At 40.5% G+C, this 288,358-nt stretch overlaps 1 protein-coding gene and 1 long non-coding RNA gene across 2 annotated transcripts; both read right to left on the bottom strand.

The window, feature by feature from the left end:
• Nucleotides 1–35,021: 35,021 nt before the first annotated feature.
• Nucleotides 35,022–36,040, bottom strand: LOC134215746 (uncharacterized). Its single transcript, XR_009980307.1, has 3 exons — nt 35,770–36,040; nt 35,522–35,709; nt 35,022–35,407 (listed from the first exon to the last, which is right to left on the bottom strand). It is a non-coding gene; the product is annotated as an uncharacterized LOC134215746 (long non-coding RNA).
• A 56,219-nt stretch (nt 36,041–92,259) lies between these two features.
• Nucleotides 92,260–229,503, bottom strand: LOC134227608 (homeotic protein empty spiracles-like). The gene is made up of 3 exons (XM_062709204.1): nt 228,287–229,503; nt 105,841–105,995; nt 92,260–93,393 (listed from the first exon to the last, which is right to left on the bottom strand). The coding sequence occupies exons 1-3, from the start codon at nt 229,095–229,097 to the stop codon at nt 93,091–93,093; spliced, it is 1,269 nt and encodes a 422-aa protein (XP_062565188.1). The 5' UTR covers nt 229,098–229,503; the 3' UTR covers nt 92,260–93,090.
• Between the last annotated feature and the right edge of the window lie 58,855 nt (nt 229,504–288,358).

Genomic DNA, 288,358 nt, shown 5'->3' with positions numbered 1-288,358 from the left:
CTGTACCGCGCTAATAACGCACGAAAGTTCTATGAGAAGTTGAACCGTTCACGTAAGGGCCACGTTCCACAGCCCGATATGTGTAAGGACATAAACGGGAACCTTCTTACAAACGAGCGTGAGGTGATCCAAATGTGGCGGCAGCACTACGAAGAGCACCTGAATGGCGATATGGTAGACAACGTTGGCGGTATGGTAATAAACCTAGGAGCACGCGCGCAGGACATGTGACTTCCGGCTCCGAATCTCCAGGAAATCCAGGAGGAGATCGGCCGGCTGAAAAACAACAAAGCCTTTGGAGTTGACCAACTACCAGGAGAGCTGTTTAAACACGTTGGTGAGGCACTGGCTAGAGCGCTGCACTGGGTCATTACCAAGGTTTGGGAGGATGAGGTTCTGCCGCAGGAGTGGATGGAAGGTGTCGTGTGTCCCATCTACAAAAAGGGCGATAAGCTGGATTGTACCAACTACCGCGCAATCACATTGCTGAACGCCGCCTACAAGGTACTCTCCCAATTTTTATGCCGCCGTATAACACCAATTGCAAGAGAGTTCGTGGGGTAGTACCAGGCGGGATTTAAGGGTGAACGCTCTATCACAGACGAGGTGTTCGTCATACGTCAGATATTGCAGAACTGCCGCGAATACAACGTGCCCACACATCATCTATTTATCGACTTCAAAGCCGCATATGATACAATCGATCGGGACCAGCTATGGCAGCTAATGCACGAAAACGGATTTCCGGATAAACTGATACGGTTGATCAAGGCGACGATAGATCGGGTGATGTGCGTAGTTCGAGTTTCAGGGGCATTCTCGAGTCCCTTCGAAGCCCGCAGAGGATTACGGCAAGGTGATGGTCTCTCGTGTCTGCTATTCAACATCGCTTTGGAGGGAGCAATACGAAGGGCAGGGATTGACACGAGTGGTACGATTTTCACGAAGTCCGTCCAGTTATTTGGTTTCGCCGACGACATTGATATCATGGCACGTAACTTTGAGAGGATGGAGGAAGCCTACATCAGACTGAAAAGCGAAGCTAAACGGATTGGACTAGTCATCAACACGTCGAAGACGAAGTACATGATAGGAAGAGGCTCAAGAGAGGTCAATGTAAGCCACCCACCACGAGTTTCTATCGGTGGTGACGAAATCGAGGTGGTAGAAAAATTGTACTTGGGCTCACTGGTGACTGCGGTGGGCCGGGCACGTAGCCAGAATGTCGGACAGTAACCCGGTGAAAATTATTCTCGACAACGATCCGACGGGCACAAGAAGGCGAGGTGCGCAGCGGGCAAGGTGGATCGATCCGGTGGAAGATGACTTGCGGACCCTCCATAGACTGCGTGGTTGGCGACGTGTAGCCATGGACCGAGCCGAATGGAGAAGACTCTTATATACCGCACAGGCCACTTCGGCCTTAGTCTGAATAAATAAATGAAGCTTCAGTACAAAATAGTTAATAAAAAGATAGGTGTATGTTTGTAAGGCTGCAGCTCTGCTAACATTTAATCAGATTACGCAACATGTGCCAAGCCTAAGGATGAGGGCTCTGTGGAAAAACAATTGTTTTAACATAACTGAACCGCGGTTTTGTTTTGGCATACAAGCATGAGATTGTGAGTGAGTTGTGGTGAGGAAACGAACTTAGTATTGGTAAGTCGATTCTCAAATTTAATTCGATTGCAATAACGGGAGCGATCTATAGTTACAGGATGGTGGTTATGAATAATAGAGAAGAGGAAAAAAGTGATTCTCTAGGGTAATGGATGTATCAGATGGGTTGGTAAATTGATTCTAAAGCAGATCTGTTCGAAAGTGGGTGGTACTACTGACATATAATATGTGGAGGAGATGAACTCGATTATAAGTTCCATGCTAGATTAAGGGCAGATTATTAATTTCCAACCCGAAAATGTCCTAGACCGGAACGGCAATTGAACCCAGCCACCTTTAGCATGGTCTTGTTTTGTAGTCGCGCATAATACTGCACGACGTGCACGACTAAGGAAAGCCCCATGTCAGACCAGGTGTTTTCAAGAACAAGATCCCGGAGTTCCCAATATAAATGGAATTATATTCTAGTCCTGATCATCCCCAAAAGTGCGTGATGTGAGGTCTTTCAGTTCGAGTTGAGTCCGTTTCATGCTTCTTATACATAAAATTGATCCCATACAATGATTCTACTAAATACGGGCTGTGATCAAAAATATATATTATTTGATGAATTTCATTGATGTAAATTGTTGATCACGGAAGCATAAATACATTGCATATATCTATTTGATATCTGAATGTGTCTATACGGTGCTTGCTGTGCTGAAAATTACCTCAATATGTAATGCTTCTTGTTATAGGGTCTTTGGATTAGGGACGTTCCGATACTTCCGATATATCGGAATATCGATATTTTTGTTTCGATATCCGATATTTTTGTATCGATATTTTGTTTTCAATATATCGGTCATATCGATATTTTTGCTTTCGATATCGATTTATTGAATCAGAACAAAGGAACACAAAATCAACAATTGCATTGTGTTTTGTGAAAGAAAATACCGTCAACTGGGGGGAAGATGATCATTTTTAAGACAAAACATGCAATAACAATGTGTGTTTACATTTTAAATCGAAACAAATATTTTCAAAACATGTACTGCTATACGTTGCAATAATCAACAACTTTTGTTTTCTGAAATGCGTTCACATTTATTAAAATAAATTAAATTATCACACATTTTTTGAGTAATCTGGTATGGGGTGTAGTTGATCAAGACAGCTCTACTAAAATCATTATGACCTAGTAGTCAAAATACACTTGGTTATTTGTATGAATGTTGAATTTACTACGTAAAGAAGTCTACGAAGTCAATATTTTAAACGAAAATAGCGTCATTTATGACTATCTCTCTCTTTCTTCCACAAAATACATTTTCATGATTATAATCGAAAAACTCGTATTTCTACCTAGCGGTAACATTACTTGAACGGAGAATATTGTTGACTACCGTTTCATAAAAAAATGGCACTTTTGACTGACAAATCAAATGATCATCTTCACCTCAATGATCATCTTCCCCTCCCCCCCCCCCAATGGATCTGAAATGCGTATTTTAACGGTTTAGAGGATTATGTGAGGTGTGCGCTGCCACCACAAATAGTTTTGACAACTCGACACTTTGCATTGACGCGCCGTTGTGCAACATCTGTGTTTCTATGATAAATCAACTTGAAAATTTAGAAAGATATAATTAGAATATTTCTACGGGTATTCTGATGAAAATAATGAATTTATTTCTATTGGAACTTTTTACGTAAATTTTGAAGAATGTCCGTGAAAATTTAAAAAAAATTCTGTCGATAATTTCTTGATAAAAAATTTACTTTTTTAGTTAAGAATGTTTCAATGGATTTTCTCGTGAGAATTCCTAATTTTCCTTGAAAATTAAATTTAAGCTATAATCCGAGAAGAAATACAGAAAAAATGTCAGTTGAGTTTAAGCGAATTTCTCGAAACTTCAGTTGATTTTTTCTAACGAACGGAAAATCGAGGTCTGTATCATACCGAAAGCGCCGCCACCGATGATTGTTGGACTGGCACACTCTAGAAGCAAATTAGATTAAGTCAATGGCGTGGAGTCGCGTAACCTCACTTTTAACCTGTGCACTGATAAAAAAATGAAAATTTTGATATTTGGCAACCTAAATAGAAAATAAAATTATCAGAGTCGCTTTGGCTAATCAAAATCTAGTCATTCTATGCATTTCCGCACACCAATTCCTTAAATTTAAAACAAGTGCACAGGTAGATTGAGCTTGAGGAAACGCCACTGGATTGAATAATAGAAAAAAAGTCATTTCTTTTCATTATTGTAAAGGGGCAATACGATAGTAATTGAATAACTACAACAAATATATTCTAAATATTTTCATTTTTGAAATATCATATGATTTTCCAATATATCGATATTTTCATTCCAATATATCGGTGATTCGATACTTTGATTCGATTATCGTATCGAATCAAATATCGATATTTTGAAGTATCGGAACGTCCCTACTTTGGATGCACAGTAGAGCTATCACCTTCTATCTCCAGGGCTAAAAATGTTTCCATCTATGGATGTAAAAATATCAATAAATAGATGTAAACATGTTTCTTCCATAAAAGCACTGCCGGACAGTGGGAGGTAGAATGGAAACACACACACAAGTACTACAAAATTTCGCTTGAAAATTCTAAAGAATTAATTGTAATTCTCTTAAGTTTCCGCCGAAAATCAAAAGAAATTCTAGTAGAATCAATAATTTCTATAAAGTAAAATGGAAATTTTGAAAAAAAAATCAAAAGGCTTGTATAGAATACTTCAGGGAATTTTCCCGAAATTCCTCCCCCTTAAGAGTCTACGTGGTTTGTGGGCAGGCCCAAAATCTGTCGCGGAATTTTTTGGTGAGATTTCCAGCGAGTGTCCCATAAAAACTCCTCAGAGTCTCCCACGGATATTCCAAAAAATGTTCAGTGTAAATTTCACAAAACACTCAACAAAAACGCAACAGGAACTTTTCGAGTATTTTCCAAACAATTTCCTGTACAAAATTTGGAACAATTTTTCGTGAAAATTCTGGAAACTTCTTCATGAAAATTTCGGATAATTTTTTGTTGAAATTCTTAACTATTTTCCTTGGGAATTACAAAGATCTTCGAAGTAGTTCCTGTAAAAAATTCGAAAAAAAATCCAATATTGAATTTTAGAAATGCTCAAGAATTTTCTGGGAAAGATGCTCCCGATGATGTCTTGTAAATATTCCGAAAAAATGGAAAAAGCATCTTTGAGAACGTTATAAAAAAACTTCACGCCGATTCGTGCCGCCGCCACCGCCGATAAAAATGGCTTTCGGCGTGACGCCGAAAACGCTGCCGTCGATTTTCGGACCGGCGCACACCTCCAGTGTACTTGTACTTGTACTTGTCGAATGCGAGTAAGCCGAATGCAACTTGTTGCGAAAAAATATGGTTAAGGATAAGTGCTTGAAAAGTGAGCTAAACTTTTTACGCGTTTCTGGTCTAAAAAAAATTCTATTTTGACCATAGCTTCTGATCCCATAGTCCGATCCAGCCAATTTTCAATGAGAGATAATGAAACAGGATTTACCCTAGGATGCAACCTGTTGCGAGTAAATCTGTTAAAGGAATCAGTTGGCTACTCAAAGTAAAAAAATAATAATTTTATTGATTTTGCCCATAGATCGCTTTTCAAACTTCAAACTTCGCTATTTCGAAGGATGTTCCTAATAATCTTGGTGGAAACTTGGTCATCTAGGACAAATGTCATGAATATGCTATTTATTTTTCAGATCTCATCTGTGAATCATTTTTATTTTGTTAGTTAGAGGTTGCGCTTTAGTCGTTTAGAATTTGACCAGATCATACCGACCGTCCAATAATTGAGAACCCATGCCACATATGAAACTTTGCTCCAACATCCGAGAGCCGGTTGTTCAGCGTGACGAAGTAATAATCCCAGGCCGAACATTACTTTAACATGATACACCGATCTTAATGACTCGCTTACACTCACTCACTGCGGCCAAAATCCCCACGCTGCTGCAAGCTAAGCTACGCGAGAACTCTGTAATTTGAGACCTCTTTATTATATGGCTATCGTTTGTCTCTGTTTGTTTATTCGCACAACCATCACACCATCACCACCGCCGGTTGCAACTCCTGACCGAACTGCGCGGAGATAGAGACCGTGGGCCATATTCCACGAAAATAAAGTTGTACAAATTTGTCAAGACCTGGGCATTCCGCGCACCTTAGGTCAGACCCGGGCCGGGGCAGTCCGAGATTTAAGAGCTTGTTTGCGGTGCATAATTGCTGCATTGTTGTGAGCTGTGGATACAAATCGACGATAGTCCTGCGGAGCTGCAGGTATCAGCGCAGCAAAATATGCCAAAATCGTGACTGCCACAAACTGATGATGCTAATTGAGGTGGGACGGTTGTTCCTCTGTTGATGTGTGCTGCGCGATAACGCTGTGAGCATAGGGTCAGTTTGTCTTCGGCTGTAAAATGGTACGTGTTGAAGATTTTATCTACGGTCGAGAGGGGAAAATCTAGGAAGATGTCTTAGTTGCAGCGTACTGTGTAACGGCGATCAATAATATATTTTTGATTCCAATTGCAACCTGAAAAAATCTAAAATATGTAATGAATGATGTAATGTAATGTGAATAATGAAAATGACTAAACATGAGGCTATTATCTACGCCGGCTTTTTTTCATGATCTTCTAATAGCTAAGTCGGTTAAGACTCGACATGATGTTGAATTTTATTATGAACCTTTTCCATCCAGCATCTACACTTTGGCTGACCCATGCACCAGTCCACTACATTTTCGATCGACTGCGTCCAGCAGGTTTATTAAAATAATCAGCGATAATTAGTTGTAATTTATATTATTTTGTTTGTTGTTCGCGTTTTCTTTATTTATCCTTTTCGATCCACGCCGGCCATTACTCACTCAATATGATTGTAATATGGAAGGCTCCTAGCAGCAGCGGCAGCGTTAACGCCAACAACGAGGTGCTCATATCAATCCTTTTCGATCTCTGTTCATCATCATCATCATCAACAACATCATCACGAACTATGGAGCACCCAACTGGCCAAAGATGAAAACGCTTTTGGCCTTCCTGGTTTCACACCAACGTGTGCAGAAAGGTGTTATAATTGTTGCAATAAACGATTGATTGAACAACTGACGAAGTGAATTGACAAATAGTAGAATCCAAGCATGAGATATGTCAAACGCGGTTCACGGTACTTTTCTAATAGGGCCAATACATGAGCTTGAATACGAACTTAAATACGAACATACTTCTTGATTGACCAGAACTAGAATAATTGAACAGAGAATACAAAATTGTGCCTGGGACTAGCATCAGGTTATCAATTTCCAGGTTCCGGTAATCTTTTACGATCAACGAAGACAAAAAAAATGTTTGTCTGACTAAAAGTTTATCTACACAATTTTTCAGTGAAGCTGTTTTGGTTGGTAAGGAATAATTGGAAATTAAATGCGTTAAAATTTGACTTGATAAGCAACAAAATGTATGCAAAGCAAGTCATAGTCACATTTCAGTAACAAAAGAAATATCGAAAGCAACTACTGCTGATCAAAACCAACAATTATTTTTATTAAATTTATTTTATTATGTTTAAGGAGCGGAAGGATAACTGTCAGGTGGATTAATATCAGCGTTTCTGACGAAATGAAATAATGCTCGGCAAAAGGCAGGTAAGCTGCATTCCATCAGGAATTTAATGATTCCCATAAGCATTTTCAGGACGTATCGCACCGCGGTCATCTCCGCTCTGAAATGGCCCCGAATTGCTTTTTACCGTGGCTTCGCACGGACCATGATTGCTAGGTACGGAGGTGAAAATTGCCTTAAATTACTCCTAAATAAATTGGCGATTGTGCTGCGCCGAGCGCACAAAGCAGACAAAATACGAGAGAACCGTCATTATTGGCATATTAAAACGAACGAATGGCGGCGACGAAACGAACACACGAAAATTTCCCTTGATTAAAGTAATGAGAGATCCTACCTGCATGAGTTACCAATAAAATAATTGGATTCTCCGGGCAATTTTGTCCTAATGAACGTAAAAAGGACAAATTTGTTTATTACCTGCGCACAAAAAAAAGTAAAGAACACTGACTTACTCTCAGGGTAATTCAGCTTACTGCCGGTGAACGAGAAAAACAAACCGTGGGAGGAGTCAGCAGATAATCTCCGCTTATTGTCATTTCGATTGTATCTCGATAGCCGAGAAAACCGCACAGTCAAGCCAAACTGCTCCCAGCAGCGCTGTGAGGGATCAGCGTCCGTACATTTGTTTTCTTTTCACGGATCAGCTCCTTACGAAAATATTAATGCAATTATGCTAAGCCGCTTTCATCTACAGCAACGCCCATACTGAAGCGAAAACCCCTATCGGTTTCAGAGTATCAGTCATAACTACTTTGAAATCAGAATTTGGAAAACCACAAAGGCGAAATGAGGGACATTTGCTAGAACAAACAACATGCTGGGACGGGTCATGGCACATGATCATGGACAGCTTAAGTGATGATGCTGAACGAGCAGGCAGTTGCAACCCATTTTACGGTATTGATTGCTAATTTTTGTGGAAAATTGGATTTGCGCACCAAAGTTGATTTATGACTCTCCATCGGTCAATGGCAATGCACGCTAACTTTCACTTACTCAGTGACTGAGTAGAATTGTATTGCCCTCTCTTTTCTTCTCACGAAAATTTTACTCAGTTTCCGCCAAAAGCGGGACTACTCATAGCTATGAGTAGTCCCGCTTTTGACGGAAACTGAGTAAAATTTCTGTGGGTAAAAAAGAGATGGCAATACAATTTTACTCAGTCTCTGAGTAAGTGAAAGTTAGAGTGTGGGAAATAAGGGAGTGAGGCTTCTTTAAGATGCACGTAGTGTGAGATCAACGAAGATTGCACACAATTGTTTTACAAAATTCGATGACTCTACATTCCAACTGGAACTTGGCCTGATTTTCAACTTAGTATTCTATGCTATTAGAATTACTCATTCATTAATTGAAAGCTTTTCTCTGCCCACTATTGCATGTGTGGATATGGATAAACTATGTCCAGGGAGTCGAGGATGTTTCCAACATGAAAACCGGATCAAGAATCGAACTAGCCTTCTACGGATTGGCAATCCTACGCCTTTGTCGCAAGGCCAGGGTTGTAAAATGTCATCTGCATGTCATTTGACTAATTTGCTCATAACTTTCTTTAGAAGCAAAATTTCTTCCATAATTTTGAATGTACTCATAACGCTTGAGTAGGGTTATATTTTTGTCCAAGGGTACATTGCTCTAAGTATAACATCAAAGGCTGGAGAGTGAAAACTCTCCAAAATGTCACGTGTCATTTGACATAATGTCATTTGAATGACATTTTGCCTCCCACGCCCCAGATTACATATTTACAGCAAAGTCTCATTAGACAAAGTTGTAGGCCCATTTAACCGCTAAAACACAGACAAACAGACATAACACATTGAACATTCACTCATCAAATTCATCGTCATTTCAACACTAACGGCATCTGTTGATTTCAGTTAGTTGGGCAAATCACGAACCAGATGGCGGTAGTGAGCAAACGTCAAACTAGAGCAAATCCGATGCGCGCGCCACGAGTGATCGATTGGTCAACTAACGATTATTTGAATTTACCAGTAAATCAGTGAACGATGAAAATTTGACGAGTGTTATGTCTGTTTGTCTGTGGCTAAAAGTTCGTCATACAACATGAATTGATAGCTACCTTCTGAAACAAGTTCTGGGAAAATTATACAAACGAATGCAAATGACATTTTACAACACTGCGCAAGGCTACAAGAGACATAAACTACTATGTTATTGAAATTTTTATCCTGGCAGTTTAATGTAACACTTGAAATGTTTAATGACGTCCCCACAAACATGTCATTTGAGGCTAATTCTTATGAGAAATCATTTGGCTTGCGAAGAGTAATACACCTCATTAGGAACAGCATTATATGCAGCTCAAATTATTTTTTTTAAACTCTCAAACTGATGGAGAGAGCTTTCGGGTGGGAATGACTTTCGCCGACTTCCAAAAAAAAAGTGAAGGAAGTAGCTGATTCGATGTGATTCGATGGTCCTGATTAAAGATCAGCGAAAGAGCTCGAATAACTGGACAGTAGACCTCTTCATGTTTTCAAAAAGAATCAAAACTTCAACCGGTCAGCTAATAATCGCGGTTTTTATGCTAAAATAATCAAATTTTCTGCTAATTTGGATGAAATTTCAAGGTGGCTCAAGTCGATTTAGTAGTTTGGAGCTATTTTCAAGTTTCAAAAAAATCTAATAAGAGATATAATCGCGAGAGGCGATCAACTGTATACATCAGTTGAATTATAATTACATGCATTTAAAAATACATAAACAATAGGGCAAAAGATCCGATAGTCGTGGGTGTTTCTATAGTTGCGGTAGTGTTATTTTAACAAAATCTACTTATTTAACGCAGCAACCCATATTGTCTATCAATTTGTTGACCTGTCATTACTCGAAAGAAAAAGAAACCAGATAACAAAATCCCTCCAAATCGGTAAAGTATCACTAAATCACCATATCTTTTTCACGGCTTTACACTAATAGTTGCGGTAGTGTTCCAATAGTTGCGAGTCCCATAAGAAAACAATGGGAATCGTAACTATAGGAAGACAAATTAAAAAATACCGCAACTAATGGAACACTGCACCAATAATTGGAGGTATCATTTTAGGTAACAATAACGGTTTCTGCAGCGTTTGGGATACTTTTCGTTTAAAATATAATTGATGAGCTGTTGGATAAGTACTTAAGGTTAGCGACATGAAATATAGATATGGTGTAAGTGAAGAAACAGTGATGGAACCTGCTTAGTTCTTCCACTATTGGGTCTTTTACCCTTTATGAAAAATACAAAAATTCGTTTGATTTTTTTTTTTAAATAGTCCATCAATTCAAAATAATTCATCAATACGCCGACATTCCATCAATACGACTTTAAGAAAAATTTAAATACCTGATTAATACGCCAACCCACCAAAAAATACGAACATAGGGCACTGCACGGAAAAATCTATTATTCTCTGTAGTATTCGGAGTTGATGTTGAATCTACTCCAGTCGTCGATGAAACTCACATAGTATCTGTCGTATCCCAGCCGAATTGTTTGGACAAATCCGCCATTGAATAGCGGTGCGACATTCCGTCTCTAAAATCGTCAATAAACTGACGGTACGAGTCACTTTGGACAGCAAATCAATCTCGCATGTTGCGATCTCACCAACACTTACTCTCCCGCATCAGCATTGCTGCGCTGGTATATTGAAGCACTATGTCGCTCAATAATCATGTGCGTATATATACATTACAATTATTATCCTAAAAATTCAACATCAACTCCGGATACCACATCCTTCTTCTTCTGTACTCCTTCAAACTTTGGAAAAATCAAATTTAGCATTTGAATCTATTTAGAAGCGATTACTATTTCTATTTAAATTGATTCAAATTAAAATAATATCATTTCAGAATGTAATCAGCATTTGACTTATTTAAAGATAACCCGCTTGGTGGTCACATGGCTACCGCTTTTGCTGCACGCAAGAGGTCGTGGGTTCAATCCCGGGACCATTCCAATCTCGTGCTTTCTATTTTACATTTATTTATCATGTTCTAGCATCTTCTATCCTATACAGTCACATTGGTTATTATTCATTAGAATAATTAAAACATCATTTGTTTTCGTTGTAATGCTTTGACCTCGGTTTTGACATATTAGAGACGGAATATCGCACCGCTATTCAATTCGGCTGGGATACGACATGACGTAGTCGGTAGGAATTGTGTAATAGTTCGGTTATTCAAACTAGCACATATAAATGGATGCTGGCCAGATTCCATTAATGTGCTAGTTGATTGGTCAATAGGTAGGTGTGGAAACTTTTCATGTTGTTTTCAAATTTAATACAAGAAAAAAAATAAAATCATGAAGCGAGCAGGTCTTCATGATTTAAACAAAATTGCCGGAGCGAGCAGGTCTCCGAGATTTGAATTCAATAAAAAAAGCCGGAGCGAGCAGGTCTCCGAGGTAGTAAAAAAATGCCGGAGCGAGCAGGTCCCCGAGGTTGGATTAAAAAAAGCCGGAGCGAGCATGTCTCCGAGGTTGAAAAAAAAGCCGGAGCGAGCAGGTCTCCGAGGTTGAATAAAAAAAAAATGCCGGAGCGAGCAGGCCTCCTCTACTACTACGTTCTTCATAAAATTTGACGTTCACTAGCCTTGTTGTTTTCTAATTTCTTTGCAGTTCGTGCAGTGCCCTATATTTGTCAATACCAATCGAGATACCAATAGTAGCTCGAAGTTAATCCCATCTCTTCCATGTCCATTTGTTGACAAAAAAGAACGAGCAGGACGGGAACAACTTCGAGCTGAGAAATTGTTTTTGAAGAAGTAAATTCGGCACGCAAATAACTCGCGAAGATATGTAATCTCGATTCCAATATTACCGACTCAATCATCGGTATCTGCAAAAATACTGTGGAGGAGGTTATTGGGGAGCCAACCCCTTTATATTTGATAAAGTTGTGACAGTTACTGGATTCGTTCGCTTCAAAGTGTTGAAAACAGTTTCAGATGAGTTCAAAGTAGAGCTGGAATCCTCTGCCTGTGAACAGCAAACGATGTTTGAAAAAATATCCGAAAACTTTCACATTTTTCATCGCAATTCACACGATTTCCGAATTGTCTCAGGACATTAGAACCTATTGCGTGAGCTGCCAAAAAAAAATTGCCAGAGAATAAAAATAGTTTCTTAAAGGTACGTTGATTTTTTATGTTATTAATTTATTAATATTGCTAAATAACCACTTAGTACCAGCACAAAATGACTGAAGCCTCTATAAAGGTAGCTGCTCAACGTATTCAACCGTCGAAGACGATGAGAAATGCAGCTAGAAGCAGCTTGACGAGCATCGTCGGAGACGAATCAAGCACGGTGATTCGTTAGAAAATGAAAACCTGGTTGAAAGCAAAAGGAATGGCGATACCGGACGTCAGATAGCAAACGTCAACTGCTTCGTTTGTAAGAAATCTGAAGCAATAGAGTACAAGGGATTACAAAAATCTATCTTGGGGGTGGGTCGTTTCAAATTTTGCATCCAACAAAAATAATTCGTTGGATAAATATTTCAGTCGAGCTGCAGAAGACGTAGTCAAACATCAAATCGTTCAAATGTTAAGCCTTCGATGTCGTCCTTGATCGATTCCGCTGAACGCAAGGAAATTATGGCAGAAACAAAGAATTCATTGGCGATGGAAAGTGTGGTGCAAGATTCCAGTTCTGATGTGTCAATAGAGTTTCAAGATCATGCTCCATTCTCTGACGATACAGCTTTCGAATGCATCATCTAAGAAGAAGTCCTCGAAAATCGTTATAGTTAAATCGAGTATTTGAATGATAATACCGTCCGAGAATCCTCACATGCCGTTATCGAAATCCAAGCATTTTCAACACGAGCATAAAGATACAGTCAAACCTCCATGAGTCGATATTGAAAGGACCATCCACTCATGAAAATATTGATATATAGAATAGAAAATCACTGGGAAGTCATTTGAAGGGACCATCAAAGGTTAGATTCTGAAAAGGGATTTTAAAATGTTTTGCTAAATTACAATCGTTTTGTTTCATTTACGGTTTGAAGCGTCATTTAAAACATATTTGCTAAGCTCTTTAGAATACAACAGCAGTTTATTTTTCAGTTCATATTGATTGTCGTTATAAGTCTATCGGCTTGAGCACTTATTTAGGTATATTATAATATTTTAAACAATAAGAATTGTGTCATTTCGATTAAATAATGCAGCATCTATAAATTACGTAACGCTAAGAGGAGAGAGGGTGCCCGAATTATGACAATCTATACTCAAATTTTAAATTATTCATACTAAGTGTGAAATAGGCGGGGGGTCCAAAATGGTCAATTTTTGCGTTACGTATTTAATGAATCTTTCCATACCTGATAAGGCGAGATTCGCCATCAGCTGCATATTCGAGGACAGTGATTCCAAGCTCTCTCAATTGTTACTCCATAATACCCCATCGCACAATGGTCGGATTCGTCAAATTTCACGACATAAATCGATAACTCAAAAACCATCAGTGCTAGAGTTTTGACGTCTTCAGAAGAAATGATCTACAAGAAGAGATCAATTTTTGGTGTAAGTTGTCATTAGGGTGGCCCTTCGGTGAATTTTTTTGGAAATGTATTTTTTTACCCTTTTGAGTTAGGAGTTCATATAATTCTACAAAGTTGTAGAGAATTTAATTCTAAGCATTTTTGCTTAATAAACATTTATTTTATCTCATATAGGTAATGTTTTATGACAAAATTACTAAATTTAGATAGGGTGGTCCCGAAAAAAATAGTTTTTAGCGTCCACTTTCATCAATTCAGAATATTTTCAAAATCTGTCTTAGCATCGCTTCATGGTCTTTGGATGGCGCATCTTTTGGTTACATAAGACGGCTGATAGCTTCATTTTCAAGCATATTATAAGCGTTTTTTCACGAAAAAGTGATATTTTTCTAAGCATTCTACTGCAGCTAGTAGCAAATATTAGCAAAAATTTCAATCGTTATCTGAAAGTATACATGCAGGCCCATCAAATCCATGGTATTTCATTTGTCCATGTTTGTCCACTTTTGTTTGATAATCATATTAGTTTTTGTATGAAAAATCAGCTATTCCATGGAAAACACATATACCATATCTCTGATTTTCGCAATATTTGGTAGAATCATTCTTTTTTGAAAATAAATAAACTCACTTTTTAATTTTGTCCTATTTCTATCCAGGGTGGTCGAAAAAATCAACATTTTGGAAAAAATATTTTTGAAACATAATTTTTGAACTACTGGACCTATTATCAATGTTCATGGAATCACATGTAGTCATTGGCGACCCTCACTTAGAAACTGTGAAAATAAAATTATTCTGCGAATTAGCCATGAAAAATAAACATGAATTTTATGATTTTGTGTTTCGCCATAAAAGTAGCGCTCTTAAGCATATATTTCATGAAAACCCCTTGAAAATCGTTCCAGTAGTTAAAATGTCAAAATGATTTTTTCGACTTCTTTTCCACACGAGTTGATTTAAATATTTTAGATAAAGAACGAATCTATGTGGGCTTTGTGGCCGTGCCATGGCCATGTCTAGAGGCATGGACTATGTAGCGTGGCTCGATTCCCGCCTCGGTAAGAAGGAAACTTTTCGTGATCGAAAAATCCCCCCCCCCCGCTGCGTATTATGTGTCCTGTCAGTTGTCTAGGTGTTAAGTGTTCAGTCTCTAAGACCTCTGGTCGAAGACGGTGTTCTTGTCTTTTATTCTACCAAATATTGTGAAAATCCAAAAGATGATATATGTGTTTCACCCTAATTTTTCGTACAAAAATAATACTATCGTCAAACAAAAGCGGACAAAGATGGACAAATGAAATACCATGGATTTGATGGGCCTGCATGTATACTTTCAGATAACGATTGAAATTTTTGCTAATATTTGCTACTAGCTGCAGTAGAATGCTCAGAAAAATATCACTTATTCATGAAAAAACACTTATAACATGCTTCAAAATGAAGCTATCAACCATCTTATGTAACCAAAAGATGCGCCATCCAAAGACCGTGAAGCGATGCTAAGACAGTTTTTGAAAATATTCCGAATTGATGAAAGTGAAAGCTAAAAACTATTTTTTCGGGACCACCCTATCTAAATTTAGTAATTTTGTCATAAAACATCACCTATATGAGATAAAATAAATGTTTATTAAGCAAAAATGCTTAGAATTAAATTCTCTACAACTTTGTAGAAATATATGACATCCTAACTCAAAAGTGTAAAAAAATACATTTCCAAAAAAATTTCACCGTAGGGCCACCCTAATGACAACTTACACTAAAAATAGATCTCTTCTTATAGATCATTTCTTCTGAAGACGTCAAAACTCTAACACTGATGGTTTTCGAGTTATCGATTTATGTCGTGAAATTTGACGAATCCGACCATTGTGCATCGGGGTAATTTGTTTTGTTATCTGTGCCGAGGCTCAACAAATTGAACGAAACAGGAATGGCCAAGATCAAATAGACGATTGAACTTTTTCTCCTTGAGTCTATGTAATTTTCTATCGCTTCAGGAGATGTGGCAGGATAGGATCCAACCTCCGGGATACCGTTCTCATCCACAAGTGGACCCAGACTTGTCACTTGATTCTGCGCTACTTCATATTGGATCCTGGTTGTAAGTTTTGTTTCGTCCGTCGAAGGTACCATAACTTGAACCTACATTCAAAGTTTAACCAGATGGACAAAGTAAATTGCCTACATTATGGATAATCATATTTTTTTCAAAGACATAAGTTGTTATAGTATAAGATATTTTCACCACTTATTATGTAACACATTTTTTTTTTACATTTATTATTTTTACATTTTATATTTATTATTACATTTTTGTTCAATAAATAACACATTTAGTAATATTTTTGTTGAAAATAGAAGAGATTTCGTTACAATTTTTGTTATTTTAACTATTAATGGTACATGTTTTATAACAACCGCTGTTATGAAAAGCTTAATAACAAGGTCTGATATAAATCTGTTACTATCTACTGGTCGGGTGAAGTCGAGCCTAATGCCGATTTGTCAAAAAAAGACTTGTTATTTTCAATTGTTTGGGATCTCGTGCCGTTTCAGTAGTCATTTTTATATTCTTTTTCAGGAAACGACTACCGTTGCATTGCAGTTTTGGTTTTAAGGTTTTCAGAATAAAAAATTAGAGATCGTCTTCCTCTGAATTTGCATCCGACTTCTCGTTGGTATTTTTTCATTAAAATTTATCACGTATTCCTGAAAATCTACTGGAAGGAATAATGCACGAATGTGTATTTCAATTAGCATTTGATATTGTTAAAAAAAATCCACTCACTCACTCACTCTACCAGGATGGGGATGGGTAGAATATTTTCCTATCATCCACTGACAGTTTTTCTCGAAAGTCTCCGTGCTTAAATTTCGATGAAGTTATGGCAAAATAAGCACTCGAATTTGGCTGTAAAATCATCTATATCATCGATTTTGGGCTGCCTAGATTTCATACAGAAATCGTTTCAAATGAGTTGCCGAATGATACGAACGTGAGCCATAACATTTTTGATATCATCACTCATTTCAAATGTTAATCTTGAAGTAATTGCATAGCAAAAATAATACTTAGCGCAAATATACCAGTATTGAGACCACTATCGTAAATGTTTTCACTTCACTCGCAATAAAATGTTTCGAACTTATCTTTGTTTTTGTTTTGAAAACAATTCTATGATTTTGACGCATACGTACACTTTGATAATGCGATAGTCAAAATGAAATAAAAAAAACCTACAATAATATACGATAAACACAATTCATGGTGAAAACTCAGAGGACCGACATCCAATTTTTTTTACTATGGATTTTTACAGGTTTCCCTGTTCGTTATTTTTTGGGGGATAAATTTATCCCCCAGTGTCAAATTACCCCAATTCTTATTTATTTTGCATTAGTATGTGCGCGAATTTTGAATTTAATACACTACAATACTAAAATACACAAAAATACTTAATTACACAAATAAATACGGAAATTCTAAAGAATTCTTCAATCTTCTTCTTCTTCTTATTGGCATTACATCCCCACAATGGGACAGAGTAGCCTCGCACCTTTAGTGTTCATTAAGCACTTCCACAGTTATCAACTGCGAGGTTTCTAAGCCAAGTTAACATGTTTGCATTGGTATATCATGAGGCTAACACGATGATACTTTTATGCCCAGGGAAATCGAGACAATTTCCAATCCGAAAATTGACTAGACCGGCACCGGGAATCGAACCCAGCCACCCTCAGCATGGTCTAAATTTGTAGCCGCGCGTCTTACCGCACGGCTAAGGAGGGCCCCGTTCCTCAATACGCCTTTCCAAATCAGTCAGATGAATCGTAAATACGTAAGTTGACAGCCTCTCGTATAATCGCGGGAAAAATCGCAACAACTTCTATTCATTTTCATTTATTTAGTAACAGATCTAAACAGATGACACTGAATCAACAATTTGACGCCACAATGCACGGTTCGAGGCCGCATCTCTCCATCCTCGGATACGGCCCACGCTCGCCAAGTCGTTTTGCACCTGGTCTGCCCATCTCGCTCGCTGCGCTCCACGTCGTCTCGTACCTACCGAATCGGAAGTGAACACCATCTTTGCAGGGTTGCTGTCCGGCATTCTTGCAACATGTCCTGCCCATCGTACCCTTCCGGCTTTAGCTACCTTCTGGATACTGGGTTCGCCGTCGAGTTGGGCGAGCTCATGGTTCATTCTTCGCCGCCACACACCGTCTTCTTGCACACCGCCAAAGATGGTCCTAAGCATCCGTCTCTCGAATACTCCGAATGCTTGCAAGTCCTCCTCGAACATTGTCCATGTTTCATGTCCGTAGAGGACAACCGGTCTTATAAGCGTCTTGTACATGACACATTTGGTGCGGTGGCGAATCTTTTTCGACCGCAGTTTCTTCTGGAGCCCGTAGTAGGCTCGACTTCCACAGATGATGCGCCTTCGTATTTCACGACTAGCGTTGTTGTCAGCCGTTAGCAAGGATCCGAGGTAGACGAATTCCTCGACCACCTCGAGGGTATCCCCGTCCATCGTAACACTGCTTCCCAGGCGGGCCCAGTCGCGCTCGGTTCCGCCCACAAGCATGTACTTTGTCTTTGACGCATTCACCACCAGTCCAACTTTTGTTGCTTCACGTTTCAGGCGGGTGTACAGTTCTGCCACCTTTGCAAATGTTCGGCCGACAATGTCCATGTCATCCGCGAAGCAAATAAATTGGCTGGATCTGTTGAAAATCGTACCCCGGCTATTACACCCGGCTCTCCGCATGACACCTTCTAGCACAATGTTGAACAACAGGCACGAAAGTCTATTACCTTGTCTTAGTCCCCGGCGCGATTCGAACGAACTGGAGTGTTCGCCCGAAATCTTCACACAGTTTTGCACACCATCCACCGTTGCTTTGATCAGTCTGGTAAGCTTCCCAGGGAAGCTGTTCTCGTCCATAATTTTCCATAGCTCTACGCGGTCTATACTGTCGTATGCCGCCTTGAAATCAACGAACAGATGGTGCGTTGGGACCTGGTATTCACGGCATTTTTGAAGGATTTGCCGTACAGTAAAGATCTGTTCCGTTGTCGAGCGGCCGTCAAATTCAATAAATCAGTTTTGAGAGAGAGTTTGTAGAGGACGAACGTAAAACAAAGAAGTGTTTTTCGATCACTAAGGAAGTCCAACAAGTCTGTCTGGCCTGTCCATCAAAGTCGTTAGTTCGCCAAAGTCGTTAGTCCGTCAAGGTCGTCTGTACATCAAGCTCTGATGTTCTGGTGTTCGAAATCCGGATCCGTCACAACAAGTTCTTCCAGTCCGTCTATTCCGTCCAGTCCGTCCAGTCCGTCCATTCCATCCAGTCCGTCCAGTCCGTCCAGTCCGTCCAGTCCGTCCAGTCCGTCCAGTCCGTCCAGTCCGTCCAGTTCGCTAGTTCATCAAACTCGTTCAAGCATTAATTCTGTGTGAGAATCCGGATCGTCAGTCTGAGTCGTCCAGTTAGTCCCACCAAGTCCGCCCAATTGCCACGTCATGGAAGACAGCGGTCACCACAATTCAATGATCAAGAAATGGAAGTACAACCAATATTTCATTTGGAAAATGCTGAACTGGGGTCTAATAATGGAGAGGTGATCGGATTCGTAGCAGGATTACAAGTTACATTTTTAATCGATTCGGGGGCAGAAGTTAACACGGTAGATCAAGTAACATTCTTGACTTTGAAGAAACATTATTTGAGTTCTATTTATTGTTTGCAAATGGGCTCTGATAAACATCATAAAGCTTATGCATCAAAGGGAGAAATTCCAGTAATTGCAACATTTGTAGCAGAACTGTCTATATCCGATGAACGACCGCGCTTGATGGAAAAATTTTACGTCATTGCAAACGGAAGGCCCTTATTAGGAAGAAACACTTCGATTCGTTACAGTGTTCTACAAATTGGCCTAAATGTTCCCATTGTTCCCTCACCAGACCTCGAATATCTCAGGATACTTCCAGGAGAAATACGAGCGATAAAATGTTCAGGGGAATTTCCAAAATTCAATATACCTTCTGTGCAATTATCGTATGATAAAAATAGGCCTCCATCAAGGAATATTTTTACGAACATTCCTCCGGCATTCAAAGAAGAAACAGAAAGGCGACTCAAAGAACTACTTGTCATGAAAATTATTGAGCCTGTTGATGGAACGATGGATACATCTTTTTGTTCTTCGTTACTGGTCGTACCGAAAGGAAAAAATGATATTCGACTGGTTGTTGATCTCAGGGGACCGAATAAAAGCATAATTCGTACACCGTTCAGAATGCCTACATTAGAAAACATTTTGGCAGATTTAAATGGAGCAACTTACTTTTCTACGATTGACCTTACGAGTGCGTTCTTTCATGTCGAACTACATGAAAACTCGAGGCATTTGACCAATTTTTTCGCTGGAAACGCTACGTACCGGTATAGAAGACTTCCGTTTGGTTTATGCAACGCTCCAGACATTTTCCAAGAAATTCTTCAAACTATTGTACTGAAGGGATGCAAGGGTTGCCGTAATTATCTTGATGATATTTTTGTATTTGGGAGAACTAAAGAAGAACATGACGAAAATCTGAAGGATGTTCTTCGTTGTTTGCATCAACATCAAGTTCTCATAAATGAGTCAAAATGTGCTTTCGGAAAACAGTCTGTAAAATTCCTTGGATTTTCTGTATCGAAAGATGGTCTTAGAGCCGATGATGAAAAATTGAAAGCAATTCAAGATTTCCGTACACCAGAAAACCAGTCGGAGGTTAAAAGTGTCTTGGGATTGATGAATTTTTTAGAAAGATTTATTCTGCAACGAGCAGACAAAACTCAAAATTTGAGGAATATTGCTAAATCAGATAAATTCTTCTGGGGTCAAGCTGAAAATAATGAATTCGTATATTTGAAAACTCAAGCGTTGAAATCAATTCAAAAACTGGGATATTTTCGAAGCGAAGATAGAACTGATCTTTTTGTAGACGCTCTCCTATTGGGTTAGGAGCTGTCTTAGTGCAGTATGACGCTAACAATATCCCGAGAGTGATTTCATGTGCATCAAAATCGCTTTCTGAGTCAGAAAAAAAATATCCTCATACGCAGAAGGAGTCGCTGGCAATGGTGTGGGCAGTTGAAAGATTTTCTTTCTACCTGATGAGTAAGTTTTTTACTATCAGGACGGATTCAGAGGCAAACCACCCGCATAAATCAAAACGATCTACTGTACTGTAATTATTATTCATATGAATTAAGCATTACGGTTACCATTTATGTAATAATAGACTTAACATATAATTGTAAGTTTTTCTAAAACGAATACTGCACAGCATTTTGGAACAACGGCACCATACGCAATAATTTTACAATATATTGCTTGTTTATAATTTTTTATCATCCATGTTAGATTTTCTTTAGGAAGAAAATCATAATTAACTGTAATTAGCCATCAACAGATACAGTAGTAATATAAGTAGTACAGTTATAATATAATGATGTAACCTTCGAAGCTAATATTATTCCGTTGTGATTACACACACACATTTAAAAATCATATGGTTCAATGATAAAATTACGTTAAGTGCTTTTCTTCTGCAATACGTGTGCGTATCTCTGGACAGACATACGACTGCCATGTTTTATTTAGATGTGACGAAAGCTTGTTTGTTTAAACGAGACAGTCGCTAAGTTTTTGTAGTGCAATATTTTGTTTTATTTGTTGCAACAAGAATAAGGTAATAATATAATCAAGTTCATTTTTACATTATCATTTCAATTTCTAAACATGTAAATTATTAATACTGGTATTGTTTCACAGTTTCTTACAGGAAGAAAAGGATGCAGATCCCCAGGTCCCAAAACGATACAACATTGTGTCGCAGGATCCGCAAAGGCCAGGAGAATGATGTGGCTGACCTTTTCCAAGGATGAAGGTTTGTGATTACACTATCGAATCGATGCCAATCCGCAAGCACTGGTTGTGCGTGGCCTACACGGGCCACCAGGTCTGTAAAGTTGTGCAAGTTCACTTTGAAAAGTTGACGTTCGTTGGACGAAGCGGAGAAGGTCAACAGTACGAACATTTACACGTCGAAGTGCCTGAAGACCCTGGATCGCCGTACCGCTGGACATTGCGCGATGCTGTTCAAGGAGAAAAACAAGAACACCGAGGAAACGGATGCGTCTTCTGCCATGGAAACAAGTTCCTTATCTTCCGGTCTTCTATACTGTTGCTTTTGTTTATGTGTGAAAAAAAACACGGAAATAATTTTAAATGGAAAAGTACCATAATTCATGTACAGGTAATTTTCGAATAATAAAACTTAATTATCATGTAACATAATTGTTGTGTTTTCATCAAATAAATGGAAAAATATCAATATCTGTTCCCGAGGCTGTTCCTACTAAATGAAGATAAGAGATACGGTCCGTCGATTTATTTTCATGTATCATTCTACTGTATCCACATTACATCCCATATTGTTTCAACTGGAAACATGGATTGTAACTGAACTATATCACATAATGTGTGTCGAAAAAAATGTACTGGAAAATGCCCTTTTTTGTACAGTAATTATACTTAACCGCCCATTACCCACGTGGTTGATTAGCCAAACACAATATAACATACTGTGTGAACCATTTATGATGAGGTTAGCTTATCATAATTATAAAGAGCAATCGGAATAGTAGGAGTGACGTTATTTATCGTCATGAATGATCTGAGAGATGGTCCAATTATGGTTCACAATTATGCGGGCAGTTTATATTCGGAAATGGAATAAAAATTGGAAAACGTGCAGTGTCACGAGCGGAAGCATGGGCGCTCAGGCTTCAATCTTATGATTTCGAGGTTAAACACGTACCTGGGCACTCAAATGTTGCGGATGCATTATCTCGTTTAATCAAACATACACAACGCGATGAACCTTTCGACGAAGACAACGACAAACATATTCTCTATGCTTTGGAAGCAGGGACGTTTGAGATTACATGGAAGGACATAAAACAGCATTCGGAAGACGATAAAGAAATGATTGCAATACGTGACGCTCTGGATAGCAATTATTGGCCTGGTCATATGAAGCAATTTGAAACTCATGCAAAGGAACTACGCACATTGGGCCCAAAAATTTTCAGAGGTAACAAAATCGTATTGCCAAAGCTATTACGGAAGAAGTCACTTCAAACAGCACATCGCGGCCATATTGGTACAGCAGCTATGAAGCGAATGATGCGTGAATATTTCTGGTGGCCAGGAATGAGCAAAGACGTTGAATCTTTTATCAAAAGTTGCGAAACATGCCTTACATTATCCAAAAAAAATCCTCCAATACCATTGACTAGTCGACGTCTTCCAGAAGGACCTTGGGAAATTCTCCAGGTCGATTTTTTGTCATTGCCGTTTTGTGGATCAGGAGAGTTTCTAGTACTAGTGGACACATATTCGAGATACTTGTCTGTGGTAGAAATGAAGTCAACGGATGCAGCTAGTACCAATCTTGCGCTTAGTAGAATATTTTTCGTATGGGGTCTACCTCTAGTGCTTCAAAGCGACAACGGTCCTCCATTCCAGAGCAAAGAATTCGTGGATTATTGGCAAAGGTGTTCGAGTGAGAAAATCCATTCCTTTGAGTCCACAGTCGAACGGTGCTGTTGAGCGACAAAATCAAGGACTGATCAAAGCAATAGCTGCAGCCAAGCAGGAAAAGGAGAATTGCAAAAATGCTCTACAAATTTACGTTCACACACATAATACGGCTAAACAACACTCTCGATTGGGAATCACTCCGTTCGAGCTATTAGTTGGTTGGAAACATAGGGGTATTTTTCCTGCACTTTGGGAATCAAAGTCAAATGAACCAGATATAGAAGATATAAGAGAAAAGGATGCCGTTGCGAAACTGATAAGCAAACAATATGCAGATTATCACAGAGGTGCCAAGGAATCGGAAATAAAAATTGGAGATAAGGTTGTTGTTGCAGTCCAGAAGAAAAGTAAAGAGTTATATCAAGAGAAGGAGGAAAAATTGTAATAAGAAGCGATCGCGGGGTACAGTACGTAAGGAAAATTCAAGATATGAAATTGGTACCGTACGAGCTAACAGAACATGATTCAGATAATTCAAGAATGGATGATTTACAACTTGAAATAAGGAATGATTATATAAAGGGTATAACATTCAATAACATTAGTATCTTGTAGCTTTATTTGAAATTATGTTTGTAAATATATATATGCATTTTTTTCAATAGATGAGATTGAAAACGGAGAAGTTTATGGGGACGTACACCGAGAGAAGGATGATACAGCTGAGCAACCAACAAGAACTGTGGATGAAGGATGCTCAAGCAAAATGGAGAGACCTAAACGATCAGTTCGTAAGCCGACGAAATACAATGACATGTTTATGTATACAATATATGAATAGAGAGTAGACAAAGAGGGAGATGTAGAGAATAAGATTAGCATTAAAAAAAAACGTAGCAATCACTTAATGTTCAATTACGAGTTCAATATTATCTTAGGAGTCGGGTCAGGAAAGAAATTCAATAAATCAGTTTTGAGAGAGAGTTTGTAGAGGACGAACGTAAAACAAAGAAGTGTTCTTCGATCACTAAGGAAGTCCAACAAGTCTGTCTGGCCTGTCCATCAAAGTCGTTAGTTCGCCAAAGTCGTTAGTCCGTCAAGGTCGTCTGTCCATCAAGCTCTGATGTTCTGGTGTTCGAAGTCCGGATCCGTCACAACAAGTTCTTCCAGTCCGTCTATTCCGTCCAGTCCGTCCAGTCCGTCCATTCCATCCAGTCCGTCCAGTCCGTCCAGTCCGTCCAGTTCGCTAGTTCATCAAACTCGTTCAAGCATTAATTCTGTGTGAGAATCCGGATCGTCAGTCTGAGTCGTCCAGTTAGTCCCACCAAGTCCGCCCAATTGCCACGTCATGGAAGACAGCGGTCACCACATGATAGAACTTGCGTGTATCTTGAGAACGGCACAGCTGTTCCATCTCATCACACTCCGCTTCTTCCAGGCGGCGTTTCTTCTCCTGAAAAAGGCGGGTCTGCTGTCTCCGCTTCCGTCTATAACGTGACCGCCCGCGCTGCGTCCTTCTCCTCCAGAATCTGTCTGCACTCTTCGTCGAACCAATCGTTCCGTCGACTTCGTCCTACATACCCGAAGTTGATCTCTGCTGCGTCGTTAATGGCTGCTTTAACTGTATTCCAGCAGTCCTCAAGAGGGGTCCCATCGAGCTCACCCTCTTCCGGCAACGCTGCCTCGAGATGCTGCGCGTATGCAGTGGAAACATCAGGTTGCTTCAGTCGCTCTACGACCTAGACCGCGGCGGTCGTCGGTACCGAACATTGTTGATGACGGATAGTTTTGGGCGCAGTTAACCATCATCAGATAGTGGTCAGAGTCGATGTTAGCGCCACGATATGTCCTGACGTCGATAATGTCGGAGAAGTGCCGTTCATCAATCAGTCGATTTGTGATTCTGTCAACAGAGGTGATCTCCAGGTGTACCGATACGGAAGGCTGTGTTGGAAGTTAGTGCTGCGAATGGCCATATTCTTGGAGGCAGCGAAATCAATTAGTCGCAGGCCGTTTTCGTTCGTCAGCCGGTGAGCGCTGCACTTCTCAATAGTCGGTCTTAATTTCAACTCTTGGCCAACCTGAGCGTACAAATATTCTATGATGATTTTGGCCAGCTGTCGTACTCACGTTCAAGCTGCGCGAAGAATGTGTCCTTATCATCATCAGTGCTTCCGGAGTGTGGACTATGGACGTTTATTATGCTGAAGTTGAAGAACCGGCCTTTCATCATTAACCTGCACATTCTCTTATTGATCAGCTACCACCCGATCACGCGCTTTTGCATATCGCCCATAACTATGAAAGCTGTTCCCAGCTCGTGTGTGTTGCCGCAGCTTTGGTAGATGGTATGATTACCTCTAAACGTTCGCACCATTGATCCCTTTCAACAAACCTCCTGCAACGTTATGATGCCGAATCCATGGTCCTTGAACACATCGACGAGTATGCGTGTGCTCCCGATGAAGCTGAAAGATTTGCAGTTCCACGAACCGAGTTTCCAATCACTAGTCCCTTTTCGTCACAGTGATCTTCGTCGATTGTTCCAGTCCGTACTCTCGTGGACCATGGTGCACAGTTTTACTTAGAGTCCCTCGCTGGCACTTGGACGATGACCGGCCACCCTTAACATGGAGAACAAACGCTCAGTAAGATTTGCACCTTCAAAGAAGAGCTTAAGTTCAGCATACAACCATAGTTCCCACCGGGGTTGATTACCCGATCTTCCTTAAGTTCGCTCGTATCCCGGCCAGCGCCAAGATGAGGTAGGGATAGGAGTTGCTGGGTAAGAGGCTGAGGATCGCGAGATGGGGTCTATTTTATTCCTTTAGATACGCGAAGTACCAATGGTACGCTTAACCCAGCATTTGCCGTGCCAGAGAACCTCTTCTAAATAATGTGAATATTTGAAAGACACTAACGAGGGGCATAAAATGAATACAGCACCACGTAGAGATAGAAGACTGGATGGAAAATAATATTCTCATAAATGTATTTAATCAGTTTCCCATATAAACTTTATGCTCGTTGAGCCTCCACTTATACTTGAAGGATCTTACTGAAATTAAGATAGCAAATATTTTTTTCAAATCGTTCTAAAATGAGCATGAGCAGGATAACCGTACAATTCGTAGTTGCTACTCCGTGATTGACTAGAACTTGTGAAATTGCACAGGGAACCAATTGAATGGAGCTTGGGTTTTAACTATCATTCTCAATGTGCAAATTTCGGAAATTCAATGCATTTTACTAAGTCAATTACGGCGCCGGCCACGTCCTTACGGTCATCAAGGGAAGGAAGGATTATTAGTTCAACTCTCGTTGCTACTAGAGACCGAGTATACCTCTGCATCTCCACGATAGTCTTAGGATAGGATATTGTGTTAGTATGAAGGGATATATTATCTGGATTCACTTTGGTAAGTGATGCGATCTATGGGATAGGAATATATGAATGAGAATTACAAGTACTAGAGTAATGAGAAAGTATTAAAGTGAATTCTAATGGGATTCATTTTTTACAATTAGAATTTGAATGCTATTGGATTCTAATACCACGCACACGTCTACCACACCATCGCTACCCGCACATTAACCTCACACATTCTTACTTGTATGAGGCCTGCACGAGCATAGCGACCGTATATAGCATTCGTATGCGGGTACAAATGAATACCAATCTATTTTTACATTTTATTTACTGCTACTAAGTAACAGGCAGCTTTTTTTTATAACAATTCTATATTTAGAATCATACTTGCTAGCAATGAGAATTTGATTTGCAAAGAGATTGAGTTATATGATTAACGAAATTATCTAATAGGAAATTGGAAAGGGCCAGGGATCAAACCCTTAATCTCCTGCTTATGAGGCAGAAGCAGTGACACAAGGCCACCAAGCACCCGCAAATATTTTTTTCAAATCGTTCTAAAATATACATTAAATCAATTTCATGAGACAATCATCTTTTGAATCACCAAGTTGAATGCCTTAACAAAACGGAAAATCACTGCGTCTGTCATCAGCCCAGTAGTTGTTACTTTCAAACAACTAAAATCATAGCATAGCATAGCAGAGTACCCTTGGACAAATCGTTGATGGATTTGCAGAGATAAACATCACAGATAAAAATATGTTGTGAATTTAAATGTATTTGTATGCACATATTCGCGGCATGCAAATAAACGCAACATTAAATCGATCTGTGCTTGATTGTAAAATTCAATCAAATTCAATTGAATATCGAATGTTTATTTGATTGTTGGGATCAGGTGCAATTTTACCACACGTTGAATTTTCAAAATTATTTGCTGTGATATTTAGAACGTTATTGTGATCTATCTGGGTGATATAAGACAGAAGCATAAGTATAGTTCTGATAACATTGTGCTGATTTTGAAAAAGTTTGCTCTTCATGTAATTAATTCCAATTCTTCGTGATTGCAAAATGTAGATCATTGAATATCTTCAATTATATCAAGTGTATTATTTTTCTCTGTCGAATGCTTTTTTTCAGGTTTGCTCCAACGGCAAGTAGCCGCAAAATGCAATAAAAATTAAATTAGTGTATACAAGTAAAGAACGATATACAAAATTGCCCCCTTTCATCGGCCGCACGTATTTCAATCTGCCTCCTAGTGCAGACTGCTGATCACTCTTTACTTGCTCTGTGCCTTTCGACCGCTTTCCGCAAGTAATGAACTGAAAATTGTGTTAAATTTTCACACAATTTCCGATCGCGTCTTATTTCCAGATTAGCCAGCGATCACGATTTCCAGCGGGATTATCAATTTTGTGCAATTTAGATGGAGCCTAATGACCGCGCACACCAGTCACGGGGACTGACGGATGGTCGTACTCTGCCGCTATCAAAAGTGGACCCCCGGGAGGTACGCTGGTAACGGATATCTAGTCTACAAAGAGAGCTTCCAAACCTCCGCCCTTCCCATGAGTTTTTTTGAGACGTGATTTCTCGGAGCACAAACGGACGAACCAAGAGGAATTTTCTTCTAATGGCTGGGTTGCTTTCAAGCAAACTCGTAAAACAATTACCGGTTTGCCTCCGATTTCCGAGGTAATCACGAGACGAATTGCTTTGCTCATGACATAAGAACGTTTAATTTGTAACTACCAACCAGCCAATGGAGCCCGTCTGACTAGTCATTTGGTTTGTGGGTGCAACATTGTTACGGACTGTAATCGCTCGAGAGTACTTTCAACGGGAATTCATACGGGAGAACCAAATAATGCATGTGCCAACTAATTCAAGCCGCTAGGCTCAGTCAGTCAGTGGTTTGTTGCGCGAATGGAAGGACGGATAGATTTCAAGCTGACACCTTATGGAACGAAAATGGGCTATAATTGAGCTGAAATGACTGGGAATGTGTGGTTTTGGAGCCTTGGAACTCAATCGTGGCAGATGGTTAAGCAACAGCTGGTAATAAAACAAGAGCGATTGAAGACAATGTGGGGTTGCAGGTAAATTAACTTTTAACGAGACCTTTTAAATCATCAGGTCCTGAGTACTTTGTTACCTTCTTGATCGTTATGGTATAATACGACTAAAGGTTTGCACTCCATTACACTGATTCAGAATCAACGCCAAACTGGATGAAATTCTGCTAGGACTTAAAAATTATCAAAAGGATGTAATATTGCGGTCGGCAGTTACGAACATTTTTGGTATTATGATAATAATTGTGAATAATTGAATAAATGATTTCAGGTTTGAATCACGGAGTCTCTTGTAGCTAAAACCTATTGAGTGTAAGAAATAGTCGATGATATTCTGGATAGAAATGCAAAGTAGTTTATATTATGCTTCCTGTTACCGCTATCTGTCCCATCTTTGCTAGGTTTCTTATTCATATGGGGCAAATATGCAATTACGGGCAATAATGTCAACTGAACTTAAGCACACACATATTGTGGTAATAAAAAAATCGTCTTGTAACTTCTATGTCCGAATAGTACCCACAATGGTTGAATTATTTTAGAAAATATATTGTTATGCCAATTAGTTGAACGAGTACGAAAGTAAAGTCGAGATTGATCTGTTTAATTGAGACATTACTACAAGAAACAATAGCGCAGAGCTCAGCCCGATACTATGACTACGGTGATAAATAATCATCCGCTCTTCAAATATTGAATCTGAAATCCACCGTAAATGGGCCGGTACCTCCCTTCAATCCAATTCATCGTAATCCGTTTTGCTCAGACATCGCATCTAAATCGACATAACGATAACAGCATCATTAATTACTGCGAAAGCATCATCAATCATGATTACAATTTTCAAATTAACCAGAAAATCGGCCCGAACAACTCGACTCGACTCAGGCTTTGGTTGCTTGCCCCCGTCTCCCGCTGATGGTCGCGCTTTCCTAATTCCCTGGGCCAAGCCCATCCTACCATATCCAAACCGACCTGCCAGATTGAGGTAAGAAAATTGAAAGATTTAGAGCTCATAACGAGCGCTTCGCAATTCGGAGTTAATTGAATGATTTGTCATGGCCGATACTCGAAAAGGTCGAACTCTGCCATCATTTCGCGTTTCTCGAGCCCCTGAGCATGAAATAATCATTATTTAACCACGCAACACCGATTTGGATGGCTGACTGACTGAACACTTTGTCCGATAGGATTTATAGCGTGTGATGTGGCCATTGGCGTAGCTAAAGAGGGCAGGTCAAACTGCATCACTTCCCTAATTGAATTGATTTTAAAATGATCGCAGAACATCCAGTAATTGTCATAGCTAGTAATACAAGTTATCCCTATAGTTGAAAGACTGTATATTAACTATCTTCAGTGATAGCCATGATTTATGCTTTAGATATTTTTTCTGTCGATACCCCTTTCCAGGAAACAGCCACACCGATGGATCTGGCTGCCAGTGCGATTGTTTGTAGGAACATCTTAATTCACAGATTTTGGGAATCCGGTTCCCAGCCCGAAGAAAGCTCCATCCCAGTCAGCCTGATCAGCATCAATCTTGGCGGTGGAACGAAAGCCATCCGCATCAGCCAATAAGCATACGAACGGACGGAAACATGCCACGTGTGTTATCTCAATCAGGGGAATAATAAATCAATCGAGCCACAACCAACCAACAACAAAAGGCACAAAAAGGTAAAGCGTTATAAATTTGACACATTAATCTACTACGATACCAAACAATTTGAGCACACACACAACCGCGCTGTACTCCATTCATAATTCCATCAAACTGGTCGAAAGCACGAAGGAACGGTGATAATCATGTTTCCGAGGAACTACTCTCCTGAACTCATTGAGGTTCTCATGAACACCGTTGAATAGCCGGGGATCGATGATGAACGTTCGGTCGGAGCTTGGTTTCGAGTCCCAACCCAACGAGATGTTGCTTTTGTGGGCTTGCTTGGCTTGTTGCCCTGGAACACACGGCGAAGAAAAGCAATATTAACTAATCGATTAACATCTTTAAGTTGGCTGAAAATGAACCGGCCAGCAATCAATGCCGTTCATAACATAATAAAGCAAACAGAGAATTCTAATACGACGATTGATCAGGATGTTGGTTGAAATAGCTCGGCTGAGAAATGTGGAGTTGCGGCGGACGAATAGATAGATTTTTCTCAAGCGAATCAGTCCAATCAGGGGGGCTGACAGTGGAAACGTTAAGTTAGCTTACATTGATAAGTATGAAAAATTAAAATGTTTGCTTTTTTTTCTTTAAAGACTTAACATCCCAAACAACCAAAAGTTCGGATAAGAGAGGTTGTTTTTGGGTAATTCAGCTAGCGTTTTAAGTATTTTTTTGTACGGTTTGAGCGCAAAAGTGAATTTTGAAGATCCGGTAAGGTACTTGGAACTGAATGTGAACCAACAGTGGACTAATTGATTCGGTTAGGAACAAATTTAAGTACAATCTGAACTTTTGGTTGCTTCGGACTCCAACTGGATCTTAGCCTGCTTTTCAACTTGGTGTTCTTTAATATCTCCGCAGTTATTATTAACTACCTAGACCACTATAGGTACCGTGATCTAAGCAATCGGTGGTAGCGCGTAAAACTAAAAAAAGAAAAGAAAGAAAGAAAGAAAGAAAAAAAAAGTAAAAAAGTAAGAAAGTGAAATCTGGTCAGTTTACTGCCCATCAAATTTGTTTAGGGTGTCAATAATGTTTTCCGGCCAGACCAACAATTGAATTCGCCATCTCCGGATTAGCAATACAATGCCTTTGCTCGCTACTCGTAAGCAACTTGTGCAACTTAGGCATCTCCTCGCAGCTGATTTGATAGAGTCTAACGAGCCACAAAGTAATACGTCTTCGGGCTCCAGATGCGACTCCAATAACAATTTCGATATTGCATCTACGCTTCTGACACGTTATGATTCAAACGCAAGCATTCAGAGCGTTTTAGCTGAAATTGTCTTGAATACCATGATTGTCGGTGCTACCGACATCTGCTGACTGCGGTCTATCGTACAGAAGCTCAATTACCTTGGGTTGTCTATTTGAATCATTCAGTGGACAAAGCCGCATTGATTCGCTAGCAAGCTACATAGTTTCCAAATTTATTCTCCGAAAATGCTCCGTTAGTTCAGAAATCGTATGCTATGAATGCGTGGCCACAGGTTCCAGACCTTCCTACGTTATGGATTCCGTTATGGTTATGGAATCCAACGTTATGGATTCTACCTTCGGGGCAGCATATCGATGAACGTTGGCAACATTTATCATCCCTGTGACTCGCTTCGACAATACTTACTCGATCCTCCTTCTCCTGGGTATTACAAATACGCATTGGACCCCCGGGGTGTCGTTTTATAGGAAGTTTTTGAGGCAGCTAATCTGCTGATAGGGGCCCTTCTTAGTAGGCATATGCGGTATTTCGAAAAATTTCGTTTCAGGTGGTTCGAAACGAAATTCCGCGGAATTTCGCGGAATTTGAGCATGGCGAAATCTGATTTCTTGATTTTGTTTCGTTTCGTAAAATAACAAAAATTTCGCTAGAAAAAACTAGCTTCTAACGAAATTTAACGGAATTCCGCGGAATTTCGAAACAAATTTAGACTAATTCATACTTTATATTATCAAAAAATGTTGGCTGCGCCGCTGAACAAAATCGTTAAGTTGTTTTCAAAACTTTAGGTTATACAAATTTTTCTATTAACGCTTACTAACCCCATTCTTAGTCGACAAATACGTAAGTAGTTTTCTTCTATAAAACGTCTTCAGTGTCTCCATGATTAAATTTTGTGATATTTTTTTACTATTTGCACAATATGCATGCGGAATCGATCGTGTTACTGCTGGTCATGGGACGGCAGCTAGTCCGGGAGAACGCGAAGTGATAAAAAATCTGCCTCGCGTAGCAGAAATTTGTTTAACCAGTGTGCAATCGATCGTTTTGATGCTGATCACGCCAGCTAGTGTGGGGCCCTCCTTAGCCGTGTGGTAAGACGCGTGGCTACAAAGCAAGAACATGCTGAGGGTGGCTGGGTTCGATTCCCGGTGCCGGTCTAGGCAATTTTCGGATTGGAAATTGTCTCGACTTACCTGGGCATAAAAGTATTATCGTGCTAGCCTCATGATATACGAATGCGAAAATGGTAACCTGGCTTAGAAACCTCGCAGTTAATAACTGTGGAAGTGCTTAATGAACACTAAGCTGCGAGGCGGCTCTGTCCCAGTGCTGGGATGTAATGCCAATAAGAAGAAGAAGAAGCCAGCTAGTGTGGGTTAACGCGAAGTGATAAAACTAATGTCTGCATCGAAGAGCACAAAATTATTTAGTGCGGAATCGATCGTGTTGTAGAAGATTATTAAACGAAGCACATTGATCTTGCGTTGGATTGATTTGAAACACAGTTTTCGTCTTCTTGTTTTCAAAATAACTTAGTTCACAATAAATATTTTGTCGCTTACCAAGGGGTTTCACATGAATTACCCAAGTAACACGGTTTGTTGTATGAGTGTTAAAAATACATCTTCCGAACATATAGTATGTTACATTTTGGTCTGAAAAACTGCTTTGATTACTTTCACACGACCCAAACAGCGCAAAAATTATCGATATCTAGATGAACATTTCAAATGGGCCTAACTAACTTTGACCTCGAACTGAGAAATCAAGAAATGAAAATTCGAATGAAAAAAATATTCCCTATTTTAACAGAGAAACAATATATCAGTTTTTAAATGATTCTCAGACGTAAAAACAGTCGTAGAATTCGAATATAATGTTTGTTTAGCATTTTTCATAAAGTACGGATGGTTTATAAACAGTTTTGTTACTTAGGACCTATTGTTTTTTATTTTTCAGTTGGGACTTGTTACGTAGGACATTATGCAAAGATGACTGCCACTTCGGACCTTAGTATAATTTAATTACAATTTTCAGTTTTACATGTAATAAGTTGATTGTAGGTATTGTTTGCTGTAAATTTCAGTTCAATCAACTACTGCATACGCTAGCGCATTTAATATTAACGAATTTGCCTAAAAGTACACGCGGCGCTCCCCAAAGGAAACGACGCACCGCGCTTTTTGCTGCCCGTATACTCGATTCTTATGGGGAGATAACATTGCGGCGTTTCCTAGGGTGCGGTTGTTCCTTTCGAATGGGAAACGCCGCGTGGAATCTTGTGCAAATGCGCTTTTGGAAACACCCAGCAACAGCCGCGCGGTGTATCGTATTGACAGCACCCTACAATATGCAATTGGGTTGTTTAGCAAAGAAAAATATGAGGATTTTTATTGTTTAACATAAAGAGCATGCTTTGCTGATCTCCAATATATTTTTATTTTGTTTGTAAACCTTTTATTTACATTTCTATACAGCAAACAATAAACCATTTCAATCGATAGAATGACACTAACATTCATAGAATGACATTTAGCCCATGCAGCATAAGAACAAATTTTTAGTCCCATATAAATTTAAAATGCAAATTAAAAATAGTTCCGGGGCTCCAAAAATTCTGAAAAATTGGGGTTAGGCTCAGTTTTTTATGCATATTCAGAATATGTAAAAACATATATACCCCTAAACAACCCAATTTATATGAGGTTTTCAGTTTTCACGGTTTTCAGCCAAAATATACAGTCCTAAAACAATTACAGTCCTAAAACAACTTGGGAAGTTGATTCTAACTGCCCGATTGAGCTCAGATTGGTAGGAAATGCAGTTGTCCGTGGGAGTCGATAACTTTTAGTTTCCAAAGCCAGTATAGTGGTGTTATTATATGCCTAGTATTTATCCAACAACTAATAACTTCTTTTTATTTACTCTGCATTTCTTTTGTAACTTGTTTCCTATCCGAAAACATTCCATACCGGACCAAGAATCGAACTCGCCATCCATACCTAAACTAAAACGACATCATAACACAGGAAATTTAAATACTCGTGCCCCATAATGATGCTCTTAACAACCTGCGGCAAAGTTCGAGCAATAAAATTAATTCCGTATGATTAAGACTGTTCACTGTCTGTGATGGAATTCCTTTCTAATACACACTGCTCCCATTAATGTGATGAAAGATTAAGTGATTTTCAATATTTAGAAAGTACAGGAATTATGAATTTTCAATTTTTCGCATTTTTTTTCCATTTTTATCTAATGGTTTTGTTTTTTCTGTTTTATTTTCGTCTATCGAATAACACGTGACTAATGGCCGAGATCTCTGTATAGTGATCTGAGTCTTGAAATCCAGACGAGCTCCCAAGTTATCACAGTTCAGCAATATGCCAGCACGACGGCCAATGGTAAACCCTCTTCCGTATCGTCAGTGGCAAAGCTCGCTGAAAAACCTAAAATTGCTCAGGATCTTCTGGTAGGCCACATTTTTCCTCCCCTCCAGACCATCGTTAAGGAGAGCGAGTTCCGTTTAATAAAATTTCTCACGGTACTTGTCGCGGCAAACGTTCAGTTATTTAGTTGATTGTTGATCACTGATTCCTATTCGATGCGCTTGCACAGTCGACTGGCCCAGCCTAGTATGAAGAGAATAACAAATTTCCGTGAGAAAATCATTCTTTGAACATTTGTAATGATTGATTAGATTGGAAATTAATATGCGGGTTTATCAGCTGCATTGACTTTCTCACCTAAGCAAATAATCCATGGGATGTGATCTTAATAACGAAAGGGCACAGCGTCGGCTAGCGCGGGAATTTGGGTTGCCTGGAATCTTCCGTATGGGAGGTTGGCAGCAGTACGATATGCGATTCGCAATCAAAGATTCCACTGAAGTCATTTCCTTCAGCAACCGGCAGTTCACAAACGAAGGTAACCCCTGGAGAATGTAATTAGAAAAACTTAACTAATGCATGAAATAATATTAAAATTCCCTTACCTCTTGTTTGTGTTGGGATCGATGTCGTGCTTGGGCAGGAATCCGATGATAAAGAGCTCCGCCAAGATATGATCAAAGTTCCGCCAGCTAACTTGATTGATTAGCGGACTAGCTTGCTCTTGGCGACTCTTGAGTGTTGTCTTCATTTAATTTTAGTTAAAAAACATACTTTTAATAAAGAAAACAAAAATTTGTTAATGTGCGACCAAAGGTCCCATCTGAAATTTTGATTTTGTTTTGACAGATTTCAGATGGGACCGTCAAATTGCAAAAGGTCCAAACGACAAATCTGTCAGATATTGCCGATAATGCAGGTTGGACGTTTTGCACTGGAAAAAAAATATAGTGAAATAATGAAAAAATAAATGTGGATTTAAATTGATCGCTAAGATTAGGAGCACAGTTGAGTGTCTGCGCTAATAACTCAATTTGTTTACAAATGTTACTTAGGACCTTTAGAAATGTTCCTCTAGATATTTTTAACATTTTTCAGTCGCAACCTTGTTTTTGATTGCACATTCACAAGACTAAACTTCAGTACTAAGGATGTTTTCAATAACCGACTTTCAACATTGTTCTGTCAAATTGAATACCAAAACAAAAATGCTGACCAACACGTTCAAAGAAATAATTTTTATACAAAAACGAATGAAAACAAGCATGCGTGAAATGATGAACACCATTTTAATAATATTAATAAACATATACAAACTGTATAAATAAATCAAATTTGTTTCGAAGTCTCGGTCGAAACATTATATGCGGCACATGTTTCATTGGCTAACTTTTCATTTTACTTCTCCTTAATTCATTCGCCATTGATTGAAGAAAAATTTAACTATGCCAAAACATAATTTTGAAATTGATATGTAAACAAATTCTTGAATCTGCAAAAGAAAAACAATATGGCGAGTTGTCGATAAACAACAGGGTCGATGAAGAACGTTCATAATGGAACGTACACACAGTCAAGCAGTTTGACCAACAATGACTCCACCTCTCGTTTATTCAAACATCCATCAAGTTTTACCAACAGCGGAACGAACAATCAATTTATTCGACTAACAATATCACACACGAACGACCGAAGCGACAACCAGAGCACCAACCATCAAAAAATATATGGGGGTTTGTGCAACTTCACTACAAATGCTCAAACATGTTCGGCGAACCTTGACTCCACCCCCGACAACTCAAACCAAAATCAAACCGTTTTAATTTTTTCCAACCGAGCCGCCAACTGTCAAATGGTTGTTCGAACAACTTCACATACGTGCAAACTAAGCAGCAACCGAAGCGTTTTCTTGGGGGCGGAGTCAATGTTCGTCAAACTGCTTGACTGGTGTGTACGTTGCATAACATTGATCTTTAAAGATGTTTAAATTACGTTAAACTTCTATCATTGGGGTATATATTCTGACGAGACAAATGTCAAAAAATGAACATGTTATGACATTGTTCGTAAAATCTTCCTGTAGACATGTCTCGCGCTTAGTTTCATAGGGGCGTAACTGTATTGATCGATTTTTCTTAATCGATTTTATATTTTGGTTATAACTCAATTGTTTCAAAAGCTACAACCGTGATTATCAATTCTGGTGCAAGATACATTTATCCTTTATCGCACCAAACCATTAAATCATCGACAAACTAGCATAATTCGCCGCAATAAAAAAAAGAAAACATCGACGAAAAGAAATCGATCAATACAGTTACGCCCCTATGAAACTAAGCGCGAGACATGTCTACAGGAAGATTTTACGAACAATGTCATAACATGTTCATTTTTTGACATTTGTCTCGTCAGAATATATACCCCAATGATAGAAGTGTAACGTAATTTCAACATCTTTAAAGATCAATGTCAAAGCAAGGATCCGAGGTAGACGAATTCCTCGACCACCTCGAAGGTATCCCCGTCTATCGTAACACTGCTTCCCAGGCGGGCCCTGTCGCACTCGGTTCCGCCCACAAGCATGTACTTTGTCTTTGACGCATTCACCACCAGTCCAACTTTTGTTGCTTCACGTTTCAGGCGAGTGTACAGTTCTGCCACCTTCGCAAGATCAATGTGCTTCGTTTAATAATCTTCTACAACACGATCGATTCCGCACTAAATAATTTTGTGCTCTTCGATGCAGACATTAGTTTTATCACTTCGCGTTAACCCACACTAGCTGGCGTGATCAGCATCAAAACGATCGATTGCACACTGGTTAAACAGATTTCTGCTACGCGAGGCAGATTTTTATCACTTCGCGTTCTCCCGGACTAGCTGCCGTCCCATGACCAGCAGTAACACGATCGATTCCGCATGCATATTGTGCAAATAGTAAAAAAATATCACCAAATTTCAATCATGGAGACACTGAAGACGTTTTATAGAAGAAAACTACTTACGTATTTGTCGACTAAGAATGGGGTTAGTAAGCGTTAATAGAAAAATTTGTATAACCAAAAGTTTTTAAAACAACTTAACGATTTTGTTCAGCGGCGCAGCCAAAATTTTTTGATAATATAAAGTATGAATTAGTCTAAATTTGTTTCGAAATTCCGCGGAATTCCGTTAAATTTCGTTAGAAGCTAGTTTTTTCTAGCGAAATAATACATTTATCCTTTATCGCACCAAACCATTAAATCATCGACAAACTAGCATAATTCGCCACAATAATAAAAAAAACATCGACGAAAAGAAATCGATCAATACAGTTACGCCCCTATGAAACTAAGCGCGAGATGTTTTATGTTGTGAGAATGTGAAACAAAACATCTAAAAAAACAAACCAAATGTCAAAAATCGACACGTTATCAGCAAGTTGTGAGAATGTAGTATGAAATTTCTTCTCTGATCAAATTGTTGTATGTTTTGCAAAAACCTTATCATAGCTTTCCTTAAACATAACATGTTTTGTATTTCATTTTCCCGACCTTTTTGCAACATCATTATTGTGGATTTACTTGACGAATGGATTCGAAGGTCGGTTTACTTGCCTATTTCAAACGTTCCCTTTTGCAGCAAGGTTTGCCAAACTCAATAAATGTTTGGTAGATTACCTTGTTTTTCGCTCCTTGTCTATCAAAACAGATGTCAAAACATCGGAAAAAGAAAGAGAAGTCCGAGGGAAACAGCAAAAAGCACGTGGCAGACTTGTCAGTTTTGACAGATTTTACTATGAAAACCGGTGTGAAGGTGAAAACGGCGATTCCAACGACCGTTCAAGGAGCGACTATTTCGAACGGTCGGGTCCAATAGGGAAATCCACGTACACTACTAGATCTTCGTTAATAATGATGTTTTCGGTATTACTTGGGTACCTTCTCAACTAACCAACGATTCCTTTTCCGTAGCGCTCACGGAGATGCAGAGCATGCCTCGGTCTCTTAAAACAATTAGTATTACACAAATTTTCCTCTCCTAATACTAAATTGACCATAAGCACCGTTATTGACCAGCATCGTTATTGTTCATGAATTGGAAACTCCGAAGCAAGTATACAATAAGAATAACTTTTTTGTATCCCAAGAATATTATTTAATTGGTGAGCTGTGCATATTTGCTGTTTCTCGGCCAATCATGATTAGCAACTACGATGTGTACAGTTAAGAAACGCTATTAAGCTCTTTTTCGACTATTTGCACAATATGTGAGGAACATTGTCGATTTGTGGGCATTTCTAGATCTTCGCATGGAATTTGCAAAAAAAAATCCAGTACGGGTTGAAAGATCATTAAAATTGCTGAAAATTCTTTACTTATGAATGCTTTCAGCACATACTGACCATAACAGCTGTTCTCATCTGTCAAGGACACACACACAATAGCTCAGTTTGTCGAGCTGATTGTATATAAGACTATCGGTCTGTGAAATTCAATACATATCTTTGAACATTTTAGAAAGGTGCACAGGATTCTTCTAGTGAGCAAATATATGCTATATATGTAGACGAGGAATAAGAAGGAATAAATTTTGGCAGGTACACCCTTTTCAAATGTTGATCTAGTAATCTTCTTCTTCTTATTGGCATTACATCCCCACACTGGGACAGAGCCGCCTCGCAGCTTTGTGTTCATTAAGCACAGTTATTAACTGCGAGGTTTCTAAGCCAGGTTACCATTTTTGCATTCGTATATCATGAGGCTAGCACGATGATACTTTTATGCCCAAGGAAGTCGAGACAATTTCCAATCCGAAAATTGCCTAGACCGGCACCGGGAATCGAACCCAGCCACCCTCAGCATGGTCTTGCTTTGTAGCCGCGCGTCTTACCGCACGGCTAATGAGGGCCCTCAATCTAGTAATATCAATTCTATATCTGCGTATACGCCTGGCAGATGTGGATACATAGTTAAGTATCTAACTAAATAAAAAAATAAATCTAAGCATTCTTTTTCAAATTTTGACTAAGTCAATACTGTAAAACTACGCTGACAAGACGTAATATGAAGTATGCTTCAGCATAATTACATAATTCTTAAGTGAACTAAGGTTTTAAACGAAATTTGAATCCGTATAGGGGCCGTCCACAAAGTACGTCACGCTCCTAGGGGGGAGGGGGGTTACCAGCAGCGTGACGACTCATACAAAAATTTTAGAGATTCAATACAAAAAGTGGGACGAAGGGGGAGAGGGGGGTCGAAAATCGCCAATTTTTGCGTGACGTACTTTATGGATCTTCCCATATGAAAAATCCCACAATATCTTTATTTTTATATACTTATATAAAACTGATATAAAATTGATCCGATTCAGGAGCACACGCTCCACGTTGAATTCCTTTGAAAGCGGCACAAATGCTGGGGTATTGCCAATGGTATATGCGGCGAGAATGTGGCGATTTATCACAGTTTGCCTCTTCAGTTATTTTAAGTCTTTTGGTAGCAAAACAGTTATTCGACTTCGAAAAAGTGAAATCAGAATTGCGTACATAATGTAAAACCAATTCAATAAAAATTCCGCGGAAAAAAAATCTAAATTTCGTTTCGTTTCGAAAAATTTCGAATTAAATTAACCTTGATTTCGTATCGTTTCGAAGTCTCGAAAGAAATCTATATTTCGTTTCGTTTCGATCCGAACCAACATAGACATTTTAAATTTCGTTTCGTTTCGTTTCGTTAGGAAAAAGTGTGTTATCGCATACCCTTACTTCTTAGCCGTGCGGCAAGACGCAAAGCAAGACCATGCTGAGGGTGGCTGGGTTCGATTCCCGGTGCCGGTCTAGGCAATTTTCGGATTGGAAATTGTCTCGACTTCCCTGGGCATAAAAATATCATCGTGTTAGCCTCATGATAGGAGAAACTGGACACACATGATCCCCACTTTTTGTTTCGGATGTTTCTCGATGTAAGAAATAAAATTTATACGATTCAAGATGGACTGGATGAACACTTTAATCAGTTATTCGAAAACATCATTGGTAGAAATTATTTTTTCATGAAAGTTATCAAAAAATCGATTTTTTTAAAAGATAGAAAATTTGGCATTTTCAAAAGCTGCGGGAGACTTGATCCTTGTATCAGGGGGAATTGATCCCTTTATTATAGCTGAACCAGGGTTTGAATCCAAAGGAGAATGAGAAAATCTCTCACTTATCATGTCTGTATGCACTCTCGATAGGTAGCATACCGTGAGAGACGTTTTTCGGTAGCTGTTACGATAATGAACTGATTCGGGGGGCTACAACCCATGATAAATTTCTTTTAATAAGCCCCAATTGCGGGGGCACCGGTTCTGATGATGCATTTACACTTGTTTTACACAGCTGTGCGAAAAAATATGGTCCCCAACATAAAATGAGCGAGAAAAACGTGTTTTATCAAACCCCCTCGGTGGGGGCCGCCTATCCGAATCAGTTTTTTTCCAACTTGTATACAAGTGCGATAGTTTTGTTTTCATGGCTTGTTATGATTCGGAGAGGTTTTTGCCTCTCTTTTATCGTTGTTCGTTATCTATCGAGAGCGATTTCTGCAAACCCTGAGCTGAACATATTTAGGTTCTTTCAAGTCTGATGAAAGGCCAAATTGGTTTATTTTCAAATCCTAACAATTATGTTTAGTCTAACGTAGAAATAGTCGTGCAAAAATTGAATATTGTTGGTATTAAGTAAGGCAAGTGTTTTGGTTCTCGAATGCAAAAAATGATAACTTGGCTTAGAAACCTCGCAGTTAATAACTATGGAAGTGCTTAATGAACACTAAGCAGCGAGGCGGCTCTGTCCCAGTGTGGGGATGTAATGCCAATAAGAAGAAGAAGTAGAAGAATAATCTCCCAATATTCAACAATAGATCTCCGAACTTCTTCAACGATCACTTTACCGCCACTATCGATGTTATCATTGGTAGTGGATGCTGACTGGTTAATTTAATGGATTTAGTTAATTTCACAACACTCTTAATTTAGTTCATACAGCTTTTAAAAAAACAAACACAACATGATGTGAAATTGTTATTTTGTTCTGTCGGGGATGCTATATATTAAAAGTTTGTGAATTGCCATTACCATTAAATGAAATGTGAAGATCAACTCATCTGTCACAAAAAAAAATGAAAACTAAAAACCAGCTGACAAGACGCGAAATTTAAAATTACTGTTGATGTTCACTGGTAGGTACATGAAAATTGGATATGAACCTGGTCTTTACAAGCGAACGATAAGATTTACCCAGGTAGCCAATAAGCATTAAAGTAAGCACTATAGTAGCATTATACTGGCATTGCATATGCTCCATGCTGTATATAAGCATTTCGAAAACCTGGCTGTTCTAAATAAGCATTCTCAAAGCAATCATGAGATGCATAGTCTTAAAATAGCATTTGGAATGCACAATGTTGTTTTTCGTTAAGTGCAATTTAACAGCTACATTAGTGCCACTTTAAGGCCTTTAGTGTTCATACGTCAAACGTTTTCCAATATGGAACCATATAGCGGGGACTATTTGTCCAATGAACTTACATTTGAAAATAGAAATCGGTACCGAACCGAACCCTATCACTTATTACATAGTTTAGCTACATTTTATTATTCCATTGCACTATTTTCGATGGATGCATTAAAGCAGCACTACTGTAGCTGTTTCATTGCAACTGGGTATGACGTTTGTTACGGTTGCATTCTGAGATGAGTTAGATTTAGTTTCAATGATTCTGAAGGGGATTTTGTTTATGTTGGGCAAAATTATTCTCAGTACCATCTCTCTCTTATGGGCCAGCTGGTAAGGTCGATGACAACTACAGCGTCGAATGGCAAGAGCCGCGAGTTCGAATCCCGCTCGAAGAAAGTTAAAAAATTATGTTCCATTTCAAATATGAAAATACAATAACGATATAATATGAAAAAAAAACTATGTAAAAACAAGAATTAGAAAAAAAATGCCATTAAAAAACTTTTTATCTTGTTTTAAAAATTAAGCATTAATTCAGCATTGCGGATGCTGAATAAATGCTATTCAGCAAAATTTCTACTTTATCGATAAAGTAGGATTGAGCATTTAAGCAGCCATATATTGGGCCAAAACCTGCATTGAAATAGCATTAAAGGCGACTACAGGGCTTATTGGCATTTAATGTTTTGCAGTAAAGGCGCATATAATGCCACTTAAATGCTTTATATAATGCTTACTGGTTACCTGGGTATTTTTCTAAAAACCGTTGGTGCTTCTATCCTTTGCTTATTATATATGGAAGCGTAATAGGAAATAGGAGAACTGTCACTTTTTTTTATGAAATGGATATTGTTTCTGTAGTACAAGATTCTGCTACACACTGTTCTCGAAATATTGAAAAGGAAGGTTATTTTTGGTAAAAAGGAGGACATGCGATTATTGTTGAAAAAGGAGGACTTTAGGATACCATGTGGTAAGTAGGGTTTCGCCAGATAACATAAAAAAGCGGCCACTTCCCCGGGAAAATCGGGTTCCTGGAATGCCAAGGAGCCTGACAAAATCTACCAAAGAACCTTGAAATATGCGCTATTGAACAAGTCTCGTGATTTCATGAAGTAGGATAAACCAAAAAAAATAAGAAAATTATTTTGAGCTTTTTAGTGGAATGTTTTCACCTGTCATAAGACGAGTTTAAACAATCCCATTGAATTCCACCACTTAATTGTATCCTGACAGATACGTATTTCGACTCGACTAGTCGAGTCAAGTACAAGACACTGAAGACGGCCTTACTGTTGAGGTCGAAATACGTATCTGTCAGGATACAATTAAGCGGTGGAATTCAATGGGATTGTTTAAACTCGTCTTATGACAGGCAAAAAAAATAGTTTCAAGACTTTTAGGAAGGTCATACGATTGAAAAAAAACATACCCCACTCGAACCCGAAACTATTCCGGAATCAGTTGCTTCGCAGTTTTAAAAACTAGGATTATAATTTTTTTTAAGCCATTTTAGTGCCTAAAAGTATCAAGGGAGGATGAGGGTTAATAGAAGAACATATGAAAGTTCAAAATAGCACATTAGGGAAATATATCTCATTAATTCCAACAATTCCCATTTGTTTGCAACCATTACAATACGTTTCTGCTTTATTTACGATTTTTTTTAGGACTTTGGAAGAAAGAACAGTGAATTGGAAATTATTCCGGAACGCAATGACCGACCTGGCCAATTTCTAATAGAAAATAATGGGTCCGGATTCCACGTCGATACAAGCGAATAGATCAAGGATAAATACGTAGTGAGTTTTTGCGCACATACATTACAAACACGTTAGCATGGAAAAAACTTATTTGAAATTTTATGATGGGCTGTCCTCCTATTTTCTTCATATTGGATGCCTTGATGCTCTGGACAAAATTTTAGTCAAATCGGTAAACGCTTGGGCGGTGCTAGTGTAGATGGGCGGTGTTAATAGAAAGTTTATATGGCAAGATGTATGGATTGTAACATCGAAACACAGTAATTTGAAGCTAGTTGGCACAATTTACGATGGAAACTATGATACTCATTCAGTTTTTGCAGAGTCAAATACAGAATGTTTTGCTGCAAGCCGCGAGAAGATTAGAGTTTACTCGGCATAGTTATTATCATTTCTCTGTAGTTTAGTTTAGCAAATTTGTACACTAGAAAAGAAATAAATTCACTTATGCAACACTTCAGAAAAATGCTAATAACTATGTCGAATAAACTCTAATCTTCTCGCGGCTGTGAACATAACATTCTGGGTTTAATTTGGTTAAAACTCTATGAGTATCTTAGTTCTTCATTGAAATAGTGCCAACTTGCAACAAATTATTATTTTTCGATGATTCTGCATACGTTTGGCCATATAAACTTCCAATGAGTTTAGCACAGCACAAACGGTTATCGATATGACTAAAATTTTGTCCAGAACATCAGGGCATTAAAAAAAGGAATAAAAGGCCGGCCCATCATAAAATTTAAAAAATGCTTTTTAAGCCATCTCACACGCACATATACACACACACAGACAGACATCACTTCCGGGCAGCACGGCCTTTGTCCAAGGGCTTGATGACCCCTCCCTATGATCACTGCAAGTTAGGGAGCCTGTCTAGGATGTGTTGGGGTTTGGCAGTGGGCTCTGTTGAACCTTCACAAAAACCTACATATATCCTCAAGCAGGTCATATCAAAGGGACCGTGCGCGATGGCTGTACGGGTCTTGTTTCACGTGAATTCATAAAATTCGCTACAAATGTACGATTCACCTCATCCGGATGGAAACCACACGGCTGCGATGTTTTATCCTTGCCGACACCGAGGATCCGTTGCCAAAGAGTTCTAAACGGTGTTCTGCTGTCTAAGAAACGGTTCAGGTATTGTTGTTTGGCTTGGGCAATTTTTGAATTACAACGGTTCCTCATTATCTTGTACCGCAGTCGTTTCTCATCCTTCAAGTGTGCCGATGCTTGCAACCAGTCTTTGTAAGCTAGGTCACGTTCTAGAAGAATCCTACGTTAACTGGGAATACTCGTATCGTGCACCATTTTCACGTGATCATTGAAGAAATCTAGGGCGTCATTTGCATTCGCAATATCGTAGAACAGATTCCAGGGAACAGAGATTATAGCATTTTCCAAAGCATGCGGATCAAAATTTACGTAATCACGATAAGTGCACCGACTTGACACACGAGAGATGTTGAAGTCAACTGACTCAAAAATAAGATCGTGTTGGGATAACCCTGGAAAACTGACTTGTCCAAATCGCAAAACCCCTTCTCTGTTGTTGGTTAGAAGGAGATCAAGTTGTGAAGACCCTCCACAGTGGAAGAATGTTGGTTCTTCACTCACTGACAATAACAAATGTTTAGAAAGCATCGATTCAAACCGCACACGCTTAAGGCTAGGACGAAGCATATCGGTGTTGAAATCTCCTACCACGAAGATGTTTTCGTAGCGAACCGCAAACTCGGCTAATTTTTCTGCCAGGAAGGATGAGCAATCGTTTTCCGGAAGATTGTGTATGGTCATGTCATTATTTGTTGATTCTGCCGTCAACATTACTCGGCTTGGCCCTTGCGAACGAGAACTTGTCAAAATGGTGAATGAGGACCTTGAACATGGGCAGACTGGTCACGGCGAAACAATCTCCTTGTTCGTCACAAACTGACGCCTTATGGTTGATAGATTTACTCCACCCGTTCCTGGAATCGTAATGGATGGTCAGATCATCGAATGGTCAGATAAAGCAAACAACCTCGGATTTGTTTTCCAAAGTGATTTGCAGTTAAATGGACTGATTACTCAACAATGTGGCAAGATCTATGCCAGCCTGCGCTCGCTGTTCTGTTGTACCTCCGCTGCCTCGTCGTCTATCAAGCTGAAGCTCTTCAAATATCTTATTCTGCCGCATTTCATGTTCGGCGATATATTGCATGTCCATCCGAGTGCAAACTCTTTGAGTGGCGCTAAACTGATGGTTACGCTACGTCTATAAATTAAACCGCTACGATCATGTGAGTCACCTGCAACGTATCCTTATTGGATGCTCTTTAGAGTACTTCTATGCGCATCGCTCCTGCATTTTTCTGAGAAACCTGGTGACAACTCAGTCTCCTGCGATACTTCATGGGAGGCTTGTTCAGTCCCGTGGTAGACGTTTGCAGAATCTTGTGGTCCCGGCTAACAATACGTAGTATAGCATAGTATAGCTAGTTCGCTGTTCGTTCGAGGTGTGGTAAACTGGAATTCTTTACCGCCCGTTGTAAAACGTTCTCCGACGGAAGCAAGTTTCAAGAGTAGTGCCTGCATCGATTTTTGGAACCGCCCTAACTAAATTTATTTAGTAGACTAATTAATGACAATAATTATATACAGTTTTGTATCTTTTCCAAACCGGAGGTAGTTTTTTAGAAAATTTACACTACTGGACAATAATAAACAAACAAACAAAGCACCTGGTCCGGACATAGCGTTAAAGGCATGTTCAGATCAGCCATGCAGAGGTGCCTGTACGGACGGACATTCCCGGATATATGGAATAAACAGCGTTTGGTCCTGTTACCGAAACCGGGCAAGCCAGGAGACCCCTCAGCGTACAGACCAATCTGTCTAATAGACACGGTAGGGAAGCTACTGGAGAAGTTGATCCAAAACAGCTAGGGCTGTACAAGATTCTGGGAAGCTACTTCCAGAATCTAGTATTGAGTTATAAGACAGAAGAGGGCTTGCATACCGATCCCATTACGACAGGTGCCCCGCAGGGATCAATTTTGGGTTCATTACTTTGGAACGCGAAGTACGATGGCGTGCTAAGGTTGAAGCTCACGCCAGGAGTCAAGTTAGTGGGATTCGCCTAAAACGTTGCCATGACCATGTACGGAGAGTGCATCGAGGAGGTCGATTTGACTGCAACCAATTCGATCTGTCTAATAGATGAATGGTTGCGCAGCAAGAAGCTACAGTTGGCGCATCATAAAATGGAGATGATAGTTGTCAACAATCGGAAACCGGTGCATGAGACGACAATTAGAGTCTGTGGCTGCGACATCACCTCCATCAGATCTCTGAACCAACTGAAGGTGATGCTCGACGATAAGTTGAGCTTGAAAAGTCATGTTGACTACGTCTGCAAGACCCATCACCTAGTCCCAAGTGTGTCTGCGTCGATTAGCAGACCTCATCCTGAGCAGCACAAGTCAGACAAAATTGGTTGCATCAACTTGATTGCAACTAAATCCAGTCACATATGAATTACGGTAATTTATGTGGAAAATGTGCGCTGCTAGGGATGGAGAGCTAAACATTGGCTTGACCCAGTTCTTAAAAGGCCACGAATGCTTCAGGTGGTACCTGCACAGGTTTGGACATGCGGCTTCCCCCGCCTGTCCACAATGCCCACACGTGAACGAAATGGCTGAGCCCATCCTGTTCACATATTCCCGGTTTGAATCGGAAAAGAGTGCGATGTTGTAGGCATGCGGAATAGACACTGCCACCGATAACATCGTCAGAAGAATGTGCCAGAACCCAGAACAGTGAAGAGCGGTCGCAAGAGTGACGACACCCTACAACAAAATTGGTGTATGGAGCAGCAGCAGGCCGCCATTGCGGATATCGGAGCATGAGTACTACCAACGTCGTCAACATACGGCGACCGCGTAGCCGCAGAACGTGTTGAAACGGACAGTTTCGGGGGAGCTCCTGCTTTCGGGGAATTTCTCGTCGGAGTAGGTTAGTTCCGCCGTTGGGGACTATCCGTGTCGTTCGCGATAGCGACCGAGGCGGAGCTAAATGGCTCAACGAATAAAGTGGGAGTTGAATGGCTCAAGGGCATCGAAAGTCGGTTGTCAGAGCAGGCTAGGTCCTAGGATAGGATGTGACAACTCAATTGAGACAGCCTTGTTATTTTTTAGTCGGTTGCTCTGACGAGGTGGTCGCCAGTGCAGCCAAAGTAATTTGATACAAAATCTTCCAATTATCATGTATCAAAATTTGATGTTTTTCTTCCCGTTCCATTCACTATTTATGTAAGAGAAGTGAAAGACTAATAGAGAGAAGTTTTCGCTACTGAAAAAATGACTTTTAGATCGAAAATAACGGAAAGGTGAATGATAATGCTTTAAATCAACAGTTTTAAACCTGTACAACCCTTGAGAATAATTTATATAGCGTTTCCAGTTCAATATAAATTTATTTCTTACCAAAAAACTGGAACTCAAATATTTTCGTATTTTGCTTAATATCAACTTTTAAAACCTGCAACACGGCCAAACTAACAACATGCTGCCCTACGGAAAACGCGCCGCTACCAATCGAAGTAATCGATTGTCATATTCAACCAATCAGCAACCGGTACGATTTTGACAGCAAATCGGTACGATTTTTACTGAATACTTGTCACATCCTATCCTAGGCTAGGCCCACCGCCGCACTATGGGAAATTCTCATATAAATGGGCGGTCAAAAATATTTTGTCTATGAAAACTGTTTCTATGCAACATTTATAATGTGAAGGAATTTTTAAGAACTTTTTTTAACCCTTTAACCCTTTAACCCTTTAAGGGCCATCGTTAACCCATCAAAAAATGCAAAAACAAAAAAAAATGTTTTGACATTTTGTTTGTTTGTTTCCAATACAGCATGCGTAAAATAGCAAACAACCATATTTCTAGTAATATTGTTGTTTATTTTCACCCAACCAGCGGATGGTAGATTTTAATACAGTTCTGCATAAGAACCTTACAGAAACTGTATAACAATTGGGCATATACAATTTCGGAAGATTTCAATACAATTGTTGCATTGAAATAATACAGATTTGTATTATTTTAATACAATATTTGTATAAAAAGCTTATAGTATTGTATATGCCCAGATCTTATACAATAATTGTCAGATTTGTTTTATGGGTGTAATCATTACGAGGTATAGAGAACAAAAACCACTATTTTCAAGAAAACTTTGATTGCAGCGTTCTCGTAAAAGCGCAAATATGCGCAAAAAGGTGATACTAGGGTTATATTTCAATCCCCCATTTACAGTTGAGGGGACATTTGGGGACATTAGGTTTGCGGGACCATTTTATAGCGAAGAATTATGATAATTCAAGTTTTCTTCTACAACTTTTTGATATTAATCTTCGTGTGCAAAGCAAATCAAACTATCAAAAAGCTAAGGTTTTCAGCTTTGTAGTGGTATTTAAAACTTTATATTTAAAGAAAAATTAACTTCAAAACATACAAATTAATAAAACAACGACTTTTTACTTTCATCAGCTTTTTTCATTTCGCCAGCCCGTATCTTTTGACTGAATAAACATAGCGCTTCAATATTTTCCGATTTTCTCATCTAGGGTATATGCTATGATATATACATTAGACATGGCCTCCCTTTTTCCAATAGTGCGCCGGGGACCAGCTGAGTAGACCGTGGCGTGCGAATGCACCGCCTTCTAGTCATCGGGGAACCATTCCCAAGTAACATTTTGAGTTTTATGGTTTGCTACAAGAGTATTTGAATCCTATGACAATAAAACCCTAGCCAAGGTATTTACTTCTCGGTCGCTTACACCAAAACCTCTTGAAGTGTAGTATCCGCCCAGTTGGCCCACTCTTGCAATGGTTTTTAAGTGTAAATGTAAAACGGAGCTCAAGATCAGAATCTGACGAAACATAAACAAAAAAACGGCATCAAGAACCTTTAGAAATCCATTTCAAAACTCCAGTAAATGAAAGTTGGCATTATTTAAAACCTTTTCTAAGTTATTTAATCTTGATGCCTGCATAGTTCTCTAAATCTAGCTTTATTCAAACAATCACATGAAATAATAAAATATGTTCAGTCTCAACAAAATAAATTAAAATCTATTGATATGAAACCATAAAATGCCATAATCAAATGTAAACAAAATAATCTGAATCATCGATAAAAATAATTGAAGCAGAGTTGCTGTATGGTGCATATTTTTTTTTGTTGCGGAATCAGATTTATTGTGTCATATGGCGCAAAACATTGATATAACTGATGCGCTCTCAAAAAACTCCAATTTTACAATTATTTTTCAAAAAACAAATTTTTCGATAAACAAAAAAAAAATGGTTTTTTTGCAAAAATAATTGTTATTTATGTATTTTTGATTGTTCTTAGGAAATTTGTTTATAAAATACGATGAATGTAATGCAGTATACCTACATATTTGGATGCAAAGTCTCCACTGACGCTAAGTGGAAAAATATGGCGATGGCATCCGAGATGATTTTTTGAGGTCCATTTGTTCAAATAATTGTTTTGCTTCGATGAAATCAACTTCAAAATCATAATGTTTAAATGTGACATTAAAAAAGCTTTTTCCATGCGTAATTGCTTATTTACTATTATTGATTAGCTGTTACAAATGCCGATTGGTCATTTTTCAACATATATGATGACCATAATAAGAGGGGATTTGACAGTTCAAAATTTCCAAACAAAACTAAACAAACGGCATGAAAGGAAGTTTTCGGCACGGATTAAGACGCCGAATAAATCAATCAATCAATCAATCAATCGTAAGTAAAAAATAAAATACTGTGACAGCACACTATGGGAAAAAAAATGCGAAACGTGAAAATGTGAAACGATTAAGTTGGCTGAAGCAGGTACGCGCATCATGTTATTTCTTCTAACGTTAGTGACTTTCCACCTTCATAGCCACCTCGTGATTTCGGAAACGTAAATTTCGATACCGAGATAATTGACGTAGCTGAAAATATGTCAGCATGGATATTGTGAGTAAGCACGCAGCATAGTTATATCTAAAGGCTATACTTGTTGTGAGAATGAAGTTCTCAGTTCTAACTACTCATTTCGCGATTTTTTTTCAATCAATCAGCAAAGTTTGTAGCATTTATAAATGCCAATTTGAAGCCATATTGTTTTGAAAGTATAATTTGTAGTTACAAAACAACTTTAAAAAGTATTTTATAATAACAAATAAAACAAAAATCAAAGAGCTTTATTGTTATTTTTAAAATGGTTTAATGAAGGCATGGAATGCTTCAATAAATTCATATTTAAAATTTTGTATCATCCGGAATTTATAACCTGCTTCGAAAGGTTTTGAAAACAGCCTATAGAAGGACCATAATTCATGCATGTTAAATGCTTTTTCTAAGCTGAAAAGCATGACTATTGTTGCAATAAAACCGCAATAAATAACACCGAATGCCAAAGAGCTGTTTGAATGTTACTTGGGATTGAACCGGAAGTTATCTTCACCCGGAATCATTGGATCGACCTCGGCACTCGTCCAGTCACCCGTTGAAACGAGTCGTCGGTTACGGGGGAGCTTCCGCCGCTGGGGGGACTATCTGAGTAGCTTGCGAGTATGTAGAGAGCTAAATGGCAAACAAACAAAAGAAAAAGGATGTGGTGCTGAACGGCACAAGGAAAAGATAAAGAGCTTAAGGATTCAAAGGTTTTGTGTGCTTACTGGCACAAACAAGGGAGCCAAAGGGCTCCGAAGTAGTTTTGGTAGGAGTACGCTTAGTAATGCCTATCCTCCCGAAGTAATACTGGAAGGTAGTTCCGGGGGGATCAGGAAGGCATTAGAAGAGAGAGTAACTCAAGTATCCTTCCGTTACTTGGGTGGGTTTAGTGGGTAGGCCTTCCGTCAACCCCACTCCCTGAGTGATAATTTCAGGTGTCTGTTCGCAGATTTGCCTTCATCCCTCTAAAAAAAAAAGGACATCAGCTCAATTTATCGGGCTGATTCGATTGGTAATTAACCAATGGGTCGTAATAGCGTAGCGAATATATAGCATTTACTTGTAGTTGACGTACGAGAAAGACAAAAAGGCATTAAGATCTTCAAAATATGGAAACGTACTTTAGTTTTAACAATATTGAGAAATTTTCCAATATTGATCTATTAGAACTCCTATCTAAATTGTATAGTTTTTCTACGGTAATGCTCCAGGTGTAATTATGCAAGAGTTTTTTTTTTCATTTAAATCTCAAAATTTCATACCGAAAACAAAAGTACACAAGCACCATCAACGCAGTTCAAAATTCGAGCAATTCAGCCACCTCCTGGGGCAACATCACACCCATAAACACTAAATAATAACCGCGCACAATCGCGATACGCGAGTGGAGGATCGATTCGGCTCTCAACACACTGACTGGTTCACGGACGGGGCAACTCTCACCTTCGCCAGCACTCTGGAGACGGTGCATCGAGCACGCGGAGGAAAGCGAAGGGTGACGAGCCTGAACAAATAAATTAATAAGAATTGGAAATATCAAATTTAAGCGATCTTTCTCTCATTTATCATATGACAAAGCAGGTTGTCACTATTAAAAAATAAGATCCACGAAATGAGGAACAGTGTTCGTGTGCTGCTGGCGGGAAGGAGGAGAGAGTGAGGATCGAAACATCCTACACACTGGGCACCTGTGGCATTTTGTCTTGGCAAAGAAATGTGTTAATGGTGAATATGTTTTTCAAAAAACTGAGTGGCTTAAATACTTTGGAGACCAGGTATCACATAGCTTGAAAAACATTAGATGAATGGACGTGCCCTTTCACCCAAACGAATAATACTAGTATGCTTAAACTGTAGTGAAGGAAAGGAAATAACATATTAAGAAACGAAAGGGTTTAAAATCGAACTGAACTTAATTGGATTGCTATACTAAAGGCCAGTTCTGCAGACAGTGTGACGAGACAATACTAATTCCACAATTACTGCTACGATAATTTCTGTCGTGTTAAGTTACCTGCCCAAAAACGATCGAAAAACAAACTCAGGGAGGAGTCAAGAGATAATCTGGCTGTTGCACCCGTGATTTGTATGAGAAAACTAGAATGAAACCATGTCTTGATAAATGGATTGCCACATTTAAGCCACTTTAATCCCGGTAGACAGCAAGTAATGCAATTAAAGTAAATTCGATTTTTTCCATAATCCACAGATTGAAAAGGTACATTATGTGCTGTTTTCTCTCGGAATTATTCACTTTAACCTAAACCCAAGAATATAATTTCATCTCGTCGATCATGAAATCCATTAATATAAAAGTTAATTGTAGGTTAGTCAAAACTAACGGCTTTAAGCTGTTACGCCGTTCGCATGAAATGTTTCCCAAAGCTTGTTTTACGAACGTCATCGCCAATTGTACTCCAATAAGATTAACTTCTCACGCTTACTGCTTAAATCGATCCAATCATAACATATGGTACTAATTCCACCGCACTTGACGTTGTCAAATCGAACCTACCGCTATGGCTCACTTGCCAATAAACCAGATTGACGGTCGTGGAGAGTGGTGGAATATAATATTTTCTCTGGCCATTTTAACAGGTAATTACGTTCCGTGTTGTTTCATCACTCTTCGTAACCGATCAACTTTTTTTCTAAACCTGTACGGAAGACCATGCAGGAAGTGACGTAAAACGAAAAATGAACACTGTGTTGGCCCAAATTACCAACCTAACCAGTAAGTCAGGGCCTCCAAATTAGTGGTGCAGAGCACTTTAAACATGATAATTCCTCGCCACGACGACGAATGGGAAAAAATGGTTTCCACTCGCAGCTCGCTCACGATATCCATGTAGTTTCCACTCATAAATCATAAATAATTATAGCTAAGCGGGGCATCGTGCGATTAAATGGTATTTAGCCAAAAGGATAAATATTTGGCAGAACGGCTGTTAATACGGTGGTTCTCGCTCGGGTACACGATGGTTGGTTCTTTCGGTTAGCAAGTGATGACTGATCGGTACAGGCATCAAAATAGTGTGGTGGATTTACATGGGATAGTACGAACTCGTCTTATGACAAGTGAAAACATTCTACTAAATAGAGGAGTGCGCCGCAGCACCACGCCACCGCCGATAGTTTTTGGCACGTCGCCGCCGCCGTTTTAAATTTGTCACGCCGCTCTGATCTATAACTTTCCACGCCGATTCAACTTCGAAGAAGTCCGCAGAAAAAAAAATTAAGAAGAATTTCGAGTGTAAATTCTGAAGGATTTCCCTTTGAGATTCAAACAATTTCTCGTTGAAATCGATTTTTTGAACGGAAAAGGGTCGTTTGGCAGGAAGTCATTTGTCCGAAACAAAAATGTTGTTCGGTCAAATATGTCATTTGACCGAACAAACCATTTAGCCGATGTCCATCTAGCCTTAAGTTATTTCGCCGAAAATGTAGTTTGGTCGAAAGGTACTATGTCGAAAATGTTGTTCGGCCGAGCAGTTTTATTTGGCTGAAACATCCGTTAGCCGAATAGCTCAATTGGCTGAAATGGTCGTTTGACAGATTCTGTTGCTGTCACTTTTTCTTTTTTTGTTGGTGTCATCCTATTGTCGATATAGAAGTTTCGCAGCAATTTCGTAAGAAAACCCCACCATGAATATTTTTGTTTTCTGATGTATTATATGACAGTGATATCTAGAAAACATGATTAAAACAAATATAGGGGAACGGTTCGCCACTTCATCTCATAGCTCCTATTTCCATCCCATCAAAAACAAAGCAATGGAAAGGAATTTGGTTTGTTTATTATTTTTGTGATCTTTTTCAGCAGTGAGCACGCATGTTGACAAAAAGAAGCGACGAATTTAGTCCCGTATTTCTGTGTTTAGCGATGAGATGGATATATGTACAGTAAGATGGAGATCGAGCAAGGCAAATGCTGGGTAAAGCGTACCATTAGTACTTCGCGTACCTGAAGGAATAAAATAGACCCCATCACGCGGTCCTTAGCCTCTTACCCAGCAACTCCTATCCCTATCTCTCCGCGGTGCTGGCCGGGATACGAGCAACCTTAGGGAAGATCGAGTAACCAACCCCGGTGGGAGCTATGGTCGTATGCTGACAGGGAAGGGGGGGTTTGCTCCTCTCCGGAGGTGCAAATCTTATTAAGCGCCTGTTCTCCATGTCAGGATCGGCTCACAACAGCGTCTGTTCTCCATGTTAGGGGCGGCTGATCATCGTCCAAGTGCCAGCGAGGGACTCTAAGTGAAACTGTGCACCATGGTCCACCGGAAATAAGAAGGAATGGTCCTCCGGAAATTTAGGGGGTTTGGTGTCAGGCCCTGCAAGCCAGCCAAAAAAAACTCACGCAACGAACAATCAACAAGAGAGTACGGACCGGAACCATCGGCGAAGACCACTGCGATGAAAAGGGACTAGCGATTGGAAACTCGGTTCGTGGAACTGCAAATCTCTCAACTTCATCGGAAGCACACGCATACTCGCCGATGTGCTCAAGGACCGTGGATTCGGCATCGTAGCGCTGCAGGAGGTTTGTTGGAAGGGATCAATGGTGCGAACGTTTAGAGGTAATCATACCATCTACCAGAGCTGCGGCAACACACACGAGCTGGGAACAGCTTTCATAATAATGGGCGATATGCAAAGGCGCGTGATCGGGTGGTGGCCGATCAATGAAAGAATGTGCAGGTTGAGGATCAAAGGCCGGTTCTTCAACTTCAGCATAATCAACGTCCATAGCCCGCACTCCGGAAGCACTGATGATGATAAGGACGCATTCTACGTGCAGCTGGAATGTGAGTACGACAGCTGCCCAAGCCACGACGTCAAAATCATCATAGGAGATTTGAACGCTCAGCTTGGCCAAGAGGAGGAGTTTAGACCGACCATTGGGAAGTTCAGCGCTCACCGGCTGACGAACGAAAACGGCCTACGACTAATTGATTTCGCCACCTCCAAGAATATGGCCCCCCTCTTGAGGACTGCTGGAATACAGTTAAAGCAGCCATTAACGACGCAACGGAGAACAACGTCGGGTATATGGGACGAAGTCGATGGAACGATTGGTTCGACGAAGAGTGCAGACAGATTCTGGAGAAGGACGCAGCGCTGGCGGTCGCGCTGCAGCAAGGTACCCGGCAGAACGTGGAACGTTATAGACGGAAGCGGAGACAGCAGACCCGCCTTTTTCAGGAGAAGAAACGCCGCCTGGAAGAAGCGGAGTGCGAGGAGATGGAACAGCTTTGCCGTTCTCAAGAAACACGCAAGTTCTACCAGAAGCTCAACGCATCCCGCAAAGGCTTCGTGCCGCGAGCCGAAATGTGCCGGGGTGAGGATGGGATGACGGACGAACGTGTGGTGATCGAAAGGTGGAAGCAGCACTACGAAGAACATTTGAATGGCCCTGAGAGTACGGGCAGTGAAAGTAAATGCAGCGGAGGAGATGACTACGTCAGTTCAGCGGACGATGGAAGCCAACAAGCCCCCACCTTGAGGGAAGTTAAGGATGGCATCCAACAGCTAAAGACCAATAAAGCAGCTGGTAAAGATGGTATCGGAGCTGAGCTCATCAAGATGGGCCCGGAAAAGCTAGCCACTTGCCTGCACAAATTGATAGTCAGAATCTGGGAAACTGAACAGCTACCGGAGGAGTGGAAGGAAGGGGTTATATGCCCCATCTACAAGAAAGGCGACAAGCTGGAGTGTGAGAACTTTCGAGCGATCGCCATCCTTAATGCCGCCTACAAAGTGATATCCCAGATCATCTTCCGTCGTCTGTCACCATTAGTGAATGAGTTCGTGAGAAGTTATCAAGCCGGCTTAGTTGACGGCCGCTCGACAACGGACCAGATCTTTACTGTACGGCAAATCCTTCAAAAATGCCGTGAATACCAGGTCCCAACGCATCATCTGTTCGTTGATTTCAAGGCGGCATACGACAGTATAGACCGCGTAGAGCTATGGAAAATTATGGACGAGAACAGCTTCCCTGGTAAGCTTACCAGACTGATCAAAGCAACGGTGGATGGTGTGCAAAACTGTGTGAAGATTTCGGGCGAACAATCCAGTTCGTTCGAATCGCGCCGGGGACTAAGACAAGGTGATGGACTTTCGTGCTTGTTGTTCAACATTGTGCTAGAAGGTGTCATGCGGAGAGCCGGGTGTAACAGCCGGGGTACGATTTTCAACAGATCCAGTCAATTTATTTGTTTCGCGGATGACATGTCCATTGTCGGCCGAACATTTGCAAAGGTGGCAGAACTGTACACCCGCCTGAAACGTGAAGCAACAAAAGTTGGACTGGTGGTTAATGCGTCAAAGACAAAGTACATGCTTGTGGGCGGAACAGAGCGCGACAGGGCCCGCCTGAGAAGCAGTGTTACGATAGACGGGGATACCTTCGAGGTGGTCGAGGAATTCGTCTACCTCGGATCCTTGCTAACGGCTGATAACAATGTCAGTCGTGAAATACGAAGACGCATCATCTATGGAAGTCGGGCCTACTACGGGCTCCAGAAGAAATTGCGGTCAAAAAAGATTCGCCACCGCACCAAATGTGTCATGTACAAGACGCTAATAAGACCGGTTGTCCTCTACGGACATGAAACATGCTCGAGGAAAACTTGCCAGCACTCGAAGTAGTCGAGAGATAGGTGCTTAGGACCATCTTTGGCGGTGTGCAAGAAGACGGTGTGTGGCGGCGAAGAATGAACCATGAGCTCGCCCAGCTCTACGGCGAACCCAGTATCCGGAAGGTAGCTAAAGCCGGAAGGGTACGATGGGCAGGGCATGTTGCAAAAATGCCGGACAGCAACCCTGCAAAGATGGTGTTCGCTTCCAATCCGGCAGGTACGAGACGAGGTGGAGCGCAGCGAGCGAGATGGGCAGACCAAGTGCAGAACGACTTGGCGAGCGTGGAGCGTATTCGAGGATGGAGAGATGCGGCCTCGAACCGTGTATTGTGGCGTCAAATTGTTGATTCTGTGTTATCTGTTTAGATGTAGACTAAATAAATGAAAATGAACATTTGGCCAAACAGGATATTTGCACGAATTGGATATTTTCCCGAATAAGACATTTGCCCGAATAGGACATTTGCCCATATAAGACATTTGCCCGAATAAGATATTTGTCCGAAAAGGACATTTATCCGAATGAGACAATTGCCAGAATAGGAAATTCAGTCGAATAGGACATTTGGTCGAATAGGATATTTGCCCGAATAGGACATTTTCCCAAATAGTACATTTGCCCGAATAGGACATTTGCTCAAATGGGACATTCACTCGAATAGGACATTTTCCCGAAGAGGACATTTTCCCGAATAGTACATTTGCCCGAATAGGAAATTTAGCCGAATGGGACATTTGCCTAAATTATGCCCCAATCATTTGGCGGCATAGGACATTTGCCCATATAGTACATTTTTCCGAAAAAGAGATTTGCCCAAAAAGGACATTTGCCCGAATACGACATTTACCCGAATAGGACATTTTCTCGAATAGGACACTTGCACGAATAGGACATTTGCCCAAATGGGACATTTGCCCGAATCGGATATTTGCCCGAATAGGACATTTCCCGAATAGGACATTTGCTCGAAGAGGACATTAGCCCGAAAAGGACATTTGTCGAATAGGTCATTTGGTCGAACAAGTTATTGGGCATCTAACTTATCACTTCTCAATCAACATTTCTTATTACTCACTAAAAAGTGAGAAATAACAAGTTAGAAATTATGAGTGACAAGAAAGGCATCTTCCTTTTTACTTCGCTCTTCCCTCATTTCACATGATTAGTTGAAGTGATACATGATTAGTGAGAAATGAGAAGTAAGACGTCTCACTTCTCACTAATCGTTTCTGATTTTTCACTTCTAACTGTAAAAAGTTATCAGACGTCTCACTTTTCACTCCTTATTTCTCACTTCTCACCGTGAAAGAGCGAGAAGTGCGTCGTGAGTAGTGAGACGTCCCACTTCTCATTTCTCACTCCTCATTTCGCACTAATCACTTCTCACTGCGAAAAGTGTAAAGAGCGAAAAAAGAAAAGAAGCGTCTCAGTTCGCAGTGAGAAGTGAAAAATGATGATTGAGAAGTGAGAAGTGAGACGTCAAATGCTCTATTTGGTCAAATGACGTATTTGGCCGAACGACCTATACGACTAATTGACTTGTTCGGTCAAATTATTCAGCCAAATGACATATTCGACCATATTACCTATTCGGCCAAACGACCTGTTGGAACGAAGTTTGAATGATTGTTGAAGATAAAAAAGATAATTTGTTGAAATGTTAGTCCTTAAACATACAGTTTAACCTCGATATCGACTCATAGAAGCAAATTATGCCAAACCTATTCAAAAATATTTTCTGGGTTACTGTGATGGTCTCCTAAAATGGCTCTCAAGGATTCTCCATTACACATCTCGATATTTCCATGAGTCAACGGTCCCTTCAATATCGACTCATGGAGATTTGACTGTATCGAGTTTTTGTCACGAACAACAAGTAATTTGTGTAAATTACTTGGCAGAAAATTTCAAAACCAAAATTCATTGCCTTATTGCCATTGCCTTTTATCTTTATTCATTTTTTTGCCTTCGGTTTGACGGAGCATTTTTTTTTTATTTGGATAATAACATAAATATCCGTAACAGGTAACACGGATCACTTTGACGTAGTGTGTTGCGGTGTAAGATCTACCAAACAGAGCCCTAGCTTAATCCATTTTCTAGCTAGGGCAATAGGTTAAGGTAATTAGGGATTCATCGTATTTAGTCCCCGCTATCAACAGCAGTCTCAGAAATAAACAATAATTAATGTTACCTTGCAGACAGTTGAAAGACTCGAATTCCTCTTGTTTGAAGCTAGACTGTATGCAGCGGAAACAACTTTTCCAGCAATTAGTTAAAAAAACCTCGGCACCCGATCCTAGGCTGAACTGACTGCTGGAAAAATCGAGTTAGGGGTTTAAACCCGTACTAACTCTTTTTGAACTCGTGAACAATGGTAGTGAGAGGAACACACGGAAGTTCTTATTACTGAAGCAAGACAAGGATATGGCTAGGGCTCCGATGCATGGCCAAAAACAGTATCACTGTTCTGTTTTCTCAAAAATGGATTGATTTCCTATTGATAAGGGGCGCGCCTTCTATGGGATTGCTCTCTGTGAAGGGTTTAAATAGCGGGACTTTGTCACGGTGCGCTAGTAATGAAGTAATTCGACATGCACTTAAACACTAACTCGAATAGGAAAAAAAATACGTCATATGAATCGCGGTGCCTATTAATAATATAGTAACAGAAAAGAGGGAGGGGGGGGGGTATAAATCTTAAAAAGAAGTGGACGTCATATTTGAATCACCCCTAAGATAAAATCAGAAAGCCTTTTGCCAAGCTTGGACTTTTATGCAGCTTCGCGTAACTTAAATTCGTGGCTTATTTCAACTAAATCTGCAATGAACATCGTATGCTAAAAATGGCCCGATCAACTCTATGATAAACATAAGATTATGTATTATATAATATGTAAATATTGTGAGGTAATCAACTTATCAATATCTAACACACTAGTGAGGAAAATAATTATTAGTTTTGTATAATATGTAATAATAATGAAACAGATGGGGCTTAAATAAAACAATGTATTTGTAGTCTACAATGTTTGACAAAATAAACTCAACTGTCTAAAACAAGTTTAGAACTTTCTATTTAATTCCACTACGTTTTGTTATCTTTATAGATACGTACGTATTCCAATCTCAACAATGAGGCCGTCTTCAGTGTCTCGTACTTGACTCGACTTGGTACAAGACACTGAAGACGTCCTCACAGTTGAGGTCGAAATACGTATCATAAAAAATAACAAAGAAACGATATGCGGAGGTTTTACGCAACTGTCAATGGCGCGCGACATAAGAATACGGCATTGTCCGCCGTCCGTCGTTTTTGAAGGTCCATAAAGCAGCACGGGTACAATTCTGAAGAGTATCTCGTTGGTTTGGGTCATGTGGATGTTGCAGCTACCAGCAGCGTTCGAAGTTGGATCGAATCTATCACTTGAGGTTTGCGGTCTATCGTTATGCAGCAACGGATTGTGCAGATAGTGGCAGCCTCTAACACCACACGGTTTTTGTTGACGGCAGATTCCGTTATGTCTTCGCAAGCATTTACGACACAATTTCATTTCTCGTACTACGTCCCACTTTGCATCCAGGGTAAGTTCTGAGAACTGCTTACATTTGGCCACTGTTTGACATGTACCTTTGCAAACGATACATTCTACAGTTCGACTTGAAAATGGTAGTTGCACGGTTCGATCGATGGCTTGTAACTGTCTTGTTTTTTCCATATCGACATCGGAGTGAACATTAATGGAACCATCATTTTTTGTCCATCGGGTTCTTGATGAACTAGATGAAGTTTGTATTACAGCGCTAGCATCTTCTGCAATAGAATATAACCAGCCGCTGAAGTCCATAAGGTTGGGTGCTGGAATGTTCCTTGAAAATTTCGCCCAATCCAACTTTAAAGCGGGAGGTAACCGATCGATTAGTTCAAATTTCAAAGAAGCATTGTAGATGAAATCTTGAACTCCACACGCATCTATTGTTGCGACCAGATTCTCTATGGTCAATGCAAAATTAATTAGGGTATCCAGTTTCTCCACTTGCGGTGATGGCAGCGATCGAATCTTTTTAATTGAAGCATTCACAATAGCTTCGGGTCTACCGTAAAGCATCTTTAACGTGGCCATTACTCCAGTCACGTTGGACGGATGAAGACATCGTACGGCTTCTAATGCTTTGCCTTTAAGGCATTTTCTCAGACGGAGCATATTCTCCTCGTCGGAGAAACCGCACATTCGTGAGGAAGAATTAAAGGTTGAAAAAATAAAGGCCAATCCTCGGAATTTCCACTGAACTCGGGTAAATCTCTAGGTACAACTTGCCGTGCTGCTAATTGGCTTCTACTAATGACATCTGTGCACTCTACCGCAACTCGCGAATCGAGCTCGGGAACATAAATCGAATTAGTAGCATTAGTTTCCTGCTGAGCGTGTGTCCGGTTTGGTGGATCCATTTGAGAACTATAGAGTTGGTTGCTGGTCACCGCCAACGCAGGTTGACGGAAATGAACTTTCACTGCATTCGGGGGTGCTGAACGTTGACATACTTCGACCGCCGAATGAGATGGGTTTCTTGAACTATGATCTAACTGACACTGGCTGAGCATTTTCGCAGCATCATTGGAACAGCTGTTCTTGAAGCATGCAGACCCAGTATTATGATTTAGTGTAGGTTGCTTCGTTTGGCTCTGTGGTGTGGAACGTTGATTTGGCAAAAAACCGCGAATGATTATTCCAGGCTCTTCCTGTTTATCGTTTCTTCCTGATGAAGGTTTTTGGACCGTATCTCCGGTGGCAAGTCCAGATTCGCGATATTCGCCACACTTGTCTGTATCTCGCAGCCACTTTTGAATTTTGATCATTTTGTTAGAGTCCACGGAACAGTCGCTAGGTACCGCCTCATCGTCGATATCCTCCTCCTCCAGAATACGATATTTTTCATCAAGGAACCTTTTTTCCAACTGCTTCATCTCTTCTAGTTTTTGCAATCGCCGTTCGATTCTACGCTGTTCACTACGCCTACTGTTTGCTGCGTCGCTAGACTTTCTTGATCTCGGGCCGAGGTTTAGTTGGTCCGTTGCTATCTCGAGGGCCTCGAGCTTTTTGCTGGTCACCCCAACAGTCAGTACACATTGGACATGACCAACTATAATCAGCTATTCCTGCAGTTACCTCCACGCAAGAAAAATGGTACCATAGATTGCAGTCATCACACTGCACCATCCTGCTGTTGTCACGATCATTGCACATTTCACAATGGCTAAATCTGGTAATCCGTACCCGTATATATTCTCTTCCTATGACATGTTTTGAAGCGGCAGCAGCTGCTAAGGACTGCTTCTGACTGTTTATTATACCGGAACCTCTTGACATAGGCTGTTTAGAGATGGCTCCTGTCGGCCGATCTACATTCGCCTTATCTAATACATCAGTTACCTCGTTATGACAGAACGGATTTGCAGCTGTTGCGCTACCTGCGCCTGCTACCGATTTCGTCGAACCAATCGCTCCACTTTTCGCTGTATCCACGATCGCAAGACTGTTCATTTCGGTAACCACAACTGCATCATTAACTGAATTTTCCGTTTCCTTCTTCGATGGATCACCGGAGGTACTCATGATGCTAAGTTGACGTTCAGTTTCCAATTATTTGTATCTGACGATGTTTTCTTAGACGTAATCGCCGGTGCTTACACGAATTTGTAAGATGTTGGGCGGTAATAAACGAATTGATGAGTTTGTGAATTTATTGCTGACGGAATCCGGCGAAAATTACAAATTCCTGGTGGAGAGCATATTTTAGTAGAAGGTAATCAATTGACTTCATTAATGTGCTTACGTGTAGTAATTCGCTACCGCTCAACGATTTCCGTTGATTAACCAGTCTTCACTGGTTTCTTAACTGGTCTTAGTAATTATCCTGTCGAATTAGGTACTTAGTTCAATTACATGATTGTTATAAGTTTGAAGTGCATTTGCTCACCTTATAGTTGAATTTTACACTTAAGAGTAATAATAATCTAGCATACGTATGATTCTGATGTTTGTGTTTATACCTTTTCAAATTAGAAATCATAATATAGTCTCAAGCCAATAATAATATAAGTAGAATAATCAATTTGTTCGACTCACTTTACTAATAGATATAAAAAAATTCGTTTGATTCTCGAACTATCCGTACTATGTACTCTCCCCTCATTCGTACTGCAATAGCAATCTGTGATTAGGAATCTTCAATAAATTTGAGGAATAATACATTAATAGGATACTTGCATGTAATAACTATAAATCAATTCACTTTTAGTTCTATTTGTTAAGCTGTTCCCTATTTAACGCAATCTGTTCAGATATAGAACCTAGCCACCATGAGATCAACTTGTCTATATTTCATCTCCTTTGCACTGTTATTGTTCCCAATCGCTTTTGTCGCTCATACACTTGCCAAAAAATAGTCTTCCAGGTGTGTTGCAGCAGATATAGATGTAGTAATCGGCATTTAACATATGGGGAATGTGGAGCTCGGCGGGCTGTCGATGTAGCGATATTAACAGGATCATACTTTGATAACTCCAAAAGCTTAATGTTTGCAAAACATTTTCTTTCAATTTAATCAAACGTCGCTTATCCCACTCGCCTATTCAACCATGTTTTGTGTTATCCTCCCATAGATTATTGAGTTCGATTATAATATTGATCCTCCGCACCTGGAGCCGATAGAAATTTTAGTTCTTGAACGCTAAAACGCCATTGTTCGGAATATGAGTCATGTTCGTGATTTCAGTTGAAACGGTGTCTGATTCATCTTGTAAAGAAACATGATGTGATTTGCAAACTATGCTGATGCCTGTGACCAATGGCGCCGGGAGTGGGTGGGACAAGTAGGACATGTCCTACGCATGAAAATACCTGGGTAGGACAGTCTAAGCATTGTCCTACCCATGATTATGGTAAGAAAATACCATATGGATGACTCGATATCTAGATCTAGATCTAAAAATATCATTGAACGTTTCACAGTTAATCAGTGGTAAAACAGACAGTCGTGGAAGTTTCCGGGATTGTAAAGGAGAAATCTATTCCGAAAAACTTCTTAAAGTCTATGAAGAATTCTTTCCATTTTAAAAAGTTCTTAATGATGTATTGAGATTTTCCAAGAGTCTTCAAGTTTCTAATAGTTTCTGCTATATGGAACTATTTGTTAAACGTTTTCTCGAAGTACGTAATTATTTTGCTAGTTCAGGGAGGCTCAGAGAATTTCTGAATTTTTTTAAGAATTGACAGACTGGTGAAGTAATCAAAAGATGAATATCTAAATAATAATATAGCTTAGCCTTAGCTTAACTTAGCTAAGACTGACTGTACTTTTCAATGGTTGCTTCTCCGTCACTGGTCATAACTTGTGTAAATTGTGCTACGATCCAAGTGAATAAAGGTTGGTATTCACTACATGCGGGTCCACCCAGTTGGGAAAGGAGAGAAATGTTAGTGTGGTTATTGTTTCTACTAGAGACCGAGAAAACCTCAGAATCCGAACATTAGCACGGAAAGGAAATTTAGTTATCTTGATAAGGTAGATGTCCAAAAATATGAATCGAGGATTCACTTAAAAAAATATGTAGCCTATTTCACATTATGTGATGTAGTTGTTTAGTCTTCGCCAAACCACCTGTCTATAAGGCAGAAGCGGTAGTCAATAGACTGCCGAGCTCGTCTCCAAAAGTTTAAAAAAGAAGCAAAGATATGAGAGAACAATCGCAGAAATATGCGAATATGAAGCATTTTATAATGATTGTAGCCCATGCGGATGTCTGGTCGTAGGCCTATGAGAGAGAAAAATGTTGAAAGCTTCTAAGAGTTTATTGGAATCTGCAGGAATCACAAATATACCCACGTTCCCATAAAATCTTAGAAGTTAGAAAGAAAACTGGAAAACTGTAAATAGTATTGAACTCCCTTAGAGATTTTTGGACGATCATAAGCTTCACTGATAGACCGTAGCTGTTTCCGAGTTTTTCTAAGGGTTCGAGTTCTTAGAAGTTAGTGATAATTGCATGAGACCATCAAATATTTTATAAAATTTAAAGACTGTCTCAACAGGGAATTTATAACTTATCTGAGGATGTTCGAAAAAACTCTAGAAATGTTTCCTGGGGATCTCCGGAAAGTTTCTAAAAGTATTCAATGGATATGATAATCCAGTTTGTCCTACCCACGTCTCCGAACGTGACGGCGCTTCTGCCTGTGACAATATTCAAACTGCATTTGCATCATTTTGATTCCTCATAGTTTGATTAGTATCAGCCAACTTCCTAAGCAAACTGCAAACATATCTCGCTCATATCGTATTCTGATAGCCCGAGTCAATTCGTGGAAAGCCATCCTAGTTCAAATAGCATCGTAAACATAGATAATTGAACTGCTCTGTCGTGTTTCGACAGGAATCCGAAAATCGGCCGTTAACCGAGACCACCCGACGACTAGTCCCCGAAACCATCGCCGAATCCATAATGAGCGCCTTAAGTGCTCCATTCAACCGCGATAAAGATCTATTCAAACTCAATTTTCAATTGCTCAGAATTCTGTGAACTACTAAAATATGACGTCCCAATTGAATGGCCATTCTTTCGTCAACTGTTTTTGGAATCCAAACGGGTGTCGGTCGGGGCGGTTGCTTCTTCAGCAGGCCAATCAGGTGCGCGCACCTCGTCTTATCATTGACACCATCATCGTTGTCGACCAAGAAATGTTGTTTTTGGCTAGCGTCTTCTTCGTTTGACGACTGGCACGTACCTTACCCCGTACCGTATTCCGTCATTCGCGCAAGGCGAGCCGTTTTTCCAGCGAATTCGATTCGTCCATTATTGGTTGATGGGAACCAGTCGCGGTTGGCGCCTCTCGCATGAAAATCGGCACTATAGGATAGCATGCGAAAAAAATGTATTCTTTGAGAATATTATATTCTATCTAGAAAAAAATATTGCAGAAGAAAAAAATATTACACAAAGCATAACACCAATGACTTACAAGTGCTTACAACATAAACAAAACAATAAAAAAAAAACAAATTTCCACGCACTGTTTCTATCATCACTCTCAAGTCATCATCACAAGTCAAACCTGAGAAACACATCTCCCATAGTGCATCGGTTACGCTGTTGATGTTCATCGGAATCCAATTATCGTGCTTAATTGGAGCTAAAACTTCCAAATACTTCCTGAATGGGCTCTGCGCCCTGGCACTCCGAGTTAAAAGTGCAAATCTGTTCCATATGTGAAACCACAGATTCCCGCCAGCCAACATTAATCATCAGCTTCAATCGTTTATTTTAATAAATATAATTTCCAACTTGGGTCCCTAATTGATTGTTCTGAAAATTGACGATAATTTGATTATGATGAGCATGCAGTTTTTGCTTCTTCTCCCATGGGTCGGTCCGATCCGGTTGGTCATTTTCGATACTTGGTGGGATTTTTGTTTTTGCGTTTCCCGCGAGGACGGTTCTGATCGACTGTAAAATTGTTCCAAACCCAGCAGTCGAATGATTATGTATCGGAATCATTCCAATCGCGTGACAAAGCATGCGAACATCTAAGCGTTTTCGAAGCTATTCCAGGAATGAAAGTATTGTCGATTGGTCGATTGCAGCCTGAGACAAATGCGACAGGTCAAGTGGAATGAACAAAAGTAACTGTAAGGTTAATTTGATTTTGATTGGTTGTCTCATTCCAATAGCTATTAAGTGGAATGACTTTCTTGCGTGAGGTAGTCCTTTAAGGGTTACGTATTCTGGGGAAAGCAATGTGCTGACATGTATGGGTTTGTGTTGAATAAGCAACGAAACAGTAATTCGGAATTAAACAACATGTAAAAAGGCTACAGAGTTTTGAACATGATTGTCCCAATCTTGATTATTTGTGGCAAATGTGCTCTTTACATTTACCTGAATATTCGATTCGAGAGCTTAAAGATTCTTTCAAATGCTCCATGAATTGTGCTTTTTCACTATAAAGTTCTTAAAATTGCTTTTAAGTATTGCTTTTTTCATTGGCGTTGTATTAAAAATGTGTGAACACCTTTTACATGGAAAGTACAAATAAAAATAAGTACCTCAATTTGAATTCGACATGTGATCAGTGACCTTGGACCCTTATTCAGTTGAGGAAAAAGCTAGTTAGTTGAGAAACAAACACATTTATTTGAACTCTCGAAAACTCCGAGAAAAATAGGAAAAACCAAAATGCCTTGTGTGCGAACTTTATCTTCAGATGATCCTCTAACTACAGAAACCTCCAATTCAGCAGACGCTGCAAATTAATTACTCTCACATGAGCGTCCAGTTTCGAGTATAAAATTATAGGCTTTTAGCATCAAGTGTTTTCCTTCTTCTGGCTATCGTTCTTGTTCCTCATTGTCGAACGAAAGAAATAGCATCAACTTATTTCACAGAGGGGTACAAACCCAATCACTCTGACAGTAATAAATTACTCAAAGTCGTGTATCATGCTTATTTGAATTATCCTTCTCTGTGTGTAGAAGATTATTTTGCATAACTATACAATATCCACTACACAATTTGATCCCAAGATATTCGGCCAACGCTCCATTGTGCAGTAATCACAGACAGGATCACGAATGTCGGATATCTCAGGCGAGCTACAATTTTCCACTTTACTGGACTTCTGCGGATTGTGACCATCGGGAGAACCATGTAAGAGAATTTTCGTACAAATCGCTCTTTAAGCACAAGCGCCGAGCATTTGCAAGCCCGATGTTGTTGAACACATTTCCGTTAATTTGAAGTCTTTAACAGTGTTATTACTGCCTGAAAACGAGTGCAAATTATACTATGGCCACAATATCTTTTAGCGCTTCGCGACGTGATGACGGCACCGAGTGGCGGTCAGCTTCGGTGCACAAAATCCTACATAATAGAAAACTTGTTTGGTTTGGATTGTGTTTGAAACGGCGCAGCCTAATACTGGCAGATGAAAATCGGAAAGAAGGACCATGCAAAACGCAACGGCCCAAGCTCAACAACCTTTGTGAAAAACGGATAATTTCAGCCGGTAATCCAATCGGCATAATAATTCAGAAGTCAGTTCTTAGAAACGGCCCTCTGTCTGGACTTACCTTTGCTGGATTTGGGGCCTCCGGCCAGTGAGCTTTTGTTTGAATTAGTTGAACAACCTCTTTTACCTCTTTCTGCGTGAGTATGCCATGGCTGCATGGAGGTGTCGGCTAATGCTCAATGATCTGGTCGTAATTCTATTAGCATTTTCGAGAAAGGCTCGCAATTTGCTTATCCTTATGTTCTGGCTTCATTTATCGAATGCGGAATCGGATGCTTTTCGAGTTTCGACCAGAACGTCATTTGCGTTAAATGACTGTGGCTAAACCCCGTTAATATAATGACGGCTAGCAGATGAATATCGAATTTATACTATTTTTGATTTTAAAGTTTTCCAGGTCGTATTTTGGGGTAATTTGACTTATGACATTCTTCATTTGAGCTAATTTCACTTAGGGGGAAAGACGGCTTTGGCAGGTTTTGTTCTATTATTGGCAGGGGAGTTTTTGTCGACCAAATTTTATGAAATTTGGCCACAATATTCTTTGATATGCAAAGAATGTTTAGGCCAAATCTGAGCCTAGTCAGTCAAAAAACCCCTGCCAGTATTAAAACAATAGAACAAAACCTGCCAAAGCCGTCATTCCCCCTAGTTCTTTGTTAAAATTCGATAACAATATTTCCCTATACATTATATTGGCACACAAACAGAGGTGCATCCACGTTCCAAGTCGTGGGAAGGACAAATACGAGATATGGCTATTTAAGCAACAGTTCTGATGTTGAAAAATCGATGCAAATTTTTCATTTAATTAACTCTGAATATCAAAAATCTTGACTCCCAGGCAGAATCCTCACATTTTTTATCAAATTTTCATTGGTCTTCAGGACAAACATTGTATTTCCAAATAGCAGAATTGTACATTTCACAGTTGCTAGTTGCACTTTTAGTTAAAACAATGATGATCACAGTCAATCACTCTCAATGTTTATTAAAAATGGTAGGTTGTAACGATTCGGGAGCTCTTCTTCTTCTTCTTCTTATTGGCATAACATCCCCACACTGGGATAGAGCCGCCTCGCAGCTTAGTGTTCATTAAGCACTTCCACAGTTGTTAACCGCGAGGTTTCTAAGCCAAGTTACCATTTTTGCATTTGTATATCATGTGGCTAGCACGATGATACTTTTATGCCCAGGGAAGTCGAGACAATTTCCAATCCGAAAATTGTCTAGACCGGCACCAGGAATCGAACCCAGCCACCCTCAGCATGGTTTTGCTTTGTAGCCGCACGTTTTACCGCACGGCTAAGGAGGGCCCCAATTGGGAGCCCCGATTCGGGAGCTATACTCCATAATAAATTCTTTAAAAACAGCCCTAATTGCGGGGACTCTGCTTCTGATTATGCATTTCAATTTGTTTTTATACCTGTGCGAAAAAATATGGTCCTTAACGGAAAATGAACGAGAACGAAGCGTTTTATCATAACTTCTCGGTGGGTCTGCCTATTCAATTCTGTTTTTCATGACTTATAATGATTAATAGAGTTTTCTGCCTCTCCCGTTGTTTGTTATCTATTGAGATTTATTTCTGCAAACCCTGCGTACTCCACACAGCCTAGAATTAAGCTTTTTTCGACAGAAACAACGCGTACTACAAGTGCACGATGATCCGTCAAGCACTAATTATTCTACTTCATTCGATCGTGATTCAAGACGAAAACAACCCACACATTGCTTGCCCGGTGACTGCTGCACTCTGACTCTAAATTAGCTAAAGAACTGATATAAAGATTACAAATTTCTGGAGAATAATAAACTAATTTTTGCTTTAGAAGTGTATCCAAAATTATTGTTGAAAATATTTTTTCACTTATCAAGCACATGAAATTAGGAATTTTTGAATTTTGTTCATTTTGACTATGACTAGCTAGCTATGATAAAATGCTGGAAACGTTGTAAAATTTGATATAATCACATTTTCAGATTCCTATAATTTTTGTTTACCCTCCAAAAGCTATGAAACACTTTTGGATTTGAAACGTAGTTCCTATGGTCTTTAAGAACCGATTGGTGACCCTTTTTCTAGGATCATAGAAACCTCTATGATTACGGTTTAAAATCTGGATAACTTTGGAACCGCATTTGTTAACACACAGGTCTTGCAAGACGATTCCTTCATACAAAAACTACATACCGTAAACTGTCTAATCTGCCGCAATCTGAAAAAGTGACGTATACGCCATTTTCCAAAAATGGTGGTAACGAGTACTACTCATCGAGCTCTTTAACTGGCTGTTCGGTCACATTGAGAGTTGACGTAAAGTCAATGTCAACTTCTCCCCACGAACAGCCTAGATAGCCGTGTGATGTCTGCAGCCGGTTGTCTGGCTAAGAATAACGCTACGGATTGCCTGTTCCAGTGGTAAAAGTCCACCATACAGGTGACCCCTAATTCTTGGTGTGATGCGGCTTTATGCTTACCGTGCCTATGAATGAATGGTTAGGGGGGTCTAAAAAGAACCTAACCGCTAACGGAGCCTGTGAAGCAGCAGGGCACCCTTCACAGTATTGAGCCCTTATTGCGCTAACCGGAGCTATGGCGTAGTTGACTTTTTGCTTCTCCGGAATAATCGGCTACTCTTATTCAATCTCAACTTGAAGTTAAATAAGGGTGGGATTATGAGTATGTTTTTATTTAGTTTTTCATCTAATTGTCACCTATATGGAATCGCTATATGTTAGAATAGCTCAAATCAATCTTCAGCACAAAAGAACAGCAACGATTAATCTTTGTAGACATGCAAAATGGCAAATCCCAAGTGGCTTTGGTGCAGGAACCCTATTTTCGCAAGGGTAGCTTTTACCTAGGTAACCTAGTGAACCCGGTTTTTGCTGCTTTCAGTAATGAAATGGCAAACTCTCGATCAATGCCGCGTGCATGTGTACTTGTTAACAACGCTATCGTTGCTACACTTATCTCTGAACTAACAACCAGAGATGTATGTGCTGTCACAATTGATGCAACTGGCGGATCCCCCGTCAGGAAATACGTCTATTGTTCGGTTTATTTACCACATGATGAACCATCCCCTACGGATGCTTTCAATCAAGTGGTCAGTTATTGCACGTCAAAAGGCCTTCCGCTAGTTGTCGGTAGTGATGCTAATGCTCATCACATCATCTGGGGTAGCTCGGATATCAATCTGAGAGGCTCCAGCTTGATGGAATACTTAAGTAGTACCGAACTTGGTTTACTTAACATAGGCAATCGCCCAACCTTTATGGTATCTAATAGAGCAGAAGTATTAGACATAACTCTCTGCTCCAATCGAATCAGTCACGAGTTGACGAATTGGCATGTGTCAGATGAGGAATCCATATCTGACCATCGCTACATCTATTTTGATCAGTTGAATGTTTCTTCGCAGACCTTGCGTTTTAGAAATCCCCGTTCAACCAACTGGGATCTCTATACAGATTTGCTCTCGACAAAATTTCATGGATATCTACAATCCATTGAAACTCCTACAGACTTGGATGATGCCGTTGATACTACAACGTTGCATATCGTGGAAGCTTTTGAAGAAGCTTGCCCCTTGCGTTCTGTGAAAACCTCAAGAGGAACCCCGTGGTGGAATTCCGATTTGGCTAAGCTCAGGAAGCAGTGTAGAAGGAGTTGGAACAGACGCCATTCAGCAGGGACGGATTCTTTCAAGTTGGCTCGCAAAGCTTACAAGAAGGCTCTACGATCTGCTGAACGATTCGGCTGGAAAAACCTTTGTGCAAATGTTTCCAATTTGATTTTAGTATGCAGTTTTGCTACTGGGTATATTCCCATATCCTGGCGGGATGTCACTGTAAAGTTTATCCCAAAAGGAGGACGTGCTTCGTATGAAGAAGCAAAGAGTTTTAGACCCATCAGTCTGACCTCATTTCTTCTGAAATGCTTAGAACATATTATCGATCATCACATTCGTGATGACTGTTTGGAAAACATGCCTCTTCATGTTAATCAACATGCTTACCAATCTGGAAAGTCCACCGTGACTCTTCTACACAAGGTTGTCTACGACATCGAGAAAGCATTTGCCCAAAAGCAATCATGCTTGGGTGCTTTCTTAGATATTGAGGGTGCTTTTGACAACGTGTCTTTCGATGCAATATTGGAAGCCGCACGATGTCATGGGCTACCTAATATAATTACCAAATGGATTCACCAGATGCTTAAAAACCGACATCTCTACTCGACATTATGTCAAGCAGCGATTAGGAAATTAAGTGTCTGTGGCTGCCCCCAAGGGGGAGTATTATCTCCACTTTTGTGGAACCTCGTTGCAGATACGCTATTGAGATTACTCAATAATGGCGGTTTTCCTACCTATGGATTTGCTGACGACTATCTAATATTGATAGTCGGTTTGTGTATTACTACTTTATTCGACCTGATGCAAAACGCTCTTCAGGCAGTCGAAAGTTGGTGTCGCCAATATGGCCTCTCGGTTAATCCGAATAAAACATCTATTGTTCTTTTCACGGAAAAACGTAACCGTAACGGTAGTCGCCCATTACATCTTTTTGACTCTGAAATCAATGTAACGGATCAGGTAAAGTATGTGGGACTAATTCTTGATTCCAAGCTCTCCCAAACTCCTAACATTGAGTTCAGAGTCAAAAAGGCGTGTATGGCTTTCGGCCAATGCCGACGAACTTTTGGTAAAACTTGGGGTCTTAAACCTAAATATATCAAATGGATTTACACAACAGTTGTACGACCAATTTTGGCTTATGGATGTCTTGTGTGGTGGCAAAAGGGTGAAGTGAGGACAATTCAGTCTAAATTAGGCCATCTTCAAAGGATGTGCCTAATGGCAATGACTGGTGCGTTCTCTTCGACTCCCACGGCTGTTCTCGAGGTTCTTCTCGACGTTGTCCCACTACACATACATCTCAAACAAGAAGCACTTTCTTGTACTTACCGATTATGGGTTCTCGGTTTCTTGGAAGAGAATCCTGTAAACCGCAGTTCTACACACACTTCGTTGTTACAACTCATGGTTGATTGGGACAGAACAGTCCTTGCTCCAAGTGATCTCACACTCGCTAGTAGTTTTCCTCATAGGACATTTTCAACACAATTCCCCTCGCGGGATGAGTGGACATCTGGCTATTTGGAGAGAAGTATGTCGGACAGCATTGTTTGTTATACTGACGGCCCCCTCTTCGAAGGTAGAGCGGGTGCAGTTGTCTACTCGCGTGAGCTAAGATTGGAACAGTCCCACTCACTGGGTAGACACTGCACTGTCTTTCAAGCGGAAATATTTGCCATTATGTGTGGAGTGCAATCTGCACTGCAGAAACACATAATGGGCAAAGTAATATACTTCTGTTCAGATAGTCAAGCAGCTATCAAAGCCCTCGCTTCGGCCAACTCAAGGTCGAAGTTAGTAATCGCATGTCGAACTCAAATAGAGGAACTGAATTCAGTTAATACATTGCACCTTATATGGGTACCTGGCCATTCTTCCATAGCTGGAAACGAATTGGCTGATGAGTTAGCTCGCACTGGAGCATCACAAGACTTTTTTGGTCCTGAGCCAGCTATTCCAATATCTAAGTGTTGAGTGAAGCGTTTGATAAGCTCTTGGGCTTCCACTCAGCACAAACGGTATTGGAGTAGTTTGGATTCATGTCAACAAACAAAATTGTATATCCGAGAGCCTTCTCCGGTAGTAGCTAACTATTTAGCTAATCTGTCTAAACAGAATTGCAGTGTCTTAGTCAAGGCCTTGACAGGTCACTGCCGACTCAACTATCACATGGCAAATATTCAACGTGTTGAATCCTTTGTCTGTGATGGTTGTGAATCCGATTATGGAACTTCTTATCATCTGATATGTAACTGCCCAGTTTATGCGCAACTGCGTTTCCAAATATTTGGTAAACATTTACTAAGTGAAATTGACTACAGAAACCTGAACCTTCAAAGCATTCTGTTGTTCATAACCCGTTGTGGTAAGGAGCTATGAGCTTTTGTACGTGTTGTATACGTTGTATGCCCTCTTCAAGGGTACCTTTCCTCAACTTCCCATTTTTCTCCCATCCATATTCCTTTCCTTTTTGTTCACTTCCTTTTCCGTCAGGTGCGTGATGAGAAATGCTGTGAAGGCGATGGCACAAATCTCCAGAATTGAGGTGAACGTGCCCCTGGAGCCGACGTTCTGATACCTGATGATAAAATGCTGGAAACGTTGTAAAATTTGAAATAATCACATTTTCAGATTCCTATAATTTTTGTTTAACCTCCAAAAACTATGAAACACTTTTGGATTTGAAACGTAGTTCCTATGGTCTTTAAGAACAATCGGTGACCCTTTTTCTAGGATCTTAGAAACCTCTATGATTACGGTTCAAAGTCTGGATAGCTTTGGAACCGCATTTGTTAACACACAGATCTTGCAAGACGATGCCTTCATACAAAAACTACATACCGTAAACTCTCTAATCTGCCGCAATCTGAAAAAGTGACGTATACGCCATTTTCCAAAAATGGTGGTAACGAGTACTACTCATCGAGCTCTTTAACGGAAAAATGGAAAACATGCATGTTGTAAAATGGCTGTTACGTCACTTTTCCAGATTACGGCAGTAATGTTTGATGAAATCTCTAAGACTTGGGAAATCAGACCTACCAGACAGCATTGCAACTAAATAGTTTCCTAGGTGATATGTTCTTACCATAATTATGGATAGGACAATGCCTTGACTGTCCCACCCAGGGCCCTGTAGCATAATCAGACTAATAATATTAGCTATAGGTTACAAGTTACAAGTAAAAAAATTACAAGTATTTGTTATTTGTGTTGCATAAGAGTTATTCACCAACTAATAATATTAGTACTTGTATTATTAGTAAGGTTGAAGTGACAAGTCTGTCAGGTTCATTTACTTGTCAAAATTCATCCGACAGTTCACTGCTAATGCGGAGATAAATGATTTGTTTATGTTTATCTGCAAGTTTGCGCATAGAATACTGCGATAGGTATACACGGAACACAAATTTATTATCCTTCTCTCTGTTAATTTATTGATTCCCCGGTTCAATCCAGTTTTGTGGTATTGGCATTTTTTACAAAGAAAAAGTAATGCACACTGGAGTGGTTTTTTACGTGGTTTTTATAGGCGGATTTCGGAATTGACATGGGTTTTTATTTGGGCGATTTGTACTTTACTCGAACGTATCTTCCATGAAAAATCTAATATCGCTAGACTCGTTTGACGAGTGTTTTTAAAGCGGGTTGCAATTTACGTGTATTGCACGACCTCTGCGGGTTTGGATTTTGTTTTAAGTCCAATTATGAAATTTAGGCGATTTCTTGACAGATAAGATAAATCATCTCAAAATTTAAGTTCAAAATACTTACTGATGATAATATCGCATCAAATTTTATTGAAAATTTAAGTAATTTTTCCTTTCTTTTCTATGATTGTTGTCAAAAATAGGGCAAGATGCATGGTCCCACCCAAGATTGTTCAGTACAACAACCCACATTTGAGTTGAATAAAGTCAATTTTAGGTAAACTAAAGTTACTAAACTCTGCTTTTAGGTAAACTGTGGTTTAAGGTAAACTACATAGTGTAGTCATTTTACGCAAAATTGTGCTATTGGGCCAAAGTACGGTTTTAAGCGTAAACAACCAAACTAATGCGTAGTTAGGGTCCCCATCATTTGAATACTTGATGTCAGCACTTAAAGTATTTCTGATTTATCCAGAGTTATTTGGAAATTTTTTAAAATTCTCAGTTTTGTATTGGAACGAGAAATTTATTCTTAGTGCATAGTATTTCACTGTATGATAATTTGACACACTTTGAATAATAGTTTTTTTCTCTGTTAAGTCGTTAAAAACAATAAAACGATGTAGATTTATTTTGCACAGCTGGAATAATAAAATAAAAGCTACTTGTGAATTAAATTACAGCACCATTCATACTTATTAAAGAAATTGCAAGCCAACGCTAATAATTTGTACTTGTATTTTCTTTATGCAACAGTTACTTGTAAATTCTGCTAATATTATTCGATTACTAATTATTGGAACGATTAATTGAGATGCGGTTTTCACTGGGTGGAAGCTGTTGAGTATTCCTTTTAACTATGTAGGTTTTCTTTTAATCTGCGCTTGATGGGGAAGCGTCATTAACAGTATAATGAAAAAAATATTTTTCCCCATAATAAATTTCATGCAAACTTGAAACGGCTTGTGCTAAATCAGTTTTCATTCAAATTTTCAGAGGACACTCAGAACATGGTAAAGAATCAAATGAGCGCTGTGGAGCAAAATCAATTTTTTGAACCACCCTAGTATTTACACTTTTTAATCAACTTAAAGCCTTTATTGATTAAAAAACATTGCTCGCGCTTAGAATCATAGGGGCGTAACTTTTATATTTTGATAATAAAAGAGAAAGTGGATTTCGGACATAAATTCGCACCGATTCCGAGAAACGGTCCGAAAAATCCGCTGGAAATCAGTAAGGGGCCTTTCACAAATTACGTAGCACTGTAGGGGGGATGAGGGGGTCAAGCCGAGTGTTACGATCCACACAAAAAAATTAAACCTTTCATACAAAAAGTGTTACGAGGGGAAGGGTGGTGGTCCAAAATCACCAAATTTAGCGTTACGTAATTTTAGAAAGAATCCTAAGTATAGTATGAGAGATTTGCTAGAGGTGGCGGCATGTTGGTAGTTGAGTGCCTTCAGTTAACCCGAAGCTGTTACATGCCCATCCGCGACGGACATTACCGTCGTTCTGATAGAGAAGTGTTGCGGTACGGGTGGTGTCGGAATCTTTTAGAGCAGCGGTGCTCAACCTTGGAACTTTTGCATTAATTGAGGTACCCCCTCTCGAAATTAGGCTACCAATCCTTTTGAAAGAATAATACCGAGCCCTTTGAAGGGAAGCTCCTTTAAGCTTTTGAATCCCTTTGAAGTAGACATCCGCGCATCTTCATTAGAGGCTTCTGAGCCTCTTGTAGAGAGGCTTCCGAGCCTCTTGAAGGCGGTTTCTGAGCCACCAAAAAGGAGGCTTCCTTTGCAGCTTAAAACGACACTTCCAAGCCTCTTGAAAGAAGGCTTCCGAACCACTTGAAAGTAGACTTCTGAGCCTCTTAAACGAAAGATTCTGAGCCTCTTGAATGGGGGCTTCTGAGCTTCTTGAAAAAAGGCTTCCGAGCCTCTCGAAAGGAGCCTTCCGAGCCTCTTGAAAGGAGGAGGCTTCTGAGCCTCTTGAAAGGACGCTTCCGAGCCTCTTAGAAGGAGGCTTTTGAGCCTCTTGAAAGGATCCTTTTAAGGTGATTATACAATGAAGCCCGTGGTAAATTTCAAATTCACCACACGTTTATCTACATATATTTCCAAAAGTCCAAATTTGGCGTAATAGATTTCGTACAGTGCCGAAACTTGTTCAGCAGTGTTGTTCAGAACTAAACAAACGATCTACCATTTTTTCAGCCCCATACACGTTATGGTTCTTTCATCTCGTGCTCTTGAAAAAATATTGGAAAGTCTCTTGAAATCTGGCTTCCTACCCTCTTGAAAGGAGCCTTCCGAGCCTCTTGGAAGGAGGCTTTTGAGCCTATTGAAAGGAGGCTTCTGAGCCTGGAAGGAGGTTTTTGAGCCTCTTGAAAGGATCTTGAAAGGAGACTTCCAAACCTTCCGAGCCTTTTGAAAGAAGGCTTCCGAGCCTCTTAAAAGGATGTTGAAAGGAGTCTTCCGAGCATCTTGATAGGAGCCTCTTGGATGGAGGCTTTTGAGCCTCTTGAAAGAAGGCTTCTGAGCCTCTTAAAAGGAGGCTTCTGAGCCACTTGAAAAAAGCCTCTTGAAAGGATATTGAAAGGAGGCTTCCGAGCCTCTTGAAAGGAGGATTTTGAGCCTCTAGAAAATGAGGATTTTGAGCCTCTTGAGAGGAGGATTCCAAGCCTCTTGTAAGGCTTCCGAGCCTCTTGAAAGAAGGCTTCCGAGTCTCTTGAAAGGACACTTTAGAGCCTCTTAGAGGGAGGCTTTTGAGCCTCTTGAAATGATGCTTTTGAGTCTTTTGAAAGAGATTTTTGGGCCTTTTGAAAGGAGGCTTCCGAGCCTCATGAAAGGCGTCTTCCGAGCCTCTTGAAAGGACGCTTCCGAACCTCTTGGAAGGAGGCTTCTGAGCCTGAAAGGAGGTTTTTGAGCCTCTTGAAAGAAGGCTTCTGAGCCTCTTGAAAGTAGGCTTCTGAGCCTCTTCAAAAGAGGCTTCCGAGCCTCTTGAAAATATATTGAAAGGAGGCTTCCGAGCCTCTTGAAAGGAAGCTTTTGAGCCTCTAGAAAAGGAGGCTTTTGAGCCTCTAGAAAAGAAGTCTTTTGAGCTTCTTGAAAGGGAGGCTTCCGAGCCTCTTGAAAGCAGACATCATGCACGCGTACAAAAAAAGATGAGATTGAGCAACGACTGCTACGCGCACATAAAATTTAGCGCATGCGAGTCTCATGAAGCTTGTGTACCTCACATTAACATTGGTGAGTCGCATTGAGACATCTCAATGCGATCAGCTCATGCGCTGTTTGTCATGGCAAACCTTTACAAACAACAACGGAGGTGCGTAAAATAGCTTGGGCGGTAAATTTTCATTCAATAATAACGCCAGCTATGCATTCCCAGAGCATGAGATGAGTCTCATGAGACGTACATTGAGACACGCTCACTCAGTTATTTTATGCGCGCTAGCTTCTCTCGTCGCACTGAATCGATGCTACGTGAGCTTTTGTAGCTCATGGCACACTGTCTCATCCATGTATACACGAGAATTAAGAGACTCTGCTTGAAAGGAGGCTTTTGGGCCTCTTAAAAGGGATTTTTGAGCCTCTTGAAAGGAGGCTTCCGATCCTCTTGAAAATAGGCCCCCGAGCTTCTTGGAAAGAGGCTTTTCAGCCACTTGAAAGGAGGCTTCTGAGCCTCTTGAAAAAGGCTTCCGAGCCTCTTGAAAGGAGGCTACCGCATCTCTTAAAAGGAGGCTTCCGAGCTTCTTAAAAGAAGGCTTACGAGCCTCTTGAAAGGAGGCTTCTGAAGTGCCCAGGAGGCTTCCTAGCCTCTTGTAAGAAGGCTTTCAAGCTGCTTGGAAGAAAGCTTCCGAGATGCGTAGAAGGATGCTTCTAATCCTCTTGCAACGAAGCAACCGAGCATTAGTGAAAAAAAATTCATTTTGTTCATTCGACATTTTGCTCGTTCGATCTTTTGTTCCGCAGCCCTTTATACATTCTGCTGGTTGTGGAGGGCAGAATTAAGAATGAGTTTTAATTGGAATTGTTATACGTCCGCCATTACGCATTTTTGTCCGAAGTACCCCCTAGGGCCAGCGAAGGTACCCCCAGGGGTACATGTACCCCAGGTTGAGAACCGCTGTTTTAGAGCACAGGAATTGCATAGAAAGAACGCAATATTGATCATAATCATTATAACTATCAATTCACTTTCCAATTCCTGAAGAATAAAATGAAATAAACTACTTTGAAGAACATAATGGAGAATATTTGACATTTCTCGGGTACTTATTCAAAAGGACGTATGTGATTTTGTAAACAAAGATTCAAACGTCGATTTCTCCAATCTGATAGCACTCCCACGCCGACCATCACCACAGACAGGTAGGGGAAGCCTTCGGCTACCTGTTGGTGTTGTTCGTTTGCGTGGGAGTGCCATCGAATTGGACAAATCGACGTTTGAATCTTTGTTTACAAAATCACATACGTCCTTTTGAATAAGTACCCGAGATTTGTTGGTATGTATGTAGATACGGGATGAGTGCCAAAACTTATCGATTAATAAAGGCCATAGTACAATTTAGCCATATGCAATAAAAAATGAAGCGTCAGGATTCTCTGTCGATTGCAACTTGTTGCAACTAAATCAGTTGAGGATGACTACAAAAAAAGTAGGCTAGACCTACGCGTTTTTTATTAAAAATAGTATTTTGACCATAACTTCTAAGCCAATAGTCCGATCCGGCCGATTTATAATACACTCTGTCACACATTAATAAGTACATACCACTTTTTTGGGAACACTTTTTTTTGTTGCACCGAGTTTAACCATTTTTGGTGTAGAATCAGAATTGTTGAAAAGGTATGTGACCTTAACAGATGTAACCTGTGCTGAAAAATAAATATCCCATTTATAAAAAGAAAATTGCGCTTAAAATCATGCACATAAATAGAACACATAAATGAAACATTATTAGCGTAACTCCACACGGGATATAGCCTAAATATAAACAATATTTGACGTGAATCTTCAATACTGCATACAAGTTGTAAGCAAGCTTGTTGTGAAGAGAACCATTTCAGCGTAGAATAGCGTCAATCTACGAAACTCGTTGTTTACTTTTCATTCAACTCTCTAAGACGAGTATAGTACTTCCCATGTAATTCCACCACTTTTTTTATCTTTACAGATGAGCGATTCCAAGCAACAGCATCAAAATTTAAGAAAATTTTTAATTCATGATTTTCTATTGAGTTGAAACTTTGCACAGTTTTTCAATTTCATCTAAATCGTCATTTTTCGATATCAAATCTTCATATTGAGTCACGACTAACTTTTCAAAAGGGTGTATGTGAAAATGGTTCAAAAATATTTAAAAAGCTGCACAGCAAAAACGGAATGTTCGATTGTTATGATTTTTTCAGCAAAGTTAGACAACTAAATGGTGATTCTTAAGAAAATGCGCACAGTAAAAAAAAAAATTTTTTTGCCTTTAAAAATATCATTTTTGTCACAAAAACTCAAATATCTCAAAACCCTATCTTTTTTCGAACGTAATTTTTTTAGGGAAAACGGTCCATTATATTAGCTATCTACCACAAAATTTGGTGATGGTAAACTAATAAACAAAAAAGTTATGACATTTCAAACATTTCACAATTTTCACATATAGTAAACAAAAAAAAATTTCCGTGTATTTTTTTTTCAAGAATCGCAGTTTGATGCTGATTTTATTGTTAAGGGCCTTGCATGAGTTAAACAAGTTGTTTGTATGATATTCCATATTTATGTATTCATCGATATTATGTATATTATATGTATAAATATTATATGTATAAATAAATAAAAATGAATTAATATTATCCTAAGTATTAAATTAAATGTGGCAGTTACACAATGTTGTTATAGAAACTCTAAGAGTTTTGGGTTTGAATTTTGGTATGGGTTATGATATCATGAAAACAGTTTATTAATACTTATTTTTTATTTATTTTATTCAAATTTTTTAAAATATCGAACACTTTTGAATTATTATCAGCACAGTTTGAGTATAGTTTTGCTTTAATTTTATTTTCTGACAATGGAATGAAACAGTGAAATTTTTTGTTTCCTTGGATCGTTTTCGCGTTATTAAATTGCTCGCTGAGCTCTGAAGCCTTTATTTCGTACTCTTCAGTAGTAGTAAAACAAAATGATAATTTGGTTAAATCTTTTTCTTTTCTACGATTTGCCCAATCAAAAAGTTCTTTCGCAGTTTTAATTGGATGCTCACGTTCTTTGGCTAAACTTGCTCTTGTGGCCATGCGCTTTATTGTTCCTCCAATAGCATCACAAGGACCTTTGCCATGTGATGTAGCAAAAAATGCCATTCTGCATCAATTCCGTACATTGATTTAAATTGACATAGGCTCGAAAAATTCTTACGATTTTTGTACTGCGACGCTGCTCCATCAGACATGAAATATATCTTTTTGACTTCTTTATGCTTATCAACGCGTAAAAAGTTAATCATTTTTTCAATGAACAAGTTTACGGATACTGAATCGTGTCTTAAATCTTCGGAAATTATAATAAAACTTGCGTACTTCCATTAAAATAAATAACGAATGGATGAATTGTAGCTTGTTGTACGTTCCAGTGATGGGACTGCACTTCATCTTGCAATACAAAGCTGTAATTTTCAGAAAAATCACAAATGACTAAAAATTCACCATTTTGTAATGTATTTTTCGTATTTTTTAAAAGCTGGATTGTTCTGTTTTAATGAAATCGTGAGGGATTAAACTTTCTAATTTCAAGCAAAAATATGACACAAACTCATCTACAGGTTTTACAATAGTTTCTATGTCACACCTATCCGTGGTCACCCATTGCTCAAATGATAACTGATCAATATATTTTTCTTCAAACTCAGCGAATAAAGTATTTTCCAATGATGAAGAATCTGGACAATCCGAACAAGATCGTAGATAGCAATTTGATGTTGTATTTTCACACAAAAGACTACCAGTTAACATTTTAATATCCTTTGTTAAATTGATTCTTTTCAAACTATGTAAAATAAGATTAATATTCTCATGGGTTGTGCACACACACACATTATGTGTTCCTGAATTGGAAAGAAGCTTACATTGCCTTGGCCGAAGGCTTGCAAATGAGGAAAACCTATTTTAATATTATCGTGAATTTCCTTGAAGCGTGTGTACGCTTCTTTCAAAGTCGTCATCATTAATCGTTTTTGGATTGCTTGACGCTTTCCATCTTTTTTACTGATACATAATCTTTTGACCAGGCATAGCTCGACTTACTTCATCATCTTCAAAATATTGAACTACTATTTCTTTTGTCTCATCTGTTAATGCAGTACTAGACCTAGTATTTTTGGTTGAAAGACAGTTATTCTTCAATTGTTTTGCCTCTTTTACTGTATTTCTATTGGTTTTGAACTCATCAATGGCATCCTGAATAGACCACGAACTTGGCAGCATCGACAAAATCAATAATTTTTCTTTCCTTGTCGTGGCTGCATTCGAGAACCTTTCCTTCATATTTATAATTACCTCATCGTAGTCTGTATTTTCCACATCATCAGGTCCTAATTTGAAGAGGTTTCTTCGTACAGCTTCGTTTATTTCACGGTATTTTTCTCCGGGTAATAAACGTAGTCCATCTTACTCCATTTAATCGGAGTCACTTTTATCCCAGCTATGCCCTCGTTAAAGCGTTCGATGTTGACCTTTTGGATACACTCATCTTCCGATTGATTTGTTGAAACAGATTTCGCTGATGGTACGGTGGCAAGGCTCTCAGCACTTAATACTTCTGGTAATTCCTCAGTTGTTGTCGATATATCTGGCAATTCCTCAGTTGCTGTCGTTTTCGAACTTCCTGCGCTCTGCTCAACCGATGATATACAGATTGCTCTTTTGTCAACGTTTAGACGGCAGGACGTGCAAATGCGTAAATTTGTATTCAATGTGGACATTGGAGCATAACCAGTCGCTTTCAGTTTATCTATGGTGCTTTCGGTGAGATTTCGTAACTCTTTTGAACACTTTTTTCCATCAAACGGCCTACAACAGTTGAGAAAGCGGCTACTCATGTTGTTCGTAATATTTCAATAAACAAAAACACAAATAAGTTTTTACTGACTCGTTTAGTGTCATTTGATTGAATGAAGAAAAAATTACTATAAGATCTTTAACAACCTTAGTAGTAGTAATTTTTTTGCTTTTTCGTGAGCATTGTCATGGTATGTACCTATCATGCATTTGTTGTTGTTGAAGATACCCGTTTCCTCCCGATCATAAAGTCTATTCTCTAAGAGGTATATTTTTTGCAGGTAAACTATAGACGTACACGTGTATATAAATCTTTGATTTTGCAGCTTTTGTCCTAAAAATAACATTTCTGATATGTTTCTATCAACGTTATTATCAACAGGTTTCAACACTATTAAAAGAATTTTTCGCCAGTCACGTGCAATGAAAATTATGACACTATCAATACTTTTGATCACAACACTGGATCGTGTCTAAGTTTCTTATAGATGCTATGTATAATTAAATCAAAATATCATGAAAACAACTTGTTTAAATCACGTCCCTTAACAATAAAATCTGCATCAAACTGCAATTCTCGAAATAACTTACACAGAAAAAAATTTTTTTTACTAAATGTGAAAATTGTGAAATGTTTGAAATGTCATAACTTTTTTGTTTATTAGTTTACCATCACCAAATTTTTATGGTAGATAGCTAATATAATGGACCGTTTTCCCTAAAAAATTACGTTCGAAAAAGATAGGGTTTTGAGATATTTGAGTTTTTGTGACAAAATGATATTTTTAAAGGCAAAAAAAAATTTTTTTTACTTTGCGCATTTTCTTAAGAATCACCATTTAGTTGTCTAACTTTGCTGAAAAAATCATAACAATCGAACATTCCGTTTTTGCTGTGCAGCTTTTTAAATATTTTTGAACCATTTTCACATACACCCTTTTGAAAAGTTAGTCGTGACTCAATATGAAGATTTGATATCGAAAAATGACGATTTAGATGAAATTGAAAAACTGTGCAGAGTTTCAAATATTTTCGAAATGGTCGCTCAGGATCGACTGACATGCCCCCGTGGAATGCCTCAGATACGTATTTCGACCTCAACTGTAAGCCCGACTTTTCATTATTTGTTGCTGTAGTTTTCGCATTTAACCTCATTTTCCCCAGTTACCCTGTTCGATGGAATATCGAAAAAGTATGGCGTTCCTTCAACATGGAACATTGGTGACAGACCTATCATGATATTGCTATCATAATTTTGCCCCAAAGTAAAGATTAGATGTGTAAATTATTTATAAATAAGAAATTAAGGGAACATCACCCGGGTAGACGAAAATAGCTAAACAATATCAAATGTTGATTACACAGCAAAATGAGATTTGGGTTTGCTTGATATAAGAGATAAAAGATCAGACGACAATATCAATATTTTGCCTAAAATATCATGAGGAGATCAAGTTATGACATTTGTAAGAAGTAATCAATATCATGTGCTATTAGTTTGTTCTTATCCATAGGCATGTCTTGATTGTTAAGTTGAATTTCGGTGCAAATTTTTGATATTGTTGCCTGTTCTTTTATCTCTTATATCAATCAAATCCATATCATGTTTTGGTATTCTGTTCATGGCTTCTGGTCGGGCAGTGCGTAAAGTGTCGAAAGCTGTAATATTTGAAAACTAAATGAATGAAAATGATGTACAAAACCAAACTGTGTAATGCAGTGTCGTAGCCACGGGGGTGGTTTTGGACATAACCCCCCCCTCAGACTAATTTTCTGGCTATGCCACTGGTGTAATGCTCTGTTGAATAATTAACTATTTGGTGCTAATATAAGCTCGAAGAACCTTAATAAACCAAAGATGTACGAAAAAACTGGCTTTTGCTCAAGTGTACGTATTGATGAGGGACACCCCTTTTTCTCAAATAAATGAACAAATAGAGGAAGTTGGTCGAATTTTGCAGCTGAATCGATTAGTACAAAAACATACTTTTCATGTCTAAAAACTTGATAGAAGACATAAAACATCCAAAATCAACGATTTAAAAGTTATTCAAATTTGATCGTGAAATGGACGAAATAGAACACTGTGGTTACGCGTATAGACCCTAGGAAATGACCTGGAATGCAACAATTGTTGATGGGAAATGTTGAAGAACTGAAGCAATTCCAAGAGTGGCTTTTATTATGGTTCATTTATGGATATCAATAATATTTAAAAATCCAAGTGCCGTGAAAAGAGGGTTGAGTGTAATACAATCGAAACCATGTAAAACAGTTGGTGGAAGTTTATTATCTACAACTATTGTTTTGTTTTATTAATAAAAGAATGGTGGAATTCATGAACACTAAATAGAAATCTTTCTCCTTTAAGTAGAGTTGTTTTTAAACCTATCTATTTCGCTTTTCTCATCAAGAGCTATAATACCAACTCTCAAACACACCTAACTTTGTTGGTCAAAGGTGAACCAGCCTTGGGCTAAAATTCTCTAGAATGGAGAACAAAACAATGTTTGTTTTGAAACTGATTTTATCCTTTTCTGATTGTAACAGTAACTACGAAATCAAACTGGCAATTCTGGGACTATAGGACTTGATTTTTTAGCTATCGCTTTAAGCTTCAATTCGAGTTTGTTTCCCGATTGGGAAATAAGGCGCAGGCTAAATATAGTTGATTTGTACAACACTGGTACAGTGTTGTCTACCCCGGATCTTATCACGTTTTCGACCCGATTTTGTCACCCAAAAAATCATTCTTTTTATTTTCGTAAATAATACAGCAATCAACTATGATTCTCATAAAATATACTTCATCGCCAGTGGCTTATTATGAATCATTTATGTACCTGTCAAGGATTTTATAAGCCTTTCCGATGCGAAATAACGAGAGCTGCTCAAGCATCTTGCCTTTCCAAGTCATAAATTAATTCATATTTGTAATATTAAATAAAAAATCGAAAATATTCGATTTTGTCACATTATTTATTTTATCACCCCAAAATTCATCTGGGGGATGATAAAACTGGATATTACTTTATAACTAGAAAGACCCCAGTCCAGTGATCCCCAAAGAGCCGCATGCGGCCCTCGAAGCCTTTTCCTGCGGCCCGCGAAGGGTTTCAGAATATACAGTACATGTGGCCCATTGGCAAACATCACATCCAGGAAGAGCTTTCATCGTGTCCAGTTTTTCGTTGTATACTGGCTGGGCATATGTCAAGTTCACATCATTTATAATCGCTTCAATCGGGTGCCCTGATGGTTATTTAATATTTTTTACGTTATTTTCATATAGTTTTTAATGTAAATGAATGATATATATATTGGAATTGGCTCACCAAATTTCCGTTCTGGAGCTGTTGAAAGACAGAACTAGTGTATAATAAAGGCATTATCAGCTTCAAGGACTTCAGGAAATCGTTGACAATCGCCACAACACACATGCAAGTTGATTGTGAGTTTGAATCACATCGTTTCTATCATGTGTCTGTAGTGCGCACCAAAACGAATAGAAATTTTGATCATGACGAGGTACAGGATACTGTTACTGAACATTCCAGTAAACTTGTGTGGACTTGGTGCGGGGTGCAAAGGAGTCCGATGTCTGATTCTGCAAGGTGGTATTGATTCTTCGCCAGAAACGTTTCAAAACGGATTCAACTTTTTTTTGCCGGAGTGCTTCTGATTTGTGGCTAGAGAAGGTGCAAAAACGGTTGTAGTAAGTACGACAGAAATACAATGTAAAGGAATGTAAAATAAGTTAAAAATAATCCTGCTTTGGAAATATTAGCGAAGTCTGACAACGAGGAACTTGACATCGGAGAGAGGGCATTTGGAGCTTTAGTTTTTGATGCGATACCAAAAGATTCGAACAGTATTATTAATTCGCAGCAATGAATCATTTTTCCGTCTCGCAAAATATTGGCCAAAATCCTTTTTCAGCGGTACATATGGGAAGGTAAATTTGCGCCTTTGTGCGAAAATGATTCTCAGCTATGATGTTTTTTTTCGGGATGGTCCATCGTATGCATGGAAGTTCACCTTTGCGGTATTTGATATGAATATAATTTTAAACCTTTGGATTTTTTTCTTCTTAATTTTGACGCAGGGAAAAAATGCGTCCTTCCTCTAACTGTGCTTACTACGATTAGGGTGACCATATGGTATCCTAAAGGAGGACATGTCCTCCTTTTTCATTAAAAAACCAGGTGTCCTCCTTTTGCGCTAGAATGCCCTCCTTTTTGGAAATTATGAAAAAAAAAACAGTAGCATGCATAACTATTGCTGAAAAAAATCTAGTTTAACAAACAATAATACAACAGAAGTCTATTCTGTAACAAAACATTGGACACATTTGCGTTTCTGTTTTCAATTCTAAAATATGTTCCTTTAAGTTTTGGAATAAAATAATGTAATAATGATGTAGAGGGTTCGACTGATGTTGGTGTATCGTGAGTTACAGTAATACAGGGGTAAAAATATCAGATGCATTGGAATTGTGAGAAATGGTTTAGGAAAAAAAAAATGCTTCACAAAATTTTCTACTAGTAAACACCTATCAAATTGCCTTTTGAATGCATTGCACGGTATGCTTCTTGAATATATGAGGCAAAGAGCAGCCACCTTACCCTGCCTAGAATGGAATAGAAATACCTAAAACTAATCTGAACAGTTTTGAGATTCTTTAGTCTAAATCTAAACAGTTTAGAATTTGTTCAATCGAGAACTTTGTGATCATGCAGTTAACGGCATCATTCTAATTCACATGCCTTAAATTGTGATTCGCAATGTCATTTAAGAAAAAAAAACCCGCTGGTCAACTAAGTATCTTGTACTTGGTCCTTATAGAACCTACTGTTCGGTCAGTTGTCTATTTTGGCAATAAACTATTCAGAATTACGAATGATAGTTGGTCGGGGTTCAGCCAAATCACACCAAGCGCCATCGAAAAATTACCGATTTTTCTGCTCAAATTTTCGTTTAGCAGATATAATTGATCGCAAATCGCATCGAATATACCTCAACCCCATAACTGAGGATGTCCTACTGCAAATGTATGCTTAAATTGATATGAAACTATTTCCGTTGTCCTTGTACGAACAAAATATCACATGTCATTCGAAAAGCCGATTGGTGCAGTTTGGCTGAACCCTGACTTGTTAGAATTATGTGGAATATCGCTGAAAATGCCAGCATAATAATATTCAACATTTGTTCGCAACTGATTTTAAAATTAGTTGAAGCTAAAATCTTTCTATTAAAAAGATGTTGCTGGTAGTTTATAATTAGAAAGTGCTTTATGTAGACTATAATGATAGTCGAAAACGTTCCATCTGGACTTAATAAAGTAATCTGTTATGTTAATAAAATAGAAGTGTTGTGTGTGTTGTATTTGCCTCGATTTACAAAAACTTCTTCCAACAGACTTTAGAGTGCAAAAATCTAACAAATATAATATTCTTAATCATATAAAAAATTAAAATCGATGGATATTTTTTAATGTCCTCCTTTTTCAACCAAATGTCCTCCTTTTTCGCTTAATTCTGGTGAATTGTCCTCCTTTGGAAAAATTTCATATGGTCACCCTAACTACGATTGTCTTTGATTACTTTGTGTTATACTTCAAAATTCAATTCGAAATGATAAACAAATATTGCAAATATACCAATAATATATAAATATATAATAATATATAAACAAATATTGCAAATATTAATATAATTAAAATTAGTTCGTTCGTGTTTTCTTGACCGATGCTCTATGGACTGCTACCTATACGTGATATAACCCTATTTATTTTGATTCCACATATGAATGAAATCACATCTCGGTACGAAAATCGCATCACAAGAAGCATTTTTGCAAATATATGCAAAAACCATATTTATTCTCGAATTCATGCAACTATCGTAGCCAAACAAATCTATTCCGAAATGTCCACTTCTTACGTGGAACACAGGCTTCGGACGCCGATAAACAATCACCATCCTTCCGCCTCATGGTACGAATACTGAATCAACTAAGTGGGAGCCTAGAACGTTACCCCTCAGCTATCGTCGTTTCTCACCACTCATGTTCGAACTAGAACGATTAATAACTTCTCTAAAGTTGCCATATCATTCCCAAAACGTGCAATTTCCCATAATGCGATCACCTCGTTTCATGAATGAACCAGTTATGTGCTGAATGAGTTCTTTTTTTCCTCCAAAACGTTTCCGGTCATCACAACAGATACACGGCTCCTCTTGGCTGCTGGGAACCAACAACACCTTTTCGTCAATCATACTTCGATCTGCAGCTGAAGCTGAGCCCAACGCTACATTTTGTCTCGATCTTCATTCGGATCGAAAATTTGCCGGACACTTGGAATTACTGCAATGACTAGGTGCTGTTGCTGTTTCGGTGCCGTATAATTTTCGATCTTTGATAAATCTAATTATAATAAAGGATTAGGAAATTTAATAATAACCCGTTCAATTAGCTACGAAGATTAACATTAAACATTTCAAATTAGACGTCATTAAGTGTAATTTGCTGTTTATATTGGCTGAATGACTCTCTCTACTCTACACACTGCTGCGGTGGGACTGGTGCCGACTGGCTGGGCTGCTGCCCCTAATCTCGCGTGTTCTCACCCGTTTCTTGGTCGGGGTTTTCTTCAAGCATAAAGTGAGACCGAAAATTTTCGACCGACTCGCGAGCACAGTGGTTTCTGTCGAAAAAACAGTATTTTAAAATGGCAGAAATTGTATTTTTTGTGCAACTCCAAAACGAATCTTTTGATATGGAATATGTTACTAGAATGCACTTGCCCATTAACTAATAACAATCATCTCTTACTAACATTCCTACCCTTAATAATTCCCATCGATGAACCAATGCTTAAAATTGAAATAAAATATTTCAGACCACTGCGGCGCTTGACCTTCATCGTTGAATCGCGCTAAACAACCAGTTAACGATGCCTCCAAATCTAGGCGCCGGATATTTTTCGACCTGAATGGCGCAGATTGGGCCGGCCAGAGAGCGAAACACCGAGATCGACTCTAATCGTTCCGGACTGGGAGCAACCACGTCCACCGTTGAATATCCCAAATCTTGTGGAGCCCTATAATTATTTCGTTTTTGATTTATATCGATAGTTTCGTGTCCCGGCACATCGCCCGTCGCCGTCGGATGTCTGCCGGCTGCAGACGCTGGCGACCTTGCTCTCGCGCACTCGGATTGGAATGATGAGAAAATCGTTGGACCAGTGAAGATTGAGATCGAACGCGAGAGAACCAACGGCCAAAAGTGTGGAAATGAGTTGGTGCCTGCATGTTTCGATTATAGATGTTTATCTACGATTAGAACAGAATTACCTAAATTATCTGGCGCTGCGACTGGTTACGTGGATTAGCTGCCGTTTTGCTTCGCAGTCTGTGGACCACAAATTGAGGGTACGGAGCTTAAGTTTGATTGGCTAGCTGATGGTAATAATTTAGTGATAATTATCAATCGCTATCAATTAGTGCGTATGTGATTGGATTGAACCTTGGCTGTGAGAATATTTTCAATGTTTTGCTTTTAGTGACGAAATTTGCTCCACAATTACCACACACAGCAAAGATGAAAAATTAAAAATTGTACGCTGTTACAATTCAGTTCAACTGATTGAAAGTATACTCGTTTGTGGTCGTGATATTCTATATTGCAACATAACTGATCCCCCAAATTAAAAGGCATTTCTTTCTTTAATAAAATAGGACCAAGCAGGAGTTTCATTGCTTTTCACAATATTTATGAGTTTAATTTCATTAAATTTTACGATACTAACCAAAAACTCCCCATGACTAAACCGTCTCCTAAAGACATCAGCGCCGTTTCAAAATATCTCACTGGAAACAGTTTGCTACTATAATTGACAGTCTGCCTTCGTACTGACATTCAGTAGCATAAATCAACCTCCATTTACTACGCAAAACCAATTATCGACCAATTATTCACTTGCTATTCAATTTATTTAATTGATTCCTGGTTATTGTATTCGACATGATCTTTTAAGGATAGCTTAATTATTCGCACACCGGCTACTAACTGGTATGTACAGTGAACTATTTACAGAAACTATTTTCCTTGCCTATTCAATGTCCTTGTGTTGCGTTAACGAATGCGACTCTGGTTGACAAATAAATAATAAATAATCTACGGTTTCTTTCTGGTTTAGTTTGAAGTCTAATTTCAGTGCAGTGCACTGTTTGATCAACCGCATAGTTTGGCACTCCGTTTTCCCAGTCACTTCTTCCCAATTAACAAGTGTTTTGCGAGGCCCGTATCTGCTACCCTGAAAAACTTCCAATAGTTCGGACTCAATACACAAATTTTAATGACGTCAACTCAGCCTGAGCCCAAATCCGAATTTTCACAGTTAAAACGATTGTGACCCCGAATTCATGCCTCATAAAACATTGCAACTGTCGTTCACACGGTTTGGCACCAGTAAGTTCTTCAATGCCCTTCCTTCCCAAGCCTTATGTTAGGAACTATTGATCTGTGTGACATGTACCTGAATCTCTAACCCCCGTTACTCAAGAACGATCATCCGAAGCAACCGTTCTCGAACCGAATCTCATGTCCGGTGCTGCTGCGCCAGATGAGAATGCAGTGAAAACTGATGATGTTGTTGCTGCTGATGGTGGTGATGTTGCTGTTGCTGTTGCTGCTGCATAAGCTCCTGTTCCTCGTCACTGGGACAATCGTCCATTTCCATATCGATTAGCTCCTCGTCATCCTCGTCATCGTCGTAGGCGGCACCGGGACTCGACGACCGATTACAATTGCCAGCACTGCCGTTACCGTCACCCGATTTGACATCCTCTTCCTGCTGCATCCGTTTGTGCTTCGTTCGACGGTTTTGGAACCACACCTTGACCTGGTGATGAGATGGAAGAAGTGATCGATTATAGCAGCGGTTCTCCATCTTTTTCTTGAAATTTATTGAGGTACCCCCTATTTTTTGCTGTAAATGAAAATAAATGTAACTCATAAGATCGGGGTCAGGGTTCAGCGAAACCGCGCCATGCGCCTTTTTGACCGACTTTCATTCGTACATTTGTTGTTGGATATCCTCAGTTATAGGGTGGAAGGATATCCAATAAGATTTGTATTCAATTGGATCTACTACAGGAAAGCTTATGTAAGAAAATGGATAATTTTTCATTGGCGTTTGGTGTGTTTTGGCTGAACCCCGACCATTTGAAAAATGGAACTGAAAATCAACAGTATATATGACTCTCCATAAAACTGGCTTCCGGGTCTCTTGAAAGGAGGCTTCCGGGCCTCTTGAAAGGAGGCTTCCGGGCCTCTTGAAAGGAGGCTTCCGGGCCTCTTGAAAGGAGGCTTCCGGGCCTCTTGAAAGGAGGCTTCCGGGCCTCTTGAAAGGAGGCTTCCGGGCCTCTTGAAAGGAGGCTTCCGGGCCTCTTGAAAGGAGGCTTCCGGGCCTCTTGAAAGGAGGCTTCCGGGCCTCTTGAAAGGAGGCTTCCGGGCCTCTTGAAAGGAGGCTTCCGGGCCTCTTGAAAGGAGGCTTCCGGGCCTCTTGAAAGGAGGCTTCCGGGCCTCTTGAAAGGAGGCTTCCGGGCCTCTTGAAAGGAGGCTTCGGGCCTCTTGAAAGGAGGCTTCTGGGCCTCTTGAAAGGAGGCTTCCTGGCCTCTTGAAAGGAGGCTTCTGGCCTCTTGAAAGGAGGCTTCCGGGCCTCTTGAAAGGAGGCTTCTGGCCTCTTGAAAGGAGGCTTCCGGCCTTGAAAGGAGGCTTCCGGGCCTCTTGAAAGGAGGCTTCCGGGCCTCTTGAAAGGAGGCTTCCGGCCTTGAAAGGAGGCTTCCGGGCCTCTTGAAAGGAGGCTTGGGCCTCTTGAAAGGAGGCTTCCGGGCCTCTTGAAAGGAGGCTTCCGGGCCTCTTGAAAGGAGGCTTCCGGGCCTCTTGAAAGAAGGCTTCCGGGCCTCTTGAAAGGAGGCTTGGGCCTCTTGAAAGGAGGCTTCGGGCCTCTTGAAAGGAGGCTTCTGGGCCTCTTGAAAGGAGGCTTCCGGGCCTCTTGAAAGGAGGCTTCCGAGCCTCTTGAAAGGAGGCTTCCGAGCCTCTTGAAAGGAGGCTTCCGAGCCTCTTGAAAGAAGGCTTCCGAGCCTCTTGAAAGTAGGCTTCCGAGCCTCTTGAAAGTAGGCTTCCGAGCCTCTTGAAAGGAGGCTTCCGAGCTTCCTGGAAGGAGGCTTCCGAGCCTCCTGAAAGGAGGCTTCCGAGCCTCCTGAAAGGAGGCTTCCGAGCCTCCTGAAAGGAGGTTTCCGAGCCTCCTGAAAGGCGGCTTCCGAACCTTTTAAAAGGAGGCATCCGAGCTTCTTGAAAGGAAGATTCCCAGCTTTGTGAAAGAAGGCTTCCGGGCCTCTTGAAAGGAAGTTTCCGGACTTCTTGAATGGAGGTATCCGCAATTAAGCATTTCTGTCCGAGGTACCCCCTGGGCCCGGCGAAGGTACCCCCAGGGGTACATGTACCCCAGGTTGAGAACCGCTGGTTTATACAATGAAAGTACTTTGCAGTTATAAATGGAGACATTTAAAAATAAGATCATATGAGTTAGAAATCATTTCACGATGATTCAAAATTGGTAATGAACTAATGAAAAGGATCTTTATTTCAATTTTATTTATTTTTATCTATTTTTATCTATTTAGTGAAAAATAAATATTTCTAACGGATTATTTAAAGTTGAGAGGCCAAGTCGAACGAATACGCAATTCAAGAGAAAACAGTACCATAAAGAGTTAAAGACGTAGATACCAGATTGAAAAATGAAAATATGTATTACTTTATTTCGGGTATTGATCTTATTAATAAAGCAAAATCAGTATTTTATTTAAAGTAATTTTTCAGGTAATTCAAACAACCATGCTGAACAAACCTTTTACAATCTAATATATTATAAGTGATGAAATCACCAAAATTCATACTTTAATAAAGATGGCCATGTCTCTTTGGCGCTTTTATAGCAACCATCACGTACATCCTATGCCTCAGTGCTGTGGCAGTGCGGTTTGCCCGGAAAGCACCCGGCGAAAAAGCTAATTTGCTTGCAAAGATTGGCAGATTGAGCTCCGCGAACGGGTGCTAAATCAAATAATGGAAAATTGTGTGGCGTAATATTTTTATTACTGGTTCCTGACTGCGGAACAGTCGAGTGGCGTTCTCGGCGCTCGTTTAGCCGTTTGCCTAGATCGGGCAGGGAGATTTTGCATAAACAGAAGGGAAATTTGCCGTGCATGCGCGGTACGATCCTTTACGAAGTCCTTCTACCTGTGTTGCCATATTTTTTAGCAACGAGCTTAACTGTACAAGTAAATCAAAATCCGAAAGTTGCCTACACTTCCATCGATGAATGTGTCGTCCCGATTCTCAACATACTGCAATTTTCCTAAATCGAGTTCCATCACGTAGCACAACCACTTGAGCGAAAAAAGGCAGTAAAATATGCGACAAAATATAAATCGTTACACCATGTTGTGCGGTGTTCCAACTAACGACAGCCAGCCTAGGCTGCCGGGGAGAGGGAAAATAAAGTGTTGGCACTTTGTCGAGCAAATATTCGATGATGGTGGAAAGCGTTTTGCGACGAGTAATAAGGATTATATGTTTCACTAGGGGTGCGGTGTTGGAACTGCTTTTTTTTCGTTCGCTACTAGAACTCGAGCACAAATTGAAGAGGGGTGGTTCATGAAGTGATGGCCCTAAATCTCGACCCTAGACGCTGGAAAGGGAGAACGCTGTTCTGCTTTGTTCGGCAGCGGTTATACCGGTGACAGTTAATAAAAAGCGTATCAATTTTCGTAACGAATTTATTCATGAGATTTATAACGAGGTAATTGTTGGAAACGGGAGAGAGCATACATTTATTCAAGGGGAAAGGACATCTATTATGAGAAATATATGACAGATAATTATTAGGATACCGTTTGCAGCAAAGTACAGAATAATTCTGAAATAATTAAAAAAGTTGTATACGCAGTCTTTTTTGAACAGTAGAAGCATAAGTATTATAATATCCAGAGGCGACTCGTCCATATGTTCTACCTGTTCATGGAACAGGTAACCATTTTTAGTTCAGAAGTAGGAAAGTTAATGTCCTTACAATTAATTTCTTTCTGTGTTGAACTTAGTTTATAATTAAAAAAACACACTAATAAAGTTTAAAAAAAAAAAAAAAAAAAATAATTTCTTTGCAATTATTTATTAGGGCAAATAATTACTCTGTGAATTTTTTAAACAAAGTTTCACGTAATGTTTCCAATAATGGATTAATATCTAACGAAACAAAATATTGCGTAGACAGATCAACTCAGACATGATCAGCTAAATATGTAATTCTCCGACGAATAACAGCACACTACAGCACATAGAAAGCTTTTGCCAGTCGTACGATTCATAAAGAACCAACAGCAGCGCTGGCAGAAGTAAAATTTAAAGCCTGCGTCATGACGAAAGTTTTGAAATAATTTTCTCCTTGGTATGCTCACTCGTTCTCCGCGCGCATAGAACCAGCGTGAGCGTTGCCAGCTTTCTTTGTTTCCTCACATCATCCTCTTTCGCATGCAACGCAGGCACGTTTAGATGAATGTTGTGCGTGCTGTGTGCGCAGGAGTCCAACCCGTTCGACGCGCTGCGAGAACAACCAACGACGCGACGTATCTTCGGTTAGACTCGGTCGGAGTGTCGGGCTGTGCTTTGCCGAAAGGTGCGCTGCGACCGCACACGCTTTCGTTCATACTTCGATGATTGGGAACGGTTTGTTTTTTTTTCTCCTGATGATTATGCATCATAAACAATTCAGCATCAAGAACAATATTAAATTAATGTTTGAGTTTTTTAAAAAGACATCAAAATTTATCGGGGGTGAACTAGCCTTGGGCTAAAAACCTCTTTAATAAAGATTATAATAATAATAATAATAATAATAATCAAAATTTGATTATTATAAAATATTATAAAATTGAATTATTTAATAATGTTTTTTTTTTTTTTCAAAATAATCAAAATCAATCAACATAGAAAAAAGGCATAGTTTTCACTAAATTTGAAAAACTAAATAACTCTAAAACATTTCAGTGGACTCAATCTGGGGTCGCATCAAATGATGATACTAATAATGTTTAATTACATTTCCTCCATAACAACAAAATATGTGAGAGTTTTTGAATGCTAGGGGCGATGGGTCCTGCGCACCCGAATGGTGGAAAGAGCCGATTTAAAAGATCTCTATTCTGAGCAATATCCAGTTATCGTCAACTGTTACCAAGTTAGATTTCGGACGACTTGGGAGAGTTTTAAATTTTAAGTGCATCTTAATTTGAAACATTTTTAGAACAAAAGAGATTAATTTAGTAGGGAGATTAAGAAGCTGTTTATTGTTTTATAAATCCTTTCTGTTTAAATTGTTTTTTTTTTTCTAATGTTTGGTTACGTTGTACAAGAAAAGGTTATAATATTAGATCAAATACACAACTTTCATTCGAAACCTCAGCTTGATGTATATTTTTTAGCAGGCCGGTAGAACAGGTGTACCAAAAGTTCACGAGACGCCCCTGATAATATCATAATATTTTTCAGAGAAAATTGTTCGGTATCTCGAAAGAATAATTTCAAAGATATTTATTTTTGATTACTATGGGAAAGACTTTAAATTATCCATACAAAATTTTCCGAAAATTCCAAGGGAAATAATTCAAACCTCCTTAGTCGTGTGGCAAGACGCGCGGCTACAAAGCAAGACCATGCTGAGGGTTGCTGGGTTCGATTCCCGGCGCCGGTCTAGACAATATTCGGTTTGGAAATTGTCTCGACTTCCCTGGGCATAAAAGTATCATCGTGCTAGCCTCATGATATACGAATGCAAAAAAAATGGTAACTTGGCTTAGAAACCTCGCAGTTAATATCAGTGGAAGTGCTTGATGAACACTAATCTGCGAGGCGGCACTGTCCCAGTGTGGGAATGTAATGCCAATAAGAAGAAGAAGAAGGCGAAGGATGACTACCCTTCACGGTCGAAAATAATTGGGCGGAAAGCTATTTGACCCGATAACAATTTAAGCCGAATGAACTTTGTTGAGCCGAAATACAATCGAACTGATAAAATGGCCAAAAAACTGTTTGCGCTAACATAACGTTTGGCCGGACAGTTTGCATTTTGCCGTCGTTGCAATCGGACGGACAAAAAGGTTGTCTTCACGTGATAATAGGTACTGTATGTACCGAACACAGGTTTTTTTTGCCTTTTGTGTGTGGATCAATACGGTCGTTCGTTCGTTGTGCCTTGCGGTGAGCGATAATGCAAAATAAAAACAATCTCATGACGCTAGTGAATACGGTGCAATTCCGTTTTCCGCTGTCCGCTCCCCGTCCAACATGGGTTGAGATTGCCGGTTTTGTGAAACAGTTAGCCACCGATGTTAATCGTATGGAAACTGTATACAAAACTACTGAGGACCGATCTTTATTCGTGAAGTTCACCTCTTCGGAAGCCATGCAGGATGCACTTAGGAAGAATCGCGAACCGCAAAAGTTTCGGTATTCGAGTGGAAGGGCTGTGGAAGTTCGGATGATTGTTGCGGGCAGCAACATTCGATATGTCCGGGTGTTTGACCTTCCACCAGAAATACCCGATGAAGATGTATCTTTGTTGCTTGGACAATACGGTACAGTAGAGTGTTCAGTTCGCGAAAAATTTCCAGTGGATTTGGGACTCGATCATTTGTACACGGGTGTACGTGGCGTCTTCATAGATGTGAAACATGAAATACCGTCGTCACTGGAAATCGCGAATCATAGAGGCAGGATTTTCTACGAGGACTTGAAGAACAAGTGTTTCGAGTGTCGGAAGGAAGGGCTTCGCAAAGATGCATGTCAACTGCGAAGTGAATGGAATCAAGAGAAGCCCAAGAGATCGTCATCCACTTATTCTGGAGTAGTAAGCGGAATCCAGGAAAGAGGGAGAATGTGTCGAAGAGGAAGTTATCGAGTTATTGCAGTTTTGGATGAGGAGATGCAGCAGTCTACGGAAACGGAGGAAGAACAGGATCCAACGAAAATCGTATTCAAGAATAAAAATGACCAGCTGTGGTATGAATGCAAGGGTATTCTGAATGATACAGAGAAAAAAAATAATGATGCCATAATATGTTGAGGAACAACTGAAGAGGACAGTGCAGGATCTGCTAGAACAAGAAAAGTATGCGGCTCGCAAAAAAGCGCGAAAAATGTAATACAGATTTAATAACTTTGTTATTCAATAAGTTTATCGGCTCCGTGGAGTTTTGTACAAAACAAATGAGCCTTAAATAAATCAGTCAAAAAAAAAAAAAAAAAACGTTTGGCCGAAAAAGTCTTCAGGCCGAATATTCCGTGTGGTTGAAATGGTCGTTTGATAGAAAGTGTAATTTGCCAAGTGAAATTTGCTGAACGGAAAAGGCAGTAATATCCCGTTTTTTGTCACCCCCTGGAGAAGTTTGGTGTGATAAAATAGGAAATGGGATAACATCGGAAAAACTTTTATTTTAATATTTTTTTATTTATTTGACCAATGTCGTTTACGTCTTGGAAATTCAAAATTCGTCAACGGTACCCGTTAGTTGAAAAGGCTTACAAAAACCCTGAATAGCACTCAGAAGTGATTCATAATGAACCGCAGGCGGTGAAAGTTATTGAATAACAATCCTTGTTGTTTTCGGTTTTATTTACGTTGATAAAAAGAACGACTAAACCCTCCAAATTTTGTTGGGGTGACAAAATCGGTTCATTACTGTATAGTCATAAATGTTCATCCGTTTGCTCAAACGACATTTTTGGCCAATTGGTCTTTCTGCCACCGACCTTTTCGGCCAAATGACCATTTATTAAAAAAAAACAAACCAAAGGATTGTTTCTTTAAATGTTTTTTCGGTCAAGAGACCTATTTGGCCAAACGCGTTTTTGGTCAAATGACCAGTTCGGCTAAACCACATATTTGGCCGTATGTACATTTTGCCTGAATGACATCTTCTGCAAGATGGGTTTGTACGGCCAAGTGACATATTCGGTTAAACACCTTTTGACCTTCTGGTATTTGAACAGAATGGTCGTTCGGTCGAAAGCCATTCGGTGAAAAGTTACTCGTACGGAAGACACTTTGCCGCGCGTTAGGTTAACCTGAAAGTCATTTAGTCGAATTCCATTTGTTCATTTGGTCGAAATGAAAGTTTGCCCGAAACGGTTACAAGGTCGAAAATGGCTTAACCGTATATCTCGGGTACTTATTCAAAAGGACGTATGTGATTTTGTAAACAAAGATTCAAACGTCGATTTGACGAATCTGATAGCACTCCCACGCAAATCATCACCACACACAGGTAGAGGAAGCCTTCGGCTACCTGTTTGTGGGTGTTGGTTTGCGTGGGAGTGCCATAAGATTGGACAAATCGACGTTTGAATCTTTGTTTACAAAATCACATACGTCCTTTTGAATAAGTACCCGAGATATGTAGTTTGACCGAAAGCGACATACAGCCGAATGAGACACTCGGCTGATCTGGAAATTTGGTTGAAAAAGTTGTTTGCCCTAACAGTGCATTTGGTCAAAAAATACCCGTTAGGCCGAAATAATCGTTTGACCGAAATGACCGATTGGCCGAAAATATCATTTGACCGAATAGATCAAATGCCGTTTGGTAGAAATGGTCGTTTGGCAGAAAGAGCTTTCTGGCCCGAAAATGTCTTTTCTGCCAAACAACCATTTCGGCCAAACGGCATTTTTTGCCAAATGATCTATTCGACCTAATGACTTTTTTTGCAAAATGATCATGAATTCGAAAGTAAAATTCTTTAACAAATACTAGACATCCGATCGGTACGATGCTGTGAAGATAAACGTATTGTGCCTAAATTATCTATCAGCCGGTCATCTAGCACACAGTATGAAAATGTTACAGCATATATGATGTAACAAAAAAGCTCCGTTCGATTCGACTCATTTTTCTATCACTTTTTAAAATCACAGGTTGTCGTTACTATGGAGGTTGATTTCAATATTGCGTTCAAACATAAAACGATTGGTACAGCACAAAGAAGCTCCTTTTCACACACGACACGAAGACCCCCCAAGTGAATATCAAAAATTAAATAGTTAGCACAATAGACATAGAGACGTCTCACTCCTCATTTCTCACCTTTTACTGTGAAAATTAGAAGTGAAAAGTGAGTAGTGAGACGTCCCACTTCGCACTACTCACTTTTCACACCTTATAGCTCATTTTTCAAATGTCCTATTCGCCAAATGTCCCATGTCGGCCAAATATAGGAAGTTTTTTCAAATGGGCCTAATTGATTCTGACCCTGGTTTTTGGAATGGCGATTGTGCTTTTAATTCCATTTTTAATTTAATATTTAGGCCAGACAGTCCAAGCCACGGTCTAGGCTAATGATCGCAAAAAAATACCAAATCACCAGAAAAGGCACTGGCAGTGCGCCCCGAACGGAACCTGGAGGAAAGTCCTTTTGTAAACGAAAACCTAAAAAAGACCGGTTGAATCGGCACTGTGTACTCATTTTAGCCATCGGTAAAAAGCGCCCACTCTAGTGCTTCAATCTCAGATTCAATGACGAGAACAAAACTGCTTTTGCTTCATCATGGCCTGTACTACAGTTATGAATAGAGTTCGTATTCAAACGCCTATCGTAGTGGACGTGTTTAAATCGCAGTTCTGAAATCATTGTTTCATCCAAATAAATTTCAATTTGTTACTAAATTAAAGATTTCGTGTGTGTTACTTCTACGTGAAGTTAAACGATTTACAATGATATGGAAATGCTAATATCATCTTATCCTATTCGGCTAAATGTCATATACGGCCAAATGTCCTTTTCTGCCAAATGTCCTATTCAGCCAAATGTCCTGTTCGGCCAAAGTACTATTGGGCCAAATGTCCTATTCGGCCAAATGTCCTATTCGACCAAATATCCTATTCGGCCAAATATCCTATTCGGCCAAATATCCTATTTGACCAAATGTCCTATTCGGCCAAATGTCCTACTCGGCCAAATGTCCTATTCGGCAAATAACGGCCTCCGGCCAAAAGGCATTCGGCCGAACGGTATTCGGTCAAACGGCCCTTCTCCAATCAAAACACACTCCCTTGCACAATCATCCAAATATCAAGTCTAGTGATCAACCGCCATTGTACGAGTCAGGGATCGTTTGGCAGTTCTAAACTCGTACGAACATTGCTTTACTCATGCTCAAAATATTGCTTTGTAATCGAAAGGTTTTGTTTTGAAGCTCAATCTAGAGGTGCATACTGATTTCTTGGCTTTACAAGGCATTGGAAACTCTGCAGCCATTTCCAAAAACGCTGTGCTGATGACAGTCATCCCTCGGATACTAACCATTTCCACATTCGAAGGAGACATCCAGTTCAACGTGCTACCCAAACTCACGATTTCCTTGTCGGCTGAGAGCATCGACATTGGCCGCAAGTGAAACATTCGGGAGCTGTTCGAATTGATGGATCCGCATTTACATGAAAATGGCGATATAAGCATGCCTATCAGTGCTGATTTTTTCCTGAATTTGTACATAGATGGCGAATGAAGGCGTCAGACGGTGGACCGGCACTCCAAAATACTGTTTTCGATTAGTTTGTGGCCAGTCAAGTTCCTGAATTCCTCTGCTTCTACTGCTTCTAAAAGGCCCCACTGACGTTCTGAGGACACCAACTGGGAGGCCTACAAACGTCTGATGAAAAATTTTCTGGAAATTACCACCCCAGCCTCTTCGTCTGACTTCACCCCGGGAAAAATATAAAGCATACACAGATTTTCATACAAAACGGTCATACTTGAGGCTCAAAATCTCGATTTCTAGCGATTATATAGGGGGCATTTTTGGCATCCCAGCCTAAAATTACCTAAATTTGTATTTGATGACTTTTTTGTTGAATATCTTGGCTGTGCATATTCACAGCACATGTTTTGAAATGGACAAATTGATATGAAATTTGCGAAAAATAATCCACGTGTCTTGGAAGGACGCGAACCCTCAGCCTTCTACTCTCTAGATAGGCGTGATAACCCCTACAAAACAAGACCTAATAAAGTTCCCGTTTGTGGAATCCGAGCACCAACCTCCACCGTATATGCAATTAATTTGCCACTCGACTTGTATGAAGCTGCAACGTCGACGTCGACTGTCGTTAACTACGAGGCGCGCCTGGAATCTCCTGAAACAATCGACAGGCAACTGAGTTCCATCAAAGAGGCGAGGAAAGCAAAAGGAATTAAGAAATGAAAAAATAGAAAATCAAGAAATAAAGTGATGAAGAAACAATGTTCTATAGAAATGAAGAATTGAAGAATTTAGAAAATACAGTTATGGAGAAATGAAAATACAAAGAAATTAGAGTCTTCATTCTGCCTTGCTAGACGTTGAATTGGCAATCTGAAGAGAAGGACTTTTATTTGGCATACGTTGGCAAGCCTGTGAAATACCCAAACACTGTTTTTTGGTATTTAAATCTCGATCATGCACCTGCTATATGTAGAAGCACATACATAATCCTGATTGGTGTCTTCCACTATTCTAATAAGTTACTCAGATGGTTATTTCTGCTTTGACAAAATCTGTTGAAGGCTTTCAAACGAATGTAAATAATATAAAATATCTATATCACACAAAACAGCCAGTAATCCCATTAATATGCTATCATGTGTCCCGAAGTATTCTACGATTATTAAATACAATGCGACGCCAGCCATGTAATGCTTCCCCCAACTGTAGCCAAACAATTCCTGAAGTCCCCACACATTTACATGCAGGCGTCAAGCTTGCTATCGTCAACCACAATTAATAGGCTATGGCGAGTGTAATTTAATCTAATTATGCCGTGCGACCCAGCCGAACCAGTCTGCTGGCGTCAAATAACCCCGAAAAATGGCGACACGCCGCCCAGGCATGAAGGATTTTCCACCCCATATGGATCCTGATACCCCGGAACGACTTGATAATGTCTGGAAAATTATCGCCCCGTTTTTCCACCCTTTGCCCCTCCATCCAAGCTCGACGACAACTATCCCGAGCACCCATTTCGTAAATATTATTTGAGTGTTGATTTAAAATTCCTCACCGTCATCACCCTTCCCGTGCTGTGCGCTCAGTAAAGGCACCCTACGACGTGTATTTCCCCCCGAGGGTGAACGAACAGTCGGAATTGAATCCATCAGGGGGCGTAGGTACGCGGCGGCGATGGAAGGAAAGGCGACCGTGCCGAAGACTGCACGTCTAATCCGATTATACGGTAGATTAAGTGAGTCAACAACAACCACAGACCAGTTCCAAAGATGGAACGACAATCAGGAGAAGGACTTCCAAACATAACACAACACATGTAGGCAGATATCTATTGGGCTCTTTTCCTCCGGCTCTGCTCGCCGCACAAAGGGCTACAAGTGGAAATTCGAATAAAAAAAAACCATCGAAGACACTTTTTATCCAACTTCCATGTTACATGGAAATCACATATTGTCGAAAGCTCATGTCGAAACCAATCACAAGAGGCCTATATCTCTATTCGCGTCCTATCAGATTCTATCAATTTTCATCTTGAAAAATATAAAAGCCCTTCCATAGTTTTGTAATAAAGAGAGCCCACCATGGAAGGTCCCACATTAATTTCAATTAATTTTCTATAGCAAACATATTTATTTTAACATCCACCAGGCGATCACAGATTACAAATTCATCAAAAGAAATTTCATCTCAGTTCATGCCTTTTTAAAAAAAAAGCGTTGATTATTTTTCTTCATATTACAATCTATGTCCCACTGTCTAACGCTCGGCTGGGACGTCTGTTAGGGAGTGCTAACGAGTTTGTTGGACAACACGCACTCCTATGATGGTAGGGCTGCATTCAATTGAGTAGGTACTGAAGGTACTACACCAGGCCGCCGCCACCGCCGTAGTTGTTCTTGTTGGTGTTGTTTCGCTATGGCCGATGGTTATCACTAGGACTGAGTTTGAACTCACGGAGGGGTGCCAAATTGGCTCTCTACAAGTGGGACTGTGCCAAGATATTCACACAGATAGCGCGCCCATGTTGTGAAAATGTGGAATCAATTTGTGTATGAATTTGTTCCGACGCGCTTGTTTTCGGAGCCACTAAACGGCTGCGAATTGATTAGTACATGGTGCGCATGATTTAGTAAAAATGTAACTTGTTAAGTTTATGAAAAATGATTTGATCAGAATCAGCGACGGTTATTCGGTAGATTTTAATTATCTTCGAATACAATCATCTTAAGGTAGGTCAGATAAATTTACCTGTGTTTCAGTGAGGCCAAGAGCTTGGGCCAATGTTTTGCGTTCCGCTCCTACCACGTAGTGGTTATTTTCGAAGGCATGCTCAAGCTTGAGCAGTTGCGTAGGTGAGAATGCCGTTCTCACCCGTTTTGGCTTCCGAAACGGCAGGAGGTAACCTGAAAATGAAAAAAAATAGTAGATAACGATCATTAGATGGATTTCACATGAAGATTTTATAAGAGAGAGAATAGATCGTAAAATTCTTAAATAAGTAAAGGACAAACTGTCTAGGAGGGATCAACTATGTTGGTTATTTTCTTTTAGGTCGAATGATACCGATACGTGTAGCCGAAAGCCATCTGGTCGAAATCCATTGTTCGAATTGGACGTCGTTGTAGTTCGGCCGAATATGCAATTTGGACGGAAATACCGTTTGACCGACACGGTAGTTCGGCAGAAAGGGCCACGAATGACTTGTTTTGAATGCTGTATTCAGGCTCACTTTATTCCCACAACATGTATCGTCTCTACTTTTTCACTGTTTATTCTAATGAGCAAATTATTTGGAGCTGTTTATACGAAAACATGAATTCAATTGTATTCCTTTTTGAACCGGCACATTTATTTGAATATCAATAACAGATGAGAATTTATTATTTGTAGCTATAAATCAGATAACTCTATTTAAAACTATTGATTTACTAAACCATTAAATAAACCAATCTAATCTGAATCCAATCAACATCCAATGCAAATCCGATCAAATCCGAATCCAATCCAAATTCAATCCGAATCCAATCTAAATCCAATCCAAATCCAATCCAAATCCAACCCAATTCCAAACCAATTGAAATCCAAATGCGATCCAAAGCCAATACAAATCCAATCCAAATCCAATCCAAATCCAATCCAAATCCAATCCAAATCCAATCCAAATCCAATCCAAATCCAATCCAAATTCAATCCAAATCCAATCCAAATCCAATCCAAAACCAATCCAAACCAACCAAACCAATCCAAACCAATCTAAATCCAATCTAAACCAATCCAAACCAACCCAAATCCAATCTAAATCCAATCCAAACCAACCCAAACCAATCCAAACCAATCTAAATCCAAACCCAAACCAATCCAAATCAATCCAAACCAATCCAAATTCAATCCAAACCAATCCAAACCAATCCAAACCAATCCAAACCAATCCAAACCAATCCAAACCAATCCAAACCAATCCAAACCAAACCAAACCAATCCAAACCAATCCAAACCAATCCAAACCAATCCAAACCAATCTAAACCAATCCAAATCCAACCCAAACCAATCCAAACCAATCCAACCAACCCAAACCAATCCAAACCAATCCAAACCAAACCAATCCAAACCAAACCAAACCAATCCAAACCAATCCAAACCAATCCAAACCAATCCAAACCAATCCAAACCAATCCAAACCAATCCAAACCAATCTAAACCAATCCAAACCAATCCAAACCAATCCAAACCAATCCAAACCAATCCAAACCAATCCAAACCAATCCAAACCAATCCAAACCAATCTAAACCAACCCAAACCAATCCAAACCAATCCAAATCAAACCAACCCAAACCAATCCAAACCAATCCAAACCAATCCAAACCAATCCAACCAATCCAAACCAATCCAAACCAACCAAACCAATCCAAACCAATCCAAACCAATCCAACCAATCCAAACCAACCAAACCAACCCAAACCAATCCAAACCAATCCAAACCAATCCAAACCAATCTAAACCAATCCAAACCAATCCAAACCAACGCAATCCAAACCAATCCAAACCAATCCAAATCAAGTCCAAACCAATCTAAACCAATCCAAATCCGAACCCAACCAATCCAAACCAATCTAAACCAACCCAAACCAATCCAAACCAATCTAAACCAATCCAAACCAATCCAAACCAATCCAAACCAATCCAAACCAATCCAAACCAATCCAAATCAAACCAACCCAAACCAATCCAATCCAAACCAATCCAACCAATCCAAACCAATCCAAACCAACCAAACCAATCCAAACCAATCCAAACCAATCCAAACCAATCCAAATCCAATCCAAATCCAATCTAAATCCAATCCAAATCCAACCCAAATCCAATCCAAATCCAATCCAAATCCAGTCCATATCCAATCCAAATCCAATCCAAATCCAATCCAAATTCAAACCAAATCCAATCCAAATCCAATCCAAATCCAATCCAAATCCAATCTAAATCCAATACAAAACCAATCCAAATCCAATCCAAATCCAATCCAATTCCAATCCAAATCCAAAACAAATCCAATACAAAACCAATCCACATCCAATCCAAATCCAATTCCAATCCAAATCCAAAACAAATCTAATACAAATCCAATCCAAATCCAATCCACATCCAATCCACATCCAATCCAAATCCAATCCAAATCCAATCCAAATCCAATCCAAATCCAATCCAAATCCAATCCAAACCAATCAAACCAATCCAAACCAATCCAAACCAATCCAAATCAATCAATCAACCAATCCAAACCAATCCAAACCAATCCAAACCAATCCAAACCAATCCAAACCAATCCAAACCAACCAATCCAAACCAACCAAACCAATCCAAACCAATCCAAACCAATCCAAACCAATCCAAATCCAATCTAAACCAATCCAACCAACCCAAACCAATCCAAACCAATCTAAACCAACCCAAACCAATCCAAACCAATCCAAACCAACCCAAATCCAATCCAAACCAATCCAAACCAATCCAAACCAATCTAAACCAATCCAACCAATCAAACCAATCTAAACCAATCCAAACCAATCCGAACCAATCCAAATTCAACCCAAATCCAATCTCAATACAATCCAAATCCAATCCAAATCCAATCTAAACCAATCCAAATCAACCCAAACCAATCCAAACCAATCTAAACCAATCCAAACCAATACAAACCAATCCAACCAACCCAAATCAATCCAAATTCAAACCAAATTCAAACCAAACCAATCCAAACCAATCCAAACCAATCCAAACCAATCCAAACCAAACCAATCCAAACCAATCCATATCCAATCCAAACCAATCCAAACCAATCAATCCAAACCAATCCAAACCAATCCAAACCAATCCAAACCAATCAAATCCACATCCAATCCAAACCAATCCAAACCAACCAATCCAAACCAATCCAAACCAACCAAACCAATCTAAACCAATCCAAACCAATCCAAACCAATCCAAACCAATCCAAACCAATCTAAACCAATCCAAATCCAACCCAAATCCAATCCAACCAATCTAAACCAACCCAAATCCAATCCAAACCAATCTAAACCAATCAAAATCCAACCCAAACCAATCCAAACCAATCTAAACCAATCCAAACCAATCCAAACCAATCCAAACCAATACAAACCAATCCAAACCAATCAAATTCAAACCAAACCAATCCAAATCAATCAAACCAATCCAAACCAATCCAAATCCAATCCAAACCAATCCAATCAAACCAATCCAAACCAATCTAAACCAATCTAATTCCAATCTAAACCAACCAAACCAATCAAACCAATCCAAACCAAACCAATCCAAATCCAATCCAAATCCAATCGAAATCCAATCCAAATCCAATCCAAATCCAATCAAAATCCAAATCTAATCCAAATCCAATCCAAATCCAATCCAAATCCAATCCAAATCTAATCCAAATCCAATCCAAATCTAATCCAAATCCAATCCAGTCCAAATCTAAATCCAATCCAAATCCAAATCTAATCCAACTTCAATCCAAACCCAATCCAAATCCAATCCGAACCCAATCTAAATACAATACGTACCCAATATAAATCCAATCCAAATCCAATTCAAATCCAATCCAAGTCCAATACAAATCCATTGTAAATCCAATCCAATTCAAACCCAGTTCCAATCCAAATCCTATCCAAATCCAATCCAGAACCAATTCAATCCATATCCAATTCCAATGAAGGTGTATTAAACAATCTTTTATGATTTGTTGAATCTAACGCAAATTAATTTTCATCCAGTTTCACAAGATCAATGCATTTGGTACCTGGTGGATCGCAAGTAGTATAGTATCTTTAGATCAATAGCCCTTAATTCTTCATACGCCCAGTTAGATTTCACCTTTGTGCACAAAAAATAGGGTTTGCAATGAGGCGATGTCCAAAAGAAAATTCGCATTATTTGTCATAGTCAATATTTTTGAAATTGTGTGTTCTCGAAGTCATGTACCAGAAAAATCCACACCAGACAGTTAACGTTAGACTAGACCCCTGATGAAAGCACCATTCACGTGTCGAAACGTCGGACAAATATACATCTTGTTTCAATCTTCAAAACTGCGTAGCCGTTCCTAAAATCTAAATATTTTTTGCCTTATTTCGCTTCTTTTCTTCATTCATCTTAAAAAATGTATTACCTTGTAAGGGAGCAACAACTACACCATTGCCGTAGCCAAACGATTTGTCCGTGGAAAACAGGCTTTGGACGCCGACGAACAATTAGCGTCCTTCCGCCTCAAGAAACAAGACTGAATAATCTTCATTTATTTTCTATGTCACGCTTCGAGCAATCTAGAATCATCTGTCAGCCTACTGCGATTGAATTTCAAATTTCTTCTCATTCGTTTCTTAGTATGCTGGCATTTCAAATGCTTACTTCGATCAAATTTCAGAAATCTTTTAATGCAACAATATTGCGAGAACAGAGAAAACTTCTAATTTTGCGGAGCAAAGAAGAAGAAGAAGACTGAGTGTCGGAAACTTCAAATGACATGCACTGTGCGAAAAGTGTTGATATTCCTTGATATCAAGAATATTCGAGAAGTCTAAAATGTTTCAAAAACGCATAAATACGTTCCGAAATGCCTTGAAAGTACCATAAAACTTATTTAAAACATAAAGCGGCAAATAACACTCGTTAAAAGTTACATATTTTCATTGATTTCAATAATCAACATTCACGCCGAAAAAATCAACCAACATTATTTTCAAGTGATTTGACGTTTGCGGAACAGCTTTCCGACGGTCGACCGTCGGACCCTCGTTTGAATTTTTCTATCTTCTCGCAATATTGTCATTTGAAAATATTTTAGTTTATTTTTATTATGACATAAAACATACACACTTAATTTTTTTTTACCGGGATCTCAGCGAAATGTTGAACTTTTACCGAGATTCGCACAGCCGTGCCCCAGCAAACTTGTTTTTTGCCGAGATTTCTGTCAAAATTGCTGAAAATCAGCAAATATTTTGCCGAAAATCAGCTAACAAACGTCATTTCTGCGGATTTTTGCCGAGCTGCAGAAATGAAAACTAAGTGTGTACGTTCACCGTATCTATGAATGTAAGTTACATTATGTAACCAAAAAATGCGAATGCTTTATTCTGGCTCACTTTATTCCCCACTTCGTGTTTTTGATTGGTTTTTCTTTATGACTACAATGCTACAATTTTATCTAACATGACATTGATCTAAATATGTAATCTAAAAATGTCATTCGAATGACATTATGTCACATGGCACGTGACATTTTGGAGACATTCTACTATTTGATTTCAGCCCTTGGCTGGTTCTCCTCCTCGACATTTTACTCTCCATCACCTTTATAGTTAGAACAATACATTTTTGGACAAAAATGTAAAACTGAGAAGCGGATTGGAAATCTTAATATCATAATAAATAACATTAATTTTGTCTACGAGCTGTCAAATGTCATACAGATGACATTTCCGATGGCTTGTTGATACATGCAGCTTTGTATAGAAGTTCATCTGAGTTTACTGTCAAACCTCAGGTTCAGATAGAATTTATCCAGGATCTCAGAAAAGCTTCCCACTAAGGTGATAACTTATCAAATTTACCTTAAAAAACTGCTATCTAATGTTGAAAAAGTTGTTTCTGAAAAAAAAAATGACGCTAGGTATTCAGATTTCGATTCAAAACCCTTGTCTTGGGGGTCTTCGTTGTAGTTCAACAAACACCGCTTCACAAACGCAATCACAAAAGAGAAGGGCAACCGAGCTCAAACTGCACGCAGAGCGCAATTATCGTAATTAGGGAGAGAAAAAACGATTAAGAAAAATAAATATTAATAAAAACATGCCTAATTAACTTGATGATCAATCTTTCGCAACCAGCCCGCACGGTTTCCAAGGCACGATAACCAATCGCTACATCGCTTCAAAGGATTTCTGTATGCGTCAATCGAGTGAGCAACGTTGTGCGCCGTAATGAGAACAAGTACTCAAGTTGGTATACAAAAAAAAGCTGGATTGAATTTTATGCAAATCAATTTCTGATAAATCAGCTCCGCGCGGAATCGGCAACGATGTTGACGGATCGTGCAAAATGACCATTCCCGGGTACACACAATTACGGCACTTTGATTAAGAAATACCCCCCAACATCCAACAGAGGACAATAATTAAATTAATTTAACGAAAAATAAAATCGAACTGTTTCATGCAAATCACCGGCCAAAGGTACTCACGCCGCATTACCTCACAGTAGTGAGGGGACTCGCTGTAAAACATCAAAATAAATAGTTGTTAAAGAATCCTAACAGGTCCCTAACCTAACTAAGTTTGTTGGATTGAATCATCGATCTTCGAAGGGCCCTGCGCTATGTGGGTAATCTGGGGAAGAAAATAAAACACCTACAAATCCACTTATAACCTAAGATACTGATTCAGCTCGATCAGCTGTCCGTATCGGGCATCGTTAGAGAATTGCGGGTTACCGCTGCTGGAGCTTGACTTCGTGATCGTGAGTCGGTGGAATGGTGTGGAGAAATCGACTGAAAACGACCAAGAATGAGAAGTGAGCGATCGAACCGGCAGCCGGTGGACATGCAAATTGTTTGCATATTGTTATTAAATCAATTTTTTTTTTGCGAAACCTTTTCTCGCCGTATGCATGCACTGGCGGTATCTTAGATAGTTATGTGAAACAGTGAATTTGCAATATATTATTGAACACGTAGATCGAGGTAATTATTGAATGAATGAACCAAGCCTGGTGTATAATAATTTGGGATATTGAATCTAAGCTTCAATTTCTCTTACAGATTTGTGCAGAAAATACGTTATTTATCTATTCTTTACTATGAGCCCTGAATTTAATGATTTTTTTCGCATTTCATAGCCAGACAGCACAAATTAGATCAATCTTCATACAGGAGCCAACATTAAAAACAAGCCACATTAAAATGTAGCCAGCTAACATACCAAACTGAATCCTGCTTATAATTACAAAATTGAAAATATGGTTATGAGTTCCTAGGCAGATCTTGCAGCCCATTAAATGTATGCTAATAAATAATAACCGACGAAGTGAATTATCACGCTGCAAAACAAAATGATGTGATCCCTCCTCTACAGCGTGGACATACAGCACTAAACAGCGGACAATACTAGTCACGATTTGCAACGGAAGACCAACAGCCGATAAAAGATAGCATCAAACAAATTCATTAATTTAATAATTGACTATAATATGACTCGCCCATGCTTGTGCAGCGCATAAAGCTCGGTGTTAATAAGCGTACCCATCGGGATCAGCTCAGCGCAGTGCACTACTGTGGGAGTGAAGCCTAACCATCCGCACAGCACTCGACGATCGCCTATCATTATCCGATCGACAGAAGCTAAGTGGACGCAGTTCAAGATCATCTTAATGCGAGTATAGTTGTTGGTTCTCTGAGGGGCGTTATCCAAACACATAGAAACGAACGTCTTCCACACTCGATGACCGATAATAGCTGATGATGACAATGTTATGATAGTTAGGCGTGTAGTGCTACCAGAGAGCAGCCAGCAACCCTCCGTACCGGGGGATTCGGTCAGACGTAAGACGGTTACGTATGTAAATTTAATTTCGTTCAGCGCTACTGATTATTCTGCAAAGCCTCCATCAGAGTAGTTAATTGGCAATCATAGGCGGTTTTAATGGTGATCGTTAATCGAGTATAATCATTCAAATTCAGTAAATTATCGACAGGTGTATGTGTGTGTCGGGCTAGATTTGCATTTTAAAGAACCATCAACAGTAGGAAGTTTATTAGTCAAAACAAACAGGCTGTCCTCATTAGTAGTGGATGTGATGGGGGAAAATATATTACTCTCAGGCTGTTTTCACGTGACTGCAGCCTTAGGTTTCAGCCAAATAATCATAAAAAATCAGAAGGGTTATATACAAGATACGACCGCCCGACTTAAGCTACGTAAAACAGATTATAAGATAATTCATTTGATTGCCTATGTCACTGGTTTGAGCATGAGCTTAAAGTGATTCAAATTTTGACCTTTTTGGATCCCTATGCTTGAACGATAACATTTGCTATTCTAATGGACCTCCTAATATTTTACCTGAATTGGTTGTAATTTGACTGAGCACGAGCAGTTTGATACTTGTATGGAAATTACTATAGAAATCGCCCCTTATATGATCATTTTGTGTGGCGGCCCTACCCGAAGACTTCATAGAATATTTCCTAATATGTAAGACAGTCATTTTTCCGAATTTTTCCCTTTTATCCGTCCCTACGAACTACTATCTCGATGTGTTCTGATCATGTTTTATTCAGGATTCACTCTCTCTATGTCGATATATTCAAGTTTCTAGGTTACTAGACAAGATTGGGGCAATGATAAACACATCAAACAGAAGAAATGGCATTTTGTTTTTTACCGTTTTTCATAGCAACGAGCTTTTTTCCATCTACTACCCATTTTAATTCCTCGATCTCTCCTTATCTCGATGGTCCCTTCAATATGGAGATGTGGAAAGGCGACTGTAATTAACTTTTTGCAATTCCTAATCATAATATCTGGTTTTTAGTTCACTGTTGAGTCATAAAACGGCCTACTTTTCCATACCAACGAAATGGGTGCTTTAATGAACGTTATCAACTCAAATGGGTTGCATAATATTCATTATAACACTCATTTGGCTAACATCAGACCAGTAGTTACATGACTACATTTAGCTGAATTAGCTTGGGTAAGTGTTCAAATAGTGTATTCTTTGCGTCGCGTAATAAATGAAATAGTTCGATGGACATGACATCAAACATTTCCAAAAGCAAGTACATCTTTCGCTTCACGGTTTATCGAACTATGCAATGTGGCACGGCAACATGGAATCTCTGCTGATGTTACTGATTTCGAACAAAATTGATGTAATTCAAAATATGAAAAGAATTGAATGCGACAATTTAAAATTTTCAATAAAAAAAACCCGAATTCATTCCCCAGTGGTGATGATGCCTATTCGACTTAGAGTGGTTAATGCATCTCAAAGGTAATTGCCTAATAAATGGCTATTAAATTCTTTGAAGTATTATTTTAAGGAGTGCTTCCCAAATGGTAAAATATGTAACCTTGTTTAAAGTTAATAATCAATTTTAATAAAACTTTTAAACTGGTGGCGAGTTTCCGAGTCTATTGATAAACAAATTTTAAAAACTCATTAAAAAATAAAGGCGCTATTAACTTCAAAATCTTACATGATTTCATGACGGTCCTCAATTTTGAAATATTGTACAAATTGTATCCCAGCCTTCCCCTTAGACGCAGTTTACGTCAAAATTGGCTTTATAATGTTTGGCTAGTCATGTTAGACATGTCCAGCACCTAAAGCACTTTTTCATAAACATTACTCTTTTGCTTCGACCGCGGTCATGGCTTTGGTTCTTTTGTTCCAGTTTTTGTGCGAATCACCGCACAAAAGTAGAGCGCAAGAACCAACCGCATGGCGGCCGTAACGAAACCCTGAAATTTTACTGGGTTTCTGAAAAATTGGGATTTTCAATATTTTTACGCTAATATTCAATAGTTCCAATGGGCATAAAAAATTTCTGAAGAGTTTCCGATTCGATTGATAATAAAATCTCGAAAATCCATCGAAAGATATAGGAGCTATTAGCGTTTGAAATCTATCCTAATTTCGTGACGGTCTCGAATTTGGAAATTTCCGTTTTACACCCTGTATCCGAATCTTCCCCTTAGACGTAGTTTACGTCAAAACATAAAACACAAACAGAGCAATCCACCTAGCATTTTAGTGTAGTATAAAATGTAATGAAAAAAAAACACATGAGAGATGTCAAAATAGCATGTATGTCAATATATTAATAGTCTTTTGCGTATCTTTGAAAAAAATCTGTAAAACAATGGGAAATGGTCTTAAAAAAAATAATAGTGAAAAGTTAAGCCGCGTTCCCCATCCGTCGTAAATAATTCTAAATATCAAAAAGTGTGTCTCGTATTTGTACATACACATTCAAACATTCACACATACTCTTCCCCCAAGTGAATCAGTGATAGAGAAAGAGACCATTAGGTCTCTATCATGGTTTGCAATCGAGGTTACCACCTATGTAGAAGTCGATGAGAAATTTTACAATGCCTTGTGCGTTACCATGATTTTGACGTTCTCAATAGAACTCGATGTATTGCTTGGTTGCGGGCCGGGAGATACGGACTAGCGAAAGGGTTTTGGATTTAGTGGGTCGGGTGAAAGAAATCTTTGACACCTATCCCAACACAACCGGAGTTAACCTCCTCGGGTGTCTGTTTGCTGCTTTCCGTTAACCCTTGCTCAAAACAAAAACAAATACGGAATAGGGTCTTTTTTCCAAAAGTCAGTTAGCCGAATGCCACTTGACCTAGTAACACATTTTGGACCAAAAACCATCATGCCGCATTCCATTTGGCCGAAATGGCTATTAGGACGAAAACAGTTTAGCCGAAAATGTAACTTTCCGAAAGCAGCATACTACCGGAAGGGGCATTTGGTCGAAAATGAAGTTTAGCCAAAACGGTCGGTTGGTAGTAAAGGTGTGCATTTAAAACGCCACTGATGTTTAATTTTCCATGCCGATTCAAGTCCGCCGAATTTTCCGTGGATATTCCGAATTTCCGTGACAATACCAATAAATTCTTTGAAAATTGAATACAATTTCCCGTTGAAATTTCGAGCAGGTCTGAGGTTTTTGGTCTAAGAAAAACTTCGAGTGGAATTTTGGACGGATTTCGGAAATTCTCATTAAAATAGAACTTTTGAACGGAAAAGGGCAACGAAAAAAGTCAATTGGCAGAAAGCTATTAAGCCAAAGGCCACAAGGCCAAAAGTTGTTTTGCCAAATATGTCGTTTGGCCGAACAAACCGAAGCCCATCTAGCCATTTGGTCAAACCATTCCTTTGGCTGAAACAATCGGTTAGTGGAAAAGCACAATTGTCCGAAAATTGGACATTCACCTGAAAGTGTCATTCGGCTGAAGCGATCAATTATTGAAAAAAAGTCATTTATCCTAAGCACAGCAAACCAATAGAATAGCCGTTTTGGGATTATAAAACAATTCTCACTGAACATGCTTTGGAGGCTCATCATTCACGACCAATAATTATGTCAGCCACGACATCACAGTGAATTTAGGATTAGGAGAAGGAAGGTCATAAAATTTTTATACAAGGTGCTATAAGTGACCGAGAAATCTTCAGCATTTCAATCAAGATTTTTTTATGAATAAATTCCATACAAAAATCCAAGATGGCTGAGTTGGGGATATTGACAAGTCGGATAACCTGTACATAAAAAAATCTTGATTTCAATGATCCCCGCGGGAAAGAGACAGTTTGTTAAATGAGATGGTAATGTATAGGAAGTCGGCTTGGTAAGCGACTCGATAATTATTTTGTGCGAAGCTATGTCAAAACTATTAGCTCACACGCACGCGAACGTTCTGTGTCCAATAGAAAACATGAGCAAACGCGCACACTTTACGTACCGACCGCACAAAACAGGAATAACCTGGATCCACGTCCAATAAGAAACACGTTCAATCGCGAACTTTTAGAATTTTTTTACCAATCGCACGAAACAGTCATAAACAACCGGATTCACGTTCGATATGAAACAGGTTCAATCACGCACTTCACTATAGGCCCAAATTGCTCTTTCTACCAAACGACCAGTAGATGCGCGGTTGGATTCCCGGTCCGGTCTAGGATTTTTTCGGGTTGGAAATTTTCTCAAATCCCCTGGACATAAAAGTACCATCGTGTTAGCCTCATGATGTACACATGCAAAAATGGTAACTTGGCTTTGTTACCGAACAAAACGGTAACATTGTACCAGATTTATGGTTCGGGAAAACGGATGTTTTTATACGAACTCTCTCGTCGTACGGACATGATGGTACATAGCCGGCAACCGTACCCGCGTGTAGTTTTATGGTGTCGAGAATACCTGTCATGGCGAGCGTCGGGTGAACCATCATACCAGTGGGATCGAAGACCATCTGAACACAGCTTGGGCTCTAAGCTAGCCCCCTTCTGAGGCAGCAGTAACTCCCGGGGTCAAAAAGTAGTTTCAGCTTAGAAACCTCGTGGTTGATAACTGTGGAAAAGCTGTGAGGCGGCAACGTCCCAGTGGGGGATGTAATGCCAATAAGGAAGAAGTTCTATCCGGGTAAACAACGTTTTCGACCAAACGGAAACAGGATTGGTGGTAAAATGGCTACAAGTTCTGCTTCACACGCAGGAGGTCGTGGGTTCAATCCCAGACCCGTTCTATAAAATAATTAATTCATTCCTATCACACTAGCAATCCGTTAAACAAGACGAACCGCTGCCATAGAACCCTAACCTAATTCCAATAAAATACCACATGAGTGGGCGAGTGACTGCAGAATCATGTTTAGAGCTCTCGTACTATAGGTTAGAACTGAGGTTAGAAAGCAACTTCCATGCTCCAAATGACCTGTAAGGGCCAGGGTAGAAATATTTCACAGTCAATGCAGTGAAAAACATGGATCTCAGTATCATCTGCAGTCGCCTTCATCGCCGTCGTGGTGAGTGCGACTGGGTGCAGCCGAAAAATCATTCCCAACACCGACCATTCAATTTCGCATTCAGCCACTCACAAGTCACTCTGACAGGCTGCTCAGTTCGCGCCTTACCGTATGACTGTGAGTGGCCCATTTAAACGCGTGGTGAATTTTTTCAATTTGCTGGGTGAATGTGTACATTCTGCTGTGGTAAATTTCATCTTCGCGGCGCAGTGGGTGATGTGAGTTCTGTTGTTTACTTTTACTTTGTGAGGTTGATTTCAAAGCAGGATGAAAATAAAAACATGATATAAAAAACATCACTTTCATCCAGTGCTGCTGAATATTTACAACCCTGGTAAGGGCAAACAACTTTTTCGGCCAAATGACATTTTCGGCCATATGAAATTTTGCTAAATGACTTTCGGCAAACAAATGGCTTTCTGCCAAATGACTTTCAGCTAAACGACAAAAAGAGTAATTTGGCTGAAGGGAATTTGGCCGAATATGTCATAACAAACAATTAGGCCAAAACCCATCTGACCGAAAATGTCGTTTAGCCGAAATAGGCCAAAAATGTCGTTTGGCGGAAAGGCTATTTGGCCGAAAATGTCATTTGACCAAACGGGTAGAGATTCTTGACCTTCAGTAATGAACATTTGGAATTATGATCCGTAAAGCTGAATGACGTTTTCGGCCAAATGGCCTTTTCTGTCAAACGACCATTTCGACAAAACGCCAAATGAAATTTTCGGCCAAACCATTTTCGATGCCTGTGTTATCCGGCTAAATGTCTTCCCGCCAAATTATTTTCGACCAAACGACTCTGCCCTTTTTTTTAAATTACCTATGGAATTCCCGAATATTTTTTTCTTGGCGATGTAAAGCGTTTCCCGTAGAAATTTATCCAGTATTTTGCTATTTCTATTCAATTTCTATTCAATTTGAATTTCATGAGGTAGAAACATTGGAGCTCATCTGGTATGCTTTGATATAACATAAATTTGAAAATAAATAAATAAACGTCAACTACCTCACATATCCGTGGCAAGAGACGTTTTTTGTTCGTAAAATATCGAATGGTTACAATTATTATTATTCATTTTTTCATTTTCCTTTCATAGACGGATTCGGTAGAGCCGTACTGTAAATCATTATTGTAGTCATACATTATGAGAAACACAACAGATGCCTTCATGAATCTAATTTATGAAAATATATCTTGAGTGCCATACTTGACCGCTGGAATATAGAGATGGAAATATTTTGACATCGACTCGATGGTTCGCGAATTGTTGGAGAAAGCTTTTGGAATAACTGTACGATGATTACGTTTAAATTTTACCTGTTGAATTGCAGATATTGTGCTGATCAAACAAGCCTTGTGAATTGTTGCTTTAACTTAATATAATTCTCCCCTTTATACTTATAAAATATATGGAAAATGAAAAGATTGTGCAGGTTGGTAAGTTTTCATATGTTTATATTTTTCTTAACAAAGGCTCAATTTCAATGAAAAATGTGCGAAAGAATTAACAGTTATGACAAAATATTCAAGCACCATTTGTAGTTTTATTCATAATGCTATTCGAGAACGATACGCTTGTTGGGTTAAACACATTTTATTTACGATACACAAATAGGTGACAGATTTTTCAATTCTACTTGTCCTTGCGTTTGCAGCATACGTTACATTTCTGAAGTACTAGCAGAGCTTGAGCTTGAGCTTGAGCTTGATTGACTGCTCGTAGTTGCTACTCCATTATGACCAGATCAGCTGTTCTTGCACAGGGGACCAACAGATGTTTGTTTGGGACTAGCACACATCTTCAATGTACAAGTACTGGTGATCTCATTTGTTAGGTCATACTGGCGCCTGCCACGTCAGAATGCAAGTCAATGTAGGGAAGGGGGAGGAAATGATGATGCAATCACTCGCCCACTGCAAGCCGAATATACCTCTGCACTTGCCACGAGTTCATGCGGAATTTGTTGGAATTTTTGGGTGAGGTTGGAGAGGCAGAGGTCCGTCTTGGTTAACGAGCTGCCAATGTGATAGATAGGAGAAGGTAACTGATGGAATTTCTAATTGGATGTAGGAAACGAGCTCTATAGTTCATTTCCAATTCTAGCAGATTACTGTTAGAATACTCAAGTTGAAAGTATAGGAATAGTAATGGAAACGGTATGGAAGTCCATTTCCAGTTCTAGCGATTGCTAGAACATGAGAAATGCGTATGAGGCAGAAGCAGTAGCCATATGACTACCAAGCCCGCTTACATTTCTGAAGTACTAGCAGACCCGACAAACTTCGTTTCGCCTAAAATTGATTCATTCTCTGATTAGATCTCAAGTTATGAAGAAATTAGTGTTTCATTTGTATGGGAGCCCCCTTTACAAAACGGGGAGGGGTCTCGAACCATCTTAAGAACCTTCCCCGGTCCCAAAAGCTTCTGCATACAATTTTTCACGCCGATCGGTTCAGTAGTTTCCGAGTCTATAAGGTTCAGACAGACAGAATTTCATTTTTATGTATAAAGATAACATGGCGCAACGGTTTTTATTGAATCTATGACAAAAGGTCGAAAGACAAAAGGTCGAAAGACGAAAGGTCGAAAGGGACAAAAGGTTGAAAGGACAAAAGGTCGAAAGGCACAAAAGGGCGAAAGGGACAAAAGGTAGAAAAAGACAAATAGTCGATCAAAAACAAGTTGATAACAAGTTGGGTGTATTCCGAAAAAAAAAATGATATGCATTTAACTTCAAGTAGAAATAACACACTCATCACATCAATCAAAGTTGCAGAAGGAGCAATTTTCAAAGAAGGAATAATTACTATGTAACTATATTATGAATATCTAGATAGTTCTATTAGAGATAAAAACATGGTTGATTTAGGAAATGAATAAAACTTGTATTGCGCGATACAGAGCTGTCCTATACAGTTGTCAAAAAAAGTTGCTCTTTTATTCCAAATTATTTTTAGCAATTAAACAAAATTCATTCAATGAGTGAAAATAATAGATGAAAATCTAGGTTTTCTGAATATCGCTTCGATCTGTCAAAATAGTGCACTCCGCAGCCACGCAGGCGCACGCATTGAAAATACACCGGCGTATAATATACGCCGGTGTATTTGATGTGCGGAGTGCACTATTTTGACAGATCGAAGTGACATTATTTTAGAAAACTCAACATCCATCTATTACTTGTATTCACTGAATGAATTTTATTTATTTGTTAAAAATTGGGAAAAATAAAACAGCAGAGTTTTTTCTAACTGTGTAGGGCAACTCTGGTGCTAGATTGACTCTCTCCGTTTCAGTTCCTTGTCCATTTCGACCTTTTGATCTTATTGATCTTTAGTTTCTTTCGACCTTTTGTCCTGTTCGACGTTCTGATCGTTTCGATGTTTTGTCCTTTCGGCCTTTTGTCCCTTTCGATCTTTTGTCCTTTTCGATCATTTGTGTTCGTATCCGCATAACTCAAACACGCTGGATGGATTTCCTTTATTTCTTCAGCAGATATGTTCGTTACCGTTTCCGACGAGTTAAAATGATATTTACCTATGTGAAAATTACGAGTAAGGTTGTGCAAATCGTGGTATACTGAAATTAAGATTCGTATGGAAATTTCACATGGGCTTTTTCGCCTACTATGCAGAACAACGTCTGCCGGGACGACTAGTACTTGATAGAATTTCCTTTAAAATGCCGAGAAAAACCGTTGAAATACAATTTCTCCTAAAAAAAATTAGAAATACCTTGAAAATGTAAAACAATTTCAAAATAGAAATACGAAACATTTAGATTATTTTGAACAATCTCACGCGAAAACTCTGAAAAATTTTCCGTGGAAATTCCAGGGATCTGCTCGTGAAAATTCCAGAGAGTTTCCTGTGAAAACTCCATGGAGTCTCCCGCGGATATTCCGAAGAATTGTCTATGTAAATTTCGAAGAATTCTCAACAGGAACTGTCCTTGGATATTCCAAACATTTTTTTGCTGTTATTTGGAAGAACTTTCCGTGAAAATGTTAAGGAATTTCTCATGTAAATTCCAAATGATTTCCTTGTGAATCTAAAATTGTTGGAATTTCCAAAGAATTCTCGAAACTTCAAAGTAATGCCGTGAGAAATCCGAAAATAATTTCCAAATAAATATTTTGAATAATCTTCGAGAATTTTTGATAATTTTCTTTCCAGCGAATTTCAAAAGATTTTCTCGTTTGTCCCGAAAAAATCGGAAAAAAAAACTTTAAGAAGTGAACGTCGATTCACGCCGCCACGCCACCCGCTATAACGGTTTTTGACGTGACGCCGACAACGCCGCCGACCAAAATTCTGACAAACGCCACCGGATAATATGGCTATAAATTTCTTTTGGTCGAACAGGTCATATGGCCGAAAAAGTTGTTTGGCCGAGATGGTCGTTTGGCAAAAAAGAGCTATTTAGCCGAAATGATGCTGCCGAAGGGTGGCTGGGTTCGATTCCCGGTGCCGGTCTAGGCAATTTTAGGATTGGAAATTGTCTCGACTTCCCTGGGCATAAAAGTATCATCGTGTTAGCCTCATGATATAGGAATGCAAAAATGGTAACTTGGCTTAGAAACCTTGCAGTTAATAACCGTGGAAGTGCTTAATGAACACTAAGCTGCGAGGCGGCTATGTCCCAGTCGAAAAGGTCACATGGCCAAAAATGTCACTGGACAGATGATCATACGACCGTAACTGGTGTTTTCTGAGCAGGTCTATGGTCAAAACAGTCGTTTGATCAAACAACGGTGAATGTGAAAAGTGTGATTTATACCAGTTCAGAATTGAGAAAAGAGAAACGAGAAGTGGAAACCGAGAAGTAAGACGCCTCTCTTCTAACTTCCTGAGAAGTGTAGTTCCTCATTTCTCATGTTTTATTTTTACTTCTCATTTTTCATTTCTTCTAGTTTTTTACTTCTCACTTCTTAATAATAACACTTTTCACATTCACTATAATTTGGCTAAACGACATTTTGGCCAACCGAGTTTTTACGGCAGAGAAGAAATTTATGCAGTGCGCTTATGGTGTTTCTGCTTGTTTTGCAATAAGTACACGCAATCCGATATCTATCTGCTTCGTGCGGTCGAAAAATAGTTCATTAGTATCATTGTTCGAAAAAAGGCACGGTCACATCACTTATCAGATCACTTATCAAACCCAATGATAGTTAACAAATACGCTAACATTCGTTCCTGTGGTATTTTTGAAGACGCAGCGATCTCCGGCCCAGGAAAACCTCTGCATACATTTTTTCACGCCGATCGGTTCAGTAGTTTCCGAGTCTATAAGGCTCAGACAGCCAGAAATTTATTTTTATGTATATAGAAGAAGAAGATATATCAATTGAGTCACTGAAACTTTCACACTGAAAATGTTTGAACAACCCAAGTCAACCATTTAGGTGATCCTTTTGTGCAGTTTCTCTGATTTCGGTCAATTACGGAGTAGCAACCTATATAGACATGTGTAGTCAGTCAAAGCTTGACTAAGCTAAGCAAATGATCTCCCGATAATTACGAACTGTACATGGATATTATTCCTTGCGGTCAGCAACAGTATCTTTCACCATGAATGTTGACAGCTGCAGACATTTTTCATTGTTAACATATAATGCAGGACTTGAATAACATTTTAAGGGTAGCATGTTATATAATGAAATTTAGTGTTAATGTCGAGCAGTTATGATTGTTGAAAGTGGTGTGATCCTCCTCATGAAGAAGAACCCGTACGTTCTTCAGTACGTGTTCAGAGTGGACTTCGGATCGTGTTATCGCTTACCAACAGGAACATATTATGTTACGCGCTGAATTGGTTTGAAAAAACAATTTTCGCTTATCAAAATTTTCCTTCCTCCTGATTATGTATTCCTTCCCCTAGCGCCTTCGGAGATGCAGATGATTCCTTGGTCTCAATGTCAACGGGTCAAACTCTTCTAACTTCGAATTGAGCTTTCCCGTTTCTTTGGCTTATTTGAGGACAACTTTCCCGAAAAAAAAACACATTTTTTGAAGCCTCTAGCTATTTTTAAAATCGAAAACAAAAATCGATAAAGTGCTGCACGTATGAACCAGAGACGATGGTATTATATAGAGACACGCGGAGAGAATAAAAGCAATTCTGGTTTCACAGCCAGCAGACAAAAAAATTCTGTGCGATCGGCAAAATTTGTGAGAACTTGAAGTGACTCTCAGTGTAAGCAGTTATTTCGTTTGCTCCAACTACATATTTTCTCTTCTTTAGCATCATTTCCTTATATTCAACAATAAATATGATTGAATACAATATATAAATTTGCTATGAGAACTCTGAAAACATCTGAACTTTTCTTGAACTTGAACTGAACTTTTCGAACTTTTTTATAATTTCTATAATGTTGATTACAATACCTATATTGCATTTAGTACCGATTGGTAATGTTTGTTTACTTTGCTCGTTTGGCACCGCGTTTGATGGTTCGTTTGCTACTTTCGGCTTCACTGTTTGCGGGTCTCTATTTATTACCAACGTCTCTGGTATGAACCGGCCTGAAAACTTCATCCGATGTTCCTTCAAAATCGAGCAAATGTTAGGCTAATCTTGACAAACAGCGCTTTTTTTTATTTTTTGTTTTAATCTTTAAAAATACTTAAAGGCGTCAAAATTATGGGTTCTTGGGAAAAGTTGACGTTAAATAAAATAAATAATCGATTGAACAAATAAAAAAATTTGACTGGATGGTCAATTGTTTGTGAAGATGAGGCCCGTTTGAGTTCGTTCGTTATCTTGATCCTGAGTGGGGAAAACTGATGAAAATGCTAGTATGAGGGCGCTAAACGCCAGTGTTCGGAGTATGAATCATGTTCGGGATTTGAGTCAAAACGGTATCTTGTGTGGCAAACACAATGGATACGCTATGTCCAGGGAGTCGAGAATGTTTCTCAAAAACCGAGGATCGAACTTGCCAATCTCACGTATTTGCTTGTAGGACTGTCGTAAGACTGTCTAAGATTAAAAGTAACACACGGCGTAAGATGATTTTGGGATTCTGTGTGGAAAAGATAGCTACTGCTAAGCAGAATAAAAACGATTTGCTTTGTTACCCACTTAATTCTTGTTTAGGATAAATTAATTGTTGATGCTTTTTTGGGTGAAAATAGTCAATTCATTTATCGAATGTGTTTTGCGTGATCGTTCTACCAACAAGTTACAATAATTATTATGCTACCAAGAGTAATGACCGAAATAACCACAAGTCTGTTAGTGTTCTTTCGCATCATAGGTGGTGTATTTGAATCACCCCTATTTGCAAAAAGTTCACTCCAACATGTTTCCATCTGACGAACATAGCCAATCCATCCACTGCAATTGCACTGAGAATTTTCCAAATTTTCGCCATAAAAAATCATGTCCTTACCAACGTACCACATAGAGCGTTGTGGCAGAATTTTGGTTTCTGTGGAAAGAGTTTCGTTTATGAATAGAATTTTCATATCGGTTCGAACTCTATATCCCGCAAAAGGAACGCAACCGCATAGGGAAATGTTGTGTGATACCATCATGTGTTGCCCCCCATCCATTCCACTAAGGCGAAGTTTCAACACATGCCACCTATCGCACATTAGCTGCATTGTGGCCCACCGCTCAGGTAGTGAATAATCCAAATTAAATTGTATGCAGCTAGATTGATTATGATGATAATGATACTGTAATAGTCGCAACCAGTCGGTAGATATTGATTGATTTAACGAAACAGGTGATTGATCCATTGGAAAAACAACGTTTTTCAAATTCCAATGGATTCTACCAGCCGCAGCACAACTTGTGATAGTTATAGGACCATAATTTGGATATGTCAATATTGGTTTTCAACATCTTGATAAAGATGTGAATGGGTCACTTGATGTTCTAGTTAATAAATTCAGCAAAGTAAAGTATAATTCAAACATGACCATACGGATGACGGATGATAACTGGGTGGTAAGGTTGTTAATAATCAAAAATGTACCATTGTTTTAACCTTGAGACGGTCTTGCCAGACAACTACGAAAAAAGTTTCCCACCGAACTTCTAGTTTCACAGATGAACTTTTGCTGCTAGCATAGTAAGTACCGAAAATGTCTAGGCGATGGCGTAACGTAACGTGATAAACCATTCAAATGAAAAATAGCAACTCATTTGGAATACGATGAAAGCTAATTCAACTGTATAACGTGCCCTTAAAAAAATAAATTTCTGTTACTTCGGAATTTCTTATTTCAACCTGATTTTGCACAAGTGGCAATTCTGCTCATTACCATTTGTTTTTTTAAAAAAGATAGTCTAGATCAGAGCATTAATGATTAATCATAGATTTAATCATGATTAATGAATAATGGGTTATTTACTCATTATTCATTAATCATAATCATCCAAAAAATATGATTTAATCATTAGTCACTAATCGTCAATCATATAATTTTACATTCAATCATTAATCACTAATCATATTCGTAATTGTTTTGAGTTTATTCATTAATCATCAATTTTAATCATTGCATACATTGCTTCTATTCATTAATCTTTAATCATAATCATATAATGTTATACCTTTCAATAACCCAAATTTGAAAGAAAGGTTTCTTGACTATTGATCACTATGCAAATCATTCAATTTGATTGTTCATTATCACTATTCATTAATCATATCGATCGTTAATCATTAATCATACACATATTCTGTCAACATTTAATCACGATCGATAATCGTTAATCATTTTTCAAATGTTTCATTCATTAATCATAATCGTTAATCATCGTAAAAAAAATATTCTTTAATCATTATCTTTAATCATTGTCAAAAATGAATAAATCATCAATCATAATCGTTAATCATAGAGTTAAATGATTTAATCATTACCAATTTAATCATTCATTGGAAGCTTTATTCATTAACGCTCTGGTCTAGATCAATTAAAGAAAAACAGAGAAAAACTATGTATGCAAAGTGGTTTTATGTTACAACGTCTAGATGGACAGAACGTTTTTTTTTAGTCTGAAAGGGTGCTGCCACCATTTGTTCTAGTGGGCAAGAAATTCATCGAAATTCCCCAAAATTTGGAAACTTTGAATAGCCTTTTGCATTGCAAGAAAGTTCATAATACTGAAGATGTCAATAAAAAAAAGCCATCAGTTGCTTATTATGAATCATTTCAGCTGGTCTATTAAGGGTTTTTTTTACTGTTTACGTGATTTGCTTTACCAAGATATTAAATGCTTTATAATAGTTATCTTCTTATATATAAAAATGAAATGGTCTGTGTTCGTATCCGCATAACTCGAAAACGGCTGGATGGATTTTTTTCATTTCTTCAGCAGAAACATTCGTTATAGTTTCCGACAGGTTTATATGATATTTCCTAATGCGAAAATTACGAGTAAAGTTGAGCAAACCGTGAAAAACTAAAATTGTGATTCCTATGTGAACTTTGCATGGGTCTGCCGGGTCAACTAGTATGAAATAAAAACTCAAGAAAAAATCGATTCTGTCACATGCCTTATTAACTTTATCAACCCGAGATTCAGAGGAGGCGAGCGGCATATTAAAGCTATTTTATTACATAGGCCAGATTGCTACAGATGTTTCATTTTTGTAGAGAAACTATTCTCAGAAATGAAGTGCCTTTTGAATGAAAGTGGTTTCTGATGACCAATACGTAGCTAAAAACTTGAGAAGCAATTTTCCTTGATTGATCTGCGTCTGAAATCGTTAAAAGCAGATATCAATCGAAGAAATCGAGCATTGTAGCGCCCTAAATCTATAAAATAAGGAAATTTTGAATCTTAAAAATTTAAAATCCAAAAATCTGAAAATTTTAAAACATAAAAACAGTCTTTAAATCTAAATATTTAAGATCGAAATAAATTAAAATTTAAAATTTGAAAATCAAGAAGTACAAGAATTTAAAGTACTGAAACTCTAAATGTTCAAAACTAAAAACATAAAAAACTGAAAATTAAAAAATACAGATGTAAGGATTTGAAAATCTAAAATTTAAATAATCTATAGTTCTGAAAATCTAAAAACCAAAATATTCAAAAACCTAAACATTAAAAAATCTAAATTTCCAATGAAAAAATAAAAACCCTGTTCAATCCACTTGGGACACAATGGGACAGGATTTTCCGTCGAATGCAACTTGTTGCAAGTAAAGGGCGAACGTTCAAAAATACTCCGAGACTATTTTGCGCATACACATGCATACACAAACAGTGACAGATACATAAACACACACATACAGACATCACCTCAATTCGTGGTTGTAGGGCAAAAGGTTGAAGGGACAAAGGGTCGAAACAAAGAATCTGAGTCAAAAGGTCGAAGGGTCAAAAGGTCAAAGGGATAAAAGGTCGAAACAAAAAAATCTGATCGATTGTGCAGCATAGCCAGGCAAACGATCTAAGGTACACCGGGGCAAGTTGAAACGGTTTTTTAAAAGTTGAAATTCGAATTCGCTTTGATATCACGCTTTGTTATATTTTAAATCCGTTTGCGGTGTTTGTTAGTTCGGGCCAAATATTATACATAAAAATAAGCAACCCTCAAAAACTTTTTAGAATATATTTTGTATATTTGAATTATTTTTTTATATGCATCGTTTCAACTTGCCCCGCGTATCGTATATAGACATAAGCTAATTTTGCCGTATTAATAACAAAATGTATGTACTCAATGAAACTCAAGAAGCACGAGGTTATAAAGGTGCTTAAATACTATAATACTGCCAGGATTCACATAAGAGTCCCATGTAAGTTTTTGACGATTTTGATTTTGTTTCAGAAATGAGCTTAAGATTGTCTCCTGTTTAAGAAAAACTGATGAAATAGTAGGCTTTGTTTTAGAAATTTGAAAACAAATCCCACTTTTGTTGTCTCATTTTGATATTTACTTATTACTATTTACTATTTACTCACATTCCAGATTTTGATACTCTTTTACAAAAAATTAACTTAAGAATGTTCCATTTAACTGTCCTGCAGCAATATATACAGATAAAGACAATTTTTTCAAATTTTTGGAAAGATAGCATTTTTTTTTCCATTTTTGAGATTTTTTTTTTGTATTTCTCCATGTAAAACAAGTTTGAAAAATTCAACGGCAAACTACTTAAGTCGGAAAAAATGACAAGGGACTCTTATGCGAATAAGGGCAGTGTACAACGAAGTCACAAGCGTATTTTCAGAATTCAGAGACCAAATTCTGGATTTCCACCACTCGGATTACTGTTCAGGATGGTTCATTATTTGGTTCACTTGTATATTGTGTACTTGATTAATTCGATTGTGGCTTCTTCATTAATGCACATCAATTAACCAGTCAGCATATCTCTCATAAACACTTTGATTGGATAGGCAGCTGGGGAAGTGAAAGGTGGAGTTAACGAAATGTTCAAATACTCTATGTTTTATTTTTATGAGAGTCTCAGCAGATTAAGAATCTTATAACTGCAGTTTAAACATGACCCTTTTCAATCTAGTGGAGATTGTAGGAGGGTTGCATTCATGACCGAATGCCCAAAAATTTATTACATTTGTTTTCAGAAGTTTGCATGTTTTTATAAATTTATGTTTTCTGAATGTATGTATTTACGAATTATGTTGAATTCTGGAGAAAAATATTTTTAATTGCGAGGTTGACGTTTTGAATCATTGTTTCAACTTGCCCCGCACCACGCATTTCTATTTGCCCCGATGAGTTGAACATGCGGAGCAATATCAAACAACCAAAATATAAAAATTAAAACAGGTCTTTCATCGATTATTTATAATCATTATGCTCATTCGACATTGAATGATTACCAACCGTGAAAATTTGATGAAAAAAGTCTTTCAAACATAGTTTTGACACATGTTTCATTGACATGCCAAAAAGTTGGTTTGGAAAATAAAAACTAAACAATGGCAGGAACTGGTTTTGAAAGCTGCAATCTTCCGGGAATGGCAGTCAGAAGGTGCGTTTAGGGGAGTAGTTTGTTGAAAAAAAATTATCAGAGCATTCGGTCATTTCCTATCTTAATTACAGTTTCCATTTCAACTTACCCCGCATTTCAACTTGCCCCGGTGTACCTTACCATTGTTTCACCACTGTGCGTGTCATAACTCTCCATACTTGCACTCTAAAAAAATTACCTAAAAAAACGTAGTATCAAAAATGACAGAGTAGTGGCTCTGTAAGCTTTAAAATACAAAAAATCTAAAAAATCTAAAAATTTCAGCGATTTAAAAACAAAAAACTAATAGGAGAAATGACGGCTTCGGCAAATTTTGTTCTACTATTCTCAGGGGGTTTTCTATAACTAATTATGCTAACTAAACATTCTTTGCATATCAAAGAATATTGTGACCAAATTTCATACAATTTGGTCAACAAAAACCCCCCTGACAATAACAGAACAAAACCTGTCGAAGCCGTTATTCCCCCTAGATAATCAAAATTTTAAAAAAGATGGGCATATGAAAAAATATAATACCTCCAAAAGGAAAGGAAAATATTTTTTTTTAAACCGTGAAAATGTAATGTTTTTACAACATTAATTGTTGAATCAAATATGTTGGAAAGAATTTCTGGGCTCTTGCTTCTGTAGATTCTTTAGTTAGCTGGTTTCAAGTGATTCTCAATTTGGTAAAGTCTTATGAGTCTTCCATCGTTCTATGAAATTGAATTAAAAAGAATAATGCGTTAACAATTTAATTGGTATGGAAAAGTCGAGTCAAGAACGAGACGCTGAAGACGACCTCACAGTTGAGGTTGAAATAAGTATCTGCAAAGATAACAAAACGTAGTGGAATTAGTGGACGTTTAGACGGATGGAAAAGTAGGCCGTTTTATCTCTTAAACATGAACTGTAAAACATGTATTATGATCAGGAATTGTATAAAAACTCATAATAATACTACTTTCGGTGCTATAATGTAAATAAGTTTATACCTATAGCTGCTTTAGTGAATATTGAGCAGTTTCTATGAATTTAATACGAAATTCGTTGTAGAATTTAAATAAAAATCGCAGCTATGGAACACGGTACCATTCTAATACAAATCTTAAGCATGACTCATATTCCGAACACTTGCTTTTGAATGGTCATTTAATCTTCATTCGTGTACATTATTTGCATTCGTTGAATTCGTTTGTAATCTTGATCCTTCGTATGTAAAACAGATAAGAATTTTAATTTTAAGGTGCCTAACGTCGGTGTCCGGAATATGAGTCATGTTCCGGATTGTGCATGAGCATTATGGCCGTATTATTCGTAGTTGCTACTCCGTAATTGACCAGAGCTTTCGAAAATGTACAGAGAACTAAGTAAGTGGAGCTTGGAGTTAGCAATTCTCAATGTACACGTTTCGGAAGCTCAAATATTTTTAGCGCGATCGTTCTGCGCACTTCTCGAAACCCAAACACGCACTAATTGATTCATTTATCAGCCGCACAAAGTAGAATACATTTTTCATATGATCGCCCGATCGTTTTGGTTACTTCTTGAAAACACGCACTCTTTATTTAAGGCTCCCCCAGACCTAAGCGATTCCACTCCCACGCGATCGTGCACCTGCACTGTTCAATGAGTCATTTGATGTTCCGGATTGGAGACAAATCGGTACCAATAATTGGTGGTTCGACTTCAGTGCAAAAATATGGATATCATTGTAAAGGGCACCGTATAGCAAGAATACATTCGGATAGTATCCACTAGATACATTCACAAGGTAAGTGAAATAAAATAATGATCAATACTTATAATGTAAACAGTGCCACTATTTGTATATTTCCTCTATTCTCTGCATAAACTTGAATTTTGTGCGGCACCCTTTGTTAACCAAACAAAAAGAATGTTGAACCAGACCAGCCTATGTTTCATCATTGCAAAAAATAGCGTTTGCACTCGTTTTTTCAGCATTCAGTTATTGATAACCGAACATGTAATTGGCAGAATAAATGTATATGAAAAGGTTCAGGATATCTTGGTTCTAGAAAAGATGTTAAGCATTGACGAACAATTCTTTCGAATGTAAAAGTTTTATTTCAATAGTAGTTTATGTGGTCCACTGTTCTCAGAAATGTGGTCTTATTCATATGTAACCCATACTTCACGGTTTTACTTTTAAAAGATGTAAGCACCCACACCAACATTGCGATAAAAAAAAAAACCTTTTACCAACAGATCACAATAATGAGTACACAGATAATAACCACAAAAATCACACTCGCGGTTCTGTTAAGCTTACTCCTCTTAATCATTGGTGGCACTTGCAGTTCTTGTATTTGTACTTCACGGTCATAATGTTTGTTCCAACATACCCATAACCGGCGCACGTAATTGATCCAACCCGTACAATTGCAGTGCAAGGTTTCCAAATCATCGCCAGAACTCAACATGTCCCCACCAACATACCACATAGCGAGATGAACCATTACACTGGGTCGATAGATACTATTATTGAAGAGCATACTTTTCATGTCTGTTCGAACGACGTATCCTGCGAAAGGAGTACACTCATGCACTGGAATGGGCCGCGGTACCGTCCTATTATCGCGAGCCGCATTGCTGCTCAGGAACATTGTCAGCACACGCCATTTGTCGCACATCAGGTGCATATGGGACCATTTTTCGACCATGGAAATTCTCATAACGAATTGAATACAGTTGGACTGATTTTGGTGACGATGGTACTGCATAAGTCGCAGCCAATCTCCAGACTCTGATGGATTTGTGGCTTTTGTTATAGGATCCTCAGGAAAGTAGACTTCCTGTAAGCTCCATTTGTAGGTTGCATTTAAATCACAGCTCCCATCCGGAATTGGACCCTGATTTGGGTAGCTCAACATGGGAATAGTGCAGTTCATCGATTCTCGTTCGGTGCAAATCTCGGGGATGAAGCACAAAAGAACAAAGAATAACCGAAACATAACTGAGTGGGATATTTTTGACTATGATCTGATCAGGTAAAGTACAGTACAGTCGAACAATATGCTTGAAGTTGAGTGCTCCCATTACGCTTTTTGTATAATTGACTCTTATCCATACGAATTCTAGAAAACATAAGTTAGTTATTCATTTGGGGCACATGACAAGTGACGAAGTTTCTGCGAAATATGGTGGAACTTTCAAAACTATTGTAATAAAGAAAAACAATGCTTCAAGTAACTTTTTCCTCTAGTATAATGATGCCCATGCAGGTCGACAATATAAAGAACATCTGTTCCATTAATAATATCATGCTTTTAGTCCATGAACAGCGGGGGAAGAGGATCGGTTATGGGCACCCTTTGGTATTTTCTCTATAACTTTGGTGTTTTGCCGACATTTGTATCTCGAGGTTGAATGTTCACAAATTTACAATCATTGTATTCATTTAATACATAAAATCGCGTTTTGTTTTCCAAAAAACAAAACAATGATATTTAAATAATTTCAGAAAGCAGTGAAGTGGAATTTTCTTTCCAAATCCTGATTTTATGCGTGCGCAGATCTCAACCGAGGCTGGGGTTCTAAAAAGAGTCGTTTCGGGTGGAGCTACGTCCTCGTAGCAGCCGTAGCAGCCATCGTCACTGCCGCCTTTTTCGCTGCCTTTCCGCTCTCTGATTTCGGTGCCATGATGTTTGGTTGTTCGGTGCTTTGTTCCGGTCGTTCTGCCGATCGGTCGCGAAAACCGGACCTCGGCTTGCCAGTATCCGATTGCAATAAAGACCGAGGCCCCGCCCCTTCGGCGGCCAATATCATTAACGTCCACTGGCTAGGCCTTCCGTTCGCTCGGATGCCAGTGCTCCCGAGCAAAGCCAGAGTCAAGGCATTTACTTCAATGTGCAAATTATAAACGTTTGGCGTCGGTAGTAGCGCAAATGCTCGTCGGAGGGAGACACTGCGAACATTTATTCTCATGGATGGTGTCTATAGTGTTTCAGCGGCAAATCATCGATTGGAAAGGTGTTCTTTTCAGAAGCATAATTTTACACAAGAGAAAGTTTAGCTGAGACGATTTTACTTTAAAGTGCCAATCATTATTGCTTGGCGACGGCAGAAAGTTTCCGCCGGTACCGCTCGTCAGAGGGAGACGCTGCAAAAAATTATGCGCATGTATGGCGGCAAATCATCGAGTGACTGACATTGGCATCAGTAGCATTCAAGTTTCATTCAAGTTTGTGAGACGCTGCGAAAACGTATTCTCATGGACGGGGTCTATGCTGTTGGTGCATCGCAACCATGAATTTGATAGCGACCCACTATAAGGCCTCCCCATACAAACAGGCGGACAAAAATATTTTCTTTCTTATTTCGAACTTATAATATGTTTTTGATGTTGTCATAACAGGGAAATGTTGTTCAGCAACAATCTCAGTCATTTCGTGACTAACTTTTGAAAAGGGCCTAATATTTTGACTCTATAACAAAAAAAATATAAATTTCAATAACGAATAGGAAGGAACTTTTATTATAGTAGAATATTGAAATTTGGGTTGCTATGATGCACACTACGAGGAAAAGACAACTTTTGAGCCAGACGCGTTTTTTTCAAATAGCTTTTTCTCTAAATGGTGCAAGTTTGCGCAAGATTTTCCGTGGGATTCTGAAAGTACACATCCCAAATATGATCCCCAACTAAATATCTCCGCGGGGAAAAAAGTGGCTGAATTTAAAAGTTAAAAATGCCTCTATTTTTCAATGTTTTGTTCGTATTTTGATTTTTTTAATTTTTCCTTCATGATATCACGATTTTTGTTAGTACGATATGAAAGCTCTTTCAATTATCTTTACAATGCTATATATAAACCTTGGTATCGTGTCAGAAAAAAACCTTTTAAAAACTGGCATGAAGTGAAGCAAGATTTTGAAGAGAAAACCCTCGTTTTTTACCTTTTCTCAACTTTGATAACTAATATCTCAAAAACTGTAACTCGTAGGGACCTGAAAATTTAGGGTTTTCTTATCTTGTGTATCTACTTCCAAAAAAATAGTGAAAAAATGATTGATGAAAGTCCGCCTAAATCCCTATAGTGCGGCCACAGCAGCCTAAGATCAGGGTCACTAAACAAAAAACAGAATTTCCAAATTTAATAATTTACACTTTACGTCATCCTACGTCCAACTGACGGTCGTGTCTCGAATACAACCTTCTACTTTTTTTCGTTCAGCTGGTCAATCCTAACTTTCAGAAGCCCACTGGACATGTAAAACGTATGCTGGAAGAGAGACCATGCGACCGAGACTGGCGAGACTGGCCCAAGAACGAGCAACTTGAAATAAGACATAAGGATCGGTTTTGCTCCGGACAACATGGAGTTTACTACCATCATAGGTACAGGTAGGTAATGAATGCGGGTGCCTTGTAGGATTTCATGCTTCAGATGGCTGCTTCAATTTCCTGCTATACTGGAACTTTGGACGCGAGTAATGTTACTCATGCCGAGTTGTTGTTGGCTGGTCGGGCGTCGAAATTTGAAGAAGTTGTTTGAAGTGCTCGAACCAACGTTTCAGCTGATCAGTTGGATCAGTGAGTAACTGATGTGTCGCGTCTTTCACCGGCATCCTCGGATTCATCCTTGCTCTACTAAGGCGTCTTGAGACATCGTAGAGGAGGCGAATATAGCCAATTGTTGCAGCTACTTGAGACTTATTTCAATTTTATTATCAAAAGAATAATCTATCATTTTTTTTACCAAACACCAACTATTCCATCTTCGAACAATAATAAGTGCTATACTATAATGGTCACCGAGATACATGCAGTGGTGTTCGGAATAATAGCAGTAAAACAACAGTTTTTGTTTTGTAAATATCTGGGAAACAATTGAATGAACAGTTACTAACTTGATTGTAGATGATGAAGGATACCTAGAAGATTATATAAATAATATTAATTGTGAAATATGACATTTAAATTAGCCAAAATATGAACAATAAGCACTGCTATTATTTCGAACAATTTTACCTAGTACATATATCATTTTCGAACAAGCTGTTCAATAAATAAATTTGATAATTCGTTTATGTCAATTTTAACATACTTTTAGTTCACTGCTAAAATTTCAACTCAATCGGTCATCGAAGCACCAAGTTACAACATTGTTTGATTTAATCACCGCGGGTTGTCATCTAATTTATCCGCTATATTGGCTTTTCTCGGTGGTAATAAACACAAACAGCATTACTTTCCGTGACGCGTTTCGGCTTACTGACCTTCAGCCATCTTCAAACGTCTATAAAAAACAATATATTCAAATTGCAGTCAAAGATCCATAAGTCGATGTTCTATGACTCGATATTGACTCATGGAAGCTCCATAGTAAAACATATTTTCTGGTTTGCTGTGATGGTCCCTTCAAACAGACTGATAGAGGATTAACTGTTACATTTTTCACAACTTTTTTTTTACATACATTTTTTACAACCATTTATATAACAAATAAACTCACAACGGGCTGGATCTACCGTGATTTAGAAAAGAGATGTATGCGCCAAATCACAACATACATGTTTTCCATTTTTCTGTTAAAGAGCTCGATGAGTACTATTCGTTAACACCATTTTTGAAAAATGGCGTATACGTCACTTTTTCAGATTACGACAGGGATGTAAGTTGTCAGCTTGGCCAGTCAAATTACACGGCGCGGACGCTCTCGGCGGCGGCGGAGGCAATCGCCGCGGATCGTAATGGTTGGTCAAACTATTCTTGAAGTACACCCCTTTTAAAGGGGAAGGGTAGTTTGGCCGAAACTAATTCGGCCGAAAGCCATTTGGCCGAATGTCACTAGGTCGAACAAACCATTAGACCGATACCCATCTGGTCGAAAGTCATTTGGCTGAAAGGGTCATTTGGCCGGAAGGGTCATTTCGCCGGAAGGGTCATTTCGCCGAAAGGTCCATTTCGCTGGAAGGGTCTATTGACCGAAAGGGTCATTTGGTCGAAAGGGTCATTTGGACAAAAGGGTCGTTTGGCCGAAAAGGATATTTGGCCGAGTAGGTCATTTGGCCGAATATGACATTTGACACACTACGTCATTTGAAAAGTAAGACGTGTCACTACTCACCTCGCGCTTCTCACTTTTTACAGTGAGAAGTGAGAAATAAAGAATAAGAATTGAGACGTCTTTCTTCTCAATCCTTATTTCTCACTTTTCAATTGACCTATTCGGCCAAATGTCCTATTCGGCCAAATATCATATATGTCCTACTCGGTCAAATGACCCTTTCGGCCAAATAACTCTTTCGTCCAAATGACACTTTCGGCACTATGAGGATATTTTAATTCTATTCTACAGACTAACACAACGTACATATCGTTAATTTTCAATTTAGTTTACACAATTAGCAACAAATTAACTTATGGGAACAAATCTAACACATATTTTTAAATTGACTGTCTGATAAAATTCTTGCATGAGCTGCCTCCTAACTTCGATTGCAACAGCGCGCCTACTGAGACCTTTTTCACTGGATATACAGCTGTAGCGACCAAAGCAGCTTAGCAAAACAATATAAGACTGCGGAGTTTGAAACTAAAACAACTTATCCAAAATTTGATGTTGACTCAATATCAAGACCATACATGTTGTTCACTATTTCACTTGAATTTTCTTTATTCAATCAAAAGTAGGGAATCAATAATCAAGCAATGCCTAACAATACACCCTTTTTTTTATACACTGAGAAACGCACCTCGCAACAACCCTTCAACAGAACCTGAACACAATATGACTATCCAGTATTTCGCACACGGTAATGGCTGCCGTTTTTTGACACTTTTCTAGGCAGCCAGTGTCAAAAAACAGAAGATTCTACTATCTATAAACATGACAAAAATCATTTGCCTTGCATGCTCAGATATTTTCGAGAATACGATGCTATTTTTGTAATCAGAATTAAATTCTCGAATATTTCCATGAAAGCAGAAACTACGATAGCATAAAACCTAAATTTGTTGTAGACATAGTGCAAAATAACGTGATTAAAAGATAGCAACAAAATTCTCTTCTTTTTTGTTGCTGTACATCGGATTTTTATCATTATTATGGATTATGGATTCGACAAAAACAAAGCTTTGTCGTTGGTTTTCTCTTGCCTCTTGTTTCGCATGCGTTTCTAAGGAAAATCTTAGATATCCCAAAATCTCAAAAATTATATCTGGCATTGATGCTCGGCATACACGCCCATGTACAATTGTAGGGGAAGATGCGTGCAATATTCATGCAAAAACTGTAGCAAACGAATAACTACAGTGGCATCTGAATGGGACGCATTTTGTCAAGGCAAAACATACTTTTGCATGTAAACGATAAAGACGGATTCATAAAAAACTGAAAAACGATCCATAAATAACATCTGAATGTTCCTTAAAATGCTACCATAAATCCATAAAATAGTTAATGAGAATCCATAAAGAATAATTTTTCGATCCATAACTAAGCTAAAATTTAGCAATTAATTGGGAAATATGTTCCATTAACATGGTCAAGAAAAACAATACAATTCTTGCTATTTTCCCATGAAAATATGACAAATGATCCATAAATCTTTGGAAAATGATCCATAAAAAACTATATTTTGATCCATAAAACTTCAAATTTGCGCATTTTTTTATCGTGATGATGATCCATAATTTTAGTCATATGATCCATAATTCTGGCCATTTGATCCATAACTTTGTTCAAATGATCCATAAATTTTGATAAATGATCCATAGATTTTATAAAATGTGTGGATCAATTAATATAGTTTCATTGGCCTTCTTTCCAAGCATTATGGATCACATTATCAAAATTATGGATCATATGGCTGAAATTATGAATCATCATCAGGATATAAATTGCGCAAATTTGAAATTTCATGGATCAATATATAGTTTTTATGGATCATTTTTCAAAGTTTTATGGATCATAAAAATGTTTTTTATGGAATCTCTCGAACTATTTTATGGATTTATGGTAGCGTTTTATGGAACATTCAGATGTTTCTTCAAACATTTGGCCAATTTCCTTACAAACATCACGCTGGTTGAGCCCAAGCCCAAGTGGGGGCTTTCACAATAAATAAGGCAAACAATTTCAAACTTATATGGTAATCAGCATCATATTGGCTGTTCTTGGTGATGAAATAAAAATTCTTAAAGTTAGGGAGGAAAATTAAAGGATGCATATTTGGTGAAAAGTTGATCGGCGTGCCTAAAATTGAAGGGCGCGCGGTGCGGTTTAAAAATTGCAGCGGCGCGCCGGTCAAAAATTGTGGCGGCGGTGACGCTTATAAATCGTCAGCGGCCGCGGCGTGGCACGGTGGTGCACATTTCTATGCGGAACCCCATGTGAAGTTAACCCAACAAAAGGAATGTTGAACCCGACCAGCCTATGTTTCATCATTGCAAAAAAAATATAGCGTTTGCAACTCGTTGCAATACGTAGTCGATTTTTTCAGCATTCCGTTATTGATAACCGGACATGTAATCGGCAGAATAAATGTATACGATATCTTGGTTCAGGATATCTTGGTTCTAGAAAAGGTTTTATGCATTGACGAACAATTCTTTTGAATGTAAAAGTTTTATTCCAATAGCATTTCCCATGGGGTCCACTCTGCCGTAATCTGAAAAAGTAACGTTTGCGCCATTTTCGAGCTCTTTAACAGAAAAATGGAAAACATGCATGTTGTAAAATGGCTGATACGTCATTTTTCCAGATTACGCAGCACTGTTCTCAAAAATGTGGTCTTATGTATATGTAACCTATGCTTTACAATTTTACCTTTAAAAGATGTGTGCACCCAAAAATTACATTGCCATAAGAAAAAAATCTTTTTACCAACATGCCAGAATAATTAGTACACAGACCATAACTACGAACATCATAATCGCAGTTCTGTTATGTTCATTCCTCTCACTCGCCAATGACCCTTGCAGGTCTTGTTCTTGTACTGGTGCTTCATCGGGTTTATTCCAACATACCCATAACGGGCGCACGTAATTGATCCAACCCGTGCAATTGCAGTGCAAGTTTTGCAACTGATCACCAGAATTCGTCATGTCCTCGCCAATAAACCACATAGAGAGATGAAGCATTACACGGGGTTGCCCAAAGAGAATACTATTGAAGAACAAACTTTTCATGTCCGTTCGAACGACGTATCCTGCGAAGGGAGTGCACTCATGTACTGGGATAAGCCGCGGTGCCGTACCAATATAGTGGCCCGCATTGCTGCTTAGGAAAATTGTCAGCACACGCCATTCGTCGCACATCAGGTGCATATGGGACATTTTATCGATCATGGAAATTTGCAGAATAAATTGAGTACAGCTGGACTGATTTTGATGGCGATGGTACTGCATAAGTCGCAGCCAATCTCCAGACTCGGATGAATTTGCGGCTGCTGGAACCTCAGGAAAGTAGACTTCCCGTAAGCCCCATTCGTAGGTTTCATTAAAATCACAGATCCCATCCGGAAGTGGACCCTGATTTGGGTAGCTCAACAGGGGAATGGTGCAGTTCATCGATTCTTGGTCGCTGCAAATCTCCGGGACGAAGCACAAAAGAACAAACGATAATCGAAGCATAACTGAATGAAATATTTATGACTATGATCTGATCAGGTAAAAGATACAATAATGTAGAATCGTTCGATTAGTATGCTTGTAGTTGAGTGCCCCTTTGCGGTTTCAACTACAATCGATTGGAATGTCTAGCACTTTTCGAATAATTGACTCATATCCATACGAATTCAAGAAAACATAAGTATATTATTCATATTGGGGAGCATAAGTGACGATGTTTCTGTGGAATATGGTAAGACTTTCTTTGGTATAGTTATGACGAAAAATAAAGCTCCAAGTAACTTTTCCAACTAGTATAGTGATGCCTACGCAGATCCATAATATAAAGAATATTTATTCCATTAATAAAAGCATGCTTTCAGGCCATGGACAGTGATGTTTAGCCCTGTTTAGAACCTGAAAGAAGACGTCGGCTCCGGGATAGACCCTACACCCGCTGGCTATGGGCTGTAGGCTGGCCGCCAGGCGTGCGGCTATAGTGTGCAGGGAAACTGGCGATTGGTGGATCAATAATTTGTTGATTTGTTGTTGTTCGCTCTGTTGATTTGTTGAGCTGTGTGTTTGTCATAAAATATTTTATGTTTGCTGTTTCGTTAACTCGCACAAAATCGCTCAATCTAATGAAAACAACTTTATTGAACTGTTTAAAATGATAAAAGTACTCGTTCTGTGCATAGTCGTTTAAATACAAGTGTATGGATTGAGATGGATATGATAAAAAATATATAAACTGAATAAGAGGGCATATAGGGGAACTGTTTCAATCTCACTGTACATATATTCATCTCATCGAGAAACAAAGAAATACGGCACCAATTTCGTTCCTTCTTTTTGCTAACATGCATGCTCACTGCTGAAAAAATCAAAAAATAATAAACAAATCAAATACCTTTTCGTTGCTTTGCTTTTCGTAGGACCAATATCGGAGCTATGAGATGAAGTCCAGGAGCAGTAACCCTACATGGTCATGGTCATGAGTACCAAATGTTAGAGTAACAGATGAGCGGAGTTAGCCTTCAGTTTTGTGACGCATTTCGCGGAAAGTAGTAGTGCTTCCGAGCTGCTGAGGATCAAGCAGCATCTGGAGATGGCTGATTCGGATGCAGCCGTCTCCCTCTGACATGCCAATGGCCAAGTCGGTACATTGTGTTCAGTTGCGTACCCGAAATTACAAGCTTTGTCGCGAAAAAGTGCGGAGAAACAAAAAAAATCTGAATCGCAGGTGATTGTTTTGTTTGAAAAAAAAACACGGAAAAAGCAAAATTATGAAAGTTTGGTTTGTGACATTTGTGACACTGAAAAAAATGTTTGCAAAAATAGAATGTGACACTAAAGAATTTTTTTTCTTGGAAATGTAAATGTAAATTTTTTTTACGAGATAGACAGAAAATTAATTTTAATATAGATTTTGTTTGTACGTCGCATGGAGAATAGTTATGTGAGCGCTGATAAACTTAGTTGATTGCATTCATAGATTTTACGTATAACAAAGTGTGGATTATTAATAGTGTGAACTAGACAATTTTATGAAAGAAAATCCCTGATAGGGTAGAAAACCATTCCCCCGAGTGGGTATCCATGATAGAGTAAACAATCATTCCCCTGAGAGGATTCAGCGGTTAATTTGAATACAGAGTAAGAACATGTAAACATAGAGATGCGTAGAGAATAATTTATGATTTGATGGTAAAATGTATGTTCTAGAGCTTGGTAAGCTCTATGCATGACTGTATCCCAAGATCAGTGTTTTACTTGAGTTCAGTATTAGAAAATGTAGACAAAGTATAAGAGTAAATAAGCAAAGAGTTGCGTAGAATGTTAATGATTTTTTTAGGATTTTGATGCAAGATTGACGTTTTAGAGCCTTATAAGCTCTATCCATGACTGCGTTTCAAGATCAGTGTTTTACTTGAGTTCAGTGTTAGAAAATGTAAACAAAGAGCAAGAACAAGTAAGCAAAAAGCTGTGTAGGACGTTGTTAATGATATTTTTCTTCTAACTTTGATGAGAGCTTGATGTTTTAGAGCCTGGTGAGCGAACCCCATGTGACCGAAGAGTGCGACAAGATGGAGGTGGCTGATCCCAAGTCCAAAGCAGGTGGCGTTTTTGGAAATCCAGAAGAAGACCTCCACCAGGACCCTGACGAAGAAAAACCGTGTTCCTGCTCTCAACGAGGTGAACTTTCCAGCCATTGCGGCTCCCCGTCGTGCGATTCCAATCCTCCCACCGTTACAACCGCACAAGAGACTGGCACTCCCTCCTCCTGGGCTCCATCGCCAGTAGGAGAACGAAGCCGGAAGAATGTGCTCCGCTCTACACTTTGGAGCAACTGATGCCGATCTTCGCGAAGCTCGCCATTCAGCTGCGCGGTTGCAAAACCCATTTCGACCAGGTCTTCCCTCTTGGCATGTTCATTATTGAAAATGGCTGCTAGGGTGGGTCTGGTCAACTGGGACGCTTGCTCGCTCAAGAGCATAAGCATCGAACTGGCTGTTTTCCTATAGGAGAAGGAGATCTACGTGGCGTTCAGCACTAAAACGCACCTAAAACTGGTAGTGAGCGTCCACATACCGGATTTTCGTATCGTGCGACTCGACCGGCCGACCAGGGGAGGGGGTGTGGCCTTCGCTCTTCGCCACAATATCAACTGTCGCCTTCTGCCAAGCTTTCAGCTGAGCATCATTGAAGCCATTGGTATCGAAGTCACCATTTCCGTCGGCACAATAAAGCTAAAGCCGGCGATGGTTCACCGCCGCCTTCAGGACATCGTCAAGCTAATGCGGAGACAAGGTCAGTATATCATTGCCGGTGACCTGAATGCCAAACATCAAGCCTGGGACAACAGTCACGGCAATCGAAACGGCACCATCTGAAGCAACGACATGGAGGAAGGCCACTACACGATCTTGAGCCCGGATTCTTCCACTCAGCTGAGTCTGAGTCGGTCCGGTGTCCACGCAACCCTCGACCTATTCATAACCAACATGAACGACCACGTCTCGCAGACGGTCATCTAGCAGGAGCTCAGTTCGGATCACTATCCGGTGGTGGCGTAAGTGGGCTCCTCGGCCAATCAGCATCAGCAGTTCCGGCGAAACTACCACCGAATTGACTGGGGCTGGTTCCAAAGGGGCGTGGACGCCATTGTCGACTACGATACGCGGCCGGTAACGCCTGAAGCAATCGATCGGCAGCTGCGTTCCATCGAGGCGGCGATCTCGGTGACCCGAGAGCAACATGTACCGACGGTTCGGCTGGTAAGCAACTCCCTGAACACCGATATACTCACCAAAGATTTCATTCGATTGCGGAATGTCACTCGCAGGCAGTTTCAGCGTACTGAACTGCCTGAGCTTAAGGCACACTGCAATCGAATCACAAAAATTGTCAAGACCAGAATTATGGTCCTCAAAAATAACGATTTCTCAAATAAGATCCGCACTCTCCCAGATTTTGCTAAGCCGATCTGGAAAATGACCAAAATATTAAAATCAAAGCCTCGGCCCATTACACCTTTGATCCCACTAGACAATAATGGCTCTAAGGATCACTTGATAACTCCTGCAGAGAAGGTTTCTGAAATAGGTCGTTACTTTGACAGCTCACACAATCTTGGACAGAACATCGTCAGTCCACACGAAGCAGTCATCAACAAGCATGCTAAAAGCATCCATTTGATACCCAACGACTTCTCGGAGAAGTAGGAAATCTCAGCTGAGGAGTTGACGGCCTATATCAAATCATTGAAGAACATGAAGGCCCCAGGCTTCGACAGCATCCTGAATCTCGAACTCAAACAGATGAGTGCTGCGTTCTTCGAGCACCTTTCACTGATCTTTAATCAGTGTCTCCGGCTCAGCTATTTTCCATCGTCCTGGAAGTCAGCGAAAGTCATCCCCATCCGAAAGCCTGGGAAGGATCCTTCTTCCTCCAAAAGTTATCGTCCCATCAGCCTTCTCTCAGGATTATCCAAGCTATTCGAAAAAGCTATTCATCACCGGTTACTTGAGTCTGCCGAAAATCTCAACATCTTGCTCGAAGAACAGTTTGGTTTCCGACGTGGTCGGTCAACTGTACACCAACTGACTCGAGTTACCAACGTCCTCAGACGAAAACAAGTTTGTCTCAAAAACATCCGCCATGGCCTTACTCGATGTTAAGAAGGCATTCGACAATGTATGGCATGGTGGCCTGGTGTACAAACTATAACGCTACAATCTTTCCAGCTACTTGGTGAAAATCATCAACAATTATCTATAGGCAAGGACATTCCGAGTCTCCATCAGCGGATCGAGTTTCAATGCGCACAACATCGTCGCAGACGTCCTCCAGGGCAGTATCATCGGGCCCCTGCTTTTCAATCTGTTCACCTCCGACATGCCAGAACCTCTAGAATGCGGCATTCTGCCTCTGTTCGTCTACAATAGTAGATCAGAGCGCTACTGGTAAAACTCCAATGAGACCTGGATGCCCTGACAGAGTACCTCACCTGCTGGAAGATCTGTATCAACGCGGTGAAGACCCAGGTCATCAGTTTTTTCTCACTCTTAATCCCCTAAACGTGTTCCGCCTGGGGACCTTAAAATCATCCTCAATGACCCAACTGTGGAATGGGCCAATGAGGCCGACTAACTTGGCTTGACATTCGACAACAAGCTTATTTTCCGTCAACAGGTTGACAAGACGGTGACCAAGTGTAACGTTTTGTTAAAACTACTGTACCCTTTGATCAACCGGCGGTCATCGTTGTCCCTGAAAAATAAACTTGCTGTCTACCAGAGCCGGATTTAGGAGGGGGCGTGGCCCCGGGCTTCTACAAATATTTTGTATCAAAACCAACATTTTAGGGCCACCAGAAGCTGTCGACCCCGGGCCCTCTTCCGGCTAAATCTGGCCCTGTCTACAAACAAATCATCCTCCCTGTGTTCGAATACGGCATGCCGATCTGAGAGAGCTGCGCTAAAACACAGATTTTCAGGAAATAATTTTCACCGTCTGTGGTTTTTATGAATTATTTCAAAAGCAGGACTGCTAAATTCTTGAAACTGCCCTGAAGTTCAAACCAATGAGTCTACCAGCTCAACAACGCTTGGTACAAAACCAAAAACAACAGATCATGTCCAGGCATGACCTTAGAGGCTATGCGTATGATTTTTTATCTTAAAATATTCAAAACGGATGTTCCAAGTTCTACAAATTGTCCTGAAGTTCAGACCAATTGGTCTACCAGGTCATTTCCGCTCTGTACAAAACCGATAACAACACATCATGTCTAGACAGTAGCCTAGAGGCCATGCGCATGATTTACAATCATGGAATGTTCAAATCGGATCTTCTAAGTCCTCCGAACTGTTTTGAAGCTTAGATCAATTGGTCTACCAGAGGTGCTACGCTTGGTGCAAAACCGTTTAGAACGTCCTACAAAGTAGGTCGATGTTCAGGAACATAGTCCCACGAAATAGCAAAAGTCAAGAAGTTTCGGATCTTCACTTCGTTGCGTTAAAAACTTATTGCAAGCTCAAAGTGCGATTCGGGTCATATTGACCCGAACACTGTACGAAGGTTAAAATTGAATAACGATTGACGAATAACTTCAATTCACATAAAAATATCCGTCTGGAGAACATAAGCAATCAAACTAAAAATATATTAGTAGGTACTTGAACGATACTTTCGGATACGTCCCTCCAATGTTTCGAAACACTGCACATCCGACGCCAAATCGAAACTTTGTTCTCCAGCTCGATTCGTTGCGCAGTTCATGGCCAGGCCTATGATTAATATCACATTAGCGTAAGTGCATACGGGTAGTAATCAGCAAATGCTTCCCCATATCTTGAAACAACGAAACGTCGGCGGTGAAGCCTTCAAACATCATTTAATGCTACTTTTACGTTTCCCGGCCTCATTAGGGAGCTCGCCGATAACCGGCAATAATCGGCCTCCATGTTCTACAGAGTAATGTGTCCATAAATTAATTCCACTTCCAAATATGTTTGGCCTGCGGTAATCGTGCGGTCATTTTCGAACTGCATCTCCTGCTCTGGCTGCGGGAAGAACTTTGTTTTGGACAGAACGACGACGTCGTCAGTTTGGCCATGTAACAATTTGAGTCTGCTAATGTGATTTCGAATGCGGAACCCAAAATTACCACCATTCCCCCCACTTTTACATGATTGCGAACAGCACCGCAAGGATCGTCGATCGCGTATCATTAATGGTACCGTAATTACCCGTCCAGCTGTGGGCCGGGATACTGCAAATTTGCTCTCCTCTCCTGTCGCGGTCCCGGTGCGGCAGACTGACTGACTGACTGACAAACAGAGCATTAAATGAATGCTTTATCGAAAGCGAAAAGAAAACAAAGCGTTCGTCGATCGGGAAGCGGGCTTAGTTGGTTTGGTGCCCAGCTAATGCGAGCATGCATGCAGGTCCATCAATGCTGGCGAATCATGATCGCCATCTCCATTATCATCATCAGTTCGCGGGGGCACGAGAAGGTGCGCAGCAAGAGGCTATTTATGCGTGCCAAACGAGCAACTTATTGCTTGTTTTATGCTTCTTTTACGAGGCCTAATTTGATTGATTCGGATGCATAATGTTCGTTAATCGCACTGATGAGCCTAGCTGTTGTTGCCGAGGCTCATCGCACAAGTACACGGGAGTGTGGTGTTAACAAACCGCAGGGAGTTCAGAAAACACGTCCCTTTCCAAACTGGAAGGCATATTGGAAGAGTTGATAAGTCTTAATTTTGTTGAACTTTTCAATGAAGCAGATCAATTCACCTAGCGGTAATGGAGTCTCTTTCGTGTGTTAGAAAAGGCAAAATGTGTAAGAGAAAGACCATTGCATTAATTTATAGGAAGAATAGCGACATTGACACAGAACTTAAACATCCTGAAACATGACACAAAACTATTGGGAAAAATAAGCGGAGTAGGTATTAAATAGATCAAAAACTGCAACAGTCGAAATTTACTATATTCGGGTCCTTTTTTTACGATGACAAAGTATGGTTTATCATTTTGATAAACTTTTTAAAAGGCGGCCCTAAAAGGAAACCCATGTCAACTCATTTGTTTGATTCTATCTTAGACAGCCTAATTGCCAAGACTGCATACCATTCAACGGCTCACGCTTTCAGGTGCCATTGACTTTCTTATGTTTGATTTTACGGCACTGCATCGATAAATCATCTACTTGTCATGTCGGGCATTTACACGCTTCACTGGGCTTGAGAATTTCCCGCATCTAATGAGAGAAACCCAGTAAGAAAACTGTTACAAAGTACAACATTGGCAGCACCTCACACTTCACCTGAACCAGCGTATCAACTTCGGACGCGCCAAATCCAGTGCTATTTAATCTTACCTAACTGCCAGTTAAGTTCAACATTTACCACCGCTGCACCTCGCTCCCCGTGCAAATTGTGATCCAGTGGCAATAAATTACCTCCCGGGGCAACAGCAGTCAGCCAAGAAGAATAACAGCATGATTACCATACTACGTGAAGCATTCACCTAGGGGCTGCAACAGCGCTGCTGCCACCGTCACCACCGTCTTTCGTCGTTTAACCCAAAGTTCAGTACCAGAATTGAATTAAAATTAAATTACAAAAAAATCAATCATTTATAATTAACTTAACATGCCCAGTCTAAAGTCACCTCGATGACGACGACGATGACGGTTGATCAGTCGGTGAAAAGTTCAAGCCTGAATACCCTCGCATCGACCCGACTGGTGGCGGTGCGGTCTGTGGTGCTGGTGTGTGAGTTTTATAATCAACTAGGAAAAACACATTTGCTTGCTCTTTAGCATATACGCTATAAAAATACAATATAATTAAATAATTACACGTCATTATTGAGCACATATCCATTCGTACACATGTAGGCTGAGCACCGTACCGTACGTACCCACACCACCACCGACCGGCGCAATAATCGTCCAAGGGAAAAGCCGTTCTTCGACGGACGGACTGACTGCTGGCTGTTGGTTTGAATTCAGGTTCCCCGTTCCAACCGTCGCGGATTGCAACTGCAGTAATTTGCAATTTAGTCTCCATGAGTTGAGAACCTTAATTTGCCTCACACTGTGCACTGAAGTAGGATTCGGAGTATGTGGCCTATGCCAGCGTTTGTCAATTCACGGGTCACGATCACAGCTTCAAATAATTCAAGGCCAATTTTCAGATCTAGACTCAATTGAAGTATATACTAAGAAAGGGCATTTTTTTTAATTTAGTGTACCTATGAGAATGTTTTTCTACTTCACAAGTTTTTGCCTTTCTCGTATATATTCTAATGTGTATAATATGTACAATTATGTAAAACCTTCAGAAAAAAAAAATTGATGTGACAGGAGACGAGCCAGCCTCAGGCTGAAAGTCTCCCTAATAAAGGCAATAAAAAAATTGTTGTGACAGTCCCCCACAATTGTGGTTTAATCATGAATTGAATTGATGAAGAAATATCTCAAACTAACAAACTAGTCATACTTCAGCCCAAAATACATTTCTGAATTACATAAATACTTCTTCTCATGATACCCATCTGATACAGTAACGACTTATACTCAGAAAAGTATATATTTTCAGCAATTTTCATTTGAATTCAAGCTGAGCTGGATGACCGTACATTTCGTAGTTGCTACTCCGTGATTGGGCAGAACAATCGTAATTTCACTGGGAACATTTGGATGGAGCATGGAAGTTGCTTTCCTACCTCAATGTGCACAGTCCGAGAGCTCTTAACTTTTTCAACTACGATGCCGACCACGTCCATACGTCATCGAAGATGGGAAGAAAATTATGATGCAGTCGGTCTCCCACTGCAACCCAAGTATACCTCTGTACTTGCCACTAATTCATGCGGAATTTTATTTGAATTTAGGGGTTAGGTGCTATGGCATAGTTTTGTTTTGATCAACGATTTGATTATTAATAGGAAACGAGTTTTTCGTTTATCTCCAATCCTAAAAGAATGTTAGAATAGTTAGTTGAAGGTATATAAGACTCCATTACCAGATTTAGTTTTTACTAGAACTCGAAAATTAGTATAGAGAAAGGTACAAAGGTACAATACAGAGAATGGAACGATCCTGGGCCCACGGCCTCCTGCGTATGAAGCAAAAGCCGTAGCCATATAATCAACAAGCCAGTTCTAATTTTCAGCAATTTTTATTTGTAAACAAACACTCACTGACTCATAGTTTTGACAAGATTTGATTTGCACAGAATTATTGGTCAATAAGTTGGGGTGTATTTGCGGTTTTCATTGCTGATTTTGAAAACGGATGAATTTCGATAGCGGGAGGCAAGTAGCGTTGAGGCTGTTGGCTAGGGTGGCTCAAATTAGTATGGGAAAAACTTTTTTCAACTTTTTTGATGGGCCGCCCTCTTATTCGGTGCTATTTGATGCCCTGTTGCTCTGGACAAAATTTCAGCCAAATCGGTCAACGTTTGGGCGGTACTAAACTTGTTGGAAGTTTATATGGAAAAATGTATGCAGAAACATCCAAAAACTGTTAATTGCAGTTGGACGGCACAACTTACGAAGAAGAACTATGATGCTCATTCAAATCTTGAATAATTTGATACAGAATGTTATGCAGAAAAGCGCAAGAAGATTAGTGTTTACCCGGATAAGTTATTAGCATTTCTCTGAAGTGGGGTTTGAGCAAATTTCTTTGAAAAGAAATAAATTCACCCCTACAACACTCCATAAAAATGCTAATATCTTTGTCTAATAAACTCGAATCTTCTCGAGGTTTTTAGCATAACATTCTGTATTTAATTCTACAAAAACTGAATGAGTATCATTGTTCTTGATCGAAAATTGTGCCGTCCAACTGCAAACCATTGTTTTTGGATGTTTCTGCATACATTTTTCCATATAAACTTCCAACGAGTTTAGCACCGCCCAAACGTTGACCGATTTGGCTGAAATTTTGTCCAGAGCATCAGGGTTTTGAGCCACCCTACTGTTGGGCCGATGGCCGATTTCGGGGACCATTCAGCTGGTTCACGGGTTAAACGGTCTAATCCTACTGTGATGGATCCGCGACGTTAGGCTTAAGGACTTTAGTCATAATGGACGTTTGGCATAATTTTTCCTTCTTTATGTCATGCTATGTTGGGTTATTTTTATGCCTAACGTCCATTATGACTAACGTCCTTATTCCTAACGGGATATAACCACTGTGATTGTACGGGTTTCGACCTTGACTTCGGTTCACGCTAGGGGGAGGACGGAAGTTTGGCGATGGCGACGACGACGGAGGTTTGGCTCCTTCGACACACTAGATGAAGGCTTGACAATGGCGATGCACCAGATGAAGGCTTGGCAATGGCGGTGCACTGGACGAAGGCTTAAGGATCAAGTCGTTGGATAGTGCCGGACGATTTGAAGAGAGCTTGTTCGGTCGCTTGTCTGGCTGGTAGGATTCCGGCTCGGCTTGGTCGGTAATACAGCTGCAACCCTTGGTGATGCATGGGCTTGCCTATTGAGTTGCTGTGGTGGCCGCACTGGGGACTGGCTTACCCACCGATCGACGAAATGGCCGCGCGCACTGGCAAATCACTGGAGACAGTTTTGGACACTGGATGACGAAATGACCGTGCTCACAATGGCTGCTTCCATAGCCGACGCACCGGATGGGCGGGGATCACATTTCACACACTGCGACACCGGTACAATGCGCAAGATGGCACAATCCTTCTTTCCCAAGGTTGCTAGGACCGAAGGCCAGCAGGAAGTGAGATGTAGTGAGAATTAAGAAATTAGAAGTGTGGAGTGGAAAGTGGTGTGTGAAAAGTGAGTAGTGAGAAGTTTTAAACTAGAAGTGAGAAGTGAAGAGTCAAAAAGTTAGGAGCGAGAATTGGGAAATGAGCAGTAAGTAGAGAAGTAAGTTAGAAATGAGTATAAAATGAGAAGTGGGAAGTGAAAAGTGAGAAGTGAGAGATGATAAGTGAGAAGTGATGCATGAGAAGAGAAAAGTAGGAAAGAGTCAAGTGAGAAAAAGGGATGTTAGAAATGAGAATCAAGAAGTGAAAAATGAGAATAAGGATGAGTGAAGCAAAAAGGAAGAATGAAGGAGGGAATAAAAAAGAAGTAAGAAAGAAAAAGGAAGAGGAATAAAAAAAGGAAGAAGCAAAAAGGAACAAGGCAGAAGCAAGAAGGAAGGAGTAAAAAGGAAGAAGCAAGGTGAAAAAGGGAAGAAAGAAGATGGAAGAAGAAAGAAGGAAGATGGAAGAAGAAAAATGGAAAATGGAAGAAAGAATAAGGAAGAAGGAAGAAGAAAGAATGAAGAAGAAACAAGGAAGAAGGAACAAGAAGGAGGAAAAAGGAAGAAGGATGAAAGAAGAAGGATTAACAAAGAACGAAAAAGGAAGAAAGGATAAGCAAATAAAGAAGGGTGAAGCAAGAAAAAAAGAAAGCAGATACAAGGATTATTATTATCATTATTTATTTGGGACACTTCACACCACCCTAGATACAAGGAAGTCTGAAGAAAAAAAGAAGGAAGAATGAAGAAAAAGAAAGTCAAAGAAAGAAAGATAGAATTAAAAAAAGAGTAAAGAAGAAGGAAGGAGGAAAAAATAAAAATGAATAAAGAAAAAGAAAGAAGTAAACATTTAAAATAAAAAAGGAAGTAAGAAGAGAAATGAAGAAATGAAAGATGATGAAAAGAAGAGAGAAGAAAGATGAAAGAAAAAATAAGTTAGAAGGAAGAAGAGAGGAAGAAAAAAGAAGTAAAAAAACGGAAGAAAGAAGGAAGAACTGAATTCTCACTTCTTATTTCCCATCTTTTACTTCGCATTCGGTCTGAAGGTCATTCAGCCTAATAACCTTCGGCCTAGAGGTCTGATACCTTTCCCAAGCTACCGTTGTTGCCACGTGTCTGAACTAGCCCTGTCCTTGCCGTCCGGAGATTAATCATGGGAACTCCAACGCACCACTTGTTCCAAGCGACGGGGAAAAGAGAAAAATATCGCCTAGAAGCTTTCCTCTTAGCTTGAAATTGCACAATTCTCTGTGAAATCGAGATTGATTTATTTTTGTATTTTTTTATTTCTCTGAAATTTTGCACATACAATATTTGTGTTGAAAAAACATAATTTGCATCATTGATTTGCCATTTTGACTCTAGCCTAACTTTTGACAAGGGCCTAAGAAGAAACACCTCGAACACTTTGAAAAAAAAATTGACTTGGAAACGGGTTGTCCGATCGTTTTGATGTCATCGGCAAAGTTTTAGCTAATCAATGGGGGTATGTGAAAAAACTATACACTGCGAAAAAAAATGTTCAAATATTAAAAATGAAACCTAAAAATGGATTTTCTTAAAAAAAAATTTTCAATATTTTTTATTTTTTGATATAATGTAGCAGATAATATATGTATTTTTTTTAAAGTTTCTAACTGAAAAGGAATACAGTATTCTTTTCTAAGTGCTACCGCTTCTGAGATACAGCAGTTATAAGATAAAATAAACCGTTTTTTTAATTTTCAATCATTTTCGATTTTTTTTCGATTCTATTCAACCTAGAATCAAATTTTACTCAACCGTTGATATTTATTGACAAATGCTAGTAATGGAGTAGTGATTGACCAATGACTATATTTATGGTATGAGATGGTGGAGAAAAAATCTTTACTTAGAAAAAATCAATTACGAATCTTTCAACCTTACTAATGTTTGGTATATCATTTAGACAAAGGCTTCTATTCAATATTGAATAATCGGGATGAACAATTTAAAAATTACAAACTTACCATGAAAAGGCAGCCTAGACTATCCTTGGCCAATAGTAGAGGAAACGCTGTGTGCATGTTTTACCCCTTTGGCATTCGTTGCAGTATGTTAATTAGTATTCAAATTGTTTTGGCTTTGCATGAATTAAGATATTTAGCCAAAAGTTGAAATTGTAGAGTCCTAACAGCGAATTTTCTTGAAAACTTTATTGAACTAAGATCAATGATTCGAATATTTTCCTCTCCATTACACAATAAATCATTTCCGCTAAATTGGGTAGTTTGTCTGGCCAAATCTATAGCAACTGGTTTGACAATCAGAAAGAATTCCAAAACGTTTTTAAGCACGTTTAGTAATCCCTGTGTAACTGTGCCGTTTGATGGGTTGTCATCAGTAGTCAGAACAACCTTAAACCTTCACTGTTGAATGTTGAATCTTGAATGTTTCGCTTTATTTCCAAATAAGTTTTATTCTAAATTAAGTCTACATAAGTCTACAGAAAATAACAGAGATAGAAGAGTGGGAAACAGAGTAAGAAATAGATAGACGCCTGGACTGCGATTGACTATTGGTGATTGATATATGCTTGTACTGTAAATAATGAAATGCAACGTATGCGTTAAGGGTTGCGTTCCCACAGCAGGGTACGTTGCCGTCAAGGAGGTCTGTAATTTGACCTTCTTGCTGGCAACGACTTGCCGGACGATGCACTCAGCATGGTGTCATCGTTTTATAGAATAATGTCACTAAAATTGCATGGCAACCAGATGTTGGTTTAGTTGGTTCGTGGGAATTGAACCACTTGAAAATAGAGGTGTTACTGAGATAATTCAGATGTGAAATGATGATGCGTTTATATTACGACACTTGCAACAGGTGTCCATCTTGAAATGCATTATTACCTTCTGAACTATCTTAAGCTTGTTATCTGCTTGTCGTTGTCACAATGAATAAAATGCTACTTCTGTTCTACTTGCCAACTATAACAGGAGAGCGTTTGATTGAAATAGCATATATCAGCGGTTCTCAACCTGGGGTACATGTACCCCTGGGGGTACCTTTGCTGGCTCTAGGGGGTACCTCGAATAAAAACGCGTAATGGCGGACGTATTGAATTCCAATCGAAACTCATTGATACAGTTTTAATAATTGTGTATTTTTATTTAAAAAAATATATTGTACTTAATATGCAATGCGATCAATAAATTCCAATTGTATTCTGCCTTCCACTACCAGTACAATGTATGAAAGGCTGCGGAACAAAAGATCGAACATGCAAAACGTCGAATGAACAAAATGATTTTTTTTTCACTAATGCTCGGTTGCTTTGTTGCAAGATGATTAGAAGCATCCTTCTACGCTTCTCGAAAGCCTTCTTCCAAGCAGCTCGGAGGCCTCCTTTCAAGAGGATCGTAAGCATCCTTTTAAGAAGCTTGGAAACCTCCTTTTAAGAGACTCGGAAGCCTCCTTTCAAGAGACGTAGTAGCCTCCTTTCAAGAGGTTCGGAAGCCATTTTTCAAAAGGCTCAGAAACATCCTTTCAAGTGGCTGAAAAGTCTCTTTCAAAGAGGCTCGGAAGCCTCCTCTCAAGAGGCTTAGGAGCCTATATTCAAGATGCTCGGAAGACTCCTTTCAAGAGGCTCAAAAGCCTTCTTTTCTAAAGGCTTAAAAGCCTCCTTTTATAGAGGCTCAAAAGCCTCCTTTCAAAAGGCTCGGAGGCCTCCTTTCAAGAGGCTCGGAAGCTTCTTTCTAGAGACTCAGAAGTCTCCTTCCAAGAGGGTCAAAAACCCCCTTCCAGGCTCAGAAGCCTCCTTTCAAGAGGCTCAAAAGCCTCCTTCCAAGAGGGTCAAAAGCCTCCTTCCAAGAGGCTCGGAAGGCCCCCTTTCTAGAGGCTTGGAAGGCTCCTTTTCAAGAGGCTTGGAAGCCTCCTTTCAAGAGGCTTGAAAGCATCCTTTCAAGAGGCTCAAAAGCCTCCTTCTAAGAGGCTCGGAAGCGTCCTTTCAAGAGGCTCGGAAGCCTATTTTCAAGAGGCTCGGAAGCCTCCTTTCAAAAGGCTTGAAATCATCATTTCAAGAGGCTCAAAAGCCGCCTTCTAAGAGGCTCAAAAGCCTCCTTTTCTAGAGGCCCAAAATCCTCCTTTCAAGATACTCAGAAGCCTCCTTTCAAGAGGCTCAAAAACCTCCTTCCAGGCTCAGAAGCCCCCTTTCAAGAGGCTCAAAAGCCTCCTTCCATAAGGGTCAAAAGCCTTCTTCCAAGAGGCTCGGAAGGTTCCTTTTCAAGAGGCTTGGAAGGCTCCTTTTCAAGAGGCTTAAAAGCCTCCTTTCAAGAGGCTCAAAAGCCGCCTTCTAAGAGGCCCAAAATCCTCCTTTCAAGAGGCTCGGAAGCCTCTTTTCAAGAGGCTCGGAAGCCTCCTTTCAAGAGGCTCGGAAGCCTCCTTTCAAGAGGCTCGGAAGCCTCCTTAGAGGCTCGGAAGCCTCCTTTCAAGAAGCTCGGAAGCCTACTTTCAAGAGGCTCGGAAACCTCCTTTCAAGAGGCTCGGAAGCCTCCTTTCAAGAAGCTCGGAAGCCTCCTTTCAAGAGGCTCGGAAGCCTCCTTTCAAGAGGCTCGGAAGCCTACTTTCAAGAGGCCCGGAAGCCTCCTTTCAAGAGGCCCGGAAGCCTCCTTTCAAGAGGCTCAGAAGCCTCCTTTCAAGAGGCTCGGAAGCCTCCTTTCAAGAGGCTCGGAAGCCTCTTTTCAAGAGGCTCGGAAGCCTCCTTTCAAGAGGCTCGGAAGCCTCCTTTCAAGAGGCTCGGAAGCCTCCTTTCAAGAGGCTCGGAAGCCTCCTTTCAAGAGGCTCGGAAGCCTCCTTTCAAGAGGCTCGGAAGCCTCCTTTCAAGATGCAAAGGAAGACTCTTTTTAAGTGGCTCGAAAACCGCCTTCAAGAGGCTCGGAAGCCTCTCAACAAGAGGTTCAAAAGCCTCTAATCAAGAGGCGCGGAAGCCTACTTTAAAGGAATTCAAAAGCTGAAAAGAGCTTCCTCCTTTCAAAGGGCTCGGAATTATTTTTTTAGTCTTTATTAAGGTTTTTGTTTTTTTTTTGTAGATTAAAAAAACACCTTAATAAAGACTAAAAAAAAAAAAGCTCGGAATTATTCTCTCAAGAGGATTGAAAGCCTAATTTCTAGAGGGGGTACCTCAATTAATGCAAAAGTTCGAAGGGGTACCTCCCAAGAAAAAGGTTGAGAACCGCTGGCATATATCATTAAATGATATATAAACGTTTCGGGGATAACCCGTCTTTTTTGTATATATTTTTAGTTTCAATTTTTACTCACCTTGACCTACTGTGCAACAGTTTTTTGCTATAACATATATAAAAAATTAGAATAGTTGAAGGATTCTTTCCCAAGATGATTCAATAGAAGGTTGAATTACGAAAAATAAATTATTTGTTTTTTTTTTCTACGCTAGGTATTTTTTCCACAACCTCATACCATGAAAAAAAAACCAATTACTGCTGAATTTAGTAATCAAATAATCAAATAATTACTGCTTTACTGTAAAAACCTTCGGAAAATGCGTCGGATATTCTTTTGAAATTCCTTGGATTTTTTTAGAAACTCATTCAAAAGTACCTTGAGGTAAACTCTAGAAAACACCTGGAGGAGTTTTCCCGGACATTTTGCTTTTAAGAATTCTTTGGAAATTCTCCGAGAATACCTTCACAAACTCCTTTGAAAAATCCATTCGGAATTCCTTAGGCTATTCTTTCAAGAATTCCTTGAGCAAAAATCCTTTACAAATTGGGAATTTCTCAAATTTCTTTCGTTTTGAAATTCCTCCGGGAATTCTTTTCGGTTTTTATCTTGGAAATTCCTCCAGAAATAATTTACAAAATTGCTAATCTTTCTTATGGACACTTTTTAGTGATTTCTTTGAAAAATTCCTGATCCAGAAATTCCTTCGGAACTTCCTCCAGAAATTTTTTTGAAAAATTCTAACTAATTTAGTATTTTTTAATATATTCCTACATTTTTTTTCCTCTTTATTTAAGTGATTTTTTAATTTTAAATTCAAGTTCATCACTAATATATTTCTGAAGAATTTCCGAGAGAATACGGAAAATAATTTACAAAGCAATCCCTAATTGATTTCTCGAATAAATTCCCATATTTCCCCAAGAATACCCGACTAGAAGAGCATAACAGAAACTGAACACGATTTTAACATATTGTGATATTTATAACAAATTTTGATACAATTTTGTTCTTAGCAGCCACTATCTTTCAAATGTTGTAACAGGATTTTATCATAATATGATTTAAAAAATGCTTTACACGCTGATATAATTTGAATGTTGTTGTGTCTAATTTGTAATGTTGTTAATTTCATGTTCTTGAAAAATATTCTTGTTAGGAAAAAAAAACAAAAATTTCTGATTGTTGATCACAATCTGAAGACCTATCACGACCTGTAAAAATTTCCAACTTCACAAAAAAAATATATTTTGTATCTGATTCTGTTATAAATTTCGAACAAAATATGTTATTTCTATGATAAAATTGTAACAAAATTTGATAGTTTTTTGTTTTTGTTAGTGTAATTTTTGATAGAAATTTAGATATTTTAACAACATCCTGCACCATGTTTCTAACAAATTTTGTTATAAAAATTTAGTATAACATAATAACATATTTTAATATAATTTTGATATGACCTTCTAGTCGGGTAGCTTTGGAAATTATCCAGGAATTTTTTTGAAGATGGCAAAACGTTTTTTGCGGAACAACGATCCATTAACGTTCACTACATTTTGAATATACCAATAGATTTGATTGGTATATGTATTCAAATATTTTTAAGGATTTTTTTTTTCATCTTTTGAGTGAATTTCACTCAATATCACCGGGTATTGAAATTTCCCTGATTATGTCAGGAATTCCCTGATAATTCCAGGTATTTTCCAGGTGGGGAAAAATTCCCCGATAATTCCAGGTTTTTCCAGGTAGTAGACACCCTGTTCCAGCACTAACTAACGAGACTTGATAATTCTATATCACAAAATGGAAATAATAATAACAATGGCGGTATGATAACCACGTGTTTACTAGCCGTACCACCTCCACTTACACTTTTGAACGTAAAGCCTGTCCACGTTAAATTTCGGACACTCATCATCCAATGCGATTTTAAAAAAATTTCACAAGTCACTGAGAAGATCTATTTACATGACAGCTAAATCTCTCCGCTTTATGTGATTCTTCCAGCATGTTTTCTTTATTGTCCAAAGTGATAAAATGATGATGATGATGATGATGATACTACCATCTATTGTAGCAAGGCACCTGCCGATAGCACTGGCCATATCTGACAAACGATTTGATCATGATTATGCTATTGTTTGTATTTCATCAGACTCCTGTGTGAAGGGCCAAAAATGGGTGGGGTGGTTCCATAAGCAAAGACGCTTATGCGAATCCACGGGATGAATAGAGAATCTCCTTCCAGAAGAAAGTTCATACATGCAATATTATAATCTAGCCTTCGTTTCCCAGATTGACCCAATAGATGGGGAGAAGAGCCCGCCCTTTATCCACGAGATGTTTACAACAGGAAGTTGGCGATTCCACTCTTCCTATCCAAATCGCTTCAATCGGGTGCCCTGATGGTTCTTTTTTTTTATAATCATATGCGTTTAATATAATTTATCAATATATATAATAGAATTTTCTCACCAAATTCCTGTCCGAGAAAACTGCAGCTTCCTCGTTCGACCTGACTGGGCGAGATCCTTTCTTGAATATCAGTATGTTTTGGAAATGAAATTACTTTCAACGGTGATAAAATGGCTACAAATCAATTGGACATTGTCTCAGTGTTTAAGCAATTAGTTTAAGACAAGGCAATAAGACCACTTCAGCAAACTAAATTTTTTAATTATCGAATTTCGACGAGCACTGCACTCTGTTCGCGGTCACAACTTGGAACTGAAATTTTCAAATTAAAAATAACACGGACACCGATCTTCTAGCAGAACAATAATGCACAGGTGGGTTTATTGTCCCACGTTATTAACCAGCAATTTATTGATAATGGAACGTACACACGGTCAAGCAGTTTGACCAACATGGACTCCACCTCTCGTTTATTCAAACATCCATCAAGTTTTACCAACAGCGGCACGAACAATCAATTTATTCGACCAACAATATCACACACGAACGACCGTAGCGTCAACTTGAGCACCAACCATCAAAAAATATATGGGGGTTTGTGCAACTTCACTACAAATGCTCTAACATGTTCGGCGAACCTTGACTACACCCCCGACAACTCAAACCAAAATCAAACCGTTTTAATTTTTTCCAACCTAGCCGCCAACTGTCCAATGGTGGTTCGAACAACTTCACACACGTTCCAACAAAGCAGCAACCGAAGCGTTATCTTGAGGGTGGAGTCAATGTTCGTCAAACTGCTTGACTGGTGTGTACGTTGCATAACACACACATTTATTAACAACAGCACATAAAAATACAATCATAATATTGACTTACAACTTCGGTATTTCTGATACGGAACTGAACCATTTTGGAAGTGGTATTGCTCGTAGCATGTCAACAAAGCACTTGGACGTTGAATACATACGAAAGTGTTACAAATTATGTCAGAGGTTTGCAACACAATGCTCATGTTACACCAAATAACAATGCAAATTGAGGACATACATATAGAATATGACCTGGATCTGTTAAGTAAACTCCGTATCTCCCTACAACACCTTTGGCAACCAGTTCAGTTCAGCCAGGACCCTTGACCGAGTCAGCCCTTAACCCGCCATAGCCGGATATTGCTTCAGTTCAACGAGGACCTTTCATGAGTGGGAGTCCGCCTACATTATTATTATTATTTATTCAGACTAAGGCCTAAGTGGCCTGTGCGGTATATAAGAGTCTTCTCCATTCGGCTCGGTCCATGGCTACACGTCGCCAACCACGCAGTCTACGGAGGGTCCGCAAGTCATCTTCCACCTGATCGATCCACCTTGCCCGCTGCGCACCTCGCCTTCTTGTGCCCGTCGGATCGTTGTCGAGAACCATTTTCACCGGGTTACTGTCCGACATTCTGGCTACGTGCCCGGCCCATCGCAGTCGTCCGATTTTCGCGGTGTGAACGATGGATGGTTCTCCCAACAGCTGATGCAATTCGTGGTTCATTCGCCTCCTCCACGTACCGTCCGCCATCTGCACCCCACCATAGATGGTACGCAGCACTTTCCTTTCGAAAACTCCAAGTGCGCGTTGGTCCTCCACGAGCATCGTCCAGGTCTCGTGTCCGTAGAGGACTACCGGTCTAATTAGCGTTTTGTAGATTGTCAGTTTGGTACGGCGGCGAACTCTATTCGATCGGAGCGTCTTGCGGAGTCCAAAGTACGTACGATTTCCAGCCACTATGCGTCTCCGAATTTCTCTGCTGGTGTCATTTTTGGCAGTCACCAGTGAGCCCAAGTACACAAATTCTTCTACCACCTCGATTTCGTCACCACCGATGCAAACTCGCGGTGGGTGGCTCACATTGTCTTCTCTTGAACCTCTGCCTATCATGTACTTCGTCTTCGACGTGTTGATGACTAGTCCGATCCACTTAGCTTCCCTCTTCAGTCTGATGTAGGCTTCTTCCATCTTCTCAAAGTTACGTGCCATAATATCTATGTCGTCGGCGAAACCAAATAGCTGGACGGACTTATTGAAAATTGTACCGCTCGTGTTAATCCCTGCTCTTCGTATTACCCCTTCCAAAGCGATGTTGAATAGCAAACACGAAAGACCATCACCTTGCCGTAACCCTCTGCGGGTTTCGAAGGGACTCGAGAATGCCCCTGAAACTCGAACTACGCACATCACCCGATCCATCGTCGCTTTGATCAACCGTGTCAGTTTATCCGGAAATCCGTGTTCGTGCATTAGCTGCCATAGCTGGTCCCGATCGATTGTGTCATATGCGGCTTTGAAGTCGATGAATAGATGATGTGTGGGCACGTTGTATTCGCGGCATTTCTGTAGTACTTGGCGAATGGCGAACACCTGGTCCGTGGTGGAGCGTTCGCCCATAAAACCCGCCTGGTACTGCCCCACGAACTCCCTTGCAGTTGGTGCTAGTCGACGGCATAAAATTTGGGAGAGTACCTTGTAGGCGGCGTTCAGCAATGTGATTGCGCGGTAGTTGCTACAATCCAGCTTATCGCCCTTTTGTAGATGGCACACGACACCTTCCATCCACTCCTGCGGCAAAACTTCCTCCTCCCAAATCTTGGTAATGACCCAGTGCAGCGCTCTAGCCAGTGCCTCACCACCGTGTTTAAATAGCTCTCCTGGTAGTTGGTCAACCCCAGGGGCTTTGTTCTTCAGCCGGCCAATCTCCTCCTGGATTTCCTGGAGATCCGGAGCCGGTAGAATTATGTCCTGCGCGCGTTCTCCCAGGTCCATCACCATACCGCCATCTTCGTCTGCCACATCGCCATTCAGGTGTTCTTCGTAGTGCTGCCGCCACCTTTGGATCACCTCACGCTCGTTCGTAAGAAGGTTCCCGTTTATGTCCTTACACATATCAGGCTGTGGCACGTGGCCCTTACGTGAACGGTTTAACTTCTCATAGAACTTTCGTGTGTTATTAGCGCGGTACAGTTGCTCCGTTTCTTCACGGTCTCGATCTTCCTGCTGGCGCTTTTTCCTCCGGAAAATCGAGTTTTGTCTGTTCCGCGCCTGTTTATATCGTGCCTCGTTCGCCCTCGTGCGGTGTTGCAGCAATCTCGCCCATGCTGCATTCTTCTCTTCCACTAACTGCTCACATTCGCCGTCATACCAGTCGTTTCTCTGATCCGGGGCACCGTGCCTAGTGCAGCGGTTGCGGTGCTACCAATGGCGGATCGAATATCTCTCCAGCCATCTTCAAGAGACGCTGCGCCTAGCTGCTCTTCCGTTGGAAGTGCCACTTCCAGCTGCTGCGCGTATTCTTGGGCTAGTCTACCATCTTGTAGCCGCCCAATGTTAAGCTGCGGCGTCCGACTTCGACGCGTGTTGTACACCGTCGAGAGTTTTGAGCGCAGGCATACTGCAACGAGGTAGTGGTCGGATTCAATATTCGCACTGCGGTAAGTGCGGACGTTCGTGATGTCGGAGAAGAATTTACCGTCGATTAGAACGTGGTCGATTTGGTTTTCCGTTTCTTGGTTAGGTGATCTCCATGTGGCCTTGTGGATATTTCTGCGGGGAAAGAAGGTGCTTCGGACTACCATTCCGCGGGAGGCTGCGAAGTTTATGCATCGTTGGCCGTTGTCATTCGATACGGTGTGCAGACTATCCGGTCCGATGACCGGTCTATACATTTCCTCCCTTCCTACCTGTGCGTTCATGTCACCGATGACGATTTTAACGTCCCGCAGTGGGCATCCATCGTATGTCTGCTCCAGCTGTGCGTAGAACGCTTCTTTCTCGTCGTCGGGTCTCCCTTCGTGTGGGCAGTGCACGTTGATGATGCTATAGTTGAAGAAACGGCCTTTAATCCTCAGCTTGCACATCCTTGCGTTGATTGGCTGCCACCCAATCACGCGTTGGCGCATCTTACCCAGCACTATGAAGCCGGTTCCCAGCTCGTTGGTGGTGCCACAGCTTTGGTAGAAGGTAGCCGCTCGATGCCCGCTTTTCCACACTTTCTGTCCTGTCCAGCAAATCTCCTGCAGCGCCACGACGTCGAAGTTGCGGGGATGTAATTCATCGTAGATCATCCTGTCGCAACCTGCGAAACCTAGCGACTTGCAATTCCATGTTCCAAGCTTCCAATCGTGATCCTGTATTCGTCGCCTAGGTCTTTGCCGATTATATCGAGTCGCATTATCTCTTATATTGTTCGTAATGATTGGTTTTCTAGGCGGCTTATTGGGCCTGCGCAAACCTCCTGTCTCGTCGGAGGACCGTCGTGTCAGGGCTGTTTAGCGTCCCACCTAACACCAGGACTTGGGCTTGTGCGCTTTGAGCGGCACACGGTCGCTTTGGTGGGGCCTACTTGCGGATACATGCAGCTTTTTATAGAGGTTTAACAGGGCCCACTGTCAAACCCCACCACATCCTAGGCAAGCCCCACAACTCGCAGATGGCCTGGGGAGGGATCGTCAAGCCCTTGGACATAGTCCCTGCTGCCGCCTACATGGCGACCACAAAATCGCTGTAGTAAATGTTTACCTTCCCTGAGTGACTCTACACATCATCAAAACATAGGTGGATGAAGTCATCCCAAGTCTCCCCTTTTCTACTCGGGAGATATGAACGCAATAACCGATCGTGGCGGGTCAAGGGCTGACACCAAGGAATCGCCCTGTTGATGATGATGATGATGATGATGATGATGATGATGATGCTCCCGCCACATACCCCTACAAGGGTAAGTCCTAGAGCTCAGAACTCTGCCACCGCGGAGAATAATCTGGGCGAACAATGGATTACCGATGAGACATAGAAGAAGATAGAGGAGCGAAGAGAAACCGAATCCGCGAAGTGAACACAAACCAGAGGAGCCAGAGTCTTATGTAGCGTACATACGCTCTAACACGTTGGACCAACATTGTCTCCGCCCCCATGAAAATGCTTCGGTTGCCGCTTTGTATGACCGTGTGTCAATGTAAATAAATACTAAGGTATGGAAATCCATATATTGTGTGCGTGCCTTTCGTGTATCTTTCACTACTACATTCAAACGAGCTCCCATAAGAAGCCGTGCAAATATGTACGTCACCATTTGCTGTTTACATTTTTCATCTTCTACAAATACACTTGCATTTGGTCTTCTTCCTCACCTTCTATCTAGTCTCATTGACCGTGTGTAAAGTTGTTCGAACAACCATTTCAAGCTCTATCTGGAATAAGGGCGAATGTCGCAAGAGAGGATTCTCTTCGCCGACTTCCCCTCTTTTTAATAAAAGTGACAAGCAGTGGATTTCTTTGTAGTTTATCACCTCTGGACGATAGAAAACGATGCGAACTTGCATTCTGAGGTGATAAACTGCAAAGAAATCCTCTGCTTGTCACTTTTATTAAAAAGAGGGGAAGTCGGCGAAGAGAATCCTCTCTTGCGACATTCGCCCTTATTCCAGATAGAGCTTGATTTGACAGTTGGTGCCTCGGTTGGAAAGAAATCAAAGCGGTTTGATTTTGGTTTGACCTATCCGGGGGTCGGAGTCAAAGCTCGCCGAACATGTTTGAGCGTTTGTAGTGAAGTCGCACAAGTCCCCATATTGTCGGCGTAGCACCAAGTTAGAATTCGGAAGTCGGGACTTCCGAACCGAACTTTCTTCCGAAGTTTTATATGTCAAACTAATTGATGCGTTGTTTAGCGCATCTTTAGGCGAATCCAGCGCACTACTTCCGAAGTTGGGAAAGTTGCCTGTATCTGGAGAAAAATCCAACTTCGGTATAAAAAGCGGTATAAATTTATTCCGGATACACAATATAAATTTTGATGTTCAAGTTGGTACATCGGTCGTTCGTGTGTGATATTGTTGGTCGAATAAATTGAGTGTTCGTGTCGCGGTTTGTAGAACATGGTCGATGCTTGACTAAACGAGATGTGGAGTCAATGTTCGTCAAACTGGTTCTTATGTAGAACTGTATAAAAATTAGCCATCCGAACTGTATAAAAAATTTCCAAATGAGGATAAAACATAGAAAAAAAATATTAACAACATGTTTTTGTGATGTTTTTATAACATTGGAAAATATGGAGACTTAGTGAATGTTACGTTATGAAAGGAGGGGTCTGGTCACGTGTTACTTGTTGTTACATGATGTGGTTCAAAATTCAGATTTTTGGCCTTACGTAACTTGTGCACAAAGCCATTGTCTACCGTCTTGTAGCCGCGCAATGTTTAGCCGCGGCGAACGATTTCGACGCGTGCTGTACACCGTTCTGAGCGCAAGTATACTGCAACGAGTTAGTGATCGGATTTAATATTATATCGACGTTCCTGATGTCTGTGAAGAATTTACCGTAGAACGTGGTCGATTTGGTTTTCCGTTTCTTGATTTGCTGATTTCCATGTGGCCTTGTGGATATTCTTGCGGAAGAAGAAATTGCTTTGAACTACCAGGCTGCATCGTTCGCCGTTGTCGTTCAATACGGTATGCAGACTATCCGGTCCGATGACCAGTCCATACATTTCCTCCCTGCCTACCTTAGCGTTCATGTCGCCGATGAAGATTTTGTCGTCCCTCAGTGGGCATCCATCATATTTATGATCTGGCTTTGCTTAGAACGCTTCATTCTTGTCGTCGGGTCTGCCTTCATGTGCCCGTTGATGATTCTATAGTTGCCACCAAATCACGCGTTGGCGCATCTTTCCCAGCATTATGAAGCCGGTTCCCAGCTCGTTGGTGGTGCCACAGCTTTGGTAGAAGGTTGCCGCTCTATGCCCTTTTTTCCACACTTTCTGTACTGTCCAGCAGCGCAACGACGCGACGTCGAAGTGGCGGGGATGTAATTCATCGTAGATTATCTTGTCGCAACCTGCGAAACCTAGCGACCTACAGTTCCATGTTCCAAGTTTCCAATCGTGGTCCTTTCGTCGCCTAGGTCCAGGCCAATTGTATCGAGTCGTATTATCTCTTATGTTGTTCGTAATTATTTGTTTTATAGGCGGCTTATTGGGCCTCCCCAAAACTCCTGTCTCGTTGGCATGCCATCGTGTCAGGTCTGTTTAGTGTCCCACCTAACACCAGGACTAGGCTAGTGCGCTTTGAGAGGAACACGGTCGCTTTGATATGGCCTGCTTGCGGATACTACACCAAAACTCGCAGTTGGCCTGAGGAGGGATCGTCGGCCCCCTCGACATAGTCCCTGTTACCCGCTTATGGGTAATTATCCTACAACTAGCGTATAACAAAAACGCAGACACCGATCGTTTGAGAAACACCGCTCCCAACAAGATCAAGTTAATGAGCGGTAAGATCTCCTCCGCCCCTTTCAGCTGTTCACCGTCGTCAAACGCCGGTCGATACTTATGCAAACTGTTTTATAAACTTGTCACTTCGCTTGTCACAGTAAATGAGTTTTAATAAATATTTAGCCCGTTAATTAGGCTTAATTCAATATTAATATCGCTGTTAGATTGCGTTTGCAAACGACCATCGTTCCGTCGTCGTCACCGATGACTCCAGCCAGCAGCGCCAGTCACTATGGTGCGAAGGATAATGATGCTGCCACGCCGCCGGCCGATGCAATGCAACCAATGGTAGAATGGCATTAGGCGCGCGCTATGAGCCTAGTTGCCGATGATGTCGCTAATCAAAAGCCGTCCATGCGCCATGCGAGCTCCATTACATATGATTATTATCGATTGGCCGCGGCGATAAATGGGCTAATCGAGCGCAAATGATCACGACGGCGACAGAAAACGGCGGACACAACCGAAGTGAGTGTGTGTGTTGTAAGTAAGGCAAAATCAATATCGATAAGTGGTCGTGTCGCTGCCCGCGTCGTAAGAAGCACTATCGTTAATGCAGTGTTGATCAATCTCAGGAGCGGAAATTGCTTCTTAATTATCACGTAGTGAATGGTCGGTTTTATGGCCTTGTTGTAACTTTGTCGACGATCATCATTAGTACCGTACATCATTAAGGCTAATAGCAGATTGTAGTCAGAAATCCCTTTAATGCTTCTAAAATTTGACACAAGACGTTGTTTCGGTGAAAAGTGATTAATTAATTTTGTGTTCAATGAAAGTTGTATAGATTTCAATAAAAGATATTTTAATTATATTTTATATAAGATTATTGCTTCGGTTCCCTTTGTTCTGCTGTCCGAAACATGTTGAGTACCAAACTGTCAAATCGTATGTATTTTCCCTTCATTGACATTTAGCTCCCTAATCCTCGCCAGCAAAAGATGTTCCGGACAGCGACGACAGCAACAATCTTTATCTTGTAACTAATTTTTTTTGACGTAGAACTACGTCTGTCTTTTCTATATTGGGGTACACTTTACGATTGCAAAAAATTGAAAATCGTCACGAAAATATGATAGACTTTGAACGTTAATATCTCAGCAGTTTCTCGATGGATTTTCAATTTTCTTGGACCATTCGATCAAGGAAGAGTCAACGCTTCATACCCGATGTACACTGAACTCGTTTGTTACGCGGTTATTTTTACAGGAATCGTTTTTATGCGATTTTATATTCACGCGAGTTTCTGGATTTCCGCATTCCTTCAGACATATTTTGGGATTTACGCGGTTTTTAACGTTGTTTTAATTTACGCGGCCCATATCTTATTACAATATCTATGTATGATAATATTTACTATTAAAAACTTGCTAACAGTTTAGCACTTGGTTTCGGTGAATCAGTCAATCTCGTAAGTGCATCGCAAGCTTCTTCTTCCATAGCTAGCTTCATTCCAACTAGAACTTGGCCTGCTTTTCAACTTTCGTAATTTATCAGCATTTCTTTAGTTATTCATTGACAGTTTTTTTATGTCCGCCATTGCAGGGCTTTTAACAGTTCGTTTATGCTAACTTAAACGTGCGTTTTCCTTGGAAAGCTTGGGGGCATTTGACGATAGCTTCTTGCTTACGTCTGTTGATGCAGTAGAGGGGCTCGGAATCTTCTTCGCTGCTGCAGTGAATGCGTTCTGGTAAATTTTCTTTGGCTCGTTTTTGCTGATTCGTAGGTGTCTGCCGGACTAAACGCTAAGTCCGACGCAATTCACGTGAAGGAATAATTAATATTATCAATAACGCCGTTGACAGCCCAGCTTTCGCAATAGGTTTTTCTGTAATGAGCCACCAGGGGCTTAGACTGAGCTAGCGATGGGTGGTAAGTCTCTGTAGCAGTTTGCGTCGGTGATGGTTGCAGCTGTACACTATCAGCCAGGCTTGTGCTTTTCAAATTGTGTAATCGATTATCATTTAAAATAATATAAACCTAATTAATACCAATTTAATGTCAACAATGAAGTTGAATCGGATGTTTGGCATTGTTACCAATGCTTCGAATCGAGGTACAATTATCGAACGATTTTCACTCTCTAGCGAGTTTTTATCAATTGGTAATTTGGATATGTGAACGCTTGAGAGTGTTGTTCATCCTCGATTATTTAAAAATTTTATTTTTATCTTCATTTTCAAATGTTGGTCCAAAAATTATATACATCACATCGAAAACAGATTCAGGCTGGGCTTGAAAAACGCTTGCTTTGGTCTCATCGCACAGAATAGTCGAAAACCTGTAGATTACATACAGCTACGTAGTTCAACGTCACCTTTGCGTACAACCCGATTGGGCTGAACCTTTGAGTTTTTTCTTAGTGAATCTTTGTGCCCATAATAATCCCTGAATTTCAAAATTGCTAAAAAACCTTGTTTGAATTCTAAAGTTTGATTTTGGAAACAAAGTAAAAGTTAAAATAGTAATGAGTGTGAACAATGGAAACTACGCCATATTTTACTCTCATATACGGGTTTACAGACTTTTTATTAACCGTGTACAAGACAAGTTTTCGCTTAATGTTAGGAAGTTTAACAATTAAACTTCCTTAAAAACAAGTAATACGTATTTCATGAGCATTAGCTGAAAAAAAATCATACGAATGCTATAGCTATAGTACTGATATGTTATAGTCATGACAAGTTAAGAAGCGCAAAAGACTTAATTGAGAAGTGGTAGAAGCTTCTTCTTGAAGTAAGAAAATCTATCTTCAGATGCTAGACTTCACGATCAGGATTAAAAGTATGCCATAAAATAGTACCAATGTTTCATAAAAATTCTGGGTTTTTGTTATGAACAAAACAGTTTACGGGAATATTTTTTCACACAAGAGCTACATAAAGGGTGTATTCGATAAAATGGGACACCGAAAATCTTCTGTAACTTTTAAACCGGTTGAGTAAAAAACCTGAAAATTTGAGCAAATCTTATTCATAGTGTATTGTTTACATCTGCATCATAGTTATACATACAGTGGTGTTACGATCATGTTGTCGGAAGAAGAGATTGCCAGGGGAAAAAAATTGTCCATCTACCATCAAAATCCGGAGGTGTCCCACCGATCGATCGCTAACAAGCTTGGGATTGCAAATTCAACTGTATCTCGTGTAATGAGAACCTTTAAGGAGCGTCTGAGTGTGCACATGAGGAAAATGAATGGTCCAATGGACAGTAAAATGACTCGGAGTGGTTCAACAGCTCGACAGTAACAGCAACAGACTCGGAGTGGTTCAGGTTATATGTTTACAAGATGCAGAACACCCCAAACTGATATAAAAAGCGAGATACCACTGCAGAAACTCGCGCCCGGAAATTTTACGTGAAGTTGTTCACCAAATCGTGTTGCATCGTGATGGATGGTGAAACCTACGTCAAGGCTGACTTCCGTCAACTTCCTGGGCAAGGATATTTCGTTGCGAAGTCTAAGTTAGATATTCCGGACGATGTCCGAACAAAAAAGTTTTCAAAATTTTCAAGAAGGCAGATGATTTGCGGATGTGGTGAAGTAAACGCTCCCTTAACTATTTCCGGAACAATCAACGGTACGATTTACACCAAAGAGTGCTTCAAGAAGCGTATTTTACCATTCATAAGAAAATACAAAGTATTAACTCTGTTTTGGCCTGATCTGGCGTCCTGCCCCTACGCTAGAAACGTGCTGGAGTGGTACCGAGCTAACGGAGTTAAATTTGGCCAAAATATATGAACCCACCAAATTCACCGGAACTTCGCCCGATTGAAAAATTCTGGGCAATTGTGAAGACAAAACTTCGCAAACATCCCAAAATTAGTAAAATAGAGCTGTAGTTGAATAAAATTTGGGTAAAAACAACAAAAACACTGGGAAAATCGATTGTACAAAATTTGATGGGTGGAGTGAAAAGTAAGTTCCTCCTGGATTTCCTCCGGAAGTTCCTCCTGGAATTCCTCCAGAAGTTCCTCCTGGAAGTTTCTCCTGGATTTCATCCGGAAGTTCCTCCTGGAATTTCTCCGGAAGTTCCTCCAGGAATTCCTCCGGAAGTTCCTCCTGGAATTCCTCCGGAAGTTCCTCCTGGAATTCCTCCGGAAGTTCCTCCTGGAATTCCTCCGGAAGTTCCTAAAGGAGTTCCTCTGGAAGTTCCTCCAGGAGTTCCTCCGGAAATTCCTACAGCAGTTCCTCCAGAAGTACCTCCAGGAATTCCTCCGGAAGTTCTTCCAGGAATGCCTCCGGAAGTTCCTCCAGGAATTCCTCCCGAAGTTCCTCCAGGAATTCCTCCGGAAGTTCCTCCGGAAGTTCCTCCAGGAATTCCTTTGGAAGTTCCTCCAGGAAATCCTCCGGAAATTTTTCCAGGAATTCCTCCGAAAGTTTCTCCCGGAATTTCTCCGGAATATCCTCCAGAACTTCATCCATCTGAGTAGCACACATGTTGCACTCAAATTTCTATGACCCTCATACAACTGAATTTAGTCACATTTGAGTAGCTGCAACCAAATCAGTCCGGATTGTGCTGCTAGGGCAGAAATTCCTTCGGATGGTTCTCCAAGAATTGCTACAGAAGTTTTCCAGGAATTTCTGCGGAAATTTCTTTAGGAATTCTCCTGAAAGTTTTTACAGAAATTCCTCCAGAAGTTCTTCCAGTAAATCTTCTTGACGTTCTTCAAGGAGTTACAACAGAAGTTCCTCCAGGAATTCCTTCGGAACTTCCTTAAAAACATCCTCCGGAAGTTTTTCCGGGAATTCCTCCAGAAGTTCCCACAGAAAGGCCTTCAGGAGTTTCTTCAAGAACTTCTCCGAATGTTCTTCTTGTAATTCTCCAGGAAGTTCCTTCAGGAATTCCCCAGGAAGTTCCTTCAGGAGTATGTCCGAAATTTTCTCCAGAAATTCCTCCGGAAGTTCCTCCAAGAAATCCTCCGGAAGTAATTCCAGGCATTCCTCTGAAAGTTCCTCCAGGATTTTTTCTGGAAGTTCTTACAGAAATTCCTCTAGAAATTCCTGCAGCTGTTCTTCAAGAAGTTCCTCCAAGAATTTCTCCGAAAGTTTCTTCAGAAATTCCTTTGGAAATTTCTCCAAGAATTTTTCCGGAAGTTTCTCCAGCAATTCTTTCGGAAGTTACCCCAAGCAGTGCTCCGGAAATTCCTCCAGAAAATCCTCCGGAAGTTCCTTCAGGATTTTTTCCAGAAGTTTCTCCTGGAATTTCTCCGAAAATTACTCCAGGAATTCCTCCGGAAGTGCCTCGAGGAGTTCTTCCGGAAGTTTCTTTAGGAATTCCTCTGGAAATTTCTCCAAGAATTTTTCCGGAAGTTTCTCCAGCAATTCCTTCGGAAGTTACCCCAAGCAGTGCTCCGGAAATTCCTCCAGAAAATCCTCCGGAAGATCCTTCAGGATTTTTTCCAGAAGTTTCTCCTGGAATTTCTCCGAAAATTACTCCAGGAATTCCTCCGGAAGTACCTCCAGGAGTTCTTCCGGAAGTTTCTTTAGGAATTCCCTTTCTCGGGAAGTTTTTATATGAATTCATCAGAAAGTTTCTTCGGTAATCCTTCCGGAAGTTTGCTCAGAGAATCCCCGGGAAGTCCTGTAATTTTTAAAATAATTACCCTTCTGGGCCCTCCTTAGCCGTGCGGTAAGACGCGCGGCTACAAAGCAAGACCATGCTCAGGGTGGCTGGGTTCGATTCCCGGTGCCGGTCTAGGCGATTTTCGGATTGGAAATTGTTTCGACTTCCCTGGGCATAAAAGTATCATCGTGCTAGCCTCATGATATACGAATGCAAAAATGGTAACCTGGCTTAGAAACCTTGCAGTTAATAACTGTGGAAGTGATTAATGAACACTAAGCTGCGAGGCGGCTCTGTCCCAGTGTGGGGATGTAATGCCAATAAGAAGAAGAAGAAGAACCCTTCTGAAATTCTTTTCAGAGTTCCACCATAAATCTTTCAAGTTCACGACATAAATGGATCAATCAAGGTAACTCATTTTGCACTCACCGCATCAAAACAACGGCGGCACTGTATACGCATATTACTATTCGTGTTGTTTTGACAGAACATGTCTACGGTGGCTCGATCTGTTCGTTTCATAGCGGCAGTTTTTGCTTATTGATTGATCCATTACCTCGCAAACTCTACATAAATTACCACGAGGTAATCCTTACAGGATTTTGCCGGGAACTTCCGTTGAAAACTCGTCCGACATATCATAAGGAAATTTCTCCCGCTTTTTCTTCAAAGACTTCTATGGAAATTGTCAAGAATTTTCATAAAAATACTTACAAGGATATCCGCGAAAATTCCTTGAAGAACTCTTTCAGAAATATTGCAATATGTGCTCCTGGAACTTTCTTCAGAAAATTCCTCACGGAACTGCTCCGGAAAATTTCTCTTTCATGAAGAATTCACGACGGAATATTTTCAAAAGGATCTTAAGGAATTCTAGAAGTAAACGTTTCAAGGCGTAGAATAAAAAAAGTGAAGTTTCCAAACAAATCTTAAATTCAATTCTTAAATATTCTTAAACCGAAATATTCTAGTACAAACGGCCCAAGAAGTTCTAAAAGAAGTTTTCCTGATTATTAAATGTCAAATGGATTTTGTTTGAACAAATAATTTTCTTACATAACACACGTTGAGTCGTCGCAAATGGTAAATTATCTGTTTGGTGTTCGGTGGCTCATACACATGTATTGCGTTTTGCTCCGGTCGAAACAAGCGCGGTCTTCGATAGTTTGCAATACCCATCGAGCATGAGAGTATGGGGTGCGAGCTTCCGTTCGGTCGTCCAAAACACGATTCTCCTAAGTTTTCGTATGCCACCAGGCTTGCATGTTCTAACTTTTTACTCGTCGTGAGACAGCGTATTAGTGTTATATTCCATTCCATAGATCGCATCGCTTACCGAAGTGAATCCGGATAAATTATCCCTTGTAACTAAAACAATATCCCATCCCAAGACAATCGTGGAGATGCAGAGGTATACAATCCTTCCCTTCCTATATGACCATAAGGGGGCAGCAGGGACAGCAGGGACAGCATGGACCATGTCCAAGGGCTTGACGACCCCTCCCCAGCTGTCTGCGAGTCAGGGAGAACTGCCTAGGGCGTGGTGGGATTTAGCAGTGGGCTCTGCTAAAATCCCTCCCAAAAAACCACAAGTGCCCGTAATCAGACTCTATCAAAGCGACTGTGTGCCGCTTCAAAAGCACAAGCCCAGGGAGTGCCAATTGGCATGGGGAGTGTCCCTACTTCGGTAGGGTAGCGCGTGAGCTGCTTCGGCAGGGAGTGAGTGATTTGTTTGTGCTGAGGCAGGAGTGTCACAGCGCGTCACCGCTATTGTCACCTCGAAGCGCAGCAGAAGTCTGAGTATGGACTGCACATGCTGAGGTAGGAGTCGAGGTACCCATCGACACCTCGAGGCATTGCAGTGGAGTGTTAGAGTGAGCACCCGAAAAAGGGTCACATGGAGCGAATGGTCTTTGGAGAAGCTGCTTCGGCGGCAGGGTAGCAGTGGGTTGTACCCACACACCTACAGTTGTGCACATGTGGTGCATGGGGAGTGTCCCTGGGTAGCGTGTGGTCTGCTTCGGCAGTGGTGTGATTGATCTGCTCGTGCTGGGGCAGGAGTGTCGTAGCGTAATATCTGTAGGCCCAGGCAGTTACCGCTATTGACACCTCGAGGCATGGCAGCGGAGCGCCCGGGAGAGCATCCAAGTAAGACTCTAATGGAGTGAATGGTGTGCGAGCACCCAAGTCAGTCTCGCGTGGGACGAGTGCCTGTGTGAGCGATAATGAGCGAGTACGCTTAGTACTGCCATCCCCCCAGAAGTAGTACTGCGAGGTAGTTCCTGGGGGAAACGATGGTGGAGCCCAAGGGAGTTTAGTCGGTATTACCGGTATGGTCGAGTCCGACACTCCAGTACACTTCCGTGTGGTAGTTTGGCAACTACAATGCACGTGTACTGGGTTAGTGTGTAAATGCATTCTCCCCTGTAAAAAAAAAAAAAAAAAATATGACCATAAGGACGTGGTTAGCACCGTTATTGACTTCAAATATTTGAGCTCCTGAAACGTGTGCGTGAATGGGTAGCAAATCACAAGCCCCCTTGATTGTGTTCTCTGTACAATTTCGCAAGTGCAGTCAATCACGGAGTAGCAACTACGAATTGTGCGGTCATAATGCTCATGCTCAACAAATAATGTTCATACAAAGCATACGTTGTACAACAAGGGATCTAGTGGTTATCTAGGCTTCATCGAAAATAAGAATAAATGCCTCATAATTGTAAAGAAGATAATTGTCATATGAACTTTAATGAAAAAATGTATTTCCTAAAAAACTAAATAAAAAAACAGAAAAAATGCCGCCGGTGTGGTGAAAAAAATGTTCGGCGGCGCGGTCAATTTTCATACTTTTTACGGAGGAGGAGGCGTGAGAAAATCGTCGGTAGCGGCGGTGCAGGTCTACTTCTCACCTATCAATCTCTATCTCTTATCTTATTTTACTTTTTCTCCATGTCCTTTATCTCTTCCTACCTTTTCGTTTCTCATACTACTTCTTTTTTTCTTTTTTTTTACATTATTTCATCTTCCTATCCCTTTATTTTTATCTCTTATAACATCTTCCTATATCACGTCCTATCTTCCAAAATTTACTACCTATCTCTCTATTTTGCTTTCTATCTCCATAACTTCACCTCTTATTTATTTTTTTCACTTGCTATCCTACTATTTCACATCTCATCTCTTGTTTTTGATGATTTGTTTTTTATTTCATCGAGAGAAAAAAAGCTATTTTCAATTATAGTTATTCATTAAAAATGTTTGATATCTTCTTGGTTTTACCTATTGTTTTTATACTCATTTATCATACTTATTTATCTCTTCGTTAGATGTCTATGGGAAGATTACAAGTTAGCTAATTGGTCCACCCTGATTTCTGTGCAGAGTGTTTTATTTGAGTCTATTGATTGGGTGAGAGTTTGACATTTGCTTACGGTAACTAGAGCCTGTTCGATGTCCTCAGAATAAAATACAATAAAATATATTTTTATATCCATATAGGAAAGATCTTCTGACGTTCAGTTCTGAGTTTTACCTATTTGAACTGAAGTTGCTCCACATACTGAGCTAAATCCCCAACGATGAACGATGCCCTGCAAAACGTTCTCACTAATCATATTTTATTATAAGTACAATAAATGTTCCACCGATTGCCCACTTCTCCTCGCACAAGCTGAGCTAATCTTCCGCGGTGCTAATCTTCCACGCTGGAGAGCACCCAGCCGTGCAGGTATCCAGTTGGCGATCGACCTGGCCGAACAAAACGGAAGAACAGCCGTGCTGCAGCAATACGAGCGACCATACTGAGAGCGTCGACTGGCGTGGCGTAGATTATCTTTTATTTATATATGCGATGATATAAAAACACCTTTTCTGTGCATGTAAACTAATTAATTATCCGGAGGTCCGCTTCGCGTTAGTGCTTCGCCCTGCAGGCTCTGCTGCGCTGGTCAAGAACTACAAGCGCTTTTTTTCGCCATGTGGCAGTTATTGGCAGTCGTCGGTGGAAGTGCTCCCGGGGAAATTTATTTTCGCACTTTCCGATGAGGAATTGGCTGCTGAATTTTAACGCTGCCGGGTATGTAATATTCATTGAGAGCAGATGCTGTAAGGATGTTCTTTAGGGTGATATATGCATACGAATGATACATTAAAAACTAAGAAGATGAGCTTCTTATAGGCAGTAGCAAGAATAAGTTAACTGAAATTTTTATTAGGCTGCTAATGACTGCATAAAATTATTTCGCCTATTTTATCTGTTAGAAAAATCGGTATGAATAATTCCTCTAACATGTGTGTTGATATTTTCAATAATTGCCCTTTTGAAATTCCTGATAATTTGAATGGACAAATATTAGTTTCCTTCCATGTGATTAAGTAGAAAAGCATCTCTGTTCATACGACACCAACGACGTACCTTCCGCATTTGGTTTCACTGATCATGAAACGAAAGATTCCCATTTGCGTCGTCACCCTATCTTCCATGTTGCCCAGTTTGCACTGCATCTGATGATCCAATTAATCGTGCGAATACCGATAACATAAATCGCTTAGGCGATAATTTCGTGCAGCATGCTTGGGGCGGTGAAGTTTGCGCAAAATCTCATTAGCAAGCCTTGAATAGTCGCGTCCAAGAGTTTCCGCCACCCTGTTATAAATACTGTACCACTAATCATGGTACTTGGGTAGACAGAAATTGCGTGAAAACACCACTCAGGAGCCTCCTAAGCATTCCCGAACTAAGCGGAAACGATTGCAACTTCTGAAAACAATTACAATCCTCAGCCAATTTCATTATATTGTTAGGGAAGGATATTAATGTATCAGTGTCCGTAGGGTTACCAAACACGTTGTTACTTCTTCCATTTGAGCATGCTAAATGTTCTAGTGTTGGATCATTGCTAGAATTTTGTTCAACAGTGGTTATTAATATGACGATGCCTATAATTTGGTTATTTCTTTGACCTTCGAGAAAATGCCGGGACTATACACATTCGCAAGATATTTTACTTTTCTATATTCAAAATCTTCCTATGCATGCAAATTTAATTTCCATTCCTTTTGCTGCTGAATGTACCTTTGCTTCTTCTGCTTCTTTTTCTATGGCTCTTCATTCCAACTGGAACTTGGCTTGATCTTTTACTGTGTTACTGTGTTTTACTGTGTTCTATTAGCATTTCCACAATTATTAATTGAAAGCTTTTCTTTGCCCGCCAATGCATGATACATATTGTGTGGCAAGTACAATGGATACACTATGCCCAGGGAGTCAAGAATGCTTCCCACCCGAAAACGTCCTGGACTGGACCGCGAATCGAACTCGCCATCTCCGGAATGGCAATCCTATACTTTTGCACGCATTGCTAACAGGAACAGGAGACCCCGACCCTTTGCTGTAACCATATTATTTACAGCCAAACTTCGACATTCAGGCGACACGGCAAAATATGGCATGTTCTTACTACCGCTTGCTTCCCTAGGTGAAGAAATCCGTCATAATGGGAGTATTTCGTGTCGAATAAATACAGCTGGTCCGGCAATCTATCATCTGACGGTCCTGCTTGAATAATAAGTTGAGCGAATAAAAGGCTTAAGAATATCGCTCCCTCAGCTATCACTTAATGCTATCAGAAACCAATTGGCCTACATTGGTTAAATAGTTTTGATGTGAAAACTTCCTACAATTTTTCGTTTGAAAATTATTAAGCTCTATTAGTGTTCTGTCTTGGGGGCAGCAGGGACTATTACCAAGGCTTGACGATCCCTCCCCAGGCCATCTTCGAGTTGTGGCGCCTGCCTAGGATGTGGTGGGGTTTGACAGTGGGCCCTGTTAAACCTCTATAAAAAGCTGCATGAATCCGCAAGTAGGCTCTGCCTACCGCTCAAAGCGAACAAGCCCAATTCCTGGTGTTAGGTGAGACGCTAAACAGCCCTGACACGACGGCCCTCCGACGAGACAGGAGGTTTGCACAGGCCCAATAAGCCGCCTTTAAAAACAGCCATTACGAACGGCATTGAAGATAATACGACTCAATACAATCGGCAACGACCTAGGCGACGAATAAAGGATCACGATTGGAAGCTTGGAACATGGAACTGCAAGTCGCTAGGCTTCGCCGATTGCGACAGGATTATTACGACGAATTACATCCCCACAACTTTGACGTCGTAGTGCTGCAGAAAATCTGTTGGACAGGACTGAAAGTGTGGAAAAGCGGGCATCGAGCGGCTACCTTCTACCAAAGCTGTGACACCACCAACGAGCTGGAAACCGTCGTCATAGTTTTGGGCAAGATGCATCAACGCGCGATTGAGTGGCAGCTAATCAACGCAAGGATATGTCTTCAACTAAAGCATCATCATCGTGCACTGCCTTCATGGAGGGAGACCCGACGACAAGAAAGAAGCGTTCTATGCACAGCTGAAGCAGACATACGATGGATGCCCACAAAATCGTCATCGGTGACATGAATGCTCAGGTAGGAAGGAAGGAAATGCATAGACCGGTTATCGGAGTCTGCATACCGTATCGAACGACAACGGCCAACGTTGCATAAACTTTTTAGCTTCCCGCGGAATGGTAGTCCGAAGCACTTTCTTCCCCCGCAAGAATATCCACATGGAAATCACCTAATCAAGAAACGGAAAACCAAATCGACGACCACGTTCTGATCGACAGTAAATTCTTCTCCGACATCACGAATGTCCGCACTTACCACAGTGCGAATATTGAATCCAACCACTACCTCGTTGCAGTATGTCTGCGCTCAAAACTCTTAACGGTGTACAACACGCGTCGGAGTCGTCCGCCGTGGCTAAACATTGGGCGGCTATGAGACGGTAGACTAGCATGGGCAGCATGGGCGAGATTGCTGCAACACCACACGAGAGCGAACAAGGCACGATACAAACGGGCACGGTACAAACAAAACTCGATTTTTCGAAGGAAAAAGCACCAGCAGGAAAATCAAGACCGTGAAGAGACGGAGCAACTGTATCGCGCTAATAACACACGAAAGTTCTATGAGAAGTTAAACCGTTCACGTAAGGGCCGCATGTCACAGCCCGATATGTGTAAGGACATAAACGGAAACCTCCTTACGAACGAGCGTGAGCTGATCCAAAGGTGGCAGCAGCATTACGAAGAGCACCTGAATGGCGATATGGCAGACAACGGTGGCGGTATGGTAATGAACCTGAGAGCATGTGCGCAGGACATACGACTTCCGGCTCCGAATCTCCAAGAAATCCAGGAGAAGATCGACCGGCTGAAAAACAACAAAGCCCCTGGAGCTCATCAACTACCAGGAGATCTGTTTAAACACGGTGATGCGGCACTGGGTAATCAGACTGAAAAGCGAAGTCCTCAAGAGAGGACAACGTAAGCCACCCACCACGAGTTAGTATTGATGGTGACGAAATCGAGGTGGTTGAAGAATTCGTTTTCTTGGGCTCACTGACGCATCATGGCAGGAAATCGTACGTACTTTGGATTCCGCAAAACTGACTATCTACAAAACACTTATTAGACCGGTAGTTATCTACGGACACGAGACCTGGATTGATCAGGTGGAGTACGATTTGCGGACCCTCCGCAGACTGCGTGGTTGGCGACGTGCATCCATTTCCGTGCTGAATGGAGAAGACTTCTATGCACTGCACATGCCACTCCGGCCGTAGCCTGATAATAAATAAATAAAAGTTCATCAGACAATCGATCGCAGATCGTGGATATTCTCTGCCAACGTAGAATACATCCGTCATGAAGCTGGTCGCCGAATGCTATGGATATGCTCAGCAGCTGAAATAGTGAAGCGTATCGATAGCGGTGAACTGGTTATTCTCACTTTGGACGAGTGGACAAGTCTAAGCAACAAGCGCTACTTAAACGTGAATGCCCATTTCGCTGACGGATCATTCTACAACTTGGGTCACGGCAAAATTCGACGATCACCACCTGCTGAAAAGCTTTTGGAAATGGTCAAGGATATGTTCCGGAAATTTGATATTAAGGATGGAAACATTGTAGCATCAACGACTGACGGAGCTTGAGTGATGACGAAGATTGTAAGATTGTCGGATTACCTTCATCAGCAGTGTTACAACCATGCGATTCTCTTGGGGGTTTGCGATGACCTGTACAAGGATCAACCACCGAGTTGAAAATGAGGATTCGGTGACCGACTATTCGGATAGTGATAACTACGATGATGAAGTTGGTTCTTCAGGTAAATATATTAGAATAGTCATGTTCACATAAAAGAAAACAGCTAATTTAATTCAAGCGATTTGGAGAGTCTCCGAAACGTATTTGAAGAGCCGTGATTTTTTTTTTCAGGTGATAATATTGCACTGCTTCAAGAATAAAATTACTTCATCTGTGTGTGGACGTCAAAACTCCTTGGAACTGGACTGGAACGATGCTGGGGTACTTCATTCGCGGTTTAAATTGCATCAAAGAGACACTTTCCGAAATAGGCCGAGGTTGCAAAAAAAACCTTCAGGAAGCTCTTCAGCTAATCAGACTCGCCTCGGAAGCATTGGGAAGACCAGATGCTACATTGCTGTCTGCAGAAGGCAGCTTGAGTTCCTTGTATATGAAGCAAAAGAATAGTAGCTCCGAAGTTGGAAACGACCTTGACGATGCAATTACGAAAATAATCAACGATTGGAGATGATGGGAAATATTGACGAATAGGTACTTGTGATCTGAAAGATGAATGCATGCGTCAAAAGGAAATAATAGCTGCGCTGAAGTTCCTTCAAGGACTTCCGTTGTCAACGCAAATGCCAGCAGAACCGGGAGGCTAATCGAAAAAGCAAATGATTAAATTCATCAAGGCACTGGGAGTTCGATTGTTGCAAGACTGCCAAAGACAGATCGAGGCCGAGTTGAATGCTAGATTGTCCTGTATGCATGACGATTCTGGATCGACACCATCGAGCATGCGTGAAGAACTGGAATCGGCTATAAAGGAGTATACCAACCCGGCCCAGACTGATTCGGCAATGATTGATTTTTCAAAAATAATTGCGAAAGAGCTAAAAAGCGAACCTCTCTATCCGATGAAAACATTAATAACATTTGGTGGGGTTTCGGTCACCGTAAGGCTTTATATTTTCTGGTTTGTTGATTTTTATCGCTAATGAAAAGAACACAATTTCCGTTTTTTGATAACGTTTCGGCTTACTCCATTCAGCCATCATCAGATATTGAAAAACGTACACTTGCCACCAGTGTGGTTTAATAACTGTCTTCGACGCAGTCCAACTTTGGATGTTTCACGTTTCAGGCGGGTGTACTGTCATCCGCGAAACAAATAAATTGACTGGATCTGTTGAAAATTGTAATCCGGATGTTACACCCTGCTTTCCGCATGACTCCTTCTAGCGCAATGTTGAACAACAGGCACGAAAGTCCATCACCTTGTCTTAGTCCCCGGCGCGATTTGAACGAACTGAAGTATTTGCCCGAAATCTTCATACAATTTTGCATACCATCCACTACTGCCTTGCTCAGGCTGGTAAGCTTACGAGGGTTCTTCTGTTACGTATTTTTCGCTAAAATTTGTTTCTCAGCTGAAAATTGAAAATTTTTCATGAGTGTCAGATCTGCCATTTTTCCGGATTCAGTCACAAAGAAGAACTGTTGGTAAAGTTATTCCTAGTAAAAAAAACCTAGTAAAATTGATAAGTTTTGTTACGGTCAGTTGATTTTTCGTCGAGAGAATTGTCGTTGCGAGTTATGTGAATAAAATCTGATTTGTACAGAGGCAGAAGTATATCGGAAACCGAAAGAAGGATGGGTAGAAATGAAGCCAAGCAAGATTACTATCTCCAGCCAGAAAAATGAATGAAAAGTACAGAGAGCGTTATAAGGGATGGTGAATTTTTAGCAAAGTATTGAAGCTGAAGTCAGATTTAACGACAGCAGCAGCCTCGACACTACAAACTAACGAAACTTCCACAGTTACGAACCCCTCTAAAACCTTCGTAGCTGCTAAAATGACAACAGATGGTTTTTACGGCCACAGTTCCAATAGAATCAAAATCATGAATCATTGAACTGAATCTAGAAATTTCTCTAAGAAACAAAAAAGTAGAGGGCTGTATCAAACATACGACCGCAAATTGTACGTAGAATTACGTATAGTGAGATAGTGGATACGAAATTTGATCATCAACATCGGCCAATAGCCGAAATGTAGATAATTTACTGTTAAAGAGCAATTTAAACTTTGGTTGGCGGAATAGAAATTTTCAACAGTTGAATGCATTGAATCAATTGTTTTCAACAGTTGTATGGAATCTTATACAGCGTGAAATGTATATGCAGTTCAATTCAGCACCAAAATAAAATTTCCTTGAAGAATTCGGATTTTTCCAACAAAAGTTAGGAAATTCAGAAAAATATATTAAGCTCTTTTAGTGGAATGTATTAAACCGTCTAAGACGAATTAAGTACTGTCCATTTAATTCCACTAGTTAATTTTCGTTATCTTTGCAGATACGTATTTCGACCACAACTGTGTGGTCGTCTTCAGTGTCTTGTACTCGACTCGACTTAAGTCGAGTCGAGTACAAGACACTGAAGACGACCACACAGTTGTGGTCGAAATACGTATCTGCAAAGATAACGAAAATTAACTAGTGGAATTAAATGGACAGTACTTAATTCGTCTTAGACGGTTTAGTTAGGAAATTGCCAATAATGAAATCAAAATATGAGCAATGAATAAATTTTTACAAATAATGCAAAATTTCCATAAACAATTAAAAATTTTACACAAAACAAAAAATAGCGCTTTTGACATAGGACTTACGTTTTTCTTTACTATACTGAGTGTCATTTAGATTAGATCATTTAGATCGAGAGCGACAGAGCGTTATGCTGAAAGGGAAGATTTCGAACGTTACTAGCGCCTTTATCTTTCGATGGATTTTTAAGATTTATATATCAATCGACTCGTACACTATCCAGCAATTTGCAGCTTTTTCATTGAAACTCAAGAATATTAACGATAAGCTATCGAAAATTTCATTTTTTACTAAGCCAGCAAAAAAATCATATGTAACCAATCCCGTCCATTCCTAACACGGACATCAGAATGCGGGCCTTCGGATCCACCGCAAGATTTTCTTTGTGTATAAAAGAAGCAGTGCCTGCCGTGTGCGAGCCATTACAATTAGTGACAGCAGCGCGGACTGAAGTGCGCATTTTTCGTTTCGTTCGTTCTTTAGCTGTGTTAACTTACTCAGCATGGAGTCGCCAGCGGTAGAACTGCCGGTGGGTCTGCTAATATGGATGAAAGAAGTGGGCGCATTTTTTGTCATTCTTGACGATGGTCGGATGCAGTGGTGTCGGTTGATATGGATGTAATCGCCCATCGCATCGCTCGCAGTTCACGGCTACAGACCAATGATGGTTGAGGGCAGGGCAGCGGTGGTGGTGGGCAGCGGTGGTGGAAAATTAGAGAGATTTGGTCTGCTCATCCACGAAAAGTGATTGGTTTCATAATCCACATGATCCCGGGATGGCACAATAGGAAAAAAGGAGGTATTTTTGGCCAAAATTATGAATCCTGCAATAAATGGTGGAATTCATCATAAAAACATAGATAGAAAAGAAAAATATTTTTTCTGAGGCTTCAATGGGGTATGGTACCAATTTTCGGCATAGTATCGATTTTTGTCATATTCTACAAAACCAACGGAATTTGGTCACTTTTTGGCTAGCAATAAGCTGGATAAAATACTAATGGTCATATAAAGCTATTAACTGTATATTCGTGCCACAGACAAATGGACGCAACACAGATTTGCTAAAATGATCAAACAAGCACTATTAGCTTCTGGTGTTGAAAATTCACTGAATAGAACTTATTTAACTAACAAAGGAGGGTAGAACAGATTCAATTATCGTCAAATTGTGACACGTTATGACACTTCATGGTGAAATCTATAATTCGCTTCTAAAATCAAGTAATATCAAATTTATAAATTTTGAACCCCTTTCCTTCTCACTGCGTTACATTTTTAGATGATAGATGATTTTTTTTATTTGGGCGCAACGTTAAGACATAACCCTACCCCTTGAAATGTTATGTAATTTGTGTTCGGCGCCAAATTCAACTAAAGGAGCATTATTGAGTAACTCAAATGAAAATGAAGAAGTTTACCAAAACACCTGATTAATCCCCCTAGCGGTAAAGTTATCTTTCTCGTGCATTATAAGAAAATTTATATTGGCCATAACTTTTGAGCCCATAGTCCAATCCAGCCTTTTTTCAATAGGGAACAATGGAACAACATTCTCTGACATATGAAACTTGTTGCGAGTATATTGGTTTAAAGTAAGTGCCAAAAAAAGAGTTAAAATCGATTCTGCTCACACACACACAGACATTCACACATACATCACCTCAATTCGTCGAACTGAATCGATCGGTATACAACACTATGAGTGTTTAAGCTTTCTTTTAACCTTTGCATCCCCAACCTCTTTTGTGCATCAAAATTTTGGTGATGTTTTTGCTCTAATTCATTCAATTTTTGACCGATTTGTTTGAAATTTTCAGACATGAACCAGAAATTATCATAGATTCAGAGGATCGATCGATTGGACATGTCGGTCCACCGGTTCCGGATTTATACGGAATCCCAGTGGGGTCTGTCGGGTGGCCATTTAGGACATTTCTTACTTTTATGTTTGTTATTCGTACCAATAACGTCTTTTTATACCCGTGTCATGAAGAAAACTTGTTTGCGATGCTTCTGAACAAATTTGGATGCATGATGGCCACACTGGAACCGTTTCCGGGGCTCTAACTGGGGACATATATCAGAATACTTCGAAATGTATCATGAGGCATATCAATCATCGGTATTTTTCGGCGAAAGATATTTTGAAACTAATTTTAGATTTCTACTATCAATTTTGATCCTTCTGATCCAGTTGATCCGAACATCCCGGGACACCTGGAACCAATTCCGGGGACCCTGTGGAAGACTTGAATCCGGTTTTTGAAAAAAAAAAAATAAAACATAGCATGCGACATATCAAACTTCATGATTCACCATGAATAAAATGTAGGATAACATTTTTTAGATCTTGATTCTACTTCTGGCCACTTCCGGGAAAATCCGGAAATCGAAGGAAGCGGTTTTGAAGTTTGTGTCATAAGTTGAAGTTCGTTACCAAAGCTGTTAGTTGTACGCACATTTCGACTTTTTGAATTCAGATCAAGAAAGAAACAATCATAGGTTTGCCTCTAATATAATTTTTAACCTTATTGGTCATTTTTCAGGCACCCGGAACCGGTTCCGGGATAGACATGTGCGCCGATTGCAATTTAATTGGCGGCGGCGTGATGAATAATTTTGAGTAAGCGGTAGCGGCTTGCGACGTCCCACCATTGGTGATCGGAGGAAGCGGTGCGGAATTTACTGCAGCATTTCGTTCGGAAGTTCCTTCAATAATTCCACCCGAAGCTCTTTTAGGAAGTTCTTTAAGAAATTCCTAAGAAAGTTCTTCCAGGAATATCTTCAGAAGTTCCTTCAGAAATTCCTCTTGAAGGTCCTTCAGCAATTCCTCCGGAAGATCCTTCAGCAATTCATTCAGTAATTCCTCTGCAGGTTCCTTCAGCATTTCCTCCAGAAGATCCTTCAGCAAGTCCTGCGGAAGTTCCTCCAGGAATTCCTCCGGAAAATCATTCAGTAATTCCTCTGGAATCTTCTTCAGGAATTCCTCCGGAAGTTTCTCCAGGAATTCGTCCAGTAGTTCCTTCAGAAATTCCTTCGGAACTTCCTTCAGGAAAGCCTTCGGAACTGCCTTCAGGAATACCTCCAAAAATTCTCTAGTAATTGCTCCAAAAATACCTTAAAGAACTCCTCCGGAAGTTCCTTCAGTATTTCTTTCGAAAGTGTTTTCAGGAATACATCCGACAGTTAAATCTAAATACCACCGGAAGTTCCTCCAGGAATTCATCCAAAAATTCAACCAGCAGTTCCTTCAGCTACTTACCCGGAAGTTCCTGCAGCAATTCTTCGGAGAGTACCTTCAACTATTCCTCCGGAAGTTCATTCAAGAATATCTCCGAAAGTTCCTTCAAGAATACTTCCGGAATTTCCATCAGGAATTCCTCCGGAAGTTTATTTAGGAATTCCTCCGGATATTCTATCAGGAATTCTTCTGGAACTTCCGTCAGAAATTCCGCTAGAAGCTAATATAGGAATTCCTCCAGAAGTTCCCTCAGGAATTCTTCTGGAAGTTCCTTTAATAATTTCTCCCGGACGTTACTTCAGAAATTTCTCTGAAAGTTCCTTCAGAAAATCATCCAGAAGTTCATTCAGCAAATGCTCCGGAAGTCCCATAAGCAATTTTTACGGAAGTTCCTACAGCAGTTACACCGGTAGTTCCTCCGGAAGTTTCTTCAGGGATTCCTGAAGAAAATTCAGGAGCAATTTCTTGAAGGAATTTCCGGAGGAATTCCTGAAGGAACTGGAAGTGGAAGACTTGAATCCGGTTTTTGAAAAAAAAAAAACATAGCGTGCGACATATCAAACTTCATGATTCACCATGAATAAAATGTAGGATAACATTTTTTAGATCTTGATTCTACTTCTGGCCACTTCCGGGAAAATCCGGAAATCGAAGGAAGCGGTTTTGAAGTTTGTGTCATAAGTTGAAGTTCGTTACCAAAGCTGTTAGTTGTACGCACATTTCGACTTTTTGAATTCAGATCAAGAAAGAAACAATCATAGGTTTGCCTCTAATATAATTTTTAACCTTATTGGTCATTTTTCAGGCACCCGGAACCGGTTCCGGGATAGACATGTGCGCCGATTGCAATTTAATTGGCCCACCATTGGTGATCGGAGGAAGCGGTGCCGAATTTACTGCAGCATTTCGTTCGGAAGTTCCTTCAATAATTCCACCCGAAGTTCTTTTAGGAAGTTCTTTCAGAAATTCCTAAGAAAGTTCTTCCAGGAATATCATCAGAAGTTCCTTCAGAAATTCCTCTTGAAGGTCCTTCAGCAATTCCTCCGGAAGATCCTTCAGCAATTCATTCAGTAATTCCTCTGCAGGTTCCTTCAGCATTTCCTCCAGAAGATCCTTCAGCAAGTCCTGCGGAAGTTCCTCCAGGAATTCCTCCGGAAAATCATTCAGTAATTCCTCTGGAATCTTCTTCAGGAATTCCTCCGGAAGTTTCTCCAGGAATTCGTCCAGTAGTTCCTTCAGAAATTCCTTCGGAACTTCCTTCAGGAAAGCCTTCGGAACTGCCTTCAGGAATACCTCCAAAAATTCTCTAGTAATTGCTCCAAAATAACCTTAAAGAACTCCTCCGGAAGTTCCTTCAGTATTTCTTTCGAAAGTTTTTTCAGGAATACATCCGACAGTTAAATCTAAATACCACCGGAAGTTCCTCCAGGAATTCATCCAAAAATTCAACCAGCAGTTCCTTCAGCTACTTACCCGGAAGTTCCTGCAGCAATTTTTCGGAGAGTACCTTCAACTATTCCTCCGGAAGTTCATTCAAGAATATCTCCGAAAGTTCCTTCAAGAATACTTCCGGAATTTCCATCAGGAATTCCTCCGGAAGTTTATTTAGGAATTCCTCCGGATGTTCTATCAGGAATTCTTCTGGAACTTCCGTCAGAAATTCCGCTAGAAGCTAATATAGGAATTCCTCCAGAAGTTCCCTCAGGAATTCTTCTGGAAGTTCCTTCAATAATTTCTCCCGGACGTTACTTCAGAAATTTCTCTGAAAGTTCCTTCAGAAAATCATCCAGAAGTTCATTCAGCAAATGCTCCGGAAGTTCCATAAGCAATTTTTACGGAAGTTCCTACAGCAGTTACACCGGTAGTTCCTCCGGAAGTTTCTTCAGGGATTCCTGAAGAAAATTCAGGAGCAATTTCTTGAAGGAATTTCCGGAGGAATTCCTGAAGGAACTGCCAGAAGAAATCCTGAAGGAACTTCTGGAGAAATTCTGAAAAGAACCTCCGGAAAAATTCTTGAAGAAACTTCCGAAGAAATTGCTGAAGCAACTTCAGGAGGATTTGCTCGGGGATTTTCCAAAGGAATTCCTGAAGGAACTTCTGGAGGTATTCCTGAAAGAACTTCCGGAGGAATTCCTGAAGGAACTTCTGGGAGAATTTCAGAAGGATCTTCCGAAGGAAATCCTGAAGGAAATTCCGAAAGAATTCTTGAAGGAAGTTCCAACAGAATTCCTGAAGGAACTTTGTGAGGAATTCCTGAAAAAACTTCCTAAGGAATTCCCGAATAAACTTCCTAAGGAGTCCCTTGAGGAACTTCCAAAAGAATTTTTGAAGGAACTTCCGAAGAAATTCCTGAAGTAACTTCCAGAGAAATTTTTTAAAGAACATTCGGGAGAATTCCTGAAAGATCTTTTGGAGGAAATGCTGAAGGAACTTCCGGAAGAATTTCTGAAGGAACTTCCGGAGGAATTCCTGGAGGAACTTCCGGAGGAATTCCTGGAGGAACTTTCGGAGGAATTCCTGGAGGAACTTCCGGAGGAATTCCTGGAGGAACTTCCGGAGGAATTCCTGGAGGAACTTCCGGAGGAATTCCTGGAGGAACTTCCGGAGGAATTCCTGGAGGAACTTCCGGAGGAATTCCTGGAGGAACTTCCGGAGAAATTCCTGGAGGAACTTCCGGAGAAATTCCTGGACGAACTTCCGGAGGAATTCCTGGACGAACTTCCGGAGAAATTCCTGGAGCAACTTCCGGAGGAATTCCTGGAGGAACTTCCGGAGGAATTCCTGGAAGAACTTCCGAAGGAATTTCTGGAGGAACTTCCGGAGGAATTCCTGGAGGAACTTCCGGAGGAATTCCTGGAGGAACTTCCGGAGGAATTCCTGGATGAACTTCCGAAGGAATTCCGGAGGAATTCCTGAAGGAACTTCCGGAGGAATACCTGAAGTAACTTCCGGAGGAATTCCTGAAGCATCTTCCGGAAGTAACTCCAGGAATTCCTCCAGAAGTTATTCTAGGCATTTTTTCGGAGGTTCCTTAAGCAATTCCTCCGGAAGTTCCTTCAGGAGGTCCTTAAGGAATTCGTTAGGAAGTTTCTTCAGGAATTCCTTAGGAAGTTTCTTCAGGAAATCCTTAGGAAGTTCCTTCAGCAATTTCTTCGGAAGTCCTTCAAGAAATTGCTCCTAAAGTTTCATTAGTTATTTCAATCCTTGAAGTAACTTTCGGAGGAACTACCGGAGGAAATTTCCGTAAAAATTGCTCAAGGAGCTTCCGGAGGATTTGCTGAATGAACTTTCGGATGATTTTCTGAAGGAACTTTCAGAGAAATTTCTGAAGTAACGTCAGGAAAAAATCTGAAGGAACATCCGGAGGTATTCTTGAAAAAACATCTGGAGATAATCTTGAAGGGACTTCCGGAAGAATTCCGGAAGGATCATCCAGAGGAATTTCAAAAGGAACTTTCCAAAGAATTCCTGGAGGAACTTCCGGAGGAGTTGCTGAAGGAACTTCTGGAGGAATTGCTGAAGAGACTTGCAGTGGAATTGCTGAAGGAATTTCTGGAGGAATTACTGAAGGATCTTCCGGAGGAATTCCTGAAGGACCTTCAGGAGGAATATTTGAAGGAACTTCCGGTGAAATTCCTGAAAGAACTTTCGAAGAAATTCCTGAAAGACCTTCGGGTGAAATTCTTGAAGGAACTTCCGAACGAAATGCTGCAATAAATTCCGCACCGCTTCCTCCGATCACCAATGGTGGGACGTCGGCACGCCGCTACCGCTTACTCAAAATTATTTATCACGCCGCCGCCGGTCACAGGTCTACCCCGGAACCGGTTCCGGGTGCCTGAAACATGACCAATAAGGTTAAAAATTATATTAGAGGCAAACCTATGATTGTTTTTTTCTTGATCTGATTTCGAAAAGTCGAAATGTGCGTACAACTAACAGCTTTGGTAACGAACTTCAACTTATGAAACAAACTTCAAAACCGCTTCCTTCGACTTCCGGATTTTCCCGGAAGTGGCCAGAAGTAGAATCAAGATCTAAAAAATGTTATCCTACATTTTTTTCATGGTGAATCATGAAGTTTGATATGTCGCATGCTATGTTTTTTTCAAAAACCGGATTCAAGTCTTCCACAGGGTCCCCGGAATTGGTTCCAGGTGTCCCGGGATGTTTGGATCAACTGGATCAAAAGGATCAAAATTGATAGTAGAAATCTAAAATTAGTTTCAAAATATCTTTCGCCAAAAAATACCGATGATTGATATGCCTCATGATACATTTCGAAGTATTCTGATATATGTCCCCAGTTAGAGCCCCGGAACCGGTTCCAGTGTGGCCATCATGCATCCAAATTTGTTCAGAAGCATCGCAAATAAGTTTTCTTCATGACACGGGTATAAAAAGACGATATTGGTACGAATAACAAACATAAAAGTCAAAAATGTCCTAAATGGCCACCCGACAGACCCCACTGGGATTCCGTATAAATCCGGAACCGGTGGACCGACATGTCCAATCGATCGATCCTCTGAGTCTATGATAATTTCTGGTTCATGTCTGAAAATTTCAAACAAATCGGTCAAAAATTGAATGAATTAGAGCAAAAACATCACCAAAATTTTGATGCACAAAAGAGGTTGGGGATGCAAAGGTTAAATGCTTTTGGAGTGATCATACAGCTTCTACGTATAATTAGTACACGACAAAGGCAAAAATGGGCAATTTTTCAAATTCATGGATCTCACAAAATGGTGAATTTGGGTAGAATTTTGTTCATGGTCCTCAAAGCTTAAGAGTTCAATAGTGTAGTGCATGATGTTTAACAGCAGGGTATTGCGGGGTACCAAACTGTTTTGTTCGTTGAATATTGCGTTCGTTGAAAATATGCTTTTACAAAACTACTAAAAACTAAATTCTGGACGGTGCAATTATTACATTATCAGGACTATTACATAGATCTGTTAAAGAGCTTTGTAACGATGTATAAATATCTCACCTTTGAGACAAAAATATGGCAAAGATGACCGTTTTCCCAAAAAACGTGAAAATATCATTTCTAGGAGGGGCTAGTTTGAACGCCCCCCACCCCTCCCCAAAAAATCTAAAAAAACCGTTCTGATTATAAAAATATAGGATATAAGCTATGTATTCATCACATTCTACTTGCCCAAATCGAAAATCGGCCTTTTGGTAGTTTTGGCCACTCCTTTGTATGGGGCTGTCCTATTGTGGATGGGTACGAATCATAATAGCATATGACTGACCATATGTTAAGTTGTGCTTGGTACTAAACGACACGTATATGATCAAACTCCATAGATCCAAAAGTTACAAGTTAAATGGTTAAATGTAAATACGTTACGTTTATACAAGTTCTACGTCTACTCGAGGTTATGTTAAGAACATTACCCATTGCCCGTTTTTGTAGCAAAAATTGCAATTATATGAAAGAAGAATTTTCCATAAAGAAATCAATGTTGTGAAGTCAATTTGTTTTTAAAAATTCCGTGAATAAATCAATAGGCAATTACAATTTTTTTCACAAAAAAAAAAATCATCAAAAATTAAAAACCTTCCAAATTTTTTTTCATACTTGCAATTTTTCTGTTAAAAGTGCTAATTTATTTCTGTTTTGTAGAAAATTCTTTATTGTTTGTGAAAATTTTGTATTATTTATTGCTCATACTCTGATTTCTTTAATGTTAATTTCCCAACTTTTTATGGCTTTTCTATTTTTTTAGGAGGAATTTTTATTTAAGTCATTATCAATTCTAAAATTGAAATGATTATTTTTAACAAGCAATATCTCGAAGTAAAACAAATTACCCCAACCCAAACAGAAAAAAAAAAAGTTTTTGGCATGGTAACCCTAAGCAGCATGATATCAAACAAACACCAAAACAACTTTTGACGCGGAAGCATTTAGCAGCTGAAGGGAATTATGATAAATTAAAAGGTTAACCTCGTTCTGTCACGGAAGTACCTATACACAGTTGAAGCGGCCGAGTACGGGAAGCTAGTGGAGGAGCTATCTGTCACTTGTTGGGAAATGGAGAGCATGTTGAAAAGTTGAATGGTTTCGCGTTTCGACACTGTTCGCTAACGACGACGAACGAAAAGGACGAAGTTGGGCTGGATGGGGGTCGAATGATGAGATTTTGATCAAATGGGCGGAGGAAATTAGGAATATAACTGGAGCTATTATTCCTGATGAGAACATGCAATATGGTTGTGGGATTGCTGGTAAAATTGGACGAGCCAAGTGTTTCAACCTGTGTTGGCAACATTGTTGATTGCAGTGGCGTGTGCTAATGAAAGGAGGATAACCATGCAAATACAATTGTTTAAATCGTATTCATTCATGTGGTAGTTGGTATCATGGCATAAGTTTTTACTTTTTGGACTGACTAAGTTTGTTTTCTTCCAGTCGCTACAAGATCTTTAACAAGAAAGGGCAAAGAGAACATCCAAACTATTCCATGACAATTATTATTCTATCTCATGATAATGGGCATTCAACGATCCTACGGTTGAAAATACGTCCAAATAGTGACTTTCTATAATCTCATATATATCCTCATTAAAATTATAAGTCAGCATGAATTTGACCTGTTTTGAGACTCTCTTTTGTACCATAATTGGACATTTGATTTCCAACTACCTACGAACATGAAACTTCCCACATTTGTCTGAGTAAACATCCTTCTGAGTCTGACCACTCGCTGACCATCCAAAAATTAACAATTATCATCCCATCGACCAGCATCCCACTCTCCGGATCGTGTCACGCCAATCTTGTCCGGGTAGTTTAAAGTGACGGTGCTAGCGCATTTTAGCGCGCAAACCCGCCAACTAATAACCGTTGATTAAAAGTGATTCCCGCACGTCACATTCACACAAGCACGCACTCAAAACGTCACACCAGATCGGGGGCTGGCAATCGAATGGAGGAACTGGTTCTCCAAATGATAGTGTACGGCACGTTGTCAATCAACTGGTGCGAGTGTTGGCGGAGACATGAATTGGTCAATGCTGCTGTTGATGACTGGGGACTGTGTTATGCTGCGTTTGCCTTGCGACGAAGAGACAATCGGAGACACTAGTGCGCAGCGTTCACGAACTCGGTAAATTGATCCTTATATCGAAGTTTGACTATAAATAGTGTGACCTGAAAGCATTCCAAATATGTCAGTCTAGTTGGGGAATCTTAACAAAGGCATATTGCCTATTAACTAAGGTGAAAAATGTATCAAATTGAAAGACTGTAGCAGCATTTCTGAAGCTAGTGCACATTGTCCTAACTTCTCCATCATTCCAACATAATTTAATTTAAAAATATTTGAGATCTCATTTCACAATTCTCACTTCTTCGTGTACCAGAGTGATTACAACTTCACACGATATTTTTATGCATTTACTTTCAAACACTAAGTAAGAAAGCATTTAAACATCAAGAACGGCATTTTTCTATTTATTTTGTGAACCGCTGTAAATATCCATTGTCCTCACAATTTGATCACGCACAAAACCGTCAATTTACTTAAGCTCCATTGCTCTTAATTGTGCACAAATGAATGATAATTTCATGAATTATTCAATCGATTTGTCCTCTACCAGTACCACGCATTGCTTTCGATTGCGAAAATATCCTCCGGTCGGGCCACTCAGATAAGGTAATACCCACGCTTCGTTTCAGATTACCAGCAATGTAACTGATTACGTGAAACAATCCCGGAACTATCTCGCTGAATGTGTATACGGGCTACCAACGTACATTTGTAGCCTTCCTTCTCTATGCAAAGCGACCGTTTGTTTCGCGATAAGCAATTAACCACAAGAGCCTAATTATTTCCAACAGAAGCGTTTAAAACCTGCTACTGGCTAATGTGTCAACTCTACTTACGAGTGCTTGTGGAAACGAAGACGGTATGGAAACGAGTCAGCATCCGCACATATTGGTTTCGGTTGCGGTCGAAGCACTGATTCGTAGAACAGATATATGAGGGAAACTTTTTCTTTCCTTTTAGCCTTAAACGTTTGGCTCGTGGGGAATAGTCATTTGAACGAAAACCATTTAACAGAATGCAATTTTTCGAATAATTCCATAGTTGGACACTGACGTTTTTTCGAACTATGTTTGGCCATTAAGACATTAAGCGAGTTGTTGTATGATTTTATGTGTCGTTCAATGATCAATTAATTTAGAGCATGTTATTTTATTTAAAATAACCATTCATATTTTTGGACAAAATTATTGTGTAAGAATTCCGAGCGCTTTTTTAAGCGGATGATAGAACTACTATAAAATAAAACACTTGAAAGGACGTGGTTTGTGCAAGGGTTCTATACTATGGTATGCTATTATTGTATCAAAATCGCTTTCAGGAAAATTGATTTAATTTCTATCGAACATCAAAGCAATATTTTGTTTTGAACTTTAGAATGAATCAGATTTAAAATAATGTGTTCATACCCAAGCAGGAGTGACGACCTCGATAACAGAAATTGGTATGAACTAGCCTTGCATAAGCGATAAAATACCAAAAAATAATACCAAAAACTTGTATGCAGAATTCTTGAGGTATAACATGCCTAGCTATTTCAATACCAACGAATAATAATTTGTTACGCATTTGACATTGAAATAGAATTGTAATAACAGAGTTAGTTATGAGTAATTATCGTGCATATTAATTATTGGTATTACTCCTTTGGTATTTACCTCTTATGTAAGGCTAGTTCTAGACCAACATTTGAAATATAGAGCTTTATATGTAGACGAAGAACCAGAAGGAATAAATTTTGGCTGTTACGCCCTTCTCAGATGTTAGTCTAGAGTTCATAACAGAGTATGGTATCAATAACAAAATTAGGTATTATTGAGCCAATTTCTCCTGCTCGGGTAGTAACTTGATTGATCCTGCACCAATTGTTTTCTTCACCGTAGGACCTCGCACAAGCTCTGCTTAGAGTGTAGAGCTCAGTAGAGAAGGACTGTGCTGGCGTTCTTTTTAAGGCACATAGTTTGTGCACATAGTCACTTTTACGGTGGTCTCTTTCCGGTTTTTATGGTCTTAGCTACGTAATTAAGAAACTACGCCCAACCAGACAATGCTTGATTTTACTGCAATATTGCATTCCATATACAATTTTGTTTTAATTTGCGACAAATGCAAACATTGGCTTTAATTCGACAACAGGTCCTTGCATTAGGTCCCCAGTCAAGAGAAAATAAGACCTGGTTATGTGTTTGTGTCTACTTTGATTCTATTTTTACATTCCCGTCAAGGAATGATTCGTTGTATAACTTTTCAAGCTTAACTTCTTATAAAAAATGGTTAAGACGAGTGTTGAACTTAGGCTCTCCACCAGATTCAAAAAGCCCGAATGTCTCCGTCGTCCGAAAAGACCAAACGTCCGAAAAGAACATTCGCCCGAATGGACCATTTGCCCGAATAATATTCCTAGTCAATGGCGAGAAACTGGCGGACCTGGGTAAAGAGGATCGCAACATAAGGTGGACGAGAGTGGGCGAGATGATCCTTGTCTTAAGAAAGGGCTCACAGGCGAACGGTACCTCATATGGAGCGCTAGCCCAGGAAGTCCTAGGCGAGAGTGTAGAAGTGATGGCTCTACACGACGAAGTGATTCTCCAATGAAATCAGCTGGACGAGGTCTTCCCGTTATGTTGGGATTAAGATACTCGGAAGTTTTTTTTAAATTACTTTATTAACGTAATTTTTTATAAAGTTTATAAGTTCATCACGGGCTCGGAAGTAGTGCGTAACGATGTAAATCCGGTCATATCGCCAGGCTCAGTACAACACTGCAGCTGACAATATGGCGTCCCTAACCCCGAATCCCAAGGTGCCAGGCGACCCGTGCCGAGGGGATGAATGACCTAGGGGGTGAAACAATTAGTCAGGTCGTTAACGGAGCCTGTGGAGGTTCCACAGAGTGAGGGCTGCTTCGGCGGCAAGCGGGTGGCAGTGGTGCACATGTTGTGCAAGCGAATGGGAGCTGAGGGTATTACTCGTAAAACCCCCACAGAGTGAGGGAACGAGTGTATGGGTGAGCACACAAGTAAGCCTCGCATGGTACGCATGGTCGGTAGTGTTAGAATGACTGAAGTCTGGTGAGGCCTGGCAGGAGTGTCAGGGGTCAGATACCTCTGGGGCACCTCAGAATTAGGGGACATGAAAGTCTCGCTATGCCTGGCAGGAGTGTCGAGGGCTTGATGCTTCTGCGGCACCTCAGAAATTGGAAACATGTAAGGTAAGTGGTGCCACTCCGTTGCAGGACGGGGTGACCACCACACTGATTGAGGACTATCTAGGCTTCGAAATACCAATAGGTGGGTACTGCCTGCAAAGTACCTGTCCGACACCCTGTTGGCAGTAACCAAGCCCGGGTAGGTGAATGTTAGTCACGCGTGACGTGCCGGGTGTTCCACGCCCAAACGATCCACAGGAGGTGCACAGAGTGGATACAAATGGGAGATGGGGGTATTGCAACCCCTACTGAGTGCGAGACTGAATTTCAAGAGAGTGGTGCACAAGTGGTGCAAGCGATAGGGACTGCATGTATGAGCGAGCACACAAGTTAGACTCGCATGGTACGTGTGGTCAGAGTGACTGCTTACCCGAGCAGCACATGTCAGGCAAAAATGGTGCAGCAACTTGATTGCAACTGAATCTGGTCACATATAAGTTTCAGTAACTCATGTGGAACATGTGTGCTGCTAGGGAAGGCAGTAGTGTGATCCGGCTGCCAGGGACGGAATGAGTGAAGTCTCACTAGGCCTGGCAGGAGTGTCGGGGGCAGATACCTCTGTGGGACCTCAGAAGTAGAGGACACGAAAGTCTCGCTATGACTGGCAGGAGTGTCGGGGGGTTGATGCTTCTGCGGTACCTCAGAAATAGGAGACATGGAAGGGTCTGCCTCGTAGCTGATGTAGGAGCGGTATATGAGCCACCAACCTAGGGTCGCCTCCGACTTGGTAGATAAGTGGTGCCACCCTGTTGCAGGACGGGGTGAACACCATACTGAATGAGGACTGTCTATGTTGTGAGATGGCAGCATGGGGTACCCCCTGCAGGGTACCTTTAAGATTCTTGCAATCATTAGAGCGGCATAGGCAGGTGAGTGTTGGGGCTTATGTGGTGCCAGTGTGTCTTGTGCACATGTGGTGCATGGGGAGTGCTAGGTGCGTTGAGCCGCATACGTGCACTTGTGTTCGTCATATAAGGGGCGCAATGCCCGATAGTCATCCCCCGAAGTATTGCTTGATTGCGGGCCGGGGGAATGACTGGAGAGTAAGGAGTTGGTTTTAGTAGGTCGGAAGTGGTAATCCCATCCCACACTACCTGGGTTCGCCTCCCCTGGTGTATGATTGCAGATTTCCATTACCCTCGTAAAAAAATGAAGCTGGACGAGGTCACGACATCGGAAGAGATCGCCTCGGTCATCAAGGACCAAGGTGGAGTGGTGGTAGCAAAGGCGTCCATCCGCCTGCGAAGAGGACCGCAGGGGACGCAGATTGCCACGGTGAAGTTACCGGCCACTGACGATAATAAGGTAATCAAAGTTGGTAAGCTGAAAATTGGCTGGCCAGTATGCCCAATCAGCCTCTACCAACCACCGGTAGTCGATAAGTCCTTTGCTACCTCGAAGCGGCACACAAATCGTGGGCGTTCAAAGGGTCGGATAGGAGTAACGTATGTAGAGAATGCGGCGAAGAGGGTCATAGGGCGCACACGTGCGAGAAAGCGCCATCGTGCACGATATGCGCGAGCAGGAACCAGATACACCCCAAGTAGCACATGTAACAACTCTTGAATATAAAAAAATAAATTAATGGTTACATAATGGTTGGAATTAGGATGCTTGAAACATTCCAAGTCCGGTTGCATTTGGGTAATTTTTCAGTCATTTTGAAACAAAATATGTTATCAGTTTTTAAGCAGTTACAGGGTCATTGAATTGTAACCATAACATTGAACTATCATAAGCACTCAAGTCACAATAAAGTTTTTAATTAGTTACCGAAAGACTATCCGAATTAGTAGATGCCAAGTAACAAAAACACCACAATAATATCATGATATAGATTGATGTCTGGTGCCGAATTATAATCTTGATACAGAGATACTGCACATGCACACTTTTTTGTATACACATTAATTTGGAATTGAGGAAAACGAAACTCAAAGGTGAGCATAAGTGATGCTAAAATTATGTCATTAAAAAATCAAGAATTCTCTAACTATGAAGTGTTATTTGAACACCTGCTTTAGAAAGATGTTGATAAATCTACGGCTTTCCATAAGGGTCATGTTTTGGAATTGACAGTATGAAAAGTAAAAAATATAGAGATGCAAGTAAGCAAGAAACGATTGAACCATACACGACCTTTTACTTAAGGCAGAAGCATTATCCAAATCTAAACATCAGTACATTGAAAAATTACATAAGTTATCAAATCTTTTGAACCAACATGTATGCTGTCGTTTGATGAAGTATGCTCGGAAATATGCCTGTATAATATATTTTTGGTAAATGATTAATATAATAAATTAGAAAACGGCTGTCTCTATGAATCTACTTTTAATTTTAAATTAGAGATTTCGAGATATAATAATAGAGACATTTTTTTCTTTACTGTTATTTAAGAACATTTAAGAACAAAAATATATTCATGTTACTATAAATGATAAAACCTAAAAGTTGGTTTGGTTGGATAGGTTTCACCAAAAATTCCATTCCGCACATTAATCTCTGCGAATATAACATAAAAATATCACTTTGCATATAAACATTTACCATTTGTTATTTTAGATTCATGTTTTCAACTTTCTGATTAAGGTGATTATAGAATGAAGCCAGAAATCGGCCATTTTGTAAACCACGTGCCTTCCAATATTTTTTTCAAGAGCACGAGATGAAAGAACCATAACGCGTATGGGGCTGATATAATGGAAGATCGTTTGCTTAGTTATGCTGAACAATCATAATTTGAATTTCGGCACTGTACGAAAACTATTACGCCAGATTTGGGGTTTTGGAAATGTATGTAGATAAACGAGTGGTGAATTTGAAATTCACCACGGGCTTCATTCTATAATCACCTTAATGACATTCAATTTAAGTGACATTGTGACCAGATTTGTTTTATTTTCGTATTAAATACATAACAAAGTTTTATGATAACAAATAAAATGTTGACAAGTAGAAGTCAGTAAATAGTTACAAAGTGGCAATCAAGACCAGAATGTTTCAGTTACTGTAACATGCAAATGTTACGGATGGATTATAGTGCAACTTAATGTGAGACCGTATAGTTAGTTACATAGTAGCTCAATTTTTTGCGCTTTTTTGGTTGCACTAGTGTTACAAATACAATTACAGTTATTAAAATTTTACATATAATTTTGTCGCATATCGATCACCGTAATTCAATTGTGACAATGTGTGCTACTTGGGACAACCATGTCATGGCTGGGCCTGCTTGCCCGTTAAGTGTAAGTACGAGAAAGCCGTGCAAGTAACGCAGCTCAACCTCAACCATTGTGCGGCCGCCCAGCAGTTGCTGTGGCAGTCAGTATCAGAAGCGAGAACAGACGTAGCTATCCTGTCGGTCCCGTACCGCATCCCCGCGGATAACGGCAACTGGGTAGCAGACGGATCCAGATCAGCGGCGATTTGTACGACGGGAAGATTTCCGATCCAGGAAAAGGTAAATTCAAGAGCGGAAGGTGCAGTTATAGCTAAGATAAATGGAGTGTACTACTGCAGCTGCTATGCGCCGCCGAGGTGGCTGATAGAGCAATTCACCCAGATGGTCGATCGGCTGACAACAGACTTGGTAGGTCGCAAGCCAGTAGTCATTGCAGGGGACTTCAATGCGTGGGAGACGGAGTGGGAAAGCCGCCTTACTAACCGGAGAGGGCAAACGTTACTAGAGGCCTTAGCTAAGCTGGACGTTGTTCTAGGAAATGCCGGCTCCCGCAGATCCTTCCAGCGAAACGGAGTGGAATCGATAGAATATTCGGCAGTCCAAGTTTGGCCAGTGTCCTGCAGTGGCGACGACGGCTATACCCATAGTGACCATCTGGCTATCCGGTACAGGATAAGCAGCGAGCCAAAGAGAGGAAGTCGGGGAGCCACTCCTCCTACAACCAGAGAGTGGAAGGTCGCCCACTTCGACAGTAGAACTTTCAGTGAAGCTTTGCGCCTGGAGGAAAACACGGACAATTTGAGTGGGGAAGAACTGGCTGCGGTTCTGTCACGAGCGTGCGACGCTACCATGCCGACGAAGGCACGACCGCGGAATTGTCGACCACAGGTATACTGCGAGCATATTGCAGCCCTTCGAGCAGCCTCGCAAACGCAAAGGACACGTTCGGCGGAAGTGAGGAAGGAACGCATCGATTAATTCAAAGCAGCGAGACTGGCTCTAAACAAGGCCATCAAAGAAAGCAAGAAAGCCTGCTTCGACAGATTGTGCCAGAGCGCCAACTCGAACCCATGGGGAGACGCCAATAGGGTGGTGATGGCCAAAACAAGAGGAGCACTGGCTCCTCCCGAGTGATATCCAACGAGGCTGAAGACGATAATCGAAGCACTATTTCCACACCACGACCCAACCCATTGACCGCCAGCAGCGATGGTAGAAGCAAATGACCAAGCAGTGGCGAGGGTGACGGTAGAGGAGCTAATGATGGTGGCAAAGTCTCTCAACCCGAGTAAAGCACCTAGTCCGGACTGGATCCCGAACATGGTGTTGAAGGCAGTCATAATGACTAATCCGGACATGTTTAGGTTAGTCATGCAGAGGTGTCTGGACGAGCAGACATTCCCGGATATATGGAAGAGACAGCGTTTGGTCCTGTTACCGAAACCTGGTAAGCCACCAGGAGACCCCTCAGCGTACAGACCAATCTGTCTAATAGACACGGTAGGGAAGCTACTGGAGAAGTTGATCCTGAACAGGCTGTCGCCGTACGTGGAGGAGGTAGGAGGATTATCGAGCGAGCAATTCGGCTTTCGGAGAGGAAGGTCTACTCTGGGTGCCATTAAATCGGTGGTTGACACTGCAAAGGTCGCCATCGAATGCAAGCGGCGTGGTACTGCGCAGTAATAACACTCGATGTGCGGAATGCATTCAACAGTGCGTGCTGGATGGAGATCGCGAACTCGTTGCTTCGGCTGGGAGTACCGGTAGGGCTGTACAAGATTCTGGGAAGTTACTTTCAGAATCGAGTATTGATCTACGAGACAGACGAAGGCTTGGTTAGCGCACCCATCACGGCAGGTGTCCCACAGGGATCAGTTTTAGGTCCATTGCTATGGAACGTGAATTTCGATGGCGTGCTGAGGTTAAAGCTCCCACCAAGTTAGTGGGATTCGCCGATGACGTGTACGGAGAATCCACCGAGGAGGTCGAATTGAATGCAGCCTATTCGATCAGGCTAGTGGAGGAATGGTTGCGCAGCGAGAAGCTCCAGCTCTCACATCATAAGTCACATAGTCGTTAACAACCAGAAATCGGTTCAAGAGGCGACAATTAGAGTCGGCGGCTGCGACATCACCTCCAAGAGATCTCTGAAACAATTGGGGGTGATGCTCGACGATAAGTTGAGCTTTAAAAGTCACGTCGACTACGCCTGCAAGCGCGCGTCGACGGCGATAGCGGTACTATCGAGGATGATGGCGAACAGCTCTAGGGTGTGCTCCAGCAAGCGCAGATTGTTGCCAAGCATGGTGGTTTCTTTACTACGATACGGAGGTCCAGCATGGGGATCGGCGTTAAGTGTAAACTGCAACGTGCGAAAGCTGGAGAGTGCTCATAGGCTAATGTGCCTGAGAGTCATCAACGCACATCGCACAGTATTTCGCGAAGCGGCATGTGTACTCGCGGGCATGATGCCTATCAAACTGGTGGTGGAGGAAGACGAGGAGTGCTACGCCCTCAGGGGTACCGATAACACTCGAAGGAATATCAAGTCAGCAACGGTAGCTAAATGGCAGAGCGAGTGGGACAACTCGGCTAATGGAAGGTGGACCGTTCGCCCAAGTGTGTCGGCATGGATTAGCAGCCCTCATGGAGAGTTAAATTTTGGCTTGACCCAGTTCTTAACAGGTCACGTATGCTTCAAGTGGTACCTACACAGGTTCGGACACGCGGCTTCTCCCACCTGTCTGCAATGCCCAGGTGTGACAGAAACGGCTGAACACATGGACCCCGGTTCAAAACGAAGAGGCGTGCGATGTTGGAAGCATGTGGAACGGACACTACCACCGATAACATCGTCAGAAAATTGTGCCAGAACCCAGAACAGTGGAGAGCGGTCGCAAGAGCGACGTCCACGATAGCCGACATCCTACAACGAAGTTGGCGAATAGAGCAGCAGCATTACGGATAGCAAATGATGAGTACTCCGCCGCGGAAGTCGTGAATATATATGTCGATAATGAATGGGAACGCTAAGCAGTGATGAAACGGCTGGTTTCGGAGAAGCTCCCACCTTTTCCGGATTGTGCCGCTTTTGTAGCGAATAAAACCCAAGTATCTCAGGAACTCTAAAAATATCTTTCTCATCATTGCATTGCGAACTCATGTCTGTCCTCCGGATTGTGGCCGATGTGACCAGATGAACCCAAGTGGCTCAGGAACCCTGAAAATATCCTTACGACCATTGCTTTGTTACATCATGAAGTTTGAAGTGTCGCACGACCTATTTTGACTCAATTTAGGAAATGGCTATTCCAGAGATTTCCCGAGTGGCGCAGGAACCCTGAAAATATTATTATGATCATTCCCTTGTAAAATAATGAATTTTGAGGTATCATACGAGCTTTTTTGACTTATTTTAGGAAATGGCCATTCCAGAGATTTCCCGAATTAAGGCCGATGTGGCCGGATTGAACCTGAGTGGTCCAGAAACCCTAAAAATATCCTTCATATCATTGTTCTGTGAAATCACAAAGTTTGCGGTGTCACACGACCTGTTTTGATTTGTAAATGTCCATTTTTTCCGCGAACAACTGACTCCAAGAATTTCTGGAATAATTCTGGAAACGTACTGAGGATTGACCAAAATCTTGTATGAATCGAATATATGGACCTATCCGGATCGAATGCAATTTGTTGCAACGGAATCGGTAAAAAACCACAACAATCAGCCTAAACAAATCTCTTGAGAAAAAAGTTCTACTCGGACAAACGGGGTTTTCACATAAGTAGTTTTTAGGAATTTTCCATCACACTTCATCAATCGTTTTACATCATTAATTTCTCGCAAAACAATTTTCGACCGAACGACTTTCGACCGAGTGCCGCTTTACTGTTCTCCCAAGTGTGGCACGGTGTGGAGCATATGTGCGCGACTTGTTGAAACTATTTATTGGCAAATTAAGCGCAAAATGTGACTGAGTTTACATTTGCACGAACTCGAGAAAAACAGGTAGCAACTACACGCTTGGTTAGGTAAATTTTTCACGAGGGGCGCATTAGTTACGAGCATTGTTTGCGGTTTGTCGAAATGGTATACTGATTTGAGCTATTAGCTCATATGAAATGAGTTTAAATATGCTATTTGGAAAGAATGTTGCGATGGAAAATAAATGTTTTCCTTCGACTTCAGCAACAGTAAATGTCATTTGAAGCAATTTCTTTTTTTTTTATATATATTTCTCAGTTCTTCATCGACGATGGAAGTTGTACAACTTCATCATACATACAATAAAGTTAAAACCTGTATGCTTGGACTCTTGACTGCTGACACATTGTTGCAACGCATATCAGTCTTCCTCAGTTATTACTAAATGCATGGTTTCTAAACCAAGCAATAGTCAACAGGACGTGTTGTAGGCTTCGATGGAATTTACAAAATAAAGCATGACCAAAGTAAATCTTATTTGTCTTCCAAACAAAATATTGGTTATTCGTGAGTTATTGGTCAAGTTATCTACAGTAACCAGTTCACCTCTTTTGCTAAATACAAGGAAACTAATCGATGCATAACTCATGTTGAACACCCCGGACGTTCACATGCAGGTTAATTTATTACATACACACAAAACCGTTCTTCGTTATCTATGTGTTGGCCGCTAAATGGTCCGCCAAAGGTACGCAGATCCAGCATCTTTAGCTTGCGTATGCTCGATCCATCAAGCAGACAAATAATCATCGCACTTCTGGAAAAACAAATAGATTTGAACCACTGAAGTCTTCATCCAGCTGGTCCGTCTACCGTCTCCATCATCCCCCATTAGGCTCGATTGCCTGAAAACCAGTAGCTGCCAACTCATCTCCGAAACAGGTAATATCGATTTGCAAAACGGCGCGCGATAAAACTCACAGGCACCGACCCGCTCTCATTCACCCGATCGCCAGCACCTACCGTTTAACCTGAGGTTTTTCCATGACTTTTTGTTAGTTTTACAAATATACATATAAATCCAACTAACAACCTTAAATGCTCCAGCCCGGTCAGGAGTGATGATTTTGAAATTTATTACGCCAGACATTGAAAGCAAACTCTCGAACCGGAGCGCTAGGCAGAGCAGACGAAAGGAAATAAAAACTAGGTGATTTTATAAATTGTTGTTAGGCCGCTTGTTTATAAATATTATTGATTTATCGTTCACTGTCAGCGCCGGGACACCAACCGTTCGGTCGGTTGGCCATTTGAGTCGTCGTCACACGGTATTGAGGCAAATAAAATTCGCGATTGGCGAATATGAAAAAAGCCCAAGAGAACGAACAGTTGGTTATCGGATACCGTGTGCAGGCATTTGGATTTTGCGATAATTTGCACACCTTCGAATTGACAGGAAATTGAAAGTGGATGCGGGGCGGTAGAAGAAAAAAGCAAAGCGACAAGGTGAATTTGTTCTGATTTCAGTTTTTTTTTAATGGCAGAATGGAAACATTATTTCGCGAAAATCGATGTTGGTTTTGACCTGATAAATTATGGCTTGTAAAATGACGCAAATGAATCATTGAGCTGCTCGGTATACAATGCGAGCTGCATTTAATATCTATTCATGCGGTGGCTTGTTAATTTAGTTTTTTTTGAGTAGTATTAGTTTGTTCAGCACAAATAAGAGCGTAAAACATTGTGGCCCATAGGTTTTCCTTGTATGGTAAAAAATCGAAAATTTGTTTTTAATAATACTGAAATATCTACCGTTATGAGACGTCGCAGCTCATTTAAATTAGGGCGCATAATTAGTGCATCATGCGCTCTCATTAGTAAATAAGATAATTCGAATTGTCGCGACTTGCGTCGCATCGCGGCCTGACAATATTCTTCTTCTTCTTCTTCTTCTTCTTCTTCGTTAGCATTACATCCCCCACTGGGACATTGCCGCCTTGCAGCTTAGTGTTCATAAAGCACTTCCACAGTTATTAACCGCGAGGTTTCTAAGCCAAGTTACCATTTCTGCATTCGTATATCATGAGGCTAGCACGATCATACTTTTATGCCCAGGGAAGTCGAGACAATTTCCAAGCCGAAAATTATCTAGACCGGCACCGGGAATCGAACCCAGCCACCCTCAGCATGGTCTTGCTTTGTAGCCGCGCATCTTACCGCACGGCTAAGGAGGGTCCCTGACAGGGCCTGACAATATTATTAGGTTTATATATTTTCGAGAAATGAAACCACAGACAGGATGGCATTTGCTCTAAGCTTCACCGCTCCATCAATATCCAGGCTAGTCCAAAATAGTTCAATTCAGTTTTGGGCGGGGTAAAATGGTCAGGCGGTGGGGTAAAGTGAACAATATTGTAAATAGAACAAATAAGTCGATCAAAATATTTTAAACCAAATACATATTCTTAATAATACTTTAAATGTTACCTGACAGGTATAAACACTTCGTTTTTTTCACAGACAAGCAGACTTACCGGGCTTGGTCAAAATGATAGGGCGGGAATTTTTTTTAATGTTCAATTGACCATTGCTCAGTGAAATATTACCAGGTTCCTTCGGTTTTGGCATGGTTCGACAGGAAATTCATCTAGTTTTGAAAAACAGGTTAAAAATCATGTTCTGGCCGCAGGAGAAATTCCGGATTATTTGAAGACATGTCAAAAATGCTAGATTTTGTGCGCCTACATTATTAAAATGGATGAAATTATGGCTCTTGTTATACTCTTTTACAGAAACTAGAGCTCTTACTGTGTTTTTTTGATATATGGATATCACAGATCGAATGAAAAACATATGAGATATGGATGTTTTCATGAACGAGGTGCGTTGTATGAAAATCTTCGTTCAAGAATGTATAAATTGTGCGAAAATGTGTGTGTGGAGCGTAAATGACCAGATGCCCCTTTTCTTCACCTGCAGATTGATGATCCCACTGTCAACCGAACCGATTAAGGTTGAAAATTGAGCTAGTTTGTCTCCATTTCTCTGTCAGAACATTGCTCACTTTACCCACAGGCGACATGACCAATTTACCCCCATAGCTGCATGTTTTTCAAATAACACCTAAACTAAGAAAAAAGTTTAAAAAAAACTACCTTCCATCAACCAGTTCTGCTTCATAACAAGCAAAATGAACGATGTGAACGATATTTTGGTTTAGAACTACTAACTCAGAGTTTTCATGGCTTAAATGCAATAGTGCCAAAATTACATCAAACTAGCATTTTGCGAAAATACGCAGAATTTTGCTAAAATCTAGCTTTTAAATAGAAATTTCATTATTTCAAATAGCTAGGTGAGTATGAAATGCTTAATTTGCGATGTATCATGGAAAATAATAAAAGAAATCCATAAACAAGGGATAAACAAGCCGTTACCCACTTTACCCCGCCTGTTCACTTAACCCCCACCACCCCTATCGGTGCATTTGCGTTAATTTGAAATTTCTATTAGGGGCTGTCCATAAACCACGTAGACAACGTAGAGAGCGGGTTTTTAAAAAAGACTACGTTAGTAAGGGAAGAGAGGGGTATACCATAAATCTAAGTAGACTTTTTTTTTATTAATTTTATTTAATTTTCTGAAAAACAATCAAGGAGTACAGGATATGTACGTCGTTCTGGTGGCGTTTTCGGGTTCGCGCCGAAGCCATTGTAGCCATCTGCGGCGGCTTGAATAGGCGTAACGATTTTTTTATCACGTTCATTTCGTTCTTATGCAGAATTGTAAGAAAATCTGACATCCGCTGATTGGGCGTTGAAAAAGTAGTTCAAAATTAAACGATATTATAACCAAATGTATGCAATTTCTATTGCATTATGTCATTACATGTAAACTTCGATATAACGTACATTTTGAGTTCAAAGTTGTATGTTATATCGAAGCATGAATAATCATCCTTATTTTGAAATACTTAAATGTTGTTCTGTTCTGAATTTAATGTACGAATATTCATTTTATATAATAAGAGTCAGCTAGCAGCGTGGGACAGCTTTTCTTGTGAACCTTTAATTCTCTTCACATGCAGCAATAATTACAACTATAATTAAAAACTTTCAACAAGAAATGACTCTCGAACGACATTCGAAAGCTATGGGGGAGACTGGGGAGACTTGATCCCCTTTTCTGATTTCCAATGTATCATAGCCAAAAATAAATAAACATACGTGATTTCCACACAGACTCTCTACAAAATATAGTATTTAACTTTCCTGATCTATGACAGTCCATAAATTATTGTTGTTTGATACACACTCGATTTTTTTGAGTGCTATCAAAAACTGTGTTGGTACAATCATGCTCAAATCTCACTCACCGAAGCCTCATGCGCGAATTGACTAGCTGGCGATTCTGCATGGAGAGCATCGCGCATGAGTTTTTCACGCAGAATCGCATCGTTTCGATCATTCGCTGAAAAATGATTTCGCTCTTAAAAGTGTCAATACCCAATCGAGACGTATTTTATGTTTACGTATGGGTTTGTTATCCATTGTTTCAACTGGCAAAAGTTATTCCGATGAATTTAACAAAGAAGAACATTAAAAAATCACGCAATTATGCAAATCGCGAGTCGAATCATGGACGATTCTGTGAGCAATGTGTCGGGTGAGATTCGCCTCGCGCTTGATTTGAATCGTGGATGAGATTTGAGTTTTTACCAACACTGGTTAAAAATCGACTATTAAAATATTTGGGGGAAATTGATCCCCTTCAGAGAACTTGCTTTTATAAAATAATAAAGGTGCCCTCAGTTTTTTTTTTTTTTAATATTTTCGCTTTAAAATACGCGGAATTTTCGAATTGCTGTGCCTATACATGAACTGGTTTCTGGTTTGTTTTTTTTAGGGATATTAAACTATAAGGTCATTCATCCCCCATTCATGTATGATTTTTGTTATTGAATTCGACAGTAAATTCATTTTTTTAAATTTGGGGAGACTTGATTCCCGTTCTATGATATCCACGCAATAAATTTTTTTTCCTGCCAACCCTTCAACAATAAAAACCAAAAGCCATGGAAAAGATTTATATTTTTTTGAATTTTTTCGCCGAAATTTTGCTTGGTGACTAATGAGGAATTAAGTGTCCCCATATTGAGGCAATAACTTCTAAACCAAATATCATAAAACTTTTTGGAATTGTATTCCGGAAATTGGTGATAATGGTGATGATGATAAGGACGCATTTTACGCGCAGCTGGAACGTGAGTACGACAGCTGCCCAAGCCACGACGTCAAAATCATCATAGGAGATTTGAACGCTCAGGTTGGCCAAGAGGAGGAGTTTAGACCGACTATTGGGAAGTTCAGCGCTCACCGGCTGACGAACGAAAACGGCCTACAACTAATTGATTTCGCCGCCTCCAAGAATATGGCCATTCACAGCACCTACTTCCAACAAAGCCTTCCGTATCGATACACCTGGAGATCACCACTGCAGACAGAATCACAAATCGACCTCGTTCTGATTGATGGACGGCACTTCTCCGACATTATCGACGTCAGGAAATATCGTGGCGCTAACATCGACTCTGACCACTATCTGGTGATGGTTAAACTGCGCCCAACAATGTTCGGTACCGACGACCGCCGCGGTACGACCTAGAGCGACTGAAGCAACCTGACGTCACCACTGCATACGCGCAGTATCTCGAGGCAGCGTTGCCGGAAGAGGGTGAGCTCGATGGAGCCCCTCTTGAGGACCGCTGGAATACAGTCAAAGCAGCCATTAACGACGCAGCGAAGAACAACGTCGGGTATATGGGACGAAGTCGACGGAACGATTGGTTCGACGGAGAGTACAGACAAATTCTGGAGGAGAAGGACGCAGCGCAGGCGGCAGAACGTGGAACGTTATAGACGGAAGCGGAGACAGCAGACCCGCCTTGAGAGAAGAAAGAACGCCTGGAAGAAGCGGAGTGCGATGAGATGGAACAGCTGTGCCATTCTCAAGAAAAACGCAAGTTCTATCAGAAGCTCAACGCATCCCGCAAAGGCTTCGTGCCGCGCGCCGAAATATGCAGGGATTAGGATGGGAGCATCTTGACGGACGAACGTGGTGGTCGAAAGATGGAAGCAGCACTACGAGGAAAATTTAAAAGACGCTGAGAGTACAGGCAGTGATAGTCAAGCCAGAGGAGGAGATGACTACGTCAGTTCAGCGGACGGAAGCCTACCAGCCCCGACCTTGAGGAAAGTTAAGGATGCGATCCAACAGCTAAAGACCAATAAAGCAGCTGGTAAGGATGGTAACGGAGCTGAGCTTATCAAAATGGGCCCGGAAAAGCTGGCCACTTGCCTGCACAAACTGATAGTCAGAATCTGGGGAACTGAACAGCTACCGGAGGAGTGGAAGGAAAGGGTTATATACCCTATCTACAAGAAAGGCGTCAAACTGGAATGTGAGAACTTTCGAGCGATCACCATCCTTAATGCCGCCTGCAAAGTGATATGCCGGATCATATTCCGATGTCTGTTAACATTAAAGAATGAGTTCGTGGGAAGTTATCAAGCCGGCTTCGTTGACGGCCGCTCGACAACGGGCCAGTTCTTTACTGTTCGGCCAATTTTCCAAAAATGCCGTGAATACCAGGTCCCAACGCACCATCTGTATAGACCGCGTAGAGCTATGGAAAATTATGGACGAGAACAGCTTTCCTGGAAAGTTTACCAGACTGATCAAAACGACGGTGGATGGTGCGCAAAACTGTGTGAAGATTTCGGGCGAACACTCCAGTTCGTTCGAATCGCGCAGGGGATTGTAGTCCTCTACGGACATGAAACATGGACAATGCTCGAGGAGGACTTGCAAGCACTCGGAGTATACGAGAGACGGGTGCTTAGAACCCTCTTTGGCGGTGTGCAAGGAGACGGTGTGTGGCGGCGAAGAATGAACCACGAGCTAACCCAGCTCTACGGCGAACCCAGTATCCAGAAGGTAGCCAAAGCCGGAAGGGTACGATGGACAGGGCATGTTGCAAGAATGCCGGACAGCAACCCTGCAAAGATGGTGTTTGCTTCCGTCAGGTACGAGACGGCGTGGAGCGCAGCGAGCGAGGTGGGCAGACCAGGTGCAAAACGACTTGGCGAGCATGCGGCGCATTCGAGGATGGATGTGGATGTGGCGTCAAATTGTAGATTCAGTGTTATTAGATGTGAACTAAATAAATGAATAAAATGAATCCTAAAACTTCATCAGTACAGATCATTAGGCATATTTATGGCTTTGTTTGTGAAAAAACGAAAGCATTTGGTCATTGTTATGAAAAGTTGTTCAAATTTTGTGTGGCCTTTTTATTGGCCTCTTTAGGAAGGTCAAAACATACTAACCGCCCTGCAGAATAAATAAAGTTGTCAATCAAAAAAATAACTAACCACATAAAGGTCATTTGTCTAGAGGATCTATACTAAAAAATAAGCTAGAGCAAAATTACTTTAGTTTTAGATAAAACAGAGGGTGATCAAGTCTCCCCACCTTTCCCTAAAGGTGACGAGCGTTTTCCATTCGTTGAAAATCACCATGTCAGTGCATACATTTTCTACAGTACAGTGTTGACCCGATTTTATAACTCCTCGATTTTATTTACCCCCGATTTAATCACGTTTTTGACCCGATTTCATCACGTTCCGGTTTTAACACGTTTTCTATCCGATTTTGTCACCCCAAAAAAATTTAGCCGTTCTTTTTGTTTTCGTAAATAATACTACAAACTACAATGATTTTCATGAATAAACTTTTACCGTCTGTGGATTATTATGAATAACTTCTGACTACCTGTGAAGAATTATTTTTGACAAGAAATAACGGGTACGGTTCACGCACTTTGCTTTTCCAACTTTTCCAAATTGAGAATAATTTTTTTCCGATTTAGTCATATTTTATCGCCTTAAAATTCACCAGAGAGTGATAAAATGTGGATAGGTATCACTGTATCTATCTGCCGTCGGCTGCTGCTCGGACCGATAATGACGCCATCGAAATTTTATTGAGGGAACATCCATAAATTCCGTAACACTTAGAGGGTAAGGGGTTGTCTGAAGTGTGACGATTCATACAAAAATTTCAAATGTTTCATACAGAAAGTGTGACAAAGGAGGAGGGCTTTGAAATGGATTTTTTTGCTTTACGTGATTAATGGATCTTCGCCAATTAATTTTCGAATGAACTAAATGCCGCCTCACCTTGCGACACGCGCTTGTCATTCTTCTATCGATGCATACTCCCTGTCGTCGTCAAGCGATTATTTTTTGTACTTCTTAAAAGGGTTACAGTTTGTGCATTGAGGAATGTTGTACCATCATCCATGAATATTAAAAGGCAATTCTTATGTCACTATTTTCCAACAAAACTGGCGTAACTCAATATATAAAAATTGTTTGATATGACAATTTGAAATTTGATGAAAAAATCTTGTAATTAAATTTCATTTGGCTGTTAACGACGCTAACGTCAGCCACACGTCAGCCGCTGAAACACTATAGATGCCACCTACTCGAATAAATCTCGCTTAACTTTTCAAAGGGACCTAAGAAGCATGTTTTCAGGAATTAATTTGAATAGCGCAATCATCAAGAAAGCATGAAAGTTTTTTATTGCAGTACTCAAATTAATTCATGAAAAAAATGTTACTTAGGTCCTTTTGAAAAGTTAAGCGAGAAATGTTCTGCACCATCTCCCTCTGTTGCAGGCTTTCTATTGTGTGTATTGTTTCATTACTGCGCCTTTCAATCTCTAACAGCCACAAAACCAAAATTAGAATCTTGTGAGAAGATTTATTTGGATTGCTTTTGACGCCACCATACTCGTTTCACTAGCCCCACCATACACGCTAAGCAAATAGGGGATATACACTAATAACGTAAATATTTTCTAGTGTGTTCGTTCGCTCCCCTTTCGTTGTTTTCCCCTGGTCCCAGTGTGGAAGACTCGGTGCCGATCATCAATTAACTATCATCAACCCGATTTTGGCTGCACCTTTAAGTTTTTATTACTGGAACCACAAAAAGATCATGTAATTCAAAAGTTTTGCATCGAAGATTTTTATTAATATTTCAAATCGAAATTCTTAAGAGAATTAAAAAATTGTTTAAATTTAGCAAAAAAATATTTGAAAATAAGGGATCGAAGTAGTTTGTGAGAAGTGTGAATGGCAACAAATCAATTTCACTGCCATACATTTTCTTTAGCTAGATACCATTAACCTGCCATTAGTTGAAGTATTTTATATTGTACAAATGTGCAATTTTGAGAAAAAAAAATTAAGTTTCGAATTCTAGTTTCGATGGTAAGATGGCGTTATGGCGTAGTGGTATCTTGCAGTCTGTTGAGTATGTTTCTCAATAATTTAAATTAAATTGCTGTATTACCTAGTGTAGTGATCTCCAGTAGTTTTTTTTATGTATTTTGCATTGCCTGGCAGACAGTACATACTAGCGGTCATCAAATTGACATAACGGAGGACGGGACAAGAAGTGCACCCCTTAATTTTACCGCTTTTGTGCCTTTTTCTCTCTAAATGACCTCGAACACTATCTTCTTCTTATATCTTCTTCTTCTTATATATAAAAATGAAATGGTCTGTGTTCGTATCCGCATAACTCGAAAACGGTTAGATGGATTTTCTTCATTTCTTCAGCAAATATGTTCGTTATCGTTTCCGACGGGTTTATATGATAGTTCCTCATGCGAAAATCAAGAGAAAAGTTGAGTAAATCATGGAAAACTAAAACCAAGATTCGTATGGCAATTTTGCATGGGCAGTTAAGAACGCGTATTTTCGCCTACTATGCAGGACAACGTCTGCCGGGTCGACTAGTTAAACTATAGATATTTGAAGTTCTTGACAGTTGGGTGACAGCGTGCAGACATTTTGTGATTTCGTTCCGATGTATTCGGCTGTGAACAGAGGAAGGGGTTTTTGAAGCAACAATTTGCGCGAGGACCAAGAAGAATGAATTCCTTTGATGGGGATTCGCGTCATGAATGGACAATTCTTTGAGAGTTACACATACAGGAAGGTATGAAAGCGTCGAACGACTCTTCATATTACAGTATTTTAGTTAGTTTCCTTGATCTTTGTTAAGTAAGTTTAATTATTTTTGTTTGTAAATTTCTAAGCTTTCCGCTACGTCAAGTTTCCAAGGATTTTGTATTTGTCTGAGAAGTGATATGTTGTCTTTGGTTAATTGATGATCTTTGTTAAATATATGTTCGGCTACTTTAGATTTGAAATGATAATGTATACCTTTTTCAGTGTCTTTGTTTGCTTTAGTTACTTCTGCCAAATGTTCTTTGTGTCTAGTGTTCGTTTTGTCTGTCCTATGTAGATTTTGTCACAGTGTGGGCATGATATTTTATAAACTCCAGATTTTCCTAAAGCGTCAACGGGGTCTTTTGTGCTTCCAAGTAGTGTCTTAAGTTGGTTGTTCCTACTACTGAAAACTAATTTGATACCAATTTTTCTAAATTTAGAGCGTAATGGTCTTGTTATATTATGGTCAAAATTAACGGATACTCGTCGCAATTCATTTGTTATTGGTGATAATGTAGTTAATGATTTTCTGTACTGGGTTTTTCTATGTTTGTCTATAATGGCTTGAATAGTTCTAGTTGAGTATCCGTTTAGTCTAGCTGTTTCAAAAATGTAATTTAATTCTTTCTGTTTCCCTGTGACGCTAAGTGGAAAAGTCTCGAGTCTATGTATCATGTGTTGGAATGCGGCTGCTTTGTGTTGCTGTGAATGGTTTGAAGTGTTGGGTATAACTCTTTGTGTGTGTGGGTTTTCTGTAAATTTCAAAATTCATTTGGTTTGATTCTCTAACTATTAAAACATCCAAAAAGGGCAATTTTCCGTCTTTCTCTTGTTCACAAGTGAACTTGATATCACTATGTGCACTGTTAATGGCTTCTAGGATTGATGGAAGTGCGTCTTTCCTAATGATGCTGAAGATATCATCTACATATCTCCACCATCGCTCAGGAATGGCCCCTTTTTCCTTCAAATCCTTTTCAAGATTAGCCATGAACAGTTCACATAAGAAAGGGGACAGAGGATTACCCATTGGTGTTCCTTTTGTCTGTATGTAGTATTCTCCTCTGAAAGTAAAATAATTCTCTTCTATGCAAAGTCTTGTTAATTTTAAATATGTGCGTACTTTTGTCTTCCAAGTTGCGTCTGATTTTTGTCTAAGTAACCAATCTTCCAACAAGACAATAGCTTCTTTGACGGGTACACTTGGGAACAGTGCAGCCACATCAAATGAAACCATTATCTCGTCTTCTTCGATATTTCCTGAGTTTTGCAATTTTTTAATAAACTGTTTTGCGTTTTGTACTTGTCTAGTGTCTGTTTGTGTGTGTATAGAGTGTTTGGAATTCTTTGACTAACCATTTTGCTATTTTGTGAGTTGGAGATCCTTCCGCAGATAATATTTCTCTGATTTCATTTCCGGGTTTGTGAATTTTTGGTTGTCCTCTAATTCTAGGCAAAGTTGGGTTGGAAATGTTAAGTCGAAGCAAATTTTCAAATATGGGTTTACATTCTTTGATGGTTTTATCTACTTTTTTCACAATATCTGTCAAGGGATCTTTTCTTTGTTTTCTGTATGGACCATTATTAAGTTTTTCTATCATAAGGTTATCGTAATTAATTGAATGAAAAAGGTATACATTATCATTTCAAATCTAAAGTAGCCGAACATATATTTAACGAAGATCATCAATTAACCAAAGACAACATATCACTTCACAGACAAATACAAAATCCTTGGAAACTTGACGTAGCGGAAAGCTTAGAAATTTACAAACAAAAACAATTAAACTTACTTAACAAAGATCAAGGAAACGGATATATACCTGGCTGTTTAAATTACTACTCACGGGACGACGACGAATCGGTCCAAGCGACATGCCCTAATTTTTACCTACTTACCGTTCTACCTACACACCATATTTAAAGTTAACGAGCAATGTTTTTCTTCAGTCGATAACAAACACTGAAGAAGTTTCCAAGTAGGAAACGAAATACGTATCTGGTTGTTGATACATAAAAAGTGAATAGTGGAAGTAAATGGAAGAATAATAGTCTTTTAACCTTGTAGCATTTCCCCTAAGACGTTCTAAAATAATTAATCATTAGAATTTTAGGTTGCTTAGTACTTCAGCGTTTCAGTTTTTCGTTTTTCAGTGTTGTCAGTATTTAAGTCTTCTGCATCTTCACTTCTTTCCCTTAATCTTTCAGTTTTTCAGTTTCCATTCTTCCGGTATTTTGACTTTAAGTCTCGCAGTCATTTATACTTTCAGTCTTTCGGTATTTCAGTTTTCATTCATGCAGTCCTCAAGTGCTTCAGACTCTCAGTCTTTCAGAATTTCAGACCTTCAGTCTTTCAGATTTAAAGTTTTCCAATCATTCAGATTTTCAGTCGTTAAGTTTTTCAGTCTTTTCTTTAATTTTATTAATTTTTTTAAATCTTTCAGTAATTTAATCTTTCAGTTTTCCAATCTATCAGCCATTCAATCTTTCATACATTCAGTTTATCAGTATTTCAATTTTCCAGCCCTTTCAATCTTATAGTTAATTCCTCTTTTTTATCCTTTTTGAAAATCTTTTATTCTTTCAGTCTTCAGTGATTCAATTTTTCAGTCTTTCAGTTTTTTAGTTTTTCCTGCCTCTCACTCTTCCAGTCTCCCAGTCCTTCGGTCTTTCAGTTTTCCAGTCGTTCAGCCTTTCAGTCTTTCCTTTTTTTAGTTTTTCAGTTTACGATCAGATTTAGAAGTTTTCCAGTCTTCCAATCTATCAGTTTTTCAATCCTTCAGCTTTCAGTTTTTAAGACATTCAATATTTAAAATCTTTCAGTATTCCAATCTCTCAGTCTATCAATCTATCAGAGTTTCAGTCTTTCAGTCTTTATTTTTTCCAGTCTTAAAATACTTCAGTCTTTCAGTCATTCAGTCTTTCAGTTTTTCAATCATTCAGTGTTTTGATATTTCAGCTTTCCAGTCTATTAGTCTTTAAATTTTTCAGTCACCTAGTCTTTCAGCCTCAAAGTGTTGCAATCTTTCAGACTTTCAGTCTTTTTGTTTTTATTTTTTCAGTTTTTCAGTCGTTTAATGAACAAGGTAAATAACAACAAGATTAACAGTTTACCTGAGTCCAGCCACACATTCCGTGATTGGAAAACTTTCTGTTGCTGTAGTTATGTCTTTGCTTCAACACATATCTATCTACGTAATAATTATTGCTCACTCTGTTTAGACAAACCATTTCAATTGCAATAATGGTATCCATAAGAGTGAACAAAACTTACTCATAATCCACACACAAAAGTTATGAAAAATAAACGTAAATTAACAAAACATGTCTGGCTGTGCATTCTTATTTAACCTCAAATTGAAATAAAATAATGGATGGTGATTGACATTAGCTTTCCTATTACTGTGGTTGTGGTTTAACAGCCGTGAATATCTCCTTATTTTTAATTTTAATCACTTTCCTTACGTTAAAGAAGTAATGACGCGGGCGCCTAATCCAAAATTCAAATGAACAATCGCTCACTTTAAATGATTGATTGTTCATCCTCGCGAAGGATGAACAATTGAACATGATAAGGAAATGATAATACAGTTGCATATGTCACATCGATTTCCATGGTGATAACCCTTCCCAACTAACACACCCGTGGTAATTGTGGAGATGCAAAGGTATTCTCGGTACTTAGTAACTAACATTCCCTCCTTTTCCCAACTAACTGGCGCCGTTATTGGTCAGAATTTTTGCAAGCTGCTGAAACTAGGGCTTCCATTCCCGGAAACGATTTCCCGGGAAATCATATTTCCCGGGATTCCCGATTCCCGGGATTTATGTATCAGTTTCCCGAATTTCCCGGGAAATGAACAACATACTAAAATATTTTGTAATAATTGTCTTATTTTTTTTTAATTTGATGATAACGGATTTTGGGGTATCAATTATATTTTTTACGAGTATCATCTCACTTTTTATTTCACTTTTGAAGTTTAAGAAGTTTAAGTTACAATTGAAAATGTTACAGAATCATACGGTGCATTCCAACACGTGTTGAAGAGAGGCGAGACAAAGAACCAGTTTGTATAGGCTCAAACGGCAGATTTGTCCTATAATTGTCAAAGGTTTTTTAGACCTTCAATCCTTTTTGATTCAATTCCCGAACAGACTCATATTCCGCAGACTCGTTTGTATTTTGAGATATTTCTGAAATATTTCATTTGAATATTTTATAATATTGGTGGGCTAACAGATCTTGATGAAAAAACAGATTTTATGTCTTTAGTATGCGATCATTACAACTGTCTTACAACAAATACTCGCATAACTTTTGCAATTTGATGCGTTTTAGGTGCTGTTCGGCATTTCAAGCAAAGTTCGACTAAAAAAAATGTATAGTCAGGATCGTTAAAGTACGACAGTCAAGCACTCGCCTGACAGCTCTTTTTTATTTCGAATGGAAGAATTGTCATTTCAAATATTTCATCTGCTTTAATTACAAAACGTGTTCAAGTGGACGTACATGAATAAAAATGGTTTATCCTTCAAAGTTGACCAGAAGACCAAAGATTCTATGCACTAACAAAAAGTCGTCGAGTATAAGATAGTTCATATTAGAAATATTTTGGCGATAATAGAAGAGAATCTCTCGAAGCCGTCGTTGTCCAAAAACTGAAAAAAAATGCGGGTACAACCTGAAAAAGTTTTTTTTTAATATGGAGAAGTAGCACATAGTGGAGCTAATCAGGACACTGCAGATCTCACTCTTGATCCAGAGCAGATGTTGATACTTGTGACATGGCGAACGTTTTGTAGAAGGAGTAAACGCTTTTCGAACTGAACAAAATCTTTCTCAGGCTCAGGCTAAACAACTCTTTCATCATTTGAGGACAAAATAGCAAGCCTCTCTGATGTCGAATGTAGGGGAGAACGGTCCAAAATGCACCCCTTAAGCTTTTTCGATGTTTTCGCCCATATAAACAAAAATACCCAAGCATTTCAACGTATAGGTGCAAAATTTACAATCCCAGCTACATTTCACAATGATCTCCTATTAAAAAAAATAAGGTTTTCATGACTTTCTATCGCATTTAAAAAATATTTCAAAAATAGGCCTGGGGCAAAACGCCCGAATGGTGGTCCAAAATGACTCAATGATGGTGAAAGCATGATTGTTTGTTTTTTTTTAATGGATTGAACTACAATATTACGGATGTGGTGGAAGAATAGCAAATCGTTAAATTTGAGTAAATATGATGGAATTTTGCCAAATTTTTCCAATGAAGCTCAATGATGGATAACTAATTATGAATTGTTATGGTAATATTCGTTCATAAATGTACTACAACAGATTATATGAGTGATTTTATGAGTGAGGCCATTTTGCCCCAGGGGTGCATTTTGGACCATTCTCCCCTATATAACTATATTTTACGACAAAATTTGAACAAAGATTTTATAAAAGACAGGAAACTACGATTTTGAATTAGTTTCGAGAGTTTTATTTATTTCCCGTTTCCCGGGAAGTTGAATGGGAAAAATGGAAGCCCTAGCTGAAACGTGCACTTCGAGAATAGATGGAAGATCCCAAGCACTATTCACTTGGATCGCAGTGAAATTTGCACCCGTTCTGATCAATCATGGAGTAGCAACCTTCTGAAATTCGAAACAATTTGCTGGAAAAAAAATCCAAAGAGTTTCCCCTGGGATTTTTTAAGAAATTGCAGTGAAAAAGTAGTTATTACAAAGAATTTTTAATGGAAGCTACGAAGAATTTCAGCAAACTCGCGACAAGCATCGCCGTCTATGTCTTTCAGACCCGCACACACCTCTAATCCAAGTATTTTCAACTAGCACAAAATAATTGCCATTAGCCTGACTTTCAGCGAACGCGAACATACACATCCTATTTCATTATGGTTATTAATCTATTCCAAGGTGTCGTTTTCTATAGGATTGACATTGAGGAGGGAAAAGGGAAAATTAAAAATAAATATTATCATTCACACCCGGTGGCGTACTGCCGACGGAGGGTAACTGATCCCCGCTTGGTGGTATGAGCGAATTTTTCCAACATGTCCCTGTAGACGATCATCATCGCCCGTCAAATCCTTCGCTCGCCGTCATGTGCGATACCATGCTGCGATTGTGCAGAAGCCAATCAAAACAGTCACACCGATGTAAAAAAAAAATTAAAGTGTCATACCGTTCCTAATGCGCAGCGCACACGTTGTTAGTTTTTAGAATGTCCATCGCTCTTTTATAATCAGGGGAGGGTGGCACGAAATGCACTTCCCTTCAATGTGTTTTGCTGTTGAACACATTTTTTAAGTGTTTAAAATTAATTTCCATGCAAAAGCACACAGTACAGTTTTAAACAAAAAAATCATATGAAGCTTCATTTTCATTAATTTGGCGTGATTTACCAACTTTTCCCCTTGGGTTGTTTTTTTGTCAGTACCTATGCAGTGCAAAGCATTCTCAGCTGATTCAATTTTTATGAGGTCGTTACCAGACGAAAGCGTGTTTGAATAAAAAAGTAATAATGTATGAATGGAGTGTTAATGCCTTTGATAAATAGAGAAGCAACGATGTTTTATTATTTTGATTCCGGGAAGAGAATTTTAGAGATAGCGAGGGGGATCAGCACAGGCATGGTGTGTGACATATGCATTTTTAGGGTATGACTACGGGGTTTTTAGCAGTTAATGGTGCGTGCATCTGGATTTTTTTAATGGTGTCAATGTGACGTGAAATGACGTTTGGATATATAATACATGCCTACTAATAGGGACTATTGTTACAGACGACATCGTTGCGTATATCACGTTTCTATTCTATATCTTTGCAAGAGCATTGGATTCTATTGAAGAAAAAAATCCTGAACGAAGCTTACCCGAAAGACCAAAATTATCGATTGGAGGAACAATCACCAGGACAGAACTAATATTAAAAAGGGTATTCTAGGGTAGCCTATAATTGGTAGAAATGGTATTGAGGCGTTTGGCTTTTATACCTTTAGCGTAAATTTAGTTAAGGGGATCTCATATTTTGATTCCGTTTTCTAGGTAAAGCGTGTTTCAGGCAACCAAACACCATATTCGCATTTGGCCTTATAACCCCAAACGTTATTATGCCAAATGGCCTATCACCGACAAGTGGATCGATTAGTTGTGTGGAATCCAACAAAACTGGACAAAAGTGCTTTTTGGAAAAGATGGCGCCACAACATTTGAATCATTTGTTCAAGAAACTGCACATATCCATTTTACACAGTTACGAGAAAACAACAAAAAACTGTTTTTGAACAAATTGGCACCGTATTTTTTTGATTTCTTCGATACATAGATCAGTAGTTTTTGTCTATTCTCAACACTCTGGGGCACTTCCAGTGCGAAAACTGCAAACAGTACTTCATAATTGCTTTTCAAAGGGCGTGCACATATGTAGTTTCTCAAACTTTTTCTTCGATATTAAAGTTTTGTTTTGCACAGTGTTTCATGTATAAAATTTCATTAAAATATAAACAAAATATAAATATTTGAACATTGGCTAAAAACCATATTATGGATCACTTTTGGAAGCAGTCACAATTATGGATCAATTTGGTAATTTGTTATCAATTTTCATTTCATCAATTTTCATTCATTTTCAATATTTCATATGCTTGTCATAAGACGAGTTTGTACAGCCCCATTTAATTCCACCACTTAATTGTACCTTGACAGATACGTATTTCGACCTCAACAGTAAGTTCGTCTTCAGTGTCTCGTACTTGACTCGACTAAGTCGATATGTCTACTAGGGTGGCTCAAATTAGTATGGGAAAAACTTTTTTCAATTTTTTAGATGGGCCGCTCTCTTATTCGGTTCTATTTGATGCCTTGATGCTCTGGACAAAATTTCAGCCAAATCGGTCGACGTTTGGGCGGTGCTAAACTCGTTGTAAGTTTATATGCAAAAATGTATGCAGAAACATCCAAAAACAGTGAATTGCAGTTGGACGGCATAACTTATGATGAAGTACTATGATACTCATTCAGATCTTGAAGAATTTAACACAGAATGTTATGCAGAAAACCGCGAGAAGATTAGAGTTTGCCCGGCTAAGTTATTAGCATTTCTCTGAAGTGGGGTTTGAGCAAATTTCGTTTCTTTTACCTTTGAAAAGAAATAAATTCACCCCTACAACACTCCACTAAAATGCTAATATCTTTGCCTAATAAAAACTAATCTTCTCGCGGTTTTCAGCATAACATTCTGTATTTAATTCTACAAGATCTGAATGAGTATCCTGGTTCTTGATCGTAAATAGTGCCGTCCAACTGCAAATCACTGTTTTTGGATATTTCTGCATACATTTTTCCATATAAACTTCCAACGAGTTTAGCAACGCCCAAACGTTGACCGATTTGGCTGAAATTTTGTCCAGAGCATCAGGGCATCAAATAGAACCGAATAAGAGAGCGGCCCATCAAAAAATTTGAAAAAGTGTTTTTTGAGCCACCCTAATGTCTACGTTAATAAAAACAGCTTGTTTTATAAGCAAAAAATATACAAAGTGAAAGACGGATGATGGTGATTCATTCATAAATTGATTGAAGGTGTGTTGGGGTGTGGAAGAAAGGACTGGTGACAGATTTTTCGCGTAGTCCACGTAGAGTCACGATAATTTTGGGGGAGCGGTCAATCATCTACTGCTATCATCATTTACTGAACATGGTTTTGTTTCGTTTATTCATTAAAAAAAAAATCAGTTACATAAAAAATCCATTCTGATTTTAAGGATAAGCATCTCGGAATCCAAAACAAAATTCACTCCTGTTTCAAGGGCACACCACTCAATATCAAAGTATCGCACAACTGTCATTTTCATTATTCCACACATGCAACGCAGCAAAGCTGAAATAATGAAAACAAAAATTGCCCGCTGCCTACGTATTGAGTGATGTGCCCTTGAAAACGTGAGTGAATTTTGTTTTGGATTCCGAGATGCTTATCCTGAAATAACTTCTCTATCTCTTCTCTAACTCCTTTAACTACTCCAACGTCAGTCAGATCAACACAAAATACTTGTTCCCATTCACCTCCTAATTTTCTTTTTTCGAAATTGACTTTTATGCTCTTCATTCATTCATATTTTTAGGTATTTTCCTTGAACCATTTTAGTCATTTTTGTAAATCGTCATTGCCGTCCATATTCTGCTTTCTTCCTGTATTATCTATGCCATTCATGGTCAACTTTTTGAGCGCATCTTCCTTTTAAACCGTTTTCATTCGTCAGTCCTGACATTCAAAGATCATTCCTCACTAGCAACTTCTTTGCTACTTTTCTTAGTCTTAGTCTTCTCTTTCGATCCCCTTTCGCTCTCACTCATCAGGTGCAGGATATTCGGTAGCCTTCTTCTCCATTCCGTGGTTTTCTTTATTCTTGATAGCAGCTTTTGTACGTTTCATTTCTTCTCGCTTCTCCTTCAGGTTTTTTCGCTCTTCTATCTTGGCTTTTTTGGTCTCCTCCTTCTTCTTTTGCAACTGACACCTCTCTTCTTTTTTTTTCTCTCTCTTTTAGACGCTTGCGCTTTTTCAGCTTGGCTTTCTGCGCACCTTCTTTTCTTGCTTTTCCTGATTCTCATTGAAATTCAATTTCGGCGGATTTCCACAGATTCGTCTATATTAGATCTCGGTGGTTTTAGCGGACCTGCGAATTCCCAAGAGCAACACGGCAGTGTGGGAGAATTACCAGATTCAGGAAAATACTCCGATGGAAAGTGATTCATAATTGTGGGACTACTCGTTCCCGGTTACAAGTACACGAATAAAAATCTTCATAATGAATGTATTCGGCAAAACACATATATTTTTGCCATTGCGATTTCGTAATGAAACATATATTGTCGCGCTTTTCTTAAACGCTCAGATCTTTGCGGTGGTAACGCGCAAGCAAAGATTGCGCAGCAGCGCGCTCATAAGCTTTTCCACAGGGTGCGAGTCTGGGCTGTTAGGATTTTATAAGCCGCCGAATAGAGTTGCCATAGCTAAATAGCCGCCGTGTGTAAAGTAAATGGGCGCACTCCGGCGCGATTCAACGGAGGCTGATAGAGATGACCATGATCCGAGTGTTTATCATGGGATGCATAATATCCTATTGGAATAAATACTATGCAGCCCTGTATAAGAAAATCATAACATGAAACTTATACATTTCATGTCAAATGTGCATATGCATGATTAGGGTCGCCAAATATTCCGTAATAGTTTAATGTATTATCGTCATTAGAAAACAATGACGAAATTATTAGGTTATTAAATTAGTTTTATGTCAGGCAATTACCCCGTTGTTTTCTTTTATTTTCAGGTCACTCGGAATTTTTAAGAACTCGCATATGTATATATATCTTATGTTATTTATTTGAATGTTTTTTCAATGCCTGCTTATTTCATCCTAAATTATTCCAAACCTCGTTTAAAACTATCTGTAGATAGATGCAATCATTACGCTAGCGTAGATCTGTGTTTTTCCTTGGGCATTATGATATCGGGCGGATTAGCGGATTAGCTTGCGATGCGCAAATCACTGGAACATGAAAATACATAGGCTTATTGAATAAAATCGTTGTCCACAATAATTATGTCACATACCTTTCTCTCTCGAGCAGTAAGCATAAATGCATGCCGATAACTCTGGAGTGCACCACCATTGTTCGCTAAAAATTTTCCAAACACTCATAAATGATCGAATTACGAAAGCCAATATCTGTATGTTACCTAAACTCGAGCCTGAACTATTGCTGGAACGAGATAATATTTTCGGTCTATCCGCGATGAGTATCGAATTTAAAAACGTTACTCCGCTGAACGATTGCGATCTGCTGACGAAAAAAAAGGATCCAAATCATCCAAGTTGCTGCCGCGCCATGCTGCTTTTTTCAATTTAATGATTCTTATCAAAGGTATAAGTTTATCCCAATACATTTTTGCCATTAGGCAAAACTTATACTTTTCATAGTGAAGCGGAATACAATATATGAACACGCTAAATACATTGTATGCAAATATGACATGAAGATTATTTACAGTGAAATGAAATGTATGTTTCTGTACATAATGAAGGATATAAATCAAATGAAATAAAAAAACAATTACTTTTTTTTACGTGTATGCATCACTTTAATATCCTTTAATTTTCAACAGAATAAAGCGAAAATGAAGTAAACTCCGTGTGATTTGTGTAAAACATACCTTAACTTTAGTGTACGGGCCACTTTCACTTTGATATGGAAAATTTAAGATTCAAAAGCTTATGAATAAAAGAAACAACTTCTTGTGAAGCCACCAAAAAAATATTGATATTTTGACAGATGCCCAACAGCAAGTTTGCACTTGACCAAAACTACCATTGTTTTTGGGTTGAAAAGCATGATAAACACAATAAATGTTAGAAAATAAGCGCTTTTATCACAGAGAACAGACATGGAGGCTCGAACAAAATTTCTTGCAAAACATGTGTAAACAAACACACCGAACCGCAACGCCATCGACGTCGACATTGCAACTCACAATCTCATTTTGACAACACGATGGCGCTGGTATGCTCTTGCATGCATAACGACACTAGCGCACAGTGGCATTTTTTGATGACGCTAGCGCTGATTATGCACGGGATAACGGCGACATTCCAAAGTTATTTCAAAATGAACAGTCAAAAGTTATCACAACATGGCGAGTGCAGCTTCAACGTCTGTTCTCTGTGCTTTTATGTAACAAAAATATGTCCGGTGTTATATTATTGATATCAAGCTAGAAATTCAATGTCGAACACAAAAGTGATCCAAAATTGTTGGTGATCCATAATTTTGGGAGGAGTGTACTTGAAACACATTGCAATCACAGAGAACAGACATTGAAGCTGCACTCGCTATGTTGTGATAACTTTATACTGTTCGTTTTGAAATAACTTTGGAATGTCGCCGTTATCCCGTGCAGAATCAGCGCTACCGTCATCAAAAAATGCCACTGTGCGCTAGTGTCGTTTTGCCTGCAAGTGTATACCAGCGCCATCGTGTTGTCAAAATTAGGTTGTGAGTTGCAATGTCGACGTCGATAGCGTTGAGGTTCAGTTTGATTGTTTACACATGTTTTGCAAGATATTTTGTTCGAGCCTCCATGTCTGTTCTCTGTGCCAAAACTTTCACTATTTACCCCTGCAACATCTTTGTGAAGGTTGTCCTATTTGCCGCTGTAGTATAAACCAATGTTATTATGAATATATTAAGAATTAAAGCTTACCGAAAAATGGTTGAAAATTACATCAGGGTTTGACGGCCTCGTTTGACATTAGACATAAGAAGAAGAAAATATCACGTCGAGGGAACATCAATTAAGGGAAAATAGCTTCGCTATACTTGACAAAGATATTAAACTTGCTCTGGCTAATAAGCATTGGTTATAGCGCCATTGTTTACTCTTTGAAACGAGAATGAAAGTAAAATATATTATCCCCTCCCCTCCCCCTATTTGTTTCCATTCGACCCACCAAATTCAATTCAAAGTTATTCCACTAAACAATTTTTAAAATAAATTTAAATACAGTAGTTTTTTACCAACACAAACTGATCCATAATATTTATAACGACACAGATGAAAAATATCTGTGCATTTTACTGCTCGAACACTAAAACCCAAAAAATAATAATTTTGACAGGACATTTTAAAGGAAATTTCACACATTGTAGTGGTCCTTTTTGGTCTACCGCTTAACGATAATGGATTGAGTATCTTACACGGTAGTATGTAGAAGAGGAAGATTTATTGTTTTTCTCGATACACATGATGCACAAACAAGTAGAAATAGCATTATCATGGTGAAAGTAAATTTGAAAAAATAATCTATAATTGTGTGAATTTTACCCTAAGACGGGCAAAAATAATGAACGGGCTCTTATTAATATGTTGGATAGCACACACAGCATCTTGGAGAATTGTTTGTTTTATATTTTTCATTTTTATCTATCTAAAAGATTTTGATAACATTTTTAGCTAATTTGACAGAGCGATAAAATAATGCGTTCTTCTTTCAACATCGCACACTACGATCTCCTAAAATATTTATATCAATGATTTTGAGAATGACACTAAGCTTGCATAAAGTTGTTTATTTCTAATCTCATGAAATTCTATTTTTGACTGACCATGAAGCCGGATTAGATTTTATTTTTCTAGGGCCAAGGGCCAAAATGGCCTCACTCATATAATCTTTTGTAGGACATTTCTGAATGAATGTTACCATAACAATCCAACGTTAGTTATTAATTATCGAGCTGCAATGAAAATTATCAGCAAAATCCCTCCATTTTCACTTAAATTCAACGGTTTGTGATTCTTCCATCTCACCTGTAAGATTTTCATTCAATCCGTTAAGACAAAACAAACAACCATGCGTTCACTATTATTTTAAATGCAACCACAGAGAACAGACATTGAAGCTGCACTCGCTATGTTGTGATAACTTTTTACTGTTCATTTTGAAATAACTTTGGAATGTCGCCGCTATCCCGTGCATATTTAACGCTAGCGTCAGCAAAAAATGCCACTGTGCGCTAGTGTCGTTATGCATGCAAGAGCATAGCATAGCATAGCACCATCGTGTTGTCAAAATGAGATTGTGAGTTGCAATGTCGACGTCGTTGGCGTTGCGGTTCGGATAGTTTGTTTACACATGTTTTGCAAGAAATTTTGTTTGAGCCTCCATGTCTGTTCTCTGTGATGCAACTGAGTCATTTTACACTACCATCCGGGCGTTTTGCCCCAGGCCAATTTTCCAAACATTTTTTAAATGCGTTAGAAAGAAGGCACAACAACCTTATAGTTTAGAACAGGAGATCATTGTGAAATAAATTTTGCATCGTTTGCACGTTGAAATGGTTCAGTATTCTTGTTTTTATTGGTTCATTTTGGACTGTTCTCCCCTATAGTTGTGGAGCCTTATTCATATTGAGTAGCTGAAATTATATTCACCAGTAACAATAGAATAGCGGTTAGAAAGTCCCTCACAGCCTACACTGTACCTTCTCGTTGCGATGAACCCATACTCTCCGAGCTGTGAATCAGCATAATTTCCGTTGCCATTCAAGAGAACGTTGTTTTCTATTCTTGCAACCACAATTACCGCCATCGCGCGTTGAGTACCCGCCATAACAATAAAATAAATGCATACGCAAAGGTACAATGAAAGGAATAAAAAAGAATCATTACTTACTTCCAGGAAACCGTGGCGGGAACACATTACGGCCGTGACGGCTCAACAGCCACGGATACAGCGGGTAGCTGTCACGAGGAATGTTCGACCCGGGATGGTGCATCGGATGATGCATATGTGGATGCGCCGGTGGGAATCCTTGGGCGTGAGCCAGTGCTGCGGCCGCCTGGAACTGAGCCGCCAGGAGATGCTGATTGTGCAGGTTGGTCATCTCCTGCGCGTTAAGGAACGGTGGATGCGGTAGGGGAGTTTTGAGGTCGTTCATGTGGTTGGGGGGAGGTACAGGAAACGGACGCACCAATCCAGCAGGAATGCCCGGAACTACAATTGGTTTGGTGGCTGTGGTTAGCGGCTGTGGGGATGAAGTTGGGGATGTACGATCTTCGGGACTTAGCCGCGTTTGTGGAGGGGGCGGGCTTCGCGTTTGGGATAGATCCTGGCATTCTACCGGGGAATTTGGATGCCGATTAATGAGGTTCAGGTCGACCGGAGGTGAGGAACTGTGGTTTAACTGTTGTATTCGCGAACTATAGTCACTGGGAGAACAACTTCCTCTGGGTAACCGGAGAGCATTTTGCAGGTCCGCAGCGGTTTGCGGGAACCGAAGATGTCCCGGATGGAAATCACTAGGGTAACTATTATCACTGAACGGACTACTGGGCCTCTCAGAACTCTCACTATTTGGGGAGAAATGCGGCGGCGGAGGCGATTTGCTGATTCGATTTCCACCCACAATAGACTCAATACTAAACCCGATTCGGGGTTTCTGCGTAGGAATCGCCATGACTGAAGTAGGCGCCAGTGGCATCATTTTATACACTCTAAATATAAAACAAAAATACTGAAATCTCTCACTGCTGTCGTATCGTTTCCGGTATATCACTGATAGAAATTTTCTCTAAACCGATCGTCGCTTGGGGCCGGATTTTCCTAGAAGGCCACATATCGTTTATGAAGACAGCTTTCTTCACCGGTCGCGAAACATTCACATGGAGCGTTCGTTTAAAACCGCGAGGGGGCGCTTTCATGCCGCTGCAAACAGCTTAATTTGTTCACGTCGGGTGTTTTTGTTCATGCCTCGTTTAGCACCCCAGCCGCCCGGAACGGTAAAAACAAAACGAAGCAACAACAACAAGCAAGCAAGGCTTTAAACACTTCACGCCGAGACTGGGCCCGCAGAATACACGCACGTAGAAATGCCAAACGCCGTTCCACGTTCACCGACGCCTGATCACATAATAAAAAGCAACTACATGCGCCTAGCAGGGTGCTCCAACACACGCAAACAACCGGCCACAGTTGGCACCAACACAGCGGGTTCGATTCCACAAAGGCAAAGCTCGGCGAAGCGCTCCGAAAGCGAAACAAGAGAAAATCTCAAAAAGAGGCGGAGCCCAAGCCACAAATTTATTTACAACGAACTCATCTGGGTCGGCATTCGACTGTGATTGGTCGCTGGCCTGCAGCAGAGCTTTCCTCTGATGGAAACGAAGATAATGCTTCAACCCTTTCTTCGCTGGATCACACACAGCTTGCCATGTTTTTTTGAATGTTTTCCCGCGACGAGATTCATACCCCTTACTCCGAATGACACACTTCGCGCTTGTAGTGGGCAGATTTTCCACCTCTGCTCGCTCGGCAGTAATGGCATATATTTACTTTATTTATTATATATTATTAGAAGCTTGTTAAAAGTTCATTCTATAATTGCCTGGTATGTTATTTGGTGTTTTATTTTCGTTATTATCGCCATTTGCTTTTGCTCATTTCCAAGTCGGGGCCCGGGCACGTTTCTCCCGGTTCGGAACCCACCATCCCTCTATTTGGGACGCAGTTGATGAGTTTACTCCAATAATGGTTGGTGGTTCTCAAACTTAATTGCATTGAGCGAGCATCCTTGAAGTTTGTGCACAGTATCGAGACAGCCACTTTTTTATGCACAGTAATTGTTTTTCTTGGACTTGTTTTAAAAATATTTGAAGAAAGTGTCAGCCTCAAATGTTTTTTATCCACCGACAAAAGGTTTTATCTCGTGATTGAAATCTCGTTTTGAACCAACATACAGACATTAATAAGTAAACCCCATTTTTTAGGATATATTTTTTTGTTGCCCCGATCTTTTCCAATTTTTTTTATGTGGATTCAGTGGTTGAATAACCAATTTTCAGCAAAGATTGGACAGCCTACTTAATTTGTTCAAATGTTTAAAAATAAATATGTGAAAAAAATGGTGTCCCACATTAACAGGTACACTTCACAAAAATGTGTTTTTTTTTTATGTCTTTATTAGCGAGATTTTCAGCCCAAGGCTGGCTCGTCTCGAAATGTTTTTTACATGTTTTCGATACTTTTCACGTGAGATGAAGTAACTAAACCATCAAAAAATGAATAATTATCGTTTCTAATTATATAACATGTTTAAATATAATTTACTTTAATGCTAAGAAGTATTTTGACATCTTTTGATTATTATTACAAGCACTTGCTTTCAAACGCCGGCTTCGACTCAAATTACATCTTTCATTTCGTAACCAATTCATACAGTTCACCCTTAAGATCTTCCTTTCTGGAAACCATAGAAAATATTGAAATTAGACCAACTTATTGAGGTTTATATCATGTTAATTTGAATCAGAACAGTATTCGGGCAAAGTTATTGACATTTTGGTATTTCTTCTGATTATCTTTCATAAACATGTAGGCGTTCTTGTCAAAATGTTATGGAAATGCTTTTATTGCACAACAACACTGAAAAGTTCGATTGAATTTGCTTTTCTGTTCTGAAACAAATATCCTATTTATAAGGGTTTCCTCGTGAAAGCTTTTTTCTAACAACCTTGTTAGCTGGAATATTGAAAATGCACGTCATTTTATCAACATTGAACATCTATTATGATATAGATAACCCACTTTAGCTTCAAAGTAAAGATACGAAGCATAAAATTCTGTATATAAAATAAACTCTCCAAGAAATTTCTGTGACCGATCCTCGGACCGATCAATATTATCGGCCATCTTAGATACCATCCAACCTTGTCCTTAATCATCACAAAATGAACAGAATAGATGTTCTGGTAGTACTATAACATATCTCAAGCACTTTAGTCGATATTTTGGTACTGTAAACTTATGGTTTCAACGATATACTCGAGTTAAACCACAAAAATGTGATTAATTTCATGTTCTGTCTGGGCCTGTTCTTTCTCCAAACCTAAACTCTATTTAGAATGTTTGCGACATGGTAGTTTACGATATATATGACATCGCAAAGAAGTATGTAACTGGTGTGGAGTTCAAGAATGTGACCAACGCAGCACGAGGCACCATCAGTGTGGGGAATCTCAAAAATATTAATATTCTAAGTTAAAACGAATGAAAATGCTGTACAAAACGGAACTGTGTAATGCTCTGGTACAGCGCCCATGTATGTGGGACACCCCTTTTTTCACATATTAATTTTTAAATAAATGGACAAATGGAATAGGCTGGCCAAACTTTGCTATACATTGATAATTCAACCTGAATCCACACACAAAAAATGGTGAAGATCGGTGCAACAAAAAAAGTTGCCCTAAAAAATGGGTTGTACCTTTATATGTACACAGAGTGTAACGTTTTTTTTTTGTATCTTTATTAAGGAGACTTCTAGCCCAAGGATGGCGCGTCTCCATAGTGGAACCTTTTCAGTATAACCAAAAACTTCTCGGGTGTTTTGAAAAAAAAAGTTTTACAGAAAACGAAATACGCATTTGATGATTTAAAATAATGTTTTGCAGATGTTTCTTCAGTTCGTCGATATACGCATGTGAGTCACAAGCATTTCGGTACAACTTTGTTGGGAAGAGTAGTGATAAATGAGGAGTGAGAAGTGAGACGTCTTTCTTCTTACTCCTAATTTCTCACTTCCAATCAACCTATTCGGCCTAATGTATTTTTCGGCCAAATGTCCTCTTCAGCCAAACGACCTTTTCGGCCAAACGACCCTTTCGGACAAATAACCCTTTCGGCCAAATTACCCTTTCGACCAAACGACCCTTTCGGCCAAATGCCCCATTCGGCCAAACGACCCATTAGGCCAAACGACCCTTTCGGCCAAATGACCCTTTCGGCCTAATGACCCTTTCGCCTTAATGAACTTTTGGCCAAACGACCCTATCGGCAAACGACCCATTCGGCCAAACGACCCTTTCGGCCAAATGACCCTTCCGGCCAAATGACCCTTTCGGCCAAATGACCTTTTCGACCAAATGACCCTTTCGACCAAACGACCCTTTCCACCAAACGACCTTTTCGGCCAAATGAGCCTTTCAGCCAAACGACTCTTTCGGCCAAATGACCCTTTCGTCCAAATAACCCTTTCAGCCATACGACCCTTTCGGCCAAATGACCCTTTCGACTAAACGACCCTTTCGGCCAAATCACCCTTTCGGCCTAACGACCCTTCCGGCCTAATGATCCTTTCGGCCTAATGGTCTGTTCGGCCAAAAGGTATATTCGGCCAAACAACTTTCGGCCAAATATATTTCGGCCAAATGGGTTTCGGGGTGAAAAATGAGACGTCTCACTTGTCACTTATCACTTATCATCTCTTGCTTTGCATTTCTTACTGCACACTTCTCATTCATCAATGATAACTTCACACTTTTCGAATTCATTATTGTTCTGCCATACAACATTTTATTTAGGCCAAACAACTTTTCAGCTGAATGACCAGCTCAGCCAGCTACATGACCCATTCAACATAACAACATAACGTATGTGTTACCGGTTAACTAGCTTTCGGCTTAATAACAGAACAGAGTTTGGTTAGAGGACTTTTTGCCCAACGTGTTTTTCGACCAAGTGGCTCTCGGCAAAATGGCTTTCGGCCGAAAGCTTCTGGATTCATGCCGGTGGACTCATCACGGAGAAATAAACGTGGTAGAATCATTAGTATTCTGCTTCAAAACAACAATATTTTTGCATTGATTTATAAATAACAAAATTTTTGGTTGATACAACCACAAATAGAGTTGATTGAACTATAAGCGATAGTTGTTTCAACTATTGTATATATTAGTTTCAACCATGCTTCTCAGCACTTCCCACTTTTGACAGTGAGAAGTGAGAAATGAGGAGTGAAAGTGGGACGTTTCACTTCTCATTCCTGATTTCTCATTTTTCAAATGACCTATTCGGCCAAATGACCCTTTCGGTCTAATGACTTTTTCGGCCTAAAGACCCTTTCGGCTAAAGGGAGTTCAGTGCGTGATCTCTCTTGTTCCGGACAGCAGAACGATCGCGCGGTCGGCCGAATTATTGTGTTCTGCATTGCGCGGCCGGTAATAAAATTAATCAGTTCAGTGCGTGATCTCTCTTGTTTCGAACGGGCTTGGTAGTCATATGGCTACTGCTTCTGCCTCATACGCAGGAGGTCGTGGGTTCAATCCCAGGTCCGTTCCATTCTCCTACTTTGTATCTTTCTCTTCATTTCTCATGATCTAGCAATCGCTAGAACTGGAAATGAACTTCCATACCGTTTCCATTACTATTCCTATACCTTCAACTTGAGTATTCTATCAGTAATCTGCTAGAATTGGAAATGAGCTATAGAGCTCGTTTCTTACATCCAATTAGAAATTCCATCAGTTACCTTCTCCTATCTATCACATTGGCAGCTCGTTAACCAAGACGGACCTCTGCCTCTCTAACCTAATCCAGAAATTCCAACAAATTCCGCATGAACTCGTGGCAAGTGCAGAGGTATATTCGGCTTGCAGTGGGCGAGTGATTGCATCATCATTTCCTCCCCCTTCCCTACATTGACTTGCATTCTGACGTGGCAGGCGCCAGTATGACCTAACAAATGAGATCACCAGTACTTGTACATTGAAGATGTGTGCTAGTCCCAAGCAAACATCTGTTGGTTCCCTGTGCAAGAACAACTGATCTGGTCATAATGGAGTAGCAACTACGAGCAGTCAATCAAGCTCAAGCTCAAGCTCAAGCTCTAAGGACCCTTTCGGCTAAAGGGCCCTTTAGGACAAATGACCCTTTCGGCCAAATGACCCTTTCGGAAGAATGACCCTTTCGGCCAAATGACTCTTTCGGCCAAACGATCTTTCGGCCAAACGACCCTTTCGGCCAAATTACCCATTCGGCCAAACGACCCTTTCGGCTAAATAACCCTTTCGGCCTTATGACCTTTTTGGCCAAACGACCCTTTCGGTTAAATTACCCATTTGGCCAAACGATCTTTTCGTTTGAATGACCTTTTCGGCCAAATGACCCTTTCGGCCTATTGACCCTTTCACCCAAACGACCCTTCCGGCCAAACGATCCTTTCGGCCAAATGACCTTTTTGGCTAAATGACCGTTCCGGCCAAATGACCCATTTGGTCAAACGACCTTTTCGGCTAAGCGACCCATTCGGCCAAATGACCCTTTCGGCCTTATGGCCCTTTCGGGAAAACGACCCTTTTGGCCAAACGAGCCTTTCGGCCAAATGACCCTTTCGGCCAAACGACCTTTTCGGCCACATGATCCTTTCGGCCAAACGACCCTTTCGGCCAAATGACTTTCGGCCAGTTAGGTTTCGGCCTGATGGTTTGTTCGGCCTAGTGGCATTCGACCAAATTGGTTTCGACTAAACAACCCTTCTCCTTTTTATAATCTTTCGTTTATTTTGGAGGCTCAATTACCGTGAAGCCGTGAGCCGAGATGAGATCATGTTTAATAATACATTTATTGATTCTTATTTCATTTCATTTATTTAGTTAACATCTAAACAGATAACACTGAATCAACAATTTGACGCCACAATACACGGTTCGAGGCCGCATCTCTCCATCCTCGGATACGCCCCACGCTCGCCAAGTCGTTCTGCACCTGGTCTGCCCATCTCGCTCGCTGCGCTCCACGCCGTCTAGTACCTGCCGGATTGGAAGCAAACACCATCTTTGCAGGGTTGCTGTCCGGCATTCTTGCAACATGTCCTGCCCATCGTACCCTTCCGGCTTTAGCTACCTTCTGGATACTGGGTTCGCCGTAGAGTTGGGCGAGCTCATGGTTCATTCTTCGCCGCCACACACCGTCTTCTTGCACACCGCCAAAGATGGTCCTAAGCACCCGTCTCTCGAATACTCCAAGTGCTTGCAAGTCCTCCTCGAGCATTGTCCATGTTTCATGTCCGTAGAGGACAACCGGTCTTATAAGCGTCTTGTACATGACACATTTGGTGCGGTGGCGAATCTTTTTCGACCGCAGTTTCTTCTGGAGCCCGTAGTAGGCCCGACTTCCACAGATGATGCGCCTTCGTATTTCACGACTAACGTTGTTGTCAGCCGTTAGCAAGGACCCGAGGTAGACGAATTCCTCAACCACCTCGAAGGTATCCCCGTCTATCGTAACACTGCTTCCCAGGCGGGCCCTGTCGCGCTCGGTTCCGCCCACAAGCATGTACTTTGTCTTTGATGCATTCACCACCAGTCCAACTTTTATTGCTTCACGTTTCAGGCGGATGTACAGTTCTGCCACCTTTGCAAATGTTCGGCCGACAATGTCCATGTCATCCGCGAAGCAAATAAATTGACTGGATCTGTTGAAAATCGTACCCCGGCTGTTACGCCCGGCTCTCCGCATGACACCGTCTAGCGCAATGTTGAACAACAGGCACGAAAGTCCATCACCTTGTCTTAGTCCCCGGCGCGATTCGAACGAACTGGAGTGTTCGCCCGAAATCTTCACACAGTTTTGCACACCATCCACCGTTGCTTTGATCAGTCTGGTAAGCTTCGCAAGGAAGCTGTTCTCGTCCATAATTTTCCATAGCTCTACGCGGTCTATACTGTTGTATGCCGCCTTGAAATCAACGAACAGATGGTGTGTTGGGGCCTGGTATTCACGGCATTTTTGAAGGATTTGCCGTACAGTAAAGATCTGGTCCGTTGTCGAGCGGCCGTCAACGAAGCCGGCTTGATAACTTCCCACGAACTCGTTCACTAATGGTGACAGACGACGGAAGATGATCTGGGATATCACTTTGTAGGCGGCATTAAGGATGGTGATCGCTCGAAAGTTCTCACACTCCAGTTTGTCGCCTTTCTTGTAGATGGGGCATATAACCCCTTCCTTCCACTCCTCCGGTAGCTGTTCGGTTTCCCAGATTCTGACTATCAGTTTGTGCAGGCAAGTGGCCAGCTTTTCCGGGCCCATCTTGATGAGCTCAGCTTCGATACCATCCTTACCAGCTGCTTTATTGGCCTTTAGCTGTTGAATGGCATCCTTAACTTCCCTCAAGGTGGGGGCTGGTTGGCTTCCATCGTCCGCTGAACTGACGTTGTCATCTCCTCCACTGCCTTGACTTTCACTGCCTGTACTCTCAGCGCCATTCAGATGTTCCTCGTAGTGCTGCTTCCACCTTTCGATCACCACACGTTCGTCCGTCAAGATGCTCCCATCCTTATTCCGGCACATTTCGGCTCGCGGCACGAAGCCTTTGCGGGATGCGTTGAGCTTCTGATAGAACTTGCGTGTATCTTGAGAACGGTACAGCTGTTCCATCTCCTCGCACTCCGCTTCTTCCAGTCGGCGTTTCTTCTCCTGAAAAAGGCGGGTCTGCTGTCTCCGCTTATTGATTCTTATACATAGTGTTAATTTTGGGGAACCTGACTCGCGGTTTGGTCGAGGCTAGGGAATACAATAATATAGTAGGAAGGGTAGGAAATTTAGGGTGCTTAAGTAATTCGTGCTTAAGTAAGTTCGTATAGTTGACATTCTTGGCGACCTGTTTGTTCCACATCTGTTACGGGACAAACAAACATTTTCTTGGGAGACAATAATGAGAGAAAAACATACGAAAGGGTTTAACGACTAGCATTGAAATGGTCAACAAGAGGAAGACATTCGTTATGGGGTACGACAGACAATTGGATGGGCAGACACCTTATGTAATATGTCTCATTTCTCACACCTTATGTGTAAAGTGTGAAGTGAAAAGTGAGAAATGAAAAACGAAATTTTCGACCTTATCTCAATATCAGCCATATGACCCGTTCGGCCTTATAACTTGATCGACCACAAAGCATGTTCGGCTAAATAACTCCTTCGGCCAACTAGTTTCCTGGTGAATAACCGTCTCAACCAAACGTTCAATTTGACCAAATGGAATTCGGCTAGATGATGTTCAGCCCAACGTGTTTTTACGGCCAAGCGGCATTTGGAAAAATTACCTTCGACAGAAAATTTCGTTTCGCCGAACAGGTTATATGACCGAAAATGTTATTTAGCCGAAGGGTCATTTTTTTATTTTATTTTCTTGTGACCGTAATTTTTGTTTTGTATGACAATAGTGAACAGGGACACTGTGAAGTGATCACTAATCACTGAGATGTGAGAAGTAAGCATTTTGGTTTCTCATTTCCTATCTCCCAGTTCTTAATTATAAATATTTAATTCACGCTTTTCATATTCACCATCATTTAGCCAAACGACATTTTTTGCCATTTGGCCTGTTCGCCTAACGAGTGGCCATCGAGCAAGTAAGTGTAGTGCGTGTTTTATTCGTGTGTTGCGCTTTGCTCCGGTCGAAACAAGCGCGATCTTCAATAGTTTGTTGTAGCTATCGGGCTAATAAGTACAGAGTGTTGCGCGTCCGTTCGGTCGTCCAAAACGCGATTCTCCTCAGTTTTCATATGCCACCGAGCGTGCATGGTTCAACTTTTTTCTCGTGGCGAGACAGCGAATTAGTGTTATTTCCCATCTCATAAATCGCATCACCTACCAAAGTGAACCCAGATGAAATATCTTGTACAACTAACACAATACCACATCCCAAGACAATCGTGGAAATGCATAGGTGTTCTCGGTCTCTAGTAGCAACGAGAGACGAACTAACAATCCTTCCCTTCCTATATGAACGTAAGGACGTGGCCGGCGCCGTTACTGACTTTAAATATTTGAGCTCCCAAAACGTGTACATTGAGAATAGGTAGCTAATCCCAAGTCCCATTTATTGTGATCTCAGTACAATTTCGCAAGTTCTGGTCAATCAAGGAGTAGCAACTGCGAATTGTGCGGTCATAATGCTCATTCTCATTTGGACTGTTCGCCTAATGGACATTTTCCTACCTAATCACATTTTTGGTCAATTGGTCTTTTCTGATGAACGATCATTTTGGCTGAACGACATTTTCCGACAGTTCACCCGAAAATAATTTTTGGTCTATATCGGTCAGATTGGTTTCAGCCTAAAGGTTTGTTTGGCCAAAAAGCATATTCGGTCAAACATTGTTCGGGCTACAGGCCTTCGGCCATATAGCCCTCGACCCTTCCCCACGGAACACGACGTCTTCAAGCACACGAACGGGTTTGTCTTGAACCGACAAGACGGCCCCCGGAGTCGCTGGCCACAATTTATCCGTCTCAGACAGCCTCCCACCCAGTGTAGCATTTTATCAGCGGATTCGACCGCGATCTTCATTGCGGCTACCAACTTTTTCGAAAAGCCGACACTCGTACTCTCATATTCTGCGAGCATGCTGTAGAGCGATCACCGGAAACACCTCTGGATATGCGTGCAAATATGCGTCAGTACGTGGCAACGTTAAAGCAGATCTTCTAGTAGATATCGCCTACCAAGGTCGGCGCTTCTCAACTGCAGTTCTCCTGTCTTGGCTAACGGGAAATCCTGAAACAAAAGAATCGTCAGCCAGGATTCGGAAAACAATGGAGGGCCAACAACATGGCTTAGTTACCGCTTCCATGTACTACAACATGAAGAACAAGACTCAGCAAGCTAGCCCTTAAAATTAGATAAACCGGTCAGATAAGGGGTTTCTACCATACCCCGAACTCGTCTACCTTTTCCATTCCGCTCTTCCAGTATGAAAAGTTTTGGTCAAATACGTTAAACTGGTCTCAACCTAATTTATGTCCGATACTACCATCGCACGGTGGAGTAGCTAGAACAAATGGCTGGCCAAAAACCCTTTCTCGTTTTTCGAACTTTTGCATAGTATTATATTTTTAGAATATTCTTTAATATTATCTCCATTATGTGTCATTGAAATTTTTACGTTTGTTCCTTATTAGTATTAATGACAACCTATCAAAAATCATGTTAATTTGATGATTTTTAGCGTGCCGTGAGACAAAGATCAGTTACCACTGCTGACTAATCTAAATAACACATATAATGTTAGGTTTATAGTACACAAAACATCATTTATAGACTGCCCTAGGACCTCCATGAGTTGAAATGAATTATATTTAACATTAAGATATTATTTCATAAACATAAATAACATGGAGTTTTTGACATTTTTTAACAAACTTCATTATTAAAAAAGTAGAAGTACTCTCTCGTATTCCGCTACGAGATTGTACACACATGAAAATATAGGCTTTCATCTTTCCATTGCGGGTTAAAGATCATCCGCATTCGTCCGCAAACGAATTTGCGAGTAACTTCAAAATAGGTTGTTTTCATATTTTCCGCCATTGTTTTCAACAGTATATAGGCAGAAAAATTCCGCAGATAGCTGGTTTTTCTGGTTTTCGAGGCATTTGACACATAGACATGATTGAATACAACAGTAACATACTTTGTTTTTTGTTATTCATTCGTTCATTTGGTAGGCTCAAATGCTGTAGGGTGTTACGGAGCCGAATATTTTTTTTTTAAATACAATTTTGTAACCTAACCTTCAAATAATAATGTTAGTTTGGGGCATCTGCTACTCATTTAAATCTCTACAAAGCACAGAGAATGCTCTATTATCTTTCATCCCCTTCTCACTAACCAATCTTATGGAAAATCTAAATATCAATTGTATTGAATTTGGCGATTGCATTGACAACAGATAGGGGGAATGACATCTTTGGCAGGATTTGTTCTGTTATTGTCAGGGGGTTTTTTATGACTGATTATGCTCAAATTTGGCCTAAACATTCTTTGCATATCAAAGAATATTGTGGCCGAATTTCATAAAATTTGGTCGACAAAACCCCCCCTGCCAATAATAGAACAAAACCTGCCAAAGCCGTCTTTTCCCCTATGTAAAACTCGATATAACTTAAATACATAATAGTTGATATTATGTAGACAAGTTGAAGCAAAGAAATAATATGGGGTAGGGGATAAAACGGGCAAGTGCCACTTCAAGCTAAATAGAAACAATTCGAATAAGCAGTCTACTTGGTCTTAAGTGAAGTAACCATATGAGGCAACCTTGTACATAGGACCAAAACAGGAAAGAGAAAGAAACATTTCCTCTCCAAAAATAATCCATCCTATGTTATTGTAAGATGAAGATGTATTAAGCAAAAAGTTTATGAACGACCCATAAGGGTGCGAAAACAATAGCCAGACTTTTGTTTAATCAATTTCAAATTTTACGATGCAACTGATGTTATGCGTGAGTAATCAGTGTTGATTGTACGTTCTGGGTAGCTTTCGCTGAAAAATATATTAAACTTGTGAAATAGGAGCTGAAAATCTAATGTTTTGTTTTGAATCGATTAACGTTTCCCACGTGAATTAAGGACAAAAGTGTGTGAAAAAATGAACTGTCATGGAGCTGTCGCTTCTGTATCAGTTTATAATTTCATTTTTGAACATATCAAGAAAGGTCATTTCTCACTGGTAGGTGAATTTGCACCTGTAAAAATGTTCGAAAATCGATTGTTACTATGTTTTTTGCATCATAAATGCGAAACCTACCAGAAAACGCCGAAATATAATTTTGGCCAGGATTTTGGTCCAGTTACCCCTTAGTGCATCGCCCGTATCACTTGCATTAGATATAGAAACTATTCCAGGAAGCAATTCAATCAGTGCTCGCTTCCGTTCATGATTACGAATACACTGGGCCGCAATTTTTACAAATTTTAAAATACTATATGATTTAATCCCTGTTCAATTACACGTCCAGAAACAAGCAAAAACAAACCGCGTGAAACGCGACCCAGTATATCGGAAGATCAGAATTTTAACTCAATCGACCAAACAAAGGGCAGAACACAAAAGCAGTTGAGGACGTAGCTCAGCGAAGTATATACCAACAACAGTTCCGGAGATAAGTGAACAACTGGGCTTACATAAAAATTCACATAAATGAAGATTTAAAAAAAATCTCCGGAAAACAGAACAAGAAATGACCCCCTTGAAAACTGTTGTTTTTTTTTTAAGACATATCGCCGGCTAAGAAGACTTCACCGGACTCAGGCTACATACCCCTTACATAACTGTAACGTCTCTTCAGTTTTTCTGGCCTAATTTTGGCACTACCCACCTGACTAATTTTGGCACTACCCACCCAATTTTAAAATATTTTCAAGTGTTAGCACTAAATCCATTGACCCATTGATTAAGTCCGTTGATCTGTCTTAATCCTTCCGGCTCTGGGATTTCCCTCCCTTTTTTCAAATTTTTTTTAAGCTTGAGAATATATTGAATTCCCTTACCAACGCGATGTAATAAGCACTCGCATAGTTAGGAAAAGTTCATTACTTCACTGTATTCGCCAGTTTGAGAACGCCTGATCAACCGAACGAGTCAGAGAAAAGGATGAGTGAGCGGCACCAAATTAAATTGTGAGCACTCTGCGTCGAATCAAGCCAAGTTGTCTTACTCGCCTTCCCGGTCCCGGCACCAACCCACCGAACGCTTTTCAACGGCAGCTGGCGTTGCGGCGTGAAGCTGGGAAAAACTCCACTTTTGCCGCAACGCTATTAATTTGAACGGCAACGACGACGATGATACCTACTGGATCCGTTTTCCAGTTCGCGTTTGCTGATTGTCAGTCGGTGTCATTTTGTTGTTTGCCAATTTTGTGAAATGGGATGCGCGGTGCGATGGATGATGACATGGTTGTGCGATTATCGGAACTCGTGGATGGAAAATCAATAATCGAGTTTAATGAGATTTTCAGTTTCTTTCGTTGGTGCTTATGCGAGATGAAAGACAATGCAAGAACAAAGTTTTGTTTGCTTTACGTGGTTTGCAGAAAAAAAACTCCAGAACTAAACTTTAGAAAAAGCTGGAACGCCTATTGGCTCACATATTATCATTTATTTTGAATAAATTTCAATATACTATTGAAAACTAATAATATCGATTGTCATTAGAAAAACAATGCCAATGGCATCGAGCTAGTTGCAAAAATATGATTTTTCCAGCATGAATTGTGTAGCAAAAAAAATCATACTTATGCAAAATTGGTAATTTGGCTTTCTTAGCAGTCAATAACTGTGAATGTGCTTAATGATCCAAACGCAACGAACCTGCAATGATACAGTGGGAGATGATTATTTATCATCAAAGAGAGCGTACAGACGATGAATATTCGAGTAATTCATGTGTGCACCAATTTTACTAAAACTGAATAGGTTTGCTGGGTTTACCATTATCCTTGCCTATTTAACTAATGCTTCTCCATTTTGGGTAACTAACATGAAACAACGTACCCAAAACAACCTAAAACAAACCTAGACCCTAACATGATGAAGAACAAATGATGTTTAATGACTGGGTTTTGTGACAAGAATCCACTCAAAAGGTGATGAAGGATTACCAATAAGTGAAGCACGACTGTATTTAGGATAACTGCTCCGGATCTTCATCTCATAGCTCCTATATCCATCCTACCTAGAACAAATAAATTGAAAGACGGTTTAATTGGCATATTTTCGTGATTTTAACATTGGCCTAACTAATAAAGAATTCTATGGTAAGCTAACATTTGTTTTTCAATTTAACTATTTTTACAGTTAAAACCAAAAAAAAAGTTAGCATTTCCGGTCGGCACTCGATTATAGGAGCTTAGCATAGAAAAACAAGTTTGTGTACTTTATAAATCCATCCGAAACAGTTTCAAGTTCATTTTCATTTAAATTTTGTTTACCTCTTCTTAAAATTTCAGGGTTTTGTCGAACATTTTTTGAATCCCAAGAACCCTAAAGTGTTTATTGGAAATTCATATTTTTGGGAAAACAGCAGAAAAATTTCTAGAACACTTTACCAGACAAATCAGAAGAAAGAACTAACTCCAAAATGTCTAGATTCGATACAGGTATACGATACGTTGCATTTGGCTTTCGAAGTAGGTACGCCTCGATACTTCCGATACATCGGAATATCTATTTTTTTGTTTCGATATGCGATATTTTTGTTTCTATATTTTGCTTTCAATATATCAGTCATATCGATATAGATATTTTAGCTTTCGATATCGATATATTGAATCAGAAAAAGTAACACAAAAATAACAATTGCATTGAATTTCGTGAAAGAAAATACTTCAAAATGGATCTGAAATGCCGTATTTAAAACGGTTTAAAGGATTTTTCACGGTAGCGAGGATGGTGTGAGGTGTACGCTGCCATCGCAAATAGTTTTGGCTACTCGACACTTTACCTTGACGTGCCGTTATGCAACATGTCATGCCGCTGCTCCTTGAATCTTATGCGAATTCAATTATATATTTGACGTACTCCTATGATAAATTAGATAAATTAAATTTAGAAATAAGAATTAGTTTTGTGCAAAAGGAAATTCAGAAGAATTGGAAAATTTGGAAATTTAATGTGAAACAAAAAGATAATTTCTCGTGAAAACATGTTTCTGAAAAAAAATCTAGCTTATTACATTTCCCAGAGATTTCTCCTTCTTTATTTCATGGGCAGTTCTTTAACCAATTTACAGTGAATATTCAGCAGCCAGGGCGAGCATTGTATGATTATGATTAGTTCTCGGGATGAGAACTGAAAAATTAATACTTGTTAGATCGTGCTCTTGTAACACGTGTCGCTTCGAGTGCATGTTTGAGCGAATTACGTTGGTTCTGGTATGTTTGATTCAGTGTTGTATAATTAATTATTCCTCCGACGCGACTTCCTATACATTCCTATCCAGCTTTCCACGCTCGGTAATGGCGGATTGTCGGTGAATAAAAATCAATCGGTCACTGTACTGTTTGACACTAGCTGGAGGAAAACTCACTGGCGAAAAGGCTTTTTTCCCTTCCCCTCACCCAGGAACGCCAGTGGGCTTTCCTCCAGCTAGTGTCAAACAGTACAGTGACCGATTAATTTTTATACACCGACAAGCCGCCATTATCGAGCGTAAAAAGCTGGATACATTACAATCCGATGTCGATCTAGAGAATCAGTAGATTGTTAGTCTCTTGTATAAATATGTGTCAAATTCATTTTCCACTCATTATCATGTATTAGATGGGGATGTTTTTTTTTTTTATTCCTTTCTTTATTTGTTAGGCACTCTGTGTTACTTAACCGCTACTGTGCCGAGATCTACTGTGGTATTCTGCTGAACAGAATCCACACAGAATCTATTTTGATAAGAAAATTATTTTGAGCTTTTTAGTGGAATGTTTTCACCTTAACTTAAACTCGTCTTATGACAGAATCTATTTTTAGATTTCCATTACCATTATTGTTGTCGTTGCCAGTCCATCTCATCGTGAGTCCATTGTGTCCGTTTGTCCATGTCGTGCTTCCAACGTTCGTTGCATTGTTCAGTTGCCATTAAGCCGGGTCCGTTGGAGGAATGCCTCCGAGAAGAACAAGTTGTCAGTCGTCATCAGGCAACCGTGACGGTAAGACGCGTCCCCCAATACGCTACCGCATGGGCTGCGCATCCGGCGACTGACGAGGGTTTGGTGGAGGGGCTGGGAATCGAACCCATGACCATTCGCTTGTAAGGCGAACGTGTAGCCAACTACGCTACGGGACCCCCCTGATGATGGGGATGTTGTTGGTTTCAATTCAACGTGACGTTGTTATTGGTTTTAAATAAGAAATAAGCACTAAAGCACTAAGCACTAATGTACACAAAGACTGGCCTCAAGCCGCACATAACAGTTTACATTATGCACATTATTCGCTGATTCAACCGTACGGATCATTTTAATTAACACTCAAACATGCGTGATGTTGTATTTTGTATCTCTCTCATGGTACACAACATGAACGATCATGCATTAGTGTTCCAGGATATAATCATGATTGTGCATATGCAACCACTCGGAGTATTCGAGAGACGGGTGCTTAGGACCACCTTTGGCCAGAATTTGTGGAATTCCATCGACGTTCCCATCGGTGTCAGCATTTTGGAGTTGGCAACATCGAGGCGCATTAGCAGAACCAGGCGAACGATATCGAGGGCGATCATCGAACGTGTACCTACCGAGGCAGTGAAGTCTCAGGATACTTGTAATGTAGTTAAGTTGAGGATAATAAATCAGTTGGTTGTGAACAGTGAAGGTAGCTGGACGTTTAAGTTTTTTTTAAAGAACTCCGTGTTCTCGAATTATTAACTCGTCTATTGTGGCGTCAAATTGTTAATTCAGTGGTTTCTGTTTAGATGTAAACTAAATAAATGAATGAATGTACTTATGCATATTGCACATTGGTGGTAGAGTTTTGTGTAGAAATTAGAGGTTGTGGGATCAAGTCAAGATTGGGCCATCGAACAGTCTGTAGGTCGGCTATGTGAATCGCTCAAAAAGGTATATTATATTACATTTTCCTTGTGCTAAATTTGTTGAAAACATGCGCCAGCCTGACCCTTATTTGGCCAAGTGTCACCCTCGATGACGGTACTTACATCATAGTTTTCCTTTGTATTGTTCTCAATACTAAGGCTTTTCAATTTTACCCAATTTTGTAATTTCGACCTTTTGTCCCTTCGACCTTTTGTCTCTTCGACATTTTGTCCTTTCGACATTTTGTCCTTTCGACATTTTGTCCCGTCGACCTTTTGTCACTTCGACCTTTTGTCCATTCGACCTTTTGTCCTTCGACCTTTTGTCTTTCGACCTTTTGTCCTTCGACCTTTTGTCATAGATTCCGCAAGATATAAACAATGTTAGAAGCTTGAAAACTTGATAAAATATATTCAACTTGCTGTATGTTTCGAAGAAAGATATGATGATGAGATATGATGAGATGAACTGAATCCATTCTCTGCAGTCACGCCCATTGTGGGCTTCGTGGCCGTGCGGTTAGCGACGTCAATCGTCTAGACGCATGTGCTGTGGAGTGTGGGTTCGATTCCCGCCCCAGTAAGGAGAAAACTTTTCGTAAAGCGAAAAGTTCTCCACTGGTCCACTGGGTGTTGTGTGAATGTCCTGTCCGTTGTCTAATACTAGATGTTAAGTGTTCAGTCTGTGCGACCTCTGGTCGAAGACGGTGACCTTGTCTTTTTAATATATGATCAGAGAGCTGATATGCATAATACTCATGCAAAATAGCACAATTCTAGGGGGCTAGTTTGATCCTAGGTGGGGCTATAGTCCCCCCCCCCCCAACCCTGTGGTTAGGCCAATTAATTTGAATATCCTACGCCAATTGGCGCAGGACCAAAACAGCTAGAAAATGATTCGATTTTGAATAAAGTCACACCTCCCAAGGCGACACAAGGTCCTTTCCGTAGTAGGTGGCAGAAAAGTTCCATTCAGCTTTTCTCTAGTCTACAGGAATTTCTCTATTTCTATTCTACAGGAATTCATCTTCAAATTCCTTTTAAAATTCCAATCAATATTTCTGTTTTTTTTTTCTAAGAATCACTCAGCAGCTTGTAATAAAAATCCTACATGATTTGCTATATTTTGTTTAGGAAAATCCTCGCAACCCCTCCTGATAATGCTCCAAAAGCAGTTTCTCTTGGAGATCGACCGTAATTTAATTCGAGAAAGTCCTCATGAGAATCTTCCAGAAAATGATTCTTGAAATCCTCTAGGAGTTCCTTCCTACAATCCTACAAGAGTCCAACATGGAAAACTACAGAAAGTCTCAACTAAAAATTCACCAGGAAAATCTTCCAAAACATTTCCTCTGAGAATTCCCCAGGGGCTCCAAATAAAGTTTCTTCGGACCTGTGACGAGTTCGTTCAGAAAATCATTCAAAAATTACTTCGAATAGTCCTCAAGAATTCCAACCAGAATACAATTTCCCACCAGGAATTCGTCCGGCTTCGTTCAGAAATTCTCCTGAAATTCCTCGAAGAAATCATCTGGATAATCATCAGGAGTTTTCCTCATCATTACAAAACTTCATCCAGAAATTCCTTCAGGAATAACTCCGGATTAGGGTGTCCCAAAAAAAATCGATGTTCGAAAAGTCATGGTGCTCAACCCTGAAAAAAAACATATACCTGTCTGGATAATTTTTGTAGAACAAACCGAATTTCTAAAAAATCGTTTAGAGGTCGCACCAGATCGATTTTTGAAAAATTAGCTTTTTTTAGATGAAAAATTAAATATTGGGTCCTTTCACAATTTTTTCTCAGGGTCACCCATTCGTTTTATATTTTTTTATTTTTCTGTGGATCTTTGCCCGTATTCTCCATGAATTAGTTTTTGGTATTATGCGTTTTTACATTCTGCAGAACTTTTTAAATGTCGAAAAAAAAAACAAATTTTTTTGACTAATTTTCGAAGCTACTTCATCCTCACACAAACAATAATTTTTACTCATGCTGAAAAACTTACATACTACAAAGAGCTACTTATAAGGAGTATTTTCATAAATAAAGATCCAAGAAATGTTGTTCTGGGGCTGAGATATTGCAGTTTTAGTAAATAGTCAAAAAGTGTTCAAATTCGGTACTTTTTCTCTACATGTTATAATTTCATCACAATTTCACCAATATTTTAATTTAAATTAAAAACAATTCAAAAGCAAATAAATCGAAATATTTTCTAGGTAACATAGCTTTTCTTTCCAATGGAGTTGGTTACCTGAATCACAGGATTTGGTCGGAGTAAGTAAATGGAGCCAGTAATAAAATGATATCACACCCATCAGTTAATATGTAGCCATATACAAGTAATCAGGTTTACCATGATCTCTTTATTAGTTTTGATTCAATCATAGGATGCTTTTCACGGCATTCAAAAAACAAGGCAGGCTCAGCACGTATGTAAACATTCAGTTTGAACGTAAACATGTGTCGTCACTGCTATCTTCGCACAAGCTGAACTGAGACGATGCTTTACGGTCTCAGCATGCTTACTTTTGTACTCTAACATGTGGCGTTAAAATATACGTCACTCTTGACGTGTTACTTTTCTTACGAGCCTACCTTGTTGTCTGTATACCGTGATGCTTTTGATATGTCATATGACAGTCAAACAATTTTTTTCGTCGTATCAGTTCGACAGCTTTTCCATGAGTTCACTTGATATATTTAGAAAAACGGAATAAACGTAAAGTAAAAACGGAAAAATGACAGTTCAAGGTTGACGCATATTTTATCGCCACATTTTAGAGTACAAAAGTAAGTCTGCTGAGACCGTAAAGCATCGTCTCAGTTCAGCTTGTGCGAAGATAGCAGTGACGACACATGTTTACGTTCAAACTGAATGTTTACATACGTGCTGAGCCTGCCTTGTTTTTTGAATGCCGTGAAAAGCATCCTATGATTGAATCAAAACTAATAAAGAGATCATGGTAAACCTGATTACTTGTATATGGCTACATATTAACTGATGGGTGTGACATCATTTTATTACTGGCTCCATTTACTTACTCCGACCAAATCCTGTGATTCAGGTAACTCCATTGGAAAGAAAAGCTATGTTACCTAGAAAATATTTCGATTTATTTGCTTTTGAATTGTTTTTAATTTAAATTAAATAATTGGTGAAATTGTGATGAAATTATATCATGTAGAGAAAAAGTACCGAATTTGAACACTTTTTGACTATTTACTAAAACTGCAATATCTCAGCCAGAACAACATATCTTGGATCTTTATTTATGAAAATACTCCTTATAAGCAGCTCTTTGTAGTATGTAAGTTTTTCTGCACGAGTTAAAATTATTTTATGTGTGAGGATGAAGTAACTTCGAAAATAAGTCAAAAAAATTTGTTTTTTTCGACATTTAAAAAGTTCTGCAGACTGTAAAAACGCATAATACCAAAAACTAATTCATGGAGAATACGGGCAAAGATCCACAGAAAAATAAAAAAATATAAAACGAATGGGTGACCCTGAGAAAAAAATGTGAAAGGACCCAATATTTGATTTTTCACCTAAAAAAGCTCATTTTTCAAAAATCGATCTGGCGCGACCTCTAAACGATTTTTTAGAAATTCGGTTTGTTCTACAAAAAATTTTCCAGACAGGTATATCTTTCATTTCAGGGTTGGGCACCATGACTTTTCGAACATCGATTTTTTTGGGACACCCTACTCCGGATATTAATTAAGTGATTCCTCCAGAAGTTCCTTCAAGAATTCCTCCGAAAGTTTGTTCAGGAATATGCTCGAAATTTCCTTCAGAAATTCCTGCGCAAGTTCCATATATAAATACCTCCGAAAATTCCTCGAGAAATTCATCCCGAATTTCGTTCAGTAGCTCCTCCAGAAGTTCATTCAGAAATTCAACCCGAAGTTCGTTCAGGATATCTTTTATAAGTTGCTTCAGGAATTACTCCGGTGGTTCATTCTGGAAGTATTTCGGAAGAAGTATTCTAAGGAAGTTCGTTCAGGTATTACTCCCGCGGTTTGATCAGAAATTCCTCCAGACGCTCACTCAGGACTTCCTTTAGAAGTCTCTGCAGAGATTTTTCTAGAAGTTCCTTGAGAAAGTCTTTCAGAATTTTCGGAGGATTTCCTCAGGGAGTTCTTTTGGAAATTCATCAGAAAGTTCTTTGAAGAATTCCTCCGAAAGTCCATGGAGAAATTCCTCCAGATGTTCGTTCAGGAATTCCTTCAGAAGCTCCTTCAGGAATTCCTCCCATAGTTCCTTTAGGAATTTCTCCAGTGGTTCCTACAGAGGTTTTTCCGCGAAACTTCCGGAGGAATTTCCACTGGAACTTCCGGAGGAATTCCTGAAGAAAAGGAACTTCCGAAGGAATTCCTAAAGGAACTTCCGAAGGAATTTCTAAAGGAACTTCTGAAGGAAATCCTAAAGGAACTTCGGAAAGAATTCCTAAAGGAACTTCCGAAGGAATTCCTCAGGGAACTTCCGACGAATTCCTAAGGGAACTTCTGAAGAATTCCTAAGGGAACTTTCGAGAAATTCCTGAAGGAACTTTTGGAGTTTTTCCTGAAACAGCTTTCGGAGGGATTCCTGAAGAAACATCTGGAGGAATTCTTATAGGATTCATTCATTTATTTAGTTCATATCTAAACAGATAGCACTGAATCAACAATTAGACGCCACAAAACACGGTTCGAGGCCGCATCTCTCCATCCTCGTAGAATTCCCACTCCCACAGATGATGCGCCTTCATGTTTCACGACTAACATTGTTATCAGCCGTTGGCAAGGATGCCAGGTAGACTAATTCCTCGACCATCTCGAAGGTATCCCAGTCTATCGTAACACTGCTTTCCAGGCGAGCCCTGTCGCGTTCGGTTCCGCCCACAAGCATATACTTTGTCTTCGATGCATTCACGGCCAGTCCAACTTTTGTTGCTTCACGTTTCAGGCGGGTGTACAGTAGGGCAGTTCAAATTTCAATTTTTTTTGGAAATTCCAACTCCCATATGTCTATTAGCATCATTTTGGTAATATAGGAGTCCTGGCAAAATTTTTTTTGCAATTCGGTGGCCATTTAGGGGTGGCGCGAAGTCATTTTATATTTATATGGAAATTTGTATGGGAAAAACTTAAAATTTATTCAAGTCTCCCAACAACTGTCAAATTGTAATGAATTCAAATAAACATCCCCAACCTCCCTTTTTGGAATCTATATAAATGAGACCTCCGGATAACACATTAGTAATGAGTGGATTGAACGGTTTTATTTACAGTGTGAATATAAGATAAATGGCCAAAATGGTGTAATTAGCCTCAACGTAGCAGTGGAAATATAAACCAAAATTAATGAGTTACCCACTGGTTGGGCTCAAATAGATTCCAAAAATGGAGGTTGGGGATGTTTATTTGAATTTATCACAATTTGACAGTTGTAGAGAGACTTGAATAAATTTTAAGTTTTTCCCATACAAATTTCCATATAAATATAAAATGACTTCGCGCCAACCCTAAATGGCCACCGAATTGCTTGAAATTTTGCCAGGACTCCTATATTATCAAAATAATCCTAATAGACATATGGGAGTTGGAATTTTCGAACATTTTTAAAATGTGAACTGCCCTAGTGTACAGTTCTGCCACCTTTGCAAATGTTCGGCCGACAATGTCCATGTCATCCGCGAAACAAATAAATTGACTGGATCTGTTGAAAATCGAACCCCGCTGTTACACCCGGCTCTCTGCATGACACCATGTTGAACAACAGGCACGAAAGTCCATCACCTTGTCTTAGTCCCCGGCGCGATTCGAATGAACTGGAGTGTTCGCCCGAAATCTTCACACAGTTTTGCATATCATCCACCGCTGCTTTGATCGGACTGGTAAGCTTCCCAAGGAAGCTGTTCTCGTCCATAGTTTTCCATAGCTCTACGCAGTCTATACTATCGTATGCCTCCTTGAAATCAATGAACAGATGGTGCGTTGGGAACTGGTATTCACGGCATTTTCAAAGGATTTGCCGTACAGTAAAGATCTGGTCAGTTGTCGAGCGGCCGTCTACGAAGCTGGCTTAATAACTTCCCACGAACCCATTCACTAATGATGACAGACGTCGGAAGATGATCTGGGTATCACTTTGTAGGCACCATTAATGATGGTGATTGCTTAAAAGTTCTCACACTTCAGCTTGTCACCTTTCTTGTAGATGGGGAATATAATCCCTTCTTTCCACTCCTGCGGTAGCTGTTCAGTTTCCCAGATTCTGACTATCAGTTTGTGCAGGCATGTGGCCAGCTTTTCCGGGCCCATCTTGATGAGCTCAGCTCCGATACCATCCTTACCAGCTGCTTTATTGGTCTTTAGCTGTTGGATGGCATCCTTAACTTCCCTCAAGTTGGGGGCTGGTTGGCTTCCATCATCCGCTGAGCTGACGTAGTCATCTCCTCCGCTGCCTTGACTCTCACTGCCTGTACTCTCAGCGCCATTCAAATGTTCCTCGTAGTGTTGCTTACACCTTTCGATCACTACACGTTCATTCTTCAATATGCTCCCATCCTTATCTCTGCACATTTCGGCTCGCGGCACAAAGCCTTTGCGGGATGCGTTAAGCTTCTGATAGAACTTACGTGTTTCTTGAGAACGGCACAGCTGTTCTATCTACTCGCACTCCGCTTCTTCCAGGCGGCGTTTCTTGTCCTGAAAATGGCGTTTTACCTTTCCGCCGGGTACCTAGCTGAAGCGCGACCACCCACGCTACGTCCTTCTCCTCCAGAATCTGTCTGCACTCTTCGTCGAACCAATCGTTCCGTCGACTTCGTCCCATATACCCGACATTGTTCTCCGCTGCGCCGTTAATGACTGCTTTGACTGTATTCCAGCAGTCCTCAAGAGGGGCTCCATCTAGCTCACCCGCGTCCGACAACGCTATGGAGTGTGGGCTATGGACGTTGATTATGCTGTAGTTGAAGAACCGCTCTTTGATGCTCAACCTGCACATTCTCTCGTTGATCGGCCACCGATCACCCGATCATGTCGCCCATCACTATGAAAGCTGTTCCCAGCTCGTGTGTGTTTCCGCAGCTCTGGTAGATGGTATGATTACCTCTAATTGTTCGCACCATTGATCCCTTCAAACAAACCTCCTGCAGCGCTTAACGCCGAATCCACAGTCCTTGAGCACATCGGCGAGTATGCGTGTACTCCCGATGAAGTTGAGAGATTTGCAGTTCCACGAACCGAGTTTCCAATCGCTAGTCGCAGTGGTCTTCGCAGATGGTTTCGGTCCGTACTCTCTTGTTGATTGTTCGATGCGTATGTTTTTTTAAAGGCTGGCTTGCAGGGCCTGACTATAGATAGTAGAATCTATAGATGAGCGAAAGCATGGCTGAGTCGTTTTTTTGCCCGTGCACAGGCGCATATGACGTCACAGCCCTTAACGTTTCCATTGGAAGCGTGAGGTCATGCTCGTTTGGAGACACGTTTGACAGTTCGTTTGGAGACAAAGGATTTATCTTCGCTCATCTATATATTCCACTATCTATAGGCCTGACACCAAACCCCCTAAATTTACGGAGGACCATTCCTCCTTATTCCAGGTGGAACATGGTGCACAGTTTCACTTAGAGTCCCTCGCTGGCACTCGAACGATGATCAGCTGCCCCTAGCATGAGGAACAGACGCTGTTGTGAGCCGTTCCTGACGTGGAGAACAGACGCTCAGTTAGATTTGCACCTCCGGAGAGGGGTAAACCCCCCTTCAGCACACGGCCATAGTTCCCATTGGGGTTGGTTACCCGATCTTCCCTAAGGTTGCTCGTATCTCGGTCAGCATCACGAGGGGGTAGGGATAGGAGTTGCTGGGTAAGAGGCTAAGGACCGCGAGATGGGGTCTATTCCTTCAGGTACACGAAGTACCAATGGTACGTTTTACCCAGCATTTGCCGTGCCAGTCGTGAACGTCTACTACTTTTATCTCCAATAGTTGTTAACCAGTAGACGCCCGTTTTTCAAACAAACCATTCACGGTGTGTCTGTGACCATTACTAACGAAAAAAATGTCCATCCATTCTAAACTCGCCTTTCGAAAGATATAATATCCAGGCGTCTGCTATGAAAATTTCAAAATCTTTCATCATCATCAATCGAAAGTTATAGCAGTTACAAATTTAATGATTTTTGTGTTCGATATCTCACTAATATGCAACCATATATACCGTGAATTCCCTCCTGATTACATCCAAATAATTTATCATCAAATATGCAATTTGCAACCTCAATCAACTATAATCTAAAACCTATTCTTTGAATAATAGAAAAAAAATAGCAAAGGATGTTAGAGACAACATTGTACAAATATCGATGGCAAAATAGACAATACAACCAAAATACAGTATTCAAATTACAGAATTATTGCACTTCAATCTCCTGATCATACCAAAGTGTGAATATTGTCTATGACAGACAAATAACTACACTCTGTATTATGATTCTCCTTTTATTAAAATGATAATAGTTGGTAACATAGAATACCGCGCTGAAACAATGTTGTCTTTCATTAGTACTGGGTAGTTAGTAAGATTAGTAACCAACATTTAAACAACAATGTACATCATTTGTTGCCAGTTATACAACCATCATCCAGTTCGATTCAAGCAGTGGTACGAAAACGAGTTCCATTTGGAAAAAAAATGGGAAAGGCTAGATCACACGATGAAAACCGCCTTTTCCGAGAACGGTAGACGGAAAAAGCATATATGCACCACTTCGGAACGTCTCAACAATTACTGAAACTGACTTGCTGAACTACGATACATTTACTTCATAAATTAATGCATTTACTACATAAATTAACTGACACAGGGAATACTAGTATCCGACTAGAAGATGGAAACCATCGCATTTCCATGAAGCCAGGTAAGAAAATGAGAGATTTCAAAAAACTGAAACTATTTAAGAAATATTTCACTGTCATGAGACGATTTTAGTACAATTCCATTTAATTCCACCAAATCATATTACATATCGTATTTCGACCTCAACTGTATGGTCGTTTTCAGTGTCTCGTACTTGACTCGATTCAAGTCGAGACACTGAAGACGACCTTACAAGTCAACAGACTAAATACTCACGCTCCTCTAATGTGGACGTATAATATACACATATGGAAGCGTTGGTTTGACAAATGGATTGCGAGTGATTTGAATTTAGGAATCTCGAGCTCATTTAGTAGCTTCTAGGTTGCGAAGGCCGATGGAGGTCCTTCGTAGCTTAGTTGGTTCAAGCACTAGTCTAGCGTACTGTAGGGTCGTGGGTTCGAGTCCTACCGAAGGGAAAGTGGTTACCTCCAATACATTTTCAATTCATTATCTTCCACAAAATGTACATATTCACATATAAGTTTTCATAACATTGTAAATTAATTTATGTAGTAAATGCATTATTTTATGAAGTAAATGCATCGTTTTTCAGCAAATCAGTTAAATTGTTGAGACGTTCCAAAGTGGTGCATATATGCTTTTTCCGTCTACCGTTCTCGGAAAAGGCGGTTTTCCTCGTGTGATCTAGCCTTTCCCATTTTTTTCCAAATGGAACTCGTTTTCGTACCACTGCTTGAATCGAACTGGATGATGGTTGTATAACTGACAACAAATGATGCACATTGTTGTTTAAATGTTGGTTACTAATCTTACTAACTACCCAGTACTAATGAAAGACAACATTGTTTCAGCGCGGTATTCTATGTTACCAACTATTATCATATTTAATAAAAGCAGAATCATAATACAGAGTGTAGTTACTTGTCTGTCATAGACAATATTCACACTTTGATATGATTAGGAGATTGAAGTGCAATAATTCTGTAATTTGAATACTGTATTTTGGTTGTATTGTCTATTTTGCCATCGATATTTGTACAATGTTGTCTCTAACATCCTTTGCTATTTTTTCTATTATTCAAAGAATAGGTTTTAGGTTATAGTTGATTGAGGTTGCAAATTGCATATTTGATGATAAATTATTTGGATGTAATCAGGAGGAAATTCACGGTATATATGGTTGCATATTAGTGAGATATCGAACGCAAAAATCATTAAATTTGTAACTGCTATAACTTTCGATTCCCTAGATGAAAGATTTTGAAATTTTCATAGCAGACACCTGGATATTATATCTTTCGAAAGGCGAGTTTAGAATGGATGGACATTTTTTTTCGTTAATAATGGTCACAGACACACCGTGCATTCCTTGGACTTGGAAAGCTTGACAAGTATTGCAATTTTTATTATTCAATTTGTTGGATAATTCCGCTGGACGATGATTTTCATTTTCCCGTGGGTTTTTATATAAGTGTTCGCCGCCGCCATTTATGGCCCTACATACAGCAAAATGTTAAATTCAAAATGATATTAAAATTTGACTTTACTGTATGCCTTACATGCAGAGTAAGACTCCAGCTAGGATGGTGCCTAACTACATACGTACATACAATGATTAGCGAAATAACATTCGTTGGGACAATATTTGCAACGAATGATATCAAGATTTATTTGCGTTCGCTTGGTGCAGTTACTTCGTCAAGTAATCTACACACACGCTAATTCAGAATACGACATTCCAAACGCAGACCAGTCATTAAAATTTTAAACATCCATAATCTCAATGACGGAATTGTGTTAATCGTAAAACAACTTGTCGCTGTGGTTTTCCCTCTTCCTAATTCGATTTATCCATCACACTTAATGTCCCTCAAATGAGACCAATAATACTCGCTAAGTGGAAAACATAAACCGCTTGCTGCTGGCGATAATCAGCGAGCGCTGAACTCCTAAAACCACACCCCTCGTGAAAACCTCATCAAAAATTAATTGCCCCAATTCTTCTTTCTCCACTGGCAATGTCTCAAATCTACTACTTAATATCCACCAGACACTACACCACTTAGCCGTCGACAGTCGACCAACGATGTCGTGAAAAAATGTTCAACTATTAATTTCGGTTCCCATGATCGTTGAGCTTGAGGACCTATGCGCGCATAAGCGGTGCTGCGGTGTGTGTGTCTGTGAGCAGGCTGACGGCCGCGGTTGAGTTTTCGCCTGGAAGCTAAAACCAAGCGACAAGTTTAATAAAAACACACATTAATTCAACAAATAAACTCAATTATCATCGGAATCAATCTTATTTCCATTTTCCGCTTTGCGTTTTGGCGTGCTCCTGTGGTGCCACGAATGAGGCCCAGCTCTGAGCGATAGACGTGGAAAGCAGGGCCGTGATGGTAATTTTTAGGCGAACTGTGACTAGCGCTTAATGACGTTGAAGTTGTTGTTGTCACAGCACCCGAAGTCGTTTTGTGAAAATAATTTTACTTTAAAGTTCTTCTTCTGGGAAAATGTGGTTTGCGCTTTTCAAGCATTCTTCTTGCAATTGTATTTGTACGTGTTGGATTCCAAACTAAATTGAGCAATGCCTGGCTTTAGCTTCTCAGATACCAGTGACAATTCGTGAATGTCAAGGATGTTTAATAATCGACGCAACCTTACCCGAATGACACTGATACCAGTAACATTCGCCAGAATAGATGAGAAGTCCAAAAAGACCAGTCACATCATCAACCAAAATTGTACAATCGCTATCTTATCGTAGTGGATGTAAACTATTTAGTTAATCAGAGTAACAGAAGTCATAGCTTAGTTCGGTAGATACCGACTCAATCATAGAATAGCAAATTGAATACACGTTGAATCATTTGTAATATGATAATTGTGAATTCCATTAAAACAATAACAGTTGCAATGTTTATCATAGGTTCACTACAGGGATGTATAATTATTTTTTTGTATATCTACCAAAGCAAAAATTCATCCGACCAACAGATGCGTAGACATGATATTATCAAACAACAGCCCGTCATACGCATGTAACATAGAATAAACCTTTGATTTCACTCTCCAAATCTGGTGCTGAACGGACGTTGGAAAATATTCCCAAGTGTTAAGTTATCGCGACGTTTAATTTATTGGTGATAAAATCACACTTTTTGACTGCGGTCAAGAGTGCGGGTAGTGTTTTCGTTTGTATGCGGTGATTTGTGAAGTTTGAAGTGATTGTTGATCTGTTCCATATACTTTTTGCTTGATTGATAAAGGGCAGTTTTACATTGTTTTGGTTTCCGCGAGCGATCGAAAGATCCTCGTTGGATGAGAGATAGTGATGACGAGAACGGGGATTTGCTAGTCCCTAGAAGATAGTGAATCATTGACAGGTTATGAGTCGGCTACTGAAAGTAATTTGCGCAGAAAAATGGAAGAATTGAACACGGATGGGATCAAAGCTCCCAAAAAATTGAACACGGAACAAACAAAACTGAAAAAGGAACAAGGAAAAGAATAAGGAAAAGACAAGAATAAAGATAAATCCAAGAATGAGAATAATGGTAATGGTCTCTTCGGAGATGGTTGGCAGAAGAATCGAGTTTTCAAAACATTCATGATAGAACCCAAAGACGAAACATCAGAAGCGATACACGTAATGGAAATAGCCAGGCTCCTTCGTAATATCAAGATAGCCTACCAAGAACTAGTCAAAGCAGAAAACAGATTCAAAATTACCTTTGCTAATCCCCGACATGCAGAACAGCTAATTAATTCCCAAGTTTTGATCGACGACTTCAAATACAAAATATTTGTGCCTACTATGTTCAAGGAGACCATCGGAGTTATCAGAAATGTGCCTCCATCCATCCCCGAATCAGAAATTCTAGCTAATCTTGAATCAGAAAGAATTAAAATAACAAAAGTGGAAAGAATCAAAAAACTACAAAAGAAGGACTTGGTACCGACATATGCTATCAAGATTTACGCTGAGGGGGAGAAGCTTCCTCGTCAGGTGCGAATCTATGATCTACCATATGATGTTGATTGCTACGTTTTTCCAATGAAATGTTGTGTTAAATGTGTTAGGTATGGTCATTCTTTCAAAGCATGTAAGTCACCTAAAGTAAGATGCTACAACTGCTCTAATGAGGGTCATGAAGGTCAAGATTGCAAATCCCTAAATGTTAGTTGTTGGCATTGTAAGGAAGGACACAAAGCTTTTGACATCAGCTGTAGAGAAAGAAACCGACAAGACAATATCAGGAAAGCAATGGCGTACAATAAGCTAACCTTTGTAGAAGCTGCTAAACTTTATCCGATTCAGTCCCGAGTACAATACAGAATTCAGGATAATTCCCAACCTGAAATTCAATCTGTTAATACCCAAACTCCGGAAATGTTGAAACTTAGTTCAAATCAACACCAAAACACCCAAAACCAACCAATTAATAACTCCCAGAAAAATTCCTACACAGAAAATAGAAACAACATGATGCCTACGGATTACATAACAAAATCAGAACTAGACCAAATTGTCAACAAACTTAAGGTAGAAATAGTTAAACAACTAAATGTCACCAAACTCATAACCAAAATAAAAGAAATCCAAGAATCAATAGTTCAAAATATTACAAAGTCAAACGAAGAAAACAATCAAACTAATAATCACAATTTACTTATCACTATCAGCCAGCAACTGAATGATATCATCAATCCGGAAATTTTACGTAATTCAAAACCTCCCGAACGTTAATACACAAATGGCCCAATTCAGAAACTTAAACATTCTCCAAAACAATATAAATAGCATTCGTCCCACTGCAAACCGGACTTTACTAATAAACTTTCTTCAATTACATAAAATAGATATAGCTTTCCTATCAGAAATATGGTTGAAACCAACAGAAGATTTCAAATTTCCAGGTTACAAATTTCCTAAGAAAACTCGTGACAAAGGTTACGGGGGAGTAGGATTCTTAATCAAAAACGAAATAAGCTTTCAAATCCTGAAACTACCAGATCTGCATCCAATAGAAGCAATTGCCATAAAAACCCTTAATACTCCCATTCCATATTTACTTATCTCAATTTATATCCCGCCTTATCCAATAAACAATAATCAAATAAAATCCCCATTGAAATTATTATTTGATTTTATAGACAGACTGAATATTAGTACAATATTAGCTGGGGACTTTAATGCACAACATGCAATTTGGAATGGTGCTTGGAACAGTACAAATAGAATTTGTTTAAGAGGAGAACTTATTGCTGAGATGATAGAAAATAGAGATCTTGTTTCAATCAATGATGGATCACCAACTATGTTAAAGCCTCCTAACACAACGCCATCTGCAATTGATTTAACTTTTGTTTCATCCAATATTGCTCCAAATACCAGTTGGAAAGTCTTGAACGAAGAAATCTGTGGAGATCATAAAATAATAAATTTTCAAATTATAAATGCTACCATACAATATACATACCATAAAGAACTTACGAATAATAAGAAAGCAATAGATAACTTGAATATGATTGATCCAAATACCATTAATACACCTGATGAACTTGTTAAAATTTTTGAACAAAAAATATCAGAGGCTAGATATAAACCAAACACAAAATTTCAACCAAAGAAATGGTGGACTCAAGAAATTCGGGAACTATTAGAAGATAAAAACCAAAAACTCGCTATTTATTGTAACAATCTAACACTTGAAAATTTTTTAGATTTTAAAAAAGCAAGATGCATTTTAAAATCTAAAATTAGAAAAGAAAAAAGAAAATGTTTCCATCAAATGACCGATTTATTAACCCCAGACTTAAATATTAAACAGCTTTGGTCAACTGTTAAACTATTAAGTGGTGGTTTCTCTAAACCAAATAGTGTAATTTTACTGAATGATGTAAATTTATCATCATGTTTTATGGATACAAATTTTCCTAACATCTCGAACGACATCCAATATTCTATTCAGCCAACTGTAAATAAACTTTCAATAAACTTTTCTGATATTTTAAATTTTATTCATTCTAAAAAAAATAGCTCTGCCCCAGGACCAGATCAAATTTCTTTTTTAATTCTCAAAAATCTTACTCCAGAACTGTTGCAAAAAATAGCGAAAATTTGTAACAATGTCTTATCATCTTCAATAATTCCAACGGAATGGTTGAAAATAAAGTGTGTACCTATACTAAAGCCCGGTAAACCAGAAAATGACCCTAATTCATATAGGCCAATTTGTCTTATTTCAACTTTACTTAAAGCATTAAATTTTAAAGTAAAAAAAGAATTAACGAAATTTACTCATACTAATAGAATTATTCCAGAATTTTCATTTGGTTTTAAGGCAAAAACTTCCTCTGTAAATTGTGTAAATAATTTAATATCTTCTGTAAATAGCGCAAAAAGTAATAAAAAAATAGTTATGGTTACATTTCTAGACCTATCTAAAGCTTTCGATAATGTAGATATTTCCAAACTTCTAAATATACTTAAAGATTACAATTTTCCTCCTGAAATAATAAACTGGCTTTATATGTACTTAAAACAAAGAAAAATTACCTTAACTCTTAATGATGGAACGATATTGGAAAGACAGACTAATAAAGGACTTCCTCAGGGATGTCCTTTGTCTCCAATTTTGTTCAATATTTATACTTCTAAACTTCATGCAGTTGCCATAGAAGGTTTCCTAATACAATTTGCTGATGACTTCGGGTTAGTAATAGAAGGTGACGATTTTTGTATAGCTAGTAATAAAATGAATTTATCTTTAAACATAATAAACAATGAATTTGAATTACTAGGAATGAGAATAAATTCAAATAAATCAGGTACAATTTGCTTTGCTAACAACCCTCCGGATAACTTATTTATACACATTAATAACAACCCTATAGAAATCAAAAATGTTCATCAATATTTAGGTATTTGGATCGACCATAAACTCAATTTCAAAACACACATAACTGAAACCATAAACAAAGCCAAAAGAAAAATCAATATTCTCAAAATGTTGAGTAGAAAGAAAGGAGGGTGCCATCCTGCAACTTTACAAAAAATCAACAATTCCATAGTAAGATCAGTTCTAGATTACGGTATTTCCATTTACGCTTCAGCTTGCAAAACAGATTTTAATAGAATAGAAAAAGTACAAAACCTATCAATCAGGACCAGTTTAAGATACCTACAATCAACACCCATCCATGTCATTTATGCAGAAGCTGGTGAACTTCCACTAAAGTACAGAGCACAATACTTGGCCTTCAAAGAAATTCTTAAAACGTTGTATCATAAAAATAGTCCGATTTCAAACAAGCTTTTAGATCTAATAACCTCAGATGAGGAACCAAAATTTACATCATACATTGAAAAAATAGCTTCAATAAACAATTTTCATATTCTCCAATGTAAATACTCCTCAATTCATACAACAGACACAATGGAACATAATAAAATAAAAATAAAAACTTCAATTCCCAATTTAAACAAAACTAACACCCCAATTTCAATGCAAAAGTTTCTAGTTCAAAAGTTGATACAAGATAACTATCTTTCTCATTTTAAAATTTTCACAGATGGTTCTAAAACAAGTCAAGGTGTAGGTTTTGGTTTCTATGATGAGGAAAACAAAACTTCATATAGCTTTAAACTTCACTCAGCTTTCTCAATAATGAATGCAGAATTAGTAGCTATCATAGAAGCAATAGAATATGCAATAAGTATAGATCAAACAAAAATAGTCATTTTAACAGATTCACAGAGCAGTTGCTTTAAATTAACAAATTCAAACTCAGACAATTACTTAATAGATAAACTTTTAACTTTGACACATTACAACAACTTTAATGAAATAGTCATTCAATGGATTCCAGGTCACATTAATTTAACAGGAAATGATAGAGCAGATACAGTTGCTAAATTAGGCATCAATAGACATACTCCTGAAAACTATGCGCTCACTTTAGGCGACTGCTTGTTAAAATTCAAATCGGATCTTTTTTCCGAATGGAATCAAGAATATAACACTTTATCATTGGAGAAAGGCAAACAACATTACCAAATTATGAACTCAATAGAACTAACACCTTGGTTTAAGAATATTCACATGTCTACTACAGATACTATCATAATCAATAGAATAAGGACATTTCATACCGCGACTAAAGACAGATTAGCTAAATGGAAACTAATTAGATCAGACCTTTGTACATACTGTAATACTCAAGATAATCTTCACCATATTCTCTATGACTGCGTCAAACTCACAACTTTAAGGGCTAAATTTCCCGTTCTCGTGAACAAAATTGATTTGAAACAGCTCTTAAAGAATAAAAACTTAAATGATTATATTCAACTGGCAGGATTTATTAGTGAAGCAAAGATCAATGTTTGAACGAGATTCAATGCAATTACTTCAATATCCGATTCTACTGTTGCAGACGAGATACGCACCATTCATTAAGAAAGCAATCAAAAAGTTTTAATCGCGAAACGGTAATTTCAAATATTTCATAACTTTATCCAATTTGACACTTGGCAAATATGGACCAAACAGGTCTGTGCCATATACCAGAAGAAAAAAAAAAAAAAAAAAAAAATAAACCTCCAGAACTAAACAAACATATCATCAAAATTAGATTGCCTCACCTTAACAATACCGAATCTCGCCCTTTGATCAGCTAATACATTTAATTGTGTGCATTTCCTCCTGCAAATGACACTTTCCTTAACGAGAGAAAAAAAAAGCTACGATGTTCCCAGTTTCACGTATCCTCCCAGCTCGCACTCGAGCACGGCGGAACGGTCCAGAGTCCAGCAGCGGGAACCCAAGAAAAGGAAGACCGATCACGTAAGAAATTGGAATAATAAAAGGCACTAACAATACAATTTAAATAAACGAGATCCAGCTGTTTCGCCTACCCTTCGGTTGGCGTTTCTCCTGCGTCTTTGCGCATTTCGGACAGACGCGTCATTCGTGTTAAAACGAGCTAAAATTAAAATACATCTCAATTATAACCTTTCTTCGTCGTCGTCGTGTCTTCTTCCGATTCATTTGGGATCATATACCTGTGCACGACTCCTTCCGCGTTCGTTCAGTCCCATCCAGGGACCATCGACTTTCGCTCGGATACAAATATTTCAAACTTATTAAGCCTCATCAACGCGAGCAAGCGTCACCATGCGCCCTCCCTCAGAGTGTGCGCCAGAGCGTCATGATTTACACAGGATCGTAGGGTGATAAGTCCAAACGTTAATTTTCAACGCTTGAACATTTAGGAAATTTTGGTTCAGGCGTAATAAAATTGCTGATCCAAGAAAACTATGAAAAAGTGCTCCTAAACAAAAAATGTGAAATTATCAAAAGTGCTTATGAGACAAATATTGAGGAGGAAAAATGAACAGGAAGGAAACTAAGAATGAGAAGAAAAAATATACAAAAAATATCCAATCAAATTCAATCTAAATCTCAAATCTCAAATTCAATCCTCAGATCTAAATCCAATACTCAATCCACATCCAATCCAATCAAATATGTCGGTCAATCCGATCAGTCAATCATCCGTCCAGTATAGTCGTAGTCGGCAGTCCAGGTCGATCATAGTGACAGTCAAGATACGGTCGAGCCAGTCAAGTTAAGTCAGTCCGGTCAGTCATGTCAATCTCGGCGAGTCCTGTCAGGTCAGATCAATGTAAAGAGTCAGTCCAGATCCGATTAGATCGATCAAGTCAGTCAGAGTCCAATCCAGGCTCCAGTCAGTCCAGGTCCAGTCGGTCAGATCCAGTCAATCAGATCAATACTCTGAATGTGATCAGATTCCTAGGTCAGTCAAGATCCATTCCAGATACAGTTTGATTTGATCCAGATCCAGATCCAGATCCAGATCGAATCCAAGATCGAAATCTGTCACCAAGTCCTAAGTCCAGATCCAGGTCAGATCCAGATCAGTCCAAGTCAGTCGGTCAGTCGTCCGATCAGGAGTCAATGCAGATCGAGTCCAGTCAAGTCAGGTCTGGATCAAATCAGATCGATCCAAGTCCAGTCGGTCAGTCAGTTCCAGGTCCAGTCAAGTCAGTCGGAGTCAGTCCAAGTCGGTCCAGAGTCCAGGATCAAGGTCAGGTCCAGTTAAATGTCAGGTCCAGTCAGATCAGTCCAAGTCGGTCAGGTCCAGTCCAGTCCGGTCAGATCAGTCCAGTCAGTCAGGTCAGTCCAAGGTCCAGTCCAGATCCAGTCCAGTCGGTCGGTCAGTCCAGGTCGTCAGATCCAGTCCCAGGTCAGTCCAGGTCAGTCAGGTCATCCAGTCCAGGTCAGTCCAGGTCAGTGATCCAGTCCAGATCAGTCAAGTCCAGTCCAGATCCAGTCCAGTCAGTCGGTCGAGTCAGTCCAGATCCAGTCAGTCAGTCCAAGGTCGAGTCCAGGTCAGTCCAGTCAGTCAGATATCCAGGTCAGATCGTCCAGGTCAGTCCAGTCGATCCAGTCCAGATCCAGTCAAGTCAGTCAGCCCAGGTCCGGTCAGGTCAGTCTGTTTTCAGTCAAGTCCAGTCCCAGATCGGATCCAGTCCAGTCACATCCAGTCCAGTCGTCAGTCAGTTCAGATCCAGTCCAGGTCAGATCAGGTCAGTCACAAGAGTCAGATCCTGTGGTCAGTCCAGGTCAGTCCAGGTCGGTCTCCAGACCAGTCAGGTCGGTTCAGAGTCCGAGGTCAGTCAGATCAGTCGGTCCAGGTCAGTCAGTCCAGGATCCAGTCCTGTTCGAGTCTGGAGTCAGTCGATCATCCAGGTCCAGTCCAAGTCAGTCAGTCAGTCAGAGATCCAGTCAGAGTCGAGTCAGGTCAGTCCAGGTCAGTCCGGATCCGTTCAGATCCGAGTCAGATCCCGGTCGGTCTTCGTCCAGGTCAGTCAGGATCCAGTCCAGGTCCAGGTCCAGTCAGGTCCAGGTCCAGAGTTCCAGTCAGTCGGCCAGAGTCAGTCAGTCCGTCAGTCAGTCAGCTGTCAGTCAGTCAGTCCATCAGATCAGATCAGGTCAGTCCAGTCCAGAAGTCCAGATCCAGTCCAGGTCAGTTCAAGATCGGTCAGTCAGATCAGTCAGTGTCCAATCCAGGTCCAGTCCAGTCAAGGTCCAGATCAGGTCAGTCAGATCCAGTCGGTCAGGTCAGATCCAGATCCGGTCCCAGATCCAGTCAGAGTCCAGTCGGATCTGATCCAGATCCCAGTCCAAGTCAGTCCAGATCCAGTCAGATCGCAGATCCAGTCCAGATCCGCGATCCAGTCCAGGTCGGTCAGGATCTCAAGTCCAGAGGTCAGTCCAGCCCCAGCATCACAGTCCAGGAGTCGTCAGGTATCGGTCGCAAGATCCAGTCAGATCCAGTCCAAGCGGTCAGTCAGTCCAGATCAGTCCGGTCGGTCAGTCCAGTCCAGGTCGGTTCAGTCAGTCGGATCCAGTCAGGAGTCTTGTTCAGGTCAGTCAGGTCAAGTCGGTGGTCATGTCAGTCAGGTTCAGGTCGGTCCAGGCCAGTCGGTCAGTGCTTCGGTCCAGGTCAGTCAGCAGCCAGTCAAGTGCGGTCCAGGTCGTTCAGGTGAAGTAAAGATCCAGTCAGGTCAGTCAAGTCCGGTCAGGTCAGTCGACAGTAGTCGGTCCAGGTCAGTCAAGTCCAGTCCAGGTCAGTCCAGGTCAGTCCAGAGTCAGTCAGTCCAGTCAGGTCGATCCAGGTCAGTCCCAGGTCGTCAGAATAGTCGTCGTCCAGAGTCAGTCAGTGAGTCAGTCCAGATCCCAGTCCAGATCGTCAGTCAGAGGTCAGTCCGAGTCAGTCAGGATCAGTCCAGTCATCAGGTCAGTCCAGGTCCGTCCAGATCCAGTCCAGGTCCGTCTAGTAGTCAGTCAGGTCAGTCGCCAGCAGAGTCCAGACCAGTCAAGTCCCAGTCAGATCGGTCAAGTCCAGTCAAGTCGTCCAGTCAGTCCGATCCAGTCCAGGTCAGTCCGATCCAGGTCAGTCGAGATCCAGTCAGGTGGCAGGTCAATCCCAGGTCAGTCAGAATTCAGGTCCAGATCGTCCCAGGTCAGTCCAAGTCCAGTCCAGGTCATCAGATCAGTTCAGGTCCAGTCGAATGGTCGTCAAGAATCGGTTCCAGTATGTCCGGACAGTCCAGAGTCGTCCAGGTCAGGTCCAGATGGTCCAGGTCAGTCAGTCGTCCAAGCGGTCCGGTCGTCAAGTCAGTCGGATGTCAGTTCGTCATCGGTGAGTCCAGTACAGTTTCCATTTGGTCGGTCTAGTAGGTCCAGTCAGGCGATCAGTCGCACGGTCAGTCCAGGTATCAGTGTCAAGTCAGTCCAGATCCAGTCGGCGGTCCAGATCCAGTCCAGGTAGTCCAGTCAGTCAGTCATCAGTCGGTCCAGGTCGATCGATCAGGTCAGATCCAGATCAGTCCAGATCCAGTCCAGATCCGCAGGTCGAGGTCAGTCGAGTGGAGTCGGCAGGTCCAGTCAGGTCGCGACCAGTCAGTCCAGTCCAGATCCGTTCAGGTCAGTCCGATCCAGTAGTCGTCAGGCAGTCGCCAGTCAGTCCAGTCGTCCAAGCGATCTCCAGAGTCGAGGTCAGTCCAGGTCCAGTCAAGTCAGTCCAGGTCAGTCAAGTCAGATCGTGGATCAGGTCGGTTCTGCGAGTCAGGTCGGTCAGTACGAGTTGCAAGTTGAGTCAGGTCGTCAGTCCAGTCCGCGGTCAGTCGGATCGTCGATCCAAGTCCAGTCCAGGTCAGTCCAGGTCGGTCAGGTCGGTCGGATCAGTCCAGTCAGTCGCAGTCCAGTCGCAGTCAGCCTTGGATCAGTCAGGTCAGTGCGTTTCAGTCGATCCAGATCGTAGGTATCCAGTCCAGTCCAGGTCAGTCGGCAGTCCAGGTCACCAGGTCAAGTCCAGTCTCCAGTCCGTCCAGGTCGCCAGTCGGTCAGTCATCCAGGTCATCACAGTCATCAAGTCAGTTCACAGTCAGTCCAGGTCAAGTCAGTCCTAGTAGTCAGCCGTCAGTCTCATCGCAGGTCTCAGGTGCAAGTCAGTCAGGTCAGTCAGGAGTCCAGATCGTAGGTCAGTCCAGGTCAGTCAGATCGTCCAGTCGCAGATCCAGTCTTCCAGGTCAGTCCCAGTCATTTCACAGTCAGTAGTCCGTCGCCAGTCAGTCCAGATCTGTTCAGTCCATGTCATAGTCAATGCAGTCCATGATCAGTTCAGACTCCGTCCAGTCCAAAAGTCAGTCCAGGTCCAGTTTCAGTTCAGATCCAGTGTTTCAGTCCAGATGTCCAGATCAGTCAGGTCAGCAGGTCAGTCGCAGGTCAGTCGGTCCAGTAGTCCAGTCCAGAGGTCTCCAGTCAGAGATGGAGTCCTCAGGTCTTGCAGTCAGCGTCGTAGTCCAGCATCTCAGTCTCAAGTCAAGCGCGAGAGTCAGTCCAGCAGTCTTTTGTAAGTCAGTTGTTCCAGTCCGAATCAGCCAGTCCAGTAGTCACAGTCAGCAGATCCAGTCCAGTCAATCTCGGAGTCAGTCATCAGTCCAGTCAGTCATCAGTAAATCACGATCACGATCAGCCAATCGTCAAGTCGTCCAGTATCAGCTTACCGTCGTCAAAGATCAGTCCAGGTCAGTCAACAGGTCCAGGTCACAGATCCAGTCTTGTCAGATCCATGTCCATCCAGTCAGATCAAGTCCAGTCAGTCCAGTCACGATCCAGTCTCAGGTCGGTCCAGATCCAGGTCAAGTCCAGTCCGAGTCCGAGTCATCTCGGTCTGATCTAGTCCATTGGTAGTCAGTGATCAGGTCAGTCAATCAAGTCAGTCCAGGTCAGTCAGTTAGATCCAGATCCAGTCGTCAATTGATCGGTCCAGGTCGCAGTCAAAGTCAGGTCACTTGTCACCCAAGGTCTGTCAGATGGTCAGATCAGCAGATCCGGTGGTCCTCAGGTCAGTCCAGCGGTCAATCATCAGATCGGTCCAGATGTCAGTCCAGTCCAGGTCCAGGTCTCCAGGTCCGGTCAGTCAGTCAGTCCAGTCTAAGTCAGTCCAGGTCAGTCAAGTCCAGTCCAGATCCAGTCAGTCAGTCCAGGTCGGTCAGGTCAGTCCAGTCGTCAGTCCGAGTCAGATCAGCCGGTCAGATCCAGGTCCAGTCCAGGTCGTCAAGTCCAGTCGGCAGGTCAGTCCAGATCCAGTCAGGTCCAGTCCAGATCGTCAGTCAGCCAGGTCAGGTCAGGTCAGTCGATCCGGTCAATCCAGTCCAGGTCGGTAGTGGTGGAGTCTAGTCCAGGATCGAGTCCAGGTCAGGTCCAAGTCCAGTCCAGTCCAGGGTCGTTCAGTCCAGGTCAGTCAGGAGTCAAGGTCGTTTCAAGTCCAGTCCCAGTCCGGTCCAGGTACCGGTTCAGGTTGTCAGAGTCCAGGTCAGGTCCAGGTCAGGTCCGTCTGTCACCCAAGTCCTGTCAGCCGTCAGGTCAGTCGGCAGTCGAGTCAGGTCAGTCCAGATCAGTCCAGTCCAGTCCAGGTCAGTTCAGGTCGGTCAGGTCCAGTTCGCTGATCCAATCAGTCGGTAGTCCAGTCGTCCAATTCGGATTCCGTAAGTATCAGTCGTGGATCAAGGTCAGTCAGTCCAGGTCAGATGTAGATCCGGTCAGTCCGGTCCAGTCCAGTCGGATCCAGTTCAGATCCGGTCCAGGCCAAGTCAGGCCAGATCCAGGTTCAGATCAGTTCAGATCGGTAACCGGTCGAGTCGGTCAGTCCAGTCAGTCCAATCCTGTCAAGATCCAGATTGATCCAGTCAGATCTGAGTCGGTCCAGGATCAGTCCGTGGGTCAGTCCAGATCCGTAGGTCCGGTAGTCCAGATCAGGCAGTCCAGGAGTCCAGGTCGTGATCGAGTAGTCCAAGTCAGTCGAGTCGAATTAGATCAGTCAGTCAGCAAGTCAGTCAGTCTGAGTTCGAGTCCAGATCCAGTCCAGATCCAGTCGGCGGTCTGATAGTCCAGTCATAGTCCAGTCGTGTAGGTCATCCGAGTCGGTCGGTCAGTCAGTCCAGTCCAGTCAGTCAGGATCAGTCCAGTCAGTCAGAATTGTCCAAGTCGGTCAAGGCAGTCGGATCAGTCCGATCCAGTCGATCAGTCCAGTCGCAGTCAAGTCATGATCCAGTCAGTCTCCGATCAGTCCAGTCGCGTCAGAGGTCAGTCCAGGTCGCAGTCAAGCGTCAGTGCAAATCCAGTCAGGTCGGTCAGATCCAGTCGTCAGTCCAGGTCAGTCCATTGTCCAGTCGGATGTCAGTCCAGTCCAGAGTCAGTCCAGTCAGTCCAGGTCGTCCAGTCAGTCCAGTCCGTCAGGTCCAGTCCAGGTCAGTCAGTGTCATCAGTCCAAGTCAGACCAGTCCAGTCCAGTCCAGTCAAGTCAGTCAGGTCAGTCCAGTCCAGTCCAGATCAGTCCAAGATCGGTCAGTCAGTCCAGATCAGTCCAGTCCAGTCCAGGTCCAGAAGTCAGCAGATCAGTCCAGGTCGTCAGGTCCAGGTCCGTCCGGATCCAGGTCAGCATCCAGTCAGGTCGGTTGGGTCAGTCCATCAGTCGTCAGTCCAGTCATCAGTATCCAGAGTCAGTCCAGGTCAGTCCAGGTCCAGTCGGTGTCGGTCCAGGTCGTTCAGTCTTGATCCGATCCAGTCGCAGTTTCGGTCAGAGTCGGTGGATCGGTCCGAGTTCAATGGATCAGTCGTTCAGTCCGGTCGAATTCAGTGTTCAGGTTATTCCCAGAGTCAGTCAGGTCAGTCCTAGATCAGATCACAATGGTGACCAGTCTGAGTCAGGGTCAGGTCAGTTCGGTCGGTCCATTAAATGTCGGTCCAGGTCCGGTCGCGATCCAGTCAGGTCAGTCCATCGTAGGTCAGTCCAATGATCCGGTCCAGATTCAGTCCTGTAAGTCAGATCCAGTCAGTCCAGATCAGGTCAAGATCCAGAGTCAGGTCATTACGCTCCCAGGTCCAGTCCAGGTCAGGTCACGTCCAGTCCATGTCAGTCAGTGAGTCCCGACCATCGTCAAAGTCGTCCAACCGTCAGGTCATCTTGTCAGGTCAGTCAAGCGTCAGGTCAGGTCCGTCAGTCGGTGGTGAGCGTCAAGTGAGTCCAGGTCAGTCCAGGAGTCATCTGGTCCAGTTAAGTCTCAGTCCAGAACGTCTCAGTCCAGTTCAGTCCAGATCCAGTCCGCAGTGTCAAGTCCTGAATAGTCAGTCGAGTCGATCCAGATCGCCGTGTCAGGTCCAGTATCAGACCTGAGTCAGGTCAGATTCAGGATCCTTCGGTCCAGAGTCCAGACCCAATCCCAGTCCGATTCGGTCGTCTCAGATCCAGTATCAGTAGTCGGTCGATCATCAGATCTGAGGTCGTGGATCCAGATCGGCCAGGTCAGTCGCAGATCCAGTCTGTTTAGTCCAGATCCGTCAGTCCTATATTCAGTCAAGATTCCAGTCAAGAGTCCGAGTCCAGGTCCCAGGTCCAGAGTCCAGATCGCAACAATCAGTCCAGTCAGGTCAGTAGTCAGTCGGATCGGTCAGTCAGTCGGTTCCAGGTCAGGTCCAGTCGCAGTCCAGGTCTGTAGGTCAGTCCGTCGGTCAGAGTCCAGTCCAGTTCGTCTGTCCGTAGTCATCAGATCCAGTGTCAGTCAGATCCAGTCAGTCGGCCAGTCAATCAGATCCAGTCATGTATCAGTCCGAGTCATCAGTCAGCAAGTCCAGGTCAGTCAGTCTAGATCACGATCAGTAAGGTCCAGCAGTCGGTCAGTCGGTCGGATCACAGGTCCAGTCCAGTCACGCAGTCAGTCAGTCAGGCAGTTCAGGTCAGTCAGGTCGTAGATTCAGGTGTCCAGTCAGAGTCAGTCACTAGTCAAGTCAGTCAATTCAGTCAGTCAACGTCATTCGATGGTCAGTCATCAGTCAGTCTCAGATCGATCCAGTCTCAGTACCAGGTCGGTTCCAAGATCCAGATCAAGATCAAGTCATGATCCCCAGTCCAGAGTCAGTCAGGTGAGTCCAGCGAATTCAGTCAGTCCAGTCGTCAGTCGGCCAGGAGTCCAGGTCAGTTCGGCAGGTCGGTCCTAGTCCAGTCCAGATCGGTCCCGGGTACGGTCCTTCAGTCAAGTCAGTCAGGATCGGTCAGTCAAGATCCAGTCAGTAGGTCGTCCAGTCAGTCCGGTCGAGTTCAGGTCGTCAGGCTCCAGTGCCAGGTCGTCAGTCCAGTTCAGTCAGCCAGTCCAGCAAGTCGGATCGCCAGATCCAGTCCAGGTCGAATGATCCGGTAGTCTGTCCAGATCCGGTCCACAGTCCAGTCAGTCTAGGTCGGTTCGATCGCAGTCAGTCAGATCGGCAGTCTCAGGTCAGTCCAGATCGGTCCAGGTCAGGTCGGTCGGTCAAGTCCAGATCCGATCAGGTGAGTCAGAGTCAGATCAGGTCAGCCGTCCAAGTCAGTCACGGTCCAGGTCGGTTCAGTCATTAGTCCAGGTCAGGTCAAGATCAGTCCTTGTCAGATCGAGCAGTCATAGTCGTCGTCGTCGTCAAGATCCAGTCCAGGTCAGTCCAGATCCGTCATCCAGGTCAGTCCAGTCCATCCAGTCAGATGATCAGTCCAAGCATCCAGTCAGGTCATTCCAGATCACAGGTCAGTCCAGATCAGTTCAGGCTCCAGTCCAGAGTCAGTCAAGTCAGTTCAAGGTCCAGATCGCGTTCAGTCGGGTCAGTCAGTCAAGTGCAGATCTCGGTCAGTCAAAGTAGTCATCAGTCAGTCCAGATCCAGTCAGGTCAAGTCCAGATCACCAGTCAGTCAGATCCAGTTCCAGATCCGGTCCAGGCTCAGTCAGCAGTCCAGTCAGTTCAGTCGAGTCCAGGTCCAAGTAGTCGTCCAAGTCGGCCAGTCCAGTCAGGTCAAGTCGTCCAGAGTCAGTCCGTCGGTCCAGGTCAGTCAGGTCAGTCGATCCATGCAGTCTAGTCCTGGATCAGGTCTCTGATCCAGTCCCAGGTCAGTCCAGTGCGGTTTTCATCAGGTCGTCAAGTCGTCAGGTCAGTCAGGTCAGGTCCAGGTCGTCAGGTCAGTCAGTCCAGTCAAGTCAGTCCGTCGATCCGGATCGCAGGTCAGTCCAGGTCAGTCCAGTCCAGTCGCAGTCCCAGGTCAGGTCCAGTTCATCGTTTCGGTCAAGTCAGTCCAGTCCAGTCCGTCAGGTCAGAGTCAGAGTCGAGTCAGGATCAGTCAGGTCAGTCAGTCCGATCAGTCAGGTCAAGGTCAATAGTCAGTCGATCCAGTCAACGAATCGGTCAGAGTAGTCAGTCCAGGTCCAGGTCGTCAGGTCAGTAGATCCGGTCAGATCCGATTAGATCTGATGATAGCACAGGTCGCCAGTCCGCAGTCATCAAGATCCAGTCCAGAGTCGTCCCGAGTAGTCAGTCCTCAGGTCGGTCAGGTCGTCAGTCCAGTCGCAGGTCGTCAGGTTGTAGATCCAGAATCGTACTGATCCAGTATCCGTCCAGGTCAGTCCAGGTCGCATGTCCAGGATCCAGTCGAGTGTTCAGTCCAGATCCCGCTGTTCAGGTCAGTCCATTGGTCGTAGTCCAGGTCAGTCCATCGGTCCAGGTCGGTCCAGGATCGGTCAGCAGATCCAGTTCGGTCAAGTCGTCAGAGTCCCGTCCGATCGTTAGATCGGGAGTCACCAGCCTAGTCGCAGAGTCAGTCCAGGTCAGTCCAGTCAGTCCGTGTCAGATCCCAGGTCGTCGAGTGTCGAGTCCAGGGTCAGATCATCGATCGGTCCAGGTCACAGATCCGCAGTAGTCAGATCGGTCGGATCAAGGTCAGGTTCCAGGTTGAGGTCGCAGTCCAGTCAGGTCGAGTTCCCAGGTTGAGTCCAGATCCGGTCCAGGTCGGTCAGTCGGTCCGGTCCCGCAGAGGTCCATGTCAGATCCAGTCAGAGTCAGTTCAAGGTCCGTCAGGTTGCCAAGGTCCACGTCGATCCAGCAGGTTCGCCAGTCGTCGTCGTCATCCAGTCGTCAGTCGCAGGTCGTCCAGACAGTCAGGTCAGTCCAAGTCAGTCAGGTCAGTCGGCGTCCAAGTCAGTCAGGTCAGTCAGTTCGGTCGGCCAGCAATCCAGTCAGGTCAGTCGTCCAATCCAGATCTCCAGTCCAGTCAGATCAGTCCAGTCCAGTCCAGATCCAGATCCAGTCGTCAGTCCTCAGTAGTCAGTCCAGATCTATAATTCGAGTCCGTCAGGATCCAGGTCAGTCCAGTCAGTCGATCCAGTCAGATCGTCAAGATCAAGTCCAAGTCAGGTCAGTCGGTCCAGGATCTCCAGTCAGTATCGGTGATCAGAGTCCGGATCGTAGCTCACCAGTCCAGTCAGGTCAGTCCAGGTCAGTCCAGTTCGGTCGATCGTCGCAGTGTCCCGGTTGAACAGTCCTGTCGGTTCGCAGTCAGATCGGTCCAAATCGCGTCAAGTGTTTCTGGATCCAAGTCGAATCAGGTCCTAGGTCAGGTCAGTCAGTCCAGTCGAGTGCCAGGTCGGTAGCTGAAGTTCGGTCGCAGGTCGCCAAGTCAGATTCGATCAAAGTTCAGTCAGCCAGTCCAGTCCAGGGGAAGATCCAGTCCAGGTTTCCAGTCGTCAAGTCAGTCCGTCTGTCGGTGCAGTCCAGTCAAGGAGTCCAGTCCAGTTTCCAGCAGTCCAGAGTCCAGTCAGTCTGGTCCAGTGTAGATCTGATCGTCAGTCCAGGTCAGATCCAGTTTCAGATCGGGATCCAGTCCCAGATCTTGTCATCCGTCAGATCCAGCCATGATCCAGTCAAGATCATTCAGGTCGTCCAGAGTCCAGTCCATACAGTCCAGAGTCCAGTCGCAATTCTCAGTCAGCAGAGATCGACCGGTCCAGTCAGTCCAGATCAGCGTAGTCAAGTCCAGATCAAGTCCAGAGATCCCGGTCCAAGTCCAGTCCAGATCGTCAATCCAGTCAAGTCGGTCAAGTCAGTCGATAGTCAGATCCGTCAAGTCCCAGATCCAGTCAGGTCAGGTCAGTCAGTCCAACGTCCAGTCATCCAAATCCGTCCAGAAGTCAGTCAGTCGTGAGTCACTAGTCCAGATCGAGTCCGACGGTCAGTCCGAAGTCCAGGTTCAGTCAGTCCATCAATTCCGAATTCCAGTCCAGGTATCAGTCCCAGGTCGAATCAAGTCGGTCCAGTCAGATGTCCAAGTCGCCAGTCAGTCAGTCAGTCAGTCAGTCAGTCCGATCCAGTCAGTCAAGTCAGGTCCAGTCCGTCCAGATCAGTCCAGGTCAGGTCGCCAGGTCAGTCCAGTACCGGTCCAAGATCCATCAGGTGAGTCAGATTGTCAAGGCAGTCCAGTCGCAGGTCGGTGGTCAGTCCTGTCAGGATCGCAGATCATCAGGTCAGGTCGACGGTCAGTCCAGTCCAGATCGATTTCCGAGGTCAGTCCAGTCGTCCCAGTCATCCAGTAACGATCCGCAATGTCGGTCAGTCCCAGTCAGGTCGTCAAGAGTCGAGTCAGGCAGAGTCAGGTCAGTTGAGTCAGAGATCCAGTCCAAACGATCCAGGTCGCCAAGTTATCGTAGTCCAGTCAAGCATCTGAAGTCCAGACGTCAGTTTCAGTCGATCCAGATTCAGTCCTAGGTCACAGAATGAGTCCGTCAAGTAGTGAGTACGGTCCATTCAGTCCAGTCAAGTCCAGTCGTCCGGCTCCAAGTCAGTCAGTCGGTCCTGAAGTCCAGGTTCCAGTCAGAGATCAGTCAGGTACCCGGTCAGGAGTCCGTCAGGTCCGTAGGTCTAGTCAGGTCAGTCCAGGTCAGTCCAGGTCCCAGATCCCGGTCACAGTCGGTCAGGTCAGTCAAGTCCAGTCCAGGAATCCGGTCAGGCAGATCCGGTCAGATCCAGTTTCCAGGTCGGTTCAGGTCAATGAGCCAGGTCACCAGATCATCAGGTCTTCAATCGTCCAGTCTCCAGAATTGATCGGTCCAGTCCAGATCCAGTCCAAGTCAGTCAAGATCCAGTTCCAGTCAGTCAGATCCGAGTCCAAGCAGTCCAGGTCATCAAGTATCAGTGCGTCCAGGTCGGTCGTGGATCGTCCAGTCAGAAGCGCAACCGTCAGCAGTCAAAGATCAAAGGTCAATGTCATCGTATTAAAATAGCAGTGTCATGTCAGCGTCAGTGTCCAGTCGGTTCCAAGTCAGTCAGATCCAGTCCAGGTCGTCTGCTCAGTCCAGAGTCCAGTCCAGATCAGCAATGGTCAGGCCGTCCAGTCCAAGTTCAGTCCAGTCCACAGTCAGTCCAGTCCAAGTCCAGTCAAGTGCGGTCAGGTCCAAGTCAGATCAGTCAGTCAGTCCAAGTCGGTCAGATCCAGTCCAGGTCAGTCCAGTCCAAGTCCAGGTCATCCGGTACCTAGTCCAGTCGAATCCAGTCCAAGTCAGCAGTCTCGCAGCGATCCAGGCCAGTAGCATAGTTTCAGCAGTCCCAGTCATCCAGTCGGTCAAGCATCCAGTCGCAGAGTCCAGGTCAACAGCCAGCATCAGTCAGTCAGAACGCCAAGTCCATCAGTGTCCAGTCAGGAGTCAGTCAGAGTCGATCCAAGATCGGTCCAGGTCATGATCCAGAGTCAGTCCCAGGTCGGTCAGGTCGAGTCCAGATCCAGTCCAGGTCGGTCCAGATCGGTCAGATCGGTCCAGGTCGGTCCAGTCGGTCAAGATCGGTCAGGTCAGTCAGTCAGTCAGATCCGGTCAGATCCAGTCCAGATCAGTCAAGTGCAGTCCAGGTCCAGTCCCAGTCGGGTCAGTCAGGTCAGTCAGAAAATTAAATTCAGTCCAGTGCCCAGTCAGGTCAGTCCAGATGCAGTCCAGGTCAGTCCAGGTCAGGGTAGATCCAGTCAGATCCAGTCCAGTCCAGATGTCGGGCACGATCCCAGATCCAGTCAAGTCGAATTAGAGTCGGGTGGGTCCAATTCCCAAGTCAGTCATAACCGGAATCAGGTCAGTCAAGGATTCCAGTCCCAGTCGGTCAGGTCAGGCCAGATCCAGTCAAGTGCAGTTCAGGTCAGTCTGATCCAGGTCGGTGGGTCAGTCAGGCCAGATCCAGGCCAGGTCAGTTCGGAGTCGTTCAGATCCAGGCCAGATCCCAGTCCTGGAGTCGAGTCCAGGTCAGTCCCAGAGTCTGATCCGTCCAGAGTCAGTCCAAGATCCAGTCTGGTGATCCAGGGGTCAGTCAGGTCAAGTCCCAGTCGGTCCAGATCCGACCCAGTCCCGATCCAGGTGCAGTTCAGGTCAGTCCCAGTCAGGTCGGTCCAATTGAGTCCAAGGTCAGTCCCAGTCGGATCAGTCGGTCCGTCAAGGAATAGATCCAGTCCAATGCCCGGTCAGGTCAGTCCAGATCCAGTCCAGATCCGGTCAGGTCAGTCAGTCAGTCCAGGTCAGTCAGGTCAGTCTGGGTCAGTCAGTCAGTCAGTCGATCAGTCAAGTCAAGGTCAGTCTGGAGTCAGTCCAGATCCAGTCCAGATCCAGTCAGATCCAGTCCAAGATCCAGTCAGGTCAGTCCAAGTCAGTCGATCCGAGTCAGTCAGTCCAGATCCAGTCCAGTCGTTAGATCAGTCCAAGTCAGTCCAGTCAGTCAGATCCAGTCCAGATCCAGTCAGGTACAGTCCAGTCAGGTCAGTCGGATCCAGTCAGGTCAGATCAGGCCAGGTCCAGTCCGTACCCAGTCAGATCGGTGATACAGTCAAGATCCAGTCAGTCAGTCCAGATCCAGTCAGGTCCAGATCCAGTCAGGTCGTCCAGAGCGCAGTCCAAGTCAGTCCAGGTCAAGTCCGATCAGTCAGGTCAGTCAGGTCAGTCCTGCTCCAGTCAGGGTCAGTCCAGATGGAGTCTGATCCAGTCAAGTCAGGCCAGGTCAGTCGATTAACGGTTCAGGTCAGTCGATCCAGGTCAGTCAAGTCCAGTCAGGCCAGGTCCAGGCCAGGTCCAGTTCAGGTCGGTTCCGATCCAGGCCGTCAGTCCAAATCCAGTCCGATCCAGTCCGTCTAGTCGTTAGATCGATCCCGTCCGATCCTAATCCAGTCCAAGGTCAGTCCAAGTCAGGTCAGTCAGTCAATTCGATAGATCCAGTCCAGGTGCCAGTTCAAGTCCAGTCGGTCAAAGTCCCAGTCCAGTACGGTCCGTTCGATACAGTCGGATCCAGTCCAAGTCAAGTCGAGCCAAGTCAGTCAATACCCAGTCAGTCAGTCAAGTACAGTCGATCAATCCAGATCGATCCAAATCTAAATCCAATTCAAATCCAAACCAAGGATGTTAACGATCATTCAGTAATTTGCGTTCAATCATTTAGTAGTTTGTCAATAACACATTACAGAAGCTGAATTTCAAAATATATTGTATGGTGGACTTCTAGTGCGAAGGTTTTTCTACAACTTTGCCTAATGGTTCGTTATTAGAATTCAACCAATAACGAAGTTAGAGCGCTAGTTGCAGTAACTTAAACTAAATGATTGGAATTTTGTTATCATTTAGTCTAAGTTACTGAAACTATAGCTATAATTCCGTTACTAGTGGAATTCAAAAATCGAACCATTAAACAGAGTTGTAGAAAAACCTTCGCACTAGAAGTCCACCATACAACATATTTTGAAATTCAGCTTCTGAAATGTGTTATTGACTACTAAATGATCGAACGCAAATTACTGAATGATCGTCAACATCCTTGATCCAAACCAAATCCAATCCAAATCCAATCCAAATCTAATCCAATCCAAATCCAATCCAAATCCAATCCAAATCCAATCCAAATCCAATCCTAATCCAATCCAAACCAACCAACCAATCCAAACCAATCCAATCCAATCCAAACCAACCAATCCAACCAAACCAATCCAAACCAATCCAACCAATCCAGATCCAATCCAAATCCAATCCAAATCCAATCCAATCCAACCAAATGCAATCCAAACCAATCCAAATCCAGATCCAACCAACCAAATCCAATCCAAATCCAATCCAACACCCAACCAATCCAAACCAATCCAAACCAATCCAATCCAAACCAATCCAAACCAATCCAAACCAACCAAACCAATCCAAACCAATCCAATCCAACCAATCCAAACCAATCCAAACCAATCCCAATCCAATCCAAACCAAATCCAACCAACCAAACCAATCCAAACCCAATCCAAACCAATCCAAACCAATCCAAACCAATCCAAATCCAATCCAACCAATCCAAACCAATCCCAAACCAATCCAAACCAATCCAAACCAATCCAAACCAATCCAAACCAACCAAACCAACCAAACCAAATCCAAACCAATCCAAACCAATCCAAACCAACCAAACCAACCAAACCAATCCAAACCAATCCAACCAACCAAACCAATCCAAACCAATCCAAACCAACCAAACCAATCCAAACCAATCCAAACCAATCCAAACCAATCCAAACCAATCCAAACCAACCAAACCAATCCAAACCAATCCAAACCAATCCAAACCAATCCAAACCAATCCAAACCAACCAAACCAATCCAAATCCAATCCAAACCAATCCAAATCCAATCCAAACCAATCCAAATCCAATCCAAACCAATCCAAACCAACCAAACCAATCCAAACCAATCCAAACCAATCCAAACCAATCCAAACCAACCAAACCAATCCAAACCAATCCAAACCAATCCAAACCAACCAAACCAATCCAACCAATCCAACCAATCCAAACCAATCCAAACCAATCCAAACCAATCCAAACCAATCCAAACCAATCCAACCAACCAAACCAATCCAAATCCAATCCAAACCAATCCAAATCCAATCCAAACCAATCCAAACCAATCCAAACCAATCCAAACCAATCCAAACCAACCAAACCAATCCAACCAATCCAAACCAATCCAAACCAATCCAAACCAATCCAAACCAATCCAAACCAACCAAACCAACCAAACCAATCCAAACCAATCCAAACCAATCCAAACAACCAATCCAAACCAACCAACCAAACCAATCCAAACCAACCAAACCAATCCAAATCCAATCCAAACCAATCCAAACCAATCCAAACCAATCCAAACCAATCCAAACCAATCCAAACCAATCCAAATCCATCCAAACCAACCAAACCAATCCAAACCAATCCAAATCCAAACCAATCCAATCCAAACCAATCCAAACCAAACCAAACCAATCCAAATCCAATCCAAATCCAATCCAAACCAATACAAACCAATCCAACCAATCCAATCCAACCAATCCAACCAATCCAAACCAATTTTGGTTCTTTTCAAATCCCATCCAAATTCAAATCCAAATCGGTCAAGTCGATCCTAATCCAATCGAAATCAACCAAACCAATTCAATCTTTAATCTAATACAAATCCAATCCAAATCCAATCCAAATCCAATCCAAATAGAACCCAATACCAACCCAAACCCAATCCAAATCCAACGTCCAACCCAATCCAAGTCCAATCCAGATCCAAATCAATCCGAACCAATCCAAATTTAATCCAAATCCAATCCAAATCCGATTCAAATCAAATCCAATTCACATTAATTTCGTAAATTTAAATCTAATCCGAATCAGTGCCAAAATCAATCCAAATCAAAACAAATACTGTGCAAATCCATTCCAAACCAAACGTCAAATTTATTCCAAATTTAAAAAAGAAAATCGTTTTTGTACTTTTTAACTTCGCTACACTAACGTGATCAACGCACTGCATTACAATATGCTTCGAGTTCTGCCATGCAAATTGCATCTGCTTAGCAGCAATCCACAAATCAACTGACGTTTTTGTAGTGCTTTATTCTATTGCAGAGTTTGTTCTTTGAAAAAAGTCTTTCCCGTAAATGTTTTGGAATTGTTCGTGATTTTTACGACCTTGATTATCGGTTAAATGCCTTTCGGTCCCCTATTTACCCTACAGAAGGCATCCAATCTACCACGGTCGATTGGTTGGGGCAATCGGCAAACGGAAGAGAAGAGACTGATGATGGCTGAATGTTTGTTGTGCTGGCGTAGTATATTGGATTTAAGCAGTGTGTATGCGCTTAAGTGGACGGTTGAAATATCACGTTTGCAGAAGGAGATACATGAGCTTATGGCCGGCCGGACAGAGCAATGATGATCTTCCCTTGCTTGGGAAAGCAGGAGAAATGGTGGCACGAGAGAGGGATGATGTCTTAAACAAATATTTGCTACAAAGCTCACAGCGGATATTGAGCCTAAGATGAGGGTCATGGGACGGATACAAGAAAGGTTCGTGAATATTGGGTAAAATGTTGTATATTAGCACGATGGTCAAGGTAATTAAGCAAACGAAATGTATTTTCATGTTACAATCAATATAACTAAAAATAAGTTTATTTTATAAGTTCTTGTACTTTAATTGGTAAATGGATGCTGAAGATCAGAATGAACCACATGATAATAAAAAATAATAAAGAGATTATTAATCTTGGTTGATAGAACTTAAATTAGGTACTTCAAAAAAATCTTTGGTTTTGGAACTATGTGGCAATCTATTCATATAACTAGTAAAACCGTAATATGTGATGAATTATGAAAAACTGGTGATTTTTTAAGCTTCCATGCAATGTGTATGAAAGGATTTATGCTCTTACCTGTCTGAAGACGAGTTTAGTATTATTCCATTTAATTCCACCACGTTGTATTCTTTACAGATACGTTTTTTAGCTTCAACTGTAAGGCCATCTTCAGTGTCTCGTACTAGACTCGACTTTTAACCTCCCTAAGCTACATTTCGAAAATATTCGGTAAATAATATTAATGCTCTTTATTTTATATTATTGATTGTCTTGTATTTGGAACAAGTTTCTATATTTTGCATACGTTCTAGTCTCTTGAATGAATAGGACACAGGCATCGCATGGACACTATTTGTACCATCGATATTTAATCCTAGCAGAAATTTTTAGCGAACAACATCGAACCACGCACTTACAGAACACATCGTTGGTCGCCACCATCACCACCGCACCAGTCAGTGAGATGAATGTTTGCGCGCTAAAGCAAACAGCAGGCAATCATGGAACATTTATTTCGATATCACCTTTACTTCGGCTGAATATTTTAGACTTTTTCTCGCACTTTTCGGTCGAGTTCCATCCCCGTTGTCTTGTACCGACCGAAGAAAACACGATGATTGGCGCTGCGGGAACCATGCTGGTTTTCGGTTTTCCTCATAAATATTTCATGGTAACACCGTTGATTTATTTGTAAATGAAGCAAACAGCACAGTTGCTCGCCGTAGTAATAGTGGGATCGAATGGGTACCGCTGGTTGGCTGCCGAAGTGAGTTCGGACAGCGTGATGTTTTAATTAATAAGTGGTAAATTTGAGCTTAAATTTTCGACCGTCAAGGAACAGCCACAAGATAATTGAGATCGGCCGAAGAAAGGCCCATCAAACCATTTGTGGAGAAGGCTCAGCTATAGCAGTCGGTAGGAACGGAGCACTTGGGCAGTCAGTCAAAGTCAGCGCCACTCGTCCGTCGTGATTAATGCTTCGAGTGCAGTCATTTGGCCACGAAACGGTGCCGGTGGTGTAAAACTATCCGGCGCCTCGAATCCTCCTGATGGGTCGTGTTATTTGTCTGTCGTTTTTGAGTCGTCTCAAATAACACAAAAGAAATTGGACGGACCCAAAATGCTTGTACCTACTTACAGGCGATTCCATTACGAGCTGCTTTGATGGTCTTAACAGCTTTAATTCCCACAACTGCCGCTATCGCGTTCTTAGATTATATCAAACGCGAGGAAATAGGTAATGCATATCGTGTTGTTCGAACCAAAAGCAGTAGGTATCGACCCGAAGCGTGTTATCACTCTGGCGCCGCCATCGAGCCGTCAATTTTTTTTCTTTTTTTGTGGACATCATTTATCCAATTATTATTAACACGTCGAAGGTTTCAACAACGGTTTCTGCCTGGTTCCCATTGCAGTGATTTGGGCGATAGCTGAAGCCCCACCTATTTTGCTCAGGGGTCGAACAAAGAAAGACGATAATTAAGTTTTGGTGGGCTCCCATGGTTACCCATTGAGCGAAATTTCCCAAAACGGTACACCTGCCTGCGTAACTAGCGAAACCTCATAATTCTTACAGGAATTAGGAGCGCCACGGGTGCTTTTTGGCAGATGCCACGAAGTTTTGTTACGTTTTGCATAGAATTATGTCTTGCGGAAAATTGCCCATTAGTTGACCAATAATGGAAGCCTGACCCACTTATGTAAATGTTGGAATTTTCTTCGGAGAAAGCTCCCTGATTCTTGCAAGTACAAACTATTGCCCGATGTAGATTATTTAAGGAGAAGCGCCGATTGACTATTCGGCCGAAAGTTAATTGGCCAAATATGTCATTTGGCCGAACTGGTCATTTGACCGAATACGTCATTTGACGACTCATGTCACTTCTTAATCGTCTCAAGTGAGATGCCACATTTCTCACTAATCACTTCTCACTGTGAAAAGCGGGAAAAGCGAAGGAAGAAAGGAGACGTCTTCCTTCTCACTCATCATTTCTATTTTCTCATTTCTCACTTTTCACAGTGAGAAGGGAAAAATTATCTATTTCGGCAATTGACATATTCGGCGAAATTTCCTGGTCGGCCAAATAACTTGTTCGGTCAAATGACTTTTTCATCCAAATCTCCTATTCAACCAAATGATCTATTCAGCCAATTTATTCGATCAAATTACCTATTCGACCAAATAACCCATTCGGCCAAATGATTTATTCGGGCATATGACCCGTTCGGCCAAAATAGTTTCGGCCAGATGGAATTCGACCTAATAGTTTGTTTGGCATAGTGGCATTCGGCATTACGGCTTTCGGGCGAATAACCGTAACGCCCCGCTCCCTCGTAAATTTCAGTAAAAATTTCTTTATAAATTGGCAAAATCTACTTCTGGTTTTCCTTTTGGAAATTTCTTCAAGAACCCGTTCCGAAGTGTTTCTTTTAAAATTTCCTCTGAAAATTCTTCAGAAATCCTTTTCACTCCAGAAATTCCCTCCGGAAATAATTGAGAAAACTATGCCATTTATTCCTTTCAACATTCCGTTCGGAATATTCTATGAAAAAACTTGGTAAATTTCTTCGGGAATTCCATTGGCTTTTAGTAAAACCAAACGAAATTCTATAAAAAAAAATTTCTGTGTAAATTTATTAACGAATGAACTAGGAAATCATAGAGGACTTTTCGGAACGGTTTCTAACGGAAATATGAAAGATTTTGTAGATAAAATTTTCGAAGGAACTGTTAAGATTCCGAATGATTCCTAAAAGTATTTCTGAATGAATTTCCAAATAAATTTCTGAATTCTGAAATTCTTGTCTCAGAGTTTTGAAAGGGATTTCTTATTGAAATACTGGAAGCATTTGTTTGAGAATCCTGAAATAATTTCCGATGCAATTCTTTAACAAATTAAGAAGTTCTTAATGCAATTTACACATGAATTTCTTAAGCACTTCTCGAAGGAATTCATGAAAGGAATTCTCCTAAAAGAATTCTGGAAGGTTTTCCCGAAAAAAGAAATTTCCGAAGAAATTCCGAAAAGAATTTGTAAAGAAATTCTCGAAGGAATCCCTGAAGACATTTTCGGGGAAATTTTATTCCTTATTCAAAAAATATATTGAAGGATTCCTTTGAAAATTCCTGAAAATCCAAAGAAGTAAAAAATAAGAAAATTTGGAAAACTCATTCGGATATCCCTTTACAAATTCTATTAGAAATTGTGAATGATAAATTCTTTAGAAAATCCTTCGGAAGTTCCTTCAGAAATACTTACGGAAATTGTTTTGGAAAAACCTTTGGAAATTTCTTTAGCATGAAACTATATTCGACGCCGGGAGTACTGTTACGTCCCAGAAGGGGACGTGCCTAAGCCCCAAGCTGCTGGTCTAGAGGCAACGGCAGCTTCTTTTCTCCCGGGTCCCAGGGCGTTGCTTGGAAGAGAGAGTTTTCGGTGGGGTGGTCCTAAATAAAAAATATTGCGTTACCTTTTAGTTTGTTTATTCGCTGGCTACGGGTATGGCAACGTCACAGCGATGGCGACAGGGCGACTCCGCGGACCGGTAGGCTTGGTGGCGTCTGAATGGCGGCTCGACGACGGCCGGATGGTGTCTTCACCTGACACGGATACGGTGAGGGAAAGTATCGGAGGCCGTAGCGCAAATCGGTAGTGGCGCGCCAGAACGGGTTGGACGATAGCCGAAAGACGGCCAATTGGTGGCCGATCGAAAAATAATGACGGTGTGAACTGGCGTGGGTTGGCAGGACCGAGCTTGGTAGCCGCTGAATGGCGTCGGTTGGCTGGTGGCTTGTCGAAGAATGGCGATGGCTTGCGGGAGACAGCTCTGTAGTCGCGGAAAAGCGGCTCGATGGAATCACGGCTCTGGGAAAACGACGATGGTTTGCGGGAATCTAGTTTGCCGCGTGGAATGGCGACTCGATGACCGATTCGGATAACGGCGATGGCTGGCGGTAGCGGACTGCCGAGCGACGCCGATGGTGAGAAAACCGCTCGAAGGGTCTACAATTGCGGTGGTTGTGGTGGTTGGTTGTAACTATCTTTCCCGATGAACCGCGGCTTTGGGCACCTGGAGCAAAGCCTCTGAAACCAGTTCAGGTTTTTTATTCTTCCGCGTGGATTTTCAGAATCCAATTTTGCCCACCCTGCTATCACGATTCCACTTTGTCTCCAGTGTTTGGTAACCACGTCGCCACAGCCAAACGAACGATTTTTAAATTGACCGTTGATAGCTAATATAATAATTTTTCCCTACGACCCCACATAATTTGAAAAACAGTTACCGTTCGGGAACAAGCAGAAATCCAAAATTTCTTTAGGAATACTTTTGGAAATTTCTTTAGGAATTTCTTCGGAAATTAATTTAGGATTTTCTTCGAAAAATATTTTAAGAGTTCTGCCAGTATTTTCTTTAGAAATTCCTTCGGGAACTCTAGGAAGAAATTTTTGGTATTTCTTCTTATAGGAATTCCATCGCCCTAGCAGCACAGTTCACACTGGTTGCAGTAACTTATAGGGTGAAAGTTCCGATAGTCGTGGATGCTCCTATAGTTGCGGTACTGTAGTTTTTAGTGAATCTACATATTAAACGTAGCAACCCACATTGTTGATCAATTAGGTGAACTGTCACTATACGAAACAAACAACAACAGCTCAGGAATACACTCGAAATCGGTAAATAAACCTCAAATACCTTATTTTTCACTGGCCTTTGCACCAATAGTTGCGGTAGTGTTCCTATAATTACGAGTCCCGTAAGAAAACAATGGGATTCGCAACTATAGGAACACGAATTAAAAAATACCACAACTATTGGAACATTGTACCAATAATTGGAGGTTTGATTTTAGGCAACAATGATAGATATCCTTGCGATCGGGACATATTCCTCATTAAATTGAGTTGATGAGCTTTTGGATACACTATCTAGGTAAGTGAAATGCAGTATTGTTTAGATTTGAGTGATAAAATAGTGATGGCGCGTGCTTATTACCTCCACTATTGGGTCTTTCGCCCTATATGAATAAATTCGGTCATATATTGTAACGGTCAGAATTTTGTAAATATTAAATGTGTTTCTGTATATAGGTGAATGGGCGAAATGCCATTCAAAATGTTTTAAATGTTGAACTGTCCCTTAGCATAGGCAACAAGCCATAAAATTTTGCCCAATCTTACCTTGGGCGAGTTCATTTGTCGCCTCGAAAGGTTGGAAAGGGACGGCAGCAGGTCCAGCGCACCGAGTTATCCTTCGGAATTGTGCAATCACGAATGTGCACGAAGGAATTTCGGGAAATGGCGAATCTCAGGATTGTCCGGGATTCACTTTCCTTAATCTGAGGGAACACAGATTCTTCCATTTCGTCTGTGAACAATCAGCTAATCGGAAGTGTGCGCGTTTGTTAATTTATTCGTTTTTTCTATAAAGTATGTTAAATATAGTGACGTTAAGTGCATGTGATTAATTAAATATTTGTTCGTCCTTAGATTAGAAGTAAAGTGTGCGTACTCAGGAATTGTGTGCGATAATTGAGTTAAAACCAACGAGATAATGTAACGAGCTCGATATGTGCTGTGCTGTGCTTGTGCTTAGTGTTCTGTTTAGCCGTTTGGCTATTTTCATTCGCAGCAATCAGACTCGCACCCAAGCGTGCGAATTTCCTTCCCTCCACGGACGAAAGCATACCCAGCAACCGTCAACCCGCTGGAAGCCGGACGATTCGCCAACATATCGTCCGGGCGAGGCCCAGGGGTTCTCCACTTGGACAGGGTCTGTAAATCGGTCCGCTTCAGCCATGGTCAACGGCCATCGCGATCTGCCACCGCGTGTCGCCATCACCGCATCACCGCCGTTTAGAGCGGGCAAGCCAACCGCCATCGACTAAGCAGGCGCTTGGCGTCATCGTCACCGCTCGAGACGGGCACATTGACCTGCCCGTAGGTCAACGACTGGGTCGGTAAGCCATCCAAAACCCGGTGAGTCCGCCCAGTGGATAAAGTATTTTTTGTGGAGTGGGGCGTCCGCTGAGGGCGCCTCGGAGTTGTTGTTTTTTTGTCCAGTCAAAGACCTGAAGGAATGTGCCCATAAAAGCCATAAACAAAATTGGTGACCGTGAAAGCGTGCGTGACGAATTGCCGCCGCTAGAACTTCTTGTCACCAAGAGCACAGACTAGCCCACCACCGATGCGCTGCTAGAAAAGTGACGTCACATCAAGAACACAAATAGCACTTGAGCACATGAGAGTTAGATAGGGAGAGAACAAGCACACATAATAGGGACAGAGATGGGAGGACGAACACAAAACCAAACATGAATGAGAAAATCTAAAATGTAAGAATCAAACCAAATACATGTAATCGGGGCCCTCCTTAGCCGTGTGGTAAGACGCGCGGCTACAAAGCAAGACCATGCTGAGGGTGGCTGGGTTCGATTCCCGGTGCCGGTCTAGGCAATTTTCAGATTGGAAATTGTCTCGACTTCTCTGGGCATAAAAGTATCATCGTGTTAGCCTCATGATATACGAATGCAAAAATGGTAACCTGGCTTAGAAACCTCGCAGTTAATAACTGTGGATGATGTGCTTAATGAACACTAAGCTGCGAGGCGGCTCTGTCCCAGTGTGGGGATGTAATGCCAATAAGAAGAAGAAGAAGAAGAAGAAGAAGAAGAAGAAGAACATGTAATCGAAAAGCTAAATATATCTCTCTTATAATAAATGTAGTTCTGTCCAAATTCCCTGCTGTTTGATTGATTTATATGTGTTTTACGTCACTTCGCGTTTGTTTGTTTCGAGTCCCGTCCTCCACCATATGGGAGTGTGACGTAAGGGGCAGTCAGTCCACTTCCCTAGCAGCACACATGTTCCACATGAGTTACTGCAACTTATATGTGACCAGATTCAGTTACAATCAAGATGCTGCAACCATTTTTGCCTGACTTGTGCTGCTCGGGTTTCTATGTGTTGTTTGTTGCGCGACGATCGGTGGATCTCCGATGATGAGATGTTGCGAGCAGCATAACCTGTTGCATCGCTTTTGAGTATGGGTGGATCCCTTACCGAATTCTCTGAGTGCCTTCTGGTTGTATGAGGACGTTGCGATAATTAGGGTAAACCCGTTCGGTCGTTGGTTCGCTAGCTAG

The sequence above is a fragment of the Armigeres subalbatus genome, chromosome 1, assembly GCF_024139115.2.
Source record: "Armigeres subalbatus isolate Guangzhou_Male chromosome 1, GZ_Asu_2, whole genome shotgun sequence".
NCBI classification, from domain to species: Eukaryota; Metazoa; Arthropoda; class Insecta; order Diptera; family Culicidae; genus Armigeres; species Armigeres subalbatus.
This window is presented reverse-complemented; position numbering and strand designations above follow the sequence as displayed.

Bases quoted from the DNA above. Each gene is read 5' to 3' on its own strand.
- LOC134227608 (XM_062709204.1), bottom strand. From the start codon at position 229,097: ATGATGCCACTGGCGCCTACTTCAGTCATGGCGATTCCTACGCAGAAA. The intron at 105,996-228,286 runs GTAAGTAATGAT...TTTCATTTTCAG, and splicing joins CCCGCCACGGTTTCCTGGAA to GTTACCTCCTGCCGTTTCGG. The intron at 93,394-105,840 runs GTAAATTTATCT...TCTCATCACCAG, and splicing joins TTGGCCTCACTGAAACACAG to GTCAAGGTGTGGTTCCAAAA.